This window comes from Homo sapiens, chromosome 8 (genome assembly GCF_000001405.40).
Source record: "Homo sapiens chromosome 8, GRCh38.p14 Primary Assembly".
In the NCBI taxonomy this organism is placed as follows: Eukaryota; Metazoa; Chordata; class Mammalia; order Primates; family Hominidae; genus Homo; species Homo sapiens.
The window spans coordinates 109,136,728-109,356,359 of NC_000008.11; the positions used below are offsets into that span (position 1 = coordinate 109,136,728).

General features: G+C 37.2%; 2 protein-coding genes across 7 annotated transcripts, besides 8 other annotated features; one reads left to right on the plus strand and one right to left on the minus strand.

The window, feature by feature from the left end:
* Positions 2,284–3,271: an enhancer, noted in NCBI's record as "OCT4-NANOG hESC enhancer chr8:110151240-110152227 (GRCh37/hg19 assembly coordinates)". NCBI's record gives its function as "activates a minimal SCP1, AML or CMV promoter by ChIP-STARR-seq in primed H9 embryonic stem cells {active_cell/tissue: H9 hESC(primed)}" and the evidence as "EXISTENCE:reporter gene assay evidence [ECO:0000049][PMID:30033119]".
* Positions 104,192–197,360, minus strand: NUDCD1 (NudC domain containing 1). Of its 3 annotated transcripts, none has more exons than NM_032869.4 (10): positions 197,166–197,360; positions 185,582–185,736; positions 159,657–159,842; positions 156,617–156,797; positions 153,024–153,206; positions 144,241–144,445; positions 138,625–138,769; positions 134,278–134,403; positions 108,595–108,754; positions 104,192–106,574 (listed from the first exon to the last, which is right to left on the minus strand). In NM_032869.4, the coding sequence occupies exons 1-10, from the start codon at positions 197,281–197,283 to the stop codon at positions 106,282–106,284; spliced, it is 1,752 nt and encodes a 583-aa protein (NP_116258.2). In that variant the 5' UTR covers positions 197,284–197,360; the 3' UTR covers positions 104,192–106,281. The 3 variants fall into 3 exon arrangements, with proteins under 3 accessions (NP_116258.2, NP_001121683.1, XP_047278286.1); NM_001128211.2 differs by lacking the exon at positions 197,166–197,360 and adding an exon at positions 193,078–193,207; XM_047422330.1 differs by lacking the exon at positions 197,166–197,360 and adding an exon at positions 177,070–177,161 and having other exon boundaries at positions 185,582–185,642.
* Positions 126,011–126,646: an enhancer, noted in NCBI's record as "NANOG-H3K27ac hESC enhancer chr8:110274967-110275602 (GRCh37/hg19 assembly coordinates)". NCBI's record gives its function as "activates a minimal SCP1, AML or CMV promoter by ChIP-STARR-seq in primed H9 embryonic stem cells {active_cell/tissue: H9 hESC(primed)}" and the evidence as "EXISTENCE:reporter gene assay evidence [ECO:0000049][PMID:30033119]".
* Positions 183,150–183,797: an enhancer, noted in NCBI's record as "OCT4-NANOG hESC enhancer chr8:110332106-110332753 (GRCh37/hg19 assembly coordinates)". NCBI's record gives its function as "activates a minimal SCP1, AML or CMV promoter by ChIP-STARR-seq in primed H9 embryonic stem cells {active_cell/tissue: H9 hESC(primed)}" and the evidence as "EXISTENCE:reporter gene assay evidence [ECO:0000049][PMID:30033119]".
* Positions 197,052–197,101: an enhancer, noted in NCBI's record as "active region_27804". NCBI's record gives its function as "activates an Ori minimal core promoter by ATAC-STARR-seq in GM12878 lymphoblastoid cells {active_cell/tissue: GM12878}" and the evidence as "EXISTENCE:reporter gene assay evidence [ECO:0000049][PMID:35858748]".
* Positions 197,232–197,281: an enhancer, noted in NCBI's record as "active region_27805". NCBI's record gives its function as "activates an Ori minimal core promoter by ATAC-STARR-seq in GM12878 lymphoblastoid cells {active_cell/tissue: GM12878}" and the evidence as "EXISTENCE:reporter gene assay evidence [ECO:0000049][PMID:35858748]".
* Positions 197,464–198,386: an enhancer, noted in NCBI's record as "H3K27ac hESC enhancer chr8:110346420-110347342 (GRCh37/hg19 assembly coordinates)". NCBI's record gives its function as "activates a minimal SCP1, AML or CMV promoter by ChIP-STARR-seq in primed H9 embryonic stem cells {active_cell/tissue: H9 hESC(primed)}" and the evidence as "EXISTENCE:reporter gene assay evidence [ECO:0000049][PMID:30033119]".
* ENY2 (ENY2 transcription and export complex 2 subunit) lies at positions 197,620–209,227 on the plus strand. 4 transcript variants are annotated; one of them, NR_036472.2, is made up of 5 exons: positions 197,620–197,747; positions 199,401–199,477; positions 202,593–202,663; positions 203,717–203,836; positions 206,678–209,227. NR_036472.2 is itself a non-coding variant. In NM_020189.6 (5 exons), exons 1-5 carry the CDS (start codon positions 197,742–197,744, stop codon positions 206,752–206,754), a joined length of 306 nt encoding a protein of 101 aa, NP_064574.1. In that variant the 5' UTR covers positions 197,620–197,741; the 3' UTR covers positions 206,755–209,227. The 4 variants fall into 4 exon arrangements, 2 of the variants coding, with proteins under 2 accessions (NP_064574.1, NP_001180486.1); NR_036471.2 differs by having other exon boundaries at positions 203,764–203,836; NM_020189.6 differs by having other exon boundaries at positions 203,762–203,836.
* Positions 197,652–197,901: an enhancer, noted in NCBI's record as "active region_27806". NCBI's record gives its function as "activates an Ori minimal core promoter by ATAC-STARR-seq in GM12878 lymphoblastoid cells {active_cell/tissue: GM12878}" and the evidence as "EXISTENCE:reporter gene assay evidence [ECO:0000049][PMID:35858748]".
* Positions 210,323–210,422: a silencer, noted in NCBI's record as "silent region_19469". NCBI's record gives its function as "represses an Ori minimal core promoter by ATAC-STARR-seq in GM12878 lymphoblastoid cells {active_cell/tissue: GM12878}" and the evidence as "EXISTENCE:reporter gene assay evidence [ECO:0000049][PMID:35858748]".

Genomic DNA, 219,632 nt, shown 5'->3' on the forward strand with positions numbered 1-219,632 from the left:
AGAATCTTTTTAGTTTAATTAAGTCCCATCTATTTATCTTTGTTTCTGTTACATTTGCTTTTGGGGTTCTTTCTCATGAAGTTTTTGCCTAAGCCAATGTCTAGAAGTGTTTTTCCAATGTTATCTTCTAGAATTTTCATGGTTTCAGGTCTTAGATTTAAGTCTTTGACCCATCCTGAGTTGACTTTTGTATAAGGTGAGAGAAGGGAATCCAGTTTCATTCTTCTACATGTGGCTTGCCAATTATCCCAGCACCATTTTTGAATAGGGTATCCTTTCCTCATTTCATGATTTTGTTTGCTTTGTCAAAGGTCAATTGGCTGTAACTATTTGGATTTAGTTCTGGGTCCTCTATTCTGTTCCATTGATCTATGTGCCTATTTTCATGTCAGTACCATGCTGTTTTGGTGACTATAGCCTTATAGCATAGTTTGAAGTTGGGTAATGTGATGCCTCCAGATTTGTTCTTTTTGCTTAGTCTTGCTTTGGCTCTGGGGGGCTCTTCTTTGGTTTCATTTGAATTTTAGGCCTGTTTTTACAGTTCTGTGAAGAATGTTAATGGTATTTTGATGGGAATTGCATTGAATTTGTAGATTGCTTTTGGCAGTATGATGATTTTTACACTATCAATTCTACCCATCCCTGAGCATGCAATGTGCTTCCATTTATTTGTATCATCTATGATTTCTTTCAGCAGTGTTTCGTAGTTTTCCTTATAGAGGTCTTCCACCTCCTTGGCTAGGTATATTTCTAAATATTTTATTTTTGCAGCTAATGTAAAAAGGGTTGAGTTCTTGATTTGATTCTCATCTTGGTTGTTGTTGGTGTATAGCAGTGCTACTGATTTGTGTATATTGATTTTGTATCCTGAAACTTTACTGAATTCATTTGTCAGATCTAGGAGTTTTTGGATGAGTCTTTAGCGTTTTTAAGGTATGTGATCATATCATCGGCGAACAGTGACAGTCTGACTTCCTCTTTACTGATTTGGATGCTCTTTATTCCTTTCTCTTGTCTGATTGCTCTCTTGTTTGCTGTTTGAAGTGGTTGGCTCATAAGATGGCAACCAGCAGCCACTGGAATAACAGGGTCTTTTGTTAATATCCAGAGGAGGAGAGAGAGAGGAATCACTGTTCAAGGATGGAATATGTCTTTCACATTAGTCTGATTGAGCCAACTAAAGTCAGAAGCCCATTCCAACATCAGTAACAGTAGTGGCCTAAGAATTACCTGGGAGTAGCTTACATATGTAGAAAATTGCAGAGTCACTGTTATATTTCGTGCAACTTGGGAGAGCAACTTTCTAAAAGTATAAAAATATTTCTGTCATCAGTATGCAAGTAGTATGACCAAAAAAAAAATGGCTGTATCGAGTTTTCAGATAACTGAATCAGTGTCAGTAGTGTTGAGCCAAAAGTTACACTCCTGCTAAATTCAAAATACTCCCAGTGCACTCACACAAAGATTTCATCTTTTAACTTTTCCTTCATTGTGTGTGAGCTGCCTACAATGAGGTGTTTAGGCCCCTCCCTCACGAAAATCAATTGCTGGTGACTCTATCCTGTCACAGCTGCATGCCCCAGAACTTAACTCCCCATGTGTACACAGATTTGGTTTCCATCTGGGATCCCCACTAGGTTAGCAGCCTCCAACATAAAAAATAGAAATGAATCTGAATGATTCAATAGACTGCATATAACCAAGTCTAAATGATGGTAAAGGATTGTTCAAGCTAAAATCCATTTCCCAAATGGTCAGATTGATGTCATCTGATTAAAGCATGCCATGTTGGACTTTAAAGGCCAGTTTTTTATAAGACTTTGTGATTTAAGGCAATGAATTGAGTTTATAAATCTTTCAGATGTCAGTTGCCTGAGAGTATTAGCTTCTGAGGGTTAGTTTAGATTACACATTCTCCAGTTCATAGACCCATGCCAACTGGAGTCAGTGAATGTATAAATAATGAAAGCTCATTTATTAAGTAATAATTTATTAAACACCTATGATATGCCAGGCACTGTACTAGGACAAGGCCATTCCATTCTCAGTTGTGAATTGACATATATTTAGTTAATACTGAAATAATTTTTTTTTTAACATAGAGATCCGCAAAGTGCTTTGGAGCCATGCAGACTAAGTGGTACATTCTTTCTGAAGATGTCAGGACAGCCTTTACAGAGAAAGCAACATTCAAGAAAGGTTTTTAACATGAGTAAAATCTTGAAAAAAAGAGAAAAGAACCAAAAGAAAGTATTTTCAGGAAAAGGGAATTTCATGGACAAAAGCATAAAATATAAACAAGTATAATAATTTCACAGAATGTTAATGGGCAGAAAATTTGTTAAGATGATTTTAGGAAAGGAATAGATAGGTGATGTGGAAATCAGTAAGCAACTGGATTGAGATACTAAAGACATGTATCGGGGACCTGCCCCGATAATCATGTAGGTTCTTTTCTATTTTTCCTAAGCGTCAGCTGGCTTGAGAAATAAAGGGACAGAGTACAAAAGAGAAAAATTTTAAAGCCGGACGTCCGGGGGAGGCATCACACATTGGTAGGATCCGTGATGCCCCCCAAGCCACAAAAACCAGCAAGTTTTTATTAGGGATTTTCAAAAGGGGAGGGAGTGTGTGAATAGGTGTGGTTGACAGACATCAAGTACTTAACAGGGTAATAGAATATCACAAGGCAAGTGGAGACAAGGTGAGATCACAGGACCACAAGACCGAGGTGAAATTAAAATTGCTAATGAAGTTTCGGGCACCATTGTCATTGATAACATCTTATCAGGAGACAGAGTTTTGAGATCAACCGGTCTGACCAAAATTTATTCAGCTGGAATTTCCTCTTCCTAATAAGCCTGGGAGCGCTATGGGAGACTGGGGTCTATTTCACCCCTGCAGCCTCAACCATAAGAGACAGGCCATGCCCAGGGGGGCTGTTTATAAGCCGATACCTCCAGGCGCGTATTCTCTTTCTCAGGGACGTTCCATGCTGAGAAAAAGAATTCAGCGATATTTCTCCCATTTGCTTTTGAAAGAAGAGAAATATGGCTCTGTCCTGCCCGGCTCACTGGCGGTCAGAGTTTAAGGTTATCTCTCTTATTCCCTGAACAATTGCTGTTATCCTGTTCTTTTTTCAAGGTGCTCAGATTTCATATTGCTCAAACACACATGCTGTACAATTTGTGCAGTTAATGCAATTATTACAGGGTCCTGAGGTGACATACATCCTTCTCGGCTGACAGGATTAAGAGATTAAAGTAAAGACAGGCATAGGAAATCACAAGGGTATTGATTGGAGAAGTGATAAGTGTCCATGAAATCTTCACAACATATGTTTAGAGATTGCAGTAAAGACAGGCATAAGAAATTACAAAAGTATTAATTTGGGGAACTAATAAATGTCCATAAAATCTTCACAATCCATGTTCTTCTGTCATGGCTTCAGCCGGTCCCTCCGTTTGGGGTCCCTGACTTCCTGCAACAGACATGGGTTGGAAATTTTATTCTGTCACTTAATATCTAGGTCTCTCTTCAACTGTAGATTATGGATGTTAATCTACCTTAACTGTTTAACAAAATAATTGCTGACCATGCTGCAGCAGGTAGAACCCTTGCCTTAAGATTTAGCAAATACTGATTCTCCAAACTGTGACACTGGCACCTAAGAGGGTACCTTGGTGGGACCAATCCCAGCCATCCTTTCATCTACTGTGAGGAGGGATTTGGACACTAGCCTGTATTTATGTGTTATGATACTTTGCACCAATACTCAACAGATACAAAGGCTGCAACATTTTTGGAATAGTTGATTTATTATTAAGACAAAAATAGGTAAAGGTAATACTTGACTGAATCCTAGACATGGTTAAAAAAAAATCTGTATACAGTTTGAGGCCACTTCAGAAAATTTGAATATGGAGTCAATAGTACTGTATCAATGTTAAACTTTTTCATTTTGACAAATGTACTGTGGTTATTTAAGACAATTTACATTCTTAGGAAATGCATGATGAAGTATTTAGGGGTAAAGGAGCATGACGTCTTCAAAATACCTCAAATGGGTACAGTAATTTCTTGTTCTCTTCTTGCAATGTTTCTGTAAGTTTTAAATGCCATTTTAAAAAGGAGAAAAGGTGATTAAGGTTTCATACCATCCAATAAGCCATTAATTCATTTGTCACATCCACCTGGGGACAATGACAATGGAAGTGACTCCAAGGGAATTTTCAGAAACTATGAAAGAAGACACCTCCTTGGGCAGGCAAATCTTTGATCCCTTCACAAGTTGATAGCTGCCCACAACATCACTACTACTACTAGTGTTAACTCTGTCTGCCTTGAAAAATTGACTGAATTTTTGATATAACCTAATTCTTACTGTGAATTGTTACTCACTCAGTTTGAACTGAATTTTTTTTCTTTTTTCAGATTGGTCCAAGCATACTTCTTTGAGTACACTTCTTCCCCAGATTCCTGGTGTTTGGCAAGTCTTATCACTTAATAAGGAATCATGAACTAATCTGCCACTTGGTAGGATAAGCTACTCAGATTTTTCATTCATTGAAGTCCTCTAATTTTCAGTTTCAGTTGTAAAATGGAGATATTAATTCCTGCCCCCCTTATCTTAAAGGATTGCGAGGAGCACAAACAGGAATAACAGGTATGTAGGTTTTTGCAAACTCTAAAATCTGACACAAGTTAGGAATTTGTATAATTTAATTGTGATGTCAGAATCAAAGGCTCACATGAAGTTTAACCCTTCCTATCCTCTACTCTGGATTATTCCTGGGGCCTGAACTGTTTGAATTTTGAGGTACTTTGATTCCTACTATTAAACTATCTCATGGAGCATTTTTCCTATACAAATATAACAAATGCTGAACATTTTCTGTCCACAGTACTACATGAAATGTAATGCAGATAAATTACTGAATGAATAAATATTTTAGAGCAAGCTAGAATGACACCATCCCAAAAAACTAACAAAGAATGTTTGACTTTCTTATGCACATTGATTTGAGTTGTACTTGGTTTCGGAGATCACTAATGAAAAATTCATTTTACATTTATGTGTTTGGATCAAGTATGGCTTGCTCTACTTCTTAAATCCCATAAATTTCATCCCAAGGTAAATTTTTAAAGATTAAAATAAATCCTATGATAAAAGGGTTTTTGTTTTTCTAAAATATTTTCATTTTTAAAAATTAAATAACAGCCTGGCATGGTAGTTTACGCCTATAATCCCAGCACTTTGAAAGGCTGAGGCAGGAGGATCGCTTGAGACCAAGAGTTCAAGACCAGCCCTGGCAACGTAGTGAGACCCCATCTCTAATTTTAAAAATTGGTTAATTAAAGAAGTAGGTAAGGAACATAATATTATTGAAATAAATTTTTAAAAATCAGACTCATGTACAGTAAAAAAAAAAAAAAGGTAATTACTATTAACAGTGTGATATATGTACTTTTTAGCCTTTTCTCTACATTCAGAGAGAGAGAAATAGAATAGATATATAGCTTGAGTTTGTTTTCTTAAAGAATGTTGTACTAAACATGCAAATCTGTAACTTGATTTTTCTTATTTAAGTTAATTTTATAGTATCTAATGTCTATACTTAAAGATAGTCCTCATGCTTCCTTTGGAAATAATTTTTAAAAATCTCTTAGAGAAGGTCCATACATCATTCAGGTTGAAGAACATTGGTCAACTGCATATTATTCTATTGTGTGGATGTACCATGATTTACTTACATCCATCTATCAATGACACATGGGTTATCCCAGCATTTTACTATCACAAACAATGCTTCAGTAAGCATTATCATGAAGTTTGTTGTGGTTTTTTTCTTGCATTTCTTCCAGCAATCCTATAGGATATCAGCCTTAAAAAAGAAATTGCTGAGTCAAATGGCATATGCATTTTTAATTTTATTGCTATAGTGACTTCCAAAAACACTGCATCTATTCATACTCCTAACCAAGCATACATGAGAGTAATTATTCCTCTATACTTTCACCCATGCTAGATATTATCAGTCTTTTAAGATTTTTCTAAATGGAAGGTCAAAAGTCACATTATTTTATTTATTTATTTACTTATTTTTTGAGATGGAGCTTCCCTCTTTTCACCCAGGCTGGAGTGCAATGGTGCTATCTCAGCTCACCGCAACCTCTGCCTCCCGGGTTCAAGCAATTCTCGTGCCTCAGCCTCCTGAGTAGCTGGGATTACAGGTGCCTGCCATCACACCTGGCTAACTTTTAAAAATACGTTTAGTAGAGACTGGGTTTCACCACGTTGGCCAGGCTGCTTTCGAACTCCTCACCTCAAGTGATCTGCCCTCCTCAGCCTTCCAAGATGCCAGGATTACAGGCATGAGCCACTGCACCCAGCCAAAAGTCACATTATTTTAAATTGCAGCTTCTTTATTTCTCCCTCTCCTCTACTTGTACGTTTTTCTGTAAGTTTTTTTTTCATGACCTTTGTCCATTTTTTTAATTGCTTGAGTTTTCTTAAAACTTTATGGAAGTTTTTTATATATTTTAAATATCCCTTGTATATTTGTAGCATATTTTCTTTTATTTGGTAGTTTGTTTTTTAATGTGCTTTTATATCTTTTTTTTTTTTTTGAGATGGAGTTCGCTTTTATTGCCCAGGCTGGAGTGCAATGGCGTGATCTCGGCTCACCACAACCTCCGCCTCCTAGGTTCAAGCGATTCTCCTGCCTCAGCCTCCCTAGTAGCTGGGATTACAGGCATGTGCCACCACACCTGGCTAATTTTGTATTTTTAGTAGAGACTGGGTTTCTCCATGTTGGTCAGGCTGGTCTCAAACTCCCGACTTCAGGTGATCTGCCTGCCTCAGCCTCCCAAAGTGCTGGGATTACAGGCATGTGCCACCACACCCGGTCTTTATGATATCTTTTATTGCACAAAAGTTTAATTCTTTAGTTTTCAGGTGATATTTATCTGAATGTGAGAAATTTCTAACCAAAGAATCAGAACCCTTAGGACCAGTGATCCTAGTAAATCATTTTACACAGACATTCTAGTGGAAAAAGGCAAGATAAAAATCCCTTTAAATAATATCTTAATTTCTTCAAGTTTCAACATATGTTCTCTTAATTATCAGAAAAAACAGTTATTTTTCTTTTTCTAAAAATCTTAGCCCAGAACCAGAGCACAGATCTCCATGATAATCGATTTTCATTGGAATCCATTTGATTTCACTTTTCTGCAGTTAGTTTGTACATATGTTGACCCTTCCTTCTTTTCCATTTTCCATTGCAATTCTCTCCCTCTTTGTACCTTTTCTAGAAATCTAAGAGTATTTTTCAACTGTTCATGTGGTATGTCATGAATAAGCCCTAAAGGTTCTAGTTCAATGGCTAGTGAAATGTTCCCAAATTCTATTTATCCAGTTTTCTAACTGGATAAAATCTTGCATGTTCTTACTCATATGTTGGAGCTATAAAAAGTGGATCTCATGAAGATAGAGTGCATATTGGCAGTTACAAGAGGCTGGGAAAAGGAAGAAGGGAGGATGAAGGGGGGAGTATATATATGTATTTATTACCAATGAATTGTACACTTAAAAATGATAAAGATGGTAAATTATATATATATATAATAAATAAATATCTGCTTCTGCAGAAGGAAAGGAATAAAGAGCTTCCAGTCAACTTATTAGACATAACTTATTTCCTTTAGATGGTACACATCTAAAATTAGAAGGGTTTTTTACTCTTGGCCTGGCCCAGGAGTGCCACAACCACAGAGTGAACATGGAAGAAGTATTGATCCAGTCTACCATGGTTCAGAGATGCATGTTTGTATTTTACACTATGTGTGTCACATGGTCAGAGCTAGTGACAGGTAAAATTAGGAAGGAGGCCATGTTTGTCTTAGTATCATTTTGCTATCTTCCCCCAAGAGTCCCACCCCCTGCTCCTTCCCTTTGTCCAGGCAAATAAAGGGACCCCAAGCATGGATATCCAACCAGGATAACTGTTATGGTTTGGCTCTGTGTCCCCACCCAAATCTCATCTTGAATTGTACTCCCATAATTCTCACATTTTGTGGGAGGGACCCGATGGGAGATAATTGAATCATGGAGGCAGTTTCCCCCATACTGTTCTCATGGTAGTGAATAAGCGTCACAAGATCTGATGGTTTTATCAGGAGTTTCTGCTTTTGCGACTTCCTCATTCTCTCTTTGCCTGCTGCCATTCATGTAAGATGGGACTTGCTCCTCCTTGCCTTCTACCATGACTGTGAGGCTTCCCCAGCCATGTGGAACTGTAAGTCCAATTAAACCTCTTTCTTTTATAAATTGCACAGTCCTGGGTATGTCTTTATCAGCAGCATGGAAATGAACTAATACAATAGCTCTCCAGTTTCACCCTGGTTCCTCTCTCTGACTAAATTTTAAAAATACTTGTTTCAATTGGACTGTAAGCTCCATAAAAACAGGGATCAGCTCTGTCATTGAATACTCAATGTTTACTGTATAGCAGGGGCTCCATAAATATTTGTAAAATTAATGTTTCAGATTTCAGGCCTTTTTAAATGAATGGGGCTTTTCTCCTTGCACCACAAAGTCTATTCTCAGAATGATTTATTTCACAACAGTGCTTTAGAATTCAACAACAGCTTAGTCGAAAGGAGAAAAACTTTAATATAAACATTTCAAATGTGAAGGCAAGTAGACGGGCTCTCCAATGTCCTATACCGTATTATAGACAATCTGCTTTTCCTTTCAAGCCAAGCTCTGAACTCAACCATCCTTCTTTTATTTTTTATTTTTATTTTTTTGAGACTGCATTTCACTGTTGCCCAGGCTGGAGTACAGTGGTGTGATCAAGGCTCACTATAGCCTTGAACTACCAGGCTCAAGCAATCCTCCCACCTCAGTCTCCTGAGCAGCTGAGACTACAAGCAGGCACCACAATGCCCAGCTATTTTCTTTTTCAGAGACAGGGTCTCACCATTTTGCTCAGGCTGGTCTCAAAGCTCCTGGGCTCAAGCAATCCTCCTGCCTCAGCCTCCCAAAGTGTTGGGATTACAGGCATGAGCCACTGCACCCAGCCAACCATGTATCATTTATTCTTGTTCTACAAACCTGCTATTTTTTGGAAAGTGTCCTTCCATGGCATGATACATTTTAACACTTGTAAGCATGCACAGCTGGAGTGCTTTGCTACATTTCTATACATACATGTCTGTACATGCATATGTAACATTTAATGGATCAGAATGACCAAAGGAAGGAGAGAAGGGAGGAAGAGAAAGAGGGAAGAAAAGCAAGGAGGAAAGAAAGAAGGGAAGGAGAGAGGAATATAACTTACAAACATGAGTTTAGGTTACTTAGACATAAAGTTGGATCACATTTTCTAATTATTTAATTTGTAAACCATTTTATTGACATATGATTGATATATACAGTTGTAGATATTTAATGTATACTTTTAAAGACACTATGCAGGTGTTAAAAATGAAATAGGGCAAAGCAAAGGAAAGCAAATCTATGGAATTATAATATGAATATACTGATTAGCAATTGCTAAATAATGCTGTAGCCTTGAACATTCACATATGTGAAAAAGGAATGATTTGAGGAAGCAAAGTGATGAAGTAAAAGGTGCCTGGTTTTATAATCAAACAGGCTGGATTTAAACCCTGATTCTGCCACTAGATTTAAAATCCAACTCTTCATCTCAGAGCTTCCATCTATAAGTTAGGGGTGATAAAATGAAATAGTGTGTATAAAAAGTGCCTGGATCATGGAAGTGTCAATAAATAACAGGCTTAATTATGTTTAAATATTTGGTTATTTACAGACAAATCAAATGTCAAACAAAAGATTAATGAACTTTTTTCCCTAAGCTGATCATTCAAGTACACTAGATCCCTTCTGAAATACCAATCGTCAGAAAACAGAATTTGACACTAGCCACCCACGAGTTTAAAGGACCGCTGCAAGATGCATTTCTACCCAAAACACTTTCTGTCTCTGTCCTGACTCGAGGGCATTTGTCAGGAGATTTCATTAGAGTTGGCTGGAGTTTTATGAAGATAAAAGAGAAAACATTTAGAACTACTCTGTAATGAGCACATCAAATGCTCATTTATTCTGTACAACAATTCTAAGAGGTAGATATTATAGTCCCTGTGTTATGTATGCGGCAACTCTATTCTATTGAATGGAAGTAACTCATCCAAATTACCTAAATTCTGTCAGCTTGTCAGTGGTAAAGACAGGATTCAAATTAGGCTGACTGCAAGCCTACTACCTTTCTGTCACATAATAATGCCAATGAGAGTCAATCTCAAACAGGAAGTCTTCTAGTTCTCAATGTGACAACAGTTCAGTGCATGCCAAGTTTAGAGAACAGACTTTTAGGCACCATGAAATCAAATGAGATAACATTAAAACTTTATTTCTGATTATTTCAGGAGAATTTTAAAGATCAGAACTCATAATAGATCAAAAACAATAACGCTGCCATGATGCCATAGAATGTTGGTTTGGTAGCCATGAGTGCTAAATCTAATTGTCTTTTTTATTGTAGTCTTGGAAACTGTTTGTAAAACTCTCTGTGACATAGGTTCAAATTCTCTGTTTTCCAGAGAATGTTTTTCTCCCAGTCCATTTCAAGATGCAACAGATGTTCCTTCTAAATGATTCATTACTTGAAACTTAGAGAATGCCTTTCAGGAAGTCAGTTTCTTTACTCTCTCTTGCTGAGCATCAGTTGACACATTTTTTAAATTTAATTTGGTGGAAATTTTTTTTAACAGCCCTATTGATGTACAATTGATATATAAAAATTGTACATAATGTATACAATTTCATTAGTGTGAATATATGCATATATCTAATACATTTTATGTGGCGAGTTTTGGCTTTTTTTCCACTTTTCTCAAGAGAGTGAAAGGTCAGAATGTTGTGCAGCACTCTGTCATCATTCATGCACAATACATCCACTGGTCATTCCTAAGCATTCATCTTCTGAGGTAGTGTTCATAAAATATCTACACAATTACCCCACAGCAAAAGAAGTCTTAGTCTGTTTTTCATGTTAAAACAGCTAAAACCTGAATCATAAAGTTTCCAATATTGATAACTTTAAAGTTTCCATTACAGATATCTCCACAGGGTTTCTCTAGTTGTTTCCAGAATGCATAATCTTTGTGTTTTTGCATCAGAAGTTCTGTTGACTAGGACTATCGTAGGCCAGTTCTTCACATTTTCTTCCTTAAAATCTTAGACATGTTGCAAGTTGGTATTAAGGCAATTCAAAGTGAATGAATGGATGCCTAGATAGCTTCAGGGAGGCATTAAAACAAACAAAGGATGACTGTAATCCCAGCATTTTGGGAGGCTGAAGCAGGCAGATCATGAGGTCAGGAGTTTGAGACCAGCCTAGCCAATATAGTGAAACCCCACCTCTACTAAAAATAGAAAAATTAGCCAGGCGTGGCTGTAGTCCCAGCTACTCGGGAGGCTGAGGCACAAGACTCGCTTGAACCTGGAGAGGCGGAGGTTGCAGTGAGCTGAGATCACACCACTGCACTCCAGCCTGGGCAAAAGAGCGAGACTACATCTCGAAAAAAACAAAACAAAACAAAACCAGAAACACAAAGGATGCGCTATTGCTTAACAGGAATTCAATTACATGAAGGGTAACTGAAATATCTTTAAATAATAATGAAAATAATAATATGAGGTGCAATTACTGAAATACTATGTGTTTAATATACCAAGAGGATAGCATTTATCTCACTTGATCCTTTTAAAATTTTGGTAATATTATTATTCCCATCTTACAATTGAATAAAATGAGACTTGGGAAATTCAGTAATTTAAGTTTCCACATCTAATAAGTGATAAAAGCAACATGTAATTCTAAGTCTGTCTGACTCCTAGGCTCAGGCTCTTAACCACTTAACCACACTACCTTTCTAAAACTTTAGTGTGTGTGTGTTTGCTACCCTGTGAATACCATATTTACATTGCGTGTCCCTTAAAAAACAATTAGGATATCCTTTTTTTTTTTTTTTTGTTGTTGTTGTTATGATTGTTCGATTTTATTTATTTATTTTTTTTTATTTTTCTTTTCTTTTTTTATTATACTTTAGGTTTTAGGGTACATGTGCACACTGTGCAGGTTAGTTACATAGTTGTACACATTAAAGAAAGCAAAATAATTTGAATTTTTCCTTTATATAAGCTCTCATTCTTGCCACTATTTTGTCTTTCTATCAGAACCAAGCTAGAATGCATTTAAAAATAGTGCTGCCATAATATATACAACATTCATTTCACAAACATTTTCTAAGCATTTACAATGTGCTAGGTCCAGTATTAGGTCCTGGGGATACATGCATGCAGCCTACACAGTCCTCCTAAGGAAACAAACTGTTATGTATATTTAGGGCTTGTTCTAAGTGCTAGGTATTTATATTAGTCCATTCTCACACTGCTATCAGGAAATGCCTGAGACTGGGTAATTTATAAAGAAAAGAGGTTTAACTGACTCACAGTTCCGCATGGCTGTTGAGGCCTCAGGAAACTTACAATCAAGGCAGAAGGCAAAGGGGAAGCAAGGCACCTTCTTCACAAGGCAGCAGGAGAGAAGTGAGAGTGAGCACAGGAAAAATTGCAACTTTTAAAACCATCAGATCTCGTGAGACTCATTCACTATCATGAGAACAGCGCAGGGGAAACCACTTCCATAATCCAATCACTTTTCTCCCTCAACAGGTGGTGATTACAATTCCAGAAGAGATTTGGGTTAGGACACACAGCCAAACCATATCAGTATTTAAACTTAAACAACACAGCGTGCCCTCCTAGGCATCACATACCCTAATCATCATACCTGAACAAGAGTCACTTGATCAGAAAACATTTGCTAAATTCCTGCTATGTACCAGGGACAGTATTAGGTGCTAGTAATACAATGCAGAACAAGTTAGACACTACCCTTACCTTCACGGGGGTTACAAACTAATGTGTGTGTTTGGGGGAGGCGCTTCAACAAGGTACATAGCCCAGTCTTGAAGAGGGGATGAGAGCAAGTAGTAGTAGTTACCCATATGGATGTGGAGAAGGGAATAAGCCTCTTCACGCAGCAGGAAAAATTTCACTCTGCAAAGTTTCTGAGCTAAGACAGAGCTCAGTGCCAGTATGTCTGCAGTACAGAATTTGATGCGAGAAAGGAAAAGTATTCAATTGATATTATTTCATCCAATCATTCAATTCATATTAGCCATATTAGAGAGTTTGGACTTTATCCTGAGAACAATAGGACGTCTGTAACAGGTTTTAAGCCAAAAAAATAAATAAATGACACAATCAGATCTACTTAAAAAAAAAGTATTCTAGCAGCAGACTAAAGAATGAATTAGAGGGGAGCTAAACTCAGGGTAGGAAGATCAGTAGGAGATATTTGTAATAATTCAAGTGAGAGATGTTCAAAGTCTAACCTAGAGTGATGACCATAGGATTAGATAGAGACAGATTTCATAGATATAAATGGTATACAATCCAAAACGATAGCTATATAATTCCATGTATGTCATAAAGAAAAGGGAAAATTCAGGATTAACTTGCAGATTTGTGGTTGGGCTAAAGAACGGGGAAGGGTTCAATTTTGCATATATTCAACAAATATATATTGAGCACTGCTTTTGGTGCTGGGGAGAAATGGGTGCTGGGAGAAATTGGCGTGGAAAACAGCAGATAGAATCCTTGCCCTGCTGTGTCTTACAATCAATTACCATGCTGAGATATTCAAGCGGAAATGTTGGACAGCTGTTCTCGGTGTTCTAGAGAAAAAAATATCTGCTAAGGAGTGTCATTTTAGAGATCTTCCGACACATCATATTTAGCTTTATTAGAGACTAATTTAATTAATCACTATCTGTGACTTTCTGTGAATCTATAATTATTGCAAATAAAAAGCCAAAAAGAAAAATTTTAAAAATAAAGGAGGCTCAGCTTGTCTATCCCTAAAGGAAGGGAAAGAGTAGCCCTGCCGAATTCTGCGGGATGAGCCTTGCAGACCTAGAGAATAGCACTCACAAAGGCCCCGAAGCACTTGGCGCTTCCCAGGAACAGCAGAAGCCAATGAGGTTGAATTTCACTGAACAGCCAGGGACCATGAAGGGATGAGAACCAGGAAACAGGGCGTACACGCCTGGCGCGGTGGCTTACGCCTGTAATCCCAGCACTTTGGGAGGCCGAGGCGGGCGGATCACGAGGGCAGGAAATCGAGACCATCCTGGCTAACACGGTGAAACCCCGTCTCTACTAAAAAAAATATAAAAATTAGCCAGGCGTGGTGGCGGGCGCCTGTAGTCCCAGCTACGCGGCAGGCTGAGGCAGGAGAATGGCGGGAACCCGGGAGACGGAGCTTGCAGTGAGCGGAGATGCGCCATTGCGCTCCAGCCCGGGCGACAGAGCGAGACTCCATCTCAAAAAAAAAAAAAAAAAAAAGAAAAAGAAACAGGGGGTACAGACCCCCTGGAGTCTTAGGGCCATAGTAAGGACTTTGGACTGTCTTCTGAGTGGGTTGGGAGATGATTGGAGATTTCTGAGAGGAGGAGTGACATGATCAGACTTAAGTAACTAAGGATCATTCGCTCCTGAATGAAGAGACTTCAAACAGTGTTAATCCGATTGTTTATATTGGGTAGCCCACTGTCAGGGATTACTAAGTGATTAAATGCTTTTTCACCTCTGTCCTTCCTCCCTTCTCTCTCCTCCTTTATAATGTCTCTCTATATAGAGTCAGCCTAGAACGGCTGCCTTTGCAGCTTTGTTCCAGAATCTGACAGGGACCAGAAAAGGCACTGCAGATGAAGCTGGCAGGTTCTAGACTGATCACACTCTCAGGAATTAGGGTAAAGGTGTCCTCTGCAATCCCCTCTACAATGTACAGGCAGTTTTCTAAAGGTAGGGACTCAGGACAAGAGTTTCCTTCAGAAGAACGTGCTACACACTTATGTCCCTGGGAGGAGTATGGTGTCACTCAGGAATATGAATGCATCAGTGAGTTGGGGTGGGGGGGGGGGTTGTGTCACACAAACAGTGAAAAAAAGCATCCCACTCTTGGCTGGGAAATAAAGGAGGATTAGTAAAGCTGCTTTTCAGGGGAGCTCAGGTCTAGCTGAGGTATGCAGGGGGATTTCTAAACATCTAGCTAAGTGGAGGAAGTCTAGTAGTGTGAGACAAAGTTATGAATAATCAAAGCCACAATGTGTTTTGCCCTGAATTTTCTCTAAGGTCATGATACCCTTAGGGTCAGGGAGCTGGGAACCCTGAAGTTACTTTGAGCATGGGAAAGGTCTACCAAGAAAGGATTTTTACTTGTGCCTACAAGCTTGGAAGTACATTCATGTATATATATTTTTAAACCAAATACAACCATTATTGTTTGCTTACAGATACAATTCAACCATAATATCAAATAGGGCTATTTTTTGTTGTTAGGTTCTTTGGTTTGGTTGGTTGATTGGGTTGGTTTGTTTGTTCATTTGTTTGTTTTTACTGCTTTTGTACTTTCCTAGGTTCTTAAAGCATGCAGCCCCTGAGGTTTCTACAAGGATCCCTGTCATTTCTAGTGGGGATTTCATGTTGTCAACCCTGCTACATGTTAGAATCAACTGTGGAAATATTTTTAAAATATTGATGCCCCAACTTCATCTCTAAAGGTTCTAATTTAATTGATCATGGGTGGACCCACAGCTTTAGATGATTTTTTTAAGGCTTGCCAAGTCATTCTGAAGTTCTGCCAGCTTAAGAATTAACATACCAAATAAACATGTCAACCAGGTGTCAGGCAGATAATTTCTGGATTTTGGCTTTCTTATTGAATTCTAATTAAATTAGTGTTTACACAGTTCTTTGTAATTTTCCAGTAAAGTCATTCATAACTTTTTTCTCCCTAGGGTACTCGAAAAATGCTGGTTATTTCTCAAATGGAAGAAAATAGGATATTAAAATTTCAAACTGCAAAATTAAGCCCATAAGTTTATGGCTTGTTTATGCCTTGAGACAATAATATTTCTATTTCCTTTTGTCCTCATTCACTTCTAAGGCTTAAAACCTAACTATCTGCATCGTAGCAGTATTTGAGGCTCTAAACAAAGTGACTTGTAGGATCTATTTTGTTGTTTTATCATTAAAAATGAAGAACATCAGAATAAACAGGAAAATAATGATCAAGGAACAAATGTATGTACATCAATTGATGATGGATAGATGCTGTTGGCTGGGGTAGTGCCTGAGAGAAGAAGAGTGACAGATGGCATGTGTTGATGTGCACAGAGCATGAGGACTGAGGACATTTTTTTTTCCTTCCAATTAGCCATGTCTTCCTTAAAGGAGGAAGGTCTGAGAAACCAGGTCCGATGCTGCTTTGGAAAACTCTACCGTCATTTGACAGCTTGGCAGCATGAGTAAATTATTCACAACTTGCCCCCATGCTGTGATGTGGCTTGCCTCAGACCATTATACATCTTCCTCTGACTAAATGCCTTCTATACTTCTATACTCTGAGGAATAATTAAGAATGTCCTTTGAAACAAAGAATCTTGATGTTCCTGTGATAGGAGTCTTTAGGTCATCCAAGGATCTGTGTATTAATCAAACCAAAAGAAACCTGTAGGAATCATAACATTCATAATAGCTCACATTTATTGAACACACTATGTGTCAGGCTTTTCGGTGAACATTTAATATGCATTATCTCATTTAATTCTCACAACAACCTAGGATGTAGGTGTTACTTTAAGCCCCATTTCAAGATTAAACAGAGTAAGTTTTCTAAGATCTGTCACCATGTGGTGACACTGGTAGGCATCCCTACTAGATAGGTAGCCTAGTGCTAGATGGGTTTCAAAGTTGGAGAACTTATGTTAATTATCTTGCATTTAGAAACTCATATCAAAAGAATGTTTCTCCCGCCAAGGTTATATAGGTCACTGAGGCAAGAAATTTCCTGGACTCCTGTCAATCAACCAGAAAACTAACGCACTGGTTCTCAACTTTCCTATATGTAAGGCTTACCTGTGAAGCTTTAAAAAATAAGAGTCTGTCGTCTCAACCTCAGAGATTCTGATTTAACTGATGTAAACTGGGGCTCAGGTATGAAGATTTTTAAACGTTCTCCAGGCAGGACAGCTACAAGATTTGTAGGGTCCATTGACAAAACATGCAGTTCTTATTTTAAAATTTTAAGAGTGTTAAGATGGTAACAGCAGACCATTAAACTGAGTGCAGGGCCCTTCTTTGAATGAGGCCCTGTAGGATTGCACAGACCACATACCCATGAAGTTGGCCTTACCCCACGTGATGCCAATATGCTGAAACTTTGAAAACCATTGGACCAAAGGGTTCCCTTGGCCAAGCCCCACTCCTGTAGCTTGGTTGGCTCTTCATCATCATCACTGTCATCACATGTATTAAGCTGTTTGCAAGCACCACATAATCCTCACAATGACATTGTGAAGAAAGAATGGCAGGTACATCCCAGTTTTTCAGATGAGGAAACGAAGGCTCTGCTAAATTTAGTATTGTGCCTGGAGTCCCTGAGGAGTCAGTGCCCCTGCTTACATGGAGCCCAGGCCACACAGATTCTGGATCCCATACTCCTTTTTTTTTCTTTCTCGAGACAGGGTCTCACTCTGTCACCCAGGCTGGAGTGCAGTGGCACGATCTCTGCTCACTACAACCTCCACCTCCCGGGTTCAAGCAATTCTCCTGCCTCAACCTCCTGAGTAGCTGGAATTACAAGTGCCCACAACCATGCCCAGCTAATTTTTGTATTTTTTGGTAGAGAAGCAGTTTCACCATGTTGGCCAGGCTGGTCTGGAACTCCTGATCTTAAGTGATCTGCCTGCCTCAGCCTCCCAAAGCGTTAGTATTACAGGCGTGAGCCACTGTGTAAAACCGTGGATCCTGTACTCTTAATCATTACCTGACACTGCAGCATCTTGAATAAGTGGTTCTTTGTGTAATAATTATCTGTGTGACCCCCCAGATCCCAAATTTTGAAAAAAAAAAAAAGATACTCGAATGGAAACAGATTCATGTCTAAAAGTTTATAACATGTAATTGATTTCCTTTACACCTGAATGTGCCATTGTTTGCTGTTTTTTTATGTTTTAATTTTGCCATTATATTGCATATACACTGGCTGGAATATACATAGACATGCATATACATAGGCAAAAATATAATTTGTATGAAATCTGACTTGTAAACTCAGAAAGGGATTTACAAGTCCCCAAATCTAAATCTTCTCCAGCTTTCCTAACTTCAAAATCCTCTCTGAGGTGAATGGCAGGTAGGAGGTGTGCAGGGTCACTCTGTGACTGAGGGAGAAGACAGATTTTTTACTTTGAGGAGTCATAAATAGCTTTGCTCACTGATTTGGTATACTGCACTCTAAAAATAAAAAGAAGATTCTGAGAATAAGCAGGTGCTCACCCCAGGGATCAATACATTTAATTTAGTCCTCAGGGAGAGTTTTTAGTGTGGCTCTATTTTGTCACACTTAAACATATTTGTTAAGAGGAGCTCAGTTCTTCAAGCTCCCTCTCAAATAAAAAAATCATATACCTCCCTCCCCACTTTCCACCCTACACTGTGTTGTGTCACTGCTGTATCTTATTATAGCCATTATCTCACCGTCCTGCAATCATTTGTTATATGAAGACTTGCCTTAGACCATGAACTCCAGAATGCAAGAACTGAGTTCTATTCATTTTGTGTATCTTTGGCTTTTTACACAGTATCTGACACATACTTGGCTTTCAGTGTTTACTAAGTGAATGAATGCAAGCACACATAAATGACTATCTTTCAGAGTTCATTATGAAATTCATCCATTCCACTGCAATATGAAAATGCTTCAAAGCATTTTATTCTTTCCTCCCTTTTAGTGACTTACTTCTGCAACTACTTTCTATCATTTTTGACATCATTTCACTCATTTTTATTTATGTCCCTCTGCAGATTCAAACGAACTCCTTATTTTTGCAGTTGTCATTTGTATTTTATGGAAATTCCTCAAAGGATCTGCTTGTACAGCTTCAGAGTTGTCTTGGGAACTACTATTTATCCTGGCTTTCAGAAGGATTTTGATTCTTAGCACAAGGCTGTGTCACTGGAAAGTACAAATTCATTATTATCCAGGCTCTTGACTGGGGACTAGAATTATTAGGTTAGCTTTATCTCACCTTTCCAATTTTTCTCCTTCCCTAGTTAAATTATCTCATATTTTCTATCTCTTATACTTTCCATTATAATTCCTAAAGCATAGACTATCACATGAAGCAGAAATTTGAATACACCCTCATAATCAATCACATGGCATTTTCTTTTTTTTCAATTCTTTGCCTTCTACTTTTTTTTTTAATTATACTTTAAGTTTTAGGGTACATGTGCACAACGTGCAGGTTTCTTACATATGTATACATGTGCCATGTTGGTGTGCTACACCCATTAACTGGTCATTTAGCATTAGGTTTATCTCCTAATGCTATCCCTCCCCCCTCCCCCCACCCCACAACAGTCCCCAGTGTGTGATGTTCCCCTTCCTGTGTCCATGTGTTCTCATTGTTCAATTCCCACCTATGAGTGTGAACATGCGGTGTTTGGTTTTTTGTCCTTGCGATAGTTTGCTGAGAATGATGGTTTCCAGCTTCATCCATGTCCCTACAAAGGACATGAACTCATCATTTTTTATGGCTGCATAGTATTCCATGGTGTATATGTGCCACATTTTCTTAATCCAGTCTATCATTGTTGGACGTTTGGGTTGCTTCCAAGTCTTTGCTATTGTGAATGGTGCCGCAATAAACATACGTGTGCATGTGTCTCTATGGCAGCAATCACATGGCATTTTCATTGTAGGCTGGTTATTCATTAGCTTAGCCAAGCCCACATTTTGCTAAAAGATTTGCAGATTTAAGATAATATCTAGTATTTGTTATCTAGTTTTCTCAGCATTTTTCAGTCTGTGAGTATTGCCTAACAGAGAGTCAAGTGTCCAAACTTAGTCTTTACTCCAGTGGTCATTGATACATAAAGCCCTGGGTTATGGATAAAGCTTCTTACCCCCAGAGCAACACTAGGTTCCATGTCTATGTTTATTTGCTTCTGTGATTTTAACATTTCCTTCTCATTTTCTGGTCCTTCAAGATTTTCTATACTTTGTTGTGAACTTAACACACATTTTCAAAATGTCTTGCTGTGGCAGAGACAGCTAAATGGTACCTTAGCCCACAATACTGCTCAAAGTGGAAGCCCCCACTTTGTGGTTTTAATTATGACCAGGATGCTGGTTTTAATTCTTTCCTACCCCCACCCCCATGCCTTCTCTTTGTTTCTTTGGAAGATTCCTATTTATCCTTCAAAACCCAGTTTAGAAACCCTCAGCTGGGTTAGACATGAATCTGTTTCCATTAGTAGTATCCTTCTTCTTTTTTTTTTTTTTTTTAATTTGGGAACTGGGGGTGGTGGTGGTCAAAGAAGAACACAGTGGTTCACAAGAAAGAACCACTTATTCAAGATGCTGCAGTGTCAGGTAGTGATTAAGAGTACAGGATCCATGGCTTTACACAGTGGCTCATGCCTATAATCCCAGCAGTTTGGGAGGCCGAGGTGAGTGGATCACTTGAGGTCAGGAGTTCAAGACCAGCCTGGCCAGCATAGCAAAACCCCATCTCATCTAAAAATACAAAAATTAGCCAGGCCTGGTGGCATGCACCCGTAGTCCTAGCTACTCCAGGGGCTGAGGCAGGAGAGTTGCTTGAACCCGGAAGGCAGAGGTTGCAGTGAGCTGAGATCGTGCCACTGCACTCCAGCCTGAGCAACAGAGCATGACTCTCTCAAAAAAGAAAAAAAGAAAGAAAGAAAGAAAGAAAGAAAGAAAGAAAGAAAGAAAGAAAGAAAGAAAGAAAAGAGACCACCTCATATTGAAGGCTTTCTATATAGAGAATAACTTCTTCCTGTGTATGCTGTTTCTGTAATTGCACAAAATTCCCTTTTTTCACTTAGCATGTCATATTGTAGTCTGTTCACATGCCTGTTTTAATCACTAAAGTATAAGTTCCTTGAAGGCAGAAGCTAAATCTTACCCATCGTTTTATCACAAGTTCCTAGTACGGTACCTAGCAGACAACCAGCAGTACCAATCTTTTTGGCACCAGGGATCGGTTTCGTAGAAGACAATTTTTCTACAGATGGTGAGGGGATGGTTTCAGGAGAAACTGTTCCACCTCAGATCATCAAGGCATTAGTTAGATTCTCATAAGGAGCGCATAATCTAGGTCCCTTGCACGTGCAGTTCACAATAGGGTTCGTGCTCCTATGAGGATCTAATGCTGCCACTGATCTGACAAGAGGCAGAGCTCAGGTGGTAATGCTTGTTCACCCTCCGCTCACTTCCTGCTGTGAGGCCTGGTTCCTAACAGGCCACGGACTGATATCGGTCCATGGCCCAGGAGTTGGAGACCCCTGCAATAAAGAATAAAATTTATCTTAGAAAGATTTTAAGTCTTGTTGTTTCCTTTTTTTTTTTTTTTTTTTTTGAGACAGAGTCTCACTCTGTCACCCAGGCTGTAGTGCAATGGTGCGATCTTAGCTCACTGCAACCTCCACCACCCAGGTTCAAGCGATTCTCCTGCCTCAGCCTCCCGAGTAGCTGAGATTACAGGCATGTGCCACCATGCCCAGCTAATTTTGTATTTTTAGTACAGACGATGTTTCACCATGTTGGTCAGGCTGGTCTCGAACTCCTGACCTCAGGTGATCCGCCTGCCTCAGCCTCCCAAAGTGGTGGGATTACAGGTGTAAGCCACTGCACCCAGCCAGTCTTGTTGCTTTCTTAATGTACATTGCAACAAAACAGATTGCCCCTTCTACTGCTGACTCGGTAAACTATACTAGGCATACAGTGGACAGATCTTCACTGTGGCTGTTGTTCAAAGAACAGGGCAGCTCTTTATATAACCCCACTCCAGTGCTTAGAATACCACAGATGGGCCCAAAAACAGTTAATAGAATCAAGTAATTCTGCTTAGTCCTCTATTTTACACACCCCCACACCCACACACCCCTCCCCACACACATATACATATCACAGTATAACAACTTTTGATGTTAAATTTCCAAATGACCGTAGAAAAATTATTCTGTAGAAGATAGGTAGATGACAAGGCCCTTCTACTACAGTCCAAGATTTCTATGATAAGAGAATTTCACGGCACTATGGAGCACATGGGAGGAACCCTTCACCTATCCTTTATAGGGTGAGGTTAATTTTTCTGGAGAAGTGAAGCTCATACTGAACCCTGAATAAGATGCCATCCAGATGGATGCAGCTGACCTTAACATTCTGATACATTTTTAAATTCAGCTTCATAGAATAGCCCTCAACATACCTCTAGAAACCGTAACTGTCAGGACACCAAAGCTTTAAGAACAGTAGAAGTATACCCCATCACAATAATAACATATTTTAGCTGGTCCAACAGAAAGTCAGGAAAATATTGTCTACCACTGATTTAGAACTTATGTTCGGTTTGTCCATAGACACTGGTTATTAACCCCTAATCCTCAGATTTCACATCGTTGCTCCCAGACCCCCAATCTCTCCTGGCTCAGCTTTATCTTCATAAGAATTAGAGTCCAGATCACAGTACCCCGTCTTCCAATCTTAGAATAACATTTTTGTTTTACTACTGCCCTCTTGATGCTTTAAACTTGTGAGAACCTGCCCCATTATGTGATTGAGATTGAATACTAGCCTTTTATATTTTTTATTTTCGTGGGTACATAGTAGGTGTGTATATTTATAGTTTACATAAGATATTTTGATACAGGCATGCAATGTGTAATAATCACATCAGGTAAATAGACTATCCGTCACCTCAAGCATTTATCCTTTGTGTTTCAAAAAATCCAGTTCTATTCTTTTTACTTAAAATTATTTCTTACTATAGTCACTGTTACATGAATACTAGCCTTTTAATGATTTACGCTATGTACATCAGATCACATGCATATCCTAGAATACATACAGCTAGCTATATTGCCTTACTTGCCTTTTCTATCCAGGGCAAATAGCATCTGTTTATAGCCTAGGACAGTGGTCCTCAAACTTTACTGTGCGTCAGAATTACCAGAAAGACATAAATTGCTAGGCCCTATCTCCAAAGCTGCTGATTGAGTAGATTTGGGATGGATCCCAAGAATTGCATTTCTAACAAGTTCTCACGTGACTCAGATGCTGTTGTTCAGGGAACCAAACTTTGGGACTCACTGGTCTAAGAATTAAAGGAAGAGGCTATTATTTCTCAAACTAATATATGTTACCCTCTGGGGATCCAAAACATAGTCTCAAGGGCCTGAGAGTTGTTTATAAAATTTTTAACTTTTGTGTATCTATTTTCATAATAATCTGAACAAAATTAATACAAACTTATTTTAAAACATCTAGATAAGCATCATATTGCTGACTATTGTAATATAATTTCAGTGCCCATGTTTGCATTTATGATTATAATTTCATTGATGCCAAGTAGTACTACTTTAATTGTTGATAATAAACTAGCTAATGAGATAAGAACAGAGGTAGACTAATTACATAAATGATGTATTCATACTCAGTGAAAACTCACTGTAATTATGAATGCTATCTGAATAAAGATTTGGTAGTAATTTGAATAGAGAAACATATTAGAGAAAAAGGATTGGCACAACTGAGCCAGTGCACAAGAAAGCAATGGCATGTCCAATTCAAAAGAACCCATGTGGTAGCAGTCAGTGCTAGATTCCCTAAGTGAATGATGCTTTATTTTCAGAAAAATGTTAGGTATCAAGTAAACTCAATATTATTATTAAATGTATTGGAGTATTGTTTGAATGCAAATAAATGATTGAATATATCACTTTTCATTGAAATATTTTAGCATAATTTAGGAACTGTCACTTAGTGTTAGCAGGCTTATCATAATCTTATCAGTTAGCCTCCTGGATAAACTGGAGGCGAGCCTTCATGGAAAAAAGCTAGCTCTAAACTCCTAATTATTTTAATAACAAGAATCTTACTATTTAATATTGAATTCAAACAGACGGGAAATTTAATTTTTAAAATTCTATCTATCTGGTGACAAAAACTAAGGAAAGGGAGTGGATTTTTTAAAAGACAAAAGGAAAATGTAAATCACAAATAGGTAAAAATGGAAAATAAGAGAAACGGAAGAGTGAGAAAATGACAAAAAAAAAAAAGACAGAAGGATCATGAAACAGAAAAATGTAAGTCAGTGGAAATGTGCTTGGGAATAAATAATATATCTCCAAAAAGGTCAAATACATATATTATGCCTCATATTTGATGAGAATATAAAAATCTAATTATTATGACAAGGTTTGTACAAGAAACTCATGAATCTTTTTCTTTCTGCTATGCTAAAATTACTAAAGTCAATATAAACTTTGTTCAAACAAGTTTCCATACTGAATAAACAAATGACTTTAGTTTAAAGGAACAGATATACCAATTCATATATGTTTTTGAGTCTTTTGTATGTCTCAGGCACACTGCCAGGCATCAGGCATACAATGGTAAACAATTACATATAATCATCATTTTCACGGAGTTCACAGCATTGAAGAGGCTACAGGCAACAATGGACCAAGAAGTTATAATACACTGGCAATCACTTGGGTGGAAGAAACTCAAAACTACAGAAATATTGGTAGGGATACCAGTCCAGATTTAGAGGGTCAGAAGTGCTTACATTAGGAAACTGGGAAGAAAAGGATTAACAGCAGGTTTATAATCTGTTTCTTCCTCCAGGAGAAGGAAGAGATTGCCAAGAATCAACCTCTAGGAAGAGATGCCACAGTCAAACCCTTTGTAATCACACTAATGATAGAGCTGATAGTATTTTCTAGGGGGAGAGTCCTTTCTATGAGATGTCCTAACTGTGGTCTATCTAGGTTGCTTATTATAACTAAAGCTGGAATTTATGAGTTTATGAAACATAGCTCACTAGGAAATGTCATGTAAACTGTCAAATAAAAGAGATATTCCATTACTGAAATGACTCCCTTTATGTAAGTAATATCACTGAAGCTTCATTTAGGTCCTCATGTGTTCTAATACACATCCTAGTATGGGAAGAACAGAACTGGGTGACTTTGTTGACATGCTCAGACTTCTCCATGTTTCACTTGAGTGTTGTGATTTCCCATATGCCCAGAATTTGACAATTCAACCTTCCATGTTATCTCAGAAATGACCAGCTATGACTTGAGAAGTAAGTAGAAGTTAGCCAGATAAAATCATAGAAAGGAGTGGGGACGGAGATGGGCAAAGAGTGAAAGAAAACTGAGTTTATAGCAGAGTAAACATCTGTGAAGGAGCACATTTAGGAAAGGTGAACAAGGTTTAGCTAGAGCAAAGAGTGAAAGCTGCAGCAAGCAGAAGCCAACTAGCAGAAGGCCTGTGGGCCATGGAAGGGGTTTGTAATTCATTCCCAAGCAATGCGACCCAATTGAAGTGGTTTAAAAACATAAATTATAGGATATGGCTTGATTTTAGGAAGAGTACTCCATCTATAGTTTAGAGAATGCATTAGAGAAAGGCAAGAAGTCAAGATAGGAAGCTATTAAAAGAATAATATTGTATCTAGACTAAGTACTGCAATTGAAAGATGAATATTTTCATTCCAAAGAGTTTATCTAACATAAATGCATACAATGTATGCCAAAGGAAATGGACAAGAGTTATTTTAGAAGTATTATTTACAATAGCCAAAAACTGGAAACAACCTAAATATTCATCAACAATAAAATGGATAAATACATTGTGGAAAATCATACAATGCAATATACAGCAATGAAAATGAACAAACTGCTGCTACACAACAACAATAGGAATGCTTCTCACAAATGTAATATTGAGCTAAACAGGTCAAACACAATGCATCCTCTATGATTTTATTTACATACAATTCAAAAGCAGGTAAAATTAATCCATAGTATTAGAAACTGGGGCTGGGCGCAGTGGCTCACACCTGTAATCCCAGCACTTTGGGAGGCCAAGACGGGCAGATCATGTGGTCAGGAGATCGAGACCATCCTGGCTAACAGGGTGAAACCCCACCTCTACTAAAAATACAAAAAATTAGCCAGGCGTGGTGGCGGGCACCTGTAGTTCCAGCTACTCAGGAGGCTGAGGTAGGAGAATGGCATGAACCGGGGAGGTGGAGCTTGCAGTGAGCCGAGATTGCACCACTGCACTCCAGCCTGGGCGAAAGAGAGAGACTCTCTCTCAAAAATAAAAAATAAGAAAAAAAAAAAAAAAGAAATTGGACCAGTGGTCCTTTTGAAGGTTGAGTGGTATCTGAGGAAGGAGTGGGGCTAAGGGATTCCTAGGGCACTGGTAAAATTCTGTTTCTTGATGTGGGTGATGGTATCACTAGTATTCACTTTGCAGTAAGCCAATAAGCTGTATGCTTATTATTTTTTTTTTGCACACCTCTGTGTATATTTCAATATCAAAGTTAGTTAAAACAAAAGCAAAACAAAAACATAGACCATTAAGCTAAGATTTATTGTTCTAGAAGAGAGAATATAAAGAATCCAGTAAGAAAAGAGTGTCAAATTTTGGGATTTTTGTTCCAAAATGTCTTGAAAGTAGTGACTTTCCAGTGCAAGAACCAGGCATTTGAAAGACATAATAGTTTTATGCTACTTGGTTTTTCTGTGGGAAGTTTCTGGTGGACTTAGGGGGAATTCAAAAAGCTTGGCTTTATTGATTAAAGGCAAAGATTGGAAAACTCAAAACATACAGCAGAGAAGAATGAGTGATGGCACAAGAATATCTTTCTTAACACCCAGATAGGTGGTTAAAACCCATTATGGGCTATGGAGAAAGAGGACAAGAACTTAAAAAGAAAAGCAAAAGAGAGATATGAATGTGGAGCACCTGAGAAAACTTCTGCCACACTTTCCTACTCTATTTTAATCCCAGGTGGCAGATCAGTTTAGAGGGATCCTAGGGTGGAGAGGATATAGCCTTTCTTTCCAAAGTTTAGCCCAAAGAGAATGCATATCTCTAAGAGAAGCCTTGCATTCAAACAACACCAGAGAGTGGATGAGCAATGGGTGTGGACCTGATACGTTCCCTCCAAGTCTCCTTCAGATCTAAAGCTACATGGGAGACCTCGCTCAGGTCTCCAAGAGAGGCAGAGAAATTAACAGTAGGCCAAAAGAAAGCTCATGCCTGAGGTAAGGCTAATACATACCATGGTATCCAGCTAACTAAAGGCTGTGGTAGAAATGACACTGTCAGCAGATGCAGCAGTACGAGATGCGAAGCCTCAGGACCTGCTAGCACAAGGCACCCATCAGTACAGACAAGCAAGGTCAGAAGATGATCTTGGATCTTCATGTCACCCACTTCATGATGTTACATAGGGCAGAATCTCCCCTAATTCCAGACACCTCTCAAGGAGATAAGGGGAAGAAAGGGGAGGAGGGAGGCTACAGAGCCTGAGCTCTAAACTGGCAGTGACTGAGTTTCCTTAGCTTAGCAAAATGATGTTTTTCACCACCAAGCAGAAATGAGGAATAAAGTTTCGTGTTTGCACCTGAGTCTGTGACTATAAACAGTTTAACTGCTACACATAAAAAAGATTTACAAGCAGTTTGGAGGCTCAATTGTTATTTCCATCACATCCGAAAAGATGCTCTTTCCAGGGCATGGAGAAAGAATTGAAGGAAAAAAGTGTTTGAGATGGATAAAGCAGTATTAATTACCCAACCTCACAGGATAACTGTAAGGATTAAGGAACATGATAAAAGCAGCTGTCACCAAGTCAGAATCAGTAGATACTAATCCCTTCTCTCATGGAATGAAAGGGTTGAAAGAGACCTCCAGGGGCCTTCTGCTGCAACCACCTTGTCCTTATGAAGGAAAATTAAAAACATCTAAGGCAAATTGTTGTCTTACCTAGTTTTACAGATTTCAGGCATGAACATCCTACGATCCATGCTAGTATTTATCACATGCATAGTTAACAGTATTTCCAATTCATTCCCAGCAATGTAAGCCATTTCTTCTCATTAAAACCTATGCGAAAAGAGAATAATTCACTAAATCTTTTTATATAATTTTTATTTTCCTGGAAAATAGTCATAAAATCATGATTTCATTTTCTTTTCATGTAAGGTAAATAATTTTAACTCATTTAACCTTTCCTCACTGTCATGTTTTTTAGGATGTCATTGTTTTTGAGACTTAGCACTAAAAACTTCTTTTGAAATGTGATGATCAAAACAGAGTAAGATGCTTTATTGACTAGGGAAATTACTACTCAATTTTAGCATTAGTTTTTGAAACAACATTCAAACATTGCTAATTGTAAGAAAGTTGATATTTTTAAGAGATAACTATGATTGGATCTGTCCTGAATGTCATATTTTTTAACAAGAGAGAAAATTGAGACAGGTAATGTTAATCAATTTTAAATTTATAGAATATGAATTAAAGGAAGGCAAAAATATACAGATTTATATATTTTGATAACTATTTTCCAGTAAAAGAAAAAGTATATAAAAATATTTAGCAAATTACTCTCTCTTTTAACATGAGTTTTAATGAGAAGAAATGGCTTAAACTGCTGGGATGAAATTGGGAAATATTGTTAACTACACATGTGATAAATGCTAGCATGGATTGTAGGATGTCCATGACTGAAATCTATAAAATTAAGTAAGACAACAATTTGCCCTAAGTGTTTTTAATTTTCCTTCATAAGGACAAGTAACTTACTCACATGCAAACTGCTAGTTAGGTAGAGCTGAGATTCTAATGCCATTTACTCTCACCCACTCCCCATCCCTGGACTAAGCCACCATTGCCTCTGACATTGTCCACTGTGGTATCCTCATAACTGCTCTAACCTACATACATTTATGCCTTCCTTTAATCCATTCTCTATACTTCAGCTAGAGATCTTTTCAAAAAGATGCCATCAATGCCTTGGTTAAAACCGTTCTATGATTTTTCAGTGCCCTAAGGATACACATGAAAATGCTTTGACATGCAGACAAGGTCCTGCATGGTCTGCCTCAAGCAGGCCTCAGCAGCCTGGCCTACCATGGACCCTCACTCTTTCTCCTCTCAAACTGTACTGGCCTTCTTCCATACTCTCAGTCTCATCAGGCTAGTATTTATATTAGACTAAACATGAGCTTATACTGATATCTCCAACTCTAATCCATTACCACATGAATCATTCTCCTCTTGTTTATCTATATCCCCCCATTCCAGTAGTGAGAAACCCACCATTTACATCCATTTGCTTTGTTTTTCAATTCTGATATACACATATAGTGATATCAAATTGTTACCTCATACTCCTGTGGGAAACAACTTTATCAGTTAGAGTACAGTGCTTATGTGCAGTTCTTTTTGCCTTTAGTCTTATAGATTCCACTCATTTCCAGTTAGGTTGGTGCTCTTTTCCCCAGTACCTTCAATGCAGTGGTTGTTTCACACATTTGTAATACAGTTAGATTCTGAATTCCATCCTGGGATCTGCTGACGTTTTAAATAATTTCTTTAAAATTTGCATATGTCAAGAATTATCAACATCATCATTTATATGTTCTTACCAGTTTGATTTCTGCTCCAGCTAAGCATATCTCTGCTATAACTCCCTAAATTTACCTTTCTTTCCAGATTGAAATATGGTACCCTGTGAACTCAGTTCTCTGATGGGTCCAAGAAAAGTCATTAATGTTCAGTTTGTTCAAATTTTTTCTTGTTTTAAAGACAGAAATGAAGATTTCCAAGATCTGTACATGTTGAAACTAAAAACACTGTATTCACTTTTTAATGTCCATCTTTCTCCTTAAATTCTATGTTCTGTGAGAATAAGATTATGTCAGTTTTGCTCACCATTGTATTCAATTACCTAGTTTGGGTTCAGGCATATAGTAAATACTCAATAAATATTGGTTAAATGAATGGAAAAATGAATAACTCAAGTCCAAATACAAGTCCAGTAAACTTTCATCTATGTCACATGTGCTTCCCTGGTCCTATGCCATTAGACAGTCTTTTTTATTAATTCATGTTGGTTACTTCATAGTGTCCCTTTCAGTCATACTTATAACTTCTCTATTAGTGACAATCTAAGTCTTCATTCCATGCCTTGTTAGTGAAGAAAATGTCACAACCTCTTTCTAGATCCTATTTTTATCATCATCATCGCCAAGAATTTTTTTCAGGCAATAACTATCTACTGGACTTACTGGGAACACTGGTGCTTTAACCTCATAATGATTTTAAATAAATAATATAAAACTAAGTTTTCCTCTACGCTGTATAGTTTGCCTCTCTCAATATGCCTCTGCTATTTCCTGATGTCCAAACTTCCTGACATAACAAGCTTTCTTTGAATGAGGAAATAAGCCAACCTTCAGGACTCTGCAGTTTGAGCAACTAATCAAAGCTTTAAACTATACAGATGCTGAGAGCAAAACATGTCTTCATGTGTGGTAGAATAATTATCTTGATTTGTTTGCCACCAATCAGTTGATATTTAAAACTCTATTTGTAAAGCCTATAAATACAAGAGCTATGAAGAGATTACTGAGCAAGGCAGGGAAACCAAAGATCTCTATAATTTTTCTTTTCTTCTAAATAGATTATTTACACATACATAAAGAAGTATGTTACTCAAACACTCTCTTAACTTTAATACACACTCCCTACCAAAGCTGGGTGTATTAACTTTTCTCAAGTAAACTATATAACCCTCTAAAGAGACTCATATGTTTCTTCTAGGAGTATATATTGATATAACCATTCTGGAGATTATGTATCCAAAGATTTCAATTTTAACACAGAAATACCTTTTCTAGAAAAAAACTTCCAAGGAAATAACTAACAGGGTATTAAAAGATCTAGCTATGTAGGTATTAATCACATATTTGTTTATAGTTATGAAAAAATTGAAAACAACTTATTCAACTGTACTAGATTGATTAAATTGTGATTCAATCATACAATGGAACATTCTACAGCCATTAAAAATTATGTTGTAGATGTACATTTATCAACATAGAAAGATGTTCTTAATGTGTGGTAGAGTTAAAATTAAATTACAAAACAGTTTACACTGTATAATTTCAAATATAGATGGATTTATTGACACAATAAAGGACAGATAAAAAGATGATTGATTGATAAATAGGTACTCCAAAAGTGTTCACAAGTTATTTCTAAATGAATGTATTTATCTCCTTCTTTCTTACTATATTTTCTTGTTTTCTATTATGTACATGTATTTTGTATTTTTTTAAAGAAGATGTACTCAAATATAGTCATTATCTTAGTACCATAATTTGGTTTGTTGCCATTTCCAGTTGGCATTGGTATCTTGGTATTGGTACACAATATTGCTAGAGACCTTGATTGTGAAGTCATGAACATTATCTTTCAAGGACAGATATAACTAAAAGTGGTTCTTTTGTTCTTTCTCTTTCAAAGATGAAGTTATACAAAGAAGGCAATAGAGCAGAGTTTGAATATCATACTGAGAAAGCAATGGCAAAATAACAATATTTCTGTGGCAGAAAAAAAAGCTAGATTTGGGATGGGTCAGGTATAGATGTAGTAGTCACACTGGCTATAATTTTAAGAGCATTCATTTTCAGATTCTTGACTTTCATATGCCCTTTTTCCCATCATCAGGTAGATTATCATCCCCACTTTCCCTTTCAAAATGACTCTTCTCCCATTTTACAGAAGAAAGACATCCCCATGACTCATCTGGAATCTAATTATGCCATTATCCCAGGGTATAAAAATATCTAGGGCATCAGCAAAAGGTAATTAATGTAATGTATGCAGGAAAGCCTCCTTTGTTGATATATCAAGACCCTGTCTTCCCTTTTTCTCTGTCTTATCCGTATTTCTAACAAAACTGAAGCATGTAACATTAGAAATGGGGTATACTGACGCTTGTGAAAATGTTTTAAAATTAGATATACAGTGGCAGCCTTCACCTTTTCCTTTCCTTAGACCCTTTTCAAAGAATGTCTTGCCCCCGAGGGAGAATTTGAGGAGAGAATATTGAAGAAAGCATTGTCAAGAAACATTAAAAGCTAAAAACTCCTTTTCTAAAATGAGCAATTTTTCAGATATTTATAATATTCATAATGAAAGACATGTTGTTGCAAAACACTACAGCTTAATGACACTAACTCTTCTTAAGAGTATATTTTCTGTTGGGAAATGTTTGTCACTGACATAGTATGCAGATGTATACTTAAATAAAACCAAAGTTTAGAAAACAATACTTACTCTTAAAGAAAAAAACAGAGCATATTTTCCAGGACTATTCAATTTTTTTCTACTTTTGTGGAAATTACATCTACAGATGAAGATTTTATGTGATTTCTTTTAGATTCAGTATGCATTATTAAACAAAGTCATTAAAGTGTAATATATCAAATCAGATCTTAAAATATTTATTATAATTATATACTAGTTCATTTTATAAAGTAGTTAATATCTTCTATTTTCTATTATATAGTATGCAATTATATGATAGCTGCCATATCAATTTAGCCATAAAACATTTTTCTTTCATAAAATACATAGAAAATATATTTTGTCAAAAAACTGATGATATTATGAATATTTATATAATATACTTGTTTAATAGTTCCCAAAATCTGATACTAGAGTTCAATAAATATCTACAAACTCATTGAGGTAAGGAATATCATGGTTGATTTATTACACTCCTTACTTCGCAACTACTTATTTTTGCTATCCATCACATAAGATTTTGGATATTGTATAATATTACATTATTAAACATATGAAATTTTAAAACACGTTTTGTTTTATGATTCATAAAAAGTAAAACATTATTTTAGATCCTACATCATCTTAAATGAGACTCAGCTGTTTGGAAGGATCTATCTTACAAGATGGAATCCATTATTTGGTTTTCAGTGCCTTTCATAATAGTGAAAATGAAACACATGTTAATCCATTTACTTGAATTAAAGAATAAAGCTAGACTTTTTCTAACAATGAGTATGCTTGATTTGGTTGACTGGTTTACTAATGAGTACTGACTTTGCTAATTTGGTTATAGAGTGGAAATTTTCTATTAATTGAACGAACTGAATTTGAATTTCCAAGTTTTTGATAAAAATATGTTTAAAGCATGTAGAATATGGGAGACACAGCATTTTGTCAAATGTATGGCAAAGGTATGTAGAAGTTATTACTACCTCATGTCCTAATTCTTTCTTGAGTGTATTGAGTTAAACTATATGCCTCTAAGTGCAAAAATAACAAATATAATTAATACCCATCTGAAAAGTATGGGTAAAGCACTTCTGGTACAGTTCCCAGAAATCAAGAAAATGAATGATTCCAACAACTGTGTAGCAAATCTTTGCAAGTGAATTGATTTTCAGTTCTTTGCTCTCAACAAAATTGAAGGTGGACCTAATAGAATATTCAGTTAATAAATCATCAGATGTGCTTTTTGATGCTAGACCACTTTGAGATGGTTGTCATATAACTCGGAAAGTGTTCAAAGAATTAAGGAAAATCAGTATAACAAACTCCATTCTATTGCCATCTACTTATCTATGTGAATTGATGCTGAACCTTCCCTGTCTCACTCAAGCAATGAGTAATATTCATCTAGAGTTGCATTAACTAATTGAAAAAAGGTGCCATTCATCTCAGTAAGTGCTTAATTAAATTGTCTTTGTTTAATAATTATCATATTATTTTAATCAAATTGCATACTAATAATGCAATGATAATATGATCCCGCACATATGTTCCAATATAATAAAACACTTTAATTGAAATTTATAAACATAGCTTTGTTAAAAACAAGTGTGATGTGGGATCAATAAAATAATTTTAAGGATAAAAATATGTTTTCTTAACATAAAACTCTATGGGGAAAGTAGAATAAAATGTAGAACTCAAGGAATACATGATGTTCAATTTCTTACAATTAAAAAAGTTTCTTGTGTTTTTAAAATGAATGGTGATGACTATCAAATCGCTAGGGTATTTAGATTGGATTAGATACAATTAAAAGAGCATTTTAACAGTTTCATTTAAAATATTAATATTGAAATATTTCAGAAATTGCATCTCTGCATTTCCTTAAATTAATGTTTAAAAATTAAAAATAACTACTAAAAATTAACTACCTAGTCTAATAAAGACATCAGACAAATCTCAGTGGAAGGGCATCCTACAAAACAACCAATAGTCCTCAAAACTGTCAAGGTCATTAAAAATAAAGAAAGTCAATTGTTGATCAGTGAGTACAAAGTTTCAGTTATGCACAATGAATAATTTCTGGAAATCTGCTACACACCATAATACTAATAGTTAACAATTTGGTATTCTGCACTTTAAACTATGTTAAGAGGATAAAGCTCATTAAATGTTCTTACCACAAGCACAAACACACAAAAGAACACAAGGAAATTTTGGAGATGACAGGTTTATGTGCATGTACCATAGGTAATCAATGTCAGCACATATCTTGATTGTGCTGATGGTATTATGGGTGTATATATTTGTCGAAAATCATCAAAATGTTTACATTAAATATGGTGTGCATTTTTGTATATAAATTGTACCCCAAGAATGCTTAAATAAGTAAATAGAAATTACATGCTAATTTTATTTTTATATATGTTACATAGTAAGTAAAATATATCTAATTGTAAAAAAAAAAAGAAAGAAAAAGAGGGAAAGTTTGAGAAATTGTCACAGCCAATAGAAAACTAAGAAGTGTGATGACTAAGTGTGATTTGGTATTTAAAATGGGATCCCCAAACAAAAGAGGACATTACGTAAAAACTAAGGAGATCTAAATAAAGTATTGGCTTTAATTCATAATAATGCATCAATATTGGTTAATTGCAATAAATGTACCATCTTAATGGTAAGATGATAATAATAAAAAACTGGGTACAGGATTATAGGTATTCTCTGTACTCTGAATGTTTTCTGTAAATATAAAACTGTTCTTAAAAATAAAATTTATTAAAAATTAATTACTAAATTAAAAATAGGTATAAAACTAAAAATATTCAAGAAGGGGCGTCATTTAAAACTATATATATTTAGTGGGTATCCATGAGCAAGCATTTTTTTTTTTTTTTTTTTTGAGATGGAGTCTCGCTCTGTCGCCCAGGCTGGAGTGCAGTGGCGCGATCCTGGCCACACTGCCAGCTCCGCTTCCCAGGTTCATGCCATTCTCCTGCTCAGCTTCCCGAGTAGCTGGGACTACAGGCGCCTGCTACCATGCTCGGCTAATTTTTTGTACTTTTAGTAGAGACGGGGTTTCACCCTGTTAGCCAGGATGGTCTCAATCTCCTGACCTCATGATCCACCCGCCTCGGCCTCCAAAAGTGCTGGGATTACAGGCTTGAGCCACTGCGCCCAGCCAACAAGCATGTTTCATGTACACAAATTCTTGCCTCTGCAAATTTCTAACTATATTAACAGAAACAAATGGCCGAACCCGTCTCTGCCTCAGTTTCCCCATGTAAAAAAGAATGTCTTAATAGGGTTATTGATAGGACTAAAACAATGCCTTTAAAATGCCTAGCATACAGGAAACACATAAGAGCAGTTGTTATTGCTATTATTTTCATAAACAGATGAGTCAAATACAGTAGTTTCAAGTAGTAGTTTATAAGTAAATTTGATTTTGTAGCTGAGAGACAGTTACGAGTAGATGAGACCAAGCAACCAAGGTGAAATGTTCAAGAAATATTCATGTGCACATGCACACAAACTTTCTCAAGATCTGAGCCCCACACTTACAATATGCTTCTGTTATTCTCCAGTACTCCCTGTGTCTAGGCCCTGACACCAAACACAGCCTGAGTGCAGCCAAAGGAAAGTTTGGAATCTACCCTTAGTGACAACCCTGGGGAGTACCCAGACACAAGTCAAGAAACCATCTCACAGCACTAAGAACTGTGAAGTCAACCTCTAGCAACCTTTCCTTCTTTGAACCATCAACCTATGACTGAAAATTAGATCAATGAGATTAAATCACTTGCAATCAAGATATTGAGAAAAAGCCACAATGAGGGCAAGGTAAGTGTGCAAAAAGCATTCAAAGTAGCCACATAGCCTTGCAGAAATATTTAAAATAGAGGAATTTCATCTGGATGGTTTCATGTCTGTCTCCCTCTCCAGAACGAAAACTTTTCAAAGGTAGAAACGGTGGCTTTTAAGCTCTTCCTCTTCAACGATAAGCACAATGCCTGGTTGACACTTAATAAATAGTTGCCCCCAAACACAGTATTTATCTCAATTCAGTTTACAAAGATAATAAAATCACATTTTTATTTTCTTTATTATATGAACTGATAGTGATAACAATGTAGCATGCTCTTACATTGGCAGTTAAAGCTTTCAATTTACAATTGCATCTGATATCTTATTTTTATAGGTGCAGATACTTTGTAGAAAATGTAGAGGATTTTTTCAATTTTATGTAGAAAAATACAAACATTTAAACATCTGCCACTTCAAAAGACATCAAATACATGGTTCTCGTGATAGTGAGGGAGCTCTCATGAGAGTTGATGGTTTCAAAGTGTGGCACTTCCCCTTCACTCTCTCTCTCGCCACCTTGTGAAGAAGGTGCTTGCTTCTCCTTTGCCTTCCCCCATGATTGTAAGTTATCTGAGCCATGCGGAGCTGTGAGTCAATTAAACCTTTTATATTTATATATTAGTAAGTCTCAGTTATGTCTTTATAGCAGTGTGAAAATGGAATAATACAGGAAATTGGTACCGGTAGAGTGGGGTACTGCTATAAAGACAACATGAAAATATGGACATGACTTTGGAACTAGGTAACAGATAACTTTGGAACTGTTTGGAGGGCTCAGAAAAAGAGAGGAGGATTTGAGAAGGTTTGGAACTTCTTGGAGACTTGTTGAATGCTGATAGTGTTGCAGACAATGAGGTCCAGGCTGATGTGGTCTCAGATGGAGATGAGGAACTTACTGGGAACTAGAGTAAAGGTCACTTATGCTATGCTTTAGCAGAGGGACTGGCACATTTTGTCCCTGCCTTAGTGATCTGTAGAACTTTGAACTTGAGGGAGATGATTTAGAGTATCTGGCAGCAGAAATTTCTAAGCAGTAAAGCATTCAAGAAGTCACCTGGATTTTTCTGAAGGCATACAGTCATATGCATTCACAAAGAGATGATTTGAAATTGGAACTCATGTTTAAAAGGGGAGCAAAGCACAAAAGAGAGACAGAAGAAAGAAAGACTGATGAATAAGGCATTCTATAAGCCCACTGATGATAGTTTTGACAGAATCAATGCTTATAAGGAAGGCAAATCTATACCCAAAGTGTCTATTTCAGTAACGAAATGCTACCCCTTCCATAATGAAAGCAGTCCTAGTGATCATTCTGGGAAATGATACCTTATCAGTGACTTACTATTGATCTCCACTGCTGGCGTATTGGACATTCAGCAGTGGTTGTAGCCACATCATCCTAGGTTAATGGAAGTCTATGTTACTGAGCCCATGCATAACTTCCATCCCTGTCACCATGGCCACTTTGTTCATGAGCCCACTGGCGATGACAGAGGTGGCTGGAGAAAGAAGCTGACTGGTATCCATAAAACAGGTCATCCTATCCAGTTGATTATTAGAATCCTCCCCTGCTGAGGTCACCCTTTGGTAAGCATTAACACAAAACACAAATATCTTCACATTTTTTGCTCATTTAGAAAGATCTATACACATACCTCTTCCCCAAATTTCCTTGTCATCAATTTTCCAATCATGTGCTTTACAAGTCCCTGACCATCCAACAAAACCATTGGGCACAGGCCATGAATTGATATATAATTGCACATACGCATTTGGCCACTTCCTCTTCCAAGCGAAGTAAACAACCAAATGTGTTGCTCAAAGTTCTGTCCGCTGGTTTCCTCCACCAATATGCTTCAGGGATGCCTGCGTATTTTCCAGAATCATCTGTAAATCAGGCCCAAATCTTCTCTTCTTCTGTCAACAGATGATAGGGAAGTCTCCATGGGCCCAGAGGTACAGAGAGAAGGCAATGTAGCAGAAGTGGGGGCCACTTCTTCATGTAACTTATTCGTGCCCTCGGGGCCTGCTTGGGCCTGATCATGGATATGCTACTTCCAGCTGACAATGGAGTACTCCTGTGCATGCTCAACTTCATGGTTTGGTGGGTCAGATAACACCCAGTTCATGATGATGAGTAGCTTAGTTTGCATGGTAACTTCATGGCCCATGTTTAAGTGTTCAGTCTCTACTAAGGTCCAATATTAAACCAACAGCTCTTTCTCAAAAGTGGTTATCTGCAGAAGATGGCAGGGCTTTGCTCCAAAATCCTAGAGCCTTCCAAAGACTCCAAAGGTCATTCCTATCTGCCACTGACACTTCCAGCACCATTGGATCTGCAGGATTAGATAGACCCAGTGGCAGAGCAGCTTGCACAGCAGCCTGAACCTGTTGCAGGGTGTTGTCTTGTTCTGGAACCCACTCAAAACTAGCAGCTTTTTGGGTCACTTAGTAAATGGGCTATGTAACACACCCAAACAAGAAACATGTTGCCTGCAAAACCCAAAGAAGTTTAGTAGGTGTTGTGTCTCCTTTTTGGTTATAGTGGGGGTTAGGGGAATGCAGATGCAAAAATGTATCCCCTAGTACCTGGTGTGGATGTGTTAATTTTCTTAAGCAATGAAACCACATCTGGTGTGGTAGCTGCAGTTGGAGTCACCATCTTGTTAAGCCTGCAATAATTCATTGTCATTCTCCAAGGTATGTCTGTATTCTACACAGACCAAGAGTTGAGTTGAATGGGGGTGTTATGAGAATCACCACCCATTTATCCCTCAAGTCCTTGATGGTGGGACTAATCTCTGCAATCCCTCCAGGAATGTGGCATTGCTTTAGGTTTACATTTTTGCTACATAGTGGCAGTTCTAGTGGCTTCCACTTGGCCTTTCCCACTATAATAGTCCTCACCCCACAGGTCAGGGAACTGAGATGGGAATTCTACCAGCTGTTGAGTATATCAATTTTAATTATGCATTCCAGAACTGAAAAAATAAAACATAGGATGGGTTCAGAGACCCACTGGCCCACTGTGAGACAGATCTAAGCCCTGACTCTGATGGAGCACAGTAATGTTTTGAATACCTTGAAATTAGTGTCAGCTCAGACCCAGTGTTCAGTAGTCCCCAAGAGTTCTGATTATTTCCTTTTCCCCATTGCACAGTTAAAAGACCAAAGGTGCTTTTGTAGAAAGTTGGAAGAGAGATTAACAGTATACATTTTTGTTGGTGTACTGGGGTCCTTCTTCAAAGGGACCTCCCTTTCATTGAAGGAGTTTAGGGTCTGTAAACTGGCTCAAATCTGGAAATTAATTGAGTGACTATGGCTTTGTTCTTATCTCAGTGTAGACTTTTTTTCACTTGGACTAGAACTTTTCTGTTTATACAGATCAAATAAGAATGTTAGAGGTTTCTTATCTATTTCACTTCTAGGAACACCATGATCAACTAGCCAATGCCATAGGTCTGCAAGTCAAACTATTCCAATTACTGCTTTGACTCTGCTGTTCAATGCAGTAACCACATCCACCTTGCCTTTGATAGCTGAGTGCTGCTACTTGGACACTGTCAAACCAGAAACTAATTACTCTCTGACATGGCAGAGAGTAATTCTCATGCCTGATTGTGGCAATGGTAATTTATGCTGAAGCCAATAACTTTCTGACCATAGGAAAGGCAGCAACATTTTTTTCATTTTTTAAAAAATTATATGTATATGTAATGCATACATATGGTAAAAATTAAATAGAACACGGGAATAAAAAACATGATAAAAAACAAGAGTCCCCCAGCCCTCCCTCCTAGACAGTGGCCTCCTTCCCAGAGGCAACCTCTTTTAACTATTTCTTGTTTTGGTTCTTCTGGAGGTAACTCCCACAGTCTGGACTCACGGAGGTGAGGCAATCTGGATATTGGCATGAGGGTTTTTAGTTGTCACAGTGATGGGGTGTGGGGGGACTACTGGCATTTACTGGGCCCAGGAGAAGGTGACAAGTCTCCTGCAATGCACAAGATGGTCTTGAATAATGAAGTCATGTCCCCGTTTCTCACCCTGTTTATTGTCCTCTGGACATTCACACAGACAAAAAAATCCGCTTCTAATCATCAGTATAACATAACTCCATTTCATACATAAACATGAGTTATTTTGGGGTGGTTTTAAGACATGTTGATTTTTCCAGGGATGCAATTATCTTATAAACTGGGCAAAGATTGTACTTTGTTTTGCTGGGAATTTTACCAATTTGTCCACCATTTGGGGACACTGTGACATGGATGGCAAGGCCACTCTTGATATGTGAATTATGAAACAACACATCTTCATAGTTGGGCCTTTTAGCTGTCCCATTCGTGGGGATTCTATAAGTAGATTGCTCATTGGGTGACTTCATTACATCTTCAACCATCATTTTACCTGAGCACTTATACACATCAAGATAGACACTATTTGTGCAATTATTTTCAGTCCTCTTTTATAGTTAATGAATTATATGGAGTTTTTTCTTCAATTTGCTTTTTTTCCCCTCAACTTTTATTTTAAGTTCAGGGGTACATGTGCAGGATATGCAGATTTGTTACGTAAGTAAATGCATGCCATGGTGTTTGCTGCCCAGATCATCCCATCGCCTAAGTTGGAAGCCCAGCATCCATTAACTATTCTTCCTGATGCCCTCCATTCCCCCACCATTCCACTGACAGGCCTCAGTGTGTATTGTTTCTCTCCATGTGTTCTCATCGTTCAGCTCCCACTTATAAGTGAGAACATGCAGTGTTTGGTTTTTTGTTCAGCAGCAACATTTTTAAAGGTCCAATTTTGCACGTGGCTCTGGGATTCGTTCCTGAAAGCTCAACGTAGAATTTGTTGCTTCATCCCACTCAACAATTTCGTAAGCCATTTAATACCCTAGAATAAATACCTTCTTATATAAATTAGCTAGAGTGGGTTTGCTACGTAGCTAGAGTAATTTATTTTTTCCACAACAACTGAATGCCAAACAGTATGGCCACTAGCATTATTACATGAATTGTAAATATCCTTTTGGCTTTTATTTTTTACAGCGGAAGAAATAAAGACTTGAAGGAGAAAAAGGATTTCTCTCTGGTTGTGGTTCATAGGAATTCAAGTTGTATATGACCGTCATACCTCCATATCTTGTGTGTCTCTCTTTGCTCCCCCATACACTAAATATACCTCTCTACACTGTGCCCAGTGAGGAAGCTGGTAACATAGCTTCATGGGAACAAATCTAAACTTAATAACTGAGAAGCTATGCAACATACATCCTGACTATATTTAGACCTCACAAAGCATAGCAGGAGCATTTGTTTATTTACTTATATACATATGTTCATAGCACCTTTATTCATAACCGCAAAAGAAAACTGAAAATAACTCAAATGTCCATCAACCAATAAGTGAATTAACAAACTGTGGCATGACCATACAATGCAAATACTGAAAAGTAAAACAGGAACTAACGACTAATACATGTAACAATATCAGTACCGCAAAAGTATTACGTTAAGTGAAAGAAGCTGGACGCAAAAGACTATATCTGATTCTGATTATTTGAAATTCTAGAAAAGACAAAACAAAAGTGACAAAAAGCAGATCAATGGTTGCCAGGGGGTAGAAGTGGGGGCAAGGGATTGACTACAAAGGGGAAAATGGAAATTTTTAGGTGATAGAAATGTTATATATCAAGATTGTGGTGGTGGTAATTACATGACTATACATTTGACAAAATTCACTGAATTATATACTTAAATTGGTTAATTTTATTATATATAAAATAATATCTTAAAATTTATTATATATATATAATACCTAAAGTTTATATATATCAAAATGGAACAATGGTAATATGATTTACTTTGTATGCTACATTTCCAAATATTCTTCAATGAGGATGTTTTGTTTTAAAATCAGAACAAAAATCCCATTTAAAAACAATTGTCGTATTATAAATATGAGTATATGTGATCACAATGACTTATAAATAAATACAAACTCAGAGCTAAGAATAAAAGGAAATTTACCACCATTTACTTTGGGTAAAGGAGTACTAAAATTCCTCCTAAAGCTTTTGTATAATTGATAACTTTTAGGGGAGGACTTTGTTTTAAAAATGCAGTAAGAATAGAGAATGCCTTGCAATAATTGGTATAAGTTTATCCAGAGCTTTTGCCCAAATTAATGAATTAGGAAGGCATCGCGTGCTCACTTTTCAAAGATGCCTTTGAAAGGTTATTCAGTAGTTTATTTCTTTTGTTTTTTTCTGCTAAGTTTCTGTTTCAGGTGGCTATTTTTTTTTTTCAAGAGTTATTCTCTGCTGGAGCATTTAAATTGAAGCTATGAAACCAAAATTGAAAGGCTGCTAGTTCTGACTTAGTCATTTCATCCAGATTATGCTACCTGTATGAGCCCAAGAGTCTCTTTTTCCATTAAGGAATTCATGTTCAAATTGTGTTTTGAGGGTGTATATGTATGTATGCCAGCAGCAAAAGGAACAGGCTCACGGGAAGTGAAAGACAGTAAGAGAGAAGGTTTGCATAATCTAACCTTGGCAGGCCCTCTCATCCTCTTGGGTTGCTTTTATTCTCATCTCAGCTCTTTGTCCCAGGTTTTTCCCATCTTCATTTTTCTCCTCTCTATGCCCTCAGATTAAACTTCCACTTCACTGCTCTTTCCTCCCTCCTCCCCATCTTTATTGCCTTTTATCTTATTCTGTCAAAAGAAGAAAGCATAATAGCAAAACAAAAAAGTTCTGTAAAAGGAAAAACAAGCTCCTACTCCTACATCTAATATCTAATTTTCTTCTCTTCTACCACATTCAATCATGTTAACATCTAAAAAAATTTACACAGATAGAAGTAATGAAAAAGGAGAAAACATAAATAAGAAAAAGAGAAAGTGGTATTTAGATGGTTTCTACTACGTGCATTTATTGCTAGATAGGAATAGTTGTTTTTATTATTGTTGTTGTTGTTATTTGAATTAAACATGGGATCATTTATTTAGCATTTATTCCATTCCTACTTTATGTCCCCTGACGGTGGGTTAAGAACTAGACAGAAAATAATAAATGAGACTTAGTGTCTGCCTTCAATCAGCTAGTAAGAGAAACATATTCATACAATTATGATGAAATATGTTAAATCTAATACTCCAGTTTGAGCTAAAAAAGCATCATCTTTAAATCCTCTGAGGAAGGAGCTGTACTATCCTGCTTTGCCACATGGGCTAATGCTCTTTCTAATAAATTCTTATTGGATATTCAGTGCCTCTAACTTAAGCAATTGCACTCTGAAAACCCCTGGAATGCCCTGGAATGTTTAGGGAAACTTTTTGGTCTTAGCTAGCCCACAAAGTGTTCCCTAGTGAGCTCATATTTCATAGTAACACAGTATTGGTAATCATTTTTTATTCCTTTCTTTCCCTCAGCAGCCTCATATCTAATCAGTGAGTAAGTCCCATTGTTTCTATCTCCAGATAATATTTTTAATTTGTCTACTTCTCCTTATCGTCACCAATTAAAAGGCCCTAAAAGAAAAAAGCTACTGTTATTCTGTTTTAGACTGCTGCAACAAACTCTAACTGGTCCCCATGCTAGTTATTTTCTGTTTATTATCCCCACCACCTCCTTCAGATCCAGTCTCAATCTTCTGTGTATCCTGCTCTGTGTCCCAGAAGTCTGATTTTACAGGCTGCCTCATCCAGACTCCCTTCCTTGCTGGCCAGATTCTGGGTCAGTGTGGCTGAAGGGAGGCACCAGCAAGAAGTCAGTGATATGGTTTGGTTGTGTCCCCACCCAAAATCTCATCTTGAATTGTAATCCCCATAATTCTCATGCGTCAAGGGCAGGAGCAGGTGGAGGGAATTGGATCATGGGAGCAGTTTCGCCCATGCTGTTCTCAAGATAGTGAGTGAGTCTCATGAGATCTGATGATTTTATAAACATCTGGCATTTCCCCTGCTTGCACTCACTCTGTCCTGCTGCCCTGTGAAGGTGCCTACTTCTCCTTTGCCTTCCACCATGATTGTAAGTTTCCTGAGGCTTCCCCAGCAATGCCGAACTGCGAGTTGATTAAACCTCTTTCCTTTATAAATTACCCAGTCTCGGGTATTTCTTCGTAGCAGTGTAAGAATAGACTAATACAGTCAAGAAGTGGGGAACAAATGTCAAGATATTTCTTCCCCTCTCTGTTCTTCCTAGGCATCACAGCTCTGGCAAGAGGTATGTCTCTCCCTAACTACATTTCTTGTAGGGCAACCCCTCCTCACAGTTCTAACTCTCATGGAGCTCTGGATGCATAACTTTGCCCCCTTCCTCCTTCAGGCCTAGGAGAGATAACAGCTTTCTGCTGTTGTCAGTCTTTGGGAGCCTCAATATCATTTGTGGCTTCCCTTGAACCTACCTACTCCTCTGTAATAATTCTTCATTAAAGTTTATTAAAGCCTTCTGAGTAATGTTCATTAGATCATGACCCTAATTCATATAGTCTCCTTGTTTCCACTCCTGCCTGCTTCCAATCCATTCTCTACACAGTAGCCCAAGCCAGGCAAATGCAATCACATCATGTTGCATTTACAGGATGTGATTGCACCATGTCTGGTAAAGATGACCTGGTTTATTCTTCCTGATTTTTAGCCCTCAGAGGCTTGTTGGTTCCAACCCAATGTTCTAACCTGTTCTCCAGTTTTCTATCAATTTTCTTGTAGTGTCTAATGGATACTACTCAGAAGGCTTTAATAAACTTTAATGAAGGAATTATTCATAGAGGAGCAGGCAGGTTCAAGGGAATCCACAAATGATATTAAGACTCCCAAAGACTGGCAACAGCAGAAAGCTGTTATCTCTACTAGGCCTGAAAGAGGAAGAGGAAAAGTTATGCATCCAGAGCTCCATGAGAGTTAGAACCATGAGGAACTGTGAGGAGGGATTGCTCCACAAGAACTGTAGTTAAGGAGAGACACCTCTTAGCAGAGCTGTGATGCCCAGGAAGAATAGAGAGGAGAACATGTAAATGCAATCACATCACTCTCCCACTTAAAACGTTCCACTCATTCCCCATCACACTTAGAATAACTCTTCACCATGGCCTACAAAGCTCTGTAGTCCTGCCCTCCCTACTGTTTCTAATTTCTCTGACCCTATTACTCTATCTGTAGTTCCATAAACATGTTGGGTTCGTTTCCCACCTTGGGGCTTTGGCAGTAGGTGCTTCCTCCTTGTGAAACATTCTTCCCCATAATCTTCATGCAATTGGTTCCTTCCTGTCTTTCAGATCTCATCTAAAATGTCATCTCCACACTGAGGTCTTCCCAGAACCAAAAACATAAAATAACCTCTCAATAACCCTGTTTCAATCTTCTATACACAATTGTCATTTTCTGATGTTTGTTTGGCTTATTTGTTTATTGACACTGCTTCTTCCTCCACTAGATAGAAATTGTATCTGGTAGTCTGAAACAAAAAATGGATAATTGGATCCAATTTGAAAGATAGCAGCTCAGATAATTTATAGAAAGCTGGAGAGCAGGTTGGGAAATTGGGCTGGAACCAAGGAGGCTCTGAGGGCTAAATGTCAGGAAGAATAATTCAGGCCATCATCACCAGACAGGTGTGCCCAGCACACCTGCCTGAAACCAACACAGTACCTTACCAGCACTGCCACTAGATGCTCTCATTGCTGCTAGACACTGCAGTTGCTCCACCATTACAAAGTTGGGTCTCCTATCCTTGAGCTGAGGGAACAAAGGCATCTTTGTTCAAAGAAGGCAACTGAAGATATGGTGGATAAAATGAATTTGAACTCTATTAGTTACAGCTCTGGCTGTGGATGTAATCTGTACAGGTCATCTTCTTCAGATATAAAGCAGGGAGCAAAAGGATATGGTTTTGGAAGAAAAACTAGAAGATATCCCTTAAAGCTCACTGCTTTTGCCCTTCAGCACTCATTCTTTTCCTTCATCCTGTTTGAAACTTCTTATCTTCAATCCAGGTGACTAAACTCCCATGAGAAGCTGGCATTAATTTGGTTACACTACCACCTGAAATTTAAAACATTAAATGTCACCAATATTTTTCATATTCGATAGTAGGGGGAAAAGACAGATCATGAAGTTATTAATTTACATAAAATACAGGTGCTCAGTCCCCACTCTGGTAGCTGGTTAGGAGATCTAAGCTGCCTTCTTCCACTACCCAGTTCATGTTTCTTTTACCCTTAGCAAGCACCTTGGCTGCAAAGGGATTTTTACTTGGAAGGGTTATTTGTAGGATCAAAGTGGTTGGTTGTCTTGTCATCTTGAGATTTTTGCTATTTTCCATTTGACAGAACTATTAGACAAGGGAATGTTAACAGGCATCAAAGAGAACCTCTGAGGTCCTAAACATAGTCCTAGTTATGTGAAGATCATGGGCAAGAACACTCCAGAAAGGGGAAGAAGGCATTCCAGGAGGGACATTTACATATCCTTCCTTATCTTCAATCTTCCATTTGTGTCCTTAAGTGCCTGACCACCTGGCCAGCCCATTAGGCCTTGTCTACAAATCAGTGCAGATCTATAACTCAGGCTCTTTGTCTTAACACAAAAAGTGAGCAACCACATGTCTTACCTAAAGTTCTGCCTACTGGCATGATATGCACTTTCACCACTGTCTTTTGGAGTCTTTCTTAAGTCAACTATAGTGAAACAGCCATCCACTCCTGCCTGGTGCCAGTATACCATGCAGATACATCAGTAGGCCAGGCCCACCTTTCTTTCCTCCTCAACAAATAAGCCACAGGAACTCTCTGTGAGGCAAAAAGATATGAGTTGGGAGAGAAGCAGCAAAGCAGAAGAAGATGACATGAGTCTGAACACCCGCTTATGCAGTTTATTGTGCCTCTGGGTCAACTTAGATCCAATACCTATTAGCCATTTCTATTTTATAGTAAAATGTTGCTGATATTAGTCCAATTTTATGATTCAGCAGATCTGATAACACTAGTTAATGTATAGTTTGGGGAAAATAGTAACATCATGTTCCATAGTCAGGCTGCAGTCTTTACCAGAGCCCAGTAACAAGCCAGGAACTGTGTTGTTTTTGTTTTTTTCCCCCTTTGCTGTTGTTTTGCTTTTTGCTGTTTATTGTAGGTAGCACTTATATTTTTTCTCACACAATGATGTGTTCCTTGGGCCTAATGTTCTTAACAGCAATAGAAAAACAAAATGGTTCTTTTAAAGAGTTCTGAATTATGTGCACAACTTTACATTAGTTAAAAGGATACATAAATTTATGGGTATAAATGCAAATCACTTCTCAACTCAAGATAAATAACAATATATGATGTTGTGGTGGGAAAACATTAGGTAAGAAAAGAAACTGGGTGCTGGGACTTGAATTTTTCCAAACTATTCTGGCTGTTGAGACAGAAATGATAACTGATTCTGGAACTCTTGCAAGCTTCTAGAGAAATCTTGAGTTAGCTTTTACATGCCAAAAGTCAAACCATTAATATCCCACACAAATCAGAAAATTGACAGTCTTTCCTCTTCCTAAGCCAATGGCTTTTTTCTCCTGTAAACATGCTATCTTTCCTTCACCTCAGTCATGAAACAATTAAGTCACATCATGTAGGAGTATAAATCAAGGAAATGTATAGGATATGCACTTGTATATATATGTATTTTTTTATATACACATGTATACATATATGTATTTATATATACACATATGCATATATCAAAGCAATCATTGACTGAAATATAAGGTCAAATCAACAAGGCATTTCATCCTTCCAGAGACCAGCAGTAGTTCAGTCACTAGATAATATCTTCTGGAAAATCTGAGTATTTCTGTCTCCCTCATTGCAGTCACTCTAACAATGTCCGCAGCATATGAAGGACTATTTCAAGGCAATCATGGAGGCACTCTGGTTCTTCACATGCTTTAAATTTTATATCACAGCTTCCAGTTTCTCTTGTTTCAAATGTATGTTTTCTAGGACAATCACAAGAAGCCAGATGAATCCACAAGATTTATCATCAATATTTTCAACATAACAACTAAGTTGTTATGACTCCACCTCCTGATCTCCCAATGTCTTGTCTTCTACTTGCACCTTATCTGCCTGCATTTGCCATCACTGGTGATAATTGAGTAATGCTGATGCCACTGTATGCCATAATTTACCCATGTGTCATTCCCTTAAGCAAGAAAATTATCTTTCCATTCCTAAAATATGTGAACAACTGAATTTTAGAATCCCACTTTAAGGCAAGGAGCAGAACATTGTTTCACCATTCACTGAGTGACCAGTTGGTGCAGCCACGGTTAAAGACAGATAAGTGTCATCCAGGAAAGAGAACAGTTGAACAACAAGCACAATAGGCTCAAGTAATACAGCATTTACTTAAAGCCGAGGAGACAAAAGATATACAAAATCCAGCCCCTTGCTATGTGTTGGTCCCCCGTGACCAGCAGATCTACTCTGCAGCCTTCACAGGCAATGGACCTGCACACATCCCACTCCGTGCTGCAGTAGAAGGACCCCTCCCCGTCTTCTATTGGATCTAAAACACAGAAATCTGGACTGTGCCTGAGGCCCATTGATATATGTATTAAGCAGGACAAAGGAGTACACGTTGAGTCTGAAACAGGGAAAAATATTCCCACAAAAGGCAATAAGCTTAGCACAGGCTGTGAAGACTCTTAATTCCTGGTAAAGAAGTGTTTCAGGCTTGCTATGGTTTGAGTGTTTTGTCCCCTTCAAAATTCATGTTGAAACTTAATCCTCAGTGCAAACTTAACCCTTAGGTAAAGGCTGATGGGAAGTGTTTAGGTCATGGATTAATGGCACTATAAAAAGGGCTTGGAAGCTGGCTTTCACTCTCTCTTTCCCTTCTGGTCTTCTGCCATGTGAGGAACAAGATTCCTCGCCTCTGGAGGATGCAGCATTCAAGTTGGTATTTTGGAAATGGAGACTGGGCTTTTATCAGACACAAAACTTGCTTGTGCCCTGATCTTGGACTTCCAAGCCTCCAGAACTCTGAAAAATAAATTTCTGTTCACTATAACTTACCCATTCTCAGGTATTCTCTTATGGCAGGACAAAACAGACTAAGAAAAGGCTCAACACCCATTCTTATGTGGCCGAGAAGGGTTCAAAAGACTATAGGCACACGATTGCCTTGTACAACTCTACTAGTAGATTATTACCAGCTCTAGGTCTGAGGAGCAAGGTGAAGGAGTGATTACTGAAACCTGGAGACGAAGAGAATGCTGGAGAGGGTTGCCTTACAGAAGCAGTGATCTTCAGTCAAGGGACTGAAGTAATCTCACAGGCAGGGAAATAGCAAAAAAGTCCCTCAATCTCATTCTCTTCCTTTCAATCTCCTACCAGTATTTCAACTGAACAGACTTCCCTAGACACCAGAAGTCAAGAAACCTGATGATGTACTCTATACAATTCAGCCTTCTCAGGCAGACAGTAGGGTACAGAAGGTTGTGAAAAATAGATTCAGAGAGGTAAAAAAAAAAGTTATCTAAAATATGTATCCACAAAGCTTAGAGCAAAGTATTTCCTAGTACTGCACTGTCATCTGTCCTTGCTTAGTATAAGTAATATGAAGACATTCTCCATTGCATAAACTGTTATCAGCTGAGACGAATATTCTCTCTGGTTCTCAGTAGTCAACATCCCAACATACTCATAATTTATGAGGCATTCAGATTGCTTCTCATCTTTGCTGTTGCAACACTTTTGTCCTGACATTGAGGCTCCTTTAGGTCCTCTGGCTCTTACTCAGATACTTCCACTCACATATGAGAGACATGGAAACATTTTGCAGTTCTCTAGTTCCACTGCTCTAGATGGAAGTAAATTGGATAGGGCTACCTTGGGACCTTTTGACAAAGGTATACTACATTGCCCTCTCCATTCTGCCTCTCCTGAGCCATACTGAATATAGAAACTGAGTGAGGGAGTACTCCTTGAGAGTGAATGTCTTTTTCAGGTTATACACAGAAAGTGATGGATGGGTATCTCTTGCATGGGACCCCATGGAAGGGATCCTGTGACTCTATCTGGAGTTCTACCATTCTGCTTCCTACCTCTGGGGGATGAGAGGTGAAGAGTGGGGAGTGTGAAAGTGCAGCATTCAAGCCTCTTATCTGGGACATTCACCTGTACCTAATTTTATATCTCTATTTCTAACTTTGTTAAATATTCTGTGTCAGGGATATTTTATAGCCTCTGGGAAGGGGGAATAAGTTTGGCTTGGAAAAAATTCTTCCAAATTTACGTTTCATGGTAAAATCTCCACTTTTGATGTCAAATGACAAAAAGTCACTTCTATTGTTCTCCTATCCTATGGCTACCTCTTCTTCCAGCAGTGAATATAGATTCTTATAGCTGTCTATGGTGGGGGCAGAACCATTGCATATAAGTAAGTGTGTAGAGAAAAGTACATAAGCTAATAATTCACAATATTCACCAAAGGTCTTTTCTTCAAGACTCTAACATGTACACAGCAATCCTTTCTAAAGACACAGATTTTCCCGCCATTTTCCATAGTAAACTGAAGAATTATTATGAATGTAACAGCCAGAATTTCTCCAGCACTTATTCTATGCATTACATTTAAGTATTTTAATAAAATAATTTAATGTATATAAAGTCCTTAGTAGAGATAAGTCTAATAAATGTGAAGTCTCTCCTTCCATATACTATTTACATTGTTGGTATTCACCTCATTGAAAATAAATATTGATATGAATAAACAGGTAAAAGACACAAGAATAATTACATAGCAAACTGGAATTCCTAAATACTTTAACATTTAACAACTTCTAAGTAACTTTAATAAAATAGAAGATAAAAGTAGTGATTTTTACTTCAGTCTTAGCCATGCTTCCACCACTTAGGGGACCTGCTCCTATTATAGTTTAATAACTAGATATGTCTTAAACATAGTTTTTGGCAACACACATATTCTCTGCAGTGCCTCAAACCTGATCATGTTTTAAAGGGATGATACTTAACATCTATCATTTTGATAGTCTACTTTAAAATATACACTGCAATAGATAGAAATAACATGAGTTACATTTTAGAGATAAATGGCTTTTTAAATAAATGTCATTTTATAATTAATTTTTACAACCAGAATTTTGTTTAAGGAAAATATCTTCTTTTTAAAATCTGTGTATATCTTGATAGAATTCCTGGTGTCAAAGAACAAAATTTCCACAAGTTAAGTTTGAAATACCTAATTGGATTTTGTGATTCATGAACCAGGCAGAATTCAGTTTACAAAACAGAAAGGTGCTCCACTGAGTGCGGCAGAAAAATGGGCTTTTATAAGGCAGCTTTAGCAGGAACAAGTAAACAGTATAGCGCAAAGAGTGGATTGGTTATCATTGGGTTATTTCCCTTGCAGGAATGTAAACAAAATCTTGTTGGCTTATGGGATTTGGCAATTATCTCTCTCCAAACTTTTTGGAAGGTCAGGTCCTACAAGCAAACAGCTTATATTTCAGTTTGATGACATGGAACTTAGCATGAGTGACTCCATTTGGGTTCGTCTGTTGGGGTCTAGAGTAGAAGTTCAGTCCAAATCAATGACCTCCATAGATTTTATTTAACACTAGCAACCTAACCTGCCCTCCAAATTTACCATGTTCATTAACCAAACCTGCATTGTGTACTTACGTAGGTCTACTATGTGAAAGGTACCACATTGAGCGTTTTGGAAGAGATAAATAAAATGTAAAAATTAGTCCTGCCCCTAGGGGGATGACAAGTTAGGGAGACAATATTTTAACATATGAAAAGTAAATAATGTCACAGAGTTTTTAAAAACACCATGAAATCAACAATACAGAAAGTTGGAAAGACAACCTAGTTTTAGAATGGTAAACCCAGAGTTCACGGGTTGCAAATCCTATAAGCCACAGTATCCTAAGAAAGCTTGATCTCATTTATAAGATAAAATAATAAGATCACATGTTTACCATGTGTCAAGCACTATGCTCAATGTCTCACAAGTACTTTATTTAGTTTTCATAATCCATCCTGTGTAATCCATACTGTTATCGCCATTTACAGTGGTAAAATAACTTGCACAAGGTTACATAGCTAGCTTAAGTGGCAGAGCTAGGAGGCAAACCCATGGCCTGTACTGTTAATCAGCACATTACATTATCTAGTAGTGTTTACTTGGACCCTGAAAGATAAGTGAGACTTGGGCAATAGTTAAAGGCTTAACATTATTACCAAGTCCTAGAAATTTAATATTTATAATATAAATATTATATTTAACATTCATATGGTATATGTAATATTATAATATAATTAATATTTTTATTTGTTGTCTCAGTACAAAAAATCTACAAAGTAGATACTATTACCATTTCTTTCTTACAGATGAGGCAATTACCATTTAAACAGGTTAAGTAATTTTCCCACATGATACAGCTAGTTAACAGTAAAGAAAATAAAGATTTCAATCCATGCAGTCTGACTTTCTATCAACATGATAAGCTTTGACAGACAAAGTAGAGTAGGAGAGCATTTTGGCAAAAGTAGTAGCTAATGTAGAGCCAAATTAACAGCTATAGAGTTAGGTTGGATCAGTTTCCAAAGAGCCTGGAATGCTGAGATAAGGAGTTTAAATTTCATCTGGTTGTTAACAGGAAGCTACTGAAAGGTGTTAACTGGAAATTCCCACCTATAGAATGGCTTCTAGGTAAAATCAGTAGAGTTAGTCTGTCTATGGGCAAAATTCATGCCAAATCCTCTCACTGCTTTCTGGTAATGGTAATGAACAGTAGATCTGGGGTGATCCGGTGCCAGCTGGGAGAATTAAACAGGGCTAAGACAAACACTCTCTGCTATGGGATGACAGCTCTCTGTATGTGGGAGGCACTGCCTTAGATAAGAGAGAAGAATGCCAAGATCTTTCCCGGATAGCTCCTGCCTTGAGGGAGCTAGCCGTCTGTGATACAACAGCTATTCTTCTTGGTCACTTGTAATACTTCTAACATCAAGACCCAATAGCCTCCTTTTCCAGAACTTAAGTGAGCCTGACCATGATCCTTTCAGACTCAGCAGAATCTTTTCAGTTTCAACTTCTTCCCTGCTTAGCCAATAAAAGCCACTAATCTTTACATCCAGTCTGTGCTTCTTCAAACTTGACCGCTCACCTTGCTGCCCTAAAACCTTGATCAGCCAGATGCTTTCTGGTCCTGGATTATCCTCGCTAGTCTCAAATTGCCTTCATTCTACCTTGATTATTTTAGGATATTAACTCTGGTGGCAGTTATAGAACAGGCTGGAAGAGGAAGACACATGATACAAGAAGACCAGATGAGAAATTACTGTCATTGCTCACATGTGAGACAGGAGCTGCAACTAGAATGATGGCAGCGTGAACAGGAAGTTGCTAAAGACTTCGCAAAGACACAACAGGATCAACTGACTAGAGGATAGAGGTGAGAAAGAAAATGAAGAGTTCGGAGATTAAATTGCAATTTCAAGTCCAGGTAAGCTGGATAATGGTACCATTGAGATGTTAGGTTGGAAGGATGAGAATTCAGCTGTAGATATGTTGAGGTTTAATGTGGCCACTGAACATCCAAATGCAAATCTTCACTGGGCAGCTGAGAATGAAGAACTTGAGCCCAGGAGAGCCATCAGAGCTGGAGCTATTGAATAGGAATTGTTTACATAGTGAGGATCAGAGAAGCAAGGAACCTGAAAAGGCTCCTCAAGGGAAAAATGTTTAACCATGTAGCTTCCCTATGGATTTCCGCTAAAATGTCAGAGCACAGTAGGCCCTGTTATCCTCTTTATCTCAAATGGATTCTTTCGCATTTGAGGCTCAGACAAATGTGTGCGAGGGGGAGAAAATGAGGAAATTGAGAGATAATGAGTATAACAACAGCAACAACAAAGTAATCCCTCCAAAAATATTTTCCCCCCCATATCCTCAATTATAAATCTTAAAATCACATTCCCACTTTCTGTTATAATAATAATACTGTTGTTTTAAAATAAGCTCTCTCAATTTTAATCTTCTTATTTTGACAACAAACTTGATTATATATTATGATAACAGAGTGGACTGATCTAGTTATCCAATCATCCATTCCAGAGAAATATAATATGTAAATATGCATTGATTAATAATTTTTAAATAACTATAAAAATCTCTATAAGTATTACTTATAAGAAAACATAAGAAATACTATTTAATCTTTCTTTGATAATTCAAAAGGCAAAGTAGGATTATGAATTCCTCAGGTTAATCACTGAGGCCACAAATTTTCACTGGGCTAGGAATGTGTCAAAGCATGAGATTCATTGGATTTTCTGATATAAAAAATTCTAGCTCATCGTTTAGTCCCTACCTGAGCCAAGGAGACAAATTAGCCTGGCCACAAAAATGTTCAGGGTAGGTACAAAAATGTTCAGGGTAGCTACAATTATGAATCCTGTAGGAAAGAAACACATTTGTAATGGAGTTAGCTTTTGCCTTATCAAATATCTATTTAGTATGATAATTAGAATGCTGTCACTCACTTTAAGATTGCATCTTTTGGTACCCCCATTAAATGCAAAAGCTCTTAGTACGGGACTACTGTTAATTTAATTGATTGATCATGCATTGTCTTTTTAAGCATCTCTTAAGTATTCTTGATTAAAATATATGACATTTAAAAACATATCTCAGGTATAAAAATAGAGATTTTTAAATAAGTTCTACAGTTTTAAGTTCCCTTTGAAAAGAAAAAGTGATAAAATTGGCAAACCAAAGGAAGCCTAAATGGGATTCATCACTACTGGTTGGGCAACTTTCTGCAACCTTCATTCTAGGAGAAAAGGAGACATTTCTCTGAAACTTGAAGAATTTAACTATTTTCCTTCAGAATGAAATCCTTTTTCTAGTGCTTCTCCAGCAGTACAAAACACACTAAATCAACACATGGGAACAATAACATTTAAATCCATGCACAGAAATCTCAGGTTAGAAATAACAAATAGATAACGTAAATCACCACCACCACCACCACCACAACAAAAAACCCAGAGGTTACCACCCACTCACCACATAGAGTGAAGGACTGGCAATAAGGTTAGTCTTTGCCTAAAAAATCAAAATTTTAAAGTACTATAGGCAGTCCTTCCTTAGTTATCTGAAAATATGTACAAAGTGAGTACACAGTTCAGAGATGCACAAATTTGAGTTCACACAGTGCCCATGCAAATCAAGAACTGCCTATATTTCAAGCAGAGGCTGAGATGTGAGCTGAAGGATAAAGAATGCCAACTTACTTTACATATTCAAATGAAATAAATGTGTTTCCATTGAATTTCTTTCTCCTTTGCTCCTGAGAGTGCAGGGAGGGAAAAGAAGAGAGAAAAACTAGCCAGACATCAAGATGCCAGGATGTCCCATAGAATGTCAGAGCCTTTAAAAATTGCTCAGAGAAAAGATTTTTGCAAATGAAAATATCTAATGAGTAAATTTAAAGTTGTCTGTCACTCTAGACTTGCATTGTCCAACGTGGTAGCCACTAGCTACAGGTGGCTACAAAGTAGTTGATATATGACTAGAAAGAATTAAGAAGTACTCAAAATGTAAAATACACACTGGATTTTAAAGACTTAATATGAATAAGAAGACTGTAAAACAAATCTCATTAATAATTATATTTTATATTGATCACAACTAATTATGATATTTTGGATATGTTGGATTAAATAAAATATACTGTTAAAATTAATTTTACCTTTTAAAAATGTGGCTACTGTAATATTTCAAATTACATATGTAGTTCATATTATATTTCTATTGGATAGTATTGCTCCAGTAAAGCCTGCTACACACCTTGTATGAGCAGGTTTTGGTGAGAAACCAAAAAGGCATTAAATCAAGAAAGCACATGTGAGATGGGGAGACCATCACAAACTGAGTAAAAACACACACAAGGCACAGCTTTAAGAGCTCTGTATATATTGATTTACAGAGTCTTCATTACAACTCTTTGAAGACCTCAGTTTTCAAATGAGCAGACTGAGGCACAGAGAGGTTAAGTAATTTGCCTGGGGACACACAGCCAATCAGTGGTGGAGGAAGATTTGAATCTATGCAATCTGGCCCTGGAGTCCACATTCTTTTACAACTGCTTTATTTAATTACTTCTCTAGCAGCTGCAGAGCTTAAAATAAAAAAGGACCATGAGAATGTTAAGTGTCCTGAGAAAATGCAGAAACATACAGGGAGCAGTGAAACTTTCCATGTGTCTTGTGATGAGTATTTGAGCTAACCTTCCAAGACCTTAAAGGAAAGAATGGTATTCTCTAAGACTTGGATAACACTGAAGTTAGGTTTGCTATAGGCCTTCCATAACTCAATGAGCTTGAACATAAACTTCTTTAAATACTTTGTTTTATTCCCCTCCATTAAGGAAGCCCTATGTTTGGGCTTCACTCTTGGTGTAATCACACTTTCTTATTGGTCCTTTCCACCTTCAAGTCCAAATTGAGCTTTCTCAGCAAGCTAGGTCTGCAGAAAAGCTCTTCCTTTCTAAGCTCCAAATCTAATACTTTAATTTCTTTTTTATTAAAAAATTTTAAATTCTTTATTTTTTAAAGACAGGTTTCTAGAGCAGCTTTGGGTTCACAGCAAAATTGAGAGTAAGATACAGAGATTTCCTATATATGCCCTGCCTTCACACATACATAGCCTCCCACTATCAACATCAAAATCCCCCACTAGAGTGCTTCCTTTGTTAGTAAGGGTGAGCCTACACTGACACATCATTATAACTTGAAGTTCATAGTTTACATTTGGATTTACTCTTTGTTGTATATTCTGTGGGTTTGGACAAAAGTATAACATGTATCCATCATTATATTATCATCCAGAATATTTTCAGTGCCCTAACAACCTCTGTGCTCTACCTATTTATCCCTCCTCCAGTGTCCAAACCCTGACAATCCCTGATCTTTTTACTCTCTCCTAATTTTTCTTTTCCAGAGTGTCATATAGTTGGAATCACACCATATGTTCCCTTTTCAGATTGGCTTCTTTCAGTTGTAATTGCAATTAAGGTTACTTCTTGTCTGTTCATGGCTTGATAGCTCATTTCCTTTTAGTGCTGAATAATATTCTATTGTTTGAATGAACCAGTTTATCTATCCATTCATCTACTGAAGGACACCTTGGTTGCTTCCAAGTTTTGGCAATTATTAATAAAGCTGCTATAAACACCTGTGTGAATTTTTGTGTGGACATACATTTTCAAGCCCTTTGGGTAAATGCCAAGAAGCATGATTGCTGGACCAAATGGTAAGAGTATGTTTAGTTTTGTGAGAAACTTCAAATTGCCTTCCAAAGTGGCTGTATCATTTTGTATTCCACCAGAAATGAATGAGAATTCCTGTTGCTCCACATCCTAAGCAGCATTTGCTGTTGTCAGTGTTCTGGATTTTGGCCATTCTAATAAGTGTGCAATGGTATCTTATTGTTTTAATTTGCATTTCTCTAAAGACATATGACATGGAACATCTTTTCATATGCTTATTTGTTATCTGTATTAGTTTGTTCTCATGCTGCTAATAAAGACATATGCAAAACTGGGTAATTTATAAAGGAAAGAGGTTTAATTGACTCAGTTTCACATGGCTGGGGAGGCCTCACAATCATGGCAGAAGGTGAATAAGGAGCAAAGTCACGTCTTACATGGTAGCAGGCAAGATAACTTGTTCAGGGGAATTCTCATTTATAAAACCGTCAGATCTCATGAGACTTACATTTGCCCCTTTAAGCCACAGCTGGGGCACAGAGCATCAAGTCACGAGATTGCACAAAGCAGCAAGGCCCTGGGCCTGGCCCATAAAGCCATTTTTTCCTCGTAGGCCTCCAGTCCTGTGGTGGGAAGGGCTGCACGAAGGTCTCCGACATGCCCTGGAGACATTTTCTCCATTATCTTGGCAATTAACATTTGGCTCCTTATTACTTATGCAAATTTCTGCAGCAAGCTTGAATTTCTCCTCAGGAAATGGGTTTTTCTTTTCTATCACATAGTCAGGCTGTGAATTTTCCAAACTTTTTATGCTCTGCTTTCCTTTTAAACATGAGTTCCAATTCCAAATCACATCTTTGTGAATATATTAAACTGAATGTTTTTAACAGCACCAAAATCACCTCTTGAACACTTTGCTGCTTAGAAATTTCGTCCTCCAGATGACCTAAATTATCTCTCCCAAGTTGAAATTTCCACAGATCTCTAGTTCAGGGGCAAAATGTAGCCAGTCTCTTGGCTAAAACATAGCAAGAGTCACCTTTACTCCAGTTCTCAACAAGTTCCTCGTCTCCATCTGAGACCACCTCAGCCTGGACTTCATTGTCCATGTCACTATCAGTATTTTGGGCAAAGCCATTCAAAAAGTCTCTAGGAAGTTCCAAACTTTCCCACATTTTCCTGTCTTCTTCTGAGCCCTCCAAACTGTTCCAACCTCTGCCTGTTACCCAGTTCCAGAGTCACTTCCACATTTTGGGGTATTTTTACAGCAGCATCCCACTCTACCAGTACCAATTTACTGTATTAGTCTGTTCCCATGCTACTAATAAAAACATACCCAAAACTGGCTAATTTAAAAAGGAAGGAGGTTTAATTGACTCACAGTTTCATATGACTCACCATCACGGCAGAAGGCAAATGAGGTGCTAAATCATGTCTTACATGGCAACTGGCAAGAGAGCTTGTTCAGGGGAACTCCCATTTATAAAATCATGAGATCTTATGAGACTTATTCACTACCACAAGAACAGTATGGGGGAAACTGCCCCCATGATTCAATTATCTCCATCTGACCCCGCCCTTCACATGTGGGTATTATTACAATTCAAGGTGAGATTTGGGTGGGGAAATGGCCAAAACAATATCATCTGTGTATCTTTTTTTGGTGGGGTATCTGTTACGGTCTTTGGCTCTTTTTTTCAATTGGGTTGTTCTCTTATGGTTGAGTTTTAAAAGTTCTCTGTATTTTTTGGGTAACAATCCTTTATCAGCTATGTCTTTTGCAAATATTACCTCCCAGTTTGTTGTCTGTCTTCTCATTCTCATGGTAGTACTATAATTTAGATAAATGTTGTCCTTATAGTCAAATGACCCACTACTTAGCCCTGTTTCCTAGAGTCTAGCTTCTAAGCTCTGTGAGTAGCCTTTCTTCAGATTTATATCCACTGAGCTTTAATCTCATCTGTTCCGCTTCAGTTTCTCTTACATAGAGCTCCTATTTCTAAATCCACAGATCTACTAGGAGCTCCTCATTTCTTTAGAACATTGCTTCATAGTATTACCATCATGGTACACAACTCTAAGGCAGGACCCTAGAGGAAGAGGTCTCCAGGAAACAGGGATACAAGGACCAGGAAAGGACTAATGCTTACCAAGTCTGTGGGATACCCAAACCTAGATAATTCATATTAACCAGGAATAATAGGGAGGTAACAGTGAATGGGAAAAGGGCTCAGATATTGTTAAATAGGATTTGCTATAACAGTCCCTAGTCCTTAAAAACCTAGAAGGGATTTATTGGTGGAACTAAATAGGTAGACTTGGGCTGCCTTTTGATGAGTAAGCATAAGTCTTTCTGAGTGAGGTAACTTTCCTTAGAGTTACTTGAAGTACTAATAGAGAGTGGCTTCATACTCTATATACTAATGAAGACAAATATTTCTTCCCTTTTTTATTCCAAATTTAGATGTAGTCTTGTGACATCCTATGAAGGTAACAAAGCCCAAGAGAATTCTTGAACTGGGTTCTTGCCATGAGTTTTTTCTCATTTCAATTAATAATGCCACTGTTCACTATTACTCAGGTCAAAACCTAGGCATTGGCCTTAATTCCTCTTTTCATTTCATACCCCACCCCTAATGCATCAGCAAGTCATGTTAACCCTCCCTTCAAATATTTCTGAATTCTAACCATCTAACCATTTCTTACCACCTCCATTGCTCCTCCCACTTAGGATAAGCCACTATCCACTCTAACTTGGAATATTTCAATCACCTCCTAATTGATCACTTGGCTTCCCCTCTTGCTTCTCCAATTGTGTTAGGCTGTTCTTGCACTGCTCTAAAGAAATACCAGAGACTGAGTAATTTATAAAGAAAAGAGGTTTAATTGGCTCATGGCTCTGCGGGCTGTAAAGGAATCACGGCACCAACATCTTCTCAGCTTCTGGTGAGGCCTCAGGAAGTTTCCAATCATGGTGGAAGGCAAAGGAGGAGCTGGCAGGCTACATGGCCAGAGCAGGAGCAAAAGAGAGATAGTTGGGAGGGAAGTGGACATACACTTTTAGAGGAACAGATCTCGTGAGAACTCACTCACTTTCCCAAGGACAGTACCAAGGGGATGGTGCTAAACCATTCATAAGAAGTCCACCCCCTCGATCCAATCACCTCCCACCAGGCCCCACCTCCCACATTGGGGATTACAATTCAACATGAGATTTAGAGGGGAAACAGATAGAAACTCTATCAGCAATTTCCAAACATGGCCAAATTGATCTCTTAAAATGTAAATCAGATTATATCATTCCCCTCCTTAAATCCTTCCAATATCTTGCCATGACACCCATAATAAAGTCTAGGTCCTTAACACGGCACACAAAAGTATTCCATGTCTTGTCTCCTACCTACCTCTCTGACCTAATCACTTAACACTATCCAGCCACACTGACCTTCCTACTCCTCAAAATGCTAGACTCATTTGTATTTCAAGACCTTTATACTCATTCATGCCATTCAGGTCTTTACTTAAATGTCATCCCCTTTAGAAATTAATTCCCTCATCATCTTATCAAAATTGGCTCTCCCCTTGCTCCCCTCCATCACTCTCGACCCCTTAATTTGCTTTATTTTTTCATAATACTTACCGTCCATCACCTGAAAATAATTATTTATTTATATGTTTATCTACCTTCTCATTCCCCATGCCCATCCTCAGGAAATTATAAGCTATCGCTTTGTTCAAGAAATACAGTTGAATGAGGAAATAAATGAGTTTTCTAATCCAATAGAGTCAATTAGTGACAAATTAAAGTTGATTTTGTCTTAGAACTTTCAGAATAAGCATCTAAAAAGTTTTAAAAATGCTTAAAGAGGAACGCTTTGATTTCTCTGAGTTATCTAAAAAATGGTCTTGTGTGGATTTTTGATGGATATAAAATGGAAAAATGATTGAGACTTATTTTTACCCTAAATTAAAGGAGATTAACATTTGACTTTTTAAGTGTGCTAATTGATGGAAGGCAGAAGTTCAACAGTACTTCTTGAATATTTACTATGTGTGACACATTTTTCTAGTTACTAGAAACTAGTTCTTGGAGATATTGTAATGAACGAAGCAGATACCATAAAGTTTCTCTTCCTTCCTTTACCCTTGCATTCATTTTCCATCTCAGCAATATTCTTTACAATGAGAGTTTGGACTAATGTTTCCCCTTTTTATTATATTTTTTAAAGGAGGCAGTGGAGCATAATGGATGAGAGTGACGCTCTTGTTTTTAGAATGCGAGAATGTGGCAAGTTACTTGGCCTCTCTGCACTTCAGTTAAATGGAGATAAAAAAATAGTGCCTAACTCATGTGTTAATACATGACAGCCCTTGGAACAGTACTTAGCAATAATGTGGTGCTCAATAATTGCTAGTCATGATTATAATCATCATAATGAAATATTTTATATAAGGCTTGTCTATTAGTATTATTGGACAAATGTAATGTTGAACTATGTTGTGATAACATGGATGGATTTTCGAATTCAACATCTTATTTCAAAATAATGTGGAAAGCCTGAATTGTGAACACATAAATAAATGTGAATAGGGATACAACCATTGAACAATAAAGAAGGCAGGGCAAAATGGGGACGTGTATAGGCAGGCTGGTAGACTTGCTAGTGGAAAAATATTCACCTTGAAATAATCATTCAGCAAATATTTATTAAGTTCTTACTATGTGTCAGGCATCATACTAGGTGCCCCTAGCCTAAACAATATTGCTGAGCCATACACAATCCCTGCTATCCTGGAGTCTCATTCTAGAGAGTCTGAGGTGAGGCAAATGGGTGAGGAAGAAACTAGGGAAGGCTTGAAGGGAGAGTAAAAAAATTGGAAAAAAAAATTAGGGAAATATGAAGTTTTGATGCTATATTGAAAATATATTTGAGTTTTAAATGAATTTAAAGTATGGCTAATTTGGTCCAGTTGTATAATTTCTCAAACAGCATTCAGCTATTCCAGTACAAGCACAGAGAAGGTCGATAGCTGAGTTCAAGCAGTGGTTGGCTGGATTTTGGGCAGATGACTTTCAAATGAGAAATTCTAACTATTGGTCATAAAATTTAAGCTGGGTAGGCAGCAGTGATGGTAAGAGAGTTAGACGGGAGAAAAATGATAGGATTAAAAAATTAAAAGTCTAGATGGTGTAAATTAAGAGTTTCAGTAGGAGTAATAGAGTGAGGCAGCTGGACGATGAGAGTACTACTTGAAGACTTTGAAGGTGGTGCATTTACTGGGGATAAGGTATTAAGGGGCAACACAGAATTGTGAAGCTAAAATGGAAGCAAAAATCATTTTGGGAGAAGGTCAAGAAAAGTGGGCCAAGATGCTGGATGCGTCACTCAGAGGTTATTGAAACTGCTGAGAATAAAGACGGGGTAGGCATAGAAGGGAAGGAAGTGAACCAGAAGCTCAAACTCAAGTATCTGCCAAGATCACATACATACATGAAGCAGCCACGAGAGCCTGCTCCTCAGCCTGCTCCAGCTGAATGCTGCCAGGCAGGAATGTGGACTCAGTATTGCCAAAGTTTATATCTTTTTCCAGAAATTTTTTTTGAACCACTTTGTGAAGACATGAATATATTGCCTATCCCACAAAATCAGCACCCATTCATTAAGAGTAACCGAAAAAATTGAGTCTGAACAATTTTTAAAATGTATCATCTTGCAACAGACCTCTTCAAAATTGTCCAAGATAGTTTACCCCAAGTCTTCATTTTTTTCTCCCAAATTTATTCACCCAAATTCTTTATGGTTTATTGGAAATGAAGTCAATATTTAAAGTGCTACATCTATGAATTCAAAGTTCACATAAAATCTACATCAAAGACTGGAAGTAAGTAGGATCCTTTAGTGGTCTAGCTCATTTGCTTCTCCAAAAAGCATAATTTTTCATGAGACAAGAATTTATCCAACATAATGTTAAACACATGAAAGTTCAGTGATTACACAGCCTTTCTTTGGGGTTTCCACTAGTCAACTTACAGTTAATATGATTTTTACTTTACTTTGGGGAGAGTTGGTTATAATTCTCAAAGTCATTTTTTCCCATTATATTCCTGTTGTACAGATTAAATAACCTAAATCGTTTTATTTTCTCATCCCTTTTGTTTTTTAACTTTTGAATTGTTACCCTAGTTCCCTTTTAGCTATTGGGGGGTACAGAGGGAGACAATACTGGAGCCATCATACTTACCTTCCTAACTAATTATGACATCTCTAATGGTGTTATCAGATAAAACTCAGAATCCAGGTTCAGCGTGTTTCACTCTTGGTTCCCTCAAAGAGAATTGTTGGCTTTGGGGCCATAATCAGTATTGGGAACACTCTCACCTACTACCTGGCTGAGTCAAGAGGAAAGTAAACTTTTTGCTGAAACAACAAAAGAATGGGACACAGAAAATATAAATTTTCTTTTTTACTTTCATAGGTTGAATTTATCACTCTGCAAAGCAAAAAAAAAAAATTGTCTGATGATACTATAGCTTTTCTAAAACCAGAAAAATTATTGCACAAAAGTCTCTGAGTTGGAAAACAGTTTCTTACAGATCTGGAGTTGTGCTGCAGTAATTCTATTTTTTGATGATCAAAGTATCCTTAGCCAATCAGCTTCCCTCTAGTAAGGTCAAGGAAACTAATCAAACCCACATTATAAACAACACTGAGAACAGAAGTAGAAAGAAATGAGGAAAGCAAGCATAATATATAATTGCTATTATTTAACAGGTGGTGGGAGAAAGGAAGCCTCTGCTTAGCAGAAGGTCTATTGAGTGTTCTAAGATTATGACGGCCACCAGAGACATGGCAGAAAGTGAGGGAAGCAGCCTAGTTTCAGTAATGAGCTCAGACAAGGAAGCAGTTTGTACCCATATCCCGCAGTGTGTAGAAGACATTCAAGAGGTAACTTTTAATTTACAAAGCCTTAGCTACCTCTGGCTCCTTTTGCATGGCAACAGCAGGTCGAAATTAATGGAGCAATTGTACGTTCAAGCAGCAGCTCTGGGAATTTGGACTTCTTCAAGATCTATTTGTGGCTTTGTACCACTTGGACTTTAGTTGCTAAAATAGTCTCAGTTAATTCTTTTTCCAAGATGAAGTTTCAGTCATATGAGATGAACCAAATACAAGTGATTAAAAAAGGGATTTTTACAAAGTCTTGGAATCATACGGTTTTCTTCCACATGTTTCTTCACCATGTGCCTCACTCATTCCTTCCTTTCTTAAGCCATAATTTAAAAAACAGTGGTCCCCATCTTTTAATCCACTTCCTTGCTATTCCCTCATTCCTGCATTGATCTTTTTCCACCTTTACCAAGACACAGAAACTGGCAAATGTGACCAGCGACCAATACCCTTTTTAGTCTTTATCTTACTACATTATTCTCCTGCTTCTGATCATGTGGATTTATGTTTCTTGAAATGCTTTTAATATAGAACTTATGAGAGGTCATTGTTTTGGACTGAGCTCTTGTACTAGACCCCAACAGATCAGACCAAACCAGAATGGAGTCATTCATACTAGATGCTATGTAATCAAACTTAACTTCAAAAAGGGCCAGAATGGCTAATAAAAGCTAATTAGATCTTTCAACTCAATTTGTTGAAATCTTGTTCTTTGACACTCTTTACTTCCTAGACTTCTGTTGTATATTCTCTTTAATTATTCCTTCTGAGTCTCCTATTTCTGTCTGCTCTTTAAAATACTTTTGCTCTCATTCCATTTTCTATAACCAACTGTTCTAAACCATATTTTATTGCTTTAAACACCACTTATGCAATACTAATACTAATTTACAAGTTGTATTTCTAGATCTGCCCCTTCTGTGAGTTCAGACTTGAATATCCAAATGCCTGCTGGATACATCAGTGTGGTTGTCCTATGGGCATACAAACAAACACATCCTTCATATTCTCTCCTTCCCTTTTGCTCCAATTTCACTAGATGCTACCAAAATTCACCCAGATACCCAGGCCAGAGGCCATAGAAATTTGTTGATGCTTCCTAAGACCTCACTCCTCATCATCTCTACCTTCATTTCATCCACACCTCTGATGAAATGCAAACATAATCATCAAGACATGTTGGTTCCAGCTGCAAAATAGTTCTACTCTCTACTACCTCACTTGGGAAAAATACAGTCAATAGATGCCGATGCCAATTCTAAGCCACAGATGTTGGAATTATCTGAAAAAAAAACTTTAAAGCAGTGATTATAAAAATGCTCCAGCAAGCAACTCTTACAAAAATTTTATTGGCTTTATCAATTATTGAAAGAGGTAGGTTAAAATCTCCTGCTATGATTGTGGTTTTGTCAATGCTTCAATAAATTCTAAGTGGGTAAAAGACTTCAATATAAAGAACTGTTGCAGGACTTTTCCTTAGTTCAGCTAAAGATAAGGTCCTTGTCCGTCCCATGGCCATGAAAATTTAGGCTTGCAGGTGGTTCGAAGGGTGAGTAAAGCAGGGTTTTATTGGGTGAAAAGGAAGAAAAGGAGGAAACAGAGACTCTCGCTAGGCCAGAGTCCCTGCTAGAGCACTTCCCGCCAGGCCTTTGGAATCTGAGGTTCCACACAGGAAGAAGAGAGGCCAGGCTCCTTCCCACTGCAAAGGGCTCGAACTTCCTGAGGCTCCACTGCAGTGGGCAGGCTATTTGAAGTTTCTCCAGGGACCCGCCTCCCACCTGGCTGTCTCAGAACTCTATAACCATAAAATCTATGCCAGTTCCTCAGTCTTTCCTTGCTTATTATGAACTTGATACTTTTGAAAAGTACTAATCAGTTATTGTGTACAATATCTCTTAAATTGGGGTTTTCTCATGTTTTCTCCTGATTAGATTGAGTTTGTACATTTTTGGTAAGACTACCACAGAATAGATGTACCTTTATTTTTTCCTCTGTAATTAATATCTTGGGGGGTGATATTTTGAGACTGTGCAAATATTCTATTTCTCCTCAAACATTAGATCACAAATTTTGGCATTGATTGATGGTTCTTGCCTGCAACAATTATTATTGTGGTATTTTCATGGTGACTTTCTATTTTCCTCATTCTGCCTACATTTATTAATTGGAATTCTTCTGTAAGGAAGAGCTGTGCCTTCTTCCTTTTTAATTTGTTCATACAAGGTATTTATATCAGTATATACTCATGTATTTTTCTTTTATTCTTTACATTATAATCTAATAACTATTTTGTTGTTGTTGTTGTTGCTCAAACTGTTTCAGCCTTGGCCATTGGGAGCTCTTTCTGACTGGCTCCAGAGCTTTCCCAATATGACCCATCCTGATCCTTTTTGAATTTTTAAAAACTTTCAGGTACTGTAAGATGCTCCAGGCTTATCTTGTATTTTTCATGTCCCAGACCTGGAATCAAGCACTTCTTTAAGAAGCCCTGGTTCTTATTGGAGAATGGTATATCATGCTCCAATAGAACCATTATCTGGGTGTACTCATTCTTACTGGGCTGTCATTTGTTCTAGGCTCACTTAGTGAACAGAGAATACACACACACACACACACATACACACACACACACACACACAGGCGCATACATAGCAAATTTCTTTCTTTGGGTATCTATCTCAATACATACATTTTAAAAACAATGAGTTTGTACCAATACCTCAGATTTCAAAGAATTCTATCCTTCTCCCTTTCCTTATTTGTAACTTCTTTCTCTGACAGTGACAAATCTGGCTCTTGAATCTAAGCTATATTTACTTATTAATTAAACCTTACTATATACATAGTTTGTGAATTGCCAACCCATGCATTTGTGGACAATTTTTTCTGTTTTAATCCTGCTGAAAATCTGTTTTGCAAAGTAGGTTAGTTCTTTACTATTCCATCTCTCTCAGGATGGTTACATTCATTTATAACTCAGCTAGGTTTCTTTGCTCTTTTTTACCCCAAAAAATCTTTTATAATGAAAAAAATAGGTTTATTTTTTAGTCTGTGTTTCCTTTTAAGTTCCTCCTACATAGAGATTTTTTGTTGATTTTAAGTATACATATAATAAAATTCACTTTTTGTGGTGTAGTTTTTATAGGGTTTGACAAATGCATAAACTTTTAAGTTCACCATCACAGTCATGATACAAAATATTTCTATCACCCAAAAAATTCCCTTATAAATAAGCATTTTTAACATAAAAAATTTTAAAAAGAAAAAAGACTAACCATAAATAAGATAATTAAAGATTTTAACTCCATAAAATATGGTTCAAGTTGTTGATTTTTTTAATTGGTCATTTTAATACTTTGTTCTTCAAATATCATATTTGGTTTACAAATTTTATAGTCTTTACTGAGATGTATTTTAAATTAACCTTATCAGGGTCTAATTTGTAAAAACTAAACTAAAATTTAAAGTATAAAATTCTTTGAAGAAGAGGCAGAGGAGGTGAGAAAGAAGGGAAAATCAGAGAGATTTGAATTGTGAGAAGGATTCAAACAGCCAGTGCTATCTTTGACTATGGAGAAAGGCAGCTTTCACCAAGGAATGCAGGATGGCCTCTAGAAACTGAGAACGATGCCCAGTGCCCGGTAAACAGCCAGCAGGAAAAAAGGGACCTCAGTCCTATAACTACATTATTTACAACTGAATTCTGACAGCAACTTGAATGAGCTTCAAAGTGGATATATCCCCAGAACCTCCAGAAACATGGTGTGCTCACCGTGTTGCTATCTGGATTTTAGCCCTGTGACAGGGAAACCAGCTAAGCCTGCCAGATTTTTGACCTACAGAATTACAAGATAATACATTTATATCATATTAAGCCCCGAAATTTGACATAATTTGTTGCAGCAGCAATAGAAAACTAAATACCATGGAAAACTGATGAAACCCAAAAAAGTCCGTGGTTTTAATAATATACCAATGTTACCGTCTTACTTTTAGAAAATATGCCAAATCATTATGTAAGATGTTAACACCAGTGTAAACTGGGTGAATTGTTTACAGGAGCTCTCTGTATGATGCAACTTTCTGTAAATCCAAATTTCTTCAAAAATAAAATGTTCATTACTAAAAAAACTATGAATTCTGATAAATATATGTGCCTGTGAAACCAGCAGCAGAATCAAGATGCAGAATGTCTCTAACAACTGCAAACGTTTTCTCATGCCTCCTTGCAACCATTCTTTCCCTCCACTTTCACCATAGGCAGCCATTGATCTATTTTCCCTATAAAAATTTTATAGATGTATTCCATTTTAATTTTTCTATTAGTTTACTGGTGTATTAGTCAAGGTTCTCTAGAGGGATGGAACTAATAGATGTATATATTAAGGGGAGTTTATTAGGAGAATTGACTCACATGATCACAAGGTGAAGTCCCACAATAGGCCAACTGCAAGCTGAGGAGCCAGGATGCCAGTCAGTCTCAAAACCTCAAAAGTAGGGAAGCCAGTAGTGCAGCCTTCAGTCTGTGGCCAAAGGCCTGAGAGCCCATGGCAAATCACTGGTGTAAGTCCAAGAGTTCAAAAGCTGAAGAACCTCGAGTCTGATGTTCGAGGGCGGGAAGCATCCAGCATGAGAGAAAGATGAAGGCCAGAAGACTTAGCCAGTCTAATCTTTCCATGTTCTTCTGCCTGCTTTTATTCTGGCCACGTTGGCAGCTGATTAGATTGTGCCCACCTAGGTTGAAGGTGGGTCTGCATTTCCCAGTCCACTCACTGACTCAAATATTATCTCCTTTGATAACAGCCTCAAAGACACAGCCAGGAACAATACTTTGCATCCTTCAACCCAATGAAGTTGACACTCAATATTAACCATCACAACTAGCTATATCTTTTGCATTCATTTTTAGTTGCTCTACGGATTATGTGCATCTTTAACTTATCCCAATCTACTTAGAGTTAATATTTAATTATTTCAGGTGAAACACAGGAAACTTACAACAATATAATTTCATGTACCCCCATCTTTAGTACTGTTGTTATACATATGTATCAGTGGATATAGATACAGATTTGTGTGCATGTGTGTTACAAAACCAACAGTACAGTGTTATGTTTGCTTTATAATGTTTGTTTTAAATTATGTCAAAACAAAAAGAAAAAAAGCAAAAAAAAAATTTTTAATGTTATACGTCCTTGAAAAAATTAAGAAGAAAAACTAAATATATATATAATTACATTTAACCACCAGCTTATCATTTCCAGTATTTTTCATTTCTTCTTGTATATTTGAATCATTATATGGAGTTATTTTCTTTCTACCTGATAAACTTTCTTCAGTATTTCTTGTAGTACAGATCTGCTGGTTCCTAACTGAGTTGTTTACTTGAAAATTTCTGTATTTTATATTGATTATTGAAGGTTAGTTTCACAAGACAAAAAATTATTGATTCCCAGGCATTAATGATATTATTGTTTCCTTGTCTGTAAAATGTCACCTTTTTGTGGTTACTTCCAAGACTCTTTTAATCTTTGGCTTTCATCAGTTTGACTCTAATATACCTAAATATTTTCTTTGTATTTATTCTGCTAGAGTTTCATGGAACTTCTTGGATCTGTAAGCTGATGTTTTCTACCAAATTTGGAAAGGTTTCACCTATGATTTCCTCAAATATATTTAAGCTCCTTTCTTTCTCTCTTCTTCTGGGACCCCGGTTACATATATATTGAATTGCTTGGTAGTGCTTCAATGGTCTTTGAAGATCTATTTCTCCATAAAACAAAATAAAGTATTGACACATGTTACAACATAGACAGACCCTGAAAACTGGGGAGTGAAAGAACCCAGGCATAAAAGGCCACATAGTGTATTAATTTATTTAAATGAAACGTCCTTAATAGGCAAGTTTATAGAGACAGAAAGTGGAGCAGTAGGGGATGGAGGGAGGAGGGAAGAGGTATAGGACTGCTAATGGTTATAGGGTTCTTTTTAGGGTGATGACAATGTTCTGGATTAGATAGTGATGATGGTTTCACAACCTTGTGAACATACTAAAATCCACTAACTATACACTTTGAAAACCATGAATTTTATGGTATGTAAATTATTTCTATTTTAGAAAAGGGGGAGGGAGGAAAAGATTCCAACAAAAGAGACCAAGAAATAGAGAGGTAGAGAAAGAACTAGGAGGTAATCAGAAGAGAGAAAACAGCTTCAAGGAGTGAATTTTCAACAGTGTCAAATATGGTGGGTAGAGGACTGAAAAATAACTATTGGTCTGGGAACTGGGATAAAATCTGTCATCTTAGTGAGAGGCCCTTCAGTGGGTTGGAGAGAGAAACCAAGGAACAGTGTATGAAGAGGAAAATGGAAAACAAGAAATAGAAATAGCAATTATTTGTTATTTCTTCTGGAAGCTTTACTTGGTAGGAAAAAACAGGTGCTGGAGAGGATGTGGAGAAATAGGAAAACTTTTACACTGTTGATGGGACTGTAAACTAGTTCAACCATTGTGGAAGTCAGTGTGGCGATTCCTCAGGGATCTTGAACTAGAAATACCATTTGACCCAGCCATCCCATTACTGAGTATATACCCAAAAGATTATAAATCATGCTGCTATAAAGACACATGCACACCTATGTTTATTGCGGCACCATTCACAATAGCAAAGACTTGGAACCAACCCAAATGTCCAACAATGATAGACTGGATTAAGAAAATGTGGCACATAGACACCATGGAATACTATGCAGCCATAAAAATGATGAGTTCATGTCCTTTGAAGGGACATGGATGAAGCTGGAAACCATCATTCTCAGCAAACTATCGCAAGGACAAGAAACCAAACGCCGCATGTTCTCACTCATATGTGAGAATTGAACAATGAGAACACATGGACACAGGGAGGGGAACATCACACACTGGGGCCTGTTGTGGGGTGGGGGGAGGGGAGAGGGATAGCATTAGGAGATAAACCTAATGTTAAATGACGAGTTAATGGGTGCAGCACACCAACATGGCACATGTATACATATGTAACTAACCTGCACGTTGTGCACATGTACCCTAAAACTTAAAGTATAATAAAAAAAAGGAGGTATATGTTTTTATATAAAAACTAATTTTCTCAGCTTTAAATTATTTTACATATAACCAATGAAACTATAAAAAAAACTATAATTGAGATAATTTAGATTGTTTTTTGAAAAAGAATAGTTTTTCCTGGCATCATTTAACCCCATATCATTATTTAATATCAATATAAAATGCATAGTGGTTTTCCTATAATTAACAGGCTTTAGAATAATTCCTATTTTATGTTTGATTTCCTACTAATGTTCTATTGCTTCATACTACCTTAGTATTTTGCTAATATGCCAAGGCTATGAAAATTCTTTTTCCAATGTAAAGATTAAGTAATGCATCACCTAAAGGTACATATTTCCTTTTCTATTTTCTGTCCTTTTAAAATGCATATACATTGCATTTGGTTTGTAGTGAAAAGTAATCAAGTAATTTCAAAAGAAAGGGTTAATGCGATTTAAGTCACTGCCAATGTAAGCACCTTAAGTTTGGCTTATTACACTTTTCAGTAAGAAAGTTTCATTAAATTTGTTCTGTGCTTTTTTTATAGACACTTTTACATGTTTTATGAACACTTAAAAAACTTAGGAATAGCAACTCTCACCAAATAACTTGACTCTATATTTTTAACAGATCTCTTTTCTATACCTCAAATAGTTCTAAAAAGACCAAGGCAAAAACATTTAATATATATTTCTATACATTTAACTCATTCAGAGGGAGGATTATGTTCACGCTCTTCAGGTATTCATTTGTTTCACTGATAGTAAATTAAAAAAAAAAAAACTAGCAGCTGAGACAAATACAAATGATCCTTCACTATCTTTAACTGTATGTTCTCTAAGAAAGGATTTTTCTTACCATGGTCATTTCATTTCCCCGAACCTGTTCTCTTGTCTATAAAAGATAGAGATTGGATCAAGAGGTCCACGGACATTCACACCCTCTCTGTATTCAGAAATGAGCTTTTCCCTGATAGATGCTTGTGCCAGTCATTTATATATTGTATCTGAGCTCCAAATCTGTTCTTTTGTGCTCCACTCTGATACTGCGGGGCTAGCAAACTGCCCTTCCAGGACTGCATTGTCATCTGTCTTTTAGTTTCTGTGAAAGCAAGGTTTCTCAACCGCAGCACTCCTGACATTTTGGGCTGTATAATTGTGTGTCAACGAGAACTATCCTGTGCATTGGTAGCATGCTAAGCAGGATCCCTGGCCTCTAACATCAGATGGCAACAACATTTTCCACCCACGTTGTGAAAACCAAAAAGTCTCCAGACATTGCCAATGTTCCCTGGAGAGCAAAATCACCTTAGCTGAGAAACATTGTGCTAGAGGGAAACTGGACCAATGGAGAAGGACTTTTGCACTTTGTTCCCATTCCTGTCAGCATTGCTTCAGTGGTAGCAGTTGCTCTCATTTCCAGCATCTTTTGGCAATACCAGAATTGACCTCATTATGACCCCTCAGAGACATCAATGACAGCACAACTGGGAAGTGCCATCTTCAAAGTTCTGATCATCAGCTCCTCAGGGCCTCTGCTCTAAGCTGCAAGGGGACCCCAACTCTGCCCTACTTTATTCAACAGACATTTACTGAACATCTACAAATAGACTGGCACTGTACTAGGCCTCGGGAATAGAAGGTAAACAAAATGTACTCCCTGATATCTGGGTAATAAAGAACAGAATTATCAAGAGCCAACTGTAGATGGATTAAGTACCTGCAAAATTGTTTTCCAATCCAGTGCTTCATTTGACTACCCACAGATCGGTGTCAAGAGGTGCACTGTATTATCTTATCTCTAGTAGTTTTAATTGTTTTTGGCATGTCCTACTTCTTTAGTTTAGCTTTTAAATAGAAAACACACACATTCTGACTCACTCATTTTTATCACTACCAAAGATGCAAGTAACTTCATTATTTTACAGTTGCCAAATTATTAGTAAAGGTAGAAAGAGCTTAGAAAATACAAATCTCTTTCAAACAACTTTGTTACAACTTGGAGGAAATAAGCCAGGTTTATTTAGAGAAATGGATGGAGCATGAGGGAAAGATAGAAGCTGGGAACCAGTGATGGTAAATGTTTAAAATTTCACAAAATCCTTCAAGATTGATTTAAAAACACAGAGATGTTAAATTATGAGTAATGGAAAATTTAAAAACTCTGCTTTTTTTTTTTAAGCCTGTTGGTTTCATAAGAGACTTCAAAAATTCCAAATTTTCTTTTCTTCTTGAATATGCCTGGTGAAACAAGGAATAGACCTTACTATGGTAAGCGGTTATATCAGTCAGAGACTAACCAGGAAACAGAACCACTTGAGCATTTAAAACAGAATTAATCTAATAAATAAATTAATAAATGGATGATGAAAGAAATGAGAAGCCAATCAGAGAAGAAGTGAGACAAGACAGAGATGATTAAAGTAGGAATTTAGGATGACTATCCATAGGCCAGAGGGACTGAGAGAAGAGTTGGAATTACCAAAGCTCTGAGATAGCCAGGTGGGACGAAGTCCCCAGAAAACCTCCAAGCAGCCTGCTCATTGGGGTGGAGCCTTGGGAAGTTTGAGCCATTTGCAGCGGAGAGGAGCCTGGCTACTCCTCTTCCCATGGGGAACCTGGGGTTCGGGGCCGCGCGGGAAGCGCTCTAGCAGGGAATCTGGCCTAGCAGAGTCCCTGTTTCTCCCTTTTCTTGCTTTTCACCCAATAAAACCCTGTCTTACTCACCATTCAAATTGTCTGCAAGCTTGAATTTTCCTGGCCATGGGACAAAGAATCCCGTCTTTAGCTGAGCTAAGGAAAAGTCCTGCAACATTTTTGGTGTGCAATGTTGGGACTCGAGAAGCGGTGAGTAAAATGGGGACTCAAAACCTCTCGCTGTTGCTCTTAAGCCTTTTCATCCTCGGACTTCTAGGGTGAGGGGAACCATGCCTCCAATCTCCATCATTCCTGGCCTTTTTATGGCCTTTTCCTTCCTTTTTTGGGACAGATCAGAGAGCAGCTGCTCCCCACGGCTCTCCCCTCCCCGCCAGGACTGGGACACGCAGCCCAAGGCGCTGCAGGCTGCTGGCTCGTGTTTTCTGCCACAGTCCCATGGGGTTTCCTCCTCTCTTTTCCAGGGAGGCCAGCTCTGACCCACCGCAATTAAACTTGTCCCTGGTGGAGGAACCACTTGCATAAGAATAAGGGGTTCTTCCCCAGGCATTTTAAAACTGTTTCTTTTCTTTCTTTCCCCTTCTCTACACCATCAGCAAGTTAACTTTTAAAGTTTTTTTTCTTTTATCTTTTTTTTTTTTCTTTTAGAAGATGTTTTTACTAGGTAGGGCCCCTCAACTATCACTGTTTATATTTTCTGCAAAGCTTTGGTTGTAAAATCAAGCCTCTATCTTGTTTTACATTCTTAGGGCATCACTGGTAACTGCTGGCAAGGATTTGTTCAGCAATCTTGCCTTAGGGGATAAGCCCTCTCAGGTTGGATATTTGCATGTTTTTCCTAGCCCTGTCTCTCCCTCTTTTTTAAATTGTTTTTTGAGAAGCAGCAAGGGTTTATTAATTTTATCAATTTTTCCAATGACCAATTTTGACTTTTATGATTTTCTTGTTTTCTTCTTTCTGTTTCCTTTGGGTTCTATTTCCTCAACTCTTCCTAGCTTCTTAAGATGGAAGCTTCATTCTTTTATTTTACACCTTTCTTCTTTCTAAATAGAAGCACTGAACACTACAGATTCTCTTCTAAGTGCTGCTTTAGCTTCATAACACCATACTTTTTTTTATATATATATACTATAAGTTCTGGGACACGTGCGGAACGTGCAGGTTTGTTACATAGGTATACACGTGCCATGGTGGTTTGCTGCACCTATCAACTCGTCGTCTACATTAGGTATTTCTCCTAATGCTATCCCTCCCCTAACTCCCCACCCCCTGAAAGGCCCTGGTGTGTGATGTTCCCCTCCCTGTGTCCATATGTTCTCATTGTTTAATTCCTACTTTGCAGTGTTTGGTTTCCTGTTCTTGTATTAGTTTGCTGAGCATGATGGTTTCCAGCTTCATCCATGTCCCACATCATTTTTCATGGCTGCATAGTATTCCATGGTGTATATGCGCCATATTTTCTTTATCCAGTCTATCACTGATAGACATTTGGGCTGGTTCCAAGTCTTTGCTATTGATCAACAGTGCTGCAGTAAACATACGTGTGCATGTGTCTTTATAGCAGCATGATTTATAATCCTTTCGGTATATACCCAGTAACGGGATTGCTGGGTCAAATGGTATTTCTGGTTCTAGATCATTGAGGAATCACCACACTGTCTTCCACAATGGTTGAACTAATTTACACTCCCACCAACAATGTAAAAGCATTCCTATTCCTCCACATCCTCTCCAGCATCTGTTGTTTCCTGACTTTTTAATGATCGCCATTCTAACTGGCATGAGATGGTATCTCATTGTGGTTTTGATTTTCATTTCTGTAATGACCAGTGATGATGAGCTTTTTTTCATGTTTGTTGGCCAAATAAGTGTCTTCTTTTGAGAAGTGTCTGTTCATATACTTTACACACTTTTTGATGGGGTTGTTTTTTTCTTGTAAATTTGTGTAAGTTCTTTGTAGATTCTGGATATTAGCTCTTTGTAAGATGGATAGATTGCAAAAATTTTCTCCCATTCTGTAGGTTGGCTGTTCACTCTGATGAGAGTATCTGTTGCTGTGCAGAAGCTCTTTAGCTTAATTAGATCCCATTTGTCAATTTTGGTTTTTGTTGCCATTGCTTTTGGTGTTTTAGTCATGAAGTCTTTGCCCATGCCTATGTCCTCAGTGGTATTGCCTAGGTTTTCTTCTAAGGTTTTATGGCTTTAGGTCTTACATTTAAGTCTTTAATCCATCTGGAGTTAATTTTTGTATAAGGTGTAAGGAAGGGTTCCAGTTTCAGTTTTCGGCATATGACTATCTAGTTTTCCCAACACCACTTATTAAATGGGGAATCCTTTTCCCCATTGATTGTTTTTGTCAGGTTTGTCAAAGATCACATGGGTGTAGATGTGTGGTATTATTTCTGAGGGCTTTATTCTGTTCCATTGGTCTATATATCTGTTTTGGTGTCTGTGGGCAGCAAGCCACCCAGGCGCCGAGGCAAGAGACCGAGGACACGATCTGTTCCAGTATAATAAAATATAAAACAAGCATAGTTATACCAGATATAGATCTTGGATATGATTATATATGAATATCATTAATCATTAGTTGGTAGTAATTACTCTTTATTCCAATATTATAATAATCCTCGCTCTACAATCATAACCTAGGAAAAACCAGGCCATACAGAGATAGGAGCTGAGAGGACATAGTGAGGTGTGACCAGAAGACAAGAGTGCGAGCCTTCTGTTATGCCCGGACAGGGCCACCAGAGGGCTCCTTGGTCTAGTGGTGACGCTAGCGTCTGGGAAGATGCCCGTTGCCAGGCAGACCATAGTCTAGCGGTAGCGAAAAGTGTCAAGGAACAACACCTGCTACTTAGCAGACTGGGAAAGGGAGTCTCCTTTTCCCCAGGGGAGTTTAGAGAAGACTCTGCTCCTCCACCTCTTGTGGAGGGCCTGACATCAGTCAGGCTTGCCTGCAGTTATCTGGAGGCCTAACCATCTCCCTGTGATGCTGTGCTTCAGTGGTCACGCTCCTAGTCCGCCTTCATGTTCCATCCTGTACACCTGGCTCTGCCTTCTAGATAGCAGTAGTAAATTAGTGGAAGTACTAAAAGTCTGTGATATGCAGAAATAATGGTGTAAGCTGTCTTTCTCTCCGTCTCCTCTCCCTCTCTGCCTTGGCTGCCAGGCAGGGAAGGGCCCCCTGTCCAGTAGACACGTGACCCACGTGACCTTACCTATCATTGGAGATGACTCACACTCTTTACCCTGCCCCTTTTGCTTTGTATCCAATAAATAACAGCGCAGCCAGACATTCGGGGCCACTACTGGTCTCCATGCATTGGTGGTAGTGGTCCCCCAGACCCAGCTGTCTTTTCTTTTATCTCTTTGTCTTGTGTCTTTATTTCTACACTCTCTCGTCGCCGCACACTGCGAAAAGCCCACTGACCCTGTGGGGCTGGTCCCTACAGGTGTCAGTACCATGCTGTTTTGGTTACTGTAGCCTTGTAGTATAGTTTGAAGTCAGGTAGCGTGATGCCTCCAGCTTTGTTCGTTTTGCTTAGGATTGTCTTAGCTATACGGGCTCTTTTTTGGTTCCATATGAAATTTAAAGTAGTTTTTTTCTAATTCTGTGAAGAAAGTCAATGGTAGCTTGATAGGTATAGCATTGAATCTATAAATTACTTTGGGCAATATGGCCATTTTCACGATGTTGATTCTTCCTATCTATGAGCATGGAATGTTTTTCCATTTGTTTGTGTCCTTTCTTATTTCCTTGAGCAGTTGTTTGTAGTTCTCCTTGAAGAGGTCCTTCACATCCTTTGTAAATTGTATTCCTAGATATTTTATTCTGTTTGTAGCAATTGTGAACGGGTGTTCACTAATGATTTGGCTATTACTGGTGTATAGGAATGCTTGTGATTTTTGCACATTGATTTTGTATTCTGAGACTTTGCTGAAGTTGCTTATTAGCTTAAGGAGATTTTGGACTGAGACAATGGGGTTTTCTAAATACACAATCATGTCATCTGCAAACAGAGACAACTTGACTTCCTCTCTTCCTATTTGAATACACTTTATTTCTTTCTCTTGCCTTATTGCCCTGGTCAGAACTTCCAATACTATGTTGAATGAGAGTGGTGAGAGAGGACATCCTTGCCTTGTGCTGGTTTTCAAAGGGAATGCTTCGAGCTTTTGCCCATTCAGTATGGTATTGGCTGTGAGTTTGTCATAAATAGCTCTTATTATTTTGAGATACATTCCATCAATACCTAGTTTACTGAGAGTTTTCAGCATGAAGAGGTGTTGAATTTTGTCAAAGGCCTTTTCTGCATCTATTGAGACAATCATGTGGTTTTTGTCATTGGTTCTGTTTATGTGATGGATTACGTTTATTGATTTCTGTATGTTGAACCAGCCTTGCATCCCATGGATGAAGCCGACTTGACCATGGTGGAAAAGCTTTTTGATGTGCTGCTGGATTTGGTTTGCCAGTATTTTATTGAAGATTTTTGCATCGATGTTCATCAGGGATATTGTCCTGAAATATTCTTTTTCTGTTGTATCTCTGCTAGCTTTTGGTATCAAGATGATGCTGACCTTATAAAATGAGTTAGGGAGAAATCCCTCTTTTTCTATTCTTTGGAATAGTTTCAGAAGGAATGGTATCAGCTCCTTTTTGTACCTCTGGTAGAATTCGGCTGTGAATCCGTCTGATCCTGGGCTTTTTTTTGGTTGGTAGGCTAATTATTACTGCCTCAATTTCAGAATTCGTTATTGGTTTATTCAGGGATTCAACTTCTTCCTGGTTTAGTCTTGGGAGGGTGTATGTGTCCAGGAATGTATCCATTTCTTCCAGATTTTCTAGTTTATTTGCACAGAGGTGTTTATAATATTCTCTGATGGTAGTTTTTATTTCTGTGGGATCAGTGGTGACATCCTCTTTATCATTTTTTATTATGTCTATTTGATTCTTTTTTCTTCTTTATTAGTCTGGCTAGCAGTCTATCTTTTTGATCTCTTCAAAAAACTGGCTCCTGGATTCATTGATTTTTTTGAAGGGTTTTTTGTGTCTCTCTTTCAGTTCTGCTCTGATCTTAGTTATTTCTTGTCTTCTGCTAGCTTTTGAATTTCTTTGCTCTTGTTTCTCTAGTTCTCTTGTGATGTTAGGGTGTCGATTTTAGATCTTTCCTGTTTTCTCCTTGAGCATTTAGTGCTATAATTTTCCCTCTAAACACTGCTTTAGCTGTGTCCCAGAGATTCTGGTACCTTGTGTCTTTGTTCTCATAGGTTTCAAAGAATTTATTTATTTCTGCCTTAATTTTGTTATTTACCCAGTAGTCATTCAGGAGCAGGTTATTCAGTTTCCATGTAGTTGTGCAGTTTTGAGTGAGTTTCTTAATCTAGGGTTCTAAGTTGATTGCACTGTGGTCTAAGAGACTGTTTGTTATGATTTCTGTTCTTTTGCATTTGCAGGGGAGTGTTTTACTTCCAATTATGTGATCAATTTTAGAGTAAGTGTGATGTGGTGCTGAGAAGAATGTATATTCTGTTGATTTGGGGTGGAGAATTCTGTAGATGTCTATTAGGTCCACTTGGTCCAGAGCTGAGTTCAACTCCAGAATATCCTTGTTAATTTTTTGTTAATTTTCTGTTTCATTGATCTAATATTGACAGTGGGGTGTTAAAGTCTCCCACTATTATTGTGTGGGAGTCTAAGTCTCTTTGTAGGTCTGTTAAGAACTTGCTTTATGATTCTGCATGTTCCTGTATTGGGTGCATATATATTGAGGATAGTTAGCTCTTCTTGTTGCATTGATCCCTTTACCATTATGTAATGCCCTTCTTTGTCTTTTTTGATCTTTGTTGGTTTAAGTCTGTTTTATCAGAGACTAGGATTGCAATCCCTGCTCTTTTTTTGCCTTCCATTTGCTTGGTAAATACTCCTCCATCCCTTTATTTTGAGCCGATGTGTGTCTTTTCTTGTGAGATGGGACTCCTGAATATAACACACCGATGGGTCTTTATTTTTAGCCAGTTTGCCAGTCTGTGTCTTTTAATTAGGGCATTTAGTCTATTTACATTTAAGGTTCCATTGTTATGTGTGAATTTGATCCTGTTATTATGATGCTAGCTGGTTATTTTGCCCATTACTTGATGCAGTTTCTCCATAGTGTCAATGGTCTTTACAATTTGATATGTTTTGCAGTGGGTGGTACCAGTTGTTCTTTTCCATGTTTAATGCTCCCTTCAGGAGCTCTTGTAAGGCAAGCCTGGTGGTGACAAAATCTCTAGCATTTGTTTGTCTGTAAAGGATTTTATTTCTCCTTCGCTTATGAAGCTTAGTTTGGCTGGATATGAAATTCTGGGTTGAAAAATCTTTTATTTAAGAATGTTGAATATTGGCCTCCACTCTCTTCTGGCTTGTAGGGTTTCTGCAGAGAGATCTGCTGTTAGTCTGATGGGCTTCCCTTTGTGGGTAACCTGACCTTTCTCTCTGGCTGCCCTTAACATTTTTTTCTTCATTTTAACCTTGGTGAATCTGACGATTATGTCTTGGGGTTGCTCTTTTTGAGGAGTATCTTTGTGGGGTTCTCTGTATTTCCTGAATTTAAATGTTGGCCTGTCTTGCTGGGTTGGGGAAGTTCTCCTGGATAATATCCTGAAGTATGTTTTCCAGCTTGGTTCCATTCTCCCCGTCACTTTCAGGTACACCAATCAAACGTAGGTTTGGTCTTTTCACATAGTCCCATATTTCTGGAGGCTTTGTTCATTCCTTTTCATTCTGTTTTCTCTAATCTTGTCTTTATGCTTCATTTCATTAAGTTGATCTTCAGTCTCTGATATCCTTTCTTCTGCTTTTTCAATTCGGCTATTGATACTTGTGTATGCTTCAGGAGTTCTCATGCCGTGTTTTTCAGCTCCATCAGGTCATTTATGTTCTTCTCGAAACTGGTTATTCTAGTTAGCAATTCCTCTAACTTTTTTCAAGGTTCTTAGCTTTCCTGCATTGGGTTAGAGCATGCTGCTTTAGCTTGAAGGAGTTTGTTATTACCCACATTCTGAAGCCTACTTCTGTCAATTCATCAAACTCATTCTCTGTCTAGTTTTGTTCCCTTGCTGGTGAGGAGTTGTGATCCTTTGGAGGAGGAGAGGCATTCTAGTTTTAGAATTTTCAGCCTTTTTGCATTGGTTTTTCCTCATCTTCGTGAATTTATATACCTTTGATCTGTGATGCTGGTGACCTTTGAATGGGGTACTGGTGTGGATGTCCTTTTTATTGATGTTGATGCGATTTCTTTCTGTTTGTTAATTTTCCTTCTAATAGGCCCCTCTGCTGCAGGTCTGCTGGAGTTTGCTGGAGGTTAACTCCAGACCCTGTTTGCCTGGGTATCACCAGTGGAGGCTGCAGAACAGCAAAGATTGCTGCCTTTTCCTTCCTCTGGAAGCCTTGTCCCAGAGGGACACCCACCAGATGCCAGCTGGAACTCTCCTGTATGAGGTGTCTGTCGACCCCTGCTGGGAGTTTTCTCCCAGTCAGGAGGCACAGGGGTCAGTCCACTTGAGGAGGCAGTCTGTCCCTTAGCAGAGCTCGAGTGCTGTGCTGGGAGATCTGCTGCTCTCTTCAGAGCTGGCAGGCAGAAACGTTTAAGTCTGCTGAAGCTGTGCCCACAGCTGCCCCATCCCCAGGTGCTCTGTCCCAGGGAGACAGGAATTTTATCTATAGGCCCCTGACTGGGGCTGTTGCCTTTCTTTCAGAGATGGCTTTTCCAGAGAGGAGGAATCTAGAGAGGCAGTCTGGCTACAGTGGCTTTGCCAAGCTGCAGTGGGCTCCACCCAGTTAGAACTTCCTGGCGGCTTTGTTTACACTATGAGGGGAAAACGGCCTACTCAAGCCTCAGTAATGGTGGACGCCCTTCCCCCCACCAAGCTCGAGCATCCCAGGGTGACTTCAGATTGCTGGGCTGGTTGCAAGAATTTCAAGCCAGTGGATGTTAGCTTGCTGGGCTCTGTGGGGGTGGGATCCACCAAGCTAGACCACTTGGCTCCCTGGCTTCAGCCCCCTTCCCAGGGGAGTGAATGGTTCTGTCTCACTGGCATTCCAGGTGCCACTGGGGTATGAAAAAAAACTCCTGCAGCTAGCTGGGTGTCAGCCCAAATGGCCGCCCAATTTTGTGCTGGAAACCCAGGGCCCTGGTGGTATAGGCACCGGAGGGAATCTCCTGGTCTGCGGGTTGTGAAGACTGTGGGAAAAGTGTAGTATCTGGGCCGGAGTACACCGTTCCTAAAGACACAATCCCTCAGGGCTTCCCTTGACTAGGGGAGGGAATCCCTGACCCCTTGCGCTTCCCAGGTGAGGCAATGCCCCAACCTGCTTTGGCTGGCCCTCTGTGGCTGTACCCCTGTCTAACCAGTCCCAATGAGATGAGCCGGGTACCTCAGTTGGAAATGCAGAAATCACCTGCCTTCTCTGTTGATCTCGCTGGGAACTGCAGAGCAGAGCTGTTCCTATTTGGCCATCTTGCCAGCCTCCTAGCTCTGTCTCTTAAAGGGCCCCACCCAGCGACTGGGTTTTCTTCCACCTGTCTGTTGTGTGTACTGTGTGTAATGTCTGTTGAAAGAGCTCTAATTAATTTGGCCTAAAGAAAGACACGCAGTTGGATTTAATATTTTTTAAAGGGAAGATAAAATCTGTGGTACCTTCCACTTCACGTGACTTTAATCTTTAAGAAATAAAAACAGCTCTCCAGACTGTTAGTAAAATGTAGGTCAGATGCAAGATTTGCTAAGTGTTTTGAGGTTACAAACTGACTTTTGGGTTTTGAGAACTATTTGACTTGTTGGCTTCACAACTGGTAAGGCCTTGGGACATATGAACTAACCACGCCCTTAACTAAGAAGGCAAACCTTGGCTGCACTTAGCACACAATTAAAGCAACTTACCAAATTTTACCTTAAAGTTAAAAATTGCTAGGAGTTAATTGAAACTACTAGAACAAGATTTACATGCAAGGTGTGTAAGAACAGTACAATGTGTGTGTGTGTGTTTTTTTAGTAATAAGTTATAAGAAGACATGGAAATGTAAATTTTTGCCTGGGGTTAAAGGATTGTTTTAAATTAAGAAAAAGCTGAAAGTTCAAACAAGTGGTAGAAGCATTATGGAAATTAATCCTGCAGAAGAGGTTCTCTGTGAACATATTAACTAAACATGTTAACTAATGTGAACATATTAACTAAATTCTGAGGAGTTCTAAAAGGATTTTGCTTCTTTAAAATTTCTGAGCCATCTTTTTGGCAAAATAAATAACTTATGGTAATCTGGCATTCTATTTCATAATATCAATGCTTTAAACATATTTAACAGCCTTCCCCAAATCAAACTTCAGTTTCAAAATTGTCTTCCCTAGCACCTGGCTTTTTGAATACTTCAGAGGGCCCCTGAAGTGTCCAGAAAAGAGATGTAGACAGGATTATTTGACATGTTTAGGTACACGGGATTGCCAAAATCTTCAATTTAGGTTATATTTTTGTGAATAATGCTAATACATGTTCCAAAATTGTATGGAATTTTAAAAATTCTAATGTCTAAAGTATATGCTATCAGTCACAATTAAGGTTAAGTTATTGTAAACCATGGAGATAACCAAACCTCTTTGTCAATCATGTTTCTAACTGTAACTACCCTGCCCATTTTGGTATTCACAGACAATTGCTGTCTTGTTTTAATCCTTTTTAAAAGATGGTTTATAATAAGCTATAGAACTGTAACAGGTGCTCTCAAATACAATTTCTGATTGTATTTGAGACAATCAGGTTTCCGATAACTTTGGAGATTGTGACATTGGAATAAAGGAAAATGTACAGGACTCATGAAGAGGTGAAATGCTTATGAATACCAAGCAAAACAAGAGTTAACTAAATGGACTGAACTCAGAAAGCTGGAGCAAACTTTTTGACTTTTGCTTGGAATATTGCTGATCCTTGTTTTGTCTTTCAGAATCAAGGAAACTTATTTTGAACTATTTATGGTTTTTAATAATTAAGCAAGGTATAGTCCTATGATCAAAATTTGGAGCATGTTTGTTTCTCTCTGCCTAGTTCCTCCAGAATTTAGAACTTATCTGTGAGTATTCTTAACTTATGGCAATATAATTGTTTGCACTGGTGCAATAAAAATCCATTTTTCTCTTGCAACAGAATGCAAAAGGAAAAACTGAGTATTTTACCAAGGATCTGATTGGAAGCGTATGCTTCCCTTTAGGGAGTCAATCTTGACTTGCAAAGCCAATAAAGCCCAGTGGGGGAAACTGGCCTCCTACCCTTGTCTACAGATTCCCTGAACAGGGTTCCTGGTCTGTGATCAGTAAAATGTCACTTTCTAACAGGTCCAGGAGCTCCAAGTTTATCTTGGGACCTTAAGAGGAGAGGATCACCCAACTCACAGGTATTTTATGATGCAAACCCATGGCTGGGCTCGGCTTTAAAGGTCTTATCTGACATCCTTTGTGGAACAGAGTTCCATCAAAGCCAATCCAAAAGGCCTATGTATAAACAATTATTCTTGCTGCACTTTATGCAAATAATCAGGCCAAATGTAAGACTAAGGCCTATTTTGCAAACCACTCAGTCCTATGGTGATTTTTTTTTTAATTTTTTTAACAAAAATGAGAACTAGAGAGAAAGAAATTATGTTCCAAAATGTACACATTTGTCATTAAATTCTAAACTCACCAGTTGTTTTTAAGTTTTTGCACACATTTTAGACTAACCCTGCTTGTTCCTGTGCTCCAACCAGCAATTTCCAGCAGCAGCTCAAAAAGAACAAGACAGGGCCAGGTGCGGTGGCTCATGCCTGTAATCCCAGCACTTTGGGAGGCTGAGGTGGGCAGATCATGAGGTCAGGAGATTGAGACCATCCTGGCTAACATGGTGAAACCTGGTCTCTACTAAAAATAGAAAAAATTAGCTGGGTGTGGTGGCACGCTCCTGTAGTCCCAGCTACTCAGGAGGCTGAGGCAGGAGAATGGCATGAACCCTGGAGGCGGAGCTTGCAGTGAGCCTAGATCGTGCCACTGCACTCCAGCCTGGGTGACAGAGCAAGACTCTGTCTCAAAAAAAGAACAAGAGGGGATGGGTAATGTAGAAATCCTGATCAATATCCTAGTTCTGAGCAATTATCCTGCAAATCCTGCCAGGTGATGGGAATAAACAGAATTCTCATCACTCAGAGGTTTCCTTTTCAGGAAAGTAAGACCAAGGGAGCTAACCAAAGCCAAGCCCCATGCATAACTAAATCTTCACAAACATAACTACAGCCACCAGTTTTCTGGGTGTGTCACAAGATACCCTTTCCTCTCTCGTTGAAAGAGGACTCAGTTCCACAGTTTCACCTTAGCATTTGGCTTATGATAAGGAGTCCCTCCAATGCCCCCTGAGATACATTTTTGTCCCAGACTCAATTCTAAGCTTCGGGTCAAAGCCCTAGGAAGGAAAACTGGATCTGAAGGATCCAGAGATACATGACAACAGAGGTTAAGAGGCACAATGCAGGCGAGTGTGGCTGATTCTTGCAGATTAAGCCAACCCTAAGCTTCCTGTTTCATGGATAAAGGCCATGTTAATATCCATAGCATAAATGAAGTCTAGGGAACTCCAAGGCTACTGACAGAAGCAGGGAGGCACAGGGGTCATCTGTAGGCATAGGTGAGAATGATAATGCCTATTCTCTAGGCCCTCACTACTTCAGGGGTGCAAGCCGCTTTGGCACTCATGGCAGGACCTGCCAAGGTCACCAGGACTTGGGGATGCAAGGATGGAAAAAGAAAACAGGATGCTCTTCCCTTTCTCCCTAACATACCCTGAGTATCTGCTAGGAAGAGAAGGGAATCAGGGATGCCTGCTCCCTTCTTTCTAGATAGGATGCCATTCATCTTCTGTCTGTACTCCTTTCAAAAGCATCCTGAACCCCTTGGACTCCTTTAAAAAAACAAAAAAACAAACAAAAAAACGCCTTTTTTTCCTTTCTCCTCCTCATCCTCTCTTCACTGATAGGTAATTGTGTCTCCATACTATGGGACACTCCCCTCAGATGCATCCTCCAAACTGGAAATAATTAATTTCCCAAACCTTAAACTGGTTGGCTTAGGATTGGGCTCAGGGGAAGGGAACCCAGAAGCCCAACATGCCAGCAAAAGGGTAAGGTTTTTATTGCCATTCGGGCTTTTGGCTTCCTTCTCCCTGTGCAAACTGGTAAATGGCCTCGGAATTTTTGAGCTGTCCTTACCCTTCCCCTTGTTTCATTTTGATACATGTTTTCTAATAACCTGGTTTGTCTGTTCTTTCCTTCAGGCCATCAAACTCCAGTCATACAACCAGAGCCTGGGACGATGGTCCCTTCTGCTGGGAACACTTAAATAGGCTTCTGAGGGAGATAGATCTGACTGCTGTTTCCCCCAAAGCAGCGCCCCCTGTTGGCAGGAAGCAGTTACGATTGGCCTTCGTCTTTAATGGCAGTTAGATGTTCTTCTTTAGATGGGGGAATGAGACAGCCAGGTGGGAGGGGGTCCCCAGAGAAACTCTGACCAGCCTGTGTACTGGAGTAGAGCCTCAGGAAGTCCGCAGCAAAGAGGAACCTGGACCCTCTTCTTCCTGTGTGGAATCTGGGATTCAAAACGGCCTGGCGGGAAGTGCTCTAGCTGGGACTCTGGCCTTGTGAGAGTCCCTGTTTTCCCCTTTTTTTCCTTTTCACCCAATAAAACCCTGTTTACTCACTATTCAAATTGTCTGTGAGCCTGAATTTTCATGGCTGTGGGACAAAGAACCCCATCTTTAGCTAACCAAGAGGCCAGGGTTACCTGCAGAAGTTGACATCATGGTACACCTGGCCAGCAGTAACTGGGGCCACAAAGGAGAGAGACTGCTGCAATATATGCCACCTAAGTTGGAGAAGACTGGGCATTGTGGGGATTCCTTGGCTTATCCTTCCCCTACACCCCTAATCCCCCACCAGTATCATTTATTGATTGAACCCAGGTGGGACTGGAAACCTGGGAAATGCAGCCTGCAGGGGTCTCATTACTTGCAACACACAAAAGACAAGAGGGAAAGGTAATGCATGGATCTGAGACTGGAGATACTATAGCCTAGCAGAGTGGTTTACTCAGTATCTTATTGAATTTGTGCAACACTCAGTAAAGTCTTATCACCCATTATATACCTGAGGAAACTTAAGCTCATGGAGGTTAAGTGACTTGTGCAAAGTTACAAAGCCCATAAGGGGCAGATGTAGACATTTTACCAAGGTCTATCCTGATCCAAAGCCCGTGCTGCTTCCTCAGCAAAAGGAGCTTGAACATCATAGCTGGGCTTCCTGGTTTGTAAGTTTAGAAAAGCAGCTCCAAGCAGGACTAGCATTCTTCTGGGAAACAAAATAGAAAGACGGTCTATGTGACAGAAACATGCAAGGTTGCAAGAGCTCAGCATCTAGCTGCAGGCTGTGAACCTTTTTATTAAACAAAACAAAGATTCTGGTCTAACTTCTTACATAAATCATCATTGTTCTGCTTAATGGGGCTGCCATAAACCTAATAACCCGAAGGATTTGCAAGCATTTTAATGAAAAATACACTGGTATTTCAGAGGAAAGTAATTGGGCTCAGGGGGACAGAGTTTGGATATAAAGGAGATTTATCCTTGGTAGTCAACAATGAGCTCTGTTACCTGGGAGATGTAACACATTAGCAGAGATGAGTTTATGTGATAAGCTACTGCCAATGAAAAGCAGAGCCTGAAGACAAGTAGAAGGGCACAGGAGAAATGATTTTTATGAAGGATAATAAGAGGTGGTCGGTAAGGGGAAAGGAAGGAAGGTGAGTTGCCTTGCAAAGAGATAAAGTCTGCCCCAAGAATGCTGGATTGACTAAGGAAGTGTATTGGATTTGCAGTTAGAAAGCTGTTAATCTATGACTAATATGTGTGGGTTTAAAAGGTAAAGTAACAAAATTCTTATTCTTTGGTGCTTGTAGAATAGGTATCCACATATTCTAATCTCCATAGCCTGATAGGTTAATAAAACCTCAGTCCATGGTTTTGGTTATTGTCCCTGGAGCCAAGTGAGAGTTTTTTAAATTTCTGATTTATGATTTTTTTGGTACTTTTTGTATTTGTGTTAGCTTTGGAGTTTGTACTGCTTGCTCATTTGTGTTGTAGAGACAAGCTAGGCTCAGAATTCTCCGATGGGCTTTGTTTGGTCTCCTGTAATCTGGTAACAGGCCTAACCCCCACTCCACAGCTGAGACATTGGAGAGCCTTGCTCCTTAGGCACAATGACTGCAGAGATGGGCACACAAAACAAAGCAAATCCATCTGAGGGCTGTCACTGGGATTTTTCAGATTTAAGCAGATTATGAAACTGTTACAATGTAGCACTGTAAACTGTTGCTAGTCACATTACCAGCAGATGGAGACATCCAGTGAGCAGCAGGAGAGAATAAAGGTGATATAAGGGAGACAGGACTGAATGACAATGGTGTTTAAGTTGTGGCTGAAACGTCGAGGTCCCAGATGGTCCACAGTTCATGCAGCTTTGATCCTTTTAACAAGTGCTTCTGTCACTTATAACCCAAGTCCTTAGTTTGTCATGCAGGTGTAATGCTGGTGATTCAAACATAGGGGAAACGTCTTTAAACTCTCCTTTTCCAAATCCATTGCCTGTAGAAATCAAAGCTGCACTCCTTCTCCTCACTTTCCACCTCTTCCACCAAAGACATTAGCTAACTCTTGGGAAGTTTGTGTTATCTTTGCCACTCTAGTGACTGGGACCCAGCCTCTTTACATATTACCTGTATTACACGATGAACAGACCACACAACTGGACAACCTTGTCTGTGGACAGCCTCCATAAAATTCACTCATCCAAGCACACAGGGTTTAGCAGGCCCCACACTGAAGATTTGATGGAGTCCTACAATACAGCCATGCCACATACCACATTGCCTTTTCATTTTCTCCCATTCCCCCATACCTTTTTCTCTCTCATATTTACAGCAGTATTTTTTTCATTAAAAACCCAAGTAGTTTGTTGGGATTGCATTTCTTCCTCTGTGAGTACAATAGCTTGCCCTAATGCCACTCAAAGGGAAAATTAAGGTTAACATGCTCAACTTCATGCTAGGTGCCACTAGTGTAGTACTGAACCATGCCTTTCTTCTGAAAAAATTTATTTTTCTCAGGAATTCTGAAATTTGTTCTTTTGCATTAATTTTATTTAGCATACTCTTGAGTTTTTTCTAAGCTCAAACATTTATTTTATTCTATAAAGTCTTCCTCTATCCTAAAGCTCTCCCTCTTAGAGCCCTCTGTACTTCTGTTCCTAATTGGACTGGTTGCTCTTTAATCCACTACACCACAATCCACATGAGACCCTTTTTACTTTTTATTTGGGCTTACTGTTTTCAGTATTTCACGCGTGTCCCTCTCTTGGTTCATTTTCTCATTTTGTTGGACTATATGCTTATAATGAAGATATTCAACTTTCTGAAAATTTACATGTAGGAAAATTTATTTATTCTGCCCTTACATTAAATTAATAATTTGTTGGACAGAAATTTCTAGATTGGAAATAACTTTAAGACAGAATTTTGAATTTACTATGCCATTATTTTCCACTCTCCAATACATGTGAAAAAACTTGTTGTCAATATGACTCTTAATTCCTTGTAAATGACTTTTTGTCTTTGAACTTTTCAGAATCAGTATTTAATCTTGATATTGTGAAAGTTTATGACACTATCTAGGTGTGGCCTTTGACATAGTTTGGATGTGTGTCCCCTTCAAAGGTGACCTCCAGTGTTGGAGGTTGGCCTAGTGGGAAGTGTTTGGGCCATGGGGGTGGATCTCTTATGAATGGCTTCGTGCCATCCCCGTGATAATGAGTGAGTCCTTACTCTGGTAATTCACACCAAAGCTGTTTGTTTAAAGGAGGCCAGCACCTCCTCCTTTCTCTTGTTCCCTCTCTTGCCATGTGACAAGCCTGTTCCCCCTTCATCTTCTGCCATGAGTAAAAGCTTCTTCATCAGAAGAGCAAATGCTGATGCCACACTTGTACACCCTGCAGAACTGTGAGCCAAATAAACCTCTTTTCTTTATACATTACCCAGTTTCCAGTATTCCTTTACAGTAACACAAAATGGACTAATAAAATCTTTCTGTACTTATTTATGCTGGACTATAGGTGGGTCTTTTTAGCCTGAAGACTCTTCAATTCTGGGAAATTCTTTTCTATAATTGGTTGGCTAATCCTCACCACTACTACCTTCACTACCACAAGTTATTCATTATTGTTTAAAATAAATGGGCAAGCTGCCACTGTTAATTTTCTGTTGTATAGGGTATCTTGGTCTTTCTTCTGACCAGGTCTCTCTTCAGCATAAAAAATTTGACCAGGAACTCCAGTGAGGAAATTCAGGGTATAGCCATTGGTATAATCTCCTTCATTGTAAGCCAATAGAGAACCTATTGTGAAGCTACACATCTGCCCAAAATCTGGGATGAGAAATATTTTTCTTGGAAGCATCACAATCTTTGGAAGCCTTAGTTGTCTCCAGATAATCTTTTTTTTCTTTTTAGTAATAATAATAAAGGCAACACAAGTCACGCCTTGGAGAAGTGCCATCTTCTTGTGATCCATGAATAGGGTAGAGGAAAAAATGGGCGCCCATATACAGGTACAGTTGGCCCATATCAAGTTATTTAATTAATCCCTCTGATTTCAGCCTCATTAGCTTTCCCACCTAACTGAATCTGAGCCCAGAGTTTCCCTGGGGTTCCATTTTGGTAAATTGGCTCCTATCTCTTCAGTGGTCCTCTCCTAGTGTATTACAGCTATTTTTTTCTTGTTTCATCATCAACCGACTTCCAACTTGTCTTTCAGAAATTATTTTGAAAGATTCTTAATTTGCTATCTTTCTATTTATTTTGAGGCTGATCTTCAGGTTTTTACTATCCATTTGTATGATCATTTCATATTTGACTTTTTGTCATAATTGTAGCAAATATACCTTTCTTATACATTGTCTTATTTCAAACAGAATTTAAGGTAGAGATTGCTTTTAAGATACATATACTTAGATAACAAAAATAAACAATGAAATTAAGATGTATTTAAAAGCTTCAATCTATAACACTAATTTAGGAAGCCATATATTCTAGATACCAGGCAATCAGACAGCAGTAATAGACAGAATAATGCCTCCAACAAAGATGTTCACATCCTTATCTCCAGAACCTGTGAATATGTTATATTACATGACAAAGAAACATTAAGGTTGGAGAGGGAATTAAGGTTACTAATCTGATAACTTTAAGATGGAGAGATTACCCTGGATTACCTGTGTGGGCCCAATGCCAGTGTAATCAAAATGGCCCTGAAAAGTAGATGAGGGAAGCAGAAGAATTAGTGTCAGAACAATGATGCAGCATGAAAAAAATCTGACCAGCAATTGCTAACTTTGAAGATGGAAGAGTGCCATGACCCATATAAGCAACTTCTAGAAGCTGCAAAAGGCAAGGAAACAGATCCTCTTCTAGAGCCTCCCAAAGGAATGCTATCATGCCAACACCTTGATTTTAGCCCAATGAGGCCGATTTTGGACTTCTGATCTCCAGAATCTAAGATATTAAATTTGTGTTGTTTAAAGTCATCAAGTTTGTGGTATATTGTTATTTTAGTAATTTGTTACATTTGGAAACTAAGATATCAATAAATATACCAAGTTAAAGAATCTCTCTAGGATTACTACTGAGATTATCATTCTGGAGTCTAGAATGTACAAGACCAGATAGGGAGTACAATTTAGACAATGCTATCTTTTGGCCCATTACTTCATCTGGGTGAAAACAGAATAATGGCATCGACATATAATAGTTTTTATTTTTTAATGTAGTTTTTCAAATACTATTCTTGGAGAAAATTGAGAAAACAATTGCCAGAAGCTTCTCTTTAAGCAACCTTAAGTGTGTATGACAGTGTTGAATTATCTCATTTGTTAAAAGTAACATTTCTAACCCAATCCATGATATTTGGTGTTTGTCATGGACTACTGGAGTTTCTAATTCCACATAAGTTTGAAAAGCTTGCATCACTTGCCTTTAGACTGCTGTCAGACCTAGGATCAATAATTGTTAACCACATTTGGTAGGGGACAGATGGCTTGCACTACTCCTTTCTCTAACTCTACACTGAGTCAATTCTTATGAATCATGATTCCAAAGTCCTGCCAGAAATGCAATGGAAAACACTGGTTAAAGCACTACTGGAGAAGTTCACTCACGTAAAAAAAAATGTCTTCACAACTGTCTCCACAGTAGGCAGACTCAAAAATAGGTCAACAAACTTTCCTGCTTCGTTAATGACTCATCATGGACACCAGGTAGATCAGAGAGCTTAGCCTACTGCTATCTTTGTAAAACAAGATCTTTGGGTAAGTAAACAAGTACTTGTAGCCCGGGATTCAACAAAAGTCAGAATGATACCTTAAGAAAAACACATCAAGGGAGGTTAAAACAAAACAAAACAAGATTTGGAGAAAGGAAAGTAAAAAAAATGAAAGAAACATAGCCTAAAGGAAGATTGCTCATGAACAGGTGAATGGCAGTTTTTCTTCTCTTTGTACCAAGTTATAATAACCCTTTTAGGCCTAATTAGGAATTATCACACAGCTGGGATGAGTCACTCTGTCGGTCAGGGGAAACCATTCAAAAGCATTCATTTGGAAGGAATTCAAAAACTGTGTGCTATGAAAATCACAGTACAGATTATCCTGACCCACCTCACAAAGCACAGGCGAAAATCACCAGCTTCTAAAATCATACAAAAGTTTTCCCATTGATTTGAATATTTTTACTTATTTTCCTAAAACCTCTGTCTCTGAAGATACTGAATACTGACAATTGCAGAAACAGGTAACCAAGCAGCAAAAGAAAAGCAATGACTGAGAAGTACATTTGTGCCCCAAACTCCATTTGCCTAAAATTCTAGAGACTTGGGACACATATGACTTAAGTCATCACCACAATTACCAAAAAGTACATAAACAATTTACTAGCTGTGTGTGCAAAGCAGGTTTTGTTTTGTTTTGTTTTGTTTTTTGAGATGGGAGTCTCGCTCCATCACCCAGGCTGGAGTGCAGCGGTGCGATCTTCTCAGCTCACTGTAAGCTCCGCTTCCCAGGTTCATGCCATTCTGCTGCCTCAGCCTCCCGAGTAGCTGGGACTACAGGCACCCGCCACCATCCAGCATAATTTTTGTATTTTTAGTAGAGACGGGGTTTCACCGTGTTAGCCAGGATGGTCTTGATCTCCTGACCTCGTGATCCACCCGCCTCGGCCTCCCAACAAAGCAGGTTTTAAGTGGCTGAGAGTTCAGCAAAGTCTAGACTGCCTTGGTTCAAATCCAGGTTCTGCCATTTACTATGTAATTCAGACAGATCACTTAACTTCTCTGTGTCCCAGTTTCTTCTTCCGTAAAATAGGGTTGGTATGAAAAAATAGTTAATAAGTGCTAGAACAGTGGCTGGTATATAGTAGCTACTATCTATGTATTAGCTGTAATTGTAATTAAGAAATAGAATTTTGAAATGTCTGTAGCTCTTTGCACATTAAGGCAAAGATTTCAACCTGTCATTTAGATAAATGTGTAAATTTAAGATGCTATTGTCTATTTTATGTTTCAAGATCTCAAGGGTTTTCTGTTTCTGAAAGGAGAATTCTCTGTCCTTACCTTGCAGAAAATTTTCAAAGAAATTTAAAAGGCTGGAACTTTCAACACAAAATGTCCCAAATTAAAGACAATGTATCCCTTCTATAACTTGTTCCTAATCCTGAATGTATGATAAAAGATAAATCTGTACTACATTTTCTTCCTTCTTTTTGCTTATTTGCTACTATTGTCTATTTGTCCTCTTTTTGACAGTAAAGACTATTACCATGTTTCTTGTCTGCATACTTTTACAGATGAACCCTTTTAAGCACCACTTTAATTTCACTACTCTCTAGCCCAAAACTTTCCACAGTTCCCTACTGTCTTCAAGATAAACTCTGAGATCTTTAGCTTGTTTAAGGCTGTACTCAATATAGCCTCAATCTAATGTTCCGACCTTATTTCTTCCTACTCCTTTCTCATAAAGCCAATACTCTATCACAATGGGTTCTCAACTGTGGATGATTTTGCCTCCCAGGGAACATTTGGCAATGTCTGAAGACATTTCCTTGTTACAACTGAGGAAGCATGCTACTGGTTGGTATCTTGTAGGTAGAGGCTGGGATGCCACTAAAGGTCATACAATGTCTAGGACAACCTCTGACAACCAAGAATTATCCAGCCAAAAATGTCAATAAGTGTTGAGTGTGAGAAACCCTGCTCGAGCCAAATGTAATAGCTATTTCACATACCTGCTTAAATTTCCTGCTTCTGTGCTTTATTTTTCCAATGATACTCCTTCTGCCTGGAATTGATATATTCTTCAACATTACTTTATCATCTGTTCATTTATTGAGCATCTATCATATGACAGTCCTTATAAAGGTGAACAAGCCATTCCCTATCCTAAAGAAGCTCAGACTCTCATAGAGCCTATATGACTCTTCTTGTACACGCATGTCCAAGTAGTACCATTTTTTCAAGATTTATAATTACGATTTGAATAATAAGTTATCATTTGAGTGCTAACTCTGTGCTAAACATTGTTCCACGTATGAACTCATTTAATTCTTACATTAATTCTATAGAGCAGGTACAATTATTACCTCCCTTTTACAGATGAGGAAACAAAGAGAAACTACAAAGTCACCCAATCTTATGGTTAGTAAATGGCAAAGCTGGGACTTGAACCTATGCAGTAGCTAGGTGCTCAACCATTGTCACAGTTTACTGCTGTCATCACTAACCCTCGATTACCTAGCTGCTTCATCCTGGCCCGCCTCATCCCTGAAACTTTCAGAATTGTGCTTTCTGCCTTTGACAGTTGCCTTTGGGAGACTCAGCCACTAAGAGCAGCTTACTCCAATAGGGCAGCAACCTGCAGCTCCCCTCAGATGTAGTGCTTTATTGTTACACACTGTGGTGGCCCTTGGAGAGCCTCTGGCTCCAGTATCACCAACTGTCTTTAGCCCCAACACTGGTACCTGCAGGCATGAAGAGAACCATCCCCATACCTCTCAGGCAACAGGAATTCATTCCAGGCTCCTTACCTCACTTCCTCATTGTTGCCCTACTACCAAACCATCTGTCCACACTGCCCTTTACCCTGCTCCACTGGGTAGGTGGGAAAGCCTGACGGCTAAGCAGACATCCAACTAGGAAATAAATGCAGTCCACTCTTCTTAACATCCCCAAACTTTATAAGAATCTCTCAGCATCTCTTTGCAGAAGAAAAATATTCAGGCACTTCCTCTCACCCTCACCAAATGTCAAATTCATCTCAGTCCTCTAAAATCATCTGGAGGGAGTAGGGGTATGAGTGATGTTACCATCACTGTAGGTTCCACTAAACAATGGCCTCTCAGCAAGCCCTGGTGCCTTCAATATCGGGTGGTTACCCAAGTCTACAGGGTAGGGTCCTTAGCAAACTTCTTCTTTCTGTGAGCTTTAATGGTCAATCACAGGGAAAAAAACTCATTTAACACCCAGTATCATGCTGTTACAATTTATTTCTTATCTAACACTTGTATATTCTTTAAGACATTATAAACTCTTCTGAGGAAACCACCATGTACTAAAAATTGGGCACACTATGTAACATATAACTCTCATTCATAATAACTATGAGGAATGTAGCATTGTCTCCATTTTACAGAGTCGGTATTGGGGGAAGTCTGACTCCCTAAATCATGTTAATTTTAGAAAACAAAATTCCTTGAAGATTTGTGTTTACATTTTGATCCTCCTCTGCACTAGCAAAGTTACACGGGAGCATACAGCTGTTAAGAAGTAATGATCATGAGCTGGGCATGGTGGCTCACGCCTGTAATCCCAGCACTTTGGGAGGCTGAGGCAGGCAGATTGCTTGAGCCCAGGAGTTCAAGACCAGCCTGGGCAACATCATGCAATCTGTCTCTATAAAAAATAAAAAAAAAAATTAGCCAGGAGTGGTGGCATGTGCCTGTAGTCCTAGCTACTCAGGAGGCTGAGGTGGGAGGATAGATTGAGCCCTGCAGGTTGAGACTACAGTGAGCCATGAAGCTGTGATTGCACCACTACACCACTGCACTCCAGCCTGGGTGACAGCAAGATCCTGTCTCCCGCTCCGTGCCACTGCCCCCCCCCCCCAAAAAAAAAGAATGAAAGAAAAGAGAAAAAGAAAGAAAGAGTGATCACGGAGAAGGGCCACTTGGTGGAGCAGTTGGAACATACACAGCCTTTACAGATTAAATTCACTGTCTCATATTGGTGCAGTTTATGGTGCCCCAAAACAATTAGAATAGAAACATCAAAGATTGGGCTGGGCGTGGTGGCACATGCCTGTAATCCCAGCACTTTGGGAGGCCGAGGCGGGTGGATCATCTGAGGTCTGGAGTTCAAGACCAGGCTGACCAACATGGAGAAACTGTCTCTACTAAAAATACAAAATTAGCCAGGCGTGGTGTCACACGCCTGTAATCCTTGCTACTCGGGAGGCTGAGGCAGGAGAATTGCTTGAACCCAGGAGGCAGAGGTTGCGATGAGCCGAGATTGCACCATTGCACTCCAGCCTGGGCAACAAGAGTGAAACTCCGTCTCAAAAAAAAAAAAAAAAAGAAACATCAAAGATCACCAATCACTAGTCACTATAACATATAATACTAAAGTTTGAAATATCATGAGAATTACCAAAATATGAGAGACACAAAGTCAGTATATGCTATTGAAAAAATGGTGCCAAAGGACTTGCTTTATGCAAGGTTGCCATAAACCTTCAATTTGTAAAAAATGCAAAATCTGTGAAATGCAATACAAGGAGGAACTGCCTGTATTTTATTATTTTACTTTCTGATGTGTTTTATATAAGGAGCTTAAAACACTTTGAGCTCTCCTTTGACCATGTAACATTTTGCTTTTCCTGTTTACAAAATCTGAAGTCTTTTTTTCTCTTCAAGATGTATAAAATGTGCATACTGAAATCTAACAAAGCGATTCTTCAGCTAAAAAGAAATGTGTAATCAAGGAAGGAACACACACACACACACAAGGAGCCCAGGAGGTCTGAACTGCAGATTATTTTTGTTGTGCATAATTATGAATGTATATACATATATATGTGCATGTGTATATATACATATATACATCCATAATTATGCACAAGAATAATCTGAATACAGTTTCCTCTCACACATAGTGTAATATTGGTAATAAAGCCGACTAGGTAACTATGAGATCTGGCCCTTTTGATGCCCAATCTCCTCTTTCAAACTGCTTCCCCATACTCTGCTCTCTGCTCACATGTCAAGCATCTCTCATTATCTAAGACCTTCACCCACAGTAACAGGAGTATTAGTTTTTCACAGTCATTTTGCCATGTGACACTGATAACAAAGAATTTTCCATGCTAACAATTCTCTCTGCTAACACAAGTATAAACAGATATATTTTGCTCTTTATGTATTAAGGAGGTGATCTGAAAATATCAGCAGTCACATGCATTCTCATTACAGTATTTTCTGTTAGTGATGATATCTTAGATCTTTCCTGGTAGGTGTATGGCAGATGAGTGTCCGGGTTAAGGGAGGGGGAAAACTCTGTCAAGGCAGTAGCTGCCAGCGAGAAGTGGAGAGGAGAGAGGAAAAGGAGGGGGACAGATGAGAGTACAAAGGATGAAGGGGAGGAAGAGAGAGGGAGCAAAGAAGAGAAAGACAAAGAAAATTAGAAGTTCTAGATCATGAGAAACTCGAGTACATGAACATTCCTGCTAATGCTTTTCCCCTGTTCCAAGGCCCTAACAGGCCTCACATCCTTAAATATAATTTGTGATATTTCTCCTGGGCCCACTGCAAGGATTTTCAACTAGACTGTGGACATTTAAGCACTCGTAATTCTTATTATTGGATTAAGTTATTCATTATGGAACATTTATCATTTATGAATGATAAACTCAGAGGTGCTAATTTAAACTATAACATGTTCAGAAAAACTTTAAATATCAAAATGTACTCCAACGCTAAAACCCCTTAGATGGCACATGTCTCATAGGGGTCCTGAAGTCAGTAGATACATTTTTCTAGGATCACTGCAATTTTGGTGAATGCACTCCTAAACAAGATATGTAGAGTGTTTTCTGTGGTTTTCATAGACTGCATGTTAACAAGAACAAAAATGCTGACAGCTTAAAATCATTTCCTATAGACTCACATAGTCTTAGATGAAACGTAAATATCAGAAGAAAATAACAAAAATAAAAATCAAGAAAATGTTTTGTCCAAATAACTCCTCATAATATTATAGGAAAAGTATTTCCTCTGAGAGTTTTTGGCAAGAGAGGGTATCACCACTTTATCTGGTTTCCCTAATAAAATTGTAGGAATAATTTCCCTACCATAAAATTCAAATTTCTTTAAAAATATGTTGTTTCAACAAAGTTGAAGGCAAAAATACTAATACATTTTTAGAAATCCATTCATATTTAGCATGGAAGATGATCTCAGAATCTTTTTCTTAGCTCTTTTCTCATGCTGTTGTTGTTTCCATATGGCTTCATTGAAACAGAATCCACAAGCTACACAACTCACCTATTTAAAGTGTATAATTCAAGGGTTTTTAGTATAATCAGAGTTGTGCAGCCATCACCACAATCAATTTTTGTCACCCCCAAAATAAGCCCTATACCCATTAGCAGTTACTTTCCATTCCTTCCCCACTGTAGCCCATAAGCCTTTGGCAAGCACTAATCTACTTTGTCTCTATAGATGTGCTTTTTTTTTTTTTTTTTCTTAAAGACAGGGTCTCACTTTGATGCCCAGGCTGGAGTGCAGTGGTGCAATCATGGCTCACTTCAGCCTCGACCTCCTGGGCTCAGGTGATCCTCCGACCTCAGTCATGTGCCACCATACCTGGCTAATATTTGTTATTTTTGTGGTAGAAGTGGGGTTTTGCCATGCTGCCCAGGCTGGTCTCTAATGATCTGCCCTCCTCAGCCTCCCCAAGTGCTAGGATTATAGGCATGAGCCACCATGCCCAGCGAGATCTGCCTTTTCATATAAATGGAATCCTACCATCTGTAGCCTATTATGACTGGCTTCTTTCACTTAGCATAATGTTTTCAAGGTTTATCCATGTTGTAGCATCATTTATTGCTATACAATATTCCACTGTATGGATAAGCCACATTTTATTTATTCATTGGTCAGTTGATGGCTGTTTGGTTTGTTTATACTTTTTGGTTACTATAAACATGTGTGTACAGGTTTTTATTACTCTTGGATATATACCTAGGTGAGGAATTACTGGGTTATATGGTAACTGTTAACCTTTTGAAAAACTGCCAGACTCTTACAAAGCAGCTTTCCGTGCTGGCTGCAATCTCAGTTATTTCTCCTCACACCTGATTCCAGCTGGGTTCCTGAGGCACCACTAATGAACTTCCTATTATATCAACCTACGTAGGGGTATGCTTTATGCTTATATTGCCTTGTGCCTCCACTAAGATATCTTCATCCTTCTCTTTTTCCTCTAAGTAGGTGTATATTTGTAGATAAAGGAAAAACACTGAATGCTTATTTACTACTTAGTAAAAGACTTCAGAAGAATAGTTTTTTGAGAGTTCTTCATTTCATAAATTTCAGTGACTGTATTAATTTTGTAGGCCAAACTACATGTTCTTTGTGAAAAACATAGATGGCAGATATGAGAACAATATTTATCCTAATGTCAAGAATATGTTTAATCTTCTTCAATATTCACCTGATATCATTTTTTCCTGCACTATGAGATAGATTCATATTGGATATTTTGGCAAGCATTAAAAGTGAATCTCAAACACTTAAAAAAAAGTCAGTTGCAGAAGTGGAAAAAATTTAAATGGCTTAAAAATGTAATATGTTACAGATTTTTTTTTTCTCCTGTTTGGAGTAAAAAAATTGTAGACTGGGTGCATGGAAAATACTGAAGTCAGAAAATAGAGCTTCAGGATTGAAAGTACATTTACTTTTATCTTCCCTCCCTGGTACCACAGAAACTTCTTCCAAATTTATTTTCATTAATATACATTTTTGAGGAGTTGCTAAACTATTTTAAAGTGAAAAAAAATTCCCCCATTTAAAAAGCACTTGTAACTTATCTATTAAACCCCTATGTGGATTAAAATATCAGTAATTCTCATCCATAGATTCTGATGTAAAAATCTAGAATAAAGTCTCAATGTGCACAGTATAATCATACATTAAAAGAATTTTCCACCACAGAATCAGGCCTCTTCTGAGTACAAGTAACAGAAAATCTGACCTAAACTGACTTAGGGAAAAAGAAAACTTAATGACTCCCATTATCCAAAATTCTAAGAACAGCTGGTTTTAAGAATTGCTTGGTAGGACTAGATTATATTATCAAGGTTCATTTTCTCAGTCTCTTAGTGCCATCCTTTGTTGGCTCCCTATTTTGAGAAGTTCTCACCTTACTGTAGTGACAAATGGGGTTTTGTTTATATCCCTTTATTCTTACATCCAGTGGTAAGCCTTTGTCCCAGAAATCACTGCAAATTCTCACTGTGAATCACTGTTTCTAAATGGGTCAAGTGCCCATTTATGAACCAGTCACTGTGACCAGGGATTCTGCTTTCGCAAAGTACTGACTGGTTTAGCCTTAATAATGTTCTCTATACATGGTACCAAGGACAGAGTCAGTAACACACAAATATATTGGCTTAGAAAGAAATTATGGTATACTTCCAAAATAAGGGGAATGGGTATACTTCCAAGATAAAAGGGAAGGGATGCTGATCCCCATGATATAGGAAACATGCACTAAAATGCCATTGCAACACAAGAAAAAAAAAATTAAAAAGCAGAAATTAAATCAATAAGAAAATTTTGATAAGATTCAATACTTAATCTTTAAACAAATTTAAAAAGCATTATTGAGGCGTTGATGTGCAAAATGGAATGCTTAAGGTATACTTTTTAATAAAATTTAACTTGTGTATATATACACTCACGAACTACCACAATTAAGATAATGAAGATATCTCTTTACCTAAAATGTTTCTCTGCCCATTTATAATCTTTCAAATCCCTCCCGCTCAGGTAATCACTGATCTGTTTTCTATGTGTTTGCACTTTCTAGAACTTTGAGTTGAAGCATACAGTATGTACTCTGGCTTCTTTCACTCAGCATAATTACTTTGCAATTCATCTATGTTGGGTATATTGATACTTTTTATTGCTGAGTAATAATCCATTGCATGGACATAGCACAATGTATTTAGCCCTTCATCTGTAGATGGATATTTGACTTGTTCTGAGGTTTGATTATTATGAATGCTGTTGCTCTGTTCAAATCTTTGAATAGACATATACTTTCATTTTTCTTAGGTAAAAGAATGGGTAAGTGGAATAGCTGGGTCACATGGAAGATCCATGTTTAACATTTTAGAAAACCACTAAACTCTTTTCAAAGGCGATTCTACCATTTTACATTCCAAACAGCAGTGTTTGAGAGCTCCATTTGTTTCATACCTTTGCCAGCATCTGGAATGGTCAGTCTTCAATTAAAGGATTTCAATAGCTATGTAGTGATACCGCATTGTGCTTTCAATCTGCTCATTCCTAGTGACCAATAACGTTGAGTGCCTTTTCACATGCTTACTTGCCATTCATCTTGTATGATGTATCTGTTCAAAATTTTGGCCCAATAAAAAATTTACATATTTGATTATTTTATTATTGAGTTCTGAGGGTTCTTTATACATTCTGGACACTAGTGCTTTATTAAATAGTGATTTGTAAATGTTTTCTCCAAATCTGTGGCTTTTCATTGTCACAACACTGCCTAAGAACGTAATTTCTTAATTTTGATGAAGTATGATTTGTCACTTTTCTTGTTTGGTGTCATATGCAAGAAATCTTTGCCTAACCCAGCCTTACAAAATTTTTCCTTTATGTTATCTGCTAGAAGTTGCACAGTTTCAGGTTTTACATTTAGGTCCATGATCCATTTTAAGTAAATTCTGATATAAGGCTGTGTTAGTTTCCTATGGCCGCTGTAATGAATTTACCACAAATTCGGTGGTAATGCATTCTGTCACAGATCTGAGGCCAGAAGACCAAAATCAAGGTGTCAGCAGGGCCATTCCCCCTCCAGAGGCTCTGAGGGAGAATCTATTCCTTGCTTCTTCCAGCTTCTGGTGGCTGCCAGCATGCTCTAGCACTCCTCGGCTTGTGGCCTTTTAAACACCATCTTCACATAAGCTTCTCCTCTTTGTGTTTGTAATTGCACTCTGCCTCTCTCTTGTAAGGGACACTGCAATTAGATTTAGGGTCCACCCCAGATAATCCAGGATAATTTTTCCATGTAAAGATCCTCATTGTAATCACTTCTGCAAAGACTCTTTATCTTCATAAGGTTATATTTTCATGTTCCAGGGATTGGAACCTGATATCTTCAGGTGGCCACTATTTAGGCTACTACAAAGGCAAAAATGAATACCCAATTGTTTTTGCGCCACTTGTTAAAAATATATCTTTTCTCCATCAAATTATCTCTGCATTTTGAATTGCCTCTTCATTGAAATATCTCTGACTAAAATCAACTGACCATATGTGTCTGAGTCTCCATCTGGACTCTTTATTCTGATCTATGGATCTATTTGTTGAAATTGGTGCCAATACCACATTTTCTTGATTACTGTAGCTTTACTGACCATCTTTATTTTCTTTTCTGTGAATTAACTGTTCATATCTTTTGTCTGCTTTCCTTTTGTATAACTTGTTTGCTTTTTTATTAAATGATAGTTCTTATGTTCTAGATTTTAACATTCATACATTACGCATAAGTCACATATCTTTCCTCAGTCTGTTGCTTTATCTTATACCAAAAGTAGGTCATAAAGAAATTTTACATTTTGTAATGATCAAATTCATCAATCCTTTCGCTTATATTTTTGCCTTCTGGATCTTAAGAAGCCTTCTCAACCTTGAGAATATAGATATTTTCTTCTTGTAAGTATAGGACGATTAAATGTGTGTCTATTTTGTTTACTAATGCAATGATGCTACTCTTTTTACTGCTTCATGATGTATCTTGATATCTAGTTGGGTACCTTTTACCTTGGCTCTTTTTGTGCATTTATTCTTTCTTACCAATTCTAGAAGGCCTTACTTCTCTTTGCTTTATTACTTCTATACTTCCATCATTGGGCTTTTGTTTTTTACCACTCAACTATTATTACTTGTTCAGTAAGACACACTTACTACTAAGAAGTAATTAGAATATTCTTCCAGTAATAATCAGTGATAAGTATCAGTTTTGCCTTCTTATATGACTTGCCACACATAAACTTACCATCTGTTCTTTTCTATAGTTAATAACACAAAATATTAGAAATTCCTGTGTAATGATGGTTTAACTTGTTCTGTACAGTCATTTCCCTTTTATGTAGAAATTTGATGAGTATACTTTATTTAAGAGTATTTTTTTTAACATTGTTAACCATTCCTAATTTCTTGACACTCTGATTCTTTTTTCTAACTCTTCCCATTGGCAACTCCTCTACCTGACTCTTGTGGGTAGTCCCCAAGGTTCTAGCCCTGGTCAGACTTCCTTAGCAGGAAAGCAACCACTCTATGCCACCCTCTCCTCTTTTTTTCCCTAAAAAGAAATTTTATCTGAAAATCATTAAAATGTAGATTGTCTCTTTATCCTTAGTAATATATTATCCTTAATACTGAAAAAATCATGCTAAGGTACATAGTTGATGCTTAAATGTGTTAAAAGAGTGAATATTGTTAATGACTCTTAATATGCAAAACACATAAAATACTACTTTATTACTATCATAAATATTTTATAAATTCCTATTTAAAACATGATAAAAATCAACAAAAATACAAGGTACTATATTCTTAGCACTTGTAGTATATATCTCAATGTTCTAAGTATATGTACCTTAGAACATTGTTTAAATGTTTATGGAATCCCTGAAGCATTTCAGGAAAATAGCTTGAAATCACGGCTCTAGACCTATTCATCTTTTAACGTAGGTCAACATGCGACAATATTTAGGATTAATTATCCTGAGAGCTTTCAATTCAACATTAATCATGCAAAAAAATCACATGCACAAAGAATATTGATTACTAAAATTGGCAATATATACATAGTCATGGTTAATTAAGCACCACATTTTTATTATACATTTTTCTTATGTTCCCTAAGAGGATATTATCTTTGGGGAAAATTTTAGAGAAAATTTAGATCTACTTTCCCATCATAAAGATTTTTAATAATTCACTATTTAAATGGTCTTTTGTTTCATGAAGTTTTACAACAATACTAAAAAGTTCTGGAAATATCACTGTTTTGGTTTTTGGTTACTATACAGTTTTCCATCTCTATGATCTCGTGATGTTTGGTATCTAGTCTCTCTTTCCTAATACGAATAGAGTACTATTAGGACTCCAATTGTCAATACCAGTCCTCAGGACCTTTCCTAACTTTCTACCTAGCACCTCAATACTCTCTAGGAAACTGCAATCTGACAAAGGGTTTAGAACATGTATGCAATCCTCATCTTTTTTCCTCCTCTCTGTCATTCATTCGTTCATTAAAATTTAGTTGAGTCAAATACTTGCCCAGACAGGCAAAAGATATGTTAGGAACAAAGCTTTTCTATCTTATATTTCTTATCTTAATCTTCTGCCTCTTAAATGAAGGTCTTAACTTCCTTATTAAAATATAAAATCCAACTTGAGGTTTATATAAGATACATATCTTGAAATGGTATAAAAAGTAATAAAAATTTCCAGGTACATACATACTAAAACAAACCTGGAAAGGTAAGTTTGAAAAAACAAAATTTGTGGCAAGAAACTATAACATATAAACAGGATTATTTTGTTGAAGTTGTTAGAAAAATAAAGAGAGCCACAAGGATAAATTATAATTTGTCCTTGTGTGGTAAGATTGTTCCATCAATGGCCCCCAATGAGTCATACCATCCGCTGTCAGCTTGTGTAGTCCCCTCATTCTGACTCTAGACTTGGCCATGTGATTTGCTTTGTCCAATGGAACATTAGTAAATATGATAGATGTACAGGATCGATAAGCTCTTGCATATTGGAGCTTGCTCTCTTAAGATGTTTTCTCTACTATGGAAAGAAGATTCGTCTAGTCTACTGGAGGCTGAGAGGCCCTGTACAGCAGAGACAGCCAACTCACTGAATCGTGAAAAATAATAAAAGTCCTTGTTTTAAACCACTGAGTTTTGGTGTGGTTTGTTATGCAGTGATGGATAATGTGAAATCTTATCTCTCTTTGTCTATGTCTGTGGCAGAGCAACTGGCTAAAAGTTACATAAAGCTATACTTAATTTGAAAATAATAATAAAGGTCTCTCAGTAAACTTAAAAAATATTAGACCTGCTGTTCTCTAGCATTTCCTCCTCCATGTAGACTCAGTTATTCAATCCACTTAAATACATATGTACAATACTCAACATTTAACTATTATCCTGTACATCTTATAGGTACAGCCTGTAGCAACTAATCAACGAACAGAGTACACAATAAATATTTTTATTTTTAAACACTGAATTGTACATCTTTCATATAAAACATGAGATTCTAGCCTGTTTTAAAAAATAAGTATACTTGCTAGTACTATCTTCACTCTTTTTTTTTTTCAGAAGCCAATGTTCTCTAAATCTGCAGCTTCATTCCACAGCTTTACAGAATCATAATCTCTTGAATATATTTCCAATGTTATTAAAAAATAAAAAATCATACAAGATATATTTAGCACATTAAAACTTAAGAGGTTACAGTATAACTGTCCAGACCTCCAGGTACCACTGAATACTTTTCCAGTACAAAGAGGCCAATATGTTAGAATAATTAATTCTCTGTATTTACTTTTATTAAAAAGAGGTTTTTGGTAGTAAGAACAAATAATCTCTCATTTGTTGCCTGAAATCCTAAAATAGGATCATTGGTTTCTAGGCTTGCTACTTGCTGCTTAGCAACCTGTCCTACTTGCCTGCCTTCCTTTCTGTTGTAAAGTACAGTGGACATGGGAGCAGGCTGACGATAGATGAATACTCGACGAAGGCACTCACAAAGGGCTGCATACGAGTAATTTGGAGCACAGGCAAAAAATTTTTTGTCTCTCTTTGATGCTTGGACATAGCCTGCCAAGAATATGAGACAAACAAAAGAAAAACTATATATTAAACAGAAGGGGAAAAATGATGATTTAACATTTAATATTTTGCAATGTTTATTACAAATTAAAATGCCCAAGTAAAATATATACCATAAGGTATATAATTCTGAATCATTAACGATTAGCCACAATCAGTCTCTCCCATCTGGTACAAAAATACGACTTTAATTCCTAAGGAACAAAACAGATATGGCTTTCTCGCTTCAAAAAAAGCGTAATATAGCTTCATTTAATTTCCACGAATAATTCGAACACTAAAATTCTAAAATCTAAAACACTCAATACATGACAAAATATCTTTAAGTGCCAATTTAATATTTAGCTTCGTGAGTTACGGATAGGGCATCACAGAACCATTTTTTTCCTCTTAAATAAATTGGAAAATGTGTATAGGATACCATCATAAAGTTATTTTAGTTTTCTGTTCATAATGTATCCCTGAATGTACTAGTATTCGTGATGCATTCTCTTATTATCCCTAAAATGTTAGTGATATTTTTATACATCAATACCAACACTGTAACTGGATTTTTTTGTACTTTTAGCCCCCACAAGTAGAATGTTGATCACTATAACTTCAAAAATAATTTCAAGTCTCTAAACTGAAAAAAATCCTTATCTTAATTCATGTACATGTTTAAAAAGTATCTTTTTGGATTAAAACAACATTTATATTCCAAAATATAAATTATGATTTTTAGATAGTGACATGGTTAGCAAATGTTAGGTATTTATGATCATGTAAAATAAGAATATAACATTAATTAAAATTGAGATCTCATCAAACAATGAATAAGCAAAGGAACTACTGAGCACATGCAGATCAATACTGTTTTTAAAAATATTAAGCAGGTTTGAAGCAGGAAAAGTGAAGATTTAGATACCTATTTAAATAGTTTAAAGTAGCTATCCAGGCTAACCTTGACAGAATAATGTATATAATATTTCAAGAGTACATATCTAATATATGTTGATTTAACTTAGAATTAAGCATAGAATTCCCCTATAATAGGGGATTTGGGGATACAAATAGAACATCTGAGCATCTAAAGATGATATGATAGAGCTTTCTTCTGACCAAAGTATAGATAATTAAAAAATAGCATTATAGTAGGGAGGCTAAAAATTATATGGTTAAATTAGTTAACCAAACTTTGTACTTCAGGTCATAAAAATCCATTTGGAGTCTGAACCAGTTTAGCAGCCTACATTATTAACTATAAGGGATAATTAATAAATTTCTTCTACAATTAGGGTTGTGCACATATAGCCATCAAAATACGTAACTTCACTTCTTGCTGCCTGTTTAAAATAACCTTTCAATAAAGCAACAACTGTGGCTAATTCACATAAAAAATTTCTGTCACACAATACTAATGCATTTTGACAGAAAATCAATGATTGCATACGTCTATAATTAAGTAGTTTAAACATTGTCAAGCCCTAATTTTAAAACTGATTTTTTTCCTTTTATCCTACCAAATAAATTTAATTTCTGCTTATCACCGCTTTCCATAAGTATTTTCATTATAATGGCTCTCTTTTGTACTTAATTTTGACAAAAGATGTCTCCTAATGTGCATTACACCTTAGGGGAATTCTATGATGTTTCTGAAGATTACTCTGAAGAAACTTGAACACCAGTTCCATGTAGGGTATTATCAAGCTCCTTGCTCAGACTCCAGTATTATATGGCTTACAGAATTAGAAAAAGCAAATGACTTATTAGAATAATTCAAGTGGTTAGATAACCACTTTCATTTCTATTCTGTGTTGATCTTCTGTACAAGCATAAAAACAGATTAGTCTAAATGTTCCAACAGTGCTAACACTCACAACTAGTACAAGCAAACAAATCATAGCGCAAATCAATCTAAATGTAATCAGGACAGCTCAAATTAAAAAGAAAAAAAAGAAATGAACTTTAAATGAATGATGACTGTATTTCTGATTTCATGGAAAATGTCAAAGAGTTTGCTTTATACCTAAAGCATTGAAAGTTGCGATGTGCTCCCACATATCATCTTGTTTGCTGGAGTGTGGTTGCCAGAGTAGGGCATCAACATCATGGCGCAAACAGAAGCAGGGCATTTCTTTAGGATCCACTATGACAGAGAAAAGGTACTGGTTGCTTCCAAGATTCACCTAAAAAGTGATTTAAAAAAAAATTTACTCAACAACAAATTAATAATAGCAACAATAACAATGGCAGAAGCTGACAGCCAGCATTAAGTGTCAGCAACTGTTTTATACTTTTTATATACTTAATCTGATTGACTCCTCATAATATCCCTGAGATAAATGTGCTACTGTTATGTTCATTTCAAAGCTGAGGAAAGTGATGCACAAGGCATTTAGGTAACTTGTCGATGGTCAGCCTGGCCATAAGTCATGGAGCTGAAATTTGGACCCAGAGTCTATGTTCTTAATCACCACGTGATATACCACCTCTTAATTGTTAGTAAATAGTTTAAAACACGATATAAAGCAGGGGTCCCCAGTCACTGAGCCGCAGACTGGTACCAGTCAGTGGCCTTTTAGGAACTGGGCCGCACAGCAAGAGATGAGCAGCAGGCAAGGGAGCATTACTGCCTGAGCTCCACCTCCTGTCAGATCAGCAGTGGAATTAGATTCTCACAGGAGGGTGAACACTATTGTGAAATGCACATGCAAGGGATCTAGGCTGTCTGCCTTATGAGAATCTAACTAATACCTGATGATCTGAGGTGGAACAGTTTCATCCTGAAACCATCCACCAAGCCCCCACAGGCCCATGGAAAAACTGTCTTCCACAAAACTGGTCCCTGGTGCCAAAAAGGTTGGGGACTGCTGATATAAAGCACCAATTTTATAAGCAGACTATTTTTAGGCCATAGAATACACACATGAAGTTTACTAATGCTAACTTGTAATAATTACCAAGAACAATGACACTACCAGAATTTATGAGCACACTCTCATAACATTTATAACCAGGCATGTTATAAATACTAATCTTAACAACTCGCAAGGCTATTATTATCTTCATTTAAGGGATGAAAGAACAGGCTTGGAGAGTTTGAGTAACTTGTTCTAGGCTAAAGAGAAATATCACAATGCTGGAATTCACACTCAGATGTTTAAAACTATTTACTTAAACGTACTGCTTAATTAAAGTATCAATGTCAATATGTCAATAATGTCAACATTTGTTATTGTAACACATCAATAATTGTTACTGCAATATTGATGCCTAAAGAAATGCATTTTAATACAAAATCATCAAATTGAAACTCACTGAATTTCATCTACAGCAATACTTTTTCTAAATGAAGACATGTTGTAAGGATAGTCTTCTTTATGAGAAATGTTATTATCAGAGTTGAAAATACGAAACAGAATACCAACAAAAATCACATCAAATGTAGAAAATATAAAATATGCACAGTACTTATAAATATGTAATTGATTCTAGGAGTTTGCAAGCAGACTGGAGAACCGTAAAAGATTGGGTTAAAGTAAGAAGTGGAGACCTGACCTGAATTCAACAGGGAAAGCTGTGAAGTGGCTCTCCAGCAAGGGGACCTATTATTGGTAAAGCTGTGACAACACAGGCTATTGGTCACAGGAGAATACAGTGTCAGAGCAACCCATCTTCTGCTCCCCAGCAATGCCAGGGAAATAGGGCTTTTTCGTAGAGCCAGTGCTTGCTCTCTACAAAATAAGGGGAGAAGGCCAGCACACAGAGACCACAGACTATTTCTTTTCTCTCCTTACTCCCGATGATCAGTGGCTAGATGAGGTTTATTTTCAAAGTCACCACTACCTAACTGGCCTTTTATTATTATGTTTGACAGACCTAACACTGCTTCAGCTCTCTTCCCTGTACTCCAACTCTGATACTCTATTTTTTTTAACCAAGGGCTTTCACAGAAGAAAAATAAACAACAGCTAAAATAAAATACAAGTTGAAACAATATTTTCACAACAATACATCTACTTTCATGAGCCAAGTGCCTAAAGAATGTATTGAATATTATGAGGATTAATATAATTGAATGATCTCTGGTCCATCCATACTTGAAGAGACAGCAGTGAGAAAAGAATAGAGGACCTTGAACCACGAAGTGAAAGGTGACCACCAAGGGAGATCAATCATGAAAATAAGAGGATAAGAATGAAGGTAGGTGCCTTATTATGAGCCCCTCACTCTGACTTAGATGTTTCTTCACTTCAGCAGCCACTTACCTTACGCATATTTCCATTATGGCGACTGTGTCAAGTGTTGTTAATTGTGAAACTAGCAATTTCATACAGCTTGTCTTTGCCATACCTTTGACATAGCATTCTGTTTGGACTCCTTGTATTTTTTTTACCTGATAGATTCCCACTTATCCTCTAAGACTCAATTCAACCATCAGTTGCTCTCAGAATTCCCCCACTCTCGTGGTTATATGAGCTGCTTGAATTCTGAGAACTCCAGCATCATGTATGTTATTCCTATCAAATTATTTATCATATTATATTAGATTATTAATATTTTTACATACCACCTGTGGCAGGATGAATAACGTCCCCCAAAGATGTCCACATCTAAATCCCTTGGAACCTGTGAATAAGTTACCTTATATAGCAAAAGGGACTTTGTAGATGTGGTTAAGTTTAAGGTCCTGGGATGGAGAGATTATCCTGGAATATGTGGGTAGACTCAATGTATTAAGAAGTATTCTTAGGGAGGGAGGAGGGCCACAGACACAGAAGGTGAGATAACAACAAAATCAAGGGGATAGACAGAGTTTAGAAGATGATATACTGCTGGCTTTGAAGACACAGGATGGGCCCGGCCACAAGCCAAGTAATGGAGGCAGCCTCTAGAAGTTAGAAATGGCAAGGAAATGGATTCTCCCCTAGAGCCTCCAGAATGAATGTAGTCCCTACAAACCACTTTAGGACTTCTGACCTCCCAAATTGTAAGAGAATAAGTCTGTGTTGTTTTCAACCACTACACCTGCAGCAATTCGTTGCAGTAATAACAGCAACCTAACATACCACCCATCTCACAACACTAATTCTTCTTAGGAACTAGAAGTCTGCCCTTTTTTCTCCAAATTGTAAAGAAATTTTTTTAAATGAATGTTATGTAAAAAGTGATTATTTCTGTAATATCTTCACCAAGGCTAATCTATCTTTAGATTTGGGAATTATCTATTTTACAGTTAGAATAATTGGCTGAAGATTCTGTAAGGCAAAAATCTCATAATTAGGTTCTTAACCTAACAAGAGGGTGACTAGGGTCAAGAGCTTCTAGACTTAGTACATAGTTCTCTGTGCCTTTTAGTTCTCACTTCCAGAAATGTTAGTTTCTCAGTAATTTCCCTCTATAGCTTTCCACTGTTTGGAAAAAAAAAAAAAAAAAAGGTCCACATTGCCTTAAATGGCATTTTGAAAGCTTTTCGAAACCTGACCCCAGCATACTTTTCAATATTCACTATTACTTTCCTTAAAATATAACATTTAGCAAAACTGGATCACAATTTGCAAAACTGTCTCCCCTATTTCCCCATTCCTTTATTCATGCTTTTTTTTAACCTGTTGCATATCCTGTCCATTATACACTCTATGCCATATGCAAATGGCATCTTCTCCTCCAAGGAAGTTTTCCCTAATTCTAATAAAAAGAAATTGTGTATTGCAACTAATTATTTATACTTTTCCTATAGAGTTTGTCTCTTCATTTCACTTATATGCTCTTTGAGGGTGATAGCTATGACTTTGGGTAGGATATTTAAACCATTTTATTCCCCTTATAAATATGGTAACTACTACTCACTTCACAATTGTTATGATGAGTAAACAATATATTTCAAAGCTTAGAAAGAACTTAATAAGTGTTCATGTTGATTATTACCTGTCTAGGAAAGCCCTTAATAAGTATTAATGTTAATTATTACCCTTCCAGCATTCTTAAAACATTTTGTTTTGTATATTAATGGCATTTCAAATTTTAAGAATGAGATGAGTAACACTGACAGAAAAGCATAGCAGCTTTCAAGTAATCTTCCCGTAGCTCACAGCTACAGCTCTTATACAATTTTATGTCTCAGAAATGTGTAAATAGCTATAAAAATAACATACACTTATTCTGTCTTAATCCCAGCATATTTGAGACAAATTTCTATACTCTTGTACCATTTCAAAAATGAGAAATACAGAATTCATTGTTCTACTTGTCATTTTGTCATATAAATTCTATTTTTATCAGTGGTTACAAATGTATGCTTATTGCTTTCAATTTTATATATTCCTGTAATGCATATATTCCTCAGTAAATGGATCTGCCCCTGAAAAGGGACAAAGTCATGTTTCAAATAAGATTTGGATTTTTAACATATACTCAAAACCAAGTACCTTAAAGTTTAAAATCCAAAGTAAACAAACTAGTCAATTTTTTGATGGCAGTAACTACATATAATTTACGGAGAGACATAAGAATCCCATTAAAAAATGAGATATATAAAGAATTGTTGAATTCTTTTTTTTTTTTTTTTGAGATGGGGTCTCACTCTGTCACCCAGGCTGGTGTCCAGTGGCACATTCATGGCTCACAGCAGCCTTGACCTCCTGGGCTCAAGCAATCCTCCAACCCCAGCCTCCTGAGTAGCTGGGACGACAAGCACACACTGCCATGCCTGGGGAATTTTTTTATTTTTTGTAGAGATGAGGGGTCTCACTATGTTGCCCAGGCTGGTCTTGAACTCAACTCAAGCAATCCTCCTGCCTCAGCCTCCCAAAGTGCTAGGATTACAGGTGTGAGCCACTGGTGCCTGGCAAGAATTGTTGAATTCTTTACTTCTTTCTGTATGTAGTAAGAGACTATGTGATACTCATTTTACTTATTAAATAAATTCTAGCTTCCCTATTTTTTACTTCAAAACTAAGTATTTCATACAGCTAAATAAAATAAAGATTTTGCCACTGCCAGATGTTTGCTACTTCTTAGGTTGGCCAGATGCCACAAAAGGAAAACAATTCAAAGATTCCAAACTAAGAGTGGATAAAGAAACTGAACATGAGCATTATTTTAAGATAATGCCTAAAAGGTGTTTGGCTTCATTTTTTTCATGGTGGTATTAGAATCTCTTGATAGCTGTTTATGCCTTTCACTATTATTTCCTGCCTCACTGCCTACCTGGGACTCCCAGCATTATGCTTAACAGGAGTAATGCGAGCAGACATCTTGGCCTGTTCCCAGTTGTAGCAGAAGCCTTCAGTCTTTTACCATGAAGTATGGTGTTAACTCTAGGGTTTCTGATGAGGCAGTTTCTTTCAATTCCTAGTTTGCTCAGCATTTTTATCATCAACGAATGGTATTTTTTTTTCATATTCTTTTTCTGCAACTACTAGGATGATCAAATATTTTTCTTTAGTCTGTTGATATGGTGAATTATACTGATTGATGATATTTGAATAACAAAATCAGCTCTGAGTTCCCAGAATAAACCCTACTTGGTCATAATGTAATTTTCCTTTTTACTTATTGATGGATTTCATTTACTAATATTTTGTTAAGAATTTTTGTGTCTGTATTCATGGAGGATACTAGTTTTTTCCTTCCTGTTTTCTCATCTTTTAATGTCTTTGGTATCAGGGTAATGCTAGCCTCATAAAGTAAGTTGGAAAGTGTTCCTTTCTCTTCAACTTTCTAGAAGTTTGTAGAGAATTGGTATTGTTTCTTCATTTGGTAAAATAAACCAGTGAAGCCATCTGCGGCTGGAGATTTCTTTGTTGGAAAGTTTTTAAAAATGAATTTAATCTTCTTCAACAGATATAACTAATAAGGTCTCATCTATTTCTTTTTTTTTTTTTCTTTTTTTTTTGGAGAGAGTCTCGCTCTGTCGCCCAGGCTGGAGTGCAGTGACACAGTCTCGGCTCACTGCAACCTCTGCCTCCCAGGATCAAGCAATTCTCTGCCTCAGTCTCTCGAGTAGCGGGGATTACAGGTACCCACCACCACGCCTGGTTAATTTTTGTATTTTTAGTAGAGACGGGGTTTCACCATCTTGGCCAGGCTGGTCTTGAACTCCTGACTTCGTGATCCACCCGCCTCAGCCTCCTAAAGTGCTGGGATTACAGGCATGAGCCACCGTGTCTGGCCAGGTCTCATCTATTTCTTAAGTGAACTTTAGTAATTTTGCAGCTTAAAAAATTTGTTCCATATAAATTGTCAAATACATGGAAATATAGTTGTGCATAAGACTTCATTGGTTACACTTTAGTGTCTTTAGGATCTCCATTGACATCCTAAGTGCTATTCCTGATGTTGATACTTTGTGTTTTCTTTTTCCTCAGTCTGGCTAGAGACTTACCAATCTTGATCTTTTCAGAGGACTAGCTTTTAGTTTATTAGTTTTCTCTATTATTTCCTTCTTTCAATTTAACTGGTTCCCACTTTTATCCTTACAGTGTTCTTCCTTCTGCTTGCTTTAGATTTAGTTTGCTCTTCTTTTCCTAGTTTCTTAATGTGAAAGCTTAAAGTACTAAATTGGGGCACTTTTTTCTTTTCTAGTATAACATGTAATGCTGTAAATATCCCCCTAAGCTTTAGCTGTATTCCACGTGTGCCATGTTTCATCTTCGTTCAATACAAAATATGTTTTAACTTTCCTTTTGAGTTCCACTATAATTCATAGGTTACTCAGTTTTGCTCGAGTACTTTCCTCAATGGTATTGTTCCATCCCAAGCTTTAGGCCTTCACTGTGCATGTTCACCTCAGAGTCTATGCTCTTGCTTCCTCTCTAGTGGTAGGCTGTGGTTACTTGTTGCTTGATGTGCTTCCTAGCCTGATGGTGAGGGGGATGTGGGTTGGGGAGTCAAGGAAAAGCATTCTCTACTGTCTGGTTCAGCCTCAGTACTCTGTGACCTCAGTTTCAGGTTTTGAGGTTTTTCAGAGATACTGCCCTCCTCCAGTGGTAGGAGACTTCTAATAACCTGGATGATTTTCTGCCCCTCAAGGCATAGAGATGGTGTTTTGAGGTTTTTCTTTATCTTTTCCTCTAGCTGCAATGGGTCTTCTTCTGAACCCTTGGCAAGCTAAGATTTGACACTCTTCCCTCAGCAGCTTAGGCTGCTGATACTTAAAAAAAAACAGTGCAGGCAAGACTTCATACTTTTCCCACAGCAGAGAACACACCCCTTTAATCCAATTCTGAACCAGGACATCTTCTAATGTCCTGCCCTCGCCAAGGTCCATAAAGAAGATCCTTTAAGTGTGAGCAACTTCCCTTGTGTCTGTGAATGCTAGGTGACAGTTACGGGTCACACCACGTCTTTAGCAATCTGTTAGTTGAATCCTTCTTACCCACTTACATGGCAGTCCTCCTGTCTCCCTCCAATGTTCAGGTGAACCAGTGTCCCTATCTCATCTCTTCTTGACATACTTTTCCTTAGATTTTAAGCTGTTGGCTGCCCTGTAAGCTCAGCTTTCTGATGAGTCTTTAAAAAGTTATGATTCCATAAATAATCCAGCATTATTTTATTACAATGGGCGTGACAATCTTTCCAACTTTCTACATTTTAGGCAAAAGCAGGAATTTCCTTGATCACTATTTATTAACTTGCCTAAAAAGCTTAGGATTTCAACTTATAATCAACAGACCAGTGACAATTCAATATCTACAAGAGGTTCCAAATATACAAGTAGCCAACCCATGTACTATAGGAACCCACTTCCCTGGCTTCTGCTAACAGAATCAAGGGTTGGCATCTAATCCAAAGTTAACCGTCTTTAATCTATTGATTTATAAAATGGTTATGATGAAGTGTTTTCTCGAACAGATGCTTCCCATACTGAATGGTGGTTAGCCAAAACAATAAAGTCCTCTTGTTCAGGAAGTTTAAATACCAAAAAATAAACAATTCAAGCTAAGAAGAGAGGCAGAAGACATAGCTAGAGAGTACAGTAAGCAGAAACCATAAGATGTAGAAAGGAAAGGAGTGATCAATAAGTAGAAGTATGCTCAGCAGAAGCAAATACAGAAGATGGCAATGTGATCATAATAGCACAGAACTGACTTAGAGAACAAGTTGATTATCAAGAGGCAAATAGATCGCCTGGTCATCAGAACTTGTGCTATTTTCTAAACAATGTTCCACGTTTCCTTTAGGCCTGACTTGCCAGTGAATTTGTTTCCAAAATGACCTTAGTTATCCATGAGATCTAAAGAGATTGTTTCCACTGTTCCTCACAGGCTCCATATATGCTCACATCATGACTTGAGATAACCAAAGGTTTTCTCTGTTGCCTGCAACCTCTAAAAGTTTAGGTAACAGGATTTCTTCCAAAACGATTGTACTTCCAGTACCATTGTACTTTGCTCTTTCTTCCAAAAGCAAAGTACAATTAAAATTAAAAAGTAAAGTGACTAAAATAACTAGTTTTGCTAAGTGAATTAAAATGAAGTGTGATAAAAAGCACGATTAAAGTATACTTACTGTATAATCCTATAGACACAGAAAATATCAATATGAGAAAAAGAAAAAATATATGAATAACAAAAGGATATTGCATCATAATTTGAAGTGGAAAACAGGGGAAGTAAAACATTATCCATTATCTAGCATGGGCCATTACCTGGAAGAAAAAAGTACAAGATGTTCAGAAGGTTCCTGAGTCAAGAACAGGTGCCACAAAACCCATTTTTCACTAGAGAACTATTTATTCTGACTGTGAACAAAATTCCATCGAGTTTACAACTTGGTAGCCAAGAGCAAAACAGGAAATAAGAAAGAGAAGGACTGTGGCTTTGGGTACATGCACTGCCAGAGGTGAGATGAAGCAGCCAATAGCTTATGAGCAGTGGAAACAAACACAAAAGACATTTTTTTAAATGAAGTAGGCAAAGACTCCCATTTAATTCAAATACCTTTAATGGTAATTACCTAGAAATACAAAGTATGGTAATTAATGTTCATTCTGATGATATGTAACCATCAACAAAATGTTACTTTCTCTTCAGAATGCTTTATGTAAGATGTTGGGCAAATAATACATTTTAGTAAGATTCCAAGGGGGAAAAGAAGGCTTTAAATATTTTTGGTATTTGAATGGAAAAAATTAACTTATTTAGGCAATTTACTCATTTGGAAAATTCATTCCTTGTTAATACCAACTAAATATCTTACTGCATAAAAACCAACTCTAAACTCCATAAATCCTTTGGGCAATAAAATATACTTCCACATTTCTTATCTTATGTTTACTCTAGAAAAGGTTATATTTACCTTTGAATTACCTTTGTAGTCTTTGAATGAAGACTACAATTAGAGTAAAATATTCTCTAGGGAAAATTTGGCATGCATTTCAAATAGTCAATTAATTGTCTTATTCTCTGTAGAACACTTAGCAATTAAAGACTACTGAAGATTAAATGTCAAAGTGAAGACATTTAGACAACTTTTAATCACTTCTAATACCAAATTAAATTTAAAAATAATATTAATAAAAAGGTTTTATCTACTCAGAAGGTATGTATTGGGATGCCAGATTGAAACTTTAATTCCAAATTCATATTCTGTACACAGAATAAATTGTAAAAATTATTTACTGTGTTCTTACTATGCATCAAGTATTTAGCTGATCTGTATTTACTACCTTATTTAACCTTTGCTAACTGAGAATTAAGAATATGATCCCATTTAAAAGAGGAAACTCAAACTTGGTAAGTTCAGAGATTTAAGTCAAGAAGCTAACAACTGGTAGCTAGAATTTAAATTCAGATATATTTCCAAACTCATGTTCTTTACCACCACCTGCATGTTCTCCCAAAGTCCATTTTATAGCGACTATTAACCACCAGAATGTGTCCCTGGCTAGACACTAGTTCAGATACAGTAATTCACATACTATAAATATGCTTATAATCTAGTTTTGTCAGTTAAGTTGTATAGATAAGTTGTTCATCTATTTTGTATATAAAATTGATGTCTAAAAAATATGGAAAAGAAGTAAATCCTGGGTTGCATTTTTTGGTTTGAACACCCATTAAATTACCTATATACTTAAATATCTCTTTACCTTGACTAGAGACTGAAGCATAGGAAGATGTCAGATCTTAGCTAAGTGGTATAAAATACAACTGGTGGAAATGCACTTAAATTTCTACTTTAAAAAGCCACATAACTATTACTTAGAAATATTTTTTAAAACTGATACTTTTTTTTCATTTTTTGAAAATTATCAAATTAGGTCTTAACTATGATGTATCATAACATTTTACTGACTATTCCAGTGGAGGATACATATAAATGTTACCAGATAAAATAAATACACAGATACATATCAGAAAATAGAAAGTTCCACACAGAAAAAAAAAAAAAAGAAAAAAGCACGTGAGAAGATGGATAATGTGGTTATGTTTTAATAGGGGACAAAAGACAACATGAACAGAGGTAAATAAAGAGAATAAGAGGAATAAAGTAAGGAAACAGTGAGAAAAGGTAGAACATTTCAGGCAGAGATAATAACAAATGCAAAGACTCTAAGGGAACAGCATGTTTCAGCAGGTTTGAAGAACAGCATAATGGCCAGTGCAGCTAAAGAAAAGTGAACTAGTTGCCGGGTGCTGTGACTCACACCTGTTATCCCAGCAATTGGGAGGCTGAAGTGGAAAGATTACTTGAAAGTTCAGGAGTCTGATACCTGCTTGGGCAACACAGTGAGATCCCACAACTACAAAAAATCCAAAAATTAGCTAGGCGTGTTGGGATGCACCTGTGGTCCCAGCTACTCAAGAGGCTGGAAGTGGGAAGACTGCTTGATCCTGGGAGGTCTAGGCTGCAGTGAGCATGCACTTCAGCCTTGGTGACAGAGCGATACCCGTCTCAAAACACAAAGCAAAACACAACCCAGAAAACTGAACTAGGAAAAAATGGTGAAAAATAAGATAATCAGGACTGGATGGCAGTGTTCTTTTAAACTATGTCTCCACATTGGTAGCAAAATCAAGTTAGAAGATCAAGAACAGGATTTTCTATTTTATTTCATTAAAATACCACAGAAGAATATTAGAGTACATCTCATACAATAAGGATAGTACTGTTTTGTGAAACTTTTGCATCAGATGTGTGTGTGCATGTGTTGAGTCTCAAACACGTATCACCTACAGTGAGTTGCAGAAACTTGGAAGGTTCTTTGTAGACCATGGTAAGGACACTGAAAATTATTCTAAATGTAACACATAGGAAGCCTACTATAGGGAGAACAGGAATAGAGAAATGACATAATCTACTAAATCCTTTAAAAAGATTACTTTGATCTTCACACAAAGTACTTATTAATTCAAAATGAAAGATAACTTTAGATTACAGAAACCTGCTAGACATCACATAATGAAATATCGCACCACAAGAAAAGGAAAAAATGACACCAAGTTCCTCTTAATGTGATGCACTGCAAGGGAAACATCTTTTATGTAGTATTCCTGGCAAAAAAAAAATGCAACATCTGAACCCGATGAGGATATACAATCTAATTAAAAGATAATCTATAAAAAAAGTACAAAATAAAGTTAAAAATGTTGGTTAACTTGCTATTCCAAATTACAGGAGATTAAAGAGACACCATAACTAAGCACTTAAAAATTCAACACCTCTTCATGATAAAGAAAAAAAAAACTCAGCAAACTAGGTAAACATGACTTCTACTTAAATAAAAACTCTAGAACTAATGTCATATTTAATGGTAAACCACTCAATCTTTCTTCCTAAGATTAGGAACAGGACAAGAATTCCTATTCTCATCACTGATATCTGCATTGCATCTAATATCCTAGCTAGTACAATAAGGTAAGAAAAAGAAATAAAACGTATGCAGATTGGAAAAGAAGAAGTTAAACTGTCTTTATTCACAGATACTACCCTGTACACTGAAATCTTGGAGTATCTACAATAAAGTAACTGGAAAGAGATAATTTATCGAAGTTACAATATAAAGTCAAGTAACACTGTTGCTACATAATACACAAAATAAATTGGGAATTAAAAAATACTAATTATATTAGAATTCCAAAATACAAAATATCGGGATTAAATATAACACTGACAACTTCAAAAGGCTGCTAGGACACATTAAGGAAAACCTAAATAAATGAAGAGACAATGTTTATGGATCAGAAGATTCAATATCATTAAAGTATCAATTCTCCTCAAGTTGACCTGCAGATCCAACACAATTCCAATTAAAAGCCCCATAGCCATTTTTGTGCAAATTAAAAAGCTGATTGTAAAGTTTTTACAAGAACCAAACCTATTTAGGAAAAAAAAATCAAGACTAACACCATCTGAACGGAAACTCCCTGTAACGCGACAGTAATCAAGCCAGTATAGTACTGTCTAAAGAAGGAATCAGCAAACTTAAGGGGTCAGACAGTAAATATTTCAGGCCTAAAGGTCATACAGTCTTTGTTAAAATTATTAAACTCTGTTGTTGTAGTTTGTAAGTAGCCATAGATAGCATATAAATACATGTCTATGACTGAGTTCTAATAAAACTTTATTTATAAAAACAGGTACCTGGCCCACTGAGTCTTGCAGATAATGAATCATTTGTCAAACACATGTATTACAAATTCATTCCCCTCTCTGTAGGTTTTTGTTTTACTCTCATAATGACATATTTTTGAAAAATAGATGTTAATTTTGATCCAATTGATCACTTTCTTTTTTTGGAGTTAGTGTTTTTACATGTCCTAGTCAAGTAATCTTTGCCTAATCCAAGGCCACAAAGATGACTTTGTGTTTCCCTCTAAAAGTTTTATTAGTTTACTTCATGTTTATCATCATAGTTTATTATTTCATATGCAGCCCATCTGTAACTGATTTTTGCATATGGTATGATGTAAAAGTCAAAATAATTTTTTTTCTTACAGATATCTAACAGACCCAGTGCCATTTGTTGAAAAGACCATCCTTTTCCCACTGCACTGCTATGTCACCCTTGTCACAAATAAGGTCATTGTATTCATGTGTCAGGTTTATTATTTATATTACTGTCAAACCCACAAAATGCATAGCAAATGATAATAATAATAAACAAACTGCATTTATTATCAACTATCTATCAATCCCTCCAGCCAGGAACATAGACTTCATCTCATCTAGTGTGTGAGGGGCAGTCTCCCTAGGAAAAGGTTGGCGAAGAAAGAAAAGCTATATTTGATAAAAATTCTTCCAACTGGGATAGTAATTTATGATAGCTGCTAAAAATGGCTTTGCCCTTTAAGATTCTAGAAGGAAAATAATTAAATATCCTAGCTAAAACAACAGCTTCTAGGAAGAGTATATTCCTGGAGAAAGGCTCAGTATATATGAACACAGATTCTAAGAAAAAAAAAGTATCAGTTAAGCATTTCATTACTATCCCAAGGAAAGGACTGAATTCTACTGCACTGAAGGCTTGACACTGTACAGAATTTTAAGAATCAAAAAATATAAGATTTGCAACTAAAAGTATATCTTTTCAGAGGAGAATGAAAGGCAAAAAAGGAATTAAAGACTTCTGCACATAAGTCCATCATAGGTAATAATAATTGGCAACCAATAATTAACAACATTATTCAATATACTCTCACAATCCCGAAAGAAACTAAAATGTCTCCAATAAAACCACACTCATATTGAGGTCAGCATTACTGTGATACCTGAACTTTAAGCTGCTGGGAGACAATTTTCCTAAATACTCACATTTTCTGCATATCTTTGAAGCAGAGGCACTAAATATAAGTCCTTAATTCTCAACTACTATTTCAAGGATGTTTGTAAAGCAAATAACGCAAATAACCTAGGAAGATATAGCATCTCTTTCCAAAGCAAAAGGCAGATTTGTTTAAAGTCCAGTAGAATAATGTTTCTTCTAAACAAAGTACAGGAAGGCTTACTGGCCATCTCCACATTTCCCCGTGGAAACTGAGGATCAGGGAACTGGTCCAAATGCTGATACTCTGGGTTAATGCTATTGCTGTCAGTAATAAACTATCCTTTGTGTCTGACACAGGAGTTTCATGTCTTTTTACCAGCATCTATGAAACTGTGATAGGCTAACTTGTTAGCTTGCAAGTAGGCTAAAAATCTCAGACCCACTGTCATTATGGATAAGAAGATGGAATGCTGACAGAGAAAGGGCTCCCTGGAGGAGAAAAATGAGAGCCTTACAGGTTGATTAACAAGGTTAGAGGTGTGTCTATGGGATTATCTGGTTAATCAGGCAATAAATGCCCTCCACTTCACTGCCTATTAATGAGGAGCTGAAAAGGCAGGTTGAGTACTGGGAAGATGGTTGACAGCTGCCTGAATAATGCCCTGGCTGTTGCTAACTCTCTTCCAGAAGAAAGTATCTTCTCACTGATTTGGTGGTAGTACTTTAATTAAAGCATAATGTGCTTTAATTTCTGTTTTGCTAGAAACTAAATATCACCATCTGTTTTTTAAAGATTTTCATGATAAGTTTCACTTTCTCAAAAACAGGAGCAACACAAATTTACCTTATTTAATAAGTTTCTTCTGGGCAAATCAAGTACTTGCTAATTCATACTTTTAACAGCTTACTATTCAAAAGATTTTTTCATATACTAAAAGTAAACCTCAAAGAGTCACACAGAAGATTAGGACACAATAAAAATATCAAAAAACAGTATGAATATTTACCAGATTTTTATGAGGGCAATAATCTTCTAAGTGCAAGAAGGCAAATATATAAACATTACTCAAATACATAAACACTTAAAGCTGTCATTAAAGTGAGAAAAAATAAGCAATATTAACCAAAAACAGCCAAAGGGAAATGTCTGCAACAATTATGACCCAAAATCAAATCATATGCTATTTTTTCCTTTTATTCGAGAGAAGGTCTCACTCTGTTGTAGGTTGCCTAGGCTGGAGTGTAGGCACCATTATAGCTCACTGGAACTTCCAACTCTTGGGCTCAAGAGATCTTCGGGCCTCAGGCCCCTGAGTAGCTAGGACTAGATGTGTGCACCACCACACCTGGCAAATTTTTTTGTATACACAAGAGGTGGGGGTGGAGTCTCGCTATGTTGCCTAGGCTGGTCCTGACCTCCTGGCCTCAAGTGATCCTCCAGCCTTGGCTCCCTAAAGTCTGGGATTATCGGCATGAGCCACTGCGCCTGGCCCATATGCTAGTCAAAAAGCTAAAAAATAGATAATAGGTACAACAGGAGCAAACAGAATTTAAAACAAGCATACAGAAATCAAATGCAATATGAGCCAAAGAAACTCAATGTATAATTCACATATCTCAGATATCAATTCATAACCATTAAGATGGAAATAGTATTAAGTAGTATTGCTACGCATACACACATGCACACGTCTCTTTGAGACTCTATACTCTGGCCTTGCCAGATTTGTGCTGATTCTGAATCTCAAAAGAACCATCATCTCTGGGATATCACATAAATTGCAATATTTGCTTGATACAACTCTCTTTCCTCACTTTCCTACACTATAATTATTGTTATAAATATTTATTTACATGCTTGTTCCCCACATGACTGTATGTTTTAAAAGTAGAGACTGTCTTGATTACCAACAAGTCTTCGAAATTGAATGTAAGCACCATATACATTTATTTGCTCAATGTTGGCATGGTTACATTAAAAGTGGTGACAGGTAACTTCTGCAATATTTGTAGAACACTTTAATCCAAGGCCAAGACTCTAAGATAATTTAAGAAATACATGTAGGGGGGTATTTTAAATGATTATATTTGTAATTTTTAAAAATCTAGGGGAAACATATTCATTAGATAACTGATTAAATTATAGTATAAGCCTATATGACAGCATGCAATATATTAGTATAAAATGCTCATGGCAATATTAATTTTTAAAACAGTAGGCTACAAATTGAACCTACAGTATTGTTATAGACATAAAAATTACACAAGGACTACAAGGTGAAAGTTTCAAAAAGGTTAACATTAGCACTGCTAGGTCAAGAAAATGAAAAATCCACACTAGAATGAATAAATTACATATATATACATGATGAAAACTATGTAAGAGTCAAAACGAATGAAACTCAACTATACATGACAATGTGGTTGACTCTCACAAACTTAAAGAAAAAAAGTCACAAAAGAATACTCCAGATTATGATTCCATTCATAGAGTTCAAGAACATGAAATTAACCTATTATTAAGAGGTAAATGTGATAAGGGCTGTTAAACATATAAGTAATAAATACTAACAATGAAATATTAGACATTTAGGACTGCTTTCTTGGGCAAGAGGAAAAAGGCGTAAGGAGATATAAGTAGTTAAGAGATGAGATCTAGAAAACATAAAACACAAAAACATTGATTCATTGTTTATTTTCATTTACATTAATGCTATTTAAACAATATATATTTTTAATAAAAGACTTCTACTTAAACTTTATTAAAATGATGACTTCATACCATCATAATTTGCCCGGTTTAATTATTTTTCTAAATGTAAATTTTCTTCAAGTAGGACTCATAGGCCCTCAGGACTCACAGGGCCTCACTATGTACTAGTAAGGGCTAGTACACACCATAAAGAAGTATAATATATACCTATACATACACATCTGTACTAGTACACATACACACACAGGTATGGAGCACTGCATTACATGGTGTTATGAACAGCAATTACTGTTGCAACAAAAAAAAACGTCTTTCAGTTATCAAACTACAAGGGCAAGAAAAGACTACTCACTTCAGCCACTCTCTATGGGCTAAAGGAATCTACCAAGAAAAAGAAAATTTAAATACTTGTATATGTGGTTTTACTTCGTATTGTTTTAAGTTAATTCTACATTTCTCTTTAACTTCTGTATGTTTTGAAAGCGGAGATACTGACTGCTCTTTACTCTCTAATACCTTTCCAAATGTTAATGCCCCCAGTGGACAGACAAAATGGACTCCCATGGCTGAAGTGCTCAAAGTTAAAACAGAAGCAGGCAGCCAAGGCTGGGTGAGGAAGTGGTCACCTATTGTGTTCTCAGAAAGCTGTTGTAAAAGTATGACAGGACTTCCTTTTCTACAGCCAAGTCAAACCAGTTCCTATTGTTGGTGCCAAAATAAACAGCAGCCAGAATCCCCTCACCCATCACTCACCATTTGAAAGAAACACTTGACAGAGACTTCTGGTTTTATGCTTGAAAACCAACCAGTCAGAGCTCACCTGCCCTGGTCAATCAGGGCTCAGCTGTGGTTATTCAGCTCAAACTATGGTTATTCAGAATTGGGTATTTGGCAAACATTCTTCCAAAGTAAATCAATCAATCATGGCTCAACTATATTGACCAAGGGGCTCAGCTGTGCTGATCGATCAGAACTAAGCTGTAATTCATTCATTTGCATAAACGGATCTGCTTGGGAACCTGGGCAGGAACTGTTGCTATAAAACCTGAATGTGGCCGGGTGTGGTAGCTCACGCCCGTAATCCTAGCACTTTGGGAGACCAAGGTGGGTGAATAACGAGGTCATGAGTTTGGGACCAGCCTGGCCAACATGGTGAAACCTTGTCCCTACTAAAAATATAAAAAATTAGCTGGGTCTAATGGCGGGCACCTGTAATCCCAGCTACTCAGGAGGCTGAGGCAGGAGAATCGCTTGAACCTGGGAGGCAAAGGTTGCAGTGAGCCGAGATCGTGCCAATGCAGTCCAGCTCGGGGGACAGAGTGAGACTCTGTCTCAAAAAAAAAAAAAAAAAAAAAAAAACCCTGAACCCTCTCTTTGTTCTCTAGAACGCACCTTCATTTTACACTGAAGGCTGCCTAAGGCTACATCTCCTCAGTCTGTAAACTGTTCACTGGAATAAAGTCTCTTTCCTCCAAATTCCTTCTCAAAGAACTTTGTTCACACAGGGATGTTTGCATAATGAACAACCTTAGAAGATAGAGTGCCTCCCTCCAGTACTATGGGCAAAATGTTTATGACAACAAGCAGTTAGACATGCTAACTGATCATTATAGCAGATTCAAGTTCCCTAAGCTCAAGTTTTCTCTCCTGTAATACAGCCTATTGATGTAGGTGGGAATCCATCTGGACCCATCTGTTTTGCCCAGTGGGAATTTTAGACTTGAGAAATTGGCACAAATATGCTAATGCTTATGCTGTTTACTGTGCAAATAAAGACTCCAATCCAGTAATTTCCTGTCTCCTACCAGAATCCATTAAACTGGCAGGTTAACTTGTTAGCCTGTAAATGGGGTAAAATCTCAGAACCTTCACAGTTCTTGACGTAACTATTATTCTGTAACTTTCTAAGAATTAGTGCTGTTACTGTGTGAGTGGCATATACACACAATCTCTGCTTTAGCCACTCTCAAAGTATGATATGCAGAACCCTATTGGGTTGGGGAGGGGGGTGCTGGGAGACATCTTCAGGGGGTCCATAGGCTTAAAACTATTTTCATAGTAATACTAGGATGTAAATTGCTTTCTCCCTATTTTTAAATTTGTATGGATGGTACAAAAGGAAAAGTAGGTAAAACTGGAGTGATAGCATAAATTACTGCAAATAATAGCACCACATACTAGTAATTACTTGAAGTTGCTACATTCTTCACTGCCACGTACTCACTGTAAAGAAAAGGCCAGTTTCACTTTAAAATGTCCTTGAGAAAGAAGTCAAAATGATTAATTTTATTAAATCTTGACTCTTGAGTATATGTCTTTTTAGTATTCTGCATGACTAAATAGGAAGTACACATAAAGCACTTCTGCTGCATACTAAAGTACCATGGTTGTACTTGGGAAGCACTTGGGAATCGTTTGAGTTGCAAACACTGAAATGGCTGTTTTTTCATGGAACATCATTTTTACCTGAAACAACAGTCGACAAACTATGGTTATTCTGAATTGAGATTTGGCAAACATTTTTCCAAAGTAAATGACCAAAGTCTGTCACTTCAAGGAGAACACCCAAAAGTATTTGTTGCCAAAGATAAAATTTCAGCTTTTGAACAAAACTTAGAATTTTGAAGAACTCATATTTATCACCATGAGGATAATAGCCTGCCAATCCTTAAACACTTTTCTGGTGAGATTAGTGGTATATTAACAAATGCTTATGTGTGTATCGGTTTATATTGAATAATGAAATAGATTAGCATTTGGAAAGTCTGCATAACTCTGAGAAGCAATATTTCCAAGTTATCGTCATGGGTAAAAACATCCATTCAAAGTGTCTCAAAAACCAACTGATTTTAAAGTAACAGAGCATGAAAAGTTTACATTGCAACTAATATTTAAGAAATGGGCATGTCAAATTTTGGTGTAATATCAAAGGAAAAAACTCACCATTAACTGCAAATGATAATTAAGTATCCCTTTCTTTCCAGTTATATATCTATAGGAATCTGAATATATTTCAACTACAGTATCATATTGCAAGAGATTGAATGCAGAAGCAGATATAAGGATTCAACTATATTAATGCAGACATTAGAGAGATCTGCAAAAATGTAAAACAATGACATTCCTCCTACTTTTTTTTTTTTTACTCTGGAAAAGATCCCAATTTTCATTAGAAAATATTATTTATGTTAATAGGTTATTATTTTAAAATGAATATTTAAAAAAATTCTTAATTTCTAATATGATACGTTTTGATAAATATAATCCAAATATAAAAATTAAGTACACCAAAAAGCTTAAGGAGGTAAAGACAGGCAAAGTAAACCCATTGGGTGGTTAAAAGGCTTGCTAAGAATACTAATTATTCAGTGAAACATAATTGCAAGGATAATGTTTAACCTAATTAAAAAATAAATCTCAAATCTTCTAACATTAATTTTAATTACAAATGAATTGTTAGTAATTAAACAATTTTGTTTCGTAAAAATGCCGTTTACATGAAATTACTTGATTATTCATTACTTTGAATGACTTTTTGTAATGGATAATTCTGTTTTTTATAATAATTTAAATTTTTCATTTCCAAATAGTTTAATAAAATATGGAGGGAAAAAAAAAGAATGTAAAGGGGTCCTGAGACCAAAAACCACTGGTTTAGATACCTTTTAAATGTTTTTTAAACTATTATAACTATTTACACTATTATAAATGCTCTAATAACTTCTGATCCTATCCTTAATATCCTCTTGAAAGGATTAACAATGTACAGCACTTGCCTTTCCTACTTCCTTTCATAATGACATTAACTTAAAAGAATTATTTTCTGTTTGTAACTCTTCCTCCTGTCTTGATGAGTTTATTTAAAAGTTACAAATATTATTTCAGGTGTTTCAATTTTATATCTTAAGCCAGTGGTCCCCAACTTTTTTGGCACCAAGGACACATTTCATGGAAGACAATCTTTTCACGGACAAAGGCAGGGGTGTGTGGGGGTTCCAGGATGAAACCTCAGATTATCAGGCATTAGTCTCATAAGGAGTGCATAATCTAGATCCCTTGCATGCACAGTTCACAATAACGCCATTTTGAGACTCTAAGACTGCTGCTCATCTGACAGGATGCGGAGCTCACCCACTGCTCACCTCCTGCTGTGCGACCAGGTTCTTAACAGGCCAGGGACCTGTAAGGTCTGTGGCCCAGGGGATTGGGGACCCCTGTCTTAAGCAACAGATGAATATCATCTGATCTAAGAAATTCACCATAATCTAATACTTAAAAATATCCTTTCACCTTCTGGTCATTCAAGTCTATATAATTTGATTAATACAGATCAGTGTTGTCCAACAGAAATAAAATGGGAGCCACATACATAATTTTAAATTATCTAGTAGCCATATTTAAGCATTAAAAGAAACTGGATAAATTAACTTTAATAACATTTTATTAAATGAAACATATCCAAATGATTATCATTTCAACATGAAAATTGATATAAAAATTTATTAGTAATAATTTTTTTTTTTGAGACGGAGTCTCGCTGTGTCACCCAGGCCGGAGTGCAGTGGCGCGATCTCGGCTCACTGCAAGCTCCGCCTCCCAGGTTCACACCATTTTCCTGCCTCAGCCTCCCAAGTAGCTGGGACTACAGGTGCCTGCCACCATGCCCGGCTAATTTTTTTTTTTTTTTTTTTTTTTTCGTATTTTCAGTAGAGATGGGGTTTCACTGTGTTAGCCAGGATGGTCTCGATTTCCTGACCTCGTGATCCGCCCACCTCGGCCTCCCAAAGTGCTGGGATTACAGGTGTGAGCCACCTCGCCCGGCTATTTGTAATATTTTATGTTTTATGTATTTCATGTTTTCAAAATCTGGTTGTGTATTTTATATTTATACCACATTTCAATGCAGACTAGCCACATTTCAATTGCTCAATAGTCACCATATGGCCAGAGGCTAACATTTTGACAGCATAGCTCTTAGAAGTAAAAATAATTCATCTTCAATTCTATCTGAATTCTGATTTGTGCTTTACACTTCAGTGACCAATTTAATATTTCAGAGAAATATTAAATATTCAGTTCTGATATTTAATATTTCTTTTATTGTGCTGCTTCATTTATTTATTTAACATTTTATTTTCAAAATGGCAATTCTAACCCTAATGTCCATGTCTTTAAAGGAAACATATTTTGGGATATTTGTCATTTAAAACATAGAGTTCTGACCTTTTCATTACAGTATTATTTTCTAAAACTCTAAGGACATATACTAACCTTCCCATGTAAGGTAATTTCAAATTTCAAACATTGTATGAGTATCCATTCTACATATACGTTTATGCATTTTTACTTCACTGCATTTTTGTCTATATTTATAAAAATTAGTAATAGAAAAATCAAAACGCTTATAATTTTTAAATTTTATGTTCAGGGGTACTTGTGCAAGTTTGCTACATAGGTAAATTGCATGTCATGGGGGTTTGGTGCACAGATTATTTCGCCAACCAGGTAATAAGCATAGTTCCCGACAGGTAGTTTTTCAATCCTCACCCTCCTCCCTCCCTCCACCCTCAAGTAGGCTCTGGTGTCTGTTGTTTTTATTTGTGTGTCCATATGTACTCAGTATTTAGGATCTCACACGAGTCAGAATGGCCATTATTAAAAAGTAAAAAAATAACAGATGCTGGTGACATTGGGGAGAAAAGAGAATGCTTATACACTGCTAATAGGAATGTAAATTAGTTAGCTATTGTGGAAAGTAGTTTGGAGATTTCTCAAAGAACTCAAAGCAGAATTATCGTCTGACCCAGCAATCCCATGACTGTATATATATCCAAAGAAATAAAAATTGTTCTACCATAAAGGGCTTATAATCATAAAAAGAAAGTTTGGTTTAAAATCCAACTGAAACAAAGATAAGAATCTTTAGTTTTAATTATACACTAATTGAAGTTAAACCAGCAATTAAACTCTGAAATGTGATTAAATAGTTAAAACAGTATGTACAAAATACTGGAAATGTCTCATCAAATATTGTCTATAAAAGCTATGGTACAGTGAAGGATTATTTGTTTATTTCTTAAGTTACTGAGGATAGAACCTGCTTACCACAGAAATCTATTGTTCACACTCTTAGGAACACAGAAGACTAACTGTATTTATTCAGAAGTAAGTACTAACTGCAGTAGCTTAGTAACTCCAAATAGAAATTTATGATCCTGTTGTTTAGGGAAAATTATGGAAAGCATACTGGCAGCCCGAGAGATCTAGTTTCTACTACTGACTCTCGCTTTGATCCCATATAAACTCCATCTATCTCAGCTTGTCTTAATAAATCTGTAAAATGAAGAAGATGAAATATGGAATTTCTTTGAAGCTGGAAAGATTGTCCCTTTTTATTATATATTGGACTTCTTCCCCACTCTTGATGTTTCCATCTACGACACTGAGAAGATCCACTGCTATAACATTCTAGCTTTTATAAATTCCTGAGGAGTGAAGTCACATTTGATTGGTAAATGTAAGAAAAATCGGTGTATTTTGCTCAGTTCTATCACTTTTTCCTATAAGGAGCTAGAGGCCTCAGGAAAGAAGAGGTTTCAGCTGCCCCTCTAGGGGCAGCCAGAGCTGATGTAACATTGCCTGTGACTATAGTTAAATCTGCTAAATTCTAGGACTTAGTAAGCAGATCCACTAAGCTTTGGTACTGTAATGTATCAGTAATAATGGTTTTATTTTGCCATTGCTTGGTTTTAATTAACATGCTCAAACATAGGAAATGAAGAAAGGTATCATAAACTGGGGGTATCTTAGTGACCAACATTAAACTACTGATCAACAATACTTAGGAGTACTAAGATGAACTGAAATTCTCAGGGAAGCTACGTTTAAACCACAGCATTTTATGACACCTAAGATATAGCTGCCTTCAAAAGTTTGGCAGAAAACAGTATCTAAGAGTTATAGCACCTAAAACTATAACGTTAAGAAGAACAACCAGATTCTTCATTATTAGAACAAATAATCTCCAGTTAAGTCAGATTCAACAGCCTTCTATCAGTCACGCCTGCAACTGGTTCTCTAAAATTTAACCCAAGGTAATAAAAAGAAGAGCAGCTATGTGATAGCTCTTATTTATCACAATTCAGGGAATCATGTATGGGATTATGTCAAAACTAAACAACATCTAGGAAGTAAAACTCCTAAAAAATCAAAACAGCTCCAATAATCTTGGGTTTTGACCAGTACCCAGCCTGGATATAATAATCTGATTAAGAATACTGCTTACTCTTCAATTAGAAGAGTAATTGAAGAGGAAGCGGGAAAATGAAAGATATTCATTTCTTGAGATCCAAGATGGACCTAAAACCATTTTTTTAATTTAATGACTGTCACTAAAAGATAATTCTAAAGAAATATATTAAGCATCTATTATGAATCAGAACATTTGGTAGGTGTTGAGGACACTGGTAAAATGTCATACATGTGCTTTTTAGAACTTACTGGTGTTAAAGTGTGGTGAACAAGAGAGCATTGAAGAGATAGAAATTAATTGTAAAAGCAAATATTTAATTTTGATACAGTTTCAAATGGTACTTCTGCCTAGCCATTGGTCCTATGCCATTCCACCTCATTTATCTACACTGGTGTAATCTAGAAATGCTCATTTTACTTCTTTGAGTACTAATTAATGTTCAGCCATTAAATAAAGCTGGTAAGTATCCAAAAAGACTAGGAAGGGATAGCGAGTGAGAAGAACAGTTATATTTCCTTTTAGTCAGTAAAATGTTGGGCCAGAACTCAGACCTGGTAAGCCAGCTTCCCATGACACTTTTAACTTCGGTTACATGAATTCTGCTAGAATACACTTTCCCCCAAATCTCTACGTGACAAAGAAACATCAGGGCACACTTGGCAGACATTTTTCAGGTTTTTCTTGAAAACAGAACCTTTGAAACCTGTATCAAAGACTCACAAGTCTAAAAACAGAAACAAAAGACCAAGTTGTTCTCAATCTCCTCTGTTGCTTTTGCTTGGAATGAGTCTCCTAAATTTCCTTCTGGTTTCAGTAATAACACTAGATTAATTTCTATATGCACAGCTCTAAATTAGCCACTGATTTGCTGAGACACCCTGCTCACATAAACAACTCTATGAAACACATTTAGTAGTATTAACTAATGGTTAAGGATTCCCCTAAGAAGGAATATCTAATAAGGTTCTAAATTAAAAAAAAAAAAAAAAAAATCTACATCTACTGCACCAAGCCACTCCAGGCAGTCTTCTTCAGTATCTTAATACAAATCTGTCAAAGCTTGTAAAAAGAGTGTAATTTTGAGGTGGCGGGGGCGGGGGGGGGGGGGGGTGCCTTAAGGTGGGGTGTGAAATATATGCATATATGGCACACCAGAGAGAAAAGGAAAAACAAATTCCAGATGAATTAATGAGCTGAATAAAAAACATTCCAAAATATAAAAAGAAGAAAAAAATTAACTCACTTGATATAGAAGCATTATTCAAATTTAAAACACATCATACAAATTGGTAAGAAACACTAAGACAAATAAAAACTTCACAAAAGAAATAGTTATTACATAAAATAACTTGACAGTAAAAAAAAAAAAGATTGGCACAAGTTTATTCTACACACCAATTAATAATGATCAAACAAAAGTGAAGGTGAAGATGCAGTGAATCAGGCAATAACTGCAATCATTACTAATAAAAATATAAGTGGTAATCAATTTGTCAGAGGCTTATGATTCATTAATTTGAATTCTGTAACTCGTTATTAGATAAATATCCCTGGAAATAGAAAAGGCTTCATATGACAGAGATTTTTAAAAATAGCATCATCATAAATAATGTACTTTAAAAAAGTTATTACTTATTGTAATGTGTAGAACCACTACATGCAGACATGACCAACATCATAGCATAATCCAACCATTAAACCAGACATTTCAATAACATGAGGAAACACTTAAGTCCATACTGTTGAATGAAAAAAAAAAAGTGAAGTTATTATACATTACAGGGTCACAATTGTATATTAAAAAGCTGTCCAGAAAAGCACCACTTGAAAGATATCAATATACAGTGGTACCAAAACTATACAACACTGTTTTGCTGAGTGTGGTAGTATGAAAAGATGCTACTTTATGGAGTGATGAGACTTATCAAAGCCAGTAACTGCTAATCAAGTATCTTTGAAAAACATATTTAGACCAATCATTATCTGAGTAACTACTGACAAAATTTTAGAAATATTAATATCAGTAACTTACCACATGAGTAGTTTTTAATGTATTGCCATCAAATCTGCATAAACTGGAGCTCTCTTCAAAGAAAATATCACATTCTTCTAACTCTTGAGCATTGCAAGGTGGTTTTTCTTTATCTGGATTTGGATTCTTAGTCCAGAAAATAAAATAAGTAAATAAGTAAAACAAATAAACAAGGGAATGGGTTTCTTCATCTTTAAAAATTTTAAGGTTACAGCAGTAATTAAAAATGAATTGCAAACCTATGACCAATAAAATCATAATCACAAAAACAGAAATAACAGAATGATGAAGTCAACAGAAAAGGATATGAAAACAGGTATTATAAACAGTTCCATATACTCAAAGATGTAAAGGAAAACATAACCATGTTGAGAAAGAGAGAGATGAAAGAACCACACTGAACTTCTGGATATAAAAACACAAATCTGAAATGAAAAACAAAACAGATGTGACAGACAGCTGATTAGACACTGCAGGAGAAAAGACCAGCGAGCTTGAAAAATAGCAATAGTGACTACAAAATGAAGCACAAAGACAAAACATAAAAGCAGGGAAACTCAGTGACCTGTGGAACAATATCAAATGGTCTAGCATATGGGTAACTGGAGGAGGGCAAGAAGAATGGGGAAAAAAATTGCAAATAAGTAATGGCCAACACTTTAGAATGTCAAAGAACTCCAAGCACAACAAACATTTTCTTTAAAAAATCAAAAACCACAGTAAGTCACATTATAATTAAATTTCTGAAAAGCAGAAATAAAGAAATTCCTAAAAGCAGACAGAGGAGGAAAAGATACATTATTTACAGAGGAACAAAGATGTAAAAGACAGCTGACTTCTCATCAGAAACTATGTAGGCCGGAATACAATGGTGGATATTTGAAGGTGTAAGAGAAAAAAACAAAAACAAAAACCTGTCAACACCAAATTATATACATAACAAAAATAACTTTGGAAAAGGGAAGAAAAGAGAAATATTTTTGCAGAAAAAAGCTGAGAGAATTTATCACCAGCAAATCTACACTAGAAAAAATGCTAAAAGAAGCTCTCAAGCCAGAAAAAAATAACATCAGATGAAAATGTCAATCAACACAAAGGAATGCAGAATAGAGGAAAAGGCAAATATAAGAGTAAATGAAAGACCTGTTTTTCACATTTTTAATCTCTTTTAAAAGAGAATTACTGACTATAGCTAAAATAACAAGGTATTATTAATTTTAATAGAATATAAAATATAAAATGTAAGACAACAATAATACAAAGAATAGAGTGGAAAATATAAATTTCTTAAATTATAGATGATACAGTTTTTAAAGATAGTTGGTGATAAGTCAAATATGTAACCTCTAGAACCACTAAAACACACACACACACACACACACACGCAAATATCTACCCAAACAGAAACATTGAAATATAGTTAACAATATGCTTAAAGTAGACATAAATAAATTCATAAAATTCATAAATTCATAAAAGCAATTTTTAAATGTTCCCTTGCTTCAATGCAAGGGTCACTGTCTGGTCTTATATACCTCACAGAGTAACAGGATCACAATAATTAAGGAATAAATTATACAATATTTGCATATAGCAGAAATACAATTCTACAACTGACCAAATGTGTAAACATCTAGTTTGCTAAGATACAGAGATATGTTAATTCTCATGTTATTAAGAACTTAATGAAATGAACTGAGAGAATCTGAAACTAAATGGATGGGAGTTCTAGAAGATCTACATACTCAACATGTGTCCATGTCCCAGCTGGGATATGGAACCACCTAGTTGTGGCTGTTGCCTCTACTCTAAATATCAATGGGAACAATTATGGTTGCTGTGGCTGGCTGTAAAGGCACCGCCAACAATCTCCTGGTTAGTTGATGCCATTGTGCACAGTGACTCAAGGAGATATCTATGTCCAGCAGAATAGAGAAAGTACCCTATAGATTTCTCCTTCCCTTCCCCTTCCAATTATTCATACTTTAGAAGCAGAAAAAATTAAAAGTTCGGGACTATCAAGGCCACCAGTGCTTCACAGGACAAGATTAGAGAGACAAGGAAATTGCAGAGAAAAGGGTCAAACATGCTATACTGCTTTCCAAGGACCATTTGCTGATTTCTAAACTGAGTCGAAAAAGACAAGCGGAAAGCAGCAAATAAGGAGCTAAAAAGCTGAGTTTGGGGTATTAAAGTGCTTGGGAGTCAAAAATTAGACTTCAGAGTCCACACAGTAGGAGAAGACCTGGTAACCATCCTAGGCTTTCAGTTGAGATAAATGAAAAGTTTTGCCTTAGGTGTAAGAATAAACATGGAATAAATCAGCCATGTAAAAGACTGAAGCCCAGCATCAAATCAAATCAATCCCTATGGAATTAAGAAGGTAGGCAAAAATTTAGAGAATGCAGCTACAGTAGTGCTTAGAAGGATATGTACAACATTAAGTGCTTTCATTGGAACAGAAAGGTCAAAAATCAACTAAGTATCACCTTCAAAAATAGAAAAAAAGAGCAAAATATATCCCCGGTAAACAAAAGGAAGAACATAATAAATTTAACACAGAAAATAAGAAATGGAAAACTGAAAAACAAAGGCAATGGAAACAGATGCTCACATTAGACCTATATCTGTTAAAAGAAATGAAAAACATTAAAAACTAAGGCACCATAGTTAAGTGCCTTCCAAAAAAGCAAACTCAAGGTCCAGATTGTTTTACTGACAAATTCTACCAAACATTTTAAGACATAACACTAATTCTATACATTCTCTTCTAGAAATAGAAGAGAGAACACTTCCCTAATCATTTTACAAGGTTATTATCCCAGATACCCAAACTGGAAAAAGATGGCAAAAAACAAAACAACACAAAACAAAAAACCTATCCAATATTCCTCACAAATAGACATAAAAATCCCCAAGAAAATATGAGCAAATCAAATTCAGCAATATGTAAAAGGATAATACATCATGACCAAGACGGGCTTATCCCACCAATGCAGAAAATTCTATAATCATTCATGATAAAAACTCTCAGCACACTACAAATAGAAGAAAATTTCTTCAATGTAATAAAAAGAACCTATCCTTCTTAATGATAAAAGTCGATTATTTTCCCCAAGATCACAAATAAGGCAAGAATGTCTGCTTTTACCATTCGAGAGTTCTATATAGCTGTGGAGTAGACATTCTAACCACTGCAGTAAGGCAAGTATGAATAATTGAAAAACATAAAACTGCCTTCAGCTGCAGATGAGATTGTATATTTGTCTTCTCATAATCTAACAAACACACTGGTGTTCAGGCATAAATAACTTTCTCATAAACACTAACATTCAATTGAAACCATTGAGTTTAACAAGTAGTTAACTGCAATTATCTACAATCTCAAAACACATCTCCACTACTGTCACTATTATATCCCCAGAGCCTAATACAATAATACTTGCTGAATGAGCGAATATAAGGCAATGCAGCCTGCATGGCTTGTTGTAAACAGGGCTATGAAATCAAAGTTTTGCAGTCCTACATAAGAATTCCAGTGATTTCTGAAATTTTCAATTACTACTGGCAAACATGAAACTTAGTTTCTCTATTTAGCCATGTTTCCTTTTGATAGTGACATTCACTTTCAATATTCCAGTCCTTCTTTTCTATCTTAGGATGCAAGTAACATTACAGTATAAATAATTTTTGCACAGTCTTCCTCATCTCTATAATTCAAGATGGCAATAAACCAGACATCTTTCATATGCTGATATCATTGTTAGAAAACGAACACATAATTTCAAGTTCTGATGTACTGCTGTATTTGTTCACATTCTTAACATGATCTTACACGTCATGAGAGTGGGAATGTATTCAACCTCATGATTAAGTATTGTGTTGTCACTGTAATTATCACAATGAATTACATTATAAAGAAAAAATAACTATACTATATATGATACATATATCCTTGCAAAATTGTAAACTCACCTCAAAAATTTTAGGGATAAGTAGATTCTTAGCAAATAAATTGTAACATAATTTTTGTCCTACCAGCATTGGTCAGTTGATTCTCCTAAAGAATACATGTAGAGAGAGAGAGCGCACAATACATACGCACACATAAACAGATACAGGCAAACCCTCTATACAGTATGACCACACATATATGTATGTATTTACATAGTGTAAGAAATAAATATTAGAACTTAGGCCATATTCAAACATCACTCAGATCAGTAGTATCTGATATGTATCTTTTATATTAGGAAAAGCAAAATATTGTTTGAAAAGCATGGCATAATCTTCACATAACATATTTTTGGACCCTTGGAAAGTCACACTACTATTCCAACTACTTACCAGTTCTTCAGAGGTCAAATGCATCAAACGTTCAGCTATTGCAGCACACTGGGCTGAATCTCTTATAAGTTCCCCTTGTTTATCTCCAATTACTAGCTCTGGCCAGGTCAGTCCTTCATTCTTCTTAATCAAGGAAATCTCCAAGCTAGAAGTTTAAATGGGAAAAGTAATGTTACATTAAGCAATTATACAAATTATACAATCAGTAGCAAACATTGTTTGTTTCTATCTTCTATAGAAAGAACCCTCCGGTGTCCAGAGGATGGTTTACCAAAAATCTTGCTCATTTAAGTTTTGCATGTGATGGAAAACCTATAATCCAATGGCAAATAGTCCAGATTTAATAAAGAAAGAAAGTACCACTGGAAATGGTACATCAAATGGCCTGAAGAGAGGATTGCCTGGAAAGAGTCAAGTCATCCAGAAAGTACTGGTATGCAGTATGTTCCTGAACTTAATAGAAATACAAGAAGCATGGATCTATAAGACATCTGGGGAATGGTCGGGGGTGTGGGCATGTAAGCAAAGAGTAAAAGGGCTGTAATTAAAGGATAATTCTTTGTGTCTGGAATCAACAATTAACTTTATTTTCACAAACTAAGAGCCATAATATATGATTATTAACCTGAAGATCAAGCAGGTTAAATCAACGCAAATCTTAATTTTAAAATACAGATGTTAAATAACTGAAAAGTAGAAATAAGGAAAAAAATTAACTTTGGTAATACAGGGAAAAAAGATGTTAATGTGTTCTCTATTAACTTATTTAAAATCTAATTCTGTACATGTAAACAACTAAACAATTCCAGATGCACTTAAAATGGTCTGTCAGGGAACCCTGAGATCAAGGACTGATGCAGCAGGAAAGGGAAAGAGAGCAGAGTCAAGGCAGACTACGGACATAGGAGAAGAAGTAACTTGTCCCATGTTCCTCTGGAATAGGAAGGAAAACCCAAGTAAGATGCTTTGGGAGCACCCACTGCTATAACAGAAAAGGGGAGTGGTAATAGCTATTCCACAACAAAGCAACCTTTTCCATGTGCCATCTTTCGTACACATGTACCATATTAGCTCATGCCCTGGAACACAACTGCAAGAATACAATAATAACTATTATAGTTATCAAATAGGACACGCAAACTTACCAGCTGTTCTTTTTCAAGACTGTTACAATCACTACCTTATGAATTACAGCATTTAACATTTTTCTGAAACTACCTATTTTAAGAGACTATACAAAATAATAATATGAGTACTTATAATTAGCACTGAAAATTACTCCCACAATAAAAGCCCAGATTTAGTTACATCTTTTCTTTTTTTGAGACAGAGTCTCACTCTCTTGCCCAGGCTGCAGTGCAATGGCACAATCTCTCTTACTGCAACCTCCAACTCCCGGGTTCAAGTGACTCTCGTGCCTCAGCCTCCCAAGTAAGTAGCTGGGATTACAGGCCACGCCATCATGCCCACCTGGCTAATATTTGTATTTTTAGTAGAGACAGGGTTTTGTCATGTTGGCCAGGCTGATCTTAAACTCCTGGCCTCAAGTGATCTGCCTGCCTTGGTCTCCCAAAGTGCTAGGATTATAGGTGTGAGCCACCGTGCCCAGCCCCCAGACTGAGTTACATTTTCTAAGGATAAAGGTAATCTTGATAATAATGATGATGATAATAATAGTAATAATGACCATAGCTTATACTTACCTATATGTCAGGTGCTGTCTTAAGCACTTTACATGTTTTAACTCATTGGTTACAACAACCAAATAAAGTACTGTAAATATTATTATCATCACCATTTTACAAGTAAGAAAAAAAAGTACTGAGGTTAAGCAACTTGCCAAGGTCACAAGCTATTTAAACAGTCTGGCTCTAAGTCCATGTTCTTCACTACTGCACTATTCTGCCTCTCTGAAAAAATATATGTAAATAACTATTAAAGAACACTTACCCAGTGAACTGTTCTTAGTTGCTACCTAAAGAGGTCTGAAAGAGTTGATACAATCTGTTATAATTTCCAAACCATCATTAATTTGCACAGTTAATCAGTGCACCCTTCTTCTAAGACTGCATTTGTACGTTTTAAAACTAGTATTGTATGCTACCATCCAAGCAAAAAAAAAACCCCAAACAATGCCAAATATAATAAACTACAGATTAGTTAAAAAAATCTTTCCAAAGTGAGACAACAGTAACTTTTGAAAACGAGAGGTACGAATAATTTACTCAAGTACAGAAAATCGTGTTTTTAAAACAACAATACCACCTACGCTACATTGTAGTTATCTTTTTTAACACAAAATAATAATCAAACACCTCAAATTTAATGGAAAAATAATACTGATCTATGTTGATGCATTGAATGCTGAAACTACTTACATGAAGTCAAGCTATTCCCCCAGACCTTTGCTGGGTTACTGCTTGATGACTTACATTTAACAATATGTTCTAGTTGGCTTGCCAATTTGTAAATGTGACTCACATACACATAAACATAATTAAATGGAGTATGTGGAGATACAAAATACTTTTAAAAGAAACTTTCAAGCAATTATTTTTGATATATTAAAAAGTGTAACAAAATCACCAAATGTCTTCATTAATAAAATGTAAGATACCTTTTACAACTTCAAACTTTCTATGAGCTAGATATATTTTTCTTGGATGCTCATGATTTAGACTTGTATCAGACTCACATGGATCATATACTACTAATTAAGAACTATACTTTGTGTAAAAACATCTAAGTTATCCTCTATGTAACATCAACTTAAAGCACAAGATTTAGGTTGTATTTTAAATCAACCATTTCTCATTTCTGACCAAATTTGACTATTTAAAAAATTAACTGCCTAACTCTATTCATTAATCCATCACTGAATTTAATAATTACTAAGACTTGATTTAAAATAAAAGAAAGTAATTTTAGTAATCCAAATAATTGGGGAAAAAACTGCCTGGAATAATAGATTTGCAAAATGGCACAGTTGTGGGGGGCAAAGGATTATAATTTTAAAAGACACTTAACTTTATCTTTTTTTAAAAAGACACAGTTTTGCTCCTTTAATTGAGGTGTAATTTATAAATAAAATTCACAGGTTTTAAGTGTAGAATTTACTGATTTTGACAAATGCATACACCTTTGTAACCCAATGAGGATACTGAATTATTTCCACCATACAGGCAGTTCCCTTGGCCTTTCTTCAGTCAATCTCCCTACACCCTAGAGATAACAAGTGTTCTGATTTGTATCACCATAGATTAGTTTTGCCAGTTCTAGAACTCCATATGTGGAATCATACAGTATGATTTTTTGTCTTTGGCTTCTTTCACTCCACATGTTTTTAATTCATTCATATTGCTTTTTATTTATTGCTAGCACTTTATTACAGAGTAACATTCCATTGTATGAATATACCACACGTACTTATCCATTCACCTTTTCAGTAACACTAGAGATATTTCTGGCTTTTATAAGTATGCCTGCTATGAATATATGTTTGCAAATTTGTTTTGGCTTTGTTTTGTTTTTTAACATATATTTTCAGTTGGGCATGGTGGCTCACACCTGTAATCCTAGCACTTTGGGAGGTCGAAGCAGGCAGATCGCTTGAGGTCAGGAGTTCGAGACCAGTCTGAGCAACATGGCAAAACCCCATCTCTACAAAAAATACAAAAATTAGCTGAGTGACTGTGCCACTGCACTCCATCCTGGGCAACAGAGTGAGACCCTGTCTCAGAAAAACAAAAAATTATATACATTCATTTATTTTGGTTAAACATCAAGGAGTAGAATTGTTAAGATTAAAAATAGGTATATGTTTAACTTGATATGAAACTGCTAAACAGTCTGCCAAAGTGATTGTATTATTATTTTACACTCGTACCAGATATGAATGAGTTGCTGGTGCCCCACATCCTTGCCAACGTTTGATACTGTCAGTCTTCAAAGTTTTAGTCATGTATTGGTGTCTCACTCTAGTTTTAATTTTCCTAATGTCTAATGATAATTACCTTTTGATGTGCTTACTAGCTGTTCATCTATCTTCTATTGTGACATGTCTATTCAAATAATTTGACCATTTAAAAAATTGGCTTATTATGAATTTGTAAGGCTTCCTTATACACTAAGAATGAAAGTCCTTTGGTTTAAGATGAATACTGTGAATATTTTTTCCCAGTTCATGGCTTACCTTTTTGTTCTCTTAATGGTATCTTTAGAAGAACAAAAATTTTTAATTTTGATATGCAGAAAATGTCTGTTTTGATGAAGTCTAACTTATGTATTTCTTTCTTTTTTTTTTGAGACGTAGTTTCACTCTTATTGCCCAGGGCCGGAAAGCAATGGCCTGGTCTCGGAAACCTCCGCCTCCCGGGTTCAAGTAGTTCTCCTGTCTCAGCCTCCCAAGTAGCTGGGATTACAGGCACCCGCCACCACGCCCAGCTAATTTTTGTGTTTTTAGTTGAGACGGGGTTTCACCATGTTGGTCAGGCTGGTCTCGAACTCCTGACCTCAGGCAATCCACCCGCCTCAGCCTCCCAAAGTGCTGGGATTACAGGCATGAGCCACTGTGCCTGGCCACTTATGTATTTCTTTTATGGCTTTGTGTCCTGAACACACAGTTCAAAAAACAAATGTAAATGGAGAATTTACATAAGAAAAAATTACTACAATTTACAAAGAAATATTAATTATTCCACTTTTAGAAATTTATCCTTCATATATATTTCTACACATGTGAAATAATATGTATATAAACAGAAGTTATTGAAAACAACCTAAATTAACACAATAGAGGATTAATTGTCTAAAATGATGGTGCAGTTGATAGAATAAAATACCGTGATGTCATAAAAGAGAATTTAATAATTTTTATATATTCATTATGGAAAGATCCCTAAGATTTATCATTGCAAGTGAACAAAAGCAAGATGTATAATTGTGTAAAGTATGTGTCAAAAAACTTTTTTATTGTTGTTAGAGACAGGGTTTTCTCTTCTTGCCTAGGCTGGTCACAAACTCCTGGCCTCAAGCAATCCTCCTACCTCAGCATCCCAAATGTTGGGATTACAGGCGTGAGCCACTGCAGCTAGCCGCCAAAAGTAGTTTTCCTTAAAGAAAAGGAAAAAGTATGTGTCATGCTTGAATGTATGTAAAATGTAACAACACTGATTGTGAGGAGTGGGAGGATGGGTGACCCATAGGCTTGTGTTGGAGGCAGACTTCTCACTCTACATCCTTTTGTATATTTAAAATTTTAAAGAATGGAAATATATTATCAAGCCAGCAAACTAAAGTTAAAAAAATTATTTCTATTAAAAAGTTTGAAAAAGTGCAATTTAAAATAGCCATTTTCACCTATGATTATTATTGTATCCAGAGCTGGTAAAACAAAGCACTACCATATTCTCCAAGTGATAGCTATGCTACTATCTTTAATTTCAACTAGAAATATGCTCTTTGACACAGTAATTCTATTTTTAATATATCTTAAGAAAAGTAACCAGCAATACAGACAGAACTATTGTATTAATCTCTGATGTAACCACTGTGGAAAGAGTAAAAAGAAAAGAAAAAAAGATAATAGAATATTAAAGTAAAATTAAAAAAAAATACCTATTACTCTCTTTAATTATCCATGTACTGCTTTCATGATCAATAGATGAATAGAGTTTTCCTTCTAAAAACTGGTGATCCTTCAGTACAATGTTGATGTGATCAGGCAAAAACTGTATTTGAATGTCCTCCTTAGTACTGTCTTCTGGAAGCCGTATGGTTACTGTCAAATCATCTTCAGTCTGTTGCCAGTAATACAGAGGTTCTATTGGGAAAAGAAAAATGCATCATGTAATAAAAAATTAGAGAAAGCATACACACACACAAAACCTATCTAAAAGAATTTTAGTATATTTACTAGTGATCATCTCACAAAACGTAATTATAAACAAACATGCACAGATCTCTTTGAGGAATTTTCACTCAAAGATTTGCAGCAATTAACATGAAATTTTCCTCTTCCAGACTTACCTGATGCTTGAGGAGATAAAGCACTCATAAAATACTAATGATAGCAATCCTTTATCCTCATTTCTTCCCTCTCTCCCTCCCTTCCTCCCTCTTTCACTCCTTCTTTCCTTTAAACAAACACACACACACACAGAGTGAATCCCTAGTTCAAAAGAACATAAAATATGTTACCCAGAAAAGCTAGCAAAGCAGTTACATAATAATATCTCAATGGATAGCTTCTGCCAGATAATGGGAATGGGAGGATGTGCAAAATCACATGCACTTTTAGTATAAATTAAAGGCCATACTACCCCAACCCTTCCTGTGCATACATCACAGTGCAGCCAGGCCCTATCCACTCCATTTCTAAGCAGACCTCCAGGCATTCAAAGCACCTTGCCCAGATTGCAGCCTGAACTGTCCCACCTTTCCTATTCATAGATCTGGTGTTGGGGGGCCCTCTCTGCTTCACACCCAGGTGGACTTTCAGGCATTCAAAGCACCTGTTTGCCTGTTTCAACAGCCTGAGTTAACCTACATCTCCTGTGCAGAGATTTTCATACAGAGGGGCCCTCCCTGCTCCATGCCTAGGCAGAGCTCCAGGCACCTGGAGCTCTCCTAGATTAGGAGCTCATGCCATCCCCCGAACCCTGTCCAGAGAACTTGGGGCTGGGAGGGTTTCTTAGCTCCACACTTAGGTATGCCTCTGGGCATTTAGTGGCTGCCAGGTAGATTCTCCCTCAGCGCTGGTGTCCACACCTGCCACTGGGGGATCTGTAGGCAGATCTGCCCAGTCTCGTCCTGCCCATCTTGGCCCCTACTCCCCGGGGCTGAGCAGGGAGCTCAGACAACTGTGCAATCCAAGAATCAGCCCATTGCCTGAGGCAATAGAGAGTTCTCCCAGTAAACAAGGATTAAGTATATACCCTGCTGCACTGGCTGCAATTGGCTGTTACTAACAAGCACCATCTACTGGCTTGTAGGTTAAACTGCATAGCCCAATATACAACCTGCCAACAGAAGTGCATAGGGCTATGGAAGCAAAGCCCAAAGACCCTACTCTGCATTCTCTATAGTCACACCCCCTAGAGAGGGAAAGAGAAAGAAAACAAACAAACAAACAAACAAAAATAATATTATAAGGAAAGAAAGAAAACTAAAAAATCCTATCTGCACAAAAATATTATAAAAATTTGAAGTGCCAGAATCTCTAGATAAGAAACCAGAAAATCAAACACCACATGTTCTCACTCATAAGTGGGAGTTGAACAATGAGAACTCATGGATACAGGGAGGGGAACATCACACACCGGGGTTGTCGGGGGGTGGGGGGCTAGGGGAGGGATAGCATTAGGAGAAATACCTAATGTAGATGGCGGGTTGATGAGTGCAGCAAATCACTATGGCACGTGTATACCTATGTAACAAACCTGCACGTTCTGCACATGTATCCCAGAACTTAAAAGTACAATAAAAAAATTCCAAAAAAAAAAAGAAACCAGTGCAAGAATTCTGGCACCATAAAAAAAATCTGAATGTAGTGACATGACAAAAAATATCACTAGCTTTCTAGAAATGGTCCTTAACCAAAATAGACACTCAGAAAAAAGACACAAAGAATTCAAAGCATGGATTGCAAGGAAGCTCAACAAGATCTAAGACAAAATTGAAAATCAATACAAAGAAACTTCTAAAGCAATCCAAGAAATGAAGGAAGAGATAAACATCTTTAAAAGAAATCAGTACAAACTTCTGGAATTGAAAAACTCACTTATGGAATTTCCAAATACAATTGAAAGCTTTATCAACAGACTGAACTGAGCAGAAGAAAGAATTCCAGAACTTGAAGGCCAGTCTTTCAAACTAGTCCAGCTAGACAAAAATAAAGAAAAAAGAATTTTAAAAAAATGAACAAAGTCTCTGAGAAATATGAAATCATGTAAAGTAACCAACCCTATTAACTACTGGCATTCCAGAGAAGAAACACTAAACAAACTGAAAAACATGTTTGAGGGAATAATTCAGAAAATTTCCCTAATCCTGCTAGAGAGGTAGACATTCAGGTATAAGAAATCCAGAACCCCTGAGAAATACTATACAAAATGAAGATCACCAAGGCATATAGCACTAGACTGTCCAAGGTCAACACTAAAGAAAAAACCTTAAAGGCACCTAAAGAAAAGAGATTACATAGGGGAACCCCATTAGGCTAACAGCAGACTTCTCAGCAGAAACCTCACAAGCCAGGAGAGATTGAGAGCTATTTGCAGAATTTTTCAAGAAATTCCACCCAAGAATTTCATATCCCACTAAACTATAAGCTTCATAAGTGAAAGAGAAACAAAATCTTTTCCAGACAAGCAAGCACTAAGACAATCAGTTACCACTATACCAGCCTTAACAAGAGATCTTTAAGGAAGTTCTAAACAGGGAAACAAAAGAACAGTATCTGCTACCACAAAAACACAAGGACAGAGCCATAGTCCCTGTAAAGCAACTATACAATAGAAACTACAAAGCAATCAGTAACAACTTCATGATAGAATCAAAACTTCACATAACAATATTAACCTTAAATGTAAATGATCAAAACATCCCACTTGAAAGGCACAGAGTAGAAAGCTGGATTAAAAAAAAAAAAAAAAAACAAAACAAAAACAAGGCCCATCGGCATTCTACAAGAGACCCATCTAACACATAATGACACCCACAGGCTCAAAGTAAAGGGCTGGAAAAAAACTTGCTATGCAAATGGAAAACAGAAAGCGCAGGAGTCACAATTCTTACCTCAGATAAAACAGACTTTAAACCAACAAAGGTAAAAAAGGACAAAGGGCATTACATAATAATAAAGGGTTCAATTCAATGAGAAGACTGAACTATCCCAAATATATATGTGCTCAACATTGGAGCACCCTGATACATAAAAACAAGTACTTCTAGACCTATGGAAAGACTTAGCCACAAGACAATAGTGGGGAACTTCAACATACCACTCACAGCATCACACAGATCATCAAGGTAGAAAACTAAAGAAAAAAAGTATGGACTTAAATTTGACACTTAATCTAACAGACATCTACAGAATACCCCACCCATCAACCACAGAATATAAATCCTACTCATCTGCACACAGAACATACTCCAAGATCACTCACACACTCAGCCATAAAGCAAGTCTCAATAAATTATAAAAAATGAAATCATACCAATCATACTCTAAGATCACAGTGGAATAAAAATAGAAATCAATACCAAGAAGATCTCTCAAAAACCACACAGTATCATGGAAATTATCTGGGATGCAGCAAAAGCAGTGTTAAGAGGAAAGTGCTATGTATCTACCTCAAAAAGTAAGAAAAGTCTCAAATTAATGATCTAATATCACACCCAGAAGAACAAGAAAAAAAAACAAATTAACACCAAAGCTAGCAAAAGAAAAGAAATAACTAAAATCAGAGCAAAACTGAATGAAATTGAGACCCAAATATGCAAACAATGAATCCATGAAACCAAAAGTTGGTTTTTTTTTGAAAGGATAAACAAGATCAATAGGCTGTTAGCTAGATTAACAAAAAAAGAGAAGATGCAAATAAACACAATCAGAAATGAAAAGGTAACATTACAACCAATTCCACAGAAATACAAAAAAAAAACCCAGAGACTATTATGAAGCCCTGTATCACACAAACTAGAAAATCCAGAGAAAATGGATAAATTCCTAGAAACACAATCTCCCAAGACTGAATCAGAAAGCAACTGAAACCTTGAACAGACCAATATCAAGTTCCAAAATTCAATCAGTAATAAAAAAATCTATCAACCAAAGAAAGCCCTGGACAGATGGATTCACATCCAAACTCTACTAGACATACAAGGAAAAGCCGGTACCAATTCTACTGAAACTATTCCAAAAAAATCGAGAAGGAGGAACTCCCTCCCTAACTCACTCTATGAAGGCAGCATAACCTTGATACCAAAACCTGGCAAAGACACACACAAAAAAACTACAGGCCAATATCCCCGATGAACATACATGTAAAAATCTTCATCAAAATACTGGCAAGCTGAATCCAACAGCACATCAAAAATTTAATTGACCATGATCAAGTAAGCTTCATTCCTGGGGAAGCAAGGTTAGTTTAACATATGCAAATCAATAAATGTGATTCACTACATAAACAGAATTAAAAACAAAAATCATATGATCACCTCAATAGATGAAGAACAAGTATTCAGTAAAATCCAACATCCCTTCACTATACAAATCCTTAAGAAACTAGGCATCAAAGGAACACACTTCAAAATAACAAGAGCCATCTATGACAAACTCACTGCCAACATCATACTGAACAGGCAAAAACGAAGCATTCCTCTTGAGAACTGAAACAAGAAAAGCATGCTTACTCTTACTGCTCCTATTCAACATAGTCCTGGAAGTACTAACCAGAGCAATCAGGCAAAAGAAATAAATAAAAGGTATCCAATTAGGAAAAGTCAAACTTTGCAGATGACATAATTCTATACCTAGAAAACCCTAAAGATTCCACCAAAAGGCTCCTGGAACTGACAAATGGCTTCAGTAAAGTTTCAGAATACAAAATCAATGTATGAAAATCAGTAGCATTTCTACAAACCAATAATGTTCAAGCTGAGAGCCAAATCAAGAACACAATCCCATTTACTGTAGCTGCCAATAATAATAATAATAATAAAATACCTAGGAATTCATCTAACAAGGAGGTGAAAGATCTCTACAAGGAGAATTACACAGCACTGCTGAAAGAAATAACAGATGACAGACAACTGGAAAGACATTCCAAGCTAATAGGTTGGAATAATCAATATCATTAAAATGTCCATACTGCTCAAAACAAACTACAGAGTAAATGCTACTCCTATCAAACTACCAATGTCATTTTTCACAGAACTAGAAAACACTATTCTAAAATTCGTACGGATCCAAAAAAGAGCCCAAATAGCCAAAGCCATCCTAAGCAAAAAGAACAAAGCCAGAGGCATCACACTGACTTCAGAGTATACTACAGGGCTACAGTAACCAAAAAAAGTACAAAAACAGATACACAGACCAGTGGACCAAGAAATAAAGCCATACACCTATACCCATCTGACAATCTTTGATAAAGGCAGCAAAAACAAGCAATAGGGAAAGGAGTCCCTATTCAATAAGGGTGCTGGGATAGCTGGCTAGCCATATGCAGAAAAATGAAACTGGTCCCCTACCTCTCACCATATACAAAAATTAACTCAAGATGAACTGAAGATTTAAATGTAAGACCTCAAACTGTAAGAATCTTAGAAGAAAACCTAGGAAACACCATTGTGGACACTGGCCTTGAGAATGAATTATGACTAAGTACTCAAAAGGAATTTCAACAACAAAAAAATTGACAAATGGTACCTAATTAAATGAAAGAGTTCCTCCACAGCAAAAGAAACTATGAGTAAACAAACTATAGAATCAGAGAAAATATTTGCAACTACGCACCCAACAGAAGTCTAATATCAAGGCTCTATAAGGAACTTAAACAAATGAACAAGCACAAAACAAATAACTCCATTAAACAATGGGCAAAAGACATGAACAGCACTTCGCAAAACAAGACATACAAATGGCCAACACACATGAAAAAATACTCCACATCACTAATCATTAGCACTAATTATCAGAGATTTGCACTTGCAAATCAAAACTACAAGGAGAATATCATCTCACACCAGTCAGAATGGCTATTAATAAAAAGTCAAAAAACAACACATGCTGATAAGGCTGTGGAGAAAAGGGAATGATGATACACTATTGGTGGGAATGTCAATTAATTCAGCCCCTGTGGAAAGCAGTTTGGAGATTTCTCAAAGAACTTAAAACAGAACTACAATTCAACCCAGTAATCTCAATAGTGGGTATATATATAAAAAATAAATAATTTTTTTGCCATAAAGACACGTGTGCTAGTATGTTCATCACAGCACTATTCACCACAGTAAAGACATGGAATCAACATAGGTGCCCATCAACAGTGGACTGAATAAAAACAATGTGGCACATATACACACCATGGAATACTACACAGCCAGGTAAAAGAACAAAATCATGTCCTTTGCAGCAACATGAATGTAGCAAGTGGCCATTATCCTATGCAGATTAGTGCAGGAACAGAAAACCAAATACCACATGACCTCACTTATAAGTGTGAGCTAAACACTGGGTACTCATGGACATAAAGATGGCAACAACATACAATAGGGACTACTAGAGGGGGTAGAAAGGGTTGAAAAAGTAACTGTTGGGTGCTATGCTCAGTACCTGGGTGACAGGATCATTCGTACTCCAAATCTAAGCACCATGCAATACAACCAGGTAAAAGAACATTGACATGTACCCCGTGAATATAAAATAGAAGTTGAAATTTTAAAAATGTATTAATTAATGAAAGGCCATGGATGTAGACTAAAGGTAAAGTCACAGTTTTTTAATCACCTCCCCATTGTATACATTGTTGAATGTATACAAACACCTAAATAATTCTCTCAATTACTGGTTGCTTTGAGTACCTTTCTATGCCTTTAGAGATTGTGTTTTAGGTCTTTAAAAACATGTTATTAAAATGCCAAATAGCCAATAGATAATACCAGTCTTCTTGAAGTTAACAGAAAAGGAAACCAGTATATATATTAATATTCAGAAAGTATTACAAATGCCAATCAATGACCAAACTACCCATAATTTTTAAAAATTACAACACTTTTCCTTTATTACTGTGAAAATCCTATGACAAAATAAACAATGAATTTGGAGGGAACTCAAGATACAGCATGAGATGTCATCAAGGAAAACAATACCTGTGGTAGTGATTTAAACACATGATGTGTCCCACTTAGGCTTCAATCTGTCTTGGAACTGCATGGTTCCAAGTTATCTGGGCAGAACGGTTCCAAAGATTAAGGCAAGCTTTCTATTCCCTCGAGATTGCTTACCAAAGGAATTCTAAAGACACATGATCTAGAGAAATAAACAGCTATTCTGGCTAAGCTTTGGATGAGGTTAGCATTATAATTAGACAGAATAGTAACATTTATTCAGGAAAGGATCTTAGAGATAATCTAACAAAAAACGAATCCCACATGAGAAAACCAAGGTATTAAAAGTCTAAAGAAAAGGCCTACTAAGCACAACTTTTTGTATTCAGAGGTGCATATATTTATAAACCTGTGGAAAATATTTTTCAATTATATATTACATTAATATTCATTTCTTAAAGCATCCAAAAATAGTAAACCTAGGTTGCTCTGCTTATGGAGTAGCCATTCTTTTATTTCTTTACTTTCTTAATCAACGTGTTTTCACTTAAAAACAAAAAGGTAAAACTAATTTTTTAAAATAACTTGTTTAACAAAAAAGGGAGATTCAAAGAATAATATGTAGAATTGTTAAATATTATAAAAATCTCTGTTAAATAAAATATACTATTCTCTGGCTATGAACATCAGAAATATGAACAGTAATTATTACAGAGGAATGTTCTCTTGAACAGCTTTAAAAGAATGTCTGTTCTTTATATACAAATATAAATTTCTTCTGAAATTTCTTGTTAGTCTTTTCTTTTTTTTTTTTTGAGACAGTCTCGCTGTTGCCCAAGCTGGAGTGCAGTGGCACAATCCTGGCTCACAACAACCTCTGCCTCCTGGGTTCAAGTGATTCTCCTGCCTCAGCCTCCCAAGTAGCTGGCACTACAGGCACCCACCACCACATCCGGATTTTTTTTTGTATTTTTAGTAGAGACGGGGTTTCATCGTGTCAGCCAGGATGGTCTCGATCTCCTGACCTTTTGATCCGCCCACCTAGGCCTCCCAAAGTGCTGGGATTACAGGCGTGAGCTGCCGTGCCTGGCCAGTCTTTTCATGCTAAAACATAACCTTCATTCATTCATTCAACATTAATAAAATTATGTGATTCTGCCCTCAAGGAACTTACTTTCAGTTTAGTATAAAAGGTAAGAACAGGTACATTAGCTTAACTTATTTTTAAAAATTAGTATCTTCAATATTACACTATTAATACCATCAATACTAATAGCAAATAGACATTTATTTGATAACTATTTATTAAGCACCTAATCAAGGAAGCTAATAAACGATTTTTTAAAAAAACATTTTTGGTAATAACAAAATGATCAAATTAAACCAGTTCATTCACACTATTAAGGTGGTATACCTTATAAAAGACTTCTGGAAAATACATGAGAAAATAAAGAAAAAATTATGCATCTATCTTGCCCTTGTAGAACTATTAACCTAACTGGGAAAATAAAAGACATAAATATATGTTTATGAAAATACCAATAAGCTCTATTAAGAATAAAAATTACCTTTGATTTTCTCTGATATGTCTTCATCCATATTTTCTTCAAGATCTTGACCAGCCTGAACAAATGTTAAAGACTTGTAGGATACAATCATTAGACCATTTCCATCAGGCTCAATAGCAGCATAATGTGGCACTGACTTTCCACGGAGAATATCACGCTTAATAATTTCATATTTTTTATTATCTGTAAGAAAAGTATTTCAGAACAAAACATTACAAATAAAAACTATTATCAAAATATTCTGATATTTAAAAATTGATTTTAATTATAATTAAATAATTTGAATGTATTATTAAAAGGTACACTATTAAGAGTCTTTTCATAAGGATAAACAATTTACAATCTAATTTTCCGTAAATAAGTCCCTATTTTAAAATATTGGGTCTGGTGAAATTTGTTCCCGATTGTCCTGTCCAATGTGGTAGTCACTGGCCAGAAGTATCTACTTAAAATTAAGTAAAATTTAAATTCCTCAGTCATACTAGCCACATTTTAATTGCTCAATAGCCACACATGGCTAGTAGCTACTGCAGTGAATGGTACACATATAAAACATGTCCATCTTGGAGAAATCTCTTATTAGACAGCAGTACCCCAGAACTCCAACATGACCGGCTTACTTGGAATAACAGCTTCTGTATGACCTACCTCTCCTTGACTAAAGCCTGTCTGCCTTCTCAGCAGGTATGTGATAAGTTTCTTCTGAAAAGTGACAAATTGAGGACAAGGGGAAACATGCAGTGTGGTCTATTTTTCTGCCTGCTCTAACTCCCGATAAGGGGCATTTTAACAATGAAATAAATTTATAGCAGAAATGATTTTTTTTACACAAGACATTTATCTATATGCTTATAATTAAACATAAATTAGTGCTACTTTTAAGATATAAACAATTAACTGTATTCCAAAAGTTTCTGACAAATTAAACTTATTTTCCTATAAAGACAGTAATTTTTTGCTTTAAAAAGTACTCAAACATTTTAGCTGACTCCATACTTTTACCTATACTGTTACTCTTTAAGTGGGTTATACTTGTAGGCTTCATACTGAGTAGTCGAAAATCACAACTTAATGTCATATTATTATGAGTTTTTACATAATAATACCATCTGTTCTAAAATATCTCATTGTTTTTACTCAAAATCCTCACCTACATTCACACATTCAGTTCACACATATTTAAGAACAGGCTTGTAATTTAATGAATGAACAAAACTCCTACACTTCCCCTATAGATACATGCAGGGCCAAAAGTCCTACTTGACTTTAAAGATCCAAACACCGACATCACATATTTATAGCGTGGCCTTTCCCAGCATGCATGGGACAGAAAAGAATAGGAAGCCTCAAAAACCGGATTCCGTGGTTAAATATGTGGAGAAATGCTAGGTTAAAATTAAATGTAAATTGTTTTTTGTTTGTTTGAGACAGGGTCTTACCCTGTTGCCCAAGCTAAATGCAGTGGCACGATCACTGCTCACTGTAGCCTCAAACTCCCAGGCTCAAGCAATCCTCCTGAATAGCTGGAACTATAGGTGCACAACACCATGCCGAGCTAATGTTTCTGTAATTTTTGTAGAGACGGTGGCTCACTATGTTGCCCAGACTGGTCTCAAACTCCTGGGCTCAAGTGATCCTCCTGCTTTGACCTCCCAAAGTGCTGAGATTACAGGCATGAGCCTTTGCATCTAACCTAAACTTTTTTTACTCACAATTTTTAGAAACTTTAATATGCTTAATGTGTAATGGAGCTATTTTATGTCCACATTTTCAAACTTATCTGACCATAAATATACTTTATGAAATGTTTCATTCAAAATAGTTTACGAAAATACTGTTCTGTTAACTAAAAAGAAAAAGAAGAAAAAAACCAATCATATTAGTAGTAGTCTGGGAGAGAAGGAACAAGATATAAAAGAAAGATAAAGGGAACAATAAAGAGAATTAATGATTCTATAACTACAATCTTGGGAGAAAAAAGGTTAGTCTCAATGTATTTGTCCAGCTGAGGCAAAGAAACGAAGACAAACGGGATGGAGAAGTAGAGCTGGAGCAGAGTACTGCTATGTTCTGAGGCAATTTGATGAGTTACCACAGATTGAGAAAAAGATGTTACAGAACCAAGTGTCTTGGAGAAAGGAGGAGGAATATGCATGACAATGTCTCCTGTAAGATTTTGAATTACGTACCTTAAAAAAATTAAGGCTTCCATTATCTAAAGCAGGGGTTCTGCAAACTAGGACCCTTGAGCCAAAGCTGAATCTAGGCCTATTTTTGTATGGCCTGTGAGCTAAGCATGAATTTTATATTTTTAAATTGTTAAAATAGTAATATTTAAAGAATAATATTTAAATATATGTCAAAAAAACATAAAATTCAAATTCCTATGTCCATAAAGTATGATTGGAACACAACTATACTCATTCATTTATATATTGTCTATGGATGCTTTTGTACTGTGTTGGCATACTCGGATAGCTGTGACATAGATCTTATGGTTACCAACTGGGATTTCAAAAAAGTTTTCTAATATCTAATTAAAGTTTAAAGTTACTGTGTTCCTCCAGAGATAAAACTACAACACCAAAAAGAACTAATAAATTATATTGAATACTTCAAAGAACAAATCTAGGAGACTTATTCAGTTTATTTATAAACAATTTTGAGATATCTATTAGATAGACAGATAGCTGTTTTAGAATAAAAGGCAAAACCCTCTTAGGAAACAAATACTAACAGTCTTTACTGAATTGCAAACTAGCAGCTATGGTAAAGAAATATTTTTCTACAGAGATGAATGATAATTTAATTTATATTAACTTACTCATAAATGAGTCAGCTAATAAAAACTACTGAGAAAAAGAGCATAGAGTCATTATGGAAACAAGCACTCTCAGTACTCAACTACAGTTAAAAAGAAAACACTCAATGAGTCAGCAGGAACTAAGCAAAGGCAAAGAGATTTCTTAATACCTTAAAGAAATCCTAATTAATTCATGAGATTGTAATTTTTAATGTCAAGTTAGAAGCTTGACAGACAGCTTCAAACAGACCAAAGTTCAGGACTATTCTAAACATGGGAGCACATCAGGTAAGAAAAAGTAACAGTTTTCCTAAATGTAGAAACAAATAATGAAGTTCAATTAGATTTAAAAGAAATCATACCTGTACTTTAATGAAATAAAGACATTCATTTCCAAGTAAGTATTTATATTTATTTACATTTAAATTATACTATAATGTATTAATTTACATTTAGTTTTAGGTATATGTTTCTGTGTATCACACATATATATGCATATATTTTTGTATATATTAAAAATATACCCGTTAAATTATTCAAAACTTATATAACAATGTCTTCTTTTATATAAAAGGCATAATTGGCTGTGGATGCACACTGCAATTTTTTTCTATAAAATATACCTGAGGAAAAACTATCTATACATATTCATTCCACCAGTGGTGGCAGGTGCCAGAATTGTAACACAATGCCCAAGAAAGAGCAAACAGTATTTACAGGGACAGCTTTGTGTTTCAAAATCTACTAAATAATGCCAACCAGTAGAGACAGATTCAGACTTTTGTTTTACCTTGATTTTTCTTACTGATAGTGACCCACTCCAGAGAAACATAGAAACCACTTCCTTTCATATCCAATTCCTCTTTCTCTATTCGAAGAAGTAGGGTAGCTATAGAATGTTCTTCAGCATTTAGCAGTGAGATACTGTGAATTATAATAAAAGGATCCCCAAGTTCTTCATTAAACATAATCTACAAAACAAAATTACACACACAAAAAAGTGTACATAATTACATGAACACAGATAGCATAGAGGGAATATATAGGATTCTGGTGATTCAACAGTTATTTTGGATACTATTTATTACAAGAAATTTGAAAATAAAAAGGCCTTTACATAAAGACTGCAAGTTTAGATAATGTTCCCTGAGGACAGAACTTTTAAGAAAATATTTATTTGTATAAGAAAAAAACTGATCATTAGTCTTGGCTACCTTGCTTCCTCTCAGTTTCTAGATATTGTATATGAGTGTGCATGTGTGTATGCCTTTTTCCTGTTTTTTGTTTGTTATTTATTCTCTGGAAGTTTACAAAGGCAAGAGTCAAAAACATTGAAGAATAAATCACCAAAACATGTTTTTTCTCAAAAACAAAAGAGCCTATTAGCATTTAAGAATAAGTTAACAAACTCTATTTAAAATAATCCTAAAGTGTTTTTTGAAAAGCAAAAAAGCATCATATAAAAACACACAAAATCTTGTCTAAGCATCATACAGAAACACACAAAATCTTATCAAATTCTTTCTTATACCACAAACACAAGATCTCAACAACTATTACATTTTTAAGACTAAATACAAAATAGAGAAGGTTTTAAGGCTGCTTCCTAAACAAGATTTCCAAATAAGATATGGACAGTTGAGAAAAAGCCTAACTGAAAAAAAGGTAGCTTTAAAAAACAAAAACAAAAAACAAAAAACAAAACCTGTACCTGGTATCCCCACATATCTACTTCTACTTGAAAACCTTACAAAGAAAAATGTGCTTTAATGTCATCAAGTTCCCTATGTATTTGAACATCTGCCAAAATCATTCAAGTAATGGGCCTTCAGAATCCATTCTTAAGATTTCCATAAACAGAAAAAACAAAAGCTTAAAAAAAATCCTTAAATATTCAAAACAGAGATGACAGATGAAGGCAGGTTTTTATTGGTTGATTGGGTTTTGCTTTTGTTTGAGGAATAGGGGAAACAAAACGGAAGAACAGAAAATGACAAGTTTTGGCAGGAACAAGTAGCTAGTTTATTGTTTCTTTTTTTCTTTCTAGTATGAGTGAAAGGAACTGTAATGAAACCAGAAGAGTAGATGGCGTACTTTTAAAAATTGTTAGGCTGAAGTTTCTAGTTTTCTGAACAAGCCCAGCATCTAAACTGTGATACCGTTGATACATGGCACTTCCATGGTATTAGAGGCAACACATTTGGAAAGCAAGCTGTCTCCTTTAATTTCTCTTTTTAAACTTCAGTAATCACCACCACCACCCTTGGCCCCCTTACCCCCCACCATGCTCCGTAATCACTTCTACTTTTAGCTTCTCTGTTATATTAATTACCCTAAAGTCCTAAAACCCTCCTGAATTGTTTCTTAAAGTGACCAATATTCCACAGTATCCCTCCCACCTCAATTAATCCCCAAGTCTCCTCCCTCTCCCACCAGTATCTAGTCAAAACTATTATTAGCTGAAAACATCTCTGAAGGGAGCTTATTTCATTAGGGCAGTATATGCTAAAGAAGGCACAAGGTAGAATTAAGTTTTTAAATTTATTTAAAAGATACTATTGAAGTCTTAATACACGCCAAGGGGATACACAAAACAAAACCAAAAGAAGTATAAGCCCATATGAAATAATGTGTGGTATTATTTTTAAGATGAAAGTGAGCCAAGTAGGTTTGTCCTGTTCAAAATCTACAGAATCCATACAGCTCAATACCAGATAAATTCCCACTCATATCTCTCCTGCGCATTATTCTCAAAATACCTTCCAACTGTTTCAGGTAGCTGTGCTACATACCACATTACTTCTGTTTTTCAGAAAAATGAAAGTTGTTACTAAAGGCCAAAACAGAAATTGCCACAGTATCCAATGAATATCTGAAACTGTGAATGCAACAGGCTCTTGTAAATAGGCTACTGCTGTTCTGGTTATTTACTGTGTATTTTGAACATACTATAATTTGGTAGTATAACATTTAGTATAACTTAGTAAGGTAGGTAAACCATTTGGTTCTAAGACCTAACTGGTTTTTCTCAAGTAATTAAAGCCTGGTCTCTGTAGGCATCTGTTGGTCAGATGAAATTATTTTATAAGACATAAATATATTAAGCTCGCATCTCTTTATTTACCCAGAACTAAAGGCTACCTACAGAGATTCAGACAGTAGCAATATTACAATACACTTATTAGCATAACTCAAAGGAGCTGAAGCAGTAAACTAAATCTTTTGATTATCTACTTGGCATCATTTTCTTCTGTTTTCAAAAACTGTAGTTCTAGAGAAATTAATTCCTTATTTATTACTATTAAAACCCTAAACTACCCTTTAGATTTATATCTAATTTTTAAAATTAAAGTAAAAATGTTGTCTTGGAAATTGGCATATAACTATATATTTATATCATGTATTTTTCTAAGTAGAGAATATTCTGGTAATCTGACTACTATTTGACCAATGTAAACATCCCAGCAAATCTAACATAATGGCAGAGGAGAAAATCATCCTAACATAAGCTTTTGGTCAACTCTTCTTCAAGAAGGAGGAGGCAACGCCAATGCTTAATGAAGTACTCTACGCATATAAGATGTCTGCTGAAAAATGAATGCAATTCTTGACAACTGCACTGACTCCAGATCAAAACAGGAGTGGTTAATGTAACAGTTTGTGAAAAATATATATGTTATAATTTAGTTAAAAAGAGATCCAAAACATTATATATCAAACAAACAACAGATCACATGTAAACCATCCTTGAAAAGTGTCATTTTAAAATAAGTAGGGTGTAATTTACATATACTTTCTGGACTTCGCATAAGTCTTAAACAAACCCTCACCTCCCATTTTTCAGAAGCGCTATTTCCACGTTCACCTGTTCCAATGACATACAATCTTCCAGTTCCATCTGACAAGGTAACCCAGGTAGAAGATGAGAAATGGATAGATGCACAAAGACGGTTGTCACATGCTGTCAAATCTGTAGGAAGTCGAAACACCTCTCGTGGTTTTCCTAAGGCAGTGTCCTAAAAAGACCAAACATTATACATTAATCTCTTCCTCTTCACTGATCCACACACACAAAATAAATATCTGCGGTGTGGTGGTTTCTCTCCTTTTTAAGAGTTGGAGTCTAATTCCTCTTCCTTTGATGTGAGCTGTCCTACTGATTCAGTTTTAACAAAAATATACAGTAGATGTGACAGATGGCATATGACTTCTAGAACTAGGTCATAAAAGACTTTACATCTTCTACTTCACTCTCTCTCTTGGATCACACATTCTGAGGGTGGCTAGCTACCATGCTATGAATATGCTTAAGGTAGCCCCATGGACAGACCCACATGGGGAGGAAATGATGGCTCTTGCCAACAATCAGCATTCCATGAGTTAATCATTTCGAAAATGTATCCTTTAGTCCTAGTCAAGGCTTCAGATGACTGCAGCCCTGGCTATCGTTTTGGCTATAAACTCATGAAAAAATCATGAGCCAGACCACCCACCTGAACTACTCCCTGATTTCTGACCACAGAAACTGTGTGATATGGTAAGTGGTTATTGTTTCAAGTCACTAAGTTTTGAAGTTGTCGTATGACAGAAAACTAATACAATGCAGTAATCTAGTTTTCATTCTCTTAATTTTAGAGTTAAAGATCAGTATTTTTAACTCACTAGTTAGAAATACCACATCATGTTCAAAATGCCTACAGAGACACCAGTCTGCGGTATGAAAACACTACATTTAGCCTACTATGAATCTAGGTTTTTGTTAACAAATTTTAATTGGTCTATGTACTTATAATGTAAAGTTATGAGTTGCTGCTAGGGTTTGAATGTGGTATCCTCCCCAAAAGCTGAGTTAAAACCTAATCACCAAAGTGATGTTACTAGAAGTTAGGGCTTCTGATCATTAGGGCTCCACACTGGTGATTGGGATTAAGTAACCTTGGAGAAGGGACTGAAAGAGGGAGTTTGTCTCTTTTTCCCCCTCCGCCTTCTGTCATGTGAGGACGTATTATGCCTCCTTTCTGGAGGATGCAATGTTCAAGGCATCATCTTAGAAGCAGAGACTGAACCCTTACCAGACACCAAACCTGCCAGTACCTGGATCTTGGAATTCTCAGCTCCAGAACTCAGAGAAATAAATTTCTGTTCTTTATAAATTACCAATTCTCAGGTATTTTGTTACAGCAGCACAAATGGACTACAACAGTTACATCATTAAAATGTTTTACAAGAGAATATATTTTTAAAGGTCTATAATTTAGAAGATAAACTTCCTCTCATATACCAAACTGCATTCAAATTCAACCATTTGTTTTTCTTGCTAAACTTTACAAGTTTTTCTATAGGAGAAAAGTAATCCTTTATATCCATATTTCATTACTTTCTCCTAGAACTTAGATCTATATATGCTATAATATTTAAGTAAACTGTATACAATGTCCTTACTGGCCACAAAATTTTTGGTGACCCATTTTTTCTTTCTAAAGCACCTAATTTAGCTTTCTCCGAAACAGCACCTTTCCTTCCTTTCATATTTTACTGCTTTATATAATATTAAATTAAATAATAAATACTCAATGGCAAGCAGAGCTCACATTAAGTTTGTAGAATGATCAAATCTGAGTATCAGTGATCTAAAACCACAAGCAAGAAACAGAATCATACCAGCATAGTATTAAGTAGCCTATTAGTAGTAAACATCAAGCTTACTGTGGTCTTCCATCAGTATGTTTTACAGAGAGAACAGAGACTATCAATTAACCCATTTGGTCTGTTAAGTGGAGGTCAATTAAGATAAATTTTACTGTAGGTCACATCATTTAGAGCATGATGTGGTATTTCCAGTTAGTGAAATAAAAAGAAAACAGACTAGTCCACAAATGCTACTGGGACACCAGAGAACTTCTGGGAAAAAATTAAACTTATTCTCTCCCTCATATCGTAAACAAAAATATTCCATATTCCAGTAGATCAAGTGTCTAAGTGTGTTAAAGGAAAAGGAAAATAATACTGTTCTTATAATCTCAGGATAGAAAAAGTCTTTCTACATGTAAATAAAAGGCATGTAAGAGAAAGGGAGACAAGTATTTGTCATAAATATAACCCAGGGCTAATATGTATAACATAAAAAAAGCCCTTAAAACTTAACAAGAAACATGATTATTTAAAATGTTTAGGGGGATGGGCAGATCATGACAGACGGGAGGCAGGACTAAATTGCAGCTCCAACTCTGATGGACAGAGCAGCCTGTGGAGCCTCGCATCATGATTTTTTGCTCCAGAATGACTGCAGGAATAAATCAGGAAAGCCGAGAGAACCCGCAGACCCTCTGAAGGAAGTGGATTGCTCCTACAGGACCCGGGAGACACCCCAAATACTGTGAGTACCCAAACTGTGGAAGTAGGAAAGAGAGACCCCTCAAACACACACCCCCACTTGGAACCTGAAGGTCTAGGTTATGGGAGAAGATTCTGACCTTACCTGGAACTGAGTCACTTGAGAGAGCTGAGCAAAACACAGGGGTAGAGGAAGCAGCAGGGAAAGCCCTGTCAGCTCGCTGGGTTCCCTAACAAACCATTTCTGCCTGTCCTCACAGGGGTCCTTCGGGAGGGCAGCCAGAGGCACCGGGCAAAGGCCACAGGGAAAAGGAAATCGCCAGCTGAACTTTGTAACACTTTGAACTGATGGAGAAGTCTCCTTCCCAGAACTCAGGGAAGGGTGTGAATCTGGTGGGCAGACTCCACAGGCAGGCAAAGAAGGAAAGCCATATTTGCTTTTGCAGCTGGGAGACAGGTAGCCTGGGGCAAGTTCTCAGCCCTGCTTGCCCACTACCTGGAAACAGACTTGGTGCTGTTGGCAAAGGCATGTTGGGAGTGAGACAGGCCCCTCGGATTGCATGGGAATTGGGTGAGGCCTGTAACTGCTGGTTCTCCCCCACTTCCCTGAACAATCTGCAAGACTCAGCAGAGGCAGCCATAATCCTCCTAGGAACATAACTCCATTGACCTGGAAACCTCACCCCCATCCCCCACAGCAGCTGTGGCAAGAAATGCCCAAGGAGAGCCTGAGCTCAGACACGCCTAGCCCTGCCCCCACCCAATGGTCCTTCCCTACCCACCTTGGGAACTCTAGACAAAAGGCATATACTCTTGGGAGTTCTACAGCCCCATCCACTGTGTGTTCCTCCCCATACTACCACAGCTGATGCTCTCTGGAAAGCACCACCTCCTAATAGAGAGCAAACCAGCACAAAAATAGCGCATTAAATCACCAAAGCTAAGAATCCTCACAGAGTCCATTTCACCCCGCTGACACCTCCACAAGGACAGGTGCTGGTATCCATGGCTGAGAGACCCACAAATGGTACACAACACAGGACTCTGTGCAGACAACCCCAGTACCAGCCTGGAGCCTGGTAGACTTGCTGGGTGGCTAGATCCAAAACAGAGATAACAATCACTACAGCTCGGCTCTCAGGAGGACACATCCATAGGAAAAGGGGGAGACTACTACGTCAAGGGAACACCATGGGACAAAAGAATCTGAACAACAGCCTTGAGCCCTAGACTTTCCCTCTGATAGAGCCTACCCAAATAAGAAGGAATCAGAAAATCAAGTCTGGTAATATGACAAAACAAGGTTCTTTAACACCCTCCGAAAATCACAATAGTTCACCAGCATTGAATCCAAACCCAGAAGAAATTCCTGATTTACCTGAAAAAGAATTCAGGAGGTCAGTTATTAAGCTAATCAGGGAGGCATCAGAGAAAGGCAAAGCCCAACGTAAGGAAACAAAAAAAAATGATACAAGAAGTGAAAGGGGAAATATTCAATGAAATAGCATAAATAAAAAACAATCAAAACTTTAGGAAACAATGGACACACTTACAGAAATCCAAAATGCTCTGGAAAGTCTCAGCAATAGAATCAAACAAGTAGAAGAAAGAAATTCAGAGCTCGAAGACAAGGTCTTTGAATTAACCCCATCCAACAAAGACAATGGAAAAATAATAAGAAAATATGAACACTCCTCCAAGAAGTCTGGGATTATGTTAAATGACCAAACCTAAGAACAATCGGCATTCCTGTGGAAGAAGAGAAATCTGAAAGTTTGGAAAACATATTTGGGGGAATAATCGAGGTAAACTTCCCCAGCCTTGCTAGATACCTAGACATCCAAATACAAGAAGCACAAAGAACATCTGGGAAATTCACTGCAAAAAAATCATCGCCTAGGCACATTGTCATCAAGCTATCTAAAGTTAAGGTGAAGGAAAGAATCTTAAGAGCTGTGAGACAAAAGAACCAAGTAACCTATAAAGAAAAACCTGTCAGATTAACAGCAGATTTGTCAGCTGAAGCCCTACAAGCTAGAAGGGATTGGGGCCCTATCTTCAGTCTTCTCAAACAAAACAATTATCAAGCAAGAATTTTGTATCCAGTGAAACAAAGCTTCATATATGAAGGAAAGACACAGTCTTCTTCAGACAAACAAATGCCAAGAGAATTCACCACTACCAAGCCACTGTCAGGTCTCTGAGCCCAAGCTAAGCCATCATATCCCCTGTGACCTGCACGTATGCATCCAGATGGCCTGAAACAACTGAAGATCCACAAAAGAAGTGAGAATAGTCTTAACTGATGACATTCCACCACTGTGATTTGTTCCTGCCCCACCCTAACTGATAGGATATATTCTCCCCGATCCTTAAGAAGGTACTTTGTAATATTCTCCCCCCGCCCTTAAGAAGGTACTTTGTAATATTCTCTCCGCCCTTAAGAATGTACTTTGTACACCTATCCCAAACCTTAAGAACTAATGATAATCCCACCACCCCTTGCTGACTCCTTTTTCGGACTCAGCTCGCCTGCACCCAGGTGAAATAAACAGCCTTGTTGTTCACACAAAGCCTGTTTGGTGGTCTCTTTACACAGATGCGCCAGACATTTGGTGCCGAAGACCCGGGACAGGAGGACTCCTTTGGGAGACCAGTCCTCTGTCCTCTCCCTCACTCCGTGAGGAGATCCACCTACGACCTCGGGTCCTCAGACCAACCAGCCCAAGGAACATCTCACCAATTTCAAATGGGGTAAGCGGCCTTTCTACTCTCTTCTCCAGCCTCTCTTGCTACCCTTCAATCTCCCTCTCTTACTACCCTTCAATCTCCCTGTCCTTCCAATTCCAGCTCTTTGTCCTCTCTAATAGAGACAAAAGAGACACATTTTATCCATGGACCCAAAACTCCAGCACCAGTCATGGACTCGGGAAGACAGTCTTCCCTTGGTGTTTAATCACTGCAGGGACACCTGCCTGATTATTCACCCACACTCCATTGGTGTCTGATCACTGCGGGGATGCCTGCCTTGGTCATTCACCAACATTCCTTTGGTGGCAAGTCAAGTGCGGGGATGCCTGCTTTGGCTGCTTGCCCACATTGCAGCCCAGGGCTGCTCACTACCTCCCTTCTCCCTGTCTCTACCCTCTCTTTTCTCTGGGCTTGCCTCCTTCACTATGGGCAACCTTCCACCCTCCATTCCTCCTTTTTCTCCCTTAGCCTGTGTTCTTAAAAACTTAAAATCTCTTCAACTCACACCTGACCTGAAACCTAAGCATCTTATTTTCTTCTGCAACATCGCCTGGCCCCAATACAAACTAAACAATGATTCTAAATAGCCAGAAAACAGCACTTTTGATTCCTCCATCATACAAGATCTAGATAATTCTTCTCATAAAATGGGCAAATGGTCTGTGGTGCCTGATGTCCAGGCATTCTTTTACACATCGGTCCCTTCCTAATCTCTGCTCCCAATGAGACTCATCCCAAATCTTTCTTCTTTCTCTGCTGTCTGTTCCTTCAGTCTCCACCCCAAGCTCTGAGTCCTGGGAATCCTCCTTTTCTACAGACCCATCTGACCTCTCCCCTCCTCCCCAGGCTGTGCCTCGCCAGGCCAAGCCAGGTCCCAACTCTTCTTCAGCCTCCACTCCCCCACCCTATAACCCTCCTATTACCTCCCCTCCTTACACCAGGTCTGGCTTAGTTTCGTTCTGTGACTAGCCCTCCCCCACCTGCCCAACGATTTCCTCTTAGAGGTGGCTGGAGATGAAGGCATAGCCAAGGTTAATGCTCCTCTTTCTTTATAAGACATCTCCCAAATCAGTTAGCATTTAGGCTCTTTTTCATCAAATATGAAACCCAGCCCAGTCCATGGCCCGTTTGGCAACAACCCTCAGACGCTTTACCGCCCTAGACCCAGAGGGGCCAGAAGGCTGTCTTATTCTCAATATGCATTTTATTACCCAACCCACTCCCTACATTAAAAAGTTCCAAAAATTAGATTCTGGCCCTCAACCCCACAACAGGACTTAAATGACCTCGCTTTCAAGATGTACAATAATAAAGAAGAGTTGCAATTACTCGCCTCCACTGTGAGAGAAACCCCAGCCACATTTCCAGCACACCAAAACTTCAAAAAGCCTAAACTGCAGGGGCCAGGTGTTCCTCCAGGACCGCCTCCCCAAGGATCTTGCTTCAAGTGCTGGAAATCTAGCCACTGGGCCAAGGAAAGCCCGCAGCCTGGGATTCCTCCTAAGCTGTCTCCCATCTGTGTGGGACCCCACTGGAAATCGGACTGTCCTACTCGCCCAGCAGCCACTCCCAGAGCCCCTGGAACTCTGGCCCAAGGCTCTCTGACTGACTCCTTCCCAGATCTTCTCAGCTTAGTGGCTGAAGACTAACACTGCCCGATCGCCTTGGAAGCCTACAGGACCATCACAGACACTTTGGGTAACTCTTACACTGGAGGGTAAGTCTGTCCCCTTCTTCATCAATATGGAGGCCACCCACTCCACATTACCTTCTTTTCAAGGTCCTGTTTCCCTTGCCTCCATAACTGTTGTGAGTATTGACGGCCAGGCTTCTAAACCTCTTAAAACTCCCCAACTCTCATGCCAATTTGGACAACATTATTTTATGCACTCCTTGTTAGTTATCCTCACCTGCCCCGCTCCCTTATTAGGTTGAGACATTTTAACTAAATTATCTGCTTCCCTGACTATTCCTAGGCTACAGCCACCCCTCATTGCCACCTTTTTCCCCAGTTAAAAGCCTCCTTCACATCCTCCCCTTGTATCTCCCCACCTTAATCCACAAGTATAGGACACCTCTACTCCCTCCTTGGCAACCGATCACGCAACCCTTACCATCCCATTAAAACCTAATCACCCTTACCTCGCTCAATGCCAATATCCCATCCTACAGCACACTTTAAAATGATTAAAGCCTGTTATCACTCGCCTGCTACAGCATGGCCTTTTAAAGTCTATAAACTCTCCTTACGATTCCCCCATTTCACCTGTCCAAAAACTGGACAAGTCTTACAGGTTAGTTCAGGATCTGCGCCTTATCAACCACCCCATGGTGCCAAAACCATATACTCTCCTATCCTCAATACCTCCCCTCCACAACCCATTATTCTGTTCTAGATAAACCTAGCTGACCCCATAAATCCTAAATCCTTTCCCCACTCCCCTTTCCAATCCTTAAAAAACAGCCCTAAAAGCTGCTCCCACACTAGCTCTCCCTAACTCATCCCAACCTTTTTCATTACACACAGCTGAAGTGCAGGGGTGTGTGACTGGAACTCTTACACAAGAGCCGGGACCGTGCTGTGTAGCCTTTCTGTCCAAACAACTTGACCTTACTGTTTTAGGCTAGCCCCCACATTATTCCTGATACCACACCTGACCTCCATGACTGTATCTCTCTGATCCACCTGGCATTCACTCTATTTCCCCATATTTCCTTCTTTCCTGTCCCTCACTCTGATCACACTTGGTTTATTGATGGCAGTTCCACTAGGCCTAATCACCACTTACCAGCAAAAGCAGGCTATGCTATAGTATCTTCCACGTCTATCCTTGAGGCTACTGCTCTGCCACCCTCCACTACCTCTCAGCAAGCTGAACTCATTGCCTTAACTCGGGCCCTCACTCTTGCAAAGGCACTACGCGTCAATATTTAAAGACTCGAAATATGCCTTCCATATCCTGCACCACCATGCTGTTATATGGGCTGAAAGAGGGTTCCTCTCTACGTAAGGGTCCTCCATCATTAATTCCTCTTTAATAAAAACTCTTCTCAAGGCCGCTTTACTTCCAAAGGAAGCTGGAGTCATTCACTGCAAGGGCCATCAAAAGGCATCAGATCCCATCGCTCAGGGTAACGCTTATGCTGATAATGTAGCTAAAGAAGCAGCCAGCTTCCAACTTCTGTCCCTCAGGGCCAGTTTTTCTCCTCCTCGTTGGTCACTCCCACCAACTCCCCCACTGAAACTTCCACCTATCAATCCCTTCCCACACAAGACAAATGGTTCTTGGACCAAGGAAAATATCTCCTTCCAGCCTCACAGGCCCATTCTATTCTGTCGTCATTTCATAACCTCTTCCATGTAGGTTACAAGCCACTAGCCCATCTCTTAGAATCTCTCATTTCCTTTCCATCGTGGAAATCTATCCTCAAGGAAATCCCTTCTCAGTGTTCCATCTGCTATTCTAGTACTCCTCAGGGATTGTTCAGGCCCCCTCCCTTCCCTACACATCAAGCTTGGGAATTTGTCTCTGCCCCGGACTGGCAAATTGACTTTACCCACATGCCCCGAGTCAGGAAACTAAAATACCTCTTGGTCTGGGTAGACACTTTCACTGGATGGGTAGAAGCCTTTCCCACAGGGTCTGAGAAGGCCACTGTGGTCATTTCTTCCCTTCTGTAAGACATAATTCCTCAGTTTGGCCTTCCCACCTCTATACTAGCCTTTATTATTCAAACCACCCAAGCAGTTTCTCAGTCTCTTGGTATTCAGTGGAAACTTCATACCCCTTACTGTCCTCAATCTTCAGGAAAAGTAGAACGGACTAATGGTCTTTTAAAGACACACCTCACCAAGCTCAGCCTCCAAGTTAAAAAGGACTGGACAGTACTTTTACCTCTTGCCCTTCTCAAAATTAGAGCCTGTCCTCGAGATACTACAGGGTACAATCCATTTGAACTTTTATATGGATGCAGTTTCTTGCTCGGCCCCAACCTCATCCCAAGCACTAGCCCTCTAAGCAACTATCTTCCTGTCCTCCAGCAGGACAGACAGGAAATTCACCAGGCTGCTAATCTTATTAAGAATCTGACCCCTCAAATTCTACAACCTTGGTGGACTGGACCCCACTTAGTCATCTATAGTACCCCAACGGCTGTTCGTCTGCAGGACCCCCGCATTAGGTTCATAGATCCAGAGTAAAGCTGTGCCCGTCAGCCAGCCAGCCTGATTTCTCCTCTTCCTCCTGGAAGTCGCAAGTACTCCCCCCTACTTCCCTTAAACTCACTCGCATTTCTGAAGAACAGTAATAACCCTTATAAGCCCAATACATCCCTTCATTCTATTAGGTCTATTTGTCCTTACCCTGCTTTTTGCAACAGGGCTTTATGCAGTCACTCTCACTACTTGGACTGCACCCCGAAAACTTGTCATCCCTACTATTTCCTGTCTAGTCTTACTCCTACTCACCACTCTCAACTACTCATAAATGCCCTGCCCTTGTTTACATTGCCAGTTTACACTTTTCTTCCAAACTATCGTAGTGGATATCCTCTGGTACTAGCCCCAATCCACCACTCTTGACTCCCTCTTGGAGTGGATAGATGCTCTTTGCTGACAGGTTACACTCCAATACTTTCACCCTGATGAAGTCCTATTCTTTACTTTTATACTCACTCTTATTCTTGTTCCTGTTCTTATGCCACCCTCTACCTCTCCCCAGCTATCTCTGCCACACTATCAATCTCACTCACTCTCTCCTAGCCGTTTCTAATCCTTCTTTAAGAAACAATTGTTCACTTTGCATTTCTCTTTCCTCCAAAATCGCCAAGGCCTCTATTTACTCACTGCTAAAAAAAAAGTGGGAATCTGTATATTTTTAAAAGAAGAGTGTTGTTTTTACCTAAATCAATCTTGCGTGGTATATGACAACATAAAAAAAAAACTCAAGGATAGAGTCCAAAAACTCGCCAACCAAGCAAATAATTATGTTGAACCCCCCCCACCCCCGGACCCCACTGGACACTCTAATTGGATGTCCTGGGTCCTCCCAATTCTTAGTCCTTTAATACGTGTTTTCCTCTTTCTTTTATTCAGAGCTTGTGTCTTTCATTTAGTTTCTCAATTCCTACAAAACCACATTCAGGCCATCACCAATCATTCTATACGACAAATGCTCCTTCTAACAACCCCACAATATCACCCCTTACCCCAACAAAATCTTTCCTCAGTTTAATCTCTCCCACTCTATGTTCCCATGCTGCCCCTAATCCCTCTCGAAGCAGCCCTGAGAAACATCGCCCATTATCTCTCCATACCACCCCCCAAAAATTTTCACCACCCCAACGCTTCACCACTATTTTGTTTTGTTTTTCTTATTAATATAAGAAGACAGGAATGTCAGGGCTCTGAGCCCAAGTTAAGCCATCATATCCCCTGTGACCTGCATGTATACATCCAGATGGCCTGAAACAACTGAAGATCCACAAAAGAAGTGAAAATAGCCTTAACTGATGACATTCCACCAATGTGATTTGTTCCTGCCCTACCCTAACTGATAGGATATATTCTCCCCTGCCCTTAAGATGGCACTTTGTAATATTCTTCCCATCCCCGCCCTTAAGAAGGTACTTTGTAATATTCTCTATGCCCTTAAGAATGTACTTTGTATGCCTATCCCAAACCTGTAAGAACTAATGATAATCCCACCACCCTTTGCTGACTCCTTTTTTGGACTCAGTCCGCCTGCACCCAGGTGAAATAAACAGCCTTGTGGCTCACACAAAGCCTGTTTGGTGGTCTCTTTACACGGACGTGTGTGACAGCCACCACTACAGAACTGCTAAAAGGAGCTCTACATCTTGAAACAAATTCTAGAAACACATCAAAACAGAACCTGTTTAAAGCATAAATCACACAGGACCTATGAAACAAAAATACAATTAAAAAAACATATATACGGGCAACAAAGAGCATGATGACTAGAATGGTACCTTACATCTCAATACTAACATTGAATGTAAATGGTCTAAATGCTCCACTTAAAAGATACAGAATTGCAGAATGGATAAGAATTCATCAACCCATTTGCTGCCTTCAAGAGACTCACGATTCACATAAACTTAAGGTAAAAGGGTAGAAAGAGACATTTCATGCAAATGGCACCAAAAACGAGCAGAAGTAGCTATTCTTATATCAGATAAAACAAACTTTAAAGCAACAGCAGTTAAAAAAGGCAAAGAGGGACATTATACAATGATAAAAGGCCTTGTCCAATAGGAAAATACCACAATCCTAAACATATATGCACCTAACACTGGAGCTCCAAAATTTATAAAACAATTACTAATAGATCTATGAAATGAGATAGACAGCAACACAATAATAGTGGGGGACTTCAATGCTCCACTAACAGCCCTACACAGGTCATCAAGACAGAAGGTCTACAAAGAAACAATGGATTTAAACTATACCCTGGAACAAATGGACTTAACAGATATATACAGAACATTTAATCCAACAACCACAGAATATACATTCTATTCAAAACCACGTAAATACATGGAAATTAATTAACTGCTCCTGAATGATCATTGGGTCAAAAAATGAAATCAAGATGGAAATTAAAAAATTCTTCGAACTGCAGACAATAGTGACACAACCTATCAAAACCTCTGGGACACAGCAAAGGCAGTACTAAGTGGAAAGTTCATAGCCCTAAACACCTACATCGGAAAGTCTGAAAGAGCACAAACAGACAATCTAAGGTCACACCTCAAGGAACTAGAAAAACAAGAACAAACCAAACCCAAAACCAGCAGAAGAAAGAAAATAACCAAGATCAGAACAGAACTAAATGAAATTGAAACAAACAAAAAAATACAAAAGATAAAGGAAACAAAAAGTTGGTTCCTTGAAAAGACAAATAAAATGCATAGACCATTAGCAAGATTAATCAAGAAATGAAGAGAGAAAATCCAAATAAGCTCAGTAAGAAACAAAATGGGAGACATTACAATTTAAAAATTACCAATAAAAAAAAAGTCCAGGACCAGACTGGGTGCGGTGGCTCACGCCTGTAATCCCAGCACTTTGGGATGCCAAGGTGGGTGAATCACGAGGTCAGGAGATCGAGACCATCCTGGCTAACACAATGAAACCCAGTCTCTACTAAAAATATAAAAAAATTAGCCAGGCATGGTGGCAGGCAAATGTAGTCCTAGCTACTCGGGAGACTGAGGCAGGAGAATGGCATGAACCCAGGAGGCAGAGCTTGCAGTGAGCCGAGATCGTGCCACTGCACTCCAGCCTGGGTGACAGAGCAAGAGTCCATCTCAAAAAAAAAAAAAAAAAGTCCGGGACCAGACAGATTCACAGCAGAATTCTACCAGATGTTCAAAGAAGAATTGGTACCAATCCTATTGACACTATTCCACAAGACAGAGAAAGAGGGAAGCCTCCCTAAATCATTCTATGAAGCCAGTATCACCCTATTACCACAACCAGGAAAGGACATAACCAAAAAAGAAAACTACAGAGAGATATCCTTGATGAACCTAGATGCTATAATCCTTAACAAAATACTAGCTAACTGAATCCAACAACATATCAAAAAGATAATCCACCATGATCAAGTGGGTTTCATACCACAGATGCAGGGATGGTTTAATATACACAAGTCAATAAATGTGATACACCACATAAACAGAATTAAAAACAAAAATCACATGATCATCTCAATAGATGCAGATAAAGCATTCAACAAAATCCAGCATCCCTCTATGATTAAAACTCTCAGCAAAATTGGCATACAACGGACATACCTCAATGTAATAAAAGCTATCTATGACAAACCCACAGCCAACATAATACTGAATGGGGCAAAGTTGAAAGCATTCCCTCTGAAAACTGGAACAAGACAAGCATGCCCACTCTTACTACTCCTCTTCAAATAGTACTGGAAGTCCCGGCCAGAGCAATCAAAGAGAAAGAAATAAAGGGCATCCAAATCAGTAAAGAGAAAGTCAAACCGTTGCTGTTTACTGATGATATAACTATTTACCTAGAAAACCCTAAAGACTCCTCCAGAAAGCTCCTAGAACTGATAAAAGAATTCAGCAGAAGTTTCCAGATACAAACTTAATATACATAAATCAGTAGCTCTTCTACATACCAACAGCCACCAAACTGAGAACCAGATCAAGAACTCAACCCCTTTTACAATAGCTGCCAAAAAAAAAACAAAACAAACAAACAAAAAAAACCACTTAGGAATATACCTAAACCAAGGAGGTGAAAGACCTATACAAGGAAAACTACACAACATTGCTGACAGAAATCACAGATTACACAAATGTAAACACATCCCACACTCATGGATGGGTAGAATCAATATTGTGAAAATGACCATACTGCCAAAAACAATCTACAAATTCAATGCAATACCCATCAAAATACCACCACCATTCTTCACAGAATTAGAAAAAAAAATTCACATGTAACCAAAAAACAGCCCGCATAACCAAAGCAAGACTAAGTTAAAAGAACAAATATGGAGGCATCACATTTCCTGATTTCAAACTATACTATAAGACCATAGTCACCAAAACAGCATGGTTACTGGTATAAAAATAGGCACACAGACCAATGGAAAAAAAAAGAGAATCCATAAACAAACCCAAATACTTACAGCCAACTAATCTTCGACAAAGCAAACAAAAACATAAAGTGGGGAAAGGATACCCTTTTCAACAAATGGTGCTGGGATAATTGGCCAGCCACATGTAGGAGAATGAAACAGGATCTTCATTTCTCACCTTATACAAAATTCAACTCAAGATGGATTAAGGACTTAAATCTAAGACCTGAAACTAAAAATTCTAGAAGATAACATTGGAAAAACCCTTCTAGACATTGGCTAAGGCCAGGATTTCATGACCAAGAACCCAAAAACAAATGAGATTAAAAACAAAGATAAACAGCTGGGACTTAATTAAACTAAAGAGTTTTTGCACAGCAAAAGGAACAGTCAGCAGAATAAAGAGACAACCTATAGAGTGGGAGAAAATCTTCACAATCTATACATCTGACAAAGGACTAATATCCAGAATCTACAACAGCAAGGAAAAAAAACAATCCCATCAAAAAGTGGGCTAAGGACGTGAATAGACAATTCTTTTTTTTTTTTTTTTTTTTTTTTGAGAAGGAGTCTTGTTCTGCTGCCAGGCTGGAGTGCAGTGGTGCGATCTCGGCTCACTGAAACCTCCGTCTCCCAGGTTCAAGTGATTCCCCTGCCTCAGCCTCCCGAGTAGCTGGGACTACAGGCGCACGCCACCACGCCCGGCTAATTTTTTGTGTTTTAGTAGAGATGGGGTTTCACCATGTTGGCCAGGACGGTCTCAATCTCCTGACCTTGTGATCCGCCTGCCTCAGCCTCCCAAAGTGCTGGGATTACAGGCATAAGCCACCACACCTGGCCATGAATAGACAATTCTTAAAAGAAGATGTACAAATGGCCAAAAAGCATATGAAAAACTCAACATCACTAATGATCAGGGAAATGCAAATCAAAACTACAATGCGATACCCCCAACTTAGTCCTGCCAGAATGGCCATAATCTAAACATCAAAAAATAGTAGATGTTGGCGTGGATGCTGTGAACAGGGAACACTTCTGTGCTGCTAGCAGGAATGTAAACTAGTACAACCACTACGGAAAACAGTATGAAGATTCCTTAAAGAACTAAAAGTAGAACCTCCATTTGATCCAGCAATCCCACTACTGGGTATCTACCCAGAGGAAAAGAAGTCATTATACAAAAAAGATACTTCCACACACGTTTATAGCAGCACAATTCACAACTGCAAAAAGTGGAACCAACCCAAATGCCCATCAATCAATGAGTGGATAAAGAAACTGTGGTGTATATATATATATGATGGGATACTGCTCAGCCATAAAAAGGAATGAATTAAAGGCATTCACAGTGACCTGGATGAGATTGGAGACTATTATTCTAAGTGAAGTAACTCAGGAATGGAAACCAAACATTGTATGTTCTCACTTGTAAGTGGGAGCTAAGCTATGAGGATGCAAAAGCATAAGAATGACACAATGGACTTTGAGGACTCGGGGGAAAGAGTGGGAAGCGGTGAGGGATAAAATTCAACTACAAATAGGACTACAAATAGGGTATAGTGTATACTGCTCGGGTGATGGCTTTACCAAAATCTCACAAATCACCGTTAAAGAACTTACTCCTGTAACCAAACACCATCTGTTGTTCCCCAATAACCTAGGGAAATAAAAAAATTAAAAATAAAAAATTAAAAAATGTTAAATGGGGAAAATATTTGAACGGGACAACTATAGTTTAAAAAAAGTCGGCTGGGCGCGGTGGCTCATGCCTATAATCTCAGCACTTTGTGGGGCCAAGGCAGGCGAATCACCTGAGGCAGGAGTTCAAGACCAGCCTGGCCAACATGGTGAAACCCTATCTCTACTAAAAATACAAAAATTAGACAGGTGTGGTGGCAGGCACCTGTAATCCCAGCTACTCAGGAGGCTGAGGCAGGAGAATTGCTTGAACACGGAGGCAGAGTTTGCAGTGAGCTGAAATCGCACCACTGCACTCCAGCCCGGGCAACAGAGCGAGACACTGTCAAAAAAAAAAAAAAAAAAAAAAGCCCCAAATCACTGGTATAAAATAATGGATTAATAGAATATGATTATCTCATTGGCCAGAGAAAACAATCTTACACTAGTAATGACAATTCTTGGCTAAAGTGCCATGTTGGTGGGAATAAAAATAACTATAGGCTTTTTGGAGATAATTTAAAGCTATGAGGTGCTGCTATGGTTTTATTAAGTTTTATGTTTTATATACTGTTTGACATGATTCCACTTACAGGAATTTATTCAATAAGAATACCTGCATATGTACACGAAGATCCACGTAACAAGTATGTTTATTTTAATAACGAAAAGGAAAAACTGTGCCAATAAAAACTAGGAAAAACAACCTAGTTGTTTATCAATAAAGTAGGTAAAGATGAAAGCAGACCCTGACATTACGGAGAAGGCCTAGCAGTATCAGCCAGGCCTTTGTTTTGTTACTAGCTAGCCTGGCACTAACAGGTGTTCTGTTGAACAGGAATAGTTTCACAAAACATACACATCAGATAAGGCCTCTGCATGACCGTGATGGAGCAGGACAAAAAAGCAGCACTTCACAGTAATATCTGAACACAGATAAAACATCAACACTGTCAAGGCTACAAATATGACCAGGCCAATATAAGCAGCTGCAGCTCCTTACTAATTATAGTGTGAGCCTCAGTCTAGTCTTCCCTCCTTCTAGGTAAGACTTATTAAGATACCCATTACATAAACAACCAATTTCCTGACAGTATTCAATCTAGAATAAAGCCTCACTTTCTTTAACCCTTCCTCCAAAATCACCCAACAGAAGCCAAACCTTCTAACAGCATCCTGTTCCTTTTACTGAACACTCTGTGGTTCCCATGGTATGTGTTCTCCCTTACTGCAAAAGTAACAAATCCAACTCATTCAACCACAGATGCGTGCCTGGTATCTTTGTCTGGAGAGCATTGGCAGGCAAATGGTTAACTATGGAGCATCCACCCTATAGAATACCAAATAATTGTTAAATATACTAAGGCGGATTAATAATACTGACATAAAATACTGATTTTTTAAAAAAAGATGCAGAATACATACAATATGAATCCATATATGCCAAAACAAATATCATGATACGACAGCACAAAGTATAGATAGACACATGCTGACCTGTTAAGAATGTTTACTATTAGGAAAATAAGACTGAAGTGTAGTGGTCGGGGAGATCAGGAGTATGAGAAAATTTTCCCCTTTTGCTTCAAATACATTACTATTTTAAGACTGAGCAACTTGTGTGTGATATACGTAATTTTAAAGGTATTAGTAAGATACAATGGGAGGCTTTCCTCAAAACAGTTATTTCAAAGTAAAGGTTTCTAGTTGTGTCTACTACATGGCCCCACACTGCATTTAATCTAATAAACCATTACTGGGAAGAACGTAGAGATAAACTTGTTAAATTACTATTCTTCATTTTATACACAATTATGAGCATTTTAAGCCATTTTCTTTAAAATACCTGGTTATACATGACGGAGGTTGCTAGAAGTCTAATTATCAATCAGATAAATGGGTACAATATCCAATAGAATGATTAAGATACTTGAGTATCTAAATGTGAAAACAAAATTAAATTAAAACACAAAAGGAAACACATAGTGGCTCTCTTACTTGCATTAATGACAGTTAAAGTGAAAGCAAACTAAATGTTTCTGATTGTTTAGATCTAATTTTCAAAGTACAGTTTAATTTTAAATGGACTATAAGCAATAAAATATCTTTTTCTCTAAATCCCAAAATATAGCATTTACTTATATCTGAATAACCTCTATTGACAATTTCACTACATGCCCTCATAACAACACTTTATATGCTAACTGACATCTATAATGTCCAGCTCTCACATAATCATTTTCTTTTTCCTCACAAAAAGAGTTAATGTAACTACGTTCAAGGGCTAACACTGAAAATCATTCTAAGGCAACATTACACAGCTGACTGCAGAAGGATTAAAATTTCATTGATGAACGGAATACTTACTGAATCAGTATAATGTATAAGAATTTTATTAAATAAGTGCTTTGACTTTTTGCCATGTCATGTATTTATCACCAAACTCTATGAAGTTAAAATTATTAACTACACTTAGAAGAGAGGTTCAAAAAGATTAAATAATTTGCCTGGAGCTCCACTGCTAGAAAATGACAGGGCCAAGACTCAAATCCTGATAAAACCCTACTCCAAAAGTTGGTTTTCTTTCCCCTACTCCACATTTGCTTGAGAAGAAACCACTTCTGAAGATTTTCTAAATAAATTAATACTTCAGATCTCAATACAATTTCTAGTATACCCATCCCCAACCCCCCAAATCAACCTTGAATGTAACTACTATATTCAGTTTTTCTTCAGGCCTCTACACAGTATTTTTAATGCAGATGCCTGGGTCAATATAGATGTAATATAAAAATTATAATGCCCATATATTATATATAAATGACACTGTAAATAAACAGTAAACAAGTAATACATAAACTATATATATTTATAAAAAACATCTTTAAACACATTTTGGGACCCTCTTAGTTGCAGCTATAAGTAGAGAATCTTTGAACTAACGAAGTAGTTTTCTAATAAATATAGATTTATAGAAAGGGCTACTCAAGTTTAAAAAAATAAGCAAGTGGGGATACCATTTACTAGTATTATTAGATACTATTTACTAGTATTATGAGACAATGATATTTAAAACTTTGCCGTTTTAAAAGGCAGTGATCTTTTTCTGGACAAAGTATTTTCATCATTAATAACCATTAACTTTATTTGGAAGAAAGAACATAAAAAGTTCCTTTTTCCTTTTCCCTTTTTTTTGTATTAAACGCACAGTTCTACGTATTTACCCCACTCTTTATTTTTTTCTTTCATCAGGCATTGCAGCTCAAAAAATGTTACTCCGAAATAATGCCACTTCAACATGAAGCAGCCTCAAGGTCTTTCTGGCCTCCCCTCCCTTCCTGTTTCTCCCAAGCACAGGATGAAGCTATTCTCTGAAGTTCCTTCATCTACCTATAAACTGGACCTGCCAAAGAGAAACACAATTGCTTTCCCTGAAATTTCATTAACCAGAGAAGATTAAAACTTCTATCACAGAGGAAGAGGCTGAAAATTAAACACCCCACCTACAGCCCAGATGAACTTAGTCACAAACCATTGTCTGCTCTCCATCCCATTCAATTTCCAAAGAAAAGTATTAACTAATCATTGTCTGAGCATCAGGCCCATTCATTCATTTCCCCCTAAAGATCATTTGCTATCCCGCATGTCCCCCATGTCCCCTACTGATCAAGCATAAGAAGGGTATGAATAAGGGTATATAAGCATCTGTACCCCACTGGGTTACTGGGTAGTCATTTTCCTGGATTCTGCCATGTACACATGTTAAAATATATTTATATGCCTTTTTCTCATGTTAATCTGCCGTTTGTCAACAGATTTTCAGCAAACCTTCTAAGAATAAAGGGGACACTTTGCCTTCGTCTCTACACAGGTAAGTAAGTGGTCCCCTAATAATTAACTCAACTGTGAAAACAAGCTGACATTCAGGCCTAGAGATGAACATACTGACATAAAACTGAGCTCCTCTAACAAATAGTTGTAACATGTCACTCCAAGATGCAACCTCACACATATATTCTTACAAATGAAATCCAGTAACTGCCCCTTAGACCTTTAAGTACAAATTAAAGAGGCACTATAAGATGACACTCTTTTAGTAACAGAAACAAATTAGCTTTTCAGGTAAATACAAAACAAATTATTACAGAAATAATTTCCTAAATATTAAGAAACGGAACACATTACTTTAAAATAAGCCATAATATATAAAATAAGGATGTATTAAAAAACCAAAGTTTAAACACATTTTTGCTTTCCCAAGGCATTTTCTACTTCCTTAGCACACTTCTTTCCGAGGGACATTTCCCTAAAATTAAGGACTGTAAACCTACAAGTTAAACTTTTTTGTAAGGAGAGTATTCTGTCTTTATAAACCAGTATGTAGACCTGCTGCCACCTGTTGGCTCCAGACAGTCTGAAGACCTAGCAACCTATGGCTTTCAAGTGTTGGGTCCCATAGCATTCACTTTTACTACAACAGTTCAGGTTTAACAAAGGTGGTCATTTGTACATCAGTCACAGAAAAGGAGCCTGTCTAGGATTTGTGCACGTGTGCCTTTGATGAAAACAAAAGAAAACAAAAAAAATTATTAAACAATAAAATGGATATTGGAAGAGCTGTTTTCTGCTATAAGCCAATAGTCTAGTTAGTGGTCAACATTCTCTACCTGCCTGCACCTGACAGAAACTCAGAGTAGGTTGATTTCATTTGTTGCTGATGAGAAAAATAATAAAAAATAAGTGTAGTATTCTTCTGTATCCCAGGTACAAAATTTCTTAATACCTGGTCATCCCTGGACCACAAGCAAAACCACCTGAGGTGCTTGATAAAATGCAGGTTCCCAGTCCATGACCAACCCTGACAATAATGAATCAGAATTTTGGGAAATGGTACCTTGAAATTAGTTTTTGTTTTGATCAATTACTCCACAATTATTCCAAGGTACAATATGGTCTGAGAACCAAAGAAAATTAAGCAGAAAACAAGCTTTAAGAACCTAAAACATGGTTCTTTAAAAATAAACTAATACCTTTCCTAAAGCTTGATTAGGTAAAAAGAGGAAAAATATAGAAAGGAAAGAGAAAAGACAACAATAATCTTAAGAGCATAACGCATGCAACTTTATAGCAGCATATTTGGAAACCTAAGAGGAAACTGATGGTTTCCTCTAATAAAAATACATATTACAAAATTACCCTAGAAACACACTTTGAATAAACCCATTACTGCACAAAAAACTGAACAGGTGATTAGAGAACTGGCACTGAAAATGATAATAGAGACCAGGAGCAGTTGCTCATGCCTGTAATCCTCCAGCACTTTGGGAGACTGAGGCAGGCGGATCTCTGGAGCCTAGGGGTTCAAAACCAGCCTGGGCAACATGGTGAAACTCTGTCTCTATTAACACATAATATCCGTCTCTATTAACAAGAAATAAGGAGAACTGGTAGAGCACTGTGGCATTCTGGAATAAATGAGTTTAAATCCAGACTCTTACAAACATCCTATGCCTCAGTTTCCTCAACTGTAAGATGTGGATAATAATAGTATCTGGTATATCAGGATAATATCAGGATATTATCCTATGAGAAAGGATCCACAGGATCCATTGTTCTGTGGATTAAACAGTTAGTACGTGTAAAGTGTTTAGAATTGTTCCTGATATGTAATAATCTCTATGCAATAAAAGTTACCTGACATTATGATTTATTCTTATCATACAGTTCTACTGCTCTCAAAGAAGGAATATGTGCAAAAAAAACTAGCCAGTGTTTGTCTCCCATAAAGTGATACCCCAAGGCATATGCCAGTAATATCTCTTTATATTTGCATAATGCCTTCCACTTTTCAAAGCATTTTCACACACCTTGCTTTAACGTCTAAAAAACCTTATCATTATTCTTATTTTCTATGAAACTGAAGCCAAGGATATATGGAGACTGCTGTACCCTTTTTGTCAGCTACATATTACCATGTAATAGTTACCTGTACACTCATATTAGCACCTAAAAAGTATAACATATAAGTTACCTGAACTTATATGTAGAAGTATAAGTACTTGAACATGTTAAAAATAATGGTAAAACAGTTTTTATTTTTGCACCAACCTATACATTAGTGTCCTACACAGAGCAGGTTTTCAATAAACACGTTAAAATGAACTCATTTGGTAAGTCTGTCTTAAATGTCTAGTTTCCTTTTGACCAACTACCCTACCTCCCTAACAACACGTATTAGAGCTACATTACATGTGCCACAAGATATCTATGGAAAAGTAAAATAGATTATGAATATGGATGGTACTACAAAAATTAACACTTTCAGATCTACCATAATGTCATCTGACTTCGAGTCAGAAAATTGGTAGAATAAATGTTATTGGCAAACTTTATGGTACAGCAAATGCTATCAACAAATGCCCTATTTGTTAACACAAAAAGGATTAAGGAAAAACTTTCATGCACATACACACAGAACTCTACATCAAAATCTATTTGATCATTAAAATTTATTTGATCAGAGAGATCAGAGCATAGCCACTCATAAAAATGCATGTCCTATCACTTTAGTTGGCTTATACACATTGGGCCTAGATAGTAATCCTTAGTAGAACATGGGGCTAGCAAGAAAAAGCAACTAATATCTAAGAGTAAGAGGCCAGATTGCATTCCTCTGATCCAACAAGAAACAATCAGAATTTTACACTATCTGTTTTAGGAGTCACCTGAAGGAAAATATTTATTACCAGGAAATGTCTAACTCCTTTCTGAACATTTTGAGATAAACACTGCATTGCCAATACAGAACTCATACCTACACTTGGATTAGAAATAACAGGAGGAAGACCCTATTCCAAAGCCAACTCCCAACAGTAATAATGAACTTTACACAGCTATTATCCATTCAACAAATATACTGATCAAGCCTTCTGCTGGGTGCTAGAACCCATGGCCTCGTCCAGTGGGTGGCAAACTATAGTCCACAGGCCAATTCCTGCCCATTTTATGTTTTTTTTTTTTTTTTTGAGACGGACTCTTGCTCTGTGGCCCAGGCTGGAGTGCAGTGGTGCGATCTTGGCTCACTGCAAGCTCTGCTCACTGCAAGCTCTGCCTCCCAGGTTCACGCCATTCTCCTGCCTCAGCCTCCTGAGTAGCTGGGACTACAGGGACCTGCCACCACGCCTGGCTAATTTTTTGTATTTTTAGTAGAGACAGGGTTTCATCGTGTCAGCCAGGATGGTCTCGATCTCCTAACCTCATGATCCGCCCGCCTCTGCCTCCCAAAGTGCTGGGATTACAGGCGTGAGCCACCGCGCTCGGCCCATTTTATGTTTTTGTAAATAAAGGTTAATTGGAACACGGCCACACTCACTTGCTTATAAACTGTCTATGGCTGATTTCACACTACAACAGCAAAAGCGAGCAACAAGAGACTATCTGGCCCACAAAGCCTAAATTAGCTGGCCTTGTGCAGAAAAGCGTATCAACCTCTAGAATAGAAGAAATTCACAGCACATGTAGATTTGAGAGCCAATGGTGTGAATATTCCTAGGGGAACAGAGGTAAGATGTCAAGGCAAGCTTGCTAGATGACAAAATGGTTACCTAGGACTTAAGTAAAGATTGCAAAGCAGACTGACACTGAATTAAAAGTATGCTCCAGGTAGTTAATCAATGAGAAAAGGACCAGAAGAAATAGGATACAGCACATGTCTCAGGAACTGCAAGAGTTTAGTATGGCTAGAATGTAGTATACAAAGTGCTGTAAGACAAGGTTGGAGAAAACTCGGCATATAAACGTATATGCAAAGATGAAAAGTTTATTTTAAGAATATATATCATTTCATCAGGGAGCCTGCCCCAATATTCACCTAGGTTCTTTTCTATTTTCCCTAAGCATCGGCCAGCTTGAGAAATTAAGGGACAGAGTACAAAAGAGAGAAATTTTAAAGCCGGGCATCCGGGGGAGACATCACATGTCAGTAGGTTCCATGATGCCCCACTAGCCGCAAAAACCAGCAAGTTTTTATTAGGGATTTTCAAAAGGGGAGGGAGTGTGCGAATAGGTGTGGGTCACAGACATCAAGTAGTTTACAAGGTAATAGAATATCACAAGGCAAGTAGAGGCAGGGCGAGATCACAAAACCACAGGACTGGGGCGAAATTAAAATTGCTAATGAAGTTTCAGGCACCATTGTCATTGATAACATCTTATCAGGAGACAGGGTTTTGAGATCAACCGGTCTGACCAAAATTTATTAGGCAGGAATTTCCTCTTCCTAATAAGCCTGGGAGCACTATGGGAGACTGGAATCTATTTCACCTCTGCAGTCTCGACCATAAGAGACGACCATGCCCAGGGGGGCCAGTTCAGAGACCCACCCCCAGGTGCACATTCTCTTTCTCAGGGATGTTCCATGCTGAGAAAAAGAATTCAGCGATATTTCTCCCATTTGCTTTTGAAAGAAGAGAAATATGGCTCTGTTCCGCCCAGCTCACCTGCGGTCAGAGTTTAAGGTTATCTCTCTTACTCCCTGAACAATTGCTGTTATCCTGTTCTTTTTTCAAGGTGCCCACATTTCATATTGCTCAAACACACATGCTGTACAATTTGTGCAGTTAATGCAATTATTACAGGGTCCTGAGGCGATAGACATCCTCCTCAGCTGACAGGATTAAGAGATTAAAGAAAAGACAAGCATAGGAAATCACAAGGGTACTGATTGGGGAAGTGATAAGTGTCCATGAAATCTTTACAATTTATGTTTAAGAGATTGCAGTAAAGACAGGCATAAGAAATTACAAAAGTATTAATTTGGGGAGCTAATATATGTCCATGAAATCTTCACAATCTACGTTCTTCTGCCATGGCTTCAGCTGGTCCCTCCATTTGGGGTCCCTGACTTCCCGCAACATCATTTTGTGTTTATACTTGCAAAAAACAACAACAAATAACCTACCACATCTGGAAAGACACACAAAACCAATAAAGACATTGCAGGGGAAATAATGGATACTGGAGATAGGATAGATAAAAGATGGGATCAAGGAGGCTTCACTAAATACCTTTTATAACTTTTTTGGTTTTTAAATTACATGAACACATTGCCTATTTTTAAATTACATATTAAAAACATGGATTTTGCCATGAAGGAAATATTAAAAGAATTTTAGCAAGTGATAATATTAAACACGCAAATCAGACAGACTACTCTGTAGATGCAATGCGCAGGAGGGCTAGAAGGAATAGAGTACTTAGGAAGCTATTAACAGATTATTGGCTGTTTGAAGCAAATATATTAACAATGTATTGTGGAGTTTCCAGCATATGAAGGTGAAAAACATATGATAAAATTAGCTCAAACAATGAGAGGGTAAGTGAAAGGAATTATATTGTTGTAAAGTTTTCACATTGTTTTTAAAGTAAAATAATATTAATTAGAGGCAGACTGTGGTAAGTCAAGGAAAACACTATAACCTCTGTATCAACCATTTAAAAAATAATAATACAAACAGGTTTAAATAAAAAGCCAAAAGAGGAAATTAAATCGAGTTCTAAGGACATTTTTTTTAAAAAGAAAAACTGTGATTAATTCCTCCTGCAAAAAAGTAGGAACAAAGACACCAAGGAACAAAGAACAAACAGGGCATAATGAGAAGAGCAAGATGGTAATATTAGCCCAAGAATATTGGGAACTAGATTAAATTAAGTATAAATGTAAGCCCTCCAATTAAGAGAAAGACTGTCATATGGAAAAAACAAGAGCCAACTATATGCTCTTTATGACACATACTTTAAAAACAAGAACACTGATAAATAGAAAAAGCATATAAGAAGAAAAATACTAATTTACAAAAATCCAGAAATAACTGTATTAATACCAAAGAAGATTTCAAGACAAAAAATATTCACAGAACCTAGAGATAAAGAGACATTTTAAAATGCTAAAAGAATCAATTCAGTATAAATAAAACAATCCTAAATGTTTGTACCAATTAACATAGTTAAAAATACATAAAGTAAAAACTAAAACAAAAGCAAATTCATCATTATAGTTGGGGACAACACCTCACATAGGAAAAGCAGACATGAACAGTTACATCAGTATTAATAATATATAAAATCCATGAGAGTTGCTGCCCAATGGTGAGAGTGGAGGTGAGTAAGTGTAAATAACAGGATCAAAGAGAAAAATTAAAATTGAAATAAGAAATGGAGTATTACGTAGATAGGATTCCATATACTACAGGTATGTGCACCTCACTTCTCTGGATATTAGATTCAAAAGGGAAACTTAATTATCAAATTTGCTTGATATTACATACATATATTAATTATTACATACATGTTTCTCTTACCAGCATTACTGTTAAATTCATAATTCTTCCAAGGGTATCAATATAGTAGACACTGTCTTGATACCATGAATCACAGTGCAGGTAATTATACATTCCAAAAGCATGCATGTGTTCCAGTGTATATTGATCATCTCGAAGTTTTACCTCTGCCACAGCTGAAATACAAGAAAAGCAAACATAAACATCAAGAGTTTTGCCTCAGATAGTTTCTATCTGTAGAATGCCTACAAGGCAAAAAAAAAAATCACAGAATGCCAATCACAAAGGCCTTCAGGACAATTCAGTATATCATTCTTTCAAAGATAATTTCTGGGTACTGTGTACAGAGGATAAACAGTAAGTAAAACTGATATGGTCCCACGTCCTTACAAGACTTAGAATACAGCGGCCACAGGAGATAGGGCTTTTTATGTCATGACCCTCTTTTAGGCACCTCTAATAATTATGAATAAAAATAACAGAAATTCTAAAATTGAAGAATCTACCATTTCCAGGAAAATGTTAAGCCCAATTTATGAAGTGTTTATATACTTTAAAAATGTTTTAATATACTATTATCTCATTCATTTTAATACACATTAAGAAATTAACTTTTAAAATCTCATTATACAGTTATATAAATAAATGTATACACAAATAATGACTTCTCCAATGTTATACTACATCTTTTCCAAGGGTACAGAGCAAAACAGTATCACAGCTGGACTAGAAACAAGATCTCCTACTTACAGAACAGAGATTTCTTCACTTAAGCATTAGCTGCTTCCCTAGGTTTAAATCTAGCAAATGTGATCTCTTCCTCCCACTCCTCCTGCCCTTTCATGAAGATGGAAACTTTCATGGCTCAGAACTGCTCATGATCTGGAATTAATTTCTGCCCCAGCAGGAAACATATAAATGGATTATGCTGGGCCAATATCCTACCCTAATATAAAACTCACTTTACTGTATTCTGATGGCAACTGTTTTCTTCCTCCCCCAAATGCTCACCTGTTCCCACTTCCAATACCTGCTTTGAGTCCTGTCTGACTTATATTCATTTATACAGAAACTAATATAAATTTAAAAATAAATAAATAAAATTTCAATAGGCATCGATGACACAGTGATGAGCCAAGAATGGAATCTTGCCAATTAGCACTTATGATACAGTGAGGAAATGGGCATTAGTCAAATAATCATATAAATCTTAAATAATTTTTATGAAATAAATTTTATATAATTAAATTGTGATAAAGAATAATCACTGGGTACCATGAGAACACATAATGTAAGAGTTCTATTTGGGGAGATTAACAAAAGCTTTCCAAGGTTTGAGCCACGACATAAAAGATAAGAAAGAATTAACTTAAGAAAAAGTATTTTAACAAGAAGGTGAAAGACTTCTACAAGAAAACTACAAAACATTAATGAAAGAAATTGAAGAGGACACAAATAGACATCTCATGCTCATGGATCAGAAATAAATCCATGTACATGTAGCCAACTGATTTTTGACAAAGGTGCAAAGAACATACACTGGGAAAAGGATACCTTCCTCAATAAATGGTGTGAAAATTGGATATCCATAGCAGAAAAATAAAATTAGACTCCTATCTCTCATCATATGCAAAAATCAACTCAAAAACTATAAAAATACCAAAAAGGAAACAGAGAAGAAATGCTTCAGGATATAGGTCTATGCAAAGATTTTATGGTTAAGACCTCAAAAGCATAGGCAAGAAAAACAAAAAGACAAATGGGATTATATTTAACTAAACAACAACAACAACAAAAATACCTTCTGCAGAGCAAAAGAAACAAACAACCTAGTGAAGAGACAACCTATAGAATGGGAGAAAATATTTGCAAACTATTCAATCGTAAGGAATGAAAATTTTTTTTGCTGTTGAAGCAAAAAAAAAAAAGTCCCATTATAAAGAGGGCAAAGATCTTAATAGACATTTCTCAAAAGAATATATAAATAAATAGCCAACAGTTACATGAAAAAATGCTCAACATCACTAATTATTGAGGAAATGCAAATTGAAATCACAATGAGATATCATCTTCCTGTAGTTAGAATGGCTATTTTCAAAAAAATACAAAAAAAAAAAATAACAAATGCTGGCAAGGATGTGGAGAAAAGGGAACATATAATCTGTCAGTGGGAATGTAAATTAGTATAGCCATTATGGAAAATAGTAAAGAGGTTTCTCAAAAAACTAAAACTATAACTACTATACCACAATAGGCACTCCCACAAATGAATATTTATCAAAACAAAAGAAAGTCAGTATATCAAAAGGAATACCGTCACTTCCATGATTATTTCAGCACTATTTACAAAAGCCAAGACATGGGGGAAACCTAAGTGGCCAAAGGATGAACAGATAAAGAAAATGTAGTATATACACACACTGAAATACTATTCAGCCATAAAAAAGAACGAAATTCTATCATTTGCAGCAACATAGATGGAACTGGAGGTCATTAAGTGAAATAAACCAGGCACAAGGCCGGGCGCCGAGGCTCAGGCCTGTAATCCCAGCACTTTGGGAGGCCAAGGCGGGCGGATCACGAGGTCAGGAGATTGAGACCATCCTGGCCAACATGATGAAACCCCGTCTCTACTAAAAATTCAAAAAACAAATTAGCTGGGTGTGACAGTGCGTGCCTGTAATTCCAACTACTGGGGAGGCTGAGGCACGAGAATCGCTTGAACCCAGGAGGCAGAGGTTGCAGTGAGCCGAGATCGCTCCACTGCACTCCAGCCTGGGACAGAGTGAGACTTCATCTCAAAAATAAATAAATAAAATAAACCAGGTACAGAAAGACATCATACACGCAGCTAAAAAAGTGGATTTCATGGAGGGAGAGAGTAGAAAGATAGTTATCAGAGGCTGGGAAAGATGGGGGTGGGGGATGAAGGGAGGTTGCTTAATGGGTACAAACATACAATTAAAAGGATTAAGTTCTCATGTTTGATAGCACAGTTGGGTGACTACAGTTAACAACAATATATTGTGTATTTCAAAACAGCGAGTACCAAAATAGCTAGAAGATTTCAAATGTTCCCAACACAAAGAAATGGTAAATACTGAAGTTGATGAACACCCTAAATACTGATTTGATCATTACACACCGTATGCATGCATCAAAATATAACATAAAATCCCAGTTTATCAATTTAACATATTTTTAAAATAAAAAATACACCTATATACATGCATACCCACTCCTCTACTTTTCCAGACAGAAGGAAAATCTGTAAAAAGTAGGAAGAAAAACTTGTGTTCAAAGAACACAAAGAAGGCCACACTGTTCAAAGAAGGCCACACTGGCCGAAATGCAGAGCAACAAGGGGACTTGTACAGGAAAGGTTGCAATAAATGAAAACTCAGCAAGAACTGGATTATGAATGGACTGTATTTATTTTTGTTGACAAATTCAATTTAAAAGAATTCATTAACAGTTTTTAAGCAGGAGAGTAAAGTTCAGATTTGAGTTTATAAAAGAGTACTTATAACTACAATATGGAAAACAAATTGGAATAAAGCAGGGTAAATCCAGGAAGATCCATTAGAAAGCTATTGCAATCATCTGGTTGAGAGATAATGGAAACATCTCACAGGTAAAAATCCAATTATGATAGATTTGATAGAGGTTGAGGAAACATATAACACCACTTATTTTATAAGCAACAGTTAGAAATATGTATTCTTGGTTTTCTAGCACCACTGTGTGGATGAAACTCGATACTGCAGGAAAACTGCATGGTAACATAAGGGCCTGAAGCAGTAATATTAGACAACGATATAACAAATACATTTTCTTCATATCTGTGCAAAGACCTCTGGGCAATCCTGAACAAACTGGAGGCTTCTTAGACATCAGTCTTATTACAACACTTCATGATTGTTTCATTCCAACAAAATAATTTATATAAGTTATTAAGACACAGATGTGAGTCTAGGCCATATTACATGCTATTTTGTAAAATCTCTATTAACGCATAGAAAAAGGACACCTCTCTGGCCTCAAATGAGAAAGGAAAAGTTATCACATGATGATGACCATGTCAATTATCTTGATTATAAAAGTGGGAGGCAGAGCAACTGAAAGTAGAAAAGCAGTGTCCAGAATGTGACAGTTCTTAGCTACTGGCAGAGCTCTTTTGCAGAGTTCTCCCAAAAAAAGAAGTAGGGGGCAGCGAGGCTTCAATCTCTGCATAGATCTTTGTAAGGGTTGAAGAAGAAGAACTTTTTACAGAGAAGCCAGTGTAGTAAATATTTTATTATTTAATGATACCTTGCATTGAAAATAAAAGAGCTTTGCTGAAAAATCTGATAAGGATTAGTCTTCTAAAAAGAACTTAGGGCCTCAAAAGAAGAGTCTCCCTTAACATTTGCCCAAATACTTACCGAACCTCAAAACCTAGTTTTTCACACATGAAAACCACAAAAGCCTCATGGGACCTCAAAGGGCTATAGTTTTTCATTCATAAATTATTTATTGAATATCTACTATATGTACCAGACATTGTGGTTGGCATTGGGCACAAACAGTGAATAAAACAGACCTGTCTCCTGCACTAATAGTGCTAACGATGATATTCATTACTGTTTCTTGGCTTCTCAAAATACACTATTACTTGAACCACATGATATTGCCAATATTTAACTCTTTGACACCAATTAAATATGATGCAGTCTAATATTTACATAAGCAAAGTATAATAATCTTTAAAGAGGGGGAAGAGAGAGGCCAAGAACGTTAACTTACAAAGGTCACTTCATGGACCACTTAGCTTCTAGAATCAACCCAATAAGCCTTCTTTTCACCTAGTTACTGAGCTTGCTATTTATCTATGAAGGTGTAAAAAAGTAAAAGTACAAGTCCACAAATTCTAAAGCGAGACTTAAAGAACACGGGAGGACCAGAGTTAAGAGCACTGCTCCCATAAAATTATTTTATGCAATACTTCTCTGACCTCAACACATTCATGTGGGTATTTTCCCCATCTTTTCCTCCATAAGGGTAGAGATGAGTTTTATAGTCAACTCTACATAAATACAATGGTTACGTGGCTTTTCCCTCCCTTTACTCTAACTGTAGTGTAAATCTTCACCAGCTTTTCTTCCCTCTGCTCTGAAGAAAGAAAAAGGCCAGAGTGACCACAAAGATCATTAGGAAAAGCATGAGCTTTAGGGTCAGCTTTGCCACTGATGAATAACTTGGTTAAGTTAGCTCATCTTATTGCCCATTTCCTCATCTATAATAAAGGTTAGTAATACTAATTGTACCAAAACATTGACAAGCTTCAGTCGAAATATGCAATGTATTTACTATCAATGCATGGCACATAAGATTAAGCATTGATTTCCCTGTTCCTTTTCTCCCATTCAAGGCTAATTCCCACACAGGTGTTTATGATTCAATTTTCTCCTGCCAGAAGTTATCTCCTGTCCACTGGTGTTTCTCCTCCACTTACATATGCTGAAACTTCCCCACTCGCAAAATAAACAAATAAAAAAGGCTTCCTTTTCTCTGCCTGGCCGCTAAAGCAGAGCTCTCCCCTACCTTGTTCTTCTCAAACTTCTTTAAAAAGCTGTTTATACATCCATTTTCTCACTATACTCATTAGCCCTTTTCAATTGTTTCTAGCTCTATTATTCTACAGAAAATATTTTTTCACTTAAAAATATACATTGAATAACTTTTGTTTGCAGCCAACATGGAAGAATAGGAACCAGATTTATCTTTCCACCAGAAACATCCAATAAGATGAAACAAACCAGAGAAAGTTAAATGAAACAACAGTTTTCAAGACATCAGACATAAAACAACAAAGGACACTTATGAGATTAGCCCCACCACCAATCTAGTTTACTGCCTTGAGGAGTTTCCAGACCACAGCACAAAGAAGGGAAAGTGAGGTATAGTCAACTCTACATAAATACAACGGTTACATGGCTTTTCCCTCCCTTTAACTGTAGTGTAAATCTTCACCAGCTTTTCTTCCCCCTTCTCTGAAGAAAGAAAAAGGCCAGAGTACTTGTATGCAGAGTTGACTTCAACCTCCTTGAGTTGAAGAAACTAGGCTACTACTCTGTCATTAGACAGAGTAGCAGAGAAAAGAGAGATGCAGAGAGAAGCCCAGAGATCTGAGAGTCTGCCTCAAGTACTCAAGAGTACTAATGGCATGTGTTTGAGGAGATTACCCCAGGCTACAGAAAGAACCATCTGAAAGGGTTGAAGAGAAATCCTGGGCACTCACATAAGGCTAGGAACCATAACTGCTCCCAATAAGCAGAATGGAGAAAACCCTTAATTTGTGGGATACTGGGTAGTGTACACAGGAAAGTCTTGCCTCGGTAGTGGGAAATAACCCTAGACTGAGCACTGCTCCTGATCGGACTAACAAATCATAAAAGCAAGAACCAATGGAATTAATCTGTTTCCAAGTAACTCAACTATATCCCGGAAAAAAAACTCAAGAACATTATAAAAATACAAAAATAACCTGCACCTAACAAGGTAAAATTCACAATGTCTGGCATCCAATCAAAGATTACCACATATGCAAAGAGGAAAGAAAACAAAATCCATAATGAAGAGAATTACCAATCAATAGAAGCCAATATAAAACTGACATGGAAGCTACAATTCACAGAACAAGATGTAAAAACAATTATTGCTACATGTACTCCATGTATGTTCAACATAAGTAAGTAGAAGCAAGAAAGATGCAAAAGATTTAAATCAAACTTCTAGATGTGAATATTACAATGTCCAAGATGAAAAATACACCAGATGGGATTAACAAGAGACTAATATTACAAAAAAAAAAAGTAAACGGAACTAAAGGCATGAAAATGGAAACTATTGGCAATAAAACAGAAAAAAGTATGAAGAAAAAATGAAACGGGCATTCATGAGCTGAGACCAACTTCTGTGATCTAAAAATGTGTAACTGGAGTCTTCAAAGGAGAAAAGGAGGGGAAAAAGTTGGAAGAAATAATAGCCAAAATATTGCCATTGATCTTGATAAAAACTATATGTCCGCAGTTTATAGCCCAACAAACCCCAAACATAAGAATCATAAAGAAAACCACAGCTGGCCACAATATTATCAAACTGCTCAAAACCAATGTAAAAGAGAAAAATCTTAAAACAGAAGAAAAAAGGCATGTTATGTATAGAGCAACAAAGATAGGATAATGTGAGATTTCTCATCAGAAACAATATAAGCAAGACTGAGGCTATAACTTTAAAGCATTGAAAGAAAAAACTGTCAACCTAGAATGCAGAAGGAGCAGAGAGATGGTTACAGAAGGGTACAAGGAAACTTTGGGAATGATAGCTAAGTTTAGTATCTTGATTGTGGTGATGATTTCACGGGTGTATACATATATCACAACTTCTTAAGTTGTACATTTTAAATTTGTAGTTTATTGTCAATTATGTCTTCATAAAGCTGTTTAATTTGTGAGACAAATTTATGTCCTACTTACCAGGCATGCTCCAACCCTGGAGATAAAGCATTGAAAACGATGGACATGGGACCCTTCAATACAAAATCAATAATCTTAGCAAAGAAAACATACTGGATGCTACGAAGTATGATAAAGTCTATGAAGTACTGGTTACTATGGCAACGCATAATACAGATTCTATAGTGTAGATTCTGACTAGTCAAGAAAGGAATCCCTGAGGAAGTAACATGTAAGCCAACATGAAAGAATGAAGTATGAATTAGCTAGGTGAAATATAGCTGGGAAACATATAAAAACATATAAAAAGACTTGTACTAAATGAAGATTCTAGGAAAAGGATATTTATAAATGCCTAGGAAGGAAATTGCCGGATCAAAAGACAATTACAATTTGATTAAAAATAAGTTTTTTGTTTCGTTCTTTGGAATAGAAAAAGACAAAGTGACATTTACTGCTTATGTAGCAAAGGAAATTTTGGTACAACTTAATAACATTATTTAAGACAAGAGAATAAGCCTCATTGCATCAAGTTCTTGACACCAGAGACCACATCATCTTTACATCTTAAATGCAGTGTTTCAGGTAGCCAAGGTGCCCATCAAAGGTTTGTGGAACTAAAGTGAACTCCTTCAGTTAGAATAAAAGAAATCAAATTACCAGAAGCGCCTCAATTATGCTTCACTATCTCTAGAAATGATAGTTTTTAAACAAAATAATCTTTTTCATCATCCTCAAGTAATTCCTAATGAAAAACTCATCATGTGAACTATTGCAAAAGCCTCCTATCTGCTGTGTGCAGTCATCTCATCTTCCAAACTCAACCTCCACAGAGTCTGAGGTAAGCTTTTCAACTCCCGTATCTGTTCACGTCCCTTGTACTTAAAATGTGGTACACATACGCCATGGAATACTATGCAGCCATAAAAAGGAACACAATCATATCCTTCAAAGGGACATGGAAGGAGCTGGAAGCCACTGTCCTCAACAAACCAACGAAGGAACAGAACACAAAACACCACATGTTCTCACTTGTAAGTGGGAGCTGAATAATGAGATCACATGGACACAGGGAGGGGAACAACACACACTGTGGTCTGTCAGAGAATGGGGTAGGGGGAGGGAGAGCATTAGGAAAAATTGCTAATGCATGCTGGGCTTAATACCTAGGTGATGGGTTGACGGGTGCAGCAAACCACCATGGCACACGTTTACCTATGTACCAAACCTGCACATCCTGCACATGTACCCCGGAACTTCAAAGAAAAAAAAAAATCGGTCGGAGCAGTGGCTCAGGCCTGTTAATCCCAGCACTTTGGGAGGCCGAGGCAGGTGGATCGCGAGGTCAGGAGTTCAAGACCAGCTTGGCCAAGATAGTAAAACTCCGTCTCTAATACAAAAATTAGCTGGGCTTGGTGGCGGGCACTTGTAATCCCAGCTACTCCAGAGGCTGGGGCAGAGAACTGCTTGAACCCGGGAGGCGGAAGTTGCAGTGAGCTGAGATCGCGCCACTGCACTCCAGCCTCAACGACAGAGACTCCGTCTCAAAAAACAAAACAAAAACAAAAAGAAACAAACAAAAATTAGCTGGGCATGGTGGCGGGCGCCTGTAATCCCAACTACTCGGGAGGCTGAGGCAGGAGAATCGCCTGAACCCGGAAGGCAGAGGTTGCAATGAGACGAGATCACACTACTACAGTCCAGCCTCCGCAATAGAGCAAGACTCAGACTCAAAAAAAAAAAAAAAAAAAAAAATCTTCAAATGGCACCTGATATCCTGCAGCTGTACATCCCAAACACAGAATCTAAGATTAACGCTGATGAAATGAGTACGGAACAAGGACAACTTTGTGAATTTTTTCTAAAGTTAAAGTATTCAATGGATTGTTTATTGTGAGATTTTGCTTCCTGCTTTTTTGGTGTTAAAATATCCTTTTGTTTATGAAAAGATAGATGAGTAAATGATAGTTTTTAAGAAACATCTCCACCTAGTAAACAGAAAAGTTGGCAGAACTACAGCAGCTGAGTTTTATTTTATATTGTAATGGCTCAATACAAAAATGTCAGGGAAACACTGAATGACCGGAAATCCAAGAAATCCAAAAGGCAAACAAGGCCCTCACTGATTTATTTCCTCTCACTTTCCCAGACGTTTTGCTCCAGCAATATAAGAGTGCAAGGATGTCCAGCATACAACCTACTAATTATTTCCCTTTCCTCATGCTTTCCCATGAATGGAATGACCTCAACAATTTCTTCTCTTCTTCATATACTCATTTTATTGAATACATCCTATGTGCCAAGCACTAGATATAGGGTAGTGAACAAAAGAAAAACATCACTGTTTTCAAGGAACTCATAGTCTAGTGGAGGAAACAGACAACAAATCAAGATAGAATTTAAAAGGCCGATAAGTACGTCTTATGGAGAATGCAATGACGAAGCCCAAAAGTGAAGGCAGGAAGGCTAGTCAGGAGGCTACTAGAGTTCAGGTAAGAGATAACTCTGATTTGGATTAGGGTGGAGGCCTAGAGATATCAAAATGTGGAGCTGACCGGACTTGCTACCAAGCAGACAGTGGCTAAAAGAAATAAACCCCAAATGACTCTGGCACAAGTGTCTCTTGGTACCAACCTGGGCTAGTCTAGTCGGCTAAAGGATAAGAGACCACACGGAGAAAAGTCAAGAGGAGACCATGTGAAAGAATCTTAAACAAGCTTATAGTCTGAGACCCTACCCCCACCCTCCAAACATATGAGGAAGTCCAGCCAAATGAGCAGAGCTTCCCAGCAGATCCATTACTGAACAAGGATGCATCAATGAGCCCAACTAGGACTAGAAGAACCACTCAGCTGACCCGTAGACTTGTGAGCAATAATAACTGCTTCTTGTTTTGAGACACTGAATTTTGGCTTCACTTTCTAATGCACTAACTAAACATGGTGATACCATCTACTGACATGGGGTGACTGGAAGAAACACGGTGGCAAAGAGGAAAAGGAAAAAAATAAAAAGAAAAATCAAGCTTATCCTCTCTCATCCTAGTCAACTCTTAACCTACCCTTCAAAGCTCAACTTAGATATTAACTCCTCCAAGACGCCTTCCCAGATCCCCAGACTAGTTTAGGAAAGATATTCAAGTACTACCATTGTATTTTGTACATATCCCTATCACTGCCTTCCCATATTGTTTTACAATTATCTGTTTACAATTTTCTTCCTAACTAGCTAATAGTCCTCTTTTGTTACGGAAGGTGTCTTGTTCATTTTGATATTATCAGGACGTAACACAAAACAGGTACTCGGTAAATATTTCTGAATTTAATAAATCAATTAGCATAAACTTATTTTATACTTTAATGTCTGTTATTATAATTAACTGTAGATCACTATTTCTCAAAGTGTGATCTCTGAAAACATGCATCAGAATCAGCAGGGGTGTGAATTTTAAAATGCAGATCTCTGGGCTCTATCATAACGAAAATGCCGTTAAGTTGTAAAAACAAGAGTAAGGATATTCTACCAGCTACAGATAAAGCAAGGAGTAGCAGTGTGGGAGTAAATCCACTTTTCCTCACTATCTTCTAGAGATGTTCTCTACCAGAGTTCTTAATGTGCCAGGAACTGAGTAATTAAAAATGCTATGACTGGAATGTAGTTTCTCTTCTAAGAAACGGCTCTCGGTCAGAGGAAACAGGAACTGGGGGTCCTCCAAGGAGGTGTGGTTTCTCAACGCACACGTTCACAAGCGATGCTCCAGGAGGAAGGAATGTTCTCAGCGTCCCCCGAAACAGAAGCCAGGCTGTGGACACACAGCAGCCAGAGCCCCAGGCACTACCCGCACGCCAGCCCTCAGACCTCAGACCTCAGAGGCTGGGCTGCTGACGGAGGGGGCCCAGGGTCCCGTTACCGAAGAGCGCGCGAAGGCGGCTCCCACCGGGTTCTGGGATGGGCATCATTCCCCAGAAGCAGCGGCCTCCGTGAGTCCACGCAAGCCGCCACGGTGGCTTCGCTTGCCAGTCAGAAAGAAAGAAATTGCGGGAAGGGTCAGGCCGGAGGCAGCCGAAAGGGGAAAGGAACGGAGTACGAAGGGCGCCGCCGCTTCCCACCTGCGTCAAGCTCCAGCTGGTAACAAGGCAGCGGCTCAAGAGAGAGCTTGTAACCCTCGAAGCGGGGATCCAACAGAGGTCTCTTCACCCGTAGGGAGCAATTAGCCGCCACCTCCATCGCTTTCCAGGGCCGCAGCGTGAGAATTAATAAAGCCCTTGTTGAAAGGTCCGCGCTTCACGCCTCGCACAGAGACTGGGAAGCGGCGTGGTTCCCATCCCAGAAAACACTGCGGTGCGAACTGCCTTCTGGGAAATGTAGTGTCCGTGAAAAAGTTGAGACTGTTGCATGCTGGGCTATGTAGTTCTCCTGGTACTTAACGCGCGCGCGACGGCAAGGTCTGAACTCTGTTACCCAGAGGCCCTAGCAACCAGGAGGCGGCCCGCGCTGGTTAAATTCTCACATTATAGGCAGGGTGGCGAGACCCCGCCCCGGAAATGCGTGTTCTAGCTTTCTGTGTGCTTAGGTGCCCGAGCTACTGAGGGTCTAAGTCCGGGCAGCCGAAGAGTGTGGTAGGTAACGGTCCTCAGCGCAAGGGTCATTTCGTCGCTGGGAAGGGACGGCCCTCGCCCGCGGTGATGGTGGTGAGCTATGCCCGTGGTCCTCAGGGCCGGGACCCGGGCCCAGCCCAGGCTCCTTTCGATGTACTGTCTTTCGTTAGCGTCCCCGACCCGCGCTCGCGGGCCTGTAGGGCTCTCCGACAGGGCGTGCTACCGGAGTTGGCCTGAAACCAGTCCTCGCTTTGTTTTCTGGCTCCTCCTCTCCCGCCTCTCCCGCTGTCTCCGCCCTGTTCTATTTTCCCTAAGAATGTCTGAACTGGGAGGGATACCCTAGCGCCCTTGTTTTACCAGTGAGAAAACTGAGGCCTTTAAGAATTAAGTGACTTGTCCAAGGTCACTATCCGTATTTTAGGAGCCAAGACGAGATCAAGTTCAATATTCCAGGAGTGGTACTGACTAGACCTTGTAGTTATTTTGAAAATGTTAGCCTCCAATTACAAAAGCAAGCATTTCCTAGTTCTCACTCAACTTCTCCTTTTCCCTGTTCCTCTCAAAAAAGAAAAAAAAAATCAACTCTGGTAACTCATTGCCAGTCTGAATTTTCAATAGGCCAGATGGAAGACAACAAAAGTAATCTCAAGTTAGTGACAGATTAGGTGGGAAAACGTTAGTTTACGCCAAGTTTTATTTAATTTAAACTTTTAAGTGGCTTTAACGCTTTCAAAACCTAACTTTCCTCTTCTTTCAACATCATTTTGGTTTGGGTTGTCTGTTTTTACTGACAATTGAGGACTTTGTAAGTTAGGAATTAGTTTGAGATTTGTTTTCTTCTTATCCCACCAGCAGTGTGTGTGTAAACACACACATCCACACACTTAGGTTTAGCAGTTGTAATTGTGGGTTCATCCTAGTGAAGAGTAAAGCAAAACACTTAGAGCCTTATCTAGTAATTTTATTTTTTTTGATTAATTAATTTTTTTTTTTTTTTTTGAGACAGAGTCTTGCCCTGTCACCCAGGCTGGAGTGCAGCAGCGCAATGTCGGCTCACTGCAACCTCTGTCTCCTGGGTTCAAGCGATTCTCCTGCCTCAGCCTCCTGAGTAGCTGGGATTACAGACACCTGCCACCAAGCCCAGCTTATTTTTCTATTTTTAGTAGAGACGGGGTTTCACCATCTTGGTCAGGCTGGTCTTGAACTCCTGACCTCGTGATCCACCTGCCTGGGCCTCCCAAAGTGCTGGGATTACAGGTGTGACCCACTGTGCCCGGCCTGGTAATTTTATTTTTTTACTAATAGTATTTAATCTTTTTTTGATGTTTAGTATGTATGACTTCTCCCAATTTTTGGATGCAGTCTCTGCAGAAGTGATCGGCAGTTATGTTCAGTTTTGGAGCTCCTAGGGTCAAAGTACTTGAGTTCAAATTTTGCCTTTCCACTTTCTATCTCTGTGCCTCAGTTTCCTCATCAGTAAAATACAGATTATTTTATTAATATAAATATGTAACAATACGTTCTGGGAATTAAATGTGATGTTTAAAAAAAAGCAAACCCACACTGCATTAGCCCAGTGCCAAGCACATAAGTGTTTAATAAAGAGTAATGATATTATTAACACACTTGAAATGTATCACCCCTTCAGTTAATAGAATGGTAAACATGTTAGGATGCCTGCCTAGAGGATTTAGCAGAAAATGCTTTGTAAATGTTCTATATCTGAAAGTACATGTTGATGTCCAGGTTAGCAAGATGAACAAAGATGCGCAGATGAGAGCAGCGATTAACCAAAAGTTGATAGAAACTGGAGAAAGAGAACGGTAAGTAATAGATTGTGTTAATAAATTACATTTCACCGCCTTTAATAGTTAGCTTGTAAGAATCTAAACAAGAAATGAAACATGTCACTGGAAAGAATTACAATTGAGATTATAAAAGTTTCTATTCCGAACATCTGGAAAAAATAATTTAGGTTTGTTAAGTATTGCAGGACTTGGAGGGAAGTGGTGATGTAGAAAGATGAGCAAGATATGGCTCTTAAAGAGTAATTTGATGGAGAAGAAAAAGTACATACCTGAATTACAACTGGAGACATAATGTTACCTGGGTTTTAACAGGGAGACAATGTTGTGGAACCAGCTTCATTTACCAAGCTCTCAACCTTGGAGCAGCAAGTGCTGTTTCCACTCTCTAAAACATTCTTCCTTCTCTTCCTTTTTAGCTAATTCTAGCTCAACTATCAGGTCTAATTTATATATTGTCTCTTCAAGGAATGTTTTTAAGTCCCAAATACCTTGTTCCATCATAGCATTTAATCAACATTGTGTTCTAACAATCTACTTGGCTAGTTTGTATCCTCCAGTATAATCTAAGTTCTTTAACACCAAAAACAACATTGTATACCCAGCATCTAATGCTTTGTTTGGTTCATAATTGGCCACGTAAATATTTGCAGAATCAACAGGTTTAGAAGTACAAAGAAGGGGCTGAGGAATCAAGAAAGGCTCCCAGAGGCAGGGTTATAAAGTGAGTAAGACAAATATGTATAAGGAAGAGGCAAATATGTATAAGGAAGAGGGGGAATCTTTCAACTCAACCCGGGCATTCAGGTGATCATGTAAGATCTCACACAATAAGAAAAAGAGGTGCATCTGTTGCTGACTTTATTTTTGGATGATGGGAGTCATTTAAAGTTTTAAGAAAGGAAATGACTAGATCACATTTACACTTTAGGAATCTTACTCTGTTGGTGTGGAGCTTGGACTTGAAGGGGACAAGATAGATGGCAGAAAAATGAGGTAGAAGATTATATAGGGTTGAAAATGGAAAACTCCAAAAATTGGAAGGAGACCTTAGAATTTTAATAAAATGTAGAAACAGCAACCCTCAAAATGAGGAAGGAGGCATCGATAACTGCCTTGGGTAGCTTTAGAGGATAGTACTGCTGGTAAGGAGTACGGATTGTATGTTGTTTTTTTTTTTTGTTGTTTGTTTTTGATTCATGCAGCTTCAAGTTACTGAGTTTCTATCATATGCCATGCCCTGTTAAGGTGTTGGAGGTAACAGTAGTAGACAAAAATGGAGACTTTGTTTTCACAGAGCTTGCATTCTAATGGGAGGAGACAGATAAAACTGTGTAATAATGTCAGATGGTGATGAGCACTAGAGGAACAATAAAGCAGAAAATAAAGAGGTGTAATATTTTAGATAGAAAAAACAAAGAAGAAATCAGAAGGAGGCCGTGCATAGTGGCTCACGCCTGTAATCCCAGCACTTTGGGAGGCTGAGGCTGGCAGATCACAAGGTCAGGAGATTGAGACTATCCTGGCTAACATGGTGAAACCCCATCTCTACTGAAAATACAAAAATTAGCCATGCATGGTGATGGGCTGTAGTCCCAGCTACTCAGGAGGCTGAGGCAGGTGAATCGCTTGAACTCGGGAGGCGGAGGTTGCGGTGAGCTGAGATCGCGCCACTTCACTCCAGCCTGGGTGATAAGAGTGAAACTCCGTCTCAAAAAAAAAAAAATCAGAAGGATATGAGGGTGAGCAGGGACTCTTTAAGTTCCTGAGATAGGAGCTTGCCTTTCATTTTTGAGGAGCACAGGGATGCTAGGGAGACTGAGTAAATTGGGTGAGGGAGAGTGGAGATTAAGTCAGTGGCATAGCTGGGGAGAAGGCAGATCATGAAGGATCATGTAGGCTGTAATAAAGTCTTGGAGTTTTATTCTGAGTAAATTGGGAAGGCACTGGAGGTTTTTGAGCAGCAGGAGAAGAACTAAGTGTACAAGGGAAGAAGCAGGGAGACAACCTAGAATGCTATGGTAATATTCTAGAGAAGAGATGATGGCTTGAACTAGAGTAGTAATGGCGGAGATAGTGAGAAAGGTGAATTCTAGGTATATGTTTTAAATTGAACCCAATAGGATTTGCTCATAAATTGGATGTGTAGTGTTAACAAGGCAGCTGAGTGGAAGGATACTACAGAGATTCCTAGTCTGAGGAACCAGAAGAATGGAATTGCCATTCTCAGAAGAAGAACAAACAGGATGAATTGGTAGAAAATCAAAAGTTGGATTTTGGCCCTATTAAGATTGAAAGACCTAATTAAATATTAAGATGAGAATGTCACATAGTGGATGTCTAGGGATAGTGAAAGTGGTTTGCAGGGAAAGAGAATTTGTTTGGGATGTGACATTTTTAACCTGAGAAGTTAAATGATTTAGGTTGAGGATTGAAGATTTGTAAAAGTGGATATGGCAAAAGGATAAGAAAATATTTTATTGCACCTGTGATGCCATTAGTTGCATATACACTGCCACTTTTTTGCCATCGAGAGAAAGAAAACACTGGGGGCATGCCAATTACTGAATCGTTAAAATGTGGGGAGAACAACGGTCTTACAGTCAATGAAATACCATTGTCATTTTGTAGTTTAGAAGGGCCTGATAGGCTGGGATCAAAGAGGTGGGTAGCCTGTGAAGTTAGAGGTAATGGGGGAAATAGTAGAGCTAAAGGGTAAGAAGTTGAGGTTAAAGAATGGATTTTGGAATTTGAAGATTTCGAGGTGCAGCTGCTCCAGGTTCAGTTAATACTTTCTAGATGTTGTACAAGACCCATGATATTCCTGTTGGTAGAGGACGGTGGAGAGTATATAACGTGGCCAAATAATAGAGCTTCTTGAAAAGTATTTTAGCCCCTCCACTTCATTTAATTTCACTCATTAAATGAGACCCAGATGAAATGAAAGGCCTAGAATTTAAGTACTTGCATGAGATCAAAGAACTATTTAGCATTTGAACCAAGATTAGGCCACAGTTAAAGTTTTGTAACTGGAAGGCAGGGAATTTTTAGTTGAACACTGAAACTTTGCTTCATACATTCCTGTCTAAGATGTTATACATTGTTCAATTTGAAAACACTTCTGTTTCAACAGCCTCAAAGAGTTGCTGAGAGCTAAATTAATTGAATGTGGCTGGAAGGATCAGTTGAAGGCACACTGTAAAGGTAATCAGTTTCATTTGGAAGATAAACTAATCCCATTTTTCTGATCAGGATTGGTTTGGGGGTTGCTTATTTTAAGGTATATTGAGTATTCAAGCATGATTTTAAACAAATATGGAATTTAATCTTGTAATGGTTTCCTCTTGGTGGCATATGTAGACCTAATTCCCAAATTTTTAGAAATTTTCTGTTTCTGTTAAGCGTGAGCACTTAAGATTTTCTCTGGCATCAGAATATGGAATCTCATGTCTTTCAGCAACTTTATTGTTTCTTATGTTTTAACTTAAATGGAACACTTTAGGGTTGGCAGACTTATAGAAATTATCTCTTTCCTGTCTTTAACAGTGAATATTTGAAAAATTCATCTATGAAAGCTCTTAGAATGCACTTAAAAAAAAAGTAGAAGGGAAGCTTATTAAATTGCTGGGTATTGTTGATGATACCATTTGATGGATTATACATGTCACTAAGGGGAGCCTCCTTTCTGTCTCAGCTTTTGATATAATGGAACTCTGGATATTTTTAATGAATCCCCATTGTAATGGTTTCTACAAATAAAAATAAACTATATGTTAACTGTAAGAAGGCAATGTGACAAATTAGTAAAAGCATAGACTTTAAGGTCATATAGATTTTCATCACTGAAAGAATAGAGCTGGATTTCAACTCAGGGCTGGATGACTTATTTAAGCCTCAGTTGCTTCACCTGTGAAGTGGGAAAATGCCTAGCCCATTAGATCATCGTGAATATTAAATGTTGTAAAGCACCTAATAGAGATCTAGTAAATGTTAATTAAAACAGTTAGTTATAAGTTTTTGGCATTTTACAGATGTTAGATTTGAATATTACAGTCTAAATTTATTGTAAGTGTCACAATTATTTAGTTGCTGGTTATTTAGCTGAGACTTACGAACAACTTTTATCTTTTAGATCTAAAGAATACTTGATGTGTTTGTAAGGTTGAACTAAATTTTCAGTGTCCTTTTTTTAAAAAAACCAGTCTACACTCTAAAAACATGATCTTAACCCTTCCTCTATGAAAATCTTTCTTACAGATAATGATTTTAAATGATATGATTTGTTTTTTGCTTTTGCATAAGAGGTAATTAAAGAAAAAGGACTAGAACACGTTACTGTTGATGACTTGGTGGCTGAAATCACTCCAAAAGGCAGAGGTAAGGAATACAGAGTTTGTTAAAGGAAACATGCTGCAGACATGATTTTTTTAAAATCTCTTGCTGGTTCAGATTTTCTTTCTGTTTTTAAGGAAAAGCACTACCTGTGTTGCCTCTTGTAAAGAGTTAAAATTGCCTACCTGCCTCCTAGCATAGTCTGGGAGTAACAAATGAGATACTAGGTTTCAGTGTTCTTGTACTCTAGAACAGTGCACCAATGCAAGTTGATACAGTTGTTCAAGCAAATAATTTTTAAAATACGGGATTCTGCAGTGTCAAATACTACATGAAGCTAGGATTTATAAACTTTATCAGATATGGCATGACTCCACTTAAATATTTAATAATTCAAAGTCTTATTCCAACCCCTGAGTCATTGCCCCTTTATCTCATTAAAAATTAATGAAGGTCTGTCTTAAATGTCTACTTAAGAATTTGGTAGCTCCATGACTTCATGTTCAGAGTAATTCATATTTAAGACTCACAATGCAACCACCTTCTTAATTTCAACCTTTAATGCCTTGTTTACAGAAGGCAAAGTTAAGATGGGAAATATTATGTTAAAACTGATGATGTGTAGTAAATGTTGTCAGGAGCTACATCATTGTTATCTTAGATATAACTACATTATTTTCATTTACTTTGGTAAAGTTGGGGTTGTAACTGGAAGGTAAATTAGATGGCCCAAGTTGTTTTCTCACACAGAAATTGTGAAAAGAATTTAAGTGTAAAAAGTAAATAAGTTTGAAAATTATTACTACAGAACATGAATTTTTGAACTCCTCCCTGCTGGGAATAAGCTATAGAATCCCATGGTCCTTGTCAGCCATCTCTTTAGGCCTGTTTACAATTGAAAAACATGACTTTTTCTTCAAGTATGTCTCGGGGAAAGGAAAAAAAATTATTATTCCCCTTATGAATTTATATTTTTAAATTTCTCTAAATTGATTTTGTTTTTGTTTTCTTCTGTGACTTACACTTATTCTGTTAACATTATTTAGGAACCAGCTATACAAGTTAGAAACTATCCTTTGCTTCTCCTTCGATACTTAAAACCTTGGACATTTCAATGTCTTGTAGCTCCCCTGCTAGAGAATGAGCAAATAAAAGAGAAGTAAAAATAGATATTTTAATTTATGTTCTTAGTCTTCTTACTGTTGTTAAGAGAAGACATACTTTTTAACACAGTAAAATTGTCGTTTTTTAGTGTGCAGTTCTGTGAACTTTATACATATGTATAGGTTCGTGTAGCTACCACCGTCAGGATACAGAACAAACAGTTCCCTCACCACCAAAACCTCCCTCATGGTATTCCTTTATAGTCCCATCTTATTTCAAGGCAACTCACTAATCCTGTTCTCAATCACCATAATTTTGATTAAAATTATTTTTAGTATACATATTGATTACATTTCCAGTGGACTTGAATTAATTATATAGTCTTGATTTGTAGGTTGGCTTAAACTAAACAGTTTGTAAAGAAGAATATCTGGCTTATTTGATTTGTATAACTTTTTTATGGAAATACTGAACTGTATCTGAAGTTTTCCATTTCCCCAGAACACAAGTAAATACGTTAGAAGTTTTAGTTAACCCCCCCCTTTTTTTTTTTTTGCATTTATGGTTTAATATTCTGAATAGATAATAGTCAAATGGGTCAAAAGTATAACATATAACAGTTGTAATTTTTTGGATTTTTACTAGCTCGGAGTGTATATATGTGAATTATTTCAGTAAAATACAGATTACCTTCTAAAACATATACCAGTTTATACTCCACGTAATATGAGAGTGCTCCCTTAGTCTTGCCAACACAATGTTGCCAACAGTGTGTATGTATACATATATATTTTTACATATGTGTATACTTAAAATATATATTATGTATGTTTATATAGTTTATGTATGTATATAAATGTATATTTTTATATATGTATAAATATATATACCCTTTTTTTTTTTTTGAGATAGGATCTTGCTCTGTCACCGAGGATGGAGTGCGGTGGCATGATCATGGCTCACTAGCCCGGATCTCCCAGGCTTAAGTGATCCTTCTCCCTCAGCTTCCCGAGTAGCTGAGACCACAGACACACACCACCATGCTCCACTAATTTTATTTTTTGTAGAGACAGGTTTCGCCATGTTGCCCAGGCTGGTCTTGAGCTCCCGGACTCAGGCAATCCTCCTGCCTCAACCTTCCAGACTGCTGGGATGACAGGCGTGAGCCATCGTACCCAGCCAACACAGTATATTATTGACCTTTGTATTTTTGCCTATGATTGGTAAAATATGCTATGTAAATGTGGTTTTAATTTCATTTGTCTTCTGAGATGGGGACCCTTTTATGTTCAAAAACTCTCCTTTTCTTCATCTCTTTTGTTCATGTTTCTATTAGCCTTTTGATCTTTTCCTTATCAGTGTGAAACAACTGTATAGTAGAAAGATCAGCCCTTTTCTGGAAGAACATTTCCTCAGTTTTTATCTTTTGGCCTTGCTTATGGTGATTTTTCATTCAGCATAAATTGTTACTATGTTTTAATCAAATTTATCCATCTGTTATAGCCTCTGTATTTAAAAATGGTCTTCTTTACTCCTAAAGAATTTTCTCACGTTTTCTTCTCATCAACATGCAGTGCATTTAGGCATTGGATAGTTCATTTAAAATGATGAATTGCAAGAAGACACTTTTCTTTGTCAGATAACTTTACCTTTTTTTTAATTGAACATGAGGGTTATTTATGAAATTCTTATGTTGTTTACCCTGAGCAAAATGTCAGATCTTAAATTCTCATGTATTAATTGGTACCTTCTTACTCTTATTTTTTTATTTTTGTTTTTCAGCCCTGGTACCTGACAGTGTAAAGAAGGAGCTCCTACAAAGAATAAGAACATTCCTTGCTCAGCATGCCAGCCTTTAAGATTGAATTAGATTGTGTTGTTGTGGTTTTATTTCTGAAAGTAAAACTTGCCATAAATTAGAAAACAATTTCCCAAAATAAAATCCTTTTTTGTATGATGGTATACAGTTTTCAGTAATGATGTATACATTGTATTGATTTTTTTCCCTAAATGTGTTATTTTAATAAATATCTCATGAATGAGTTTGAAGTTTGCTTGGATTTTGAAATGAATGGGACTTTGTCTTTATTACTAATTCACCAAATTTGTTGAGCGCAAAAGCAATTAATGTAGTTTAAGTATTTAGTATGTACAGTTCTCTGTGTTAACAGCTGAGAAGTAAGCAACCTTTTCTGACTGCATATGGTGTATTCCTCTTTTGAGTCCCCATAATATTTTATAAATTGTAATGCCCCATCTTGTACTACAGTTGTCTTATTCGTATTGTTTATAAACTTTGAGGGTTAGGACTGGGTCTTACTCATCTTTATGTGCCTTCCTTATGCTTCAAAGAATTTACCATCTAATGGAAGAGAACATTTGCAAGTTGGCTCCATACCAAGCTCCTTCCACATACTCTACTCATCTGAACTTTGAATGCAGAATCTTTAAATTGCAACCCCACATACTAAGGTCAAGAAAGAACTTAATGGGAATTAATCTCCACCCATTAGCTTTACCCTGACATCAGGATTGCCAAATCCAATGGACTCTTGTCTATTCTTACGTGACTTCTGCTGGAAAATGCGAATGTTGACCATCCTGCCACTTGGAACTCTCTTCCCACTCCTCACATTGCTTTTGCTACCACTGGAAGTTCCTTCTGTTTCTTGTGGAGTACCTTTTGCTGTCTGGGACTTGTAGATAATGGTGTTTCCTAGGGCTCCCTCCAGGGCCCTCTGCCTCACTAACTGGATATACTTTTCCTGAGCAAATCCCAGGAAACTTGCGTCAGACCGTGACTTCAAATACAGGTTGATAAATGCTAAACTGTCTCCAAACCAGACTTCATCCTAGCCTCCACACCCAGACACCCAACTGCTATGGATCAACTTTTTAGAATATCCTCACTTCAAACTGACCTTACCTAAAATAATGACTTTTTCCCCCAATAATTGCCCCTGCTATATTCCTTATTTCTGAATGGTACCTCCTAGCTATATAGATTATCTGAGGAGCTTACTGAAATGCTGATTCTGAAGATAAGGGGCATGGCTTTAAGATTCTGTATTTCTGGCGAGTACCCAACTGGTGCTCATGCTGCTGATTGAGAACCACTTCTGAATATAGCAAGGCTGTAAATTATCCACTACGTGCCCTCGTAATTGTCTTAGTTCAAGCCCAGATTATTGTAGTAGACTTAGTATTTCTTTGCCTTAGTTGATCTGTGACCCCTCCAATATCTATTCCACACTGTTGCCTAAGTGGCCTTAGTAAAATTCAAGTCTGGTTATTTTATTCCCCTGCTTGGAATTTCTCAATGTAGAATGAAACTCATTCAGCATTAACACATAGGCCCTTCTTGATCTGACATCGTGTTTCTCTAGTTAGACTAAAGAATCCCCACTATGAAGTTGTTTCATCCGTAAGTACCTTTGAACCCAGAAGCCCCCTTTCTCATATGTTTCTCATTCCTGTTTGCCCTTCAGAGTTCAGCTTTAGTTGCTAAAACATTCAGACATCCCTCTGACTTAGATCCCCCACTACTGTTTTTCTGTGAGAAGCAGCTATGCATAATTCCTCTTCAACACAGTAGTTCTTGAAATTTTGCAGGCCTCTCCTGGAAAGGAGGAAATGACTTCTCTGACTTTGTATGATGCTTATTTGTGGATGAATGGGCAAGGGAAAAAATGAAGGAACAAGTGAATGAACAGTATGGGAGTATGAGAAAAGGTATAAATTGGGTATAGTTGAGAAAAGGATTCAAATTGATCTTTGGTTCGAGAGACAATTTCATCTTTCTGATGAATTTAAAGTGTAGTCTTTGAACCAGCTGGGCTTAATTATGTAAAGTTTTGAGCCTGAGATAAGCACACAATCACAAAACCTACCCAAACAAGTTTTTTGTTTCACTTCATCTCTTATAAAACAATGTTCTAAAGTAAGTGATAGGGATGCTCATCATTCTGCTACCTATTATCACAATGAAAACAATCATAAATAGTACACAGGAAAGGTGAGAAATAGCGGATAGTTCTTATTTCATAGTACTGTATATGGAAATAAACCAAATTTGCTCATAGAGATACTATTTTATTACCTCAAAAATATATAAAAATGAAAACGTTATGAAAATATTTTAAAATGGGATTTAAAAATAATTGAGAACATCACAGCAATTTAGAATACTAAAGAGCATAGCTTTAAAATGATAGTGCTGAGAACTCCCCACCTCTACCCCACCACCTGTAGGCTTCTTTGACAACTTACAAATGTTCTCTAGTTTGTATCTAGAATCACTTATATCTTTCAAATAAACCAACTTTGTGAACATCTTGACTCACATGATTGATTTCTGTAAGCTAGGAATATATTCTTTAAATTCTTGCACGCTTTCATGCTTAATGTTGGAAATTCAATAGGATTACTGTTACATGACTGCACCAGGTGAGTAAAATACTAATTAGGATTACTGTAAGCTGCTCGTATAGGATTAAAGAAGACCCAACTAAATTATTTATGTAATCACTTTGCTTTGGCATTATAAGTGTATCATTTGGTTGAGCAGTGCCAAGCGAGGAAATGGGTGATGCTGGGGATTGGTAATTGGATATGGGACTTTTCATAACTTGATCAAAAGCTCCATCCAACTGAAGAGAGCTGTGACAGCTGTTCAGTAGCTGATGTTGGAAATGATCCAGTGTGTGGGTGCGTGTGCGTGTGTGTTTAAAACCCATCTTGTAAATAACTCGTGTTACTCAATGACTTCATAAAACCCCTCATATTTACCATTAGAAACCACACGAAAGTCATTGGATGAATCTGCCAAGAAAACTAATGAGTGCAATTAATGCAGGTTCCAGTCTCATCTCTAATACTGAATTACCAGGTAAGACTGACCCTTCTGCCTCAGTTTCCTTGTCTGCATAATAGGTCTGATAGTGCTGACCTGGAAGGGATGCAAATAATAAAACAAATATTAATAGAATAAACAAAAAGTAATATGGATTCATGTTATCTTAGAAATAATTGAAAAATATAAAATTATTTACAATGTGTTTTCTAGTTGTACAGAGATACAGTACATGAATTAAACTTGTGTGGAAAATAGCTGCTTTTATTTTTTAGGAATTTCTAATATTAATTACCATAAGAATATCTACAAAAATGAAGATGACCAATGTAACTTGATTGAAATAGAATAAATATAACTATAGTAGCACTTAGCAGGGAGGGTTGAAATTATCTGTAGTCATCTCGCCTTTATTCTGTTATGAACTTCTCTATGACATGGACTGTATCTTATTTATCTTTGAATTTTCAGTGCCTAATAAATTATTGGTAAGTAAGTAAGTGGCAAAAGAGAAAAATTTGGCTTGTGCCAGTTTATTCCAGGCTTCAAATTATATTTGATTATTCTGTTATCAGCCACAAGAGGGCACTTGAAGCCAGTATTTTGGTCCTCCTTGGGGCTCTAACTGAATTGTGTGTTCATTCAAACAGGTCCGCTTCTGATTAAGGCCACCCAGCCATTTACTTTTTCAAGATGAAAGTGTTACTGAATTAAATCTTAATGTGAGGACTTCAGAAAGTGCTTCTTGTATAAATTAAGATGAAGCTACTGTGAGATGTAGATGTTGTTTAGCTGGGATCGTTTTCTGAAGTCAATTCAGCAATTCAAGCAAGAAGATGATTTAAATAGCATACACTGCTACTGAAATAGTCTATTTCACTTACTTTATCAACAATAATAATAATAATAAGCACAGTAAATTCTTAATAAAAATGAAAGAAAAATAATTTTCAGTGTTTATTTTCCTTGCTGTACCTTTCTCATAGCCTTTTTTAAAGGTAATAATATTCATATTTTCCTTTTTAAATCTGTATCACTTTATCAAAACACACACACACACACACACACACACTATGAATAGAGCCTTATATTATGCCAAAACCCTGTGGCCACTGAATGAATGTTGACTTTTGATTACAATGGTAAAACACGTCAATAAACAAAGGCATGTAGAACCTGCAGTCCTCGTGCTACGTTGTTCATAAAGTAATTTTGGGTACAGGAGTTGGTGCCAGTGCTTATCACATCCATTAATACCTCGACTTTGTGCCTGGGATCACTAGAATTAAATGATAAAAAATGGCTTTCAGTTGCCATATAAATTTTTACCTTAAAATATTTTGTTGAGAGCACACCCTTGATAATTTATCCCTCCTAGACAGCTACGTTTATCAAAGTTGGGCTTTTTCTGGGCTAACAGCCACAGAGTAGAATAATGGAAATAGAAATGTTTATTAAACCATAGCCTGTCTGATATGCAGGTGATTTAAGTAATGATATATATTTTCTGATTTGAGGAGCATTCAGTTGGGCTGAGATACTGACAGTATGTGAGTGAGTGCTCTGGTTCTCTTCTCAGTTCTACCATTAATTTCATTACTTATTTGGGGGTTCATGTGACAATTGCATTTCAACAATATATCTCAGATTTGCTAGGGATACTGGCAATATAATCAAGTAAAAGAATTATGGGTGCTTCTTTCGAAGGTGTGACCTAAAGTCAGTTATAGTAAAGAACTTTACAAATCCATGTGTATATACACACATATGTACACACATGGATTTGTGTATATGTTGTACTATTCTAGCAATGGTACTCATAAAATAATTTTGTATGTGGGGTCTATCACCCATATTTCACCTCCTACAAAAAAAAATTGGGCTTTCAGGTAGACGAATTTAGTAAAATAGAGCAGACATATTCACTGATTAGTTGCATTTCCTGTGTTTCTGATCTAATTATTTCACTTTATAAAGACTTTTTAGAGACCTTCAATGAACTCCCCCTTTATCATTATCATTGCTCCCCACATGCTGTCACTTCCCTCCTTACCAGCCTAAATTTGGTCACTATTAAGGTTAAAATTGATCGGTTTATCGTTAGAGCCTCCTTACTATTAACCTTAATTTCTCTCTCTTTTTTTTTCTAACCACACACAGTCCTGTCTAAACCTGGCTACTCTGAAATCTTAGTCCATGCATGCACGTGTTTATCTGAACTTTGTTGAAGAAAATTACACAACCCTTCTGATAATGCTCATTTTAAAATAAAAACCACTACATTGTGAAAAATGTATTTACATGGATTTCTCAAAACGAAGTCAATGTCTTGAAGGAATGAAACACTAAAAAAAAAAGAGAAAGAAAAGCAAAAGCAAAGACAGGGCCTGTGCTAGATTAAAAGAAAGATATACTAAAGTTTAAAACAATGTGTCATCCTTGATAAATAAACAAAACACAACTATCCAAAACATTATTTGGACATTTGGAAAAATTTAAGCATAGATTGTAGTTTCAGTGTTAAATTTCTTGAGTCTTACACTTATATTTGGGAAGAATGATCCTGTTCCATCTTGAAGTATTTAAGGATGAAGTGCCACATTGTAACTAACTCTCAAATGTTTTAATAGCAAAAACTGGTACTATATGAATAGATTATGAATAGAAAAATGAATAGAAAAAATGATACTATATATGGAGATAAAGATTTAAAATGTGAATCTAATAGAAGTGTATACACCAACTTATTGCAAATAAGTTTAAAATTTTTCAAAATACAAGTGTGATTTTTTGCTTCATTTTTAAAATGAATAAAATATTACAGATGGCATAAAAATATTTCCTGGTTTGGGTACATTTAATATGTATGGAACAATAATATGTATAATATGTCAGCATTCCTTTTATGTCTTTGGATACATGTTATATATATATATATATATATATATAAAACTTGCCTTTATTTTCTATGTTTTCAAAAACCACTTTATTGAGATATGATTGACATGCAAAAAGCTATACTTATTTAATGCATACATCTCAATGAGTTTGGGGATAAGTGTATACCTGTGAAACCATCACTACCATCAAGGTCATAGACATTTTCAGCACCTCCCAGACTTTCCTCCCCCACCCTTCGTTATTGTTTGTGTGTGTGTATGTGTGTGCGTGCATGTATGTAGTAAGAATACTTAAGATAAGATCTATCTGCTTAGAAAATTTTAAGTATACAATACAGCATTGTTAGCTATAGGCACTGTGCTGCATAATAGATCACTAGAATTTACATAACTGAAACTTTGTACACTTTAACCATCATCTTCTCGTTTCCCCATCACCCCAGCCCCTGACAATCATTCTACTCTCTGCTTCTATCAGTTTGACTATTTTAGATTCCACATATAGGTGAGATCATATAGTATTTATCTTTCTGTGTTTGGCTTTTTCACTTAAACATTATATCTTCTAGGTCCATTCATGTTTTCACAAATGGCATGATTTCCCTCGTTTCTCAGGCTGAATAATTCTAGTGTGGAGGAGAGTGGGTAGATTAATGTGGATGTGTGTATTAAATTTTCTTTATTCATTATCCATCGAAGGACACTTAGGGTAATTCCATATCTTGGTTACAGTGAATGATGCTTTAATCGACAGGAGGTGCAGACACATATTGAAGATCCTGGTTGGGTGCAGTGGCTCATGCCTGTAATCCTAGCACTTTGGGAGGCCAAGGTGGGCAGAACGCATGAGCCCAGGAGTTCCAGACCAGCCTAGGCAATATGACAAAATCCCATCTCTACAAGATATTCAAAAACTAGCTGGGCATGGTGGCACACGCGTATAGTCCCAACTACTTGGGAGGCTGAGGTGGGAGGATTGCTTGAGCTCATGAGGTCAAGGCTGCAGTGAGCCATGATTGCACCACTACACTCAAGCATGGGGACAGATGAGATCTTGTCTCAAAAAAAAAATTCTGATTTCAATTCCTTTGGATATATACCCAGAAGTGGAATTGCTGGATTATATCATAGTTCTATTTTTTAACATTTTGAAAAAAATCTTCATACAGTTTTTCATCATGGCTGTACTAATTTACATACAAACCAACAATGTATCAGGGTTCCCTTTTCTCCACATTCTCGCCAACACTTATCTTTTGACTGTTTGATAATAGTCATTCTAAAAGTTGTGGGGTGAAATGGTGATTTTGATTTGCATATCCCTGATGGTGATGTTTAGCACCTCATCATACAGCTTTTAGCCACTGCTATGTCTTCTTCTTTAGAGAAATATTTATTGGTCCTTTGTCTGTTTTTTTAATTGGGTTGGTTTATTGTTGTTTGTTTTTTGCTATTGAGTTGTAGGAGTTCCTGATATTGTGGATATTAACCTCTTATCAAATATATGGTTTGAAAACACATTCTTTCATTTTATAGATTGCCATTACACTCGGGATTGCTTTCTTTGCTGCAAGAAAGCTTTTAAATTTGATGTAATCTCGCTTGTTTATTTTTGCCTGTATTTTGGCATCATATCCAAAACATCAGTGCCAAGACCAAGGAGCCTTTTCCCTGTTTTCTTCTAGTTTTACGGTTTCTTGTCTTTGAGTGTTTAATCAACTTTTGAGTTGATTTCCTGGTACTTAAGATATATGGATTAAACAGTTTTTTCTTTTTTCATGTGCACATCTAGTTTGCCTAGCATAATTTATTGAAAAGACTGTTATTTCCCATTTTATATTCTTGGCATTTTTTTCAAAAATTAGTTGACTGTACATGCATGGGTTTATTTTGGGCTCTCTATTCTGTTCAATTGGCTCACGTCTTTTTATGCCAGCATGACACTTTTTTTCTTTCTTTCTTTCTTTTTTTTTTTTTTTTTTTTTGAGACAGGATCTCCTTCTGCCACCCAGGCTGGAGTGCAGTGGCATGATCATGGTTTACTGTAGTCTCAACATCTCAGGCTCAAGTGATCCTCCCACCTCAGCCTCACAAGTAGCTGGGACTGCAAGTAGCATGTGGCACTACACCTGGCTAATTTACAAAAAAAACTTTTTTTGTGGAGTTGTGGTCTCAGGTCTCCATATGTTGCTCAGGCTGATCTCAAACTCCTGGGCTCAAGTGATCCTTCCACCTCAGCCTCCCAAAGTATGATGCTTTTTTGATTACTGTATTTGTTATAGCTTTATAAAATTATTTGAAACCAGGAAATGTGATGACTTCTGCTTTGTTCTTTTTGTTCAAGATTGCTTTGGCTTTTCAGGTCTTCTGTGGTATCTTTTGAATTTAAGGCTTGCTTTTTCTGTTTCTGTGAAAAATATTATTGAAATTTTAATGGGATTGCATGGAATATGTATATTCCTTTGAGTAGTATGGACAGTTTAACAGAATTAGGTAGTCTAAGCCATGAACATGGTTTGAAAAGAAATAATGGTCACAACCTCAAATGAACACTTTTTTCCTGCCCAAGAACTCCAGTACATTTTCCTAGGGTATACACTTTCCTACTCACCAAAATGCCTGTTTCCCACTTCTCTCCAGCACTAATAACACTGCCTCATGCTTATCAAGGCAACAGCAGCAATCTGACAAGAACCTGGCATGATCCCATCACCAAATTTACCAGTCTTCCTGAATCTGGACCCATACATTTAACCTTGCCTCCACTTGTCCCCTGGATTCCAGCACCTCTCTTCTTCTCAACGATCTCTCTCTTACAGTTGTCCCTCCCTCTCTTCCATTAGAATTTTAACCCTCTGCTACATCAGCCATAGCAGCATAGTCACTTGGCCTGGTAACTACATTCTTTTATAAAAACCATGTCTTGATCACGTATCTCCCTCTAGGAACAGCCCCATTCCTCTGCTCCCATTATAAGCAAAAGTTTTTAATTGGATTGTCTCTACTCCTTCACCTCCCACTCAACTCCCTCAATTTGGCCTCATGGAAATCACCATTCCATGGAATCTATGTCTAGGTCAAGAGAGATTATCACCCTCTTCAACCTCCCAAAAGCATTGATAACAAGTGATGATTCTACATCTTCAGATGCGTTCTTCTCTTAATTTCTGTACTGCAATAGTGTTCTGCTTCCCCTCTCACCCACGGCTGCTGTCTGTCAGTCTTATTTGCTAACCTGTCTTCTGCTAGACCTCTAACTGTTGGAGTTTTCCAAATCCTAATATTATGACCCACTTTCTTTTGTATCTTTACCCTCTGCCTAAATCAGTTGTTCCTAACCTTTTCTGAGTCCCTTTGGAAGTCAAGTGAAGACTATGAACTCTTTCTCAGAATATTATGTTTAAATACACATAATAAAATTTGTAGAATTATACAGGAAACAAATTATATTAAAATTATAGTTATCAAATATTTCAAAATAAATGCATGATATTCATCTTTATTAACACAAAAATAAGACAATATATTTTAAATACGAGTAACTTTAAAATTGTACCTTATTTTAAAAAAATCAGGGTAAAGTTGTTTCTTAACTTGGATAAGAACATTACACTGTAGGGTTGTGATTGACAGGACAACATGCTTGTTACTGTTATGCAGGATATGTCGTCAATTTCAAATTTTTGTTTTAATGTTTGTAAGTATTGAAACTCTTGATTAGTTAAGATTGTGTGTGTGTGTGTGTGTGTGTGTGTGTATGTTTGTAGCAAAAAGGATATCTTACTTCATTTGGACTGCTATAACAAAATAGCATAGACTGGGTGGTTTATAAACAACAGAAATGTATTACTTACAAACAGGAAGTTGTTTCTTATAGTTCTGAAGGTTGGGAAATTGGTGATCAAGGTGCCAGCGATTTAGCGTCTGATGAATGCCATCTTCTGGTTCATAGAAAGAATCTTTTCACTGCATCCTCACATGGTGGAAGGCGTGAATGAGGTCCTTTGGGCCTATTTCATAAGGACACTAATCCCATTCATGTGGGCTTTCCATGACCCAATCACCTTTCAAGAGCCCCCACCTCCTAACAGCATAACTTTGGTATACCATCACTTTCAATACACAAATTTTGGGAGGATACAAACATTTAGATCATAGCATTAAATTAAAGTTTTTTAAGCTTATTTTACAAGGCCAAGATAAGCTTGCCTCAAAAGATATCAGAATCCTCAAAGGTTTTTTGAGTTATATCCTACCTATAATGTTTTTGAGCCTAAGATCAAAGATTATAGACTAGGACAATGCTTTCAATTACAGTTTATATCAGAAAGGAAAGGATTCTGGATTCATAGTTCAACTTTAATACAATTAAGATAGAAGTAACTTCCAAAAGGGTACTAAACAGTTTCCAGATATTTATAGATATCTCTTTCAAAGAAATTGATAGTTAGCTAAGGGTAAAACATTTCAAAGTTTGGCAAAGATGTCAGTTTCTATTTTGATATTCCAAATCAGCTACATATTCTGGAAAGATTATAATATTATTTAAAGTAGAAAGCCTAATGAACTTGAAAATTTTAGCCCATCCATGTGGCTAAAAATAATTGCCAGGTAAGCCAACCCATGCATCAATAGTTTTTTTCGAAGTATTCTGAATGCAGAATTTCTTTTCTTTAAGAAACATTAAGTAGTTGCCCTTAACTTAAACAAGCTCTTAAATCATACCCCTCACTCCCAAAATAAATTCATATATTTATGGTCAAATGATTTTCAAGAAAAATGCCAAGAACAAATGATGAGAAAGGACAGTGCCTTCCAAAAATAGGGCTGGGAAAACTGAATATCTACATGCAGGAGAATGCAATTAGGCCCTCATCTCATACCATAAACAAAAATCGACTAAAATAAAGATTTAAATGTAAGACTTGACACCATAAAACCACTAGAAAAAAAATATTGGGGAAAAGCTTGATGACATTGGTGTGGGCAATACTTCGTTTTGGATATAATTCTAAAAGCACAGGCAACAGGAAAAAAAAAGACAAATGGGCTAACATCAAACTAAAAAGCTTCTTCACAGCAAAGGAAACATCGACAGAGTGAAGAGACTATCTATTAAATTGAAGAATATATTTGCAAACTGTACATCTGATAAGGGGTTAATATCCAAAATATATATGAAACTCTTATAACTCAACAGTAAGAAAACAAACAACCAGATTAAAAATAACCAAGGACTTAAATGGACATTTCCCCAAAGAAGACATACAAATGGCCAACAGGTATACAGCAAGGTGTTCAACATTAAGCCAGTATAGGAAAGAAACTCGGTCCTGGCAGATAAGTGACATAGTAACCCAGATCTCCTCACCCCCACTCCATAGGCCTCAAATGTCTGGGCATTTCCCTGCCATACCTTCTTGCCTCCCTTAACAAGCTGACCAAAGTCAGGGAGTAGAAAGCTGCCTCTTCCTAACTTAGCTGACCTGGCTGAATCCCTAACCATAAAAAGAAGAAACTGACCATTTATATCTTTGAGTGATGTCTTCCAAGGTTACTGAAGTGAGACTCTGGCATTCCCAACAATAAACAGACCAGATCCAGCCAGCCGAAGACAAGATGAATGAATTCCAGCACTGATCTTGCATGAAGTTTCCCTCATTGTAATACTGCAAATCACATCCAGGGGTGGGGATTTAGCATGCTAATGACACATACGACACATGAAGAAATATGTTATCAAACTGCGCAGGTGCTAAAAGTTTCCTTCCTCTATATGCCTACACATAGCTCCTTTTCTCGCCTTAGCTCCCTTAAAATGACAAGAGCCAAGCCCTTTGGGGAGCCGGCACTGAGATCCATTTTCTGTACATTTCTGCTTGCTTTGTGTGACCTGGAAGCCTATTAAAACCTTGCCTAGACAGAGCAAGACTCCGTCTCAAAAAAAAAAAAAAAAAAAAAAAAAAAAAACCCTTGCCTAAGAAAAAATTCTGTTTGGTCTGGTGTTCATTTCTATTTACTTGAGAGTCAAGAATTCATAGTCTGAGCTTCAGTAAAAACATCACTAATCATCAGGGAAATGCAAATAAAACCACAATGACATATTACCTCACACTTGTGAGAATAGCTATAATAAAAAAGACAAAAGATAACAACTGTTAACAAGAATCTGGAGTAAAAGGAATCCTGGTGCACTGTTGGTAGCAATGTAATTCAGTACAGCCATTAAGGAAAATGGTATGGAAGTTCCTCAAAAAATTAAAAATGGAACTATCATATGATCTAGCTATCCTACTTCTGGGTATGCATTCAAAGGAATTGAAATAAGGATTTGTAAGATACATCTGAACTCCCATGTGCATTTCAGAATTATTCACAATAGCCAAGATATGGAATTAATGTAAGTATATATCAGCAAATGAATGAAGAAAATATGGTATGTATACACAAGGGAATACTATTCAGCCATTAAAAATAGTAAAAAAACTGTGATTTGCAACAACAGGGATGAACCTGGAGGACATTATGTTAAGTGAAATAAGCCAGGCACAGAAAGACAAATACTGCATAATCTCACTTATATGTGGAATGCAAAAAGGTCGAACTCATAGAAACAGAGAGTTGAATGTTGGTTACCAAAAGTTGGAGGTGAGGGGCTTTGGGAGATGTTGGTCAATCGATACAACATTTCAGTTAGACCAGAGGAATAGTTTCAAGGGATCTATTGTACAACATGGTGACTACAGTTCAAAACAACATATTGTGTGCTTGGAAATTGATAAGAAAGAAGATTTCAAGTGTTCTCATCACACACACACACACACAAACAAGTTATAAATAAATAACTCCTGCTCCCTTGGAAATCAGTGAACTTTTATTTGATAAAATGTACTTTATATTTTGGTTGCCCTATTTCTTGATCATTTTTAAAACATGCGACAATTCAGGGGGTACTTTAAATAATGTCGATGACTTCTATGATTGG

Excerpts from the sequence above, each read along its gene's own strand:
- NUDCD1 (NM_032869.4), bottom strand. The coding sequence starts at position 197,283 with ATGGAGGTGGCGGCTAATTGCTCCCTACGGGTGAAGAGACCTCTGTTG. Across the intron at positions 156,798-159,656 it reads GCGCTTCTGAAAAATGGGAG|ATTATGTTTAATGAAGAACT; the intron begins GTGAGGGTTTGT and ends TTTGTTTTGTAG. Across the intron at positions 106,575-108,594 it reads CGCAACTTTCAATGCTTTAG|GCTATGTCCAAGCATCAAAG; the intron begins GTATAAAGCAAA and ends TATTCTTGGCAG.
- ENY2 (NM_020189.6), top strand. Across the intron at positions 199,478-202,592 it reads GAAACTGGAGAAAGAGAACG|CCTCAAAGAGTTGCTGAGAG; the intron begins GTAAGTAATAGA and ends CTGTTTCAACAG. Across the intron at positions 203,837-206,677 it reads AATCACTCCAAAAGGCAGAG|CCCTGGTACCTGACAGTGTA; the intron begins GTAAGGAATACA and ends TTTGTTTTTCAG.